Source organism: Oryza sativa, chromosome 2 (genome assembly GCF_034140825.1).
Source record: "Oryza sativa Japonica Group chromosome 2, ASM3414082v1".
NCBI lineage: Eukaryota > Viridiplantae > Streptophyta > Magnoliopsida > Poales > Poaceae > Oryza > Oryza sativa.
The window spans coordinates 34164592-34415141 of record NC_089036.1 but is presented as its reverse complement, the minus strand read 5'-3'; the positions used below and the strand labels follow the sequence as shown (position 1 = coordinate 34415141).

Here is a 250550-nt window from a genome sequence, read left to right as displayed (position 1 = left end):
AATTTTATTTAAAAATTCATATAATTTCGGACCGAAATTTCTAAAATTGTCCACCCCTATATAAATGACTAAACCGAAAGATTAAATCCTATTTAGGACAGCGTCTCTGCAATGCCACCACCATGGTTCACAGTTTTGATCAATTTTTGTGAAACCGCTAGGATCCAGTTTGTGAAAACCGATCGATTTCAGCTAGTTTTCGTACGGAGTTGACCAAAAATCAGCAGTTTTTTTTTATCGAAAACGGTTCTCATATTGGAAACGGTGACGTAAACCCTGGTCACCAATGCACCATGTATTAGGTACTTTTGATTCTATTGGAGGCTAATCAAAGAGTGTGTTCTTTTGAGTCTTGACCAGTGATGTTTGCTGTTGCCTGCCTGCTGCAGCTTGCATTCATGTCTGCGTGTCGCGCTGGGCATGATTCAGCCAGCGGCTCGAACTCGGTGCGAAAGCTGCTGCTCCTATCTGCGTTTTCTGAATCGTGTGACACCACTCGATCTTTTGATTCCTTCCTCTGCTGAATCATTTCCCATTTTATCACCGGACATTCAATCTTGTCCATGCACATCCTAAATCTCTGAACTTTCACGTCGTCTGAACTAACGTAGCCAATGTATTACTCCCTCTGTCCCAAAATACAGTGATCACAGAGATATGAAGCTATCTTTCTCCATTGCAAGAATGAAGTGGACTGCAGGTAAACATGAAGCTAGTGATTTGTTACTGATAGTAAGTGGTACTAATCCCCTAGCAGCATTTGTCACTGCTTATGTTACTGTTACTAAAGGTACCTAGGATGGTTTTCCATAGCTGCATTTGTTTTGATTCCGATTTGATGAGCATGTAAACGAGTCACCAGTGACATCCATGACACAGATTCTTTGCTTTTAGCCAGTTTGCTGTCCCAGTCTTTGTGCAGAAAGGAAAGGTAAGTCGCCAGAAGGACACAAAACCTGTTGTTCCTCGAGTTGTTGGGGCCAGCCAAATCCATGGAGATGCACACAGGGAGCAGTAGTTAGGAGTGTGGCTTTTGAGTTCTTCTGATCTCATTGGCCTCAGATTGTCAAGGGGCACATGATTGAGAAAGACAATGGAGGAGTCATCTGCATCACTGCATGCATGATGTGTTTGAGAGACAGAAGCATCCCTTGTGTGTCCTGTCCTGTGCTGTCATTATCCCCATAATTTGAGTGTTCCTCCTATTAGACCAAGTTTAGTAATATAGCCAACTACTAACTCCAAATCATCTATAATCAATTTAATAGCCAATTCATACAATAGTTACCTATAAACATATACTACACTATTGACGCATAGTCCTACCTGTCACACACACTGTGTTTTGGAGTCCGTGTTGTAGCTGACAACAAATATGTAGCTCATTGCTATTCTCTTTTATCTTCTTAAAATATGTTTATATTAGGCTTATAGTCTGCTATTGTACATGCTCTTAGGAGATGGCTACAGTGCTGCTCATTGACAGTTGCCACTTGGTCTTGTTTGGTTTCCAGGGACTTATTCTAAGTCTCTGTCACATCGAATGTCTGTATACTAATTTGAAGTATTAAACATACACTAATTACAAAACCTATTTCATAACCTTGGACTAATTCGCGAGACGAATTTTTTGAGTCTAATTACGCTATGATTTTGACAATGTGATGCTACAGTAAACTTTTAATAATTATGGATTAATTAGGCTTAAAAAATTTGTCTCGCGGATTAGCTCTCATTTATGAAATTAGTTTTTTATTAGTCTATGTTTAATACTACAAATTAGCGTCCAAACATCCGATGTGACATGGGCTAAAAAGTTTTAGCCCCATCTAAACACCCCCTAGCTACATTGTCTCTGTCCATGATCCATCCAATGTAACATCCCGGCCTAGGGCTTAATAGGATTAATAGAATACTCATATCAACAAGTTGCAACTTCTTTTCCGGAATCCAATCTCCAAAGAACTCCAGGGTTAAGCGTGCTTGGTCTGGAGCAATTTGGGATGGGTGACTGACCGGGAAATTCTTCCCGGGTGCACACGAGTGAGGACAAAGTGTGCAGAAAAGACATGTGCGTGTGTGTCGCAGTTGCGCAGGCATGGTGCGCATGGCTGGTGTAGACCGGGAGTGGTTACACAGCATGGCACATGCGCTGGCACTGGACACATGAACGTGGCCAAGAGAGGACGTTCCTGGCCTAGGGTTGATCGACGGGGGCGTCGATCTCTCTTGAGGGGGTGAGGGTGTAACATCCCGGCCTAGGGCCTGGCCTGGGGGAGGCGGGACGTTACAAAATGGTATCAGAGCCGACTCTCGCGGTTTCACGAGCGTGTGTGTCGCAGTTGCGCAGGCATGGTGCGCATGGCTGGTGTAGACCGGGAGTGGTTACACAGCATGGCACATGCGCTGGCACTGGACACATGAACGTGGCCAAGAGAGGACGTTCCTGGCCTAGGGTTGATCGACGGGGGCGTCGATCTCTCTTGAGGGGGTGAGGGTGTAACATCCCGGCCTAGGGCCTGGCCTGGGGGAGGCGGGACGTTACAAAATGGTATCAGAGCCGACTCTCGCGGTTTCACGAGCGTGTGTGTCGCAGTTGCGCAGGCATGGTGCGCATGGCTGGTGTAGACCGGGAGTGGTTACACAGCATGGCACATGCGCTGGCACTGGACACATGAACGTGGCCAAGAGAGGACGTTTCTGGCCTAGGGTTGATCGACGGGGGCGTCGATCTCTCTTGAGGGGGTGAGGGTGTAACATCCCGGCCTAGGGCTTAATAGGATTAATAGAATACTCATATCAACAAGTTGCAACATTTTTTCCGGAATCCAATCTCCAAAGAACTCCAGGGTTAAGCGTGCTTGGCCTGGAGCAATTTGGGATGGGTGACCGACCGGGAAATTCTTCCCGGGTGCACACGAGTGAGGACAAAGTGTGCAGAAAAGACATGTGTTGGCCTGTGAGGGCAGTCTATGACCTATGAAAGATATCAGATATAAGTGGGCCCGGCCTGGGGGAGGCGGGTGCTCAAAGTTTTCCCTTAAAAAAAGGAAGGTGAATTTCAATAAATCCTAGGTTCAAGCTATACAAAACCACATGTATTTTGGCACGTGGTAGATATTATGGTCCTAAAATTTCACAAAACTACACTGCCGACGTGTTTTTTTTTTTTGCCATTGTTGGGCCCTTTGGATGGATGATGATGGGCCGATGGCTGAAATAGGTGGCCTTATATGGGCCGGTCCCGTCAGCAACCCATGGGCTGAGAGGGCCCAACTCAGGTTACCAGGCCACGGCCTTTTCAGGCCGAAGCTTTTCTCCCTCTCTTTGTTTTTTATTTTTATTTTTTTTAATTGCGGGATCAGAATCCCTAAGCTCGCCGTTCAAACGAAGCTCGCGAGTTGGCGAGGATTCGCCATGTATTATATCCATGTATTCTCATGTAGAATAGCACACCAATGAAACAAGCATAAACGATCCCTTAGTGCATATCTCGGTCAAATGACCATAGTTCACAGCAGAACACAAGCATTACAGCATGGAAATATAAAGCCCAAACATAACCAAAGTCTTCTATGATTGATACAGAACTCATGTTGGTATTAACAAGCACATGAATTGACTACTTTCAGTTTAACATGGATAGAAGTAGAACACAGCAAAAAAAAAAAAAGGGTTCCACTACTGTTGTACGACCAAAAATGTACACTCCAGCAGATATGGCCGTGGAGTGTTTGCTCCACACTTCTAAAAATATGCTTTCTCAAACACTTTCTACTGCATTGTGTAGCCCTCATGTTCTAAACTATTTGTTCATTTTGTTTCTAAAAATATTTAATTTATCCCTATGATCAAGTAGATAATCAGGGGAATAATATATTTCAAGCAGTCCCAATGAGGCCATTGTTCAATAAAGAGATCTAGTAACTATCTGAGAAAGATGGTTGCCAATTCGTAGACAATCACAATTTGCAACATTATTACAGTCAGAAAATAAGTTGCATTAGCTTCAATTGCATAGAATTGTACCAATGGTAGATGCACAGCATTAGTTTGTTTTCCTATAAGGACCATTGCAAAACCACGTAATCCACATAAACTCCATACACACAGAAGAATTATACCAACAGCTTGACCTGCATAAGGATCCCACTCCATCCTAAAATATACCAACCTATAACTGGATTAGACACGTCCTAGTCCAACAAATATAGACAAACCCCGCATCTAATCCAATCCTAGGTTGCTATATTTTGTGACGGAAAGCTTTTGGTAGGATGTGCCTACTCTACTCTAACAACAGCCCAATAGAATAACAATAGAGCAATCATACTCCCAACGATATTGAGAACAATTCACCTCTCCAGCTATGCAATAACAAATTTAAAAATGAAACAGAATAAGCCTGAGAAATAACTTCAACAAGGCAGATATATTAGAATGGTTCTTTTACTCAGCACAGCATAGCATGGTATCCTCAGTAAACCAGAGTACTACTACCCTTAACATTTCAGAAAACCTTAATAAAAAGCATCATGGAATCACATCCTAAGCTTGCATAAACACTGAAACATCCATAAAACAAAATCCGCAGGCAGCAGCCGGTGCCACCTCCTGCTCAGAACCCAAGCTTGGTGCGGCGCCAGTGCCTGCGCTTCGCGTTATACCTGAACAACACAAACCAAACCACGACATCTCAGCAGATATGCCTAAGCCGAATCGAACGCGGGAGGAGCAAAAGACTTAGCAAGAAGGAGGGGAGCAAGCAAATCAAATCACCTGATGGTGTTGTCGGTCCGCATGCGGATCCAGTAGGGGATGGGGCGGTTCTGGCGCATCTTCTTCGCCAGCTTCTTCTTGATGCGGAAGGTCTTGTGGGACGGCTGCGGCGAAACGAAACAAGCAAGCGATCACATCAGCGAAACGTCGGCCGGCCGGCATGGATTCCACGAGAGAAGGGCGCGAGATCGAGGAGCGTACCATCGTCGCGGCGGGGACGAAGAGGCGGCGGCGAAACCCTAGATGCGTGAAGGGCGGAAGAAGTGGGCGGCTGGGGATTATATAGAATGGGCTAATTGGACTGGGCCTATTTTTTCCGCAATTTCTTAATTGGGCTACTTTCGATGGTTAATATATGCCTTGTTGGGCTCGTCAACAATGGTAAACTGGTCTTTAAGAGGGTGATACTATAGAAATTTAGACCCAGATCAAGAGTATACTTCGTGGCCCATTTTATCGAAAACGGTTCTCATGTTGGAAACGGTAATGTAAACTCTGGTCATCACTCCCTCGGTTCCAAAATACAGCAATCACGGAGATCTGAAGCTATCTTTCTCCACTGAAAGAATGAAGTGGACAGTGGACAGGAGGTAAAAATGGAGCTAGTGATTTGTAAAGACACGTTGTGACATTATCAACCATCTAGGGGTGGCGGTGGCGGCTCGGTGGTGCGTGGCAGCAAGGTGTGCGGCCGCCCTGGACGCGGAGGTGGATGTGAACGAGGTGCGCGGCGGCTCAGGGGTGTGGCCTGCCCGGCGGCGTTGCCGCCCCATGGCCGCCCGCTCCGACCCTCCGACGAGTCCGGCTACCCTTGCTCCGCTCCCTCCACCTCCTACGATGCCCCACACTACTCCGCCGACAAGCCTTCCGTAGCCCACCTACGGTTTCCGCCCCCAGCACGAGCAGCCGCCCTACGCCTCCTCCGACTAGCAACGGCGAGGCCTGGTGCAGGCGCGAGATGGCGTGGCCAGGCCTCAGCGGCCGGGCAGCTGGGAAGCTGTCACGGTGCCTTCTGCGGCTAGGTGGGCGGCGCGGCGCGGCTAGGTGGATCAAGGAAGCCGGACAAAGGGGGCGCCGGCGCTAGAGCCGGAGCGGTAGCGTTTCCGGTGTCGGTGCAGGCCCAGATGGTAGTGCAACAGGAGCTAGCGGTGGTGGGTCATCTTTTTCGTTGTTGGTCGGCACCCTCGACCTTCCTGGTGCTCCTCCTTTTCTTTGCGGGAAGTTTGTAGGCTGGATTGAGGTGGTAGCTTGTCAGCGGGAGAAGCTCAGGTTGCCGAAGCAATGCCACCCAGTCCCAGGTTCTCCTTCGGTCAGATCTGGTGAGGAGGGCAGCGGGTGGTGGAACGGAGGGGTCCTGAGCCAGCTCTCAAGGATGGTGGTTCAATGAAGTCGGCCGATGGCAGGACGTCGGTGTGGTGTGGTGGCAGTCTTGTCGTTGGCAGGACTGGAAGATGGCCGGCGGAGGGACGTCGGTCGGGTGTGGCGGAAGCCATGTGCCGCTGATGTTTAGATGGTGGTTTCGGATTAGGCGACGAACCACGGCGGTAGGGGGTTCCGAGCGAAAGCTTAGCCCAATTTCCTTGGGCCAACAGTCTGTTGTTACTGCTCCCGGGCAGCACGAAGACGGCGACTAGACAAGGCGCCGATGCGACGGTGGCGGAGGGGAGATGGTTTTAGGAGTTGAACTGACAACGACGGCGCTCGCTTCAAAAATACCGGAAGCTACACGGTTTCTCGTTCGCTCGCAACCGATGCAGACTCGAACGCTGACGTTGGAAAGAAAAAAAAAGATTGATCGATATGAATTTAATCGGACGGAACCAGCGTGACGAGAAACGGACGAAACGTCAAAAGGGGCCGAACCATCTTCGAAAACCAACTCAAACACGGATTACGTGACAAAATTTAATAAAAATATTTTTAATTTTTATAATAGTAAAGATATGGTAGATTGGAGATAGATTATCTTTAACTAAGCGAGTTTAATCTGTGAATCCCCTTGTTCCCCACAACTGAACGGTTGTAGTACCTTAATGTCAGACGACAAAAAGAGCTTCTGGATACCAACCAGGACACATACATGATGTCATGATCTACTACGATATATATACTACTAGTATATACTGTTCAGTTCACGATCGAGCCATCAAAAAACAAAAGACATCCGCGATCGACAGGGGATTCACAGGTTTGCATCTCAAAGCAAAGCCAATGGACAAGAATCTAACTTGCGGCAGTCACATCAAGTATGTATCAATAGACTTTCAATCCCCAAACGACCACGCAAATATGCAAATATTATTTGCAAATATGTTTGAGAATAAAAACACACAATGACATCTGAGTATAATTGTATTTGTCAGTCGTCGCTACACGTGCATATGCAAAGCTAAATTACAAATCCATCTATGTTTTCCTCCTACATAATTTGCAATTAGATTCGTCTTTCTTCTTTATGTAGCCATAATTTAGCTTTTCATGTTTAGACTCGCCAGTTTAGCTTTTTCATGTTTATGTTTTAGGAAGTTTAATTCTCCTCTTACTCGCCAGGTTTTTTTTTTCTTCAGGAAAGGACAAAGAAAGAAGGGGTTTAAGATTAGAAAAAAGAAGTATAGACTATGCGCTAGGGACGAGCAAGGTACATGGGCTTGTAGTGAGCATCGCACCATGGTTAAGACAACGTCATTGGGACGCGAAGCAATACTACAAGTGCAAAAGATAATAATGGTGGATTACTATTGCAAGCTTCAAAAATTAGGATTGGTCAGGTGGATAGCTTTCGGGAAGCAGCTACATGTTATAAATCATCTGATAGATGTTATCAACAACAAGCTCAGACGGTACAAGGACCGTCGCTTGAAATGCGGACTCTTCTACATATCACCGCAGACAAAAATATGTGATGTTGTAGTTCATAGTCGTCTGTACGACATGCCACTCAAAGAAGCATTGACAAGATCACACTTCGAGTTGAAGAAGAGAAAAGAAATTCTGGATAGATATAACAAGTCTCGAGAATCAAACCTCCCCGTCACCGTTGCTCTACTATCGCCTTTGACCATGTTGTTGCTGTGCACTCTTTTTTCAATGGTTTTAGCTTATGTTATATTAGTATTCTTTTAAGGTGTCGTTGGTTATGAATATTTGTGACCTGTCTGCTTTTCGTATGAGAGAATCTATTCTATACCACTGAGTTTGTTCGAGTTCAATGATTTGCCATCGATATTGTCTCTTTCTATAATATACCGGCGACTTTATCAATTATTGTGCAATACGCCATTGGGCTGGACCTTCTTCTCAAAAATACCTAAAATATGCTTAGAAACATACTCTCTTCGTCCCTAAAAAAATCAAATCTTGGAGATGAGGGAGTACAAGATTAACAATTGATTTATTTCATCAGAAGTTTCAAAAAAATATAGCATTTAACAAATAAGTTATATTTTTGTTTATAAAAAATAGAAATATAAACAACTTGAAAACTTCTATACAAAATTCTATGTTGTGTAAGGAGTCCACACAAAAGTTTTCATATTTTTTTGAAACTTCAAATTAGATAAATTAATTGTTAACCTTGTATGTACATAAGAGTATTTTGGGAATTTTTGAAAAGAAGGTATAGCCCAATGGTGTATTATAGGACAATTGTTAAAGTCGTCGGTATATTATAGAAAGCGATAATGTCGATAGCAAACTCGAACAACTCTCGTTTCGTATATATCAAGGTAAGTTCCTTCTGTTTTGTTTAGATTCAGTTGGCCTATGACTTAATATTGTTTCGTAGGATCGGAATTTTGTGTCTGAGCAAATTTACAAAAAAAATAAGAAAGGAGGACGAAGAAAAAAGTTACTTGTGAAAAAGAAAAGAAAATTTCAAATACTACCCATTTCGCACTGGCGCCCGCGATACCAGCCGGCTTTGGTTGTCTACCACGCCGTGGCCGTTCGATCTCCATCTAACCGCCCTTAGCACCCTACCGCATTGCTTTTCTCCCGGGATTCCCGGTCGTGTCAGAGGCCGCTCCGCGGCTCCCCTCCCTACGCCCTGCTCTTCGTGGACCGTGCTACTGATATGTGAGGTCTCCTTTGCCTATGATATCATGCACTGGTGGAATGAGTCTACCTGGGCTTTTGTCCGCGTTGTGTTGCCTCACATCACACGAAGCTCTGGGAGTCTAGTGGTCCCCCCGGTGCTGCTGCTGGTGGATCCCAACGTGGACACGGTCTACGCGGTTAAACGATCGACATGTGGGCCACCATGCCCGTTTCACTTGCAACTATCATGGTCCTGGTCTATTTGGTGCACCGCTCTCCTGCCATCGACCTGCCCCGTCCAGTGGTACGTACTCCTTCGCATGCAACATGCAAGGCGCAAAGCAACGTATGGAATTTAAAAGATAAGAATGTAATTGGAGTTAAAAAGATAATGTACCACTAGTGGTGAATTCTGCATATATTTTTGCATTTTTTTAATTGCAAAAGAAAGTGTTCTGTTCGTAGTACTTTATAAAAAAATTATATAACTTATCCAAAAAAATACTTGTGGAAACATCGACAAGAAAAGGGCACGGGTTAACTAGTCCTGCTAATTCAGTTGGGATATGTACACGGCTCCAATTCCACGGCGAGCACGCGCACCGGCAACGGCGAGGACACGTCGATGACGATGACATTGGATGAGCAAGCAAAGGCGGCGACCACGAACGAATACAAATTAATTATGCAAAGACGGCACCAAGAACACAATTCATGACGCATAGAGAATTAATTTGCTTGGAACAAGGCAGTAGCGCCAAAGATCTTTCGATAACTGGTCCATGCATCATACAGATATACCAGAACATGGAAACATAGTACAGTTACTCGATCCGATGGAACTAAGATACTAAGAAACATGAAAAAACTTGACGATAGCTAGATCCACATCGCCGTCAGGCTTCTCCTACTCCTCGTCCGCCGGCGCCGGCGCCGCCTCGGCCGCCGCCGCCGCCGCCAGATCGCCATCCTCCTGTGCGGCCGCCACGATCGCCGGCTCCATCTTGCTCAGGGACTTGAACTTGTTCTCGTCCGCAAGCGCGCTTCCGTGCAGCACGCTCCTTGGGACGGTGCGAGACCCTCCCTCGGGCAGGAGCTCCACGATGTCCTTCGTCGGTGGCCTCACTGTCTTGAACTGGTAACGCAGGAGGGCGGCCGCCGGTCCCCTCGGGAAACGCGGGCGGCGAGCTTGCGACGACGACATGGTCGGCGCGCGGAGGGGGGGAGAGGTGCGGTGGCTGGTTGCGCTGCCTCTTTTTGCGGTGTCTTGTGTCCGGTGGTAAGAAGTGTGTTGGCAACTTTTTTAACAAGTTGATAAGCACGATCGCAGCACTTTAAGCTTTGTGGTGATCCTAGAGTCACCAACCACCTTGATCTAGCAAAGAGCTAAACCTAGATGAGTTTTGATAACTAAACCGCCTAGCGGAGCCGATTTCTAGATAGCTACTCGTCTCGTGGGCAAAACGGAAGGTTTTCAGGACAAACCTGCAAAGAGATGTCGCACTCTCGCAGCGGCAGCGGACGGTTTACGGCGCAAACCGACAAAGATGGACAAACTAAGAGAAAACTAAAAGCAATATGAAAAACGATTCGATTGATTGATTGTAGATTGGTTTCTTACAATGAACCGGCCATGTCCCTTATATAGGGGTTGGTCTTACCCTCTACAGGCCCTCCTCCACGTTCAACTCGGGGTAGAAACCAAAGGAAACCCGAAACATGTCTTCCTGAGCAAGGAAACTTCGAGACCCGACGAAACAGAGTCGGACTCGGACCTGCCGGTCAGACCGGCCACACATCGCCGGTCTGACCGGCCCTCAACCAGCGGTCTGACCGCCCAACACACGGCGGTCAGACCGGCCCACTTCGGAGGAAACCGGTAGACTTCCAAATTTTGGCAATATTTCCTATTTTAATCCTAGGTGCCAAATTTGGGTGTAAACACATGCCCCCTGCCTTTTTGATGAACAACGTGAATCTAAAAGCATAGAACATGTTTTTGGTTTTAGGACGATAACCCAATTACCGGCCATAGTACCTCCTAAGCGTCTTGCCAAATGCTCGGGAAGTATTTCTTCAAGTATTTCCCGTTGATTGCTTACTGAAAACGCTCCCCTTGTAGTGTCTCCAAAAAGTATGCGTTCCCTCGAACAATGCTGCACACTCAATAAGGACCCTCCCAACTAGGAGACCACTTACCGAACTCCTTGGATCGAGTACCCAAAGGCAAAATTGTCTTCCAAACCAAGTCTCCAACTTGAAACAATTTCGCTTTCACCCTCTTGTTGTACGCCTTGGCCACCCTCTTCTTCTCTTTCTCTATCTCTTCCAATGCCTTCAAGCGCTTGTCGATGACTTCATCAAGGTTGTCCCCCATCAACATCTTGTAATCTTCACTTGACAAATCATCTTGCTTGATATAACGAAGAGAACCAAGATTTACCTCTACCGGTAAAACGGCTTCTTGATCATAAACCAACTCAAAAGGAGTGACTTTAGTGGCACCATGTTTATATATCCTATGCGCCCACAATGCTTCAGAAAGCACCTCATGCGACCTCTTCGGGTGTTCCTCAATCTTCTTTTTCACTAGCTTTAACAATGTCTTATTACTCGACTCAGCTTGTCCATTAGCCTGAGCGTAGTAAGGAGAAGAACTCAACAATTTAATGCCATAAGATTCGGTAAAACTCTTCACTTCCTTAGACATAAAAGAAGCACCTTGGTCCGTAGTTAATGTTTGCGGAATACCGAATCTATGAATAATGTGCTTCAAAATAAAGTCAATTACCTCTGTATGAGTCATATTCTTCAAAGGCACGGCTTCGGCCCACTTGGTGAAGTAATCCGTAGCAACTAGCACGAACCTATGCCCCTTTGATGACGAAGGATAAATTTGACCAATGAAATCCAAAGCCCATCCTCGGAACGGCCATGGTTTGATTATAGGGTTCAACACAGCGGCGGGCGCCAATTGAACATTGCCGAACCGTTGACAAGCCTCACATCCTCTATAATATTTGAAGCAATCATCAATCATCCTCGGCTAATAAAACCTCGCTCTTCTAAGCAACCAATTCATCTTGTGGGCCGATTGATGAGTTCCACAAATTCCTTCATGTACCTCTCCCATAGCCACTTTAGATTGATCTTCATCTAAGCACTTCAACAAGATACCATCTATGTTTCGGCGATACAAATCTCCATCAAGCAATGTATATTTGAATGCTTGCCGCCGAATTTTTCGATCAACCTTAAGCGTGAGATCTTTTAGATATTGAATCAAAGGAATTCTCCAATCCTCTTCTGTATCCTGGACACAAATATCCGAATTCTCAATTAATTCGGCCTCCAAATCGATTGAAGCGTGCCCCCCAGCGCTCTGCCCAAAACCGGTCAGACCGGCCACGCAGGGCCGGTCAGACCGCTCGGGGTCGCCGGTCAGACCGGCAGCATACGGCCGGTCAGACTGCCCCTGGTCACCGATCAGACCGGCCGTGCAACGCCGGTCAGACCGCCCCTAGTCTCCAGTTTTGCCAATTTCGCACAAAGATTTAAAATCAAGCACCGGCTCTTCTAATATCAGAAATAATCCCTTTTTCACATTATAACCAGATGCTTGTTGTGCCAAGTCATTTGCTCTAGAATTATCACGCCTAGCAATATGTCTAATAGCAAAATTATCAAAATTGGCAATAATATCTAAACATGAATCGAGGTACCTATTTAGTGATCCGTCCAAGCATTTGTAGACTCCGGCGACTTGTTGCACCACCAATTCCGAATCACCAAAGGCCTCCACATATTTAGCTCCAACCATCTCCATAACTTGTAAGCCGAACAATAAAGCATTGTATTCGGCTTGATTATTTGTGCAATAATATTCTAAACGAACCGATGCCTCATAACACATGCCATTAGGTGAAAACAAAACTACCCCTATGCCTTGACCTTCTTTGCAAGAAGAACCATCAAAATAAATCTCCCAAGGTATAACTTCAACTAAGCAAACCTCTCCCTCATAAGCAACATCTATATGATGGTCTACTATAAAATCACATACAATTTGGCCTTTTATAGATTTCAATGGTTTATAAGCCAAATCATATTCTATCAAAGCATATGCCCACTTGCCAATTCTCCCACTTAGAATTGGCCTTTCCAACATGTGTTTAATAACATCGGCTTGACAAGTAACTATGCATGTACTAGATAACAAATAATGCCTCAATTTGGTACAAGCATAGTATAAGCATAAACAAAGCCTTTCTATAAAGACATACCTCGTTTCGGCATCCAAAAGACGGCGACTCAAATATGTAATGATATATTCCTTGCCATCTTCCTCTTGCGTCAAAACGGCACCAATGACTTTGTCTTCGGAGGCAATATATAACCGAAAAGGCTTTCCGGCTTTAGGCGCTCGCACAATGGGTGGAGTAGACAAATATCTCTTCAACTCTTCAAACGCCTCTTGTTGTTTTGCCCCCCAGGTAAAATCGGCTTCCTTTTTTAAGCGAAGTATAGGAACAAAAGCATCGATTTTACCCACTATGTTAGAAATAAACCTCCTCAAATAATTCACCTTACCCAGCAACTTTTGAACCTCCTTCTTGCATGTCAGCACTTTGAAATCATGAATTTTTTCTATCTTCTTAGGATCAATCTCAACTCCTCTCTCATGCACCATGAATCCTAAGAACTTCCCCGCCGACACACCAAAAGCACATTTAAGTGGGTTCATCTTTAAACTATACCGGCGCATCCTCTCAAAAGCTAACCTCAAATCTGCTATGTGTCATTCCATACCATCCGATTTGACAACAATATCATCAATATAGATCTCTAAGATAATACCTAACAAATCATGAAAGATCAAATTCATTGCCCTTTGATATGTTGCACTGGCATTCTTCAACCCAAAAGTCATGACAACCCACTCAAACAAACCAACAAATCCCGGGCACCTAAAAGCCGTCTTGTACATATCCTCCTCCGCCATAAAGATTTGATTGTAGCCGGCATTACCATCTAAAAAGCTAATCACTTTATGACCCGAGGCATCATTAATCATCATGTCGGCTATAGGCATAGGATACTCATATTTGGGAGTGGCTTTATTTAAATCTCTAAAATCTATGCAAACTCGAATCTTACCACTCCCCTTCTTCTCCACTGGGACTATGCTAGAAACCCATTCCGCATAACGACATGGCCTAATAAACCCCACCTTCAACAACTGATCAATCTCCTCTTTGACTCGGTCATATAGTAAAAGATTAAAACGACGAGGTGGTTGTTTATAAGGCTAAAAACCGGTTTAATTGGAAGCCGATTCTCAACGAGCTTACGGCTAAGACCCGGCATCTCATGGTACTCCCATGCAAAGCAATCAACATACTCTTTAAGTAGCTTGATTATCTTAACCTTATAATCGGCTCTTATGTTTTTGTTTACAAAAGTCGGCCTTGGTTTAGTTCCATCACCTATGTCTACTTCTTCCAATGGATCGGCCGATGTAAACCCTTGTCCAAGCTTCTCCACTTCATCAAAATCTTCAACGGTTTCTCCAATATCGTTCTTTGTAGACCGATATTCTTGCACCCTTTTTTGTAACCACTCTAAATTAGCCTCTTTACTCGTTATACAAATTTATATGGCTTAGCCGTGCTACACTAGCCGGCTTTACAGAGATAGGTACAAATTTGCCATCAGAGATACTAATAAAATCATAGCTAGAAAGATCCCTCCCCGATAAGCATTGGATATTCCCATGACGCCACTCAAAAGTAGCATCGGCCATTGCAACCTCGGCCGATGTATCCGCTTGAACAATTTCAACATCATCGCCGTCCCATTGAATTAAACATTGATGCAAGGTAGAAGGCACACAACAATTGGCATGAATCCAACAACGGCCCAAAATAACATTGTAGTTACCTTGCACATTGACAATGAAGAAAGCGGTTGGTAGCGTCTTGTTTCCCACGGTGAGCTCCGCCGAAAAGATACCCCTCGCCTCCGTTGGTTCACCGTTGAAGCCATTGAGAATCATGTTAGTCTTCTTCAACTCATCATCCTCGCACCCCAACTTCTTGAATAACGAGTACGGCATCAAGTTCACAGCAGCACCTCCATCCACTAGCATCCTAGAGACCGGCTTCCCATCCACATGGCCTTTGAGGTAGAGAGGCTTCATATGATGGTTTGATTCATCGAGCTTCTCAAAAACCGTATCTTTAGGACCTAATGAGAATTGAGCAACCTCGGCTTCATCCATAGCACAAAACTCCATAGGCAACATATATACCATATTTATATACATGTCTTCTTTTGGAGATAAATCACTTTTATCAACCGATTGTTCTTCCTTCTCCTGTACATCAATCGGTTTTGCCTTCTCTATGGATTTAGGCCTCCATATCGGTGGTGGTCGCAACTCATTGAACCTTTTATCCCTTTGATCTTCGGCCTTTTTCTCCCTTAGTTCTTGGGTCCGAAGACGTTGCAACCTTCTCTTTTGAGTAGCCGTCAAATCCTTAGGCATCCACCTAGGATTCGGCTCTGTTCCAGGAGGTAAATAATGTCCTCTATTGACTTTGCTTGAAAATGATGAAGCCCTCACATCGCTCTTTACAATCCTCTCATCAAACCGGCGCTGGAGCCCGGTCAGACCGGCCGTAGACCACCGGTTAGACCGGCCAGTCGCGCCGGTCAGACCGACGTGTGGCACACGGTCAGACCAGCCTGAGGCGTCGGTCGGACCACTATCGGGTCGACGGTCAGACCGGCCTGATGGCCCGGTCAGACCGGCAACATGGCCGCGGTCAGACCGGCCAGAGGGCCTGGTCAGACCGACCGTCTGCGAGGAGCTGGTACCGGCTTCGGATTTTTTGCTTGGGGACTTTCCAACTCCATCTACAGAATGTATAGGCACATCATGGGACCCACTTTGATAGTAATTACTTCCGAAGTCCTCTCTTCCACCTTAACGCGCTTTCCTTCCCTCTTTTCTTCATTAGCCCGATTCTTACCATAGAACCGGCTATTGTTTGGCGAAGACAAACGCTCATGAATTGTCCTCCTTGGTCCTCCCCACCCTTGGTTGAATTGCATTGGAGGCATATGATGGTACATTGGCGGCGTTGCCCCCCATGGCATGAAGTAGGGATAAGAATAACCCGGCGGCGGCATCGGATAGGGACCCCATGACATGTCTTGTGGATGATGATATGAAGGTGAATGCGACCGTCTTGGTGAATGACCAAATCGTTCCCTAGGAGGTGATCTTGGTCTCTTCCCTTTGTTGCGAATTTTCTCACCACCTTGCCTCTCATATTTCTCCAAAAGCATATCAAAGGTCACTTTGGTCTTCCTAGGAGCCTTATAAGTTGAAGCTCCACTCTTATTCTCCTTCCAAACACCAACCTCCGGCTTCTTTGGCACCATCATCTTTGATCTTGGTTCACCAATGACCACTTCCTTTCCCTTAGTAGATTCGGCTTGCTCCGGCCGAATCAACACCTTCTTATCATTGAAATTAATTGTATTCACCGGAAAAGGATCATGATCAAGCTTCATCTTGGAGCCATCGGTGAACTTCAATCGTCCTTCATCTATGGCCGATTGAACCTGTCGTCGAAACACATTGCAATCATTAGTAGAGTGAGAATGAGAATCATGCCATTTACAATATGCTCGACGCTTCAACTCTTCTTGCGATGGTATGACATGGCCTTTAGGTAATCTAATTTGTTTTTCTTGCAAAAGGTAATCAAAAATCTTATCACACTTGGCCACGTCAAAACTATACTTAACCTCACTTTGCCGATCTTTGCGAGGAGTCGGCATTAAGTTAGAGCAAACAAAAGGCTTATTTTTATTATTCCACGACCATTCGGCAACATAAATATCATGATCACCCTCCTCCTCACTATCACTAGCCTCAGGGTAATCAACTACATTAACATTAGGCTTTTTGTCAAATGGTCTAGCAAATTTTTTATTATCCTTAGCCCGGCTTTCTTGAGCCAGAGCCCTTTGCATGAGTTGACTAACATCAAGAAATTGTTGGCCGTCTAGTTTTTTTCTAAGAGGAGCAACTAAACCATTAAAAGCAAGACCGGCCAAATCTCTATCAGTTATATTCAAAGTATAACATCGGTTTCTAACATCTCTAAATCTCTTAATATAATCAATGACATATTCATTATACTTTTGCTTAACCGATGTCAAGTCACATAACCTAAGCTCAGTTTCCCCAGTATAGAAATAATCATGAAATTGTTCTTCTAATTGAGCCCAAGTATGAATAGAATTTGCCGGTAAAGAAGTAAACCATGTAAAAGCATTACCGGATAAAGATAAAGAAAACAAGCGCAATTTAAAAGTATCACTATTAGCCTCACTACATTGCACTAAAAATTGACCTACATGCTCCCATGTGGTCTTACCATCCTCACCACTAAACTTGGCAAATTCGGGAACTCTATAATTTCGAGGAAACGACACATTATCATAATAATCAGGATATGGCTTTTTGTAAGCTCTAGCATGATTCCTAGTTTCAATCCCGAATCTATTCCTCATAATATCACTAATCATATCCTCCATGTTATTAGGCCCTTGTGGATTTGGCGGTGGGTTTGGTGGCCTAATAGGATGTGTTTGTGGCGCAATATGATTATATTGGCCTTGCATAGTATCGGGAGGATAGCCTCTAGAAACATCATTATAAGCATTAGGAATATGTGGGGGAACTTGAGGATTAGTGGTGGCAGTAGATACAGGAGGATCAAATGTTTTAAAGTGATACAAATAACTAGCATTAGTCATTGGATCTATAGCCTGAATTGGGACGATTGTGCCGGTCTGACTGGCCCAGGGTCTGACCGCCGGGGTAATACCCGGTCTGACCGGCCGTCTGGACGGTCAGATCGACGGCTATGTTGCGGTCTGACCGGCCGTCAGGCCCGGTCGGACCGACCGTGAACGCCGTTCCGTCGGTTTTACTACCCATTGGATCTATAGGAGGTTGATCAACAGTGGTATAGGCTTTATCCTTTAATGTGTAATCATCCATAAAAGAATCGAGCCTACTCCTTAAAAAACCATCAACTTTATCCTTAAACATTACATCTAATCTATCTTTAAAATTAGCCATAGATGAATCTATTGTAGATGCAATTTGTTGTTGGATAGATTGTGATACCTCGTCATTACTTACCACGTCGGGAGTGAGCTTGGGACGTGGCCCGGGCTTGATGATCATGCCTTGACGAGTCCTAGTAGTTGCTCTCATCAACGCCTCCCGTGTGAGCTCATTGATGTATTCCTCCATAGCTTTGCGATCTTCTCCTTCGAAGTCATCCAATGTGACTGGCATCACATTAGATGGCTCCACCTCCGTCTTGGATGGCGGCTTCGTCATGGCGAAATCGAAGTTGAGTTGACGATGAACGGATCTCCTCCCCAGCGGAGTCGCCAAAAATCGTGTTGGCAACTTTTTTGACAAGTTGACAAGCACGATCGCAGCATCTTAAACCTTGCGGTGATCCTAGAGTCGCCAACCACCTCGATCTAGCAAAGAGCTAAACCTAGATGGGTTTTGATAACTAAACCGGCTAGCGGAGCCGATTTCTAGATAGCTACCCGTCTCGTGGGAAAAACGGAAGGTTTTCAGGACAAACCGACAAAGAGATGTCGCACTCTCGCAGCGGCGACGGACGGTTTACGGTGCAAACCGATAAAGATGGACAAACTAAGAGAAAACTAAAAGCAATATAAAAAACGATTCGATTGATTGATTGTAGATTGGTTTCTTACAATGAACCGGCCATGTCCCTTATATAGGGGTTGGTCTTGCCCTCTATAGGCCCTCCTCCACGTCCAACTCGGGGTAGAAACCAAAGGAAACCCGAAACATGTCTTCCTGAGCAAGGAAACTTCGAGACCCGACGAAACAGAGTCGGACTCGGACCTGCCGGTCAGACTGGCCACACACCGCCGGTCTGACCGGCCCTCAACCGGCGGTCTGACCGCCCAACATACGGCGGTCAGACCGGCCCACTTCGGAGGAACCGGTAGACTTCCAAATTTTGGCAATATTTCCTATTTTAATCTTAGGTGCCAAATTTAGATGTAAACAAAGTGTGTATCGAGTGGGGAGATGGGTGAGAGGAGGAGTAACTATATAGCAACATCTAGTAGTTATACGGTAGTATACGACCCCCTATACAGTATAGGAATACTTCTTGAGGGTGAAGAAATCATCATATCAGTCCGTTCGAAACGGCCACATCTTGACCATCCATCCCAGTGGGCAAACTAACTACGGGCCCAGCAAATTATTATTGGCCCAGTTAAGACACACACACACAGAGAGAGAGAGAGAGAGCGGGCCGGTCCGGGAGAAAAGGAAAAGAGCGGCCCGAATGAATAGTGAATGTTGAGATTTTTCCAAGAATTGTTTGAAGGATAATTGAAAGATTTGAAACGGGGATTTGATTCAAAATTTTATATTTTGTTCTCATGAAATTCTAAATATTTTATAGAAGGGCTGAAATACCAATACTTGGATATTTTTGGAAGAGACTTGAATATTGGTATGAATTTGAGGAAAAGAAAGAGAGGGCATTTCAATGGAGAGCTTCAAATCAAAGTTTTAAATTTGATCTAGGAGTTTAGGGGAGAGTTTTTTTTTGTGTGTAGATATTTAAGGACTTGGGATTCGGAGGAATTGTAAAATGAACCTGGAAAAGAAATCCGAATTCATGGATTTGAATTTGGATAGGGGTAATTGTTTCGAAATTTTAACTGAGATTTTGGCACTTACATTCTTACAAAGATCTAAAATTTTAAAATCAAGGTTTTTACTAAAATAGATTCTAATGTCCCAAAAATTGAGGCGTTAAAGCATATTTTCTACCTTTTACCTTTATAGGCGTGAAGTATAAGAAGGTTTAATTGAGTATCCTATATACCTATACAAGTCATCCCCACTAAATCTATTTTCCTGCTCTCTCGCTTTGCCACGTCACTGTCTATTCCCGTCCATTGGATCGCTCTGCTTTAACAGATCAGATTGTTTTTGCCGTCCTTCCTGCCCTGCTCAGTTCTATAGTACTCGATCGGCCCAGTCCAGCCCCTCCCGCGGTAGGGAGCGAAGGGTCGCTGGCTGCCCCACTTCTGCCTTTTAATCTTCACCTTCCAATAACCACCGCTTGCATTATTGGAACGTCTCCTCCCTTCTCATCTTCTTTTATATAACGACACGTACGCGAGTTGTTCTGCTAATTATGATTCAAGAAGAGAAGTGGGTATGAAGGTTGATGCTGCTGCTTCCTGGATGACTACGAGGACTGGAGGAGGTTGTTTCTTTCCATGCCATGATATCCATTATTGTAGGTTCATCCTCAGTCCAGCTAAATATGTAAGTCTCTCTTTATAATCTATATGATGCAAATTGGGCCATTTTTCGAATAGTTTGTAATACCTTCATCCATGTTTTTACTTTTTAATGGTCCTAATACCTTCATCCTTTTCTTTCTCTCTATTTTTTTATCTCTCCCTTGGAGCACTATTTGTGCCAGTGGAAAGTCACTCCTTTCAATCTCTTCTTTGGATTACTTCACTTTCTTTGCAGGTTTATTCCATGGAGGATTACATGAATTCCCGTCTGTTTTTTTTTCAATTGCTAACTATACATTTCCTATCAAGCCTTCAATTTCTGCTGCTTCATGTCTATAAAATCGAGCGATGTTATCCACTGATCCACACAATTATCAAGGAAACTGTCGATCGAGAAGCCATGTTGTATATATAACACTAGCGTAAAGGGAATAGTATTGGCATGTCCTGTTTTGTTTCTTCAGGTTAGATAATGACTCTGTCACATGCACGGCAGCAGGTATCTTCCTCTGTCAACACACACTGTATTGCATTGGTTATATTTTTCATTGTTGGTTGCTTTACAGATATATTTTTAGATATAATAGAATAAAATACCAGCCTTTGCCTCGCACATAGCCGTGCTTTACAGATATTAGATTGGTGTTTTGTCTCAATTGCCACTATTGCAGGTTTGCCACTATGCAGCTCATGTCCGGCCAGCAACTGCATTGCTAATGACTGTCACTGTGTGAAGCCTTTTGGATTATTTGGCATAATTTTGGTGCAGGTATGTAGCACTGTTGATCAAAAATCATGTTATTGTAGTTTGTTATGTCTTTATATTTTACACTGTAGCTGATTCTATTCACTTGGTGATCCCCTAAAATTATATGTGAATTACCTTGATGATAGCTTTTTTTTTTCATTTGAACTATTTGTTATAGAGTTCTTTTATGTGATGATCAACCATAATTCATAAAGTATGGGTCTCCTCAGCTACGTCTTGCCTATTTTGTTCATCGATCAAGGAGTAAATCATGAACGACATCATCATAGACCATCATTTTTTTTTGTTCTTGGTGATTTATGGATTAATTGGATTCATAACTATTTTGTTGTTTAGCTTTTCTTTTATTATGATTACACAATATATCATTTTTTCTTTTTTTCAAAAAAAACAACGCTAATGCAACATGTTCAAAGTTTATAAATTTATATTTTTACTAAAGTTATTCAAATATCCCGCAGCAACGCATGGGGTATCATCAACTTATTATTATCAGAGAGCGCACTTTCTGTTGCTTTGAAGGCAAAGTGAGCTACTGGAGCATCGATCGGCAGGACCTGACTCACCTGAGGATGTTTTTACAGACATGAGTTGTAATGGTACATATGATATGCAAGTTATTTACTCCGTACATTACAAGTTATTTACATCTCAGGAAGATCATGTACCAAACTACCTATCGTGCTGCAACATGACCATGAGCAGGACTGTAAGGTTACGCAAAAATGACGAATATGCCTTTTATGTATCCATGCTTGCCTCACCTCTCGGAGTGTACGAGGAAGAAAACTAATTTACTCTGTTTCACAATAAGAGTATGTATTACTCCCTCCGTTTTACGTTTTACCTTATGATCCATTACCTATCTAGATTCCCTAACACACAGGAGTATAAATTTAGACACGTGTGAAACACATACAAGGAAAAATGGGATTCCAACCCACACTGTATCACTGGTGGAGAAATACTCTTTACTCCCGATTTAGAACCCTTTGTAATCCCGGTTTTTCAACCGAGACTACGAATCTCTTTAGTCCCGGTTGGTAACACCAACCGGGAGTAAAGAGGTTACCAACCGGGACTAAAGAGGGGGAATCTTTAGTTCCGGTTGGTGAGGTGAATCGACAGTTCCTCGAGATCCTTTTTTTTTTATTTTACTGTTGATTTGCTAATGGCTAGTGTTAATCCATATATTTTCTCCCGAATTGAATGGGATGCACATCCCCAAATCAACATTCCAAATATTAAGTTACTTATACACAGATCAAATACATCACAAATCCTAAAAGACTACACACAAATTAAATACATCACAGATTATACAAATTATACATCTCAGATCCATGCAATGCAATGAATCATAAAATCTAAAAAAAAATATACATCCAGTGAAATACAAATTATATAAAAAAAAGCAAATGAGCCGGGGCCCGGCCGCCTGCCCGCCGCCGCCACCCGCCGCCGCCGGCCTCCTGCCCGCCGCCTCCTCCCTCTTCGCGGTCGCGTCGCCGCCGCCCGCCCGGCTGATGGAAGAGGGAGTAGAGGGGAGGAGGAGGAAGGGCCGGCTGATGGGAGAGAGGAGAGGGGAGGAGGAGGAGAAGAGGAAGGAGAGGAGGAAGAGGATTGGATCTGAGAAGAGGAAGAGAGGGGATGTTCTAATCTTATCTAAATATCTGTCTGGGACTTAACCGATCAGATGTGGGAGAGAAATATTTACTTCCGGTTGATAACTCCAACCGGCACTAAAGATCGATCTAAAGTGTTGGTAGTATCAACCGGGACTAAAGATCCTCGACCCCCTGCCATACATCTGACATGGGATAAACCGGGACTAAAAATCATCTTTAGTCGATCAAAAATTTTTTAACCGGGATTAAAAATCGTTTTTTAGTCCCAGTTTTTAATAGAACTGGGACTATTGTGAGATGGTTTCTCCACTAATGTATCTCTTGCCCAGCTATTGAAACAGCAAATCACATCATTCTTCATTGCAAATTAGCAGGAGAAGTCTGGAAGAAGCTCAACCTCTATGAGCCAGCCGTGCGCAGCTCTAACATACAAGATTTCGTGGAATCAATCCTGGATACCTTGCCAGAACACCAGAAACTGGGATGGCCTGCGTGCTTTGCAGCTTGTTCGCACGGTCTTTGGAAGGCACACAACTAGCTGATCTTCAAGCTAACTGAATCAAGCGTTACGTACATCCTGCTTCAAATAAGAGAAAGTCTCCAGTTGTGGGTTCATCGCCTAAAGCCCAGCCTTCGCGAGAACATCAACACTTGGGCAGACAAACTTAGCTAGGTTTTCTTTTATTTTTGTGTATCGTTTTATTCTTCTTCTTCTTCTTCTTCACCCTTCCTTTTTTTTTCTATCTTTCTTTTTTCTTTATCCTTCCTCTTTGTTCCCCCCTTATAATCTCTTGCCAGCCACCGGCTTTGTTACTTAATGACCACCATTAATGCAATGGTAATAAGGTAGAGTCTCTCTACCTTTTGCGTCTAAAAAAACACATACAAGGATGCATGCATGTATTATTCAAAACACAAAACGGCTTATAATGCTAAACAGAGTAAATAATCATTTCAGTTGCTCTTCACAGGCGTCCTTTATTGTGATCCTGTTGACTAACCAATAAAATCTCAGAATGTTTGAATAGAAGTGAAGATTCTTTCTCATATCCTGTTTGGATCCTCCGGGCTATTAAATAGCTCTCCGGAATCTTGTTATTTAGAAGTATTAAACGTCGATTACTGACAAAACCTATTCCATAACCCCTGGGGTATTTTGCGAGGCGAATCTAACAAGGTATATTAATCCATGATTTGCTACAGTGATGCTACAGTATCATCCGCGATCATGAATTAATATACCTCGTTAGATTTGTTTCGCAAAATAGCCTAGGGGTTATGGAATTAGCTTTGTCAGTAATCTACATTTAATACTCCTAAATAGCAAGATTCCGGAGAGCTATTTAATAGACCAGATGATCCAAACAAGGCCTAATATCTACTGACATACTATGTTGTATAGTATGAACACCGTTTGATCAACTCACTCCTTTTTCTTTAGTCATTTTTCATAAGTTAGACTTCACCGATTGTGTTTTCGCTCTTGTGTGGGGCTTCAAAGCTTATCATCTGTAATGTACGTTAGACTGGCTCAACAGTACATCAGTGAGTTTGGTAGTTGTGAAGTTGGAGCTATAGCATCAGCGGGGCATGACGTGTGGTAACGATAACATGAGCCTATTTAAGCTATGATTTGATGCAGGCTAGGTTGTTACCCTTACACTGATGTTTCCCAACGAAGGTGGAGTCACCCGATCACGAGGGTGATGGTGTGATAATGATAACATCATGTCTTCAGTGTGCGAGAGTCTCTTTTTTTTCTAGCTGCTTGTTCCTGTGGTGAATGGCGTTGGTTGAGTGTCGTGCTTGGTTTCCCTGTTCTCGTTGCCTTGGTAGTTTAGGTTAGTTGGTGAAGTGGACATTTTCTTTTTTTAATATAAAACATCAACAATAACTTAACCGTGAAAAAAAGGGAAAAAAGAAGCTTGATAGTTTGTTCAGATTTTTTTGGTTTTACTATAAATTTGTCTACAAATCTTCTCTTAACAATTTTTCAAATATAAATAAATATATTACAATTACATTATACTTGTATATAACTTTGACATATTAATGTTAATCGTGCTGTGCTCGAACTCTATTCTGTTGCTAAATTTGATAATTTTAAATGTTGCTAATTTTTTCTATAAGTTTAGTTAAACTTAACCAAGTTTGGTCTACTTATACGATATGAAATGAGGGATATATAACTTAGACATAGGTCGTGTTTCGTTCGAGCCAATTTTTTTTTAACATATACGAACACACATTTGAAGTATTAAACGTAGATCAATAACAAAACAAATTACAGATTTCGACTGTAAACTACGAGACGAATCTTTTGAGCCTAATTAATCCATCATTAGTTACTGTAGCACGTATGTCTAATCATGGCGTAATTAGGCTAAAAAGATTCGTTTTACAATCTACATGCAAACTGTGTAATTGATATTTTTTTTGTCCACATTTAATGCTTCATATATATGTTTGAATATTTAACGTGATAAAAAAAATTAGAAGCTTGAAAAAAAAATTAGAATCTAAACACAGCCATATATTGTTAATCGTGTTGTGCTCGAACTGCATTCTGTTGCGTGCGTGCAATTCGGATTAGTATTGGGTTTGCTTGTTTGGTTCTCCGTCCCCGCTCCGTGACGCGGTGGCACTCGCACCGGGTTCCGATCGCAGACGCACCACGCAAACGCAACGACGCCGCACACCTCCCTCGAAATCGAAACCCAAAAACTAAGCACAGCAGAGCGAGCGCGAGGAGCCCGGCGGCGAGCGGCGGCGGCGCCGGAGGAGGATGGGGAACAAGATCGCCAAGACGACGCAGGCGTCGGCGACGGAGTACTACCTCCACGACCTCCCGTCCACGTACAACCTCGTGCTCGTCGAGGTCGTCAGCCGCGGCCGCTTCCTCAAGTCCGTCCGCTGCAAGCACGACGAGGGGCTGCTCCTCGTCAAGGTCTACTTCAAGCGCGCCGGCGAGCCCCTCGACCTCAAGGTAAGAAAATTCGGCAGGCTTCGCGGCTCGCGCGCCCTTCACTCTGCCCCCGTCCCCCCCTCGATTTGGGGTTTGGAAATCGCGTTTTGAGATCTGTGGGTGCTGGTTTTGGCAGGAGCATGAGCGGAGGCTGGAGCGGATTAGGAACGCCTTCGAGGGGTTGGAGGGATCCCACGTCTGGCCCTTCCAGGTGAGGATTGCGTGCTGTGGTATCCATCGAATTTTGCCCGTGCTTTACGAACTAGCGCAATCGGTCGTGGGACTTTAGCGCATTGTTATGTTGCATAAGGGTATTTGGTGGATTAGACTGTAGTTTTCATTCAGAAAAATAATGCGTATTTACTCTGTGTGGGGTTTAGGTGGAAATTTCAGATCAGGCAGTAAAAGGTTGTTTCCTTTGGTAAACTGTCATTAGGGCTTTTCAAGCCATACCATTAGGGGTTTCTAGAGTATGATATCGATTTCTATGGTTGATTAAATTCTAATGGAGTTAGGAATATGCTCATGCCCTCGTAATATTTTCACACTAGATAGTTGTATGAAATAGTGAAATTTAGCGGTTGTTGCATCCATCAGGATGTGAACATAGTTATCTACGTCTATTGTAAATATATGCCCTCCTATTATTTTTGGGTAACATATGCTGACATGACATCCCATGTCTTCAGGTTTGGTTGCAAACGGATAAGGCAGCGTATCTCCTTAGGCAGTATTTCTACAGCAACCTGCATGATCGACTAAGCACACGGCCTTTCCTCAGTAAAATTGAGAAGAAATGGCTTGCTTTTCAGGTGAGCCATCCTTTTTATGGTTGTTACTGGATAATCATTTGCATTTACAGAGTTAATGATCAGATCCTATGGTGACTGTTAGAAATTGTATAGCTATGAGTCACGCACTTAAAACTAGTGGAACATGTAAGAGTCATTATTCTCTTTCCATTCCAGATATGGTTACCAACATAGCTCATTTGGTTGTGCAGTTAATCCATGCTGTGGAGCAGAGCCATAGTAAGGGGATTTGTCATGGTGAGAAGGGTTTACTGTGCATCAGCAGTATTTTTTTTTTGTCTATTGATGTTTACACTGAGTTTTCTTGTTAGGTGACATAAAATGTGAGAATGTTCTTGTTACCTCCTGGAATTGGCTATATCTTGCGGACTTTGCATCTTTCAAACCAACTTACATCCCGGATGATGATCCATCTGATTTTTCGTTCTTCTTTGATACTGGTGGAAGGCGAAGATGCTACCTAGCACCTGAGGTTAGTTCTTTAATCTGAATTATATTTGAAAGTGTTATGCTCTTTTGTCGATGATATCCCAATTTATTTGTTCTCATAGGCATAGTTTTCACCCTTATCACTAATATTGTTATGGTCTTCTGTATATTGCTTGTTCCTGCAAATTGTTATTCATTTAAACAACTACTCAATAAGTGATGTTTAGACTGGCTGCTGTTAGGATCTTTAGTTACACCCTTCTCTCACCATTGTGATGTTTCAGCTTTTGGTGCTACTATATTTTAGTGCATTCATTTTTAAAAAGAATTCCTTTAGGAGCTGCAGATAACGCAGACTTCTGTTTAAAGTTTTGGCAATTGCTTTCTCTGATTTACGATCAACAAAATGAAATCTACATGGGGAACTCTTGTTTGAGCTAAAGGATTATGATTGAATTACGGGGAAAATTGTAGTTGCAGTACTGCAGATGCACAAATTCGAAACCTGTTAATACAATTATGTACTAATTTGTTAGTCTAGAGTAACATGTATAGTGTCAGGGCAGTTCGTCAATGGTTTTTCCATTTTATTTACAATGATTGGGTTTACATGCAGTTGATTTTTGAAAGTATATTGCCATCTCCATATGGGTTGAAAACTACATTCACTTGATCATTTCACAAATAAACTATTGCTATTTTCTAGGAGATTTGGATTCTTTCATTATTACCAAAGATGTAATAACATATGTAGTCATCCTGGTTGGGAATATGAAAACACATTATGATTTATAGTCAGTCTTTGCATTTTTGCAATGCACTGTTGGATGTCTTAATGCTATATCTTTGATTACCTACAACTCTTTTGAATAAACCTAACTCAATGTTTCCAGAGATTCTATGAGCATGGTGCGGAAACCCAAGTCGCAGCAGATGCACCTTTGCAACGATCTATGGATATATTCTCTCTTGGGTAATTTTCTTCTTATAAATCTTTATCGATTTGGTCACGAGTATAGGACCTTTCAATCCCTTATACTAATAGTTTGGTCACAGTTGCCTTTTGCTTGAACATGCCAGTTTTATAATTTAATTTCATTGGATGTGTTATCATTTGGCATCTCACTTGACAAAGAGGGAAATCATATATCATATTTTTCCTGTCCCATGAAATCTGATAATTGCTGATAGACAATGCACAAAGTGTTCTTTGTTGTCAATATATGCCATTGTTACCAATGTGTTTTTTTCTCCACTTGGTATCTTGTCATTTGAGACACGCCCTTAACTGAAATACGAAATTTAACATTTAGGCTGGGTTAGCGTTTGAAAATAATTTTGATTGTCTTTTTGGAACATAATTTTGATCAATTTGAGGCTGCATGGTTGGTACAAATTCACTTGATCGCATTGAGGAATGCTCAGTTAGAAGTAAAACGAACTGACGGTATAATTGAGAGACCTACCCTCAGTATGTTTTGCTGTCTACATTAAAATATTTGCACATCCCAAAAGGAAATCGGTGCATGATTGTTTGCTAGGACGGTAGGACCCTTGGTTAAGAAAATTAATCTTTTTTCTTTAATAGCTCCAACTTTTATGTGGTACTTTGCTATGTTAGACTTGTTTACTGAGGCTGTATTTTTCGTTTCCTTATTCTCCAAATGGTAAATGGCTTGTCTTCTTTACAGGTGTGTTCTTGCTGAACTTTTCCTAGAAGGTCAGCCACTTTTTGAGCTTTCACAACTTCTAGCTTATCGGCGTGGTCAGTACGACCCTATTCATACCCTTGAAAAGGTTTCTGGTATTGTTCCTTGTTCCTTTTGTGTTGCACAAATAATTCTGGTTATTGGTCCAGCTATTAGTTATGCCTTGTCCTTTATTCCATCAGTTTTCTTGCCTAATAGTCAGGAGGTGAAAAAACACATACAAAGCAATGTAGTCTCTTGGCTATTCTGTTCTTATCTTGCAACATTGTAATATCTTCCTGGGTCATGGAGTGGAACATTAGATAATGCATAAAGAAAAATGGCTCATTATCCATTTGTGCTTGCAGATACAAGATACTGGTATCCGTGACATGGTACTTCACATGATTCAGTTAGACCCGAAAGAAAGGCTATCATGCAAAAACTACTTGCAAAAATATGAATCTGTTGTATTCCCGGTTTATTTTTCGAAATTTCTCCACAAATTTTTCTCAGATATTGTTCCGCTTCACTCAGATGCTAGGGTAAGGATCAATTACATCTATGTTAAACTTCTACTTTGTTATTCTTGACCATGGATATCCAAACATACATGCCTTTTGACAGGTCGAGAAGACTCAAGAATATTTTGAAAAGATGCATGATATAATGATAAGTGGCTCAACACTCGAGAAAATTCAAGGATCTGCTACTGTGCCTGTGCATAATGAACTGTCTGGGAAAATGGGCATCGGAGGGCAAACTGTAAATTCACCAAAAGAATATGCCAAAAGTGTACCTGTAGTTAAGATAAACAGTCCTGCACAGCATAAGCATATTGTTGGAGATCTCAATTTCCTCCTCAAGGAACTGGAGAAGGACGACCGTACAAGTACAAAGATCACACAAGACAGAGACCGGTCTGTTACTCCCAATGTTTCCCATGCAAATGGTATTCAGTCCTTGCAGCAGGTTTGTCAAGCTGGAAGAACTGAAAGTGGTTTGATGGGCCAGAACAATTGTGTATCACATTTGCAGAAGATCTCAAAGAGTAACCTACTTGCGTTAGTGTCTAGTTATGATGCTCAATCAGATACCTATAATTTTGACATTTTCCAACAAACAGAGTACAAGGTGAGCTGTGAAGGCATGGTTTTGCTTGCCTCATTACTTTGCTCATGCATACGAAGTGTCAAAAAGCCAGAGCTTAGAAGGGCTAGTCTCATACTTCTGAAGATTTGTTCTACATACATAGATGATGATAGTCGCTTACAGCTGGTTATTCCATATGTTATTGCGATGCTTTCAGATCCAGCTGCCATAGTCCGCTGTGCTGCTTTGGAAACTCTATCTGATGTTCTTTGTCTTATTCAAGACTTTCCTATCAGTGATGCAAAGATATTCCCAGAGTACATCCTTCCAATGCTCTCTTTGCTCCCAGATGATACAGAGGAGAGTGTTAGGGTTTGCTATGCCAGCAACATTTATAAGTTGGCCTTGACAGCCTACAGATTCCTGCTTCGTTCTCGGAGTATAGAGGATGCTAGGCCTCTAGATGAATCAATGGTAGCTCCCAGATCACAGTCTGTAGAATCACCAGTAAAGAGGCAGCAAGATAGCATTAATGGTCAACTTGCACGACTCAGAAAATCTATTTATGAAATAGTGCAAGAGTTGGTAATGGGACAGAAACAGACACCTAATGTCCGCAGAGCTCTTCTGCAAGATATAGGTTACCTGTGTTACTTCTTCGGACATAGACAAACTAACGACTTTCTTCTTCCCATACTTCCAGCATTTCTAAATGACCGTGATGAGCAGCTCCGTGCAGTTTATTTTGGTCAGATTGTTGTTGTGTGCTATTTTATTGGTTCCAGAAGTGTCGAGGAGTATCTCTTGCCCTATCTTGAACAGGCACTAAGTGATGAAATGGAGGTTGTGCTTGTGAAAGTACTTGACTGCTTGACTATGATGTGCAAAAGTGGTTATTTGAGGAAAAGGGCGATTGTTGGCCTATTTGGAAAGGCTCTTCCCTTGCTGTGTCATCCAGTCCAATGGGTTAAACGGTCCGCTGTAAGATTTGTTGTTGCTTGCAGTGAGAGCATAGGGCCTGTAGACACCTTTGTATACCTTTTTCCACATCTTAAGCATTTTTTACACAGGGAGCCACCATCATTGTCATCAGAAACTGCTCTTCTTTCATGTATTAAGCCTCCGGTCTCAAAATTAGTCTTGTACCAAGCTTTAGAGGATGTCCATGATGCAGGAGACATTTTACTGAAGGGTGATGGTAAAAAAGAATTGACAGTGCATGGAGGAAGGTATCCTGCCATGGTACAAAGTGGTTCATCAATCATGATTGAAGATGATTCAAGGTTGAGAGGACCTAAGATGTCCAATGATGTGTCTTTGAACATTAAAGATTTTTCTTCTGCTAGTTCAGCATATATAAGCTCTGCAGTACATGGATCTAGTTCCTTTTATGATGGCGTACCTAAAGGAATACCATTATACTCCATGCAAGGGACAGCACTACATGCAAATTTGGGATCTGACCGGCATGGGAGTTTATCAAGTTCAGTTCCAGGCATACGTACTAGAGAAAATCATTTCAGTAACATGCACCGAGATGGGAGCATCAGTGACTCAATGAATAGCAGCTCGTCTATACCAGGTGATATCATTTCCAACTCTGATAATTCAGGATCGTTCACCAGACCAGCATTGTCTCTGGAGACAAGTTGGAAACCCCGTGGAGTTCTGGTGGCACATCTTCAGGAGCATCGCTTATCTGTCAATGATATTGCTGTATCAACCGACAATACCTTTTTCGTAACAGCTTCAGATGACTCAAGTGTCAAGATATGGGATACAAGAAAATTGGAAAAGGACATTGCCTTCAGATCTAGGTTAACATATAGCCTCGGTAGTAGCCGAGCTCTATGTACGACAATGCTTCATGGTACTCCCCAAGTTATTGTTGGTGCTAGTGATGGAACATTGCACTTGTTTTCTGTTGACTGCGCACGTGGTGTAGGGAGTGTCATCGAAAGGTATTCTGGCATTGTTGATGTAAAAAGGAAAGATTTGAAAGAAGGTGCAATTCTCAGTGTTGTGAACTGTTCCACAGAGAGTTTTAGCCCAACCATTCTTTTCAGCACTGAACATTGTGGCATACATAAATGGGATACAAGGACCAATGCTGAGTCTTGGTCATTTAGATCTTCACCAGAGGAGGGCTATGTATCGGCACTTGTAGTGGGCCAGTGCGGGAATTGGTTCATCTCTGGGTCTTCAAGAGGCGTTCTTACGTTGTGGGATAATAGGTTTTTGCTTCCCGTTAACTCATGGAAATATTTGCCAGCAACCCCTATAGAGAAATTGTGCTTGTTTATACCACCACCGAATTCAATTTCTTCTTCCGGGAGACCTGTGGTTTTTGTTGCTGCAGGCTGCAATGAAGTTACCCTATGGGATGCTGAGAATGGAAGCCGTCACCAGGTAACATATGGCTTTCTGCTTGGTGTTTCCTGAGCTGTCACAGTTGATAAAATACCTTGTTTACTCACATTTGTAATTAGTTAGTCTTCTATAAGAGTCAGTGTTTTTTTTGAGAAAAATGAAGTGAACACCTCTAATCTATCAAGTGCAGTCACTTGACGACTCTACTCATGCCCTGTAAATTTGATGAACTATGCAGATATTTAGAACAGCAAGTACTGAGAATGAAGCTGTTGTACCAAAGGCACCATCAATACATCCAAATACCAGAGATGAGACCCGGCCAGCGAATTATAATTACCGAATTGAAGAATTATGTGACCCGCCTCCACGCCTTCCAGGCATCCGCTCTTTGCTTCCTTTGCCAGGAGGGGACCTATTGACCGGAGGAACGGACTTGAAGATACGCTACTGGGATCAGGCCAGGTTCAGTATTTGTACCATACTACTACTGATTTTGCAAAAAAAAAATCTCCTGAGGTGCCTGTCATATAAAACTAGCGTTTTCCTTTGATGTTTTTGAAGGCCTGAGCAAAGCTTCTGTATAGCCGGTCCCTCGGTGAAAGGAGCTGGAAACGACGAGACGTACGATATAAGATCCAGCTCTTGTGTACAAGTTGTGCAGGTAACTAGTCGTAAAATATGAATTTTTCTGCTACATCTATGCTGTTCTGTGCTGTATCTTTCAGTTTTAACTTTCGATTGATCAATGTCAAATCTCTCTTCATGATTATTGGTTTGTGCCACATTCTTCCCCATCTGCAAATCTTGAACCTGATTAGAGTGTGTTTGCTTGCTTGCTTCTGTGTGCAGGAAATATGCAGACAGCCCACGACGGCGTCGAGGCTAACCCACAAGACGCAGCTCGCCATGGCCGCCGCGGATTCCGCGGGGTGCCACCGAGACGCGATCCTCGCGCTGGCCTCCGTGAACTTGTCGAGCCACAGGCTCATCTCGGGAAGCAGAGACGGCGCCGTCAAGGTGTGGAAGTAGCCCGCCTCTCCTCTGCTCCGTCCATCTGGTAAGAGATGGCGTCCCCATGTACATATTAACCTCTGCTTAATTAGGCTTACACTGTTGCACATGACATTAGACACGGTACATGTAATCCTCACCGATGTACATAAGATGATGATGATTTCTACCAATACAAAGCAAGAATTGCCACGCATATCCTCGACCGGGCGTGAGCCGCATGACCTGCTGTTTAAGCTAAGCAAAGTAGCAAATGAATTGTTGTTTATTCCTAGAACTCAACGAGACCTCATTTGCTCCCAGATAAAAATCAACATTAGCAGCAGCGGTAGCAGTACCGGACAGTCTGGGCTACTCTCTCCGTCTCAAAATAAATTAACTTAGGATAACCTAAAACAAGATGTGATGATATTTAGAATAACAAATCTGAATATGTCTTCCATATTCAGATAAAAATCCAATTAGCAGCAGCAGCAGTACTGGACTACTCTCACCGTTTTAAAATAATCAAATCTAAGATAAGATGATGCTATCTGGAATATCGAGTGCCTGGACATGTTTTTCTTTTATTTTGGAATGGATAGAGTACACAGGAGTACTCGGGTGCAGGCAGATCCGAGGGGCATCGTTATTCGTTGCGACGTTTTGGGGCAGGAGAAGGGAGCAGAAGAAGGAAGCGAATCCAATGCGACGCCACGCTGGCTGATGATGACTGCTGACTCGTACGGCTCCTCCTGCCTCGGTTGCTTGCCGCCCAGACCTGTGCGAGTAGTACTCCTAGTAGAAGTACTTCACATGTCAGCCTTCGCGTCGTCTCTGCTTGTGCTCCCAGTCGAGATAGCAGGACACAAGCATGGGATTTTCGGACTTTTCCTCCACACGTTTTCCTTCTCTCAAGTCTCAGCTCTATGGCCCATACGAATGCGAATATTTGACTCTCGATATTGAGAAATCCAGATCCTCTGCAGTACTGGGAGGACCCTCGCTCAATATTGAGATCAAGTGTGGTTATTTTTTTTGAGTGCATAAAAGCTTTGTACTTTAATACTCTATCTGTTTCTAAATATTTACCCAGTTGACTTTTTTAAATATGTTTGACCGTTCGTCTTATTAAAAAATTTAAGTAATTATTTTTTTCCTATCATTTGATTTATTGTTAAATATACTTATATGTATACATATAGTTTTACATATTTCATAAAAGTTTTTGAATAAGACGAACGGTGATGTGCTAAAAAGTCAACGGTGTCAAATATTTAGAAACGGAGGGAGTATATTATTAGGAAAAAAAATCTACAAGGAACAAGCTAGAAAAGACTGTTATAAATAACAGGAACTACCACAGTACATCTCTCGATTTACATCAAATGCAGTTATAAGGACTGTCATATAATCTGAGTCTCCATATTTTGATCTTAATGGTCCATATGAGTTGCTACAAGATTATACTCCACTATAAAGTTTTATCTCTAACAAATACCCTTGGTAAGGAACAATCAATTTCTTTTTTTTTTTGGGGGGAAAGGAACAATCAATTTCGTATATCTAGATCATCTCTTTTATTTTCATGTGGCTTTTATGATATTGTACGCTTTGTATTTACACAATCTGTTGGTACAAATATACAATGATGTGAGCACTAACTTTTCCAAGCCGTGCTCCTTTCTAATTTAGGCACTCATTGCATGTGCCGGTCACGTTCCAATGGATTTGGTTACAGTGTTTCGCACTCCAAGGTTTGAGGCTAAGCTTAGCTGCTATATGTGCATATGGATAATTAACTCTTAATTACTAGTACTACTATCATTATGCCCACATGCATCCAGGTAGTGGTAATCTCCCGTTGACCGTCCCCCTTTCACCCTTTGACCGCATCAGCCCTCATGAAAGGAAGAGCTGCATGTGGTCCCGGGGTGGAGCTTTGGGTGTGGGTCCCACCTGATAAAGAAATGCAAAAGAGAATGATGAACTGATGGTCCCTTTGCTTGACCACATTGCCCAATTCCCATATTTATCAACAGTACAGTTGGGGAGAGAGTATTCATGATCAGATCCAGCTAACGTCACTGTTGACAAAAGGCAATTCACTAATCTGGTCAGGGACAAAAAGAGAGATTTGGAGCAGTTGGTTTATTGTGTTACCCTTGTGCTTGATCTTTTCTACCTCTAATTAACCATCTTCACCTTCTTCATATGAGTCCATGCTAGCTGTTGTGTGGCGTTTATCTTGATTGTTAAAAGAAAGAGATACTCTAGTAAAAAAAATCAACTTTTACATACGGATATTTAGATTCATAGTTGATTTATCCAAAATCATATGTATAAGTTGGTTTATTTTAAAACAGAAGGAGTATGTGCTAATTATAGTCAGCGATAGAAAAGAAAAGAAAACTTAATTAACCTTTTCTATGGAAGTAAAGGGACATTCTTGTAGTAACAAAAGAGGAGGAGGCTACTAGGCCAATGCTCCAATAGAAATGAAATAATTGATTGTGACACTAGTTGAAATGGATCGGGTCTTTTTTTTGGACGGATGGAGTATGGCCATAGGAACAGCAGTGTGTTGCATGGATGGATGCATAGCGACGAAGCGTTTGTTGATTCGTACCAAAACTAAATGTGTTTTTGGATTGGACTCAAAGCTGTTCGTTGATTCGTGTCATTGCAACGCAATGGCCACTAGTGACCTTTTCTTGTCCATGGGCGAGACAGCCGATGGCTGCCTCGGCTCTCATTGTGCACGCATAATTTTCTTTCTTTTCCATCCAATCATTCCAGCGGCAGAGGCTTCAAAAGACGCGCAAGGAGAATGTTCTGCCCAGCGAGTACTACTACTCCATAGCATAGAGTGTGCAGCACATGATTAATCATCAGATTAAGCGAAATATATCTATCCTTTCGTCAGATTAAACAGTCTCTAACAGTCTCGATAACAATTGAGCAATAGCAATACTACTACTAGTAGGCCAGGCAATGCAGCTGCTGATGATGATCAAGCAGAAATGCTGGAAGAAGTATAGAGAGAGATCAGTGAGGACTTCGAGGGCTGGCAGCTGTCGGATGAAGACAGCCAATGTGGGGCCAGGGAAACAGTGCCTCACTCGCTCAACTCGCAGTCTCACCCAATGGTATAGCCAACTAACTTTAAATCATCTATACTCAATTTAATAACTAATTTATACAATAATTATCTATAAATATATACTTTTTTCGTCCCAAAAACACAACCTAAGATGGGATAGAACATATTCTAGTACAACATATCTCAATAGACCTCGTTATAAATCTGTTGCCACGTTGTTCTTCTCTCTTTTTTTTATCTTCTCGATATGTATTTAGCTGATTTATAGTCTGCTACCCCTCCGTCCAAGAATATAATAAGTTTTAGAGTTGGACACGATTATTAAGAAAGTAGGTAGAAGTGAGTGGTGGAGGTTTGTGATTGATGATTAGTAGAGGTAGGTGGAAAAAAATAAATGATGAATGATTGTGATTGGTTGGGAAGAGAATATTGGTGGAGAGTTGTTATTATATTTTAGGATAAATACTAAGGGATAAAAGTTATTATATTTTAGAATGGACGGAAGCATACTGTATACAGCTGCAGGGAGAGGCATGCATCAGTCTATCTTCGCCGTCTGATCGACCAGTCACCGCTGCGAGTTCTTCTCCATCATCCTTTCTTTGCTCTGCCGCTGCTTTTGACCGAATCTTGACCACCTAAGAGCGGTACAATAAAAGGCTATAAACTAGCTATAATCATATATCGAAAAGAAAAAAGAAAAGAGAGAATAAATCGGCCTGTAGATTTATAACTAATTGTAACAAAAACTCTAAGACGTTACGTGTGTATGAGGGGTAGAATCGTGTATTAACGGTGTAGTATATTTTTATAGTTAGCTATTATCTGAATAGACTATTAGATTAGCTATAGATAATTTGAACCACTGTATTATTAAACTTGCTCTAAACAAGCCTCAGCTTACCCTCTTTGGCTCTTCCACGCATTTATTATAGCTAACTGAACATCAGTTATTGAGTCACCTATATGCAGGTACAACGTCTTCCTTTCCCTAATATCTGTACTGTTGATTGGTCAGGTAATGCATCCGATCCGTGCGAGCGACCGTACTGCTGCTATTCGGATGAGCCGATAGTTATTTGCACGATCATTTTTAAACGCATAAGCTAACACCAAAATCCTCGAGAATTTCACATAAAAAACAACACTAACCAACCAATTTAGCTACTTTTGGTGTTTAATGCCAGTGCTAAATGTAAATCTAACACTGAGTTTGAAAGTGAGTTTCGATTTTACTACCCACTTGTTTACCGGGAGCACGTTTTGTAAACTATTAAACAATACATTTTCTTTTAAAATAATCTATATAAAACTCATTTTTTAAAAAATAAATTTTTAAATCTATAATAGTACACCCTTCGTCCAAAAATTAGTTTATTTGTAGGTTTTATGTCTAACGTTTGACCGTCTATCTCATTTAAAAAAATTAAAAAATTAAGTCACGCATAAAGGATTATATATATTTTATCACATAATAACAATAAAAATGCCAAATTATAAAAAAGATTTAAATATGACAGGTAATCAAACGTTAGACACACAAATTTATAAATAAATTTATTTTGGAACGGATGGTGTAATAATACTCCGTCCTGTTGCCTCCTTGGGTGAGTATCCGAGACGTCTCACAATTTTTCGTGCGTGGCTACTAAAACATTGCTAAGGGCCAGTTCAGTTACAAAAAACTTTTCCAAAAATATCACATCAAGTCTTTGGACATATGTATGAAGTATTAAATATAGATAAAAAGAAAAATTAATTACACAGTTTGCATGTAAATCGCGAGACGGATCTTTTTGAGCCTAATTAGTCCATAATTAGTCATAAGTGCTACAGTAACCCATATAACTTTTATACACACATACTCCCTCCGTCCCAAAAACATCTTATATGAATTTTTTTTTATAATTAGTATTTTCATTGTTATTAGATGATAAAACATGATTAATATTTTATGTGTGACTTGTCTTTTTAATTTTTTTCATAATTTTTTCAAATAAGACGAACAGTCAAACGTTGGACATAGAAACCTAGGGTTTGTCTTTTTTTTGGACAGAGGGAGTAAACTTCTAACTTTTTTTTTAACTCCCAACTTTCTCCAAACCTCCAACTTTTTTCAGGAAAACACAACTTATTAAGATATGTTTAGTATTAGACTGTTTTTTTTATAAAAAACGTGTGGGAGTAGTACTAAACGAAGACGGAAGCGCGCACACACGCGACGTGGTGGTCGTCAACCTGTCGTCGTCGTCGCCGATCGATCGACAAGCGTACGTACGCCTACGCTACGCCCCCGCCGCGCAACCAACCAAAGAAACCAACCCCCCGACTGCAACTGCTACCCGAATCCACCAGAGTCATTGCGCGCGCGCGAGAGAGAGGAGGAAAAGCAAGCTTAGGTAAGGAGCCCGAGAAAAGCAACACACACCACCACCTCACCTCTTTTTCTTGACGAGGGAAGAAATCAAGAAAAGGAGGAGGAGGAGGAGAAGGCGGCCTCACGTTGCGGAGCGAGATAGGCGGGCGGGGAGGGGGAGCTAATGGGGAACGTGACGTCGTCGGTGGCGGCGAGGCTGGCCTTCTTCCCGCCGGAGCCACCCACGTACGAGCTGGTGGCGGAGGAGGGCGGCGGCGGAGGAGGGGTGGTGAGGATGACGGGGGTGTCGGCGGACGCCGGCGTGGAGGTGCACGCGCTGCCGACCAAGGGAGGGACGCGCGTCGTCGCCGCCTTCTGGCGCCACCCCTCCGCGCGCCTCACGCTGCTCTACTCCCACGGCAACGCCGCCGACCTCGGCCAGATGCTCGGCCTCTTCCTCGAGCTCCGCGCCCACCTCCGCGTCAACATCATGAGGTCACCCTCTCTCCTCTCCTCTCCTCCATTGCTCGCCTTGTTCTTTTCTTGCTTCCACTTCCAACTTCTGAACCTGCATTTGCATTTGCATTTCATTATATGCCTTTGCATTTGTTGTGTTCTTGCCTGCTAGATATGCTGCGCTCTATGGCTCTACTCTTCATGCCTAATCAGTATCAAACTTTCAATTAGTCTTATGATTTAGGATCAATTTTGTAAATACTCCGTTTTGCAAGCTCCGATTTGGCGGGCACTTCGTTATGTTTTTTTTTCCTCGCTTTAATTTGAAAGAGGATTTGATTCGATCTTTTTTTAGTTGGTGAGCCAACTGTGTTGAACAGTAATGTCATGGCGTTCAGAATTGTTAATTGACCTGCAATGCAAAAGATTTTGCTTTTTTCTTTCCATTGTTCTTGTTAAACCTTCTTTGAGGGGTTGAATTCGCACCTGATTAAGCTTCACCTTCAATGTTAGGAACGAACTGCTCGTTTGATTAAATGACGACCACTCCTTTCCTGAATAAATGCTTTGACTTCTGCTTTTATGTTTAGATTTAGTTTCTTGGATATCCTGATGGCCTGACCACAATTATGGAAGAGTTGAAAAACAGATCGTTTCTTCCCTCCGTTTTAGATTTTAGTTCTTGCCAGGTTGCCATCCGACGAGGTTAAGACTGTACTTTTTTTTGGATGATTCATTGTACTTTATACTGTCAGATTCTGCTCCAATGCAGATGCATGCTGCTGTGTGTGATCTGCTGCTATTGCTTTCGAATTCAGTTTCAGCGATTCTAGTCATTTGTTAGAATTGTGGCATTTCTCTAGATTGGGGAACTGGGGTAAAAAAATTTTACGGCATTGTTTGTTGCAGTTCTCTTAAAATATACAAGGATTACAGAGCATCATTTTTGTAAGAGAATAGTGCTTGGCATCTTATTCTTATAATACTGTTATAACTGTTTGTGGCATTTGGATCGTGGATTGATAATTTGCATATAGTCTTGCTGTGTGGATAGAGTAAAAATGTATCATGAATAATTCTGCTATAAATTATTTCGGATGGAGTCCTGTCGAACTTCACATTCAAATGGTATCTATTTCACCTTTTGGGGATCCAGTTGATGCCTGCCTTTTAACTTTAAGAACGAAAGAATTTCCCCTACTGGAAAAGTTGCTATTTGATCCTCATGGGATTTGAAATTTATTTCCATCAATAAATATATAAAACATGGACAATTGTGTCAAATTAATATCATGACAATTTTCCTTTGATGGACATGACCAATATTGTGTGTTACATGTGACTGAACTTTTTACTTGGTTTCGTTCTGCAGCTATGATTATTCAGGATATGGGGCCTCTACAGGCAAAGTAAGATTCTGAATTCCTCAGTGATTTTAAGAGCTCAAACTTGATTCTTAGGTTAATTTGCAGTAAACTTGTCTTCTTTGAATAGATTGTCACCTAAACTTTTTTGTGATCATGATGTCTCCTGTATGTTTATGCCATATTTTCATCAATGACTCAAGCGACAATCTTTGGATTGGATTGTTTCCCTTGCTTTTTTCATAATCAACATCCTGTTCTTCTATAGGTATATGGGCAGCTTTTCTCAAAGCAATTATTATTAGCCATTCTGTCTTTCTTGGCCTCATCTGGAATAGGACTTTGGCAAATGGCTGTTTAGCCTTTTTCAATTTTACTTTCATTATGAATATCGGAAAAAGTCACACATGCTTTCTGCTATTCTCGACCATGATGGCAACTTTGTTCTGTTAGTCATCCTTTTGTCAAAGTTGTTATACCAAGGGACCATCAACCCCAACTTCTAGGTGATTGATTATCGATCCCTACTTGAAGAACTTGGTTAAGTAGTACTAGCTCATAAAGTGGCATGTGTGCTTGTTCAGTTGTTCCCATATGTGGCACATGGTTTTGTTGATTAACGAATTCTTTCTGATGATCAGAACGAACGATAGTAAATGTTTTCCTTTCTACGAACTTACAATAAGTAATTAAGCTAGGTAATTGTTCGCCTTGTGGAAGACATACCTAATTTTGTTCCTTTTCTTATCATGTTTTCTGCTTCAAAAGCCATCAGAATACAACACATACTGTGACATAGAGGCTGTTTATGACTGTTTAACGAAGGTGTACGGGATTGAACCAGAGGATCTAATCTTGTATGGACAATCAGTTGGAAGTGGACCAACATTGCATTTAGCCTCGCGCTTGGAAAAATTAAGAGGGGTTGTCCTTCACAGTGCTATACTTTCAGGCATTCGGGTTCTATATCCGGTAAAAGTAACACTTTGGTTTGATATCTTCAAGGTATGTCTGGAACTCTGGACCATGATTTCAGTTTGCTTCTAAAACGACTGTCATTTACCATCCTAATCTGGTTACTGCTAACATGTCTGCAGAACATCGACAAAATAAAGCAGGTTGACTGTCCAGTGCTGGTTATACATGTGAGTAGCTTGTACCCTTTTCATTTCTGATTCAAAGCCTCCTTAGCTTTTCATTGATATTCAAGTCTGAAATCATCTTCAAATTTACTTTTCAGTATATATCTCATGTCCAATTACTAGTTACAGTTCAACAGAAAACATGCTAAGACTTTATTAAGTTCTGAGATAGTTCATTGCTGCTCTCAACTGTTTTTTTTTTCCCCGGTTGGTGTGATCAGAACTCAGAACTTACCTGCTGAATGACAATGGCAGGGCACAGCAGACGACATCGTCGATTTCTCCCACGGCAAGCGGCTATGGGAGCTCGCGAAGGAGAAGTACGAGCCCTTATGGGTGAAAGGTGGCGGCCACTGCAACCTGGAGACGTACCCTGAATACATCAGGCATCTGAGGAAGTTCATCAACGCGATGGAGAAGCTCTCCAAGGATAAGACAGCCAAAGCGCCCCAGTTGGCGCCGTCGTCCTCGAACAATAACATGACCGAAGTAAAACACAACAAGTGCTTGAGATTCGGCAAGAGATGAAACTGGAGAGCAGCTGATTCCATCGTTTTTAGCCGTTGTCACTTGTCACAATCTACTAACCGTGCAATAGCTGTCGTTGCTCCATGATCGTATGGAGGAAGAAGAAGAAGACGAAGAATCTGACAGGGAAGGGAGACAGCTTATGTGAAGGAAAAGGAGTGTGTTCTGAATTCTGATGCTGCACAAGAATGGTCAGTGTGAGTTTCATCAGATTGGAGAACAGATGTATACTTGTGGGTAGCAGCTTGGATGGAGAAATGGAGATGCGATGAGAAAGTGTTAGCCGTGAGCTGAATCGAGGGGAGCTTAGTGGAAGCAGGAGATATGTAGTAGCAATGTTCTGTAGTTCAGTTTACGAGCCCTCTGGGGTTCTGTTTTCTTACTTATTATTATTCAGTTTGTACTATTAGCTGCAGATGTGCAAATGCAAAAGAAGGGAATCGATTAATTCGAATTGATTGCAGAAACTCAGGTACCATATGCCTTTGAGCGACTCTTTCTAGATTTAACATTGTTTCAAGCAGCATTTACTCCCTCCGTCCTATTTTAAGTGCAACCATAAGTTTTTGATTGTCCGTCTTATTTTAAATATATTTGTGCCTAGTATTTTAAGCAAGACAAATGATTAAAGTAGGAGACGAAGAGAGTACGTTGTCGTCATCGAAATGCAAGAAGCAAGGAGAAACGGCAAAAGCTCATACCGTCAGAAGTGGACTGGTATGACGATGTTGGCCCATGTATTGTAGACAGGCAGCCCGAGAGCAGTATGGGCCGTAACGCGATACCCACGAACGTGCAGGTGCAGTGGTGCACCGACAAGTTGGGCCGGCCCACTATTCTTCTCCGCGCACGGCGAGGCAAGTTGGAAGTACGTGCCGGGCTGGGCTGAGTCTGCAACGGGCGGGGACCTCACGCTCGTAGCCCGGCCCCGGCGAGCCGCGACGTGTCACCACGACGGAAAATACGATTGATTTTGCCGCAGAAATGCAGAATGCGTCCTCCTGACCAACATGTACTCCTAAGGCCTGTTTAGTTTCTAACTTTTTTTTAAAACTTCTAACTTTTTCATCCCATCGAAACTTTTCTATACACACAAACTTCCAACTTTTCTGTCACATCGTTTCAATTTCAATCGAATTTCTAATTTTTATGTGAACTAAACATAACCTAAACTGGTCACCAGTGCTCGGAGGGAGCCGCAGGAACAAATCATCATTACGCTATCATATATGCACTGCCAGACTGCCCCTTGCATTTGCTTGCTAGCATGCGTACAACAATATACAGTACTTCCTTTCCTTTAAAGTCGTTAGACCTTTTCTTTTTTCTAATAAAAAATATTTGATTTAATAAAATTACAGTAGTATTTTCAACACAAAATAAATATATTGTCAAAATATATTCAATGTTAGATTTAATGAGACTTATTTAATATTTTAGATGTTGCTAAATTTTATTATAAACTTGATCAAACTTAATACAGTTTGTCTAGAAAAATTCAAACAATTTTACTAGCTAGTCAGTCGCCAGCTCGATCGATATCTCAAGACGATATATATGTGCTTATTAATTGGTTGAGGACCGTACGTTCTTCGACGATCGATTCGATCTCTGCTCTCAAGATTTCCATGTGAGGAGAAGAGACGAACAATTGCCGACAAAGCTATGATGTTATTGCCACGCACGCTTAATTCTTACCCTACGTACAACCACATTATATACCACTTCCGATCTGAATGCACACTGCTGCATGCATATATATATATATATATATATATATATATATATATATATATATATATATATATATATATATATATATATATATATATATATATATATATATATATATATTTGCCTTCCGTTTTTGTTAGTCCTGCCTTTGCTATGTCGTTCATGCACCCTGATTTGTACGTACCCGGGTACCCGGGATCACCAATAATATTCGTCTCAGAAAGTACTTGCTATATATAGTCCTGCTTATTGATGTTCTTTTGGTTAATCTGGCCTAAGGATATGATGCGTTCTAAACTCTAAAGTGTCTATGGATGATTTGTGAAATTGCGTTGTTCATAACAATTATTTGATGGCATGAATGAATGAATTCAATATTGAGTGATGCTCCGGTGCTTTCTACTAGTAGTATTATACTATCGATAGAAATGATATGATCCGTTTGTTATTAAGGGTAAATTAGTAATTTACTAATACATTGACTAGAAGTAACTTTGTCATTTATTTTTGGGTGAATAGCTAATTTAGTCCCGCAAATTTCACCGAAGGCACAATTTGGTCCTTCAGGTTTTATTTTATCCACATAGGTCCTCTAAGTATTTGTTTTGGCTTAAAATCATCCTTGGGCCCACTTAATATGCCATATGGATATTTGTAGTCAATATTTCCATTGCAAAATGTCCGTTTTGCCCTTAATTTGTATGCAACTATACATTAGAAAAGGGAAAATCAAAATAAATAAACAATATTGCAGATGTATTTCCCATTATTTCAACATATGCACATGAAACTTAAACAATGGCTATCGTATACACCTGCAAGTACATAATTTATTTTCGTTTTACATAAATTACTATGCATTATCTATAAAAAAATCATTGCATGCAATTTTTTCTCTTATATATGTGAATGAGGGGAGTATAAGTGTCATTTATCAAGAGAGTTGTTGGTTATGTTTAGCCATGTGGCTTCTAAGTAAGTTCAAGGATAATTTTGAACTAAAACGAAAACTTGAAGGACTAATATGGATAGATTAAAATGTCAAGGACTAAACTGAGCCTCAGATAATTAAAACTTGGAGGACCACTTTAGCTATTTACCCTTTATTTTTTTTTCCGGCTAGATTGATGTGTGGTCATTTATTGCGCTAGCATTGCTCATATTCCATTGAAAAAGTACCGTGTTTATTATAAACTTTTTTAAAAAAACATGTCCGTGATAACATGTAATCGTTAGCTAAAAAGAAATGCACCCTAATGCATAGCTTGAATTGCTCATCAGTTACTGTATGTGCCAACACGTTGTACGTAGCATGTGATAAATGACATGGCAGGCACATATCTTTGATTTCTTTTTTTTTTTTACCACTGCTAGCTGTTCTTTCTTCAGACGCCACGGCCGCCGTTAATTAATTGATTCTACAACTTGGCATGACCTGTGTGATACTCCATAATCTTACAGGATCTCATGTGTTAGGACTATGTGATCTATCACGACAGCGAGTGCCTATATATAAGTGATCGATCTCTCTATGATCAGCGTAGGATCCCAAAGCTCCAAACCTAATAAATTTGCAAGTGCTAGCTATCGATCTAGGCCAAATCTAGCTAGCTAGCAGCATGGAATATATAGTTTATGACAAGCTGGTGGTGGAACTAAAACAACCACCAAATCAAAATTCAAAATTACTATTCCACCCTAAAAAGACTTTAATTAGCCTTGCAACTTTGTCCCAACTTATATATTGATCCTTGATCGATCTGGGAATGGAAGAAGTTGTGTTCCTAAATTAAGAGAGCAAGTTTTATAGTGAATGTGCTACCTTAATTTTAGCCATGTCATATACTATACCTATCTTTTATCATACAGCTTATAAATCGTTACCAAAATTGAATTGTAAAATTTAATTTTGAAATTGATTTTGATGCTATTGAGATTTATTATTTCCATCTCAAAAGAAAAGTTTATTTTTATGCATTGCCTTTAAAGTCGCTATGACATATATAAAAGTGATGCTCATAAATAAGTTTTTATTAATAAGCTGTATGAAAATAATCAACATTATTAGGCCAACCCATGACAGCCTTATGTTCACTTTCACACTATCTCACATTCGTTGTGTGCTCTTCTTTGGAGATTATATATGTAGATTGCCTCTTGTATAACTAGTGACTAGCTCATAGTCTCTCTCATCACTTTTCTTCTGGAGTAGATCTCATCAAGTACTTATCTTATGCGACACTTTTAGACCAACACATATATCCTTATAGTACTTGCTCTCAGTATCCCTTAACTACCAATTTGCAATATTACTTTTCTTACTTTCTCCATCCCAAAATATAAGACACAACCATATTTTTCAATGTTTCATAATATAAAGCACGCATGATGCAATAAACTAGCACATCTCTCTCCTCTTTAATTATTTCTTTTTCAAAATCATCCACCCTCTCAAAATCTCTAATCCCATTGGGTGTATGCATTGTATTTATTGGAGTTATCCAAACGAAAGGTGATAATAATTCTTTCTTGGTCTTTATATTGGTGTTAATTGCACCATATAATTTAAGATGTAGGGTATATGTGTTTATGTGTATTTGTGAGGGGCGCACTTACCCTTACGTAGGGGTGGGCATACAACCTGACCGAAAATTTCAGTCTTGGTCTTTTGGTCATTTCGGTCTTTGGAATGTGAAGACCGAATTTCAACGCAAAAATGTCAGGACTGACAAATTCGGTCTCGGTCTCGGTCCTGACCGAAATTCAACAACATTTTTATATATGCAAAAAAATAGTGAAAAATGCCAACACAAAAATCAAAAAAAGAAATTGTAAGCACATATGAATAAAGACTCTTGTTAGGTTGCATGCTTAGAAGAAGTAGGGATGTGAAAAAATTAGAGTCTAGTCCTATTGAACTTAGTGGATTTTATGTTGCATTTAAACATTTTTTTAATTCAGTCTTTTCAGTTTATTCAGTTACCCGAGGAGACTAACCAAATTGATCGAAAAAAATCGGTCTTTGACTGTCTAGGATCGAATTTCTCGGTCTCGGTCTTTTCGGTTCAGTTTTTTTTCTGCTCACCCGGCCCCTACCCTTACCACTAATTTGTTGACCAATAGCTTGCAATTAAGTTTCTTTTATAGAAAGAGTACGTACGTAAGTCGGGCTTAATTAATTAATTAATTAATTATACAGCTATTTCCTCTGGTAGCATAAACAAGCCGTGTGTGACTTTTCTAAGTTAACATTATACTCTATAAATTTGACTATCCTTTTTTTTTGCGGGGATAAAAATTTGACTATCTAGCCCTTCGATATAAATTTTAGAAATTACATAAGTGTAATACTATGAAGAAATCTCTCGTTATGGTAGACTATATATACATCCATTTTTCTTCAGATACCTGAAATTTATATTTTTAATTATGTTTATATATGATCGATCAAAGTTAAACCAATATTACCTTGCGTTCTAAAACGGTGCGTGCAACGCACAGACGAGGGACATGTACATACTGCAGGTAGCATGCGCGTCGTACATATATATACTCCTGCAGTACCAATATTGTACCATGCATGCAAGCGTGCGTTTTAGCGTCGCAGTTAAATGCTAATTATAATTAAACGAGTAATATAGGAACAAGTTTTATAGCAAAGGTAGTTGACACCTTCAATTTTATCTATAAAAGGTGGTATATACAATACATCATCTTTATATTACCTCTGTACTGTAGCACACTAACCCCAATAATTTTATTTTATTTGTTTGTCCAATTCACTTTTTTTTCTTTTTTTTAGTTGTGTGAAGATTGCCCCTTACATGATTAAAGGTGATACATATATTTTTCCTCATTTCTCTTTTTCATCTCACCACTTAATCTTATGTGTTATTTTTAGATGTAGAGTATGGCCATGTTTAGATTTTAACTTTTTTCTTCAAACTTTCAACTTTTCCGTCATATCAAACTTTCCTACACACAAATTTACAAATTTTCCATCGTATTGTTCTAATTTCTTTAAACTTTTAATTTTAGCGTGGAACTAAACACAGCTTATATTACGTGCATGTTGATGGGTTCGACCTTGCATGAAGGGCCCAGATCAATAACTAGAGTAGTAATTACTTCTGGGATGGATCGATGGTCGGCCCCTAGCTAGCTCTTAAATGAACTTTCGATGGAGAGTGAATTAAATGCAGATCGATCAGAAATTTACGCGCAAAGATTGGGTGTAGATCGCATTTGTCGTACGTGAATGCAGCTTGTGCCCTCCATCCATAAATTCTCAAGTGATCGATCCAAAAATATGTAGTAAGAGGCATGTATACTACTCCCTTCATTCAAAATTGATCTGCATATAATTTTTTTAAGGTTATTCTTAAATGATCTATATATTTGTGTTTATTCATTAAGTCTATTCGTTATTGGTGCATTGGAGTAAATGGGCATTGATGCATGCATCCACACAAGTATTTATAACCCACATGCAATATCTTGATTTTCTATTGGCTAGAAAATAGTGTGGATGATGCATGCATCAAGTTTGTTGCTAGAGTAAATATAATATGAGAGAGTTATTAGCTTTTCTTGGTCTTGGTGTACCATCAATTTGGAATGGAGGGAGCAGTGTTTACAAACAATTATAAATAATTCAGTCAAAAAAAATTATAAATACGAGTAAATTAAGCTAGCAAAAGCAGGTCCAGATCATATCGATCATTGGCCGGCATGCAGCCGGTGGTGTACGTACTGTATATATATACACACATGCATGCGTATATGTAGTTAAATAATTGAGATCGCGTTCAATTTTGAAATGGTTAGGTAATATTGAAACATGCATGATTGAGAATCATCGCATAATATTATAGAAACATATATAAGAGCGACGTGCATGCGTATCATAATAAACATAGAGCTTCTCTGAAGAAAGCAGATGAAAAGCAACCGTCCACTACACGCGTACGTATATACTATGTACACGCGCAGGAAAAATGGACTTCGGTTCGAATCGTGTTCGCGTGCGACGTCATCCACACAAAAAGAAAAAAAAATAAACATGGCAATGCAATTAGCATTAAATCAACCTACTCTTTTTTTTAAAGGAAGAATTAATAAAAAAAAGGCAAATATTAGGAAATAACCTAATATCAAATAATTAAAAGGGGTGAGGCTCCGAACCCAGATAGTCTAGCCACCACCTTGTGGAACTAGTCGGAAGACCCTTGAACATTTTTCTAAGGAAGGATTAATCGATCGATTAATATATGCCACATGTTTTACGTGCACCCAAACTATACGATTTTTGAGAAAAAAAACTTTTATATGTGAATTTCGACAAAACTAGTTTAGATCTATTCTTTAACTTCATAATGTTTAATCCATTCGTTTGTGCTCTCGAATAGTGATCACATACATTATTCAATCATTTAGCTATTTGGAAGAAAAAAAACCCCACTAGAGCTGTGTTTAGTTCACGTCAAAATTAAAAGTTTGGTTAAAATTGAAAGTTTGATTGAAATTGTAACGATGTAATGGAAAAGTTAGAAGTTTATGTGTGTATAGAAAAGTTTTTATGTTATGGAAAAGTTGTAAGTTTGAAAAAAAAAGTTTGGAACTATGACTGGGCCTAGCTACCTTAAGATCTGCACTTAAGTGAAGCTGACTAAGATGCCTAGTTAATTAAAACCATTTATCAGTATACTAATTATCATCAGGGCAACAAGATATTCAGACGTCTAGTAGAAGTTTTCCACAGTAATTAAACACCACCTGGCATCATCAACTAATTAACTGTCTAATTAACCACGTGGCCGGCAGCGCCGGTTACATATATATATTAATATCGCAGAATGCATGCATGCATATGCCTTCTAGATATCCATAAAGGAAGATTATAATGACTTCATACGACGAATATTATTCTTTTCTTACGTGGCCTGTGAAAATGATGTGAATATTTCCCTGCAGAAAAAAATGCTGTGAATATTTTTTTAGTTACCATATGTTTTGTGAACTTCTATACGCGTGCTCCATGGATCGGAGAAAAATATACTCCATTCATCCTTAAATATTTGACACCGTTGATTTTTTTTAAGTATATTTGACCATTCGTCTTATTCAAAAACTTTTGTGAAATATATATATACATAAAAGTGAATTTAACAGTTAATCAAATGATAGAAAAAGAATTAATAATTACTTAAATCTTTTGAATAAGACGAACGGCCAAACATATCATAAAAAAGTCAACGACGTTAAATATTTAGGGACGGAGGGTGTATATGAAAAAATTGGGCGTGGATGCATGCATGGGATCGATCGATGACATAATGTTTGGTCACCACTCACCAATCACACAAGCTAATTAAATTAAATGCAACCATCTTCTCATTTGTTTGTTGGAAGCTATAAACTGTCGGTAAACGTTGCATCATGCGGGGGAAAAGTGTGAGATGAGTACTTTAAATATGTTAATTATTACTCGTCTCAAAATATAACAATTTATGTATGAGATTAGATCCAACCTAACACTATGAATTTAGTTCATAGATTGCTAAATTTTGAAGCGGGGAGAATATTAATTTAGTGTTATCATCGTACTATTGGGTGCTCGCGGATGTTTATGCGACACACAAGTCATGTATGGCATAAAAAAAGGAGTTTGCTAACGATACATATATGTATAGGTTATAGGTTGAACACGTTCTTAAATTAGTATAAAAAGTCACCTTTAATAAAAGTTAAAACATATATATTACTTCCGTTTAAATTACTTGGTGTTAAGCCAGTTAATTTTTTTTATCATTGACTAATAGAAATTCGTGTATAGTTTATGAAAGTACTTTATATGGTGATGAATATAAAAGAGTACTTAATTAGGGTGCGTTCTTTGTTGGGAGTTCCCAACTCCCTATCATGGTTTTCCGTGCGCACGTTTTTCAAACTATTAAACGGTACGTTTTTTAAAAAAAAGTTTCTATACGAAAGTTGCTTAAAAAATCATATTAATCAATTTTTTTTAAAAAATAGCTAATATTCAATTAATCACATGTTAATGCAAATATCGTTTTGCGTTCCGGAGAGGAGGTATCCTAGTATATTTTATTTCATACTTCCACGTGAAGTGAACACATACAATTTCTCGCATTCAAACGGGCTTTAAAAAGAAGTGAACAGTAAATGTTGACCCGTATTGAAGGTAGCCATGTATGCCCCGCTGTCACAATTAACGGTCGTAATTAAGCATGCAAACACCTGATGCATTATCTGACTTAAATTGATGTGGGCCAATACATATACTCCATCCGTACTAAAATATGAAAAAAAAATAGGTGGGTGTGTGACTATAAATCTTAACAGAAAGTCAAATCAGATTTATGATCCTAAATATATTACATTTATATAAAATATTTTATATTTTAGGAGAAGGGAATAATATATATATATATAGCTTACGTGAATGCATATGACGCTTGATAGTTCATCGCCGGAAGCAACGTGCAGTGAGTCATGGACGCAAAAGTTTTCAACGTAGCAGGTTGGATCGAGTACGTGGCATATATAGGCAGTGAATTGTAGTACTGGCTCACTTTATACCGGCACGTCCAGTTTTCCCCTTTTCACGCAAAAAACTTCACGAGAAAGATGAACAAAATGACAAGAAACCCACACATGCAGCTATTTACAAATTACAGTCTCCTCTCTCATGTCCTGGCAGTATATGAGTGTAAACACTTATTAGTCCACATAATTAATCCATTTGCAAATACTAAGCTTAGTGTAGTACCATCTTTGCCTTAGTGTCTTTAAATGTTTAACCGTTCAATTATTAAATACTAATTAACTATTGTTTATTGTATACAACCTCCTTTTTAACGCACATAATTATTGTTTATTTATACTCTCTTCTTCTTATTCAATACTATTTACTTTTTCTCCATCCTAAAATATAAGAGATTTTAAACAGATGGAACATTTGATAGTTAAATAAATTTGTACAGAGAGTCTGTCCAGATTCATAGTACTAGAAAATGTCCTATCTATTTAAAATTCTTCATATTTTGAGATATGGAATATATTTTAGGATGGAGGGAGTACTCATTGACTATACCTTTTGCTTAAAAAAATGTGGGATCAATCAACGGTTGAGATGGTCAAACCCATGGGTCAACCAAGGGATGAGATGGAAGGAGAGTCCGGGAAACGAGGCATATGCCCTCCTGCTACTGCTGCCTCCGCTTGTCTTGTTGGCCTTGCAGAGTTGCAGGTTGCAGCAAGGAGCAGCAGCAGCAGCAGCGCCATGGGGACGTGGGTGGCAGACGAGACGACAAAGGGGGCTGGCTGCGCGCGAAAAACCACCGCATCGACACCCCCACGACCCCCCGTGTGGCCGCCCCCACCGTGCGCGCGCGCGCGCGCGAGCACGGGAAATAGAGGTGATTTGTGTGTGCGCCGCTAGGGGTGAAAACGGTCGGAAACAATATCTAAAACTACTATCACTTTAACCGATGATCGATTGTTTTTGTCATTCTAATTATTTAGTGGAGATGGTAATACAAGATTGAAATGATTTAGAATTATTATTTTATATAGGGTTAGAATAATATCGTATGGTGAAGTGAGCATAACTCAATTGATTAGAAACCGATTCACATGAGTTCAAGTCCTGGACTTGATATAGATGCTTGTATTTACGTCTAATTATTATTTTTCAATGTGTGACAATATACACGTGTTACTTTATCAATCCTAAGTTATATTAGTCCAGTCTTTCAAAGATGCTACTCCATCTATAAAAAAAAATGCTCACCACTCGTAACATAAAGATTAAGAAAAAAAATTAGGGCCAGTTTGGTTTGTGACCAATGTTGGCCTTACCAAAATTTGGCAATTTTGACAAGTTTTGGCATGCCAATTTTTGGTAAGGCCAACATGTGTTTGGATTGAAGCCAAATTAAACTAATTTGGCTATTAAAATGGCCTATGTTATATAGGCATGTCAAAATTTGGCTTCAATCCAAACATACACAATTATTGTTAAGGTTGCCAAAAAAATTGGCAAGCCTAATTTAGGCCTCAAAACAAACTGGCCCTTAATCATTCTCATTGGTTGGATCGCATTCATGCATACAAGCAATATAATTGAAGAGCTCGATGGTTTAAAACAAACCAAATTTAGAGGATCGAGGTGCTAGTTAATATATATACGCATATGTTTTATATTATGAGGCATGAAAAAACATGATTGTACATTATATTTTTGGATAGAGGGAGTAATTAAATTAGGATTTTAAAGATGCTAATAAGGATATGATGTGTGTTTATGAGCGTCTTCGTTTATATCATGTTTTAGAAAATGAGACCGTACAAAAAAGCACGCTCGGTCGGTCGGGCATTTTCGTGACAATCTTCATCTCGTAATCTCGTTCGTGTGCGAGGGAGTGGTGCCCCCTTCCAATCAATCATCCAAAGCTTTAATGGATGGTTATTAAAAGCGTTAGTAAATGGCGTCAATTAAAGGCACGCATTTAAGGGGAGTTTTACTTTGGGGTTAATGGTGTTTTACCATTAACTACTTGTAGATCCAGAGATCAGGTCGTCTTTGTTTGCTCCATTGGATGATTATAATTTGGGGCCCAGCTGCAGTAGTGGTATACCGTGTGAAGAATCTAAAGTTGTTAAGGCAAGCATATGTCTTCTGTTCGTGTACGCTTCTCTATAATTACTACAGTATTTTTATACAAGCAGTAAATATGTATATGGTATTATACTGTTTGGTGGTACTCCGTAGGGGCCAATGAAAAAAAAGGGAAGAAATAGAAAAAAAACGTATAATTCTAATAACAATTGCATGTACAAAACAGAGGATTATAAAATATAGGAGAAACACAAGAATAACCATTTCATTGAATCACAGGAAAAACACAATAATCTTATAAAGGGATAGATTCAAAGGAAAATTTCTAAGAGGTTGAAACTCTTGCTAAATTTTCTTCACAAAATCTTTCTAGGATTATTCATTCTATAGGAATTTTAAAGCATACAATATGATTCAATCCTTTATTTTAAAGGGTTTCCTAGGAAATTTTCTTATAGGGTTGGAATCATCCTAAACTCCTACTCTTATATTTTTTTTTCTCCAAATCAAAAGGCCCTCAATGTAGGAGTACAGTCACTGTGCGATACTATTCATTTGTGCGTGGCAAGTTGATACTACTAGCTTGCAATGCTATATTCACTTGTGTGATCGAGATGTGTCTCATCCGTTTCCACAACTCTTAAAAGTTTGGATCATTTTAATCAGAAAATTTGTTCCAAAAAAATTCTCAAAAAAATAATGATATTTTTTTTAAAAAAAGTTAAAAATGAGATACGGAATTGTCATATGGAATGCCCATTTTCTACTAATTTAAGGCCTCAGAAAAAAAAACATTACTACTAGTACCAATTTAACATGTTCATGGAAAATTATTTTTTGCCCCGTCCAATTGATACATGAGATACAATACAAAATTTACAGACGCAAGAATTTCGCCGGTGCGGGGTAGTACATACTACAGACTACAGAGGGATGGCGTTTCGTCTGTAGCGATCGGTTGGAGCTTGTGGATGAAATGGGCCCCAATTTCTGTTGCCCTCCACCATTTTTGACCCCTTAAAATTCAGACAGATGGACAGTCTACTTACATTCTCTCCCTCATCTTCTTCTCCCTTGAGATGTTCTTGCTGTTCTTGCTCCAATCTCCTCTTGTTTTCTTGCTGGGAGTTGTGGTGGCTGCTGCTGCTGAGCTAGGAGTAGTTCACATGTGTGTGAGCTGAAGCTGAGGTTGGTTGCTTGCTTGCTTGGCCATCTGGAACAGTCAGTGTCTCTGCTTTTTTCCTCCCATTTTTTTAGTTTATTTTTTTGGCTGCAGAGAGAGAGAGAGAGAGAGAGAGAACTCTGCTTTCTTCTCCAACTCCCTCCCTTTTGCTTTCCCACCTCTTTGCCTCAATAATGATGGGGTGGTGGAGATGGTGGTGGGTTTGGTCCTGAAGCTCCATGCCCACTCTCTCCAGCTCTCTCCTCTCCCTGTCCAAATCCACCACCAGCTTCTTTCTTTCCATTTTGCTTCTCCCTTTCTCTTTTCCTGTTCTAGTTGGGGAGCAGCAGCAGCAGCAGGAGCAGTAGTAGTAGGTTGTTGGTTTTGTACCTTTGGGCTCTTTGCCTTTGCTTTCTTGCTGGGGATTGGGAGGCCTGCCTTGAAGCTGAATCCCAATCTTCCCCTGCCCACATCTGCTTCCCAGCATCCTGCAACTTTGGTTATAAGGTGGTTGGTTTTTGTTCTTGATTTGCTTCATCGATTGGGAGGTTTCTTGCTGTTCTTGGGTTTTGTGCTGTGAATTGGATTGGGAGGTTTTTTGTTGCCATGAGGGCGGCGGAGGAGAGGAAGGGTGTGGTGCCGGCGGCGAGGAGGAGGGACCAGTTCCCCGTCGGTATGCGTGTCCTCGCCGTCGACGACGACCCGGTGTGTCTCAAGGTGCTCGAGACCCTGCTGCTGCGCTGCCAGTATCATGGTAAATACTTCTTCTTTTCTTTTTGCAGTTCAGTCTTGGTTTTTTTTTTTGTCTTGGAACAGCAATATCAATTCTTACAAATTTTATTGTTAGATGTCTATATGTATGTTCTTCAGAATTTTGCCTAATGCTTTATGTTTATTCAATAAAATATTTCATGAAGTTATCGTATACTATATATGCTGCATGCAGCTACAGAGATGTCTAGTTGTAAATTGTTTACATGATCTGGATTTATGGTGTCATTGTTGATAAAAGAAATGCATGCTGCAATTTTTTTTTTTTTTGGGGGGGGGGGTTTAGGGTGAATTGTTGTTGTCGCAGATGCCTTCCTGTATCTTCAACAGCTATTCACTTGAAAGAGTAATTTTTGTTTTGTTTTTCCAGTGACGACAACAAATCAGGCTGCTATCGCGCTGAAAATGCTGCGGGAAAACAGGGACATGTTTGATCTAGTTATCAGCGACGTCCATATGCCAGACATGGACGGCTTTAAGCTTCTTGAGCTTGTGGGGCTTGAAATGGACCTCCCTGTCATCAGTAAGTCATGAATCTTATCCCTTCTCAGAGCTATCCAATAATCCAGTTCAACTGTTCTTGATAGTAATAGCCACTGTGAGTGAAGATTTTTCTTGTATCTGCAGAGCATCAATTCAATTTCAGTTTATTCAGCAAATCCTGAGCACTGTACTGTACTTATTTCCTTCTATGACGGGTAGGGGGAAATGTTGATGTTAACCAATTAGTAATTTCCTTGCAGTGTTATCTGTGAATGGAGAGACCAAAACTGTATTGAAGGGGATAACCCATGGTGCCTGCGACTATCTCCTAAAACCTGTTCGAATCGAAGAGCTCAGGAATATCTGGCAGCATGTTATCAGGAGGAAATTCAGTACTCGCGACCGTGCTAATCTCGATTTCTATGAAGAGTGCAACAAGCCACCAAATGCGGATTCAGACCATGTGCATGGCCATGTTACATGTGGATCACCTGATCAAAGTGGGAGGCCCAGCAAGAAGAGGAAGGAGTACTGTAGTGAAGAGGAGGATGAGGGTGAGGTCAATACTCAAGATATTGATGATCCCTCGGCTCCAAAGAAGCCGAGAGTTGTTTGGTCAGTTGAACTACACCGGAAATTTGTCGCTGCTGTCAACCAGCTTGGAATTGACAGTATGTTCTCACCACTGCCTCCATTTTGCTGTTCACAATTTTTTTATGGTGACTCATGTTACACCCTAATCTTTTCCTTTTTGGAGAGAGAGAGAGAGAAACGGCCCCATCGTTTGGCATATTGGAGGAAAAAACTAAACGACATATTTGCAAATGAAAAATAATTTGTGAATAAAACTTTTATATACGTGTTCTTAACGATCTAAAAGCAAAGGCTAAAAAATAAACTACGATGAAAAAAACCCCAAAATCAACTCCAAATTTAAGGTTGAAAATTCAATTTTTGGCTAATAAGCATAAGCATAAGTGAAAAGATGAGATTATAATTTTTTTCTATTTATGCAGAGGCTGTGCCAAAAAGGATACTTGAGCTCATGAATGTTGAGAAACTCACAAGGGAAAATGTTGCAAGTCACCTACAGGCAAGGAACTCATTTCACTATCTTCTATTTATTAGCATGTACTGGTAATGATGTAATTTGAATAGAACAAATCTGTACCACAGCTAGCAGCTATTGTAATTAATTGCACTACAAGTTTTTACTGTTCAGAGGAAACTATAGCTTAAGATAGACCATCTTTCAACTTTACTAAGGCCCTGAAGAAATATTAACCGAATTCAGAAGTTCTTCAATACCAATGAATTGTGCGCTGACTGTTTTACAATACTGTATTAAATATGGCTGATAGAAAGTCACTGTGGCATCCTTTATCAACACAGAGCTATTACACATTTAAGGCCTATTCTAACTTGAGTCTTGTGTACTTTGCCCCTCTGCTTCCAAGAGCAGATTCTGTAACAATTAAATGAGTGGCCTTTAAGTTGAGGAAAAGGCCGTACATTTTTCAGCACTTCTCTAAACCTTCTAGCAGATTTAGCAACCACATATATGGTGAACCAAAAACAAGTTCCGGTGCTATTCTGTGACTCATGCTGAGACACTAAAAGCAAATTGTTCACAGATAAACACTACAACTTGTTTGCAGAGTCTAATCTCAAGCTTTGTGTACCACGCAGAAGTACAGGCTCTATCTCAAACGGCTAAGCGCTGTGGCGTCGCAACAAGTTAGCATCGTTGCTGCTTTGGGAGGTAGAGACCCCTTTCTGCACATGGGTGGATTTGAAGGACTACAGGGTTATCAAGCTTTTACCTCTTCCGCAGCTCTATCATCTTTTACTCCACATGGATTGTTAAACAGTCCTAGAAACAATCCAGCAGCTCTTGGAACTCAGGGGGTACCTGCTTCAAAATCGATTCAGACTATGAGCGGAAGCCATACATTGAGCCATTCCATTAATGATGCAAATAAGTACCACCTTAGCTTACCAGGAAACCAGAAAGGAAACTTGGGACAAGGTTTGGCAACATCGCTTGGGCAGACCCAAATGCAACAGAAGTGGATCCATGAAGAAACCGATGATCTGTCCACCATCCTTTCTGGGAATGGCCTATCTAATGGTATGTCTGGCACACTCCAAAGTGTCACAAGCAGTCCTTTGCTGCCTCAAGAACTAGCCGAGTGCACACAAGCCAAAATTGTCAGTCAGCCATCAATTCGAACTTCCTCTGTAAGTTCAGAACATATTGAAGGCGCCGTTGGAGTTTCATCTGGTCTGCTTGAATCTCGTGTATCCCAGCAGAGTACTATTCCTTTATCAGGATTTTCCGCCAACGGGTTGCTAATCCATGGTTCGTTTAACAATACCTGTGCAAACAAATTGGGTGGTACATCTTCATCGTGTGCACCTGCTCGCTCTTCAAATGACCTTATGGTAGCAAGAGACACAAAAGGTGGAGCTAGCTCTTTTGGTGGCGCGATGCTTTTACCTCCAGATACAGAGCAAAAGTACTTGAATTTTGGAGGTGGAAACGGTTTGAAACAGAAGTTCGATGATAGGACTGCAGACAGTCTGTTTGATCTCAAGTTCGTATGGAGTTCTGTACCGAGCTCTCAATTGGCAAGCAACATTGGGGCTCATCATGCTATGAGCCAAAGATGGAACAATAGCAGTAGTAACAGTAGCAATATTGGTGCCAGAATGATTGGGCAAGCAACCTCAAGTGGTTCAACAGTTATCCCACAAATGAAGACAGATTTCCTCGTTTCGGGAGATATGGCGATGCCGAAGAACGCCTCCGATTTGAGCATCCCGAAACTTCAGAGCGAACTTAGCTCTAGCAGCTGCAGCTTCGACGGCCTTCTCAATTCCATAGTCAAAGTGGTAAGGATTTTTTCCTTCACCTAATTTTTTTTACCATGACATCCATATTAAGATTACACAAAAGTGACACATACCAGCAAACTTATTGAACCATTTTCGCTGATGATAAGACCATCAGAAGCAATAGTCATCTTGTTGACGGCGCTGTTTCGCTATCTGACACTCGATTTCCATGCAGGAGAAGGATGATGTTACCTTCAGCGACGACCTGGGGTGCGGCGATTTCTACTCCCTTGGAGCTTGCATATGACAGATCTCTCGTCTGCATCTGTGTACATGTCCCCCCATTGTATGCTGTGTACTAGCTAGCAGTGTTAGTTTGTGATGTAATCTAGTCTAGGCCTGTGTATCTATGTCAATATATGTATTGTAGTAGTAATCTGGAGGACGAGATGGGTTGCCAACTCGACCTAGAAAGAGAGACATTGATGGCTTGTATAAACCTGAGCTTACTGTCAGTTTCTTCTTCCTCGTCCTGGTTTGGCACAGACAGCCGTGGCGCGGCTGGATTTACATTTTAGGACATATATTTGGGGAGCTTCTTGGCTGTGCATATATGTTTGGATGCAGAGGCCGGTTTAATCTATTATCTAAAATAATTGGGAGCGAAACTGAAGTTGTAGAATCCGGTTAGGTCTCACGTATGAGTTAGCCTTTTAAAAACATGTCTAAATTTTCATCCACTATAATTGAGATACAAATTTATGCTATCACTTCATTTCTTTTTGAGTAAATTTTAAAAAACTGCAATTATAGTCACAAAACTACCAGTTTGCTAGAACAATAGCGTGATAAATTATCACGAAACTGTAACTTCTACGCATATCACGTAAAAGTTGTAATTTTGTGATAATTTTCCACGTTATTATTACAGCAAACTGAAATAGATCACTAATGTTGCAGCACACTACAGTTTTATGACTATAGTTGCAGTTTTCTGAAATTTACTAATTTTTTTTTTAAAAAAAGGGATTGAGAAGAAGGTAAACTTTCTTAAAGCAAGCAAGCCCATGGATTGTTTGGGCCCATGGCCGCCGTCGTGCGCCGCTCGCGCCTTCTCGCCCTCCTCGTCGGCGCCTCCCGCCCAAACCCTAGACCCTTCTGCTGCTCCTCCTCCTCCTCCTCCGCTCCTCCGGCGACTGCTCGCGAGGACGGCGACGGCGGCGACCTACTGTCGCGGTGCCTCCTCCGGATCCCGAGGAAGAGCGGGCGCGCCGCCGCGGCCGCCGCCGTCGAGAGATGGGCTCGGGAGCGCGGCCGCGTCTCGCCGCCGGAGCTCCGCCGTGACGTCGTCCGGCTTCGCCGCGCGCGCCGCTACGAGCAAGCCCTGGAGGTGAGCACACTCCAAACAGCTCTACCTGATGAACGAATTTGAACCGAGAAAAATCTGATACAGATAGGACATAGGAGTCTTTTTCACCTTTGCAACAATTTGATTCAAACTTCTTAATAATTCCTTATAATGTTATGCTGCAAAGTGAACATTGTTTCACTCTTTGTTATATGATTTATTGACACACTTGCACAGCTCAGCTGAATGTTTATTGCTGTTCCAATCTATATCGCGCAGTGGCGATGCAAGGGGCACTACCTAAACGGAATTTTATTATGCTGCAGATTTTATCATGGATGGACTCGCACAATGATTTTAGACTATCGCCCTCAGATCATATGGTTAGACTGGATTTGATTGCAAAAGTTCATGGTACTTCTCAAGCTGAGGAGTACTACAGAAAACTAAGTACTGCTGCTTCCAAGAAGGCCGCGTCATTCCCGCTTCTCCATTGCTATGTTACAGAAAGAAATGTGCAGAAAGCTGAAACCTTCATGGCTGAGCTGCAGAGATATGGACTGCCTGTCGATCCTCATTCTTTCAATGAAATTATGAAACTATATGTTGCAACGTGCCAGTATGAGAAGGTCCTTAGTGTAATTTATCTGATGAAACGGAACAACATTCCAAGAAATGTTCTGTCCTACAACATTTGGATGAATGCATGTGCTGAGGTCTCTGGCTTAGCCTCAGTACAATCAGCATTCAAGGAGATGCTGAATGATGACATGGTTGAGGTTGGTTGGAGCACATACTGTACATTAGCTAACATCTTCAAGAAGTATGGACAGAGCAGTAAAGCTCTTGCTTGCCTTAGAACGGCTGAAACAAAGTTGTCATCAACAGGGCGTTTAGGGTACTCTTTCATTATGACATGTTATGCAGCCCTGAATGACAGAGATGGGGTTATTAGGCTGTGGGAGGCTAGTAAAATTGTTCCAGGTAGAATCCCTGCTGCAAACTACATGTCTGCTATGGTATGCTTGATAAAAGTTGGCGACATTGGTCGGGCCGAGTGGACCTTTGGAAGCTGGGAAGCAGAAAGCAAGAAGCACGATGTGCGGGTTTCAAATGTTCTCCTTGGTGCTTATGTGAGGAATGGATGGATCGAAAAGGCTGAGAGGCTTCATCTCCACATGCTAGAGAAAGGTGCGCATCCGAATTACAAGACTTGGGAGATACTGATGGAGGGATTTGTTCAGAGTAAGCAGATGGATAAAGCTGTCAATGCCATGAAGAAGGGCTTATCTCTGTTGAAGACTTGCCACTGGAGACCTCCACTTGAGCTGTTGGAGGCCATTGCAAAGTATTTCGAGGAGCAAGGCAGTGTGGAGGATGCAGATAGATTCATAAAGGTTCTTCAAAAGTTCAACTTGACAAGCTTGCCCCTGTACAAGTCATTGCTTGGGGCATATATTAATGCTGACATTGTGCCACAAAATATTCCTCAGATGATAGCAGGAGATCAAATAGATATGGACGAAGAAATGGACCAATTGATCATACGTGCCAGCAAGATAGACATCACGTGAAAAGTAAATGGGTAGGCTATGAACAGTTGCTGCTTATGAGCACACACGGCAAATATAACTCACCCGACTGTCTTTGTGGTTGCAGCCAAAAAACGCAGAATTACACTAAGAACCTGCAGATTAGAGGGTGAACAGTGCACTGCGCTGCATTACTTAAGATGGCAACTGTTTTGAACTTTTGATCCAATTACGGTGTTTTGAGAAAAAGATCTTGACGGTAAGCCAGGGATGATAGAACGACTCCTGCCTGCTTAAGATTTTCATTGTCAATAGAGACTTGACAGGAAAAATGTTAATTCTTTCTAATGTAAACTTCAGGCCATTTCTTTGCATGATGTAAACTTGCATATTAGCTCGCCTTCTGTGTTCCCTTTTTGGAGGTTAACAAATCTGTACTGATATTTTTAGTGAAATTGTGAGGCAAACTGAAAACATGTTCTCTGGATGCAATAAGCACTTGTTTCTGGCCAGCCCCGATTTATGGAATCAGTATTCAGATCTCACAAAAATGACCACAACTGTTTAACACTACACATTACAATTGCATAAGCATTACACATTTGCATTATCCATGGGAGGAAGCTTGTGCAATGCAGATGGTTTGATCTCATCCCTGGAGATTTGGGGAATTGAGATAGGCTGCTGCTGCCATCAATCTGTGATGAAGAAAGTTCATGCGTGCACAAGGCTTCTCAGTCTTCAAATTGAACCCATGCACAAGTTGGCATGACGAGTACCACATTTTAACACCAGAAATGCATCCCGTTAAAAAATGATACACTAGGAAAGTATTATCAGGTTTACCTGCAAAATATGAAACATTAGACAATTTCAATACTTTTGAAGCTTTTTGGCACCCAAACTTCTCCAGTTTCTAACAATCCTTACCTTGTTTCTTGTTAGCCACCATTACCTTTATTCAGAATAGCTCTCCAACAATGTCCGAACTTAAGAAGGACCGATTATATACATGAATTTAAATAAACTGGACAATGGCAATCAACCGGGATTAAGGTAGTGTCCAAGTTGAGTCTTAATAAAACGAGAAGATGTAGCTAACTAGATTCTTCTCTAAATTGGGTTCCAACAGAACCTGTAAATAAACTCGTTAGTAACTTAATTAAATGCCCTAGATTTCATCTCCACATGCAACATTTGAGGACATGTTAGTGCCAAAGGAACTAATATTCTAGTTGCAAAGCAAAAAAGAGTGGTCCGGTACATCCAGCAATGAAATAATCTGATGCTATTAAATTGCAGGGAATGATGTAACTTGTGGTCAAAGCTCATCTAGTTATGATAAGTTTTTCACAAAGAATGTAAATGGATCAATGTTGTATCTAGAATATAAGTTGGATAAGTAGAAATTCAATCCAAGTGTTGCAGGAAGGCAAGGGAAATAGTATCAGCATCACTGTCTCAAGACATGCATATTTGTTACTGTAACCCACAACCTATTATGGAAAAAGTAAACTGCTAGTATTCATGCTCTGTGCATCATTGTGACTTAATTGCTGGATCAAGAGACACATATAGCTAGATGCGTATCTAATATTTTGTTAGCAAATCTGCAGAATTTGCATATTTGCAGGATTTCACTGTAGTTTTACTCCATGGAGTACAGAGGTTTTGCCTAGTGAACATTGGCCAGAAGCCCAGAACTATTCGCTAGGCAGTAGGCTTACTGGATAATTGAATTGATGAACAAATAGTAGAAAACTTTGGCTGAAAACCGTAAATGTTTCCAGGCTTCCAATGTAGACCAGATAGCATTACCTCAGATTACCAAAAACTGCAGCACAAAGTCGAAATAGAGAGATGCCCTTATTCTCAATATTGCATTGTGTTATTCTCTAGAAGGATACATATTAGAGTAACTAATTATTCTGGGAAATTAAAATAACAGCATCTAAAATACCCATGTGAAGAGAGGTCGCGCTCTGTGTATTGTATTGTAATGTTATCAAGTTACATGTTTGAGCACTTTGATGTACCCGCACCCCACTCTTTGGAAACAACCAGCTTCCATGCTATACATATCAATGACAAAACAGCAACAAAATATATTCATTTTACCATCTCCTAATCCTTAAAGGTGATTTTTCTTTCCTATCTAACTAAACCAGGTAGGAGAAAATGAAAGCGGACAGAACAACTTAACATAAATACAGTTCACTATTTCATCGCGAATAACTGAAGAACACTAGGATCACATTAAACCCAAATGGAGTGAGACAAACTTGACCTACATAACATCATCTTGATCATTTGTCACATTTTCTGTCCTAAATCAATCCATTCACAAAGCTAAAATTCAAAGAGGAGTACCATCCATCAATGCGCACTGACAACATTCTCCGCATTGAGCCCATACAGCACTCCAGCATATTTCTCGGTAGAGCCAGCGAAGAACGAATCCTTGAGCTTCCAGAACGCGCATGAAGTGACCAAGCTATCTGAACCGGCCTGGTGGGACTCTCCGACGCGCTCCACGTCAAGGAGCTCGGCGAGCTTGTTCAGCCCACCGTGCAGGCTATTGCAGAACTTCATGAGGTGCTTGATGTCATACACGGTGGGGAAATATATCTTCATGAGCTTAAAGAAGCCGGCTTGCGTGTCCGGTAGGCTGCTGCATGTGAGGATCTTAAGCAGGTACCCGAAGTCGTAGCCCGCGTGGAAGGTGACCCAATATACAGAATCGTTAAGCACGACGCCAGAGGACATGAGCAGCTCCGCGAACCGGCGAGCGTCAACGCCGCGCTCGGAGTTGCGGCGGAAGTCGATGCCGCTACGGCGCAGGAGCTCAATGGAGTCAGAGGCGAAGATGTCGCGGGCGTCGTCGAACTCGCGGAAATTAAACTGCCATACGCATCGGCGGCGGCCTGGGCCGAGCGCGGGGAGCTCGCCGCGCGGGCTGGAGAAGGTGAGGCCGAGCTGGATGAGGTGGAGCATGTCGACGTTGGCCTTGAGCGTGGCGTAGTTGTAGTCGGCCGGGGAGCGGAAGGCGCCGACGGGGCGGCACACGATGCCAGGGAACTCCGTGTCCATGGCGACGAAGGGGAACTCGTCGACGACGTCGCGGATCAGCGCGAACTCCTCCTCGAGGTTGTCCGCCCACACCTCCCGGATCTCCACCGGCTCCTCGTCGTCGCCGCCTCCGCCGCCGACGCCGATGCCCCCCGGCTTGGGGATGACCGCCGCCGTGGGATCCGACATTGGCATGCGCGGATTCCCCTCCCGGAATGGATTCTCTTCCAGGATCTGGCCGCCGCGCCCCGGCCGCCTCCGCTGCGGATTTGGATTTGAAGATTTGGGCGAGACGAATCGAAACGAAGGGGAACGAGAGAGAGGAGAAGAGAAGAAGCCTCTAGATTTTTAGAGAAATGGGGATTTTTTTTTTCTTTTGTTTCTTTTTGTTTTGAGACGGGAAGATGTGTGGGTGGTAGCGGGTCGCGCAGATGCGGCGTAACCTCTATCACAAATCGACGGGGTCGATTTAACGTCCACAACGAATGGACGGCCACAGATCGCCCCTGCTCGCAAAATCTCAATTTTGAAATTGTCCTTTTCATGTGCACTAGAAAAAGGAAAAAGTACACTGAAGGTCCCTCAACTTGTCATCGGATATAAAAACGTCCTCGAACCGTAAAAACAGATATACGGTATCTCTTAATTATATAAAACCGGTCACCCGAGATCATTCGGTGGTTTTGATCCCGATTTTGGTCTACGTGACGGCTGAATCAGCGTGGGACCCCACATGTCAGTGTGCCATGTCACCACCCTTTATTTCCCATCTTCTCTCCCTTCCTCCTCTCTCTCTCTCTCTCTCTCTCTGCAGACCACCGGCGGGTGGGGAGGGGAGGAGGCCGGCGGGGAGCTCCGCGTCAAGCGGTCAAAGGGTGGTGGGTGCTGCCGCAGGGCGCACAGCTTGTCGCCGTGGCGCGAGAGGCCGAACCAGAGGTCGTGCTCCGCGACGTGCTCGGCGTTGCCCCTGAACAGCAGCGCCCACTCGCCCTGCTTGCTCTAGGTATCTCGCACCGTGTCAAAGGCGGACGTGCGGACGCCCTCCGTCGATATCCAGAGACGTGAGTCGCCGACCACCGCGGTCGCCGTGATATTGTAATAAGGGTGTTTCACGGCGGCGCCTCGTCGCGTTCGTAGCCCGGGTACTGCACGTAGGGAGGCTGCGGGAGGGCGCGCCAGTGCCAGTCCTCGAGTTGGATGCTGCATCTGGCCCAGCCGCTGCTGCCGACGTAGGCGGGCGGCGGCTGGCTGTGGCGGCCGTAGGCGAGCACCTCGAAGGTGACATGGCCGTCTCCCCGGGGATACATCTCCATGACGTACAGGCCGCCGTTCTTCGCCGCTAGCGACACCAGACACCGTGAAAATATGATATTTTTTTAAAAAAATCTCCTTTTTATTGCTTGATTCGTCATTGTTTATAGCCTGTGATCGATGATTGTGAAGGTTTATAGTCTGTATGTTGTGTATGTAATGGTTTGGTTGATCCTGAAGCTTTTTGGAGGTCTTGTTTCAGTTGAGGACGAGCATGAGAGACAAGAAAGTGGATCTTCATTTTGTCATACAATTGTGATAGCCATGGAGCATGCAAGTAGTAGTTTATGGTATGAGTGTACGACTAACCCTGAATATTCATTCCTATACTAGTAAATAGTAGTACTATATCATATTGGAGATTCTGTGATTGGATGAATAAGTAGTGTAGCCATTCTTCGATGCCGACGATGGCGTTCTTGCTCCGGCCGAGAGACATGAACTCCACGGTGCCTCCATTGTGAGAACGCGGGTAGCTGGGATAATGGAAGGACACGGTGCGTGCCCGTCGCTGCCGCCGCTGACGAGGTGCAACCAGGACTCGATAATCATCAGGCTGTGGAAGAAGGTGGCGACGCCGTGCCAGGTGCCCGTGTCGAGCCCGCGCGCCCACGGGCACCACCAAGGCCAGGGCGGCATGGCGTCCGGCGGCCAGAACCCGCGCCCGTCGACCAGCCGCGGCACGTAGCGCCTCTACGTCCGGCTCAACACGCTCCACTTCATCCTCAGCCACGTCCACGCGCTCGACAAGTCGCTCTCCTTCTTCTCCCGCGGCAGGTGCTCGTCGTCGTCGTCCGCCGCCACCGCCCGCCTCCTCGCGCCGTGCTCCCACTTCGACCGCGCGCGCGCCGCGGCGCAATCCGCGGTCGGACACGTCGCCGAGGTCGCCGCGTACCGCCTCATCTTCCTCGACTCGCACCACTCGTTCTACGATGGGCTCTATGTCGGCGGTGTCGCTGACGCCCGCATCCGCCCGGCGCTCCGCACGCTGAAGCAGAACCTGTCACTGCTCCTCTCCATGCTCGTCGACCGCGCGCAGCCGGTGGCGGTGCGGGAGGTGATGAAGGCCTCGTTCCAGCCGGCAAAGCTAAATGATTATCTGAAACCTTATGCATGGAAGTTCCAAGGTGAAGAAAACTTGGATGATATCTACAGTGATGCACTCAAGAAAATCCCAGATCTGGCTTTACACAGTAGTGGTGCTCAAGGGCTCATCTTGGCTAATACTTTAGATTGCTTGTTGCCAACTAATGCAAATGTCATCCAAGGTGAAGAATGCATGTATAGCCAACAGAACACCGATAACTATGGAATAAAGTATGGAAATCAATTGCCTTTCTTGCTTAATCAGGTGGCTGAAACACATTTAGTGGATCAGATTATTGAGCGACACACATACTCTCTACAGTATACAAAACTGATAGCTACAGTTGCATGGCAAGTGCTCACCGAATTGTCTATCAATCCTCAGTTTCTTTCTAGTGGGCTAAGATTAGTACATGCATCAGAGGAGATACATGAGGTTATACTGGTGGTGGAGTGGAATACATTTAGTGCAGTACTATCCAGATTCTCCATGGCCGGTTTACTTGAATTCAATCCAAGAAGGGACAATCATATGGTGGTAATGACTGGGATATATGCATGGTTGATCATGCTATGCAACGCCTGGTTATCTGATGCTCCTACACAGATTGGTATGGTTGCTGTACTTGAGCATCAAGTTTTACAAGAGGAACTTCAAACATCATTCGATCCAGGAGGTTTTCTTCATCGACTTGGGGACAAGCCGAATTTCAAGAAGAAGGGATTGTCAGGGTCTCGGCTGGGCTACACATGGGCCGCTAGGCAACCCGTTGCCAAGAAGCCCAAGCAAGCCCAAGCTGAAACAATACAAGGGCAACAGCAGCTTACAGGAGAGGAGGGGAAATAGAACAGAACTGGCAATCGGCGGCTTCGGCCACGGCGGCAGCGGCGACCAGGTTTGGGCAGGAACCTTGTCGATCTCTCTCCCTCACTACTCCTTCCTACCAGCCACTACACCCTTCCTGTCTCCCTCTATAGAACCTTCTAGAAGCTTGTAATACTCAGCTACTTGCTCAATTTCACCTCAAATTGGTTTAGATATTGTTGCTATTTGCTTGGTGCATCGGGTTGCTAACAGACTCCGACGACTACCATGGCGACGCCGACGACCACCGAGAGAAACAGGGCACACACCGTCGATGCGGCGGTGGAGGAGGAGGAGGACGCCGGCCACCACGCTCGCCCGCCTGCCGCCACCGCCACTCCGCGCCTCCGCTCTTCTCCGCTTCGCCGGCCGCCGCGCGCTCGTAGGCCACCTGCGTCGACCGCCGGTCAACCCGGCTCGCTGCTGCCTGTTCCGTGTGCTACTCCCTCACGGCAAAGAGAAGTAACAAAAGGAAGAGAAAAAAGAAAGGGGAAGTAATGGGTGGTGATGTGGCACGCTGACATGTGGGGTCCACGTGGGTCCCACACCGACTCAGCCGCCGTGTAGACAAAAACCGGGGTCAAAACCACCAAAGGATCTCAGGTGATCGGTTTTATATAGTTAAGGGACCCTGTATATCCGGTTTTGCGGTTCGAGGACGTTTTTGTATCCCGATGACAAGTTGAGGGACCTTCGGCGCACTTTTTCCCTAGAAAAATGGATTGATATTGGGCCAGGATATAGGAAATGGGCCGATTTCCCGTTGTTTTCGCCACACTTAATTCAGTGTTGTGCGTGCGTTGAGGGAATAAGTTCACTTTAAGCCCTTCGTCTTTGACGTGTTTGAATTGTGTATTGGTGTACCTGAGATCCTAGGCAGCGGTGGAGGGGGCTCGAGCCCCCCTACCCTGCTGGACTCCATGGAAATGTGAGGGAGGAGAGGAGGGAAAAGAGGGAGAGGAAGAAGAAAATGGGGGGAGAGAGGGGGCTGGAGGAGGAAGAAGAAGGCTGAGCCCCCTCCTCCTCCAAACCTAGCTCCGCCACTGGTTCTAGGGCAGTATAGTTTCCGGTTTTGGCTCACATGACAACTTGATAGTGGTCAACCTGACTGAGTCAGCGTGGAACCCACATGTCGGCTTCTTCACCCTCTTGTCTCTTCTCTTGCCAACCAAACCTGAACATCTGAGGCAATGCCAACATGTTTCCCCAAAAAATAAAAGGACATATATTTACAAGAGATGTTATTGTATCATGACGTGACGATAGCGAAATTCCCATGTTTCATACATTGTCTAGTGTGAAAATATATAAGGACATGAACATATTCCTTACTCCACCAAAATTTAGCCAAACCATTTTAATTGACTTCATACTCTACAAACCTCTTACGATATGGCCCGAAAAGCCTTACAGACAGCTTGCTAAGAGCAAGTTTTATAGTGGAAGTGGTTACTACCTCTAATTTTAGCTATGTCTAGTCATGACCATGATGTTTAGTATCGATCTGACCACACTGCTCTGATCTAATTAATGGTTTGAATCTTTTTTTTTTCGCTAACGCAGGTCCAAATCAATTTATGTGATATGGAAGCATGAGAATACATATAAATGGTAAATGGTAGCAATTACACTAAGTGGGGATGAACTAGATAGGTATAGATAGGTATAGAGAATACATTCTAAGTAGTGGGTGCCATGGATATATCATCATACTCTTACTATATCACTATCTCTATAATGCAACAATAAAATATTTGTGATACCTAAAATTATCATTGGTACCTCCTCGGTACCATGGTACGGTGAGTTACCATGATTACGTGGCCCCTATCTAGAGGCATGATATATACGATTATGTGAGTTTAGCTGGAAAGAAAAAAATGACACATTCATGGCCCACTTGACCGACCAATAGCAGTTCGATGGGTGACACTAATTGCCCATAATTACACCACCGACAAGGTTAGATTGTAGACAGAACGAGCCTTTTGCACTTATAGGTAATTTGGTACTTTCATACTTGTAGGCAATTCAATAACTTGGCCTACATTGTCTAAACCTATAGGCTAAGGCCCATAAGTCTTTAATTTGTTTGCAGAAACCAAAAGGTCAAAGTTTTAAAACGTTAGATAAGGTGCAAGATCAAAACCCAGACTCAACGAGATGAAACTCTGATGTAGCCGACGCATCGCATATACTTCCTCCGTTTCACAATGTAAGATTTTGTAGCATTGTCCACATTCATTTAGATGTTAATAAATTTAGACATATGTATGTGTTTAAATTTATTAACATCTATATGTACATAGGCAATGCTAAAAAGTGTTATATTGTAAAACGGAGGGAGCACATATCATGTCCTTAGCCCCCGTATACATATCAGACTAGCCAGCGAGCACCATCCTCACTTCCTCAGCCTAACTGCTTGGGCTCTAGCCTCCAGCAAGCCCACTAATAAAGGAGCTCAGTGCTGATAATTAAAGAAACTAGATGAGATGTATGGTGTTGTGTGCCATATGTATATATGTAGACATAAATCCCGTTATTTCCAATACAAAACTTAGGTTATTGCACCTTACAAAATACATCATTAGCTATAGTTTCCTGTTCCACCAAAGTATATACTCCCTCCATTCCATAATATAAGGCACAACCACTTTTTCTAGATGCATGCATGCATGTCGCTAAGATAAGAGTCTCAAAGAATGACAATATATAGATACTTCCACAAAGTTTAGTTTTACGGAATTGCTAAAGCTCTGTCGACAGAAAATCCTACCTCAAATCTTGCAAATTTTGGATCACTAGATGTGCTTCACGATTCGTGCTTTTCTTCTCCAACTCCGGCGACCACCTCTTCTTCTCCGGCGCCGGCAAACCCAAACTCCGGTAGAGGGCTGACGAATTAGGGTCCCAGGGTGGGGTGGGGGTGGGGGGGAGGGGGAGGGGGAAGAAGGGGGAGTTCGCCGGCTTTAGAGGGATGGCCGTGGGAGGCGGCAGCCCGGCGGATCAGGCGGGCGGCGGCGGCGCCGCTGAAGCCGCGGGGCTGGAGGACGGCGGCGGGGGCAAAGCGGAAAGAGTGGGGAGGAGGCGGCCGGTGGTGGCGCCCCGCCGCCGGCGACGGGGAAGACGACGGACAGCTCGTCGCCACCGGCTTGAGGCAAAGGAGAGGAGAGGGAGAGGGAGGGGGCCGGTCGGGGGGGCCTCGCGAGCGCCGTTGACACCATTCGGCCAGCCGGCGAGGCCGGGCGGCGGCGCGCTAGGGCGGAGGAGCGGCGGCGCGTGATGAATCGGGAGAGAGAGAGGCGAGAGGATTTTTAGAGTTTGGTTGCCTGCATGAATCTTAAAGCAATCGGATGGTTCAAAATTTGCAAGATTTGTAAGGGGGGTTTTCTGTCAAACGATACTGCTCGATGCAATGAAATTGGCATACCAGTACGTGCAACACTGGAAAATGCTGGTGGCGAGGTAACTGACAATCTCAACTTCGATCCGGTTTACCAACGGACGGGGAAGTGTTCCTCCTTGGGCTTGCTCCACCGGAAATGCGCGGCGTTGATCCACTCTGGGTTGACGAGCAACTTGCCGAACACCTGCGCCCACACCGCCTTGAACGTCGTCGGGTTCGTGGCGACGACGTGGGTGACCTCCGGGCCGACGTCGTCGGCGCAGGTGGCGCCGAGCTGCTCGGTTCTCCTCCACACGGAGTGGTGGTCGTCGCTGGCGATCGCCCGGGTGAACGCCACCGTGCACCCGAGCAGCACCTCGCGCCGCGTCCGCCTGATCACCTCCCTGACGTCCGCGACGAAGCTGCCGCCGCCGCCGGCGAAGAAGCCCGCGTGGACTCGCCGCAGGACGCGCAGTGCCGCGGCGCGCTCGCTCTCGTCCACGCCCCGCTCCGACAGGGAGTGCGTGCACTCCCACGGCGACCCGAAGTCCCGGCAGCTCGACGCGAAGTAGTGGTATCTCTCCATCTCGATCAGGTTGTCGCTGTTCCCCTCCCAGACCTCCGCCGTGTCGTCGAGGATGACCACCGCGGCGCGCTCCGCCGCCGATGCCGGCGCCGACCCGAAGACGACGTCGAGGCTCTTCCTGTCTGGCTGCGGCGACTCGTCCCTCGATATGATCCGTTCGCCGAAGTAGACGCCGTCGGGGTCGAGCAGCTTGGCGACCGCCGCCGCGTAGTCCCTGTCCCCGAGGGTGTACACACGTGCATCTCGAACATGGCGCTCGCTTCTCGCAGGAAGCCATGGACGAACGGCCTGAGCTTGGTGATGAACGCCGAGAACCAGCTGGCATGATCCAATATGAACAGGCCCCTCCCCGGATCATCTGTGACGAGCTCCGCCAACCCGTTGACGTACTCCGTGCCGGAGATATCGTAATCCGCGGTGGAGTTGACGAGCGTGTGGTCCAAGTCCACGACGAGGATCAGCTTCCTCGCCCGCAGGAGGCTCGCCAGGTGGCCGCTCGTCGGCTCCGGCGGGAGCACGATCGAGTCGGTGCTGGTGGCGCCATGGGAAACGGCGGCGGCGGCGTCGTCTGCTCCGCTCCCTCCTCCCGAATCTTCCGCGTCGAGATCTCCCTCCTTTCCCCCGGCGATTCCACCAGGGTTAGGAGCGGCCCCTGCACTGGCGTCGTCCTCCACCTCTCCCCCCAGATCCATCCCACCAGTGGGCGGCGGCGGAGGGGTCCATTCCGGCGAGCGAGGCTGCCGGAGAGGTTGGCGATCGGCGCCGCAACGGGAAGTGTGCGGTGGAAGGGAAGGGAGCGGGTGGTGCCCGGAGGAAATGAATTGAAATGGGGGGAAATGAAATTGGGCGCGGCCGTGCCAATTTGTTCCCACCCGCGGGGGGAAGGAGGATGGGCCCGTAAAATGCCACCGCATGGCCCACGCAGCCCAGTTATTCTCGGCCTTCCTGCTTTGCTTGCTGCTCGTGAGTCGTGACATTTCCCTTAGGAAAAAGTACACCGAAGGTCCCTCAACTTGTCATTGAGTTATAAACTCGTCCCCCAACCGCAAAACCAGATATTCAGCGTCCCTTAACTAATCAAAACCGGTCACAATAGGTCCTTCGGTGGTTTTGACACCGGTTTTATCCTACGTGGCGGCTGAATCAGCGTGAGCCCACGTGTCAGGATGCCACGTCACTCTCCCTCCCTCCTCTCTCTCTCTCTCACTCTTCTCTTCTCTTCTCTTCTCTTCCATTCTCTTTCTTTGGGCAAGCCGGCCGGCGGCTGGGGAGAAGGCCTTCTCCCCAGCCGCCGGCCGGCTTGCCGAAGAAGAGAAGAGAAGGGTGAGAGAGAGAAGGAACGGAGAGAGACATGGCATATTGGCATATGGGTCCCACGCTGACTCAGCCGCCACATAGGATTAAACTGGTGTGAAAACCACCGAATGACCTATTGTGACCGGTTTTGTAAGTTGAGGGATGTCATATATCTGGTTTTGCGGTTGAGGGACGATTCTGTAACTCGATGACAAGTTGAGGGACCTTCGGTGTACTTTTTCCTTTCCCTTCGATCCTGATCACTTCACTTGAACAACCGATTCAATGGCTTGGATGTGTGCTCTTAGGTGTTGCACTACTTCTAGCAACTTTTAAAAGATTTTTGTTTTTTTTCCCAAAATTTAAATTCGAACACATTTAGCAAACCGGTAATCCTTTCTGTACTCCACGGTAAGCGCACGATAACCAGACACTTCCCAAGACAAAGATGGTTGCATTGAAGAGAGAGAACGCAAGACTTTCTGCTAAAAAGAGATCGGCGATCGAGTCGATCGACGCCCAACCGAAAAATGCGGGCAAAGAAACATATGGCGTCGCTATATATGATCAGAATCTGCGTATATCGAAGAATACAAGAGATGGTTTACGCTGATCTAGAGTTCTAACCTTTACCTCGTTCGCTATCATCTTTGGTCAGTAGTACTGTATTGGTTCATTTCCAGATCGATTTCCTACAGAATACAGTGCACCCAACGAATCAAAATCAACATCGCTGCACGACCATTGCCAGACCAAGATTGGCAGCCTCAACTTCGATCCGAAGCATATCGATCTCGACGGCATCATGAACGCCATTCCAGTGCACCGCCGCCCGTCGCCGCCGCCGCCATTCCAATGTCCTCAATGCTCGCCTTTCACGGGGTACATTCTCTCCTCCGGCTTGCTCCACCGGAAATGCGCGGCGTTGATCCACTCCGTGTCAACGAGAAACTTGCCGTGGGTCTGCGCCCACAGCGCCTTGCGGGTGACCGGTTTCCCGGCGACGAAGTGGGTGACCCCCTCGCCGACGTCGTCGGCGCAGGTGGCGCCGAGCTGCTCGGCTCTCCTCCACACGGGGTGGTCGCTGGCGCGGCCGCCGTCGCCGCTTGGGATGACCCCGGTGAACGCCACCGTGCACCCGCGCAGCACCTCGCGCCGCGCCTGCCTGATCACCTCCCTGACGTCCGCGAAGCTGCCGCTGCACACCGAGCCGGAGAAGAATTCCCCATGGACTCGCCGCAGGACGCGCAGCGCCACGGCGAGCGCGCCCTCGCGCTCGCTCTCGTCCCGGTTCCGCTCCGCCAGGGACCTCACCGCGATCCCGAACTTGCCGCGGCTCGACGCGAAGTAGAGGTACCTCTCCATCTCGATCAGGTTGTCCCTGTACCCCTTCCAGACCTCCGCCGTGTCGTCGAGGATGACCACCGCGGCTCGCTCCATCTCCGGCGCCCACCCGAAGACGTCGCCGAGGCTCTTCCTGTCCGGCTGCGACGACTCGCCGCTCGATATGATCCGTTCGCCGAAGTAGGCGCCGTCGGGGTCGAGCAGCTTGGCGACCGCCGTGGCGTAGTTCCTGTTCCCGAGGGTGTACACGTGCATCTCGAACATGGCGCTCGCTTCTCGCAGGAATTCATGGACGAACGGCCTGAGCTTGGTGATCATCCGGAAGAGCCCCATTCGGAACAGGCCCCTGCTCCGATCATCTCCGGTGCGCTCCGTGAACCCGTTGGCTTTCTCGTCGTCGGAGAGGTGGGCGAATCTGGTGGAGTTGATGAGCGTGTGGTCCAAGTCCACGACGAGGATCAGCTTCCTCGCGCGGAGGAGGCTCGCCAGGTTGGCGCTCGTCGGCTCCGGCGGAAGCAGGATCGAGTCGTTGCTGATGGTGTCAAGGGAAACAGCGGAGGCCGCGTCGTCTTCGTCGGCGTTGGCGCCTGCTCCGCTCCCTCCTCCCGAATCCTCCGCGTCATCGTCGTCTTCCTCTTCCCCGCGCCAAGCGAGTAGCCGACCGGTGACGCCCCTTGTACTGGCGCCGTTGTCCTCCTCTCCACGCGGCTCCATCCCACCCGTGGTGGCGTGGTAGTCGTCGTCGTCGTCGGCGGCGGCGGCGGCGGCGGAGGGGTCCATCCCGGAGAGCGAGGCGGCGGAGAAGAGGTGGGGGATCCGCACCGCAACGGGAAAGCTTGCGGTGGAAGGGAAGGGTGCGGGTGGACCCCGGGGGAAATGGAATGGGCCACCGCACGGGCAGACGCGGCCTATTTATTCTCGGCCTGTCTACTTTGCCTGAGGCCCACGAAAACGTGGCCTGCTTGGTTTGCTTGCGGCCCACGAGAAGATGGCCCGTTGTCTTCCCCGCGCTGCGGCGGCCTCCGCGAATTCATCACACTACTCCACGCCCTAATTCGCCGCCGCCGCTTACTCACCTCCTCGCCTGTCGCCTCTCGGTGCGAGTTCTACTCACCGGCGCCGGCGACGGCGACGACCCTGGTTGGCGGTTGAATCGTCGTCCTCGGCGTGTGATGGTGGTGGCCATGGCGACGAAGGAGGAGGAGGGTGGGCCGTCGAGCCGCGTGCCTCACCTTCCGTGGATGCGGAACCCCGTCGACATCGACTCCTTCTCCGGCTGCCCCGTCGCGCACCTTCCCCGTCTCGATCCCAGGTGAGCTCCCCCCCCCCTCCACACCCCCCTCTTTTTGTATACTTTCGATCACTTGAATAAGCGATTCGCTAGCTTGGACGCGAGCTCCTAGGCGTCGTGGCACTGTGAAAGTTTTATGCATGGAATGAACTTAGCTGTCGATAACTATGCGGTGAGGATGCTAATTAGTTTGCATCCTCGTGGGGTATGAACTATCAAGTAGGTTTTTCCTTTTTTTTTTTTTGGTCACGGTTGATTTGTAATTCTGGGATTAGGCGATTTGTGTGTGACCATAAGATGTTACTCCAACTGGACATCAATGGCGTTGTGTAATTTCACTAAGCTAATAGTGTTCAGCTGGTGTCCGAGTATTCAGAGTTGGAATTTGTACAAGTTCGGTTAGCTCTAAAACACACATATGCACCCATGACCCATCTTGTTTGGTTCTAAGAGAGTTTGTAATTTCAGTTGTTTTGCTTGCGAATCTCCTTTATTCCCTCGCTATTCTTGAATGCGTTTTCAGTGCAGTTAATTTTGTTGAGGTACTTAGAAAGGATGCTTTTAATACTTCATGCTGTTAAGAAATACTAACATGTTTACTCCTGTGTTGGCTATGTTTTACTGCTTTAGGTTGGTGAAGCCATTGCAGAGAATGGGGATAGAATCATTTTTTCCAGTTCAAGTAGCAGCATGGCTGGAAACTATTGGTCCTGGTGCTTTTGAGAGGGATATCTGTATTAACTCCCCAACTGGATCTGGCAAGACTCTTGCTTATGCTTTGCCTATCGTTCAAATGCTCGCTACTCGAAAAGTAAGGTGCTTGCGTGCTTTGGTTGTGCTACCTACAAGGGATTTAGCATTGCAGGTTTGTGCTGTTCCTTTTACCTTCTACATGCTAGTCTAACCAGAACAGCTAGTCAACAAGTCTATTTCATGTTCTTCAGGTTATGTTGAACAATACTGATGTTCCATGAATTCTTTGTTCAATTTCAGGTTAAAGAGGTTTTTGATGCTATTGCTCCTGTTGTGGGCTTGTCAGTAGGCTCAGCAGTTGGTCAATCATCAATAGCGGATGAAGTTTCAAATCTTATTGAGAAGTCTAAACAAGGGCTTTTCCCAAGTCTTGATGAAGAATATATCCAAATGGAACCACAGACTAAAGTTGATATATTGGTGGCAACTCCTGGAAGACTGATGGATCATATCAGCATGACAAAAGGTTTCAGCCTGGAGCATCTTCAATACCTGGTAGGTTGATGGGAACAATCTATGTGTCCTCTTGAGTTATATTCCACCCCCTTAATCTTCCCCGCTTGCTTACTTTTCCTAAGATTACTTGTTTGTTCTTTTGTTCAATCAGCAATAGCAAGAACATGATTATTCCAGGACAGCTTGGAATAAGGAAAATAGTTTATTAATATATTTTACCTTATGTTGGTTTCACATAATTATTGGATTGACCAGACCAGCAGTTTATGCTTGGATATGCACTTTGATTTTAGCACTAAGAGTCTTCTTTTCCATCTTTTTAGTGCCTTTAATTTCTACTTAATATATTGACATTTCAGGTTGTTGATGAGACGGACAGGATGTTGAGAGAAGCTTATCAGTCTTGGTTGCCAACAGTTATCCAGCTTACTCGCTCGAGTGATCAAAACCATTCCTGGTCAGACATGAACGGAGAAACTCTACTGCATCCATTGACTACCATTAGACGATCGTTAGTCCCACACTACCTAATTACATTGTCATATTTTAGTATTTTACACTCCCCTTTTAGTAAAGTTCACATATTACTTGTAATACTTATGCGTTATGATTCAGCCCTTCCTGCTATTGTAGCTCTGAGGATTGTTTGTTGATCTGTACTTCAATTCAAAACTTGATTAATCTATGCTATGGCATATAGGGGTGTTGAGCGTGGTTTTAAAGGTAAATCCTTTCCAAGATTGGCGAAGATAGTTTTGTCTGCCACACTGACTCAAGATCCTAGCAAGCTTTCTCAACTTGAGTTGCAACATCCCTTGCTGTTGAATAGTGGAAAGAAGCGCTACAGAATTCCAACAAAGCTTCAGTCCTACAAGCTGGTTTGTCCTCATCTCTATGTAGCACATTTTTAGCCGTTACATCTTTAGTGCTGGTGCATCCAATGTGTAAAAGTCTATTTGGAAATTCTGTATTTTCTTGTTCATCTTGATGATGCGTTGCACCTGCAGGTCTGTAAATCAAATTTAAAACCACTATCTCTGATTGTTCTTCTCCAAGAGCTGCGTGGGGAAAAATGTTTAGTTTTTACTTCATCTGTGGAATCCAGTCACAGACTGAGCACCTTGCTGGAATTTTTCGAAGACTTGCCCTTCAAATTTAGTGAATATTCACGTTTGCAACGTGAATCGACTCGGAGGTAAGTTCAGTTTCATGGAGCTGTTAGCAAATAGACAACATAAAAATAGTATGCAAATATCATATCTAGCTGACCATTCCTTGTTCAAGTTCTATGGATCATAATATTTTCTGGATCATGTGGATTTGAAGTTTGAACTGCAAGACCTATGTAACTTCTGTTGATGATAGGATGTAATTTTTGGTATGTTGAACTTATTCACACCATGATAAGTTACGGGATTAGCAACACATATTTTTTGCAGGAAGACACTGGATGCCTTCAAGGAAGGGAAGATAGATGTTCTGATTGGTACAGATAGAATGGCTCGAGGAATTCATATTGATGGCTTAAGATATGTTATCAATTATGACATGCCACCGTATGTAAAAACATACATCCACCGAGCAGGTCGTACTGCTCGGGCGGGAGAGTCTGGTTCTTGCTTCACATTTTTAAGGAAACATGAGGTAATACATTGCTGAACAATTATAAGTAGTTTTCCGTTCTTCTAGTACAATAATATACAGTGAGTTGATTTTATTAATATGACATGGTAATTACATGATATGACTATATGTGTAGGAAGCTTGCACATGAAAGATTAATCGCATGCCTGTATTTGTGATGTTTAAAAACATAGAAAAGAAGTTGAGTATTTATTGACTTGGTATATGTTAGATTGACGCTAATTGATATGGTGTAGAAAACAGAAGGGGCACCACCGATTACCTAGCACTGGGACTTTCTGTTTTGGTTTAGGACTTACCAATGCATAAAACACCTGATGCTTATTTTTTATTGCAACATATGTCCAGATGTGTGGATAACTATGGTCTGTGTAACCTTTCTACTTTATTTCACTAAAAGAATGCCTAATTGAATACTGAGAGCAGGTGCCATAAGTCTAAAATCTCATTCTAACTCTTTTCTTTTTATTTGGGCTGTCTTTGCAGGTTAAGGCTTTTGACAAAATGCTCAAGAAGGCAGATAATTCTAGCTGCAGTCTTCATTCACTACCAGAGGAATCGGTAGAAACCCTTCGCCCAGTTTTTTCCTCTGGTAAGGTTGCAGTCTGTTTTGTTTAAGATGCACTAATGCATTATTACTCATATGATTTGTGTTAAATTTAATCTTTTTTTTTCTGACTGGGTGATCAAAGCTCTAAAGAAATTGGAAGAGTCTCTTGAATCAGAAGCAACAAAGAAATCTAAGTCGGGAGATAAAGCGCCTAATGCTTCTAAAAGAAAGAGAACCATCAATACGTGAAGCAGTATAGATTAGTTGAAGTTCTAATTTATTCTTTGTATGATGTATCTGCATCTGCTACATAGATTTGGTGAGTTCTACTTTCTCAGATGGCATGAAGTTTCTTCTTTTTATTTACTGTTTTGTCTGCTATAGCTTCATCCACCAGCCCTATTAATTTGATAACATCATCCAACATCAGTTAGAAAGGAAGGGGTAAAACTGTCAGGACTCTGGTGTTCATTGAGTACCAGTAAAAATGGGCTAGAGTAGAGTTTGGAGTTAAACATGACATATCACCAGAGCTCATTGAGTTCTTATAATATGGAGATATGCTAGATTTGAACATGATAAGTGATGAACATTAAACCATGTGGTTCAAAGCGGGTTGGGTCTATCCATTTATCGTTTAAAGTATGGAGGGCGAAACACCCACTTGATCATGATTTATCCCTTGTTTGATTTATAATGCTGCCTTTCCAGTGATTCCAATGCTGTCTCCTTTAGGTGATTCTCGCCTATGATAATTCTGCAACAGGCTCAGCATTTAATCATGGATGTCCAAAACAAGAGGGATGGTTTGATGTGTCATGTAATCCATTTGCCGTGCAATCCCCAAGCAGCTTTCCCCATCCCTGCAACCTGCTGCTTATTTTTGGTGCACGGTACAGTAGTTCTCTTCTGCTTTTACACCAGGGAAGGAATTCTTCTTTCCTTCTGTAGTTATAATACATCCACTGCTTTTCATGGCTAGGAAGGAATCTACCCCAAAGTAAAGTTGGGTACGTTCACATCAATGTATCGTCGCTGTTAACCTTTTTGTTAGGCTTTACACTTGAAATATCTATTACTATTACAGTCTCTGTTAGTAATGCGGTTTGTTACTCCATTTTCTAGTGCCTTTGAGATTCCAAATTTCAGGCAGAAGGTTGAGAATCCCTTGGCCTTTGTTTCGGTTCATTTTCCTTTTTGCAACAGTTGTGCGGCTTCATCTGTCTCGCATTAAAATTTTTTCATCATCTTGTGTCCAGTCTTGTATTTTGGTTTTCTCTAGAGCAATTCTAGACTATTTTTCATTGTATTAACTCATCCATCAGAGTTGTCACTGCGATATTTTTGTTTAGAGCACGACCAAAGATGCCCTTCATTTACTTCACCAACGTGGGTGCATCTCCCGTCCGAATCCTTGAATCTATTCATCATATCATTCCTTCTGGATTTGTTTACTTGAAGCCAGCCCATCGCGACGTGCGAGTTGAAAGCAACGAAGGAATATTGCAGTTTGGAGTAGTAGCATAGCTAGCATGTATGAACATATCACCTTGCCCTCTTCATATCATTCAACTTTGTTGCCTCCTGCATCGCAATCATTGGTGCTTCGTCGTAAGGGGAAACCTAACTGTTCCAGCTCAAGTGTTAGATATATAATTTCTTATACACATTCTGTAGGTAATTTTCAGGAACAGGTACAGCCTGTTGTTTCTGCATCTAATCTTCTATATGTCTGATGGTCCGGAAAGCGCCTGGATTGCATCAGCGTGAAGGAGACTTTACAGCTTAAGCTGCTGTTAGAGAGCAGAGCATATCCTATCCCTGATTCACGCACAAACTTCAACTCCAACGACAAACCTTTGCACTTGATGCCTGTTCCAGGCTACGAAGTACTCTGATATTTTTTTTGAATCAGAATATGATCAGGGTCCCTTCTGGACCAATAATTTCGATTCCTCCTTACCTCTACAGTCTTCATTCAGCAGGAGAAACGACAGCTCCACGACAAATTTAACAGAAAAGAATACTGCTAGAGATTATATTAGAGAGCAGCTCAAAGCTCAATTGCTCAAAAGGAGAGGAGGAAAGATATCAGAAAAGCTACTATACCATATCAACAAGAAAAGCTGGAACTAAAGCTCGCATGCTTAACATCATTTTTCTTATAAACAAAACAAAAGAGAGAGAGAGAGAGGCAAAGAAAAGAGCATCGCCATTTCACAATTCCACCCCTAGAATTAGAAGACATATCCTGATCACTCAACTTTCCCATGGACACTGTCCAACCTCACTGTTTACCTCCGGCGTCGTCACATCCGGTGGCGGTGCCATTCACCAATGGTGGTGATGTACCATTACCACCTTCATGTAGGGACCCTCCAGCGCCTCCCCCAGTGCGGGGGAGGAGCGACGAGGAGGTGGCGGAGGAGATGGCCGTTGCGAGAGAGATCGGCATCAGGCATAGCCCCTTCCCCTGCAGGTACTGCATGGCGGAGCCCATGTCCTCCTCCATCAGCTTCGCCACCTGCTGCTCCGTCACCCGCAGTGTGCCGCCACCATTGTTGTCGCCGTTGCTGCTGCCATTGGCCGCCTCGCCGTTCCCGCTGCTGCTGGTGGCATTGCCATTCCCATTACTCTGCAAAAAAACACACCTAAAATTTGAGCAAATGACTCGAGATTGTAAAATCTCTGTGCCATTTCTTCAACAGAGAGGTGATGTGGAATTGATGGGCGTTTTTGTCACATTTGAGGTAGTTGACCTTATGGTAGCTCGGCTGCTAGTGTGTGTTCAGACTTAAGGGGTTTGAATTGTCCTTAGTGGGTTAGTAGCTTCTACAGGCTAATACTATTATGCTTGATTTTTTTTTTCAGTAGTACTACCTTGTCACTTTTCAGGCGTGTTTGTCCTTTTTGGATCCAATTCTTGAACTACCAAGATTCCTTCCGACCTTATCTTTTTGTTGCGTTGGTACCCACTAAGGTTTGATCAGTTTCTTAAGCAAATTTATGGCACATCTCCTTTTGATTTATGCTATTTTGCAAGCATGCATTTGTTTTTAGTAACTCGTCTGACTTCTAGTCCTCCAAATGCCAAAGTTAGAATCACTGATAAGATTTAACATGCTTATATTCCATTATATGAACTTCTTGACAGATCTACTTTAGACAAGAGATAACCATTTGCTCGTTTATAAAAATAAAGAAAGTTAAATGCATCAGAATCAATACACTAACTTTAAAGAGGACAGATAATGACTACCTATTATCACCAACCTGATGGTAAAAAAGATAACACTTTCCCTAGTCACTTTGTGCTGTAATAAACATCATTATAGCATTTTGGGCTAAACATGTTTGTCCTACACATATCAGCAAGTCCTCGCCTAGTACCATTAACCATTGATTGCGTCATTGGTAGTGCTCTAGATTTTCAAAATAAAGCATCATATAATATAAGTACCTCTGATGACATGTTAGCCACTAGAGGCGCGACTGCAGAAGCTCCCCCCAATCTGCTCATGCTGAGAACCTGCGCGATTTGAGACATTCAAGGGACTAACTTATTAGCAACAGGCAGGAATTCATCTATCTGTAGAAAAGCAGGGTTAGATTACCTTGACTTGGAGCTGGAGGAACTTCACATAATCAATGATCTCGTCGAGCATCGATGCCTTGTCGGTCTGCAAAACGAAATTCCACATCGTCATTTCAGTGACAGTGATCCGTGTCACTCTACTTTGTGCTGGAGCAACCCTATCAGCTAAGATATGAAGATGGATGTCAGTTTTTATTCCAAATCCCATCAGATCAGCACCCATTATCGCTTCAGATACTACAAAACAGATTACAGTTTGTGCAAAACAAGATATCAGACGTGACGCTGGAAGCTCCAGAAGTGCCAACCATGGCATGTAGCTGTGGGACTTGTAGTGCTCTCTATCCAGTTCATGGAGAACAGACGAGGCTGGAACATTAGACAAGTGCCCGTGTCTCCTGTTCTTGTGTTTTGCAGCCGTCACATAGTCCAAGTATAAATGCATGTCTCGAAGTTAAGACATGTGCATATATTATATAACACCTAGTACTAATCCATTCCTTTCTTGATGTTCAGTTCTCTAGGAACCTGGTGGCTAATGCAATGATCAAGTCCATAGTTTAATCTGCATTCCCCTAAATTTGAGCTGTGGCTATTCATCTGTTACTGTTGGTGGCCTAACGGGTAGAAACATTTCTCATTCATTTCGGCATCATGTCTGACCTCCCTTTCCCCACTACTGCCTTCACCATCAATTAGCATCTAATCACCAACCCAAATCATCCAACGAAAGCCCGACACGTGTCATTCACCACCGTTAGCAGCTAATCACCAACCCAAATACTCCAATGAAAGGCCAACATGTGTCAGTGTAAGCATCAGAACATCAAATCAGCAATGCATCATATGCCTCATGTCCCCTCTTTCCTACCCTATGATGCACTTACTATTTTCCAATCATACAGTGAAGAATGAAGATATCACATCATGTTAATTGTAAGAGAAACAGAACATATGTGTTAATACTGCAATAAATCAACACACTTAGCTGGTCACTAAGTTTTAAGATAAGATATTTACACACACAAAAAAAAAAGCAGAAAGCATGGGTGCATCTTCATCGCATTTCAAGGAAAGCTTCCTACTTTGTTCAAAGATGGCGCAAAGAAGTAAAACAAAGCAAAAGAAGAGGAGCAAAAGTGAGGAAAATTTTCAGCTACCTTGTTGGCATTTGGGACCAGCTCCTGCAACGCCTTCATCCTCTCAGCTATCCTCTCCCTCCGGAGCTGCAAATCAAACACATGCAAAGTCTCAGGAAATCACAAGAACACAACAAGTTCCATCTCATTTCAAGCTCTTCTTACTACCGAAACCACCATTTCTAGCCGAAATTTGAAGTGTGCAACAGGTCAAATTGACTTGTTAGGTTGGTCCAAAATTTGTGGAGCTCCAGGAGCAAGAAGAACACACTCACACAACATGGCATGGAGGCAATAAAAAATGGGGGCGAGAAGGGAAAGGTGGTGGGAGAGTGGTATACACGTTCGGCGATGCTGTGTGGGTCAGTGGCTTGCCCTCTCCTCGCCCGCTGCCGCTGCCGCGGCGGCGCCGCCGCCCCTCCGCCCGACGATGCCCCAGCCGCCGCTGCCGCCGACGCCGACCCGCCGCCGCCGCCGCCGCTCGCGGCCGCTCCGCCACCGAAGCTCTGCGCCGGCATTGATCCTCCCTTTGACATGAGGAAAACAAGAGGTGCATTCTTACGAGTGGAGCAATTGATCGAACAGGGAGCAAACCAAACTCCGTTGAGCAAAAATCAAGGAAACAATCCAGATTCCTGAGTTGTTTCCAACCTTGGTAAAGAAGCAGAATGAATTGGGGGGAGAAGTTGAACCGCTTCTTGGCCGCGTACCTGCCCGAACGGCGGCGGCTGCATGGCGGCGGCGCCATGCATTCCGGCGGCCCCGAACCCATTGTACAGCGCATGGTCACCTCTCTGCGAAGAAGAGAACCCAAAGAAACACCATATATAGCTCAAGTAAACCGAAGCTTCAATTCACCCTTCAAGTTGTAATCGTTGAGCTATATAGCAAGCGATAGAAATATAGAATCGTACAGCGCCATTGGGGGACTTGAAGGCGGCGTCGATGTCGTCCTGCGACCGGTCAGCGAACAGCGACAGGGGAAGGAACCCGGCAGCGCCGCCGCTGTCATCGCCGGCGGCGAGGCCGTGATGACGGTGGAGGTCGCTGAGTTGGAGCATGATGGGCTTGTCGCCTCCACCGTCGATCTGGTGCTGGCGGAGGCGGGAGGCGAGGAGCGCGGAGTCGTCGAACGCCGCGGCGGAGTGGTCATCGGAGGCTCCTCCTCCTCCTCCTACGGCGCCGGCCGTGAGGTCCCAGGCGGGCTTGCCGGAGCCGAGCTCGGACCACACCGCCGGCAGCGTGGACAGCATCTGGTCGAAGAAGTCGTCCTGCCCGCCGCCGCCGCCGCCGCCGCCGCCGCGCATTTGGCGGGCGTTGGGTTGCATGGGTGAGCGTGTTGGAGAGGGAGGGAGGGAGGGAGGAGAGTGAGGAAAGGTGTTGGGAGGTTGGGTTTAAAAAGGAAGGAAGAAAGCTTTGTAGTGGTGTGGGCTTTTATAAATCTCACTTTACAAGTCTCATCTATCTATCTACTCAGGGGAAGTTTTATAGTCGATTTGAATGCCACATCTAATTTAAACCATATCATCTTCTTATTAATTAATAGGTACTAAGACCATTCCTAACTCAATGACTAGGATTGTGTCAATAGCATTAAATAAGTTGCCACCTAGTATAAAAAATGATGTGTCAAGTGATTAAATGAGGAAAGAGAAGGAAACCATGTTTTGTATGAGACATAGTTTCTACACAACATCCAAGACATTATGTGAGATAGGTGGCATTAAATTTAAGTATGGAATAGTGGTGTTTGCATTGGAATAGTAGTGTCTAGTACTATTATTTTTTTATGATGTGGAGTTTATGAAAACTATGTCTAGTGTCTTGGGTTGGGAATGGCCTAAGGCAATTTTCAACTCAATGACTAGAATAGTGTCTATATCAGTAGGGCATCCACAATGTAGTCTAAAACTAGTCCATAAGCAATAAAATATTCCATTCAGCCACCTAACAACATTATGGAACCAGTCCATAGCAAGAAAATAGTAAAAGCCAACTATAAGCATATGGGTTGCCCATATAAAATAAAACATGTTATTTCTCTCTATTTCCTCTCCCCTCTTAATACTAGTTGCTATCTATATACATTGTGAAGATAACAATAGTTATAGTCCATATGTGTGGGTCCCATCTATATGGACTACTTTTGCTATATACATTGTTGTTGCCCTTAAATAAGCTGTCACCTAGTATGAAAAATGATGTGACATGTGAATAAATGAGAAAAGAGAATGAAACCATGTTTTGCATGAGACATGGTTTCTACACAATATTTAAGACATCATGTGAGATAAGTAACATTAAATTATTAAGAGGATCGGAAGAGAAGAAGGTGATCATCAGCAATCTTGCTATAAACCTTGTTGGATTACAACAACACCTAATCCGACCTTAAAATGGAAGGGAATGTGGGTAGCTAGATGACATGTCGGGTTCTTAGCTCTTCCTTTTCCTTAGGAGGAAGAGTCCTCTTCCCAGGGAAAACGCGGGATGGCATTTCCTTTCTGAGTTTAACGGCGGGCCCAACCCAAGTTAAGAGTTCAGCCGGCCCATGTACGCTTGGATTAGCCCCTGAAGTACTCAACTAGTCAACCTTGTTTAACCCTCATCCGACGCGTCTTCCACCCACTGCCAATTTCCCAAAGCTTTGCTAGGCGTAACTGAATTTGGACCAAGATTAGGTGTTTGACACAAGCACAAGTAGAGAAAAGTCGGTTGTTTTTCCAGACACATATGCTTCTCGAACTGTTAGACAGTACCTTTAAAAAAAATTATGAGAAAGGTGTTTTAACACCAATCTTTCCTTTTCAAGTTTTGAAATAATTTATACTCAATTAATTATGCGATAATGACCCACCTCGCTCTACATATCTTCTCAACATTTCTTCTCATTTTTCCCTTCTCTCAAACGCACTAAATAATACTTTCTCCGTTTCACAATGTAAGACATTTCAGCATTGTCTACATTCATATAGATGTTAATGAATCTAGACATATATATGTCTCTAGATCCATTAACTTTGAGTAAATTGCACTCATGGTACAACAAGTTGACAGGTGGGTGCGATTTAGTACAAGAACTTGAGAATGTGACGTCTAAGTGCAATAACTTGGTAGGTGGGTGCGCTTTAATACAAGAATTTGATAATTTAGTATTTTGGTGCAATAACTTGGCTAGATATGCTATTTTGGTTAATGAGTGCTATGAAAGTTCACGATGTTAATATGTCATCACATAGCATTCCCGTAGATATAATCTTATATAATATGTAAGAATATATTGCTCACCTAATTTGCACCATCGATTTAGATATTTTTTTCACCATCTCAATTACCAACTAGAAAATTTCTGCATGGTAAAATTTGTTTGACCTTGAATTACTAGAATGACAAAAAAAAAATGCTTGTACAAATCTACATAAGTATAACCTTGAGTAGGATTTAAGCACGGGTTTCGAACCGTCTACTTTTCCTTATCCTTATGGGAATTTAAGAGAGAGATCACTCCACTGAGTAACCGAGAGAGAAGATTCAGGCAAGTATTATCAACAGAGTACGTAAAAGCTGAGTACATATAGCCAAAAATACTCAAAATAATTAAGTTTTTACACCACTTCTCAAGTTATTGTACCAAAATCATACCCACATTTCAAGTAGTTGTACCCATAAGCTCATTTATTAAGTTTTTGTACTAGGTTGCACCCACTTGGTAAGTTGTTGTCCTAGCATGCTCATTTCTCAAGTTCCTATACTAAATTACACCAACTTACTAAGTTGATGTACCGTGAATGCAATTTACTCTTTAACTTTTATATGTATATGAGCAAAACTAGAAAGTCTTACCATATGAAACATGTGGAGTATATAGGACTTGCATCGGGCAAAACGAGAATTCAAGCCCATGCATCAACCTTTTTCTAAGCGATATTTTGAATCATTCCAAAAATTATTTTGCATAGTTTAAATTGCCTTTGCTCTCTTGACATTAATAACTACTACTTCCAATTCCGAAGAATTTAAATTAAGAAAAATCAATCCGTGGTAGCATGGTAGGACAAGGATACAAACAATGGTGTGGGCGGTACTATAGTACCACTGACCTGCCATGCCACTACGAGTGGTGGTACTGGTGTAGCAAAATCACACCATGATATTACACCACCGTGGTAAAATTGTTATACCTTGCTAGTGAAAATAGCGTAGCCAAAAGGATACAAATCTGAAAATAAGTTCTCAAAGAATTTATATTGAGAGTAAAGTCCATCACCGGTCACTAAAATTGTATCGTTGTGTCATCCCGGTCCATAAACTCGCAAATCGACCGTTCAGGTCTTCAAACTTGTTCGACTGTATCATCCCGGTCCCTAAACTTGTAGATCACTCATTTAGGTCCTCCAACTTGTTAAGTTGTGTCACCCCCGTCCCTAAACTTACTCATGTGAACTCTAATGAAGACAAACTTTATATCAAATTTGTAGCCCTCGACGCGATCTACAACTTTGTAGTTGATTTTTTTTTATTTTAAGTCATTTTTTTGTCCCAAAATGTAATTTTAAAATTAAAATATCAAAATCTATAAACATGCAACAATATTTTGGGACCCTAAACAGTTTTAATTCAAAAACTTTTCAACTACAAAGTTGTAGGTCGTGTCGAGGGCTACAAATTTGATATAAAGTTTGTCTTCATTAGCGTTCACATGAAAAAGTTATGAATTAATTTTTGATATAAAGTTTTTAGACCGTCCTGTTAAGGGACCGGGGTGACACAACTGAACAAGTTGGAGGACCTAAATGAGTGATCTGCAAGTTTAAGGACCGGATGACACAGTCGAACAAGTTTGAGGATTTGAACGATCGATTTGCAAGTTTAGGGACCGAAATGACACAACGGTACAAGTTTAGGGACTGGTGATGGACTTTACTCTTATATTTAAAAGGTTCATTTTTTTTTAAAAAAAATCATTCCAAATAACGCATGTCACTTTAGAGTGCTTACTTGACACTTGTCTTCTGCTTTTTCCCTTTATGTCCTTCTTATTGGCTATTACATTGGCTATAGATAATTTGGAGCTAGTAGTGGGCTATACTATCAAACTTGCTCTGAATGTTGTCAATGTAATAGCCAATTCATACAATAGTTGTTTACTATACTATTATACCTGGTCCTACCTTTCATACACACATTATGTCTTGGAGTCCATGCTGCAGCTGGCTACAGCTCTGTAGCCTGCTGCTCTTCTCTCTTCTTTTATCTCTTTAAAATATGTTTATAGCTGGCTTATAGCCTGCTATTGTACCTGCTCTCAATAAATGAGTGCTATCAGTCTAATACCTAAAGGAAGTATCGATCCTACTTGTGCAATTAATAGGATAGTTTTCTATGTAATTAAATATATTATATATTTTGCATTAATTGCAAAATATTACCTATTAAATACCAACATCGGATTCCTACAAACATATATAAATACAGTGGTCTACACTATAAAATTGACCATTCAAGATTTATGCAATGAAAAGAAATAACGTTTTCCAAGTTACCCTCTTGTCATATTTTGTTCTAACTATAAGAGGAAAAGAGCTCAAATACATAAACAATGGAGAAAACTCTAGTCAAATCCTCGTAGGCCAACAAGTTAATAGGGCTATTCAGGTATGAGCAAGAATACTTTTCTTTGGGCTATATTTGGCTTTATTGTTTGATGGCTAACATATATATGAATTATAAAAGTAGGCAGAAGATGGAGACATATGTGATTGTATTGATGTGAATCTACAACCAGCATGTAAACATCCGATGTAAGCCACTTTCTTAAAGAGATGGCTTTCTTACATATGGTGGCTAAATTTAATTCGTATCCGTATCCGAATTATTCGTATTCGTATCCGCATCTAAACTATCCGAGAATTATCCGATCCAAAAGATATCCGTATCCGTTTTTATTCGGAGCGGACGGAAACTATCCGCTCCGTTTTCATTAGGGGTGCCCCCAATCAAGGAAATTGCCACCCCTACAGCACCAATCCGTTCACAATGAGGAGCGAGCGCATAGTAGTGCCTTCCGCTATGGGTCATGTTAGATGGTTCGGGTGTTTTTCTTTTTTTTTTCTCTTGCCCATTTCAGCTAACACGTATTGCATTTATATGGAGTACATGCCTACATGCTTATGACATGACGTCGTTATTTAGGGAGCCATCGACGATGACCTCAAGCCCATTGCCGCCGCTGCCGTCATCACACTCACGGTGGTTCACGCTCGCAACCTCACCAGTTGCCGCCGGTGTTCATCCAGGCCTTCCGCCAGCATTCTCCTGATAGCCGCTGGTGATGTCCACCACATTATCTACTCCATTCGATTCTAAGAAATCACTTATTTATTTTAAATTTCTTACTCTTATTCAGATATGCTCTATTTGCCCTAAAATATAAGAACCTTTAGTATTTAAATTTTGTCCTACTTATGGAGCAATACTCCCTTCACCAACCATCCCTTATTTTATTTTTACTCAATCTTACCTCCAAACACCATCTCTTATTATCTTCTCCCCAACCACCACTCATTTAATAAGAGATATCATAGTTTTTTTCTTTATTCTTAATCTCTAAAAGGAACATAGTAGTCGTTAAACTTTTGGACAGATGGAGAAGGTATTCATAGAATTCAAGACATTTGTCTCTTTGTTCACTTAATGATATTGATCTTATCAATAAATGAGGTATTGGTTTTAATGTGTGTACAACAACAAGGTCACTTAAACATTTATAACAAAGAGAGGGATGCAGTGATACCTGTGCAATTATGAGATGGTCTTTACTCTATATATCTTGTGTAGTTAATACTATGATTTTTCTTGTGTAATTAAATGCATTTTATATCTGCCATTAATTCCAATATAGTATCTCTTAAGTGAAAACTAGCGGAACCTCTAAACCTATATATACAATGGTCTAATGCTATGAAATAGACCACTCAAGATTACCAAAATGAAAGCAAACAATGTTTTTCAAGTGACTCTCCTCTTGTCATATCTTCTTCTAACTATTGGAGGAAAAGAGCTCAAATCTATAAACAGTAGAGAAAAAGCTAATGAAAGCCTCACAAGTCCACAAGTTAATATCACTATTCAGGTATGAGAAATAATTCTTTTTCTTTCTTTCTTTCTTTCTGAGTTTGGGGGGGGGGGGAGGGGTTGTATATTTGGCATCCTTGATGACAAACAAGAGGAAATATCAAGAGTAAATTATATTGGTGATATACAAACTTATCAGGTATGTGCAATTTACTACATGAACTTGTAAAATACTTGTTTTGGTGTATGAACTTGTTGGATGGGTGCAAACTAAGACCAAAAGGACATGTCATGGCCAATTCTATCAAGTTAGATGCTGGTTAGGATAGGACGTGCACACGTGAGGTGAGCATGAAACATACTATATTTGTAAACTTGGTTTATACTTTATTATTCTTTGTTCTACCCCTTGTATCATTTCTCGGTTTTTTTATATCATTCTCCGTGCAATCGTTATAGGCCTTATTAAACCATTTTAGTGAAAATATGCATGTTTATGTAGCATTCTTCTCAAGTACATATTTATGTAGCATTCTAATCAATACTTAAATTAGCAAGAATAGTCTTGTTATGTTCTTTTGGCCTTCGTTCGCACGCACCTAGTTCATTTACCAAAATGAATGTTTTACGAGTTCATGCACTAGATTACACCCACCTAACAAATTCATATACAGCTAATACGATTTACTCAAAAATCAAAGTAGGCACAAGATGGAGACATATATGATTGTGTTGATGTGAATCTACAGACAACATTTAAACATCCGGTGTTCAAAGACCATAAAATTCAGGTAAGCCACTTTCATAAACATGAGATTTGCTTTCATATGGTGGGTCAATTTATTTTTTTTAAGTTTAAATGCAAAAAACAATATTTTTAGGTTCTTTCATATTCATGATTATATGATACATACTGCGTAGGCTGAAAACTGTAGGCAAACTCATCATAGCAAAATTCTTTCTATTGGTTTGTATTCATGGTAGGCCATAGCTTGCTTCTAGATTGTTCTAAGAATCAACCTTTATGCACTCCCTACACTTTTTGCCTTAACATAAAAAAGGAAAATTATGACTTCTTTTTTGTATATATGGCCCATAATATATACACGCAGAAACTGCACTTTGGAATCATTGGAGCACTTTGTTAGGTAGATATCTATTTAAGTAGTCGTGCGTTGCGAATCATTTATTATATGGTGATAAAGTTTTACATGTCAAATAGATGGAACCAAGCTCTTTTCCAGTAGGGTTGGATATTAAATCGCCATTAGAAGGTGCAGTCTTGCAAGCACATCTGTCTACCTTCGACTGTCCTATAGGAACAATTCCGATACTGCACAACAACAACATGGACAACACAATTCTACAACGAATTGGCGAGTTGGCTAGCAATGAGTCACGAATGCTGGTAAGTTTTTTTAGTTAAATGCTTGAACTATATACTAACGAAAGGCTGACTGTGACAATATAGACTTTTGTATGGAACTGTCCCATGAATTGCATATGGCATTTAACAGCACAACTAGTGTCCCTGTTCATAACCTAATTACAACGTATGATCATTTTCAAATCAATCTTTCAGTGCTGACATCAAAATTCTCGGCGAGAGATATAGTAAGACAAGATATGCGCAATGTTCCCACTGTAAGAACAATTATAAATAAAACAAGACATTCAGAGAGATCCCCCCCCCCAAAAAAAACTCTCTCAATTTTAAGAAATAAGTAACTAGTTTTAAATTTGAAACTTTGATGGTTTTTTAACAAGATATTCGATCAAATGAATAATATTTCAATAATACTAAAGGGATTTGAAATCAGTTTATTGTACCCAATTACTAATACTTCTTGGGAAGGTTTATCCACGTTGGTGCTAGTCGATAGCACTAAGTGAATGAAATTTCTATGTAATAACTCATTAGAATTATATATATGTATTTATGATGTGTGAAATCTGTCTAGTAGCATTGAAACATGCATAAATTGGAAGATAATATCCAACACGGGAATGACTACAAACCCAGGCCCCACATTGTCTTACTTGCACTGGATATGCCGATGGAACATTCAACTTGATCATTTGGTCTTTGCAATTATTGTTATTTTTATTTGCAAGAATAAATGATTATTTTTGCTTGTAGGGGGCCGGAATTGAATACTGGGATGAGGTATACGGAATACGGGGATCAATATATGTCTACGACCCAAAGGTGAAGAAAGATAGTCAGGACCTTACTGCATCATGGATACAAATTAGTAACTTGCCAAAAGCTGCGGTTGGAGTTGGGATAGGTGTTGGGTCTTGTGTGTCTCCAAGCCTTAGTGGTGATAACTTTGCTAGGTTCCATATATTCTGGGTAAGGCATATGATGGGCCAGAAAGAATCTATGATGGACCATGTAAATTAGCCAACTCAGATATTATAAATATAATTCGTTTTGATTCCTTATTGACCCTGGAATAAATATTTATGACAGGATAATGAAGAACTGAAAAAAGGCTGCGTTGATCACAATTGTCCTGGTTTCGTGTAAGTTAGTCGCAATGTTGGTCTTGGAGGAAGAATCCATCCCATCTCTATCTATAATGGACCACAATATGTAATAAATGTTCTTATTTTTAAGGTGTTATTATATTCTTAAATTTTGTATGATTGGTTATATAGGTTCTATGTCTAATCGTGCAATTTATGTAATTTATTATTGCTATTTTTTTTGTTTTTCAAAAACTAAGCAACTCATAGTTTTTATAGCAATCCCCTTCCCTATCATCTCCTAGCCAAATATTTTATCTTAGTGCATGTAAAGAAAATTAATTTATTAAAAACTAAGCAACTCATAGTTTTTATAGCAATTCCCTTCCCTATCATCTCCTAGCCAAATATTTTATCTTAGTGCATGTAAAGAAAATTAATTTATTAAAAAGGAACTTTGATGTTATAGTTTCATTAAAATAAGATAAATTACATAATTGCATACCCAGATTGAGAATTGTAACATAATGCATGCCCAGATTGAGAATTGTACGATATTTGTGCTCGATCAACATGGAAACTCAGGTTTGACTATATATGTAGACTTGATATATCAATAATAAGTCGAGTAAGAACAATCTAAACTATATTAATTTCCTTTTGAAATTAGTATGATTACAATGACCACATAAATAAAACTAGTCCAAACTAGTTCAAATCAAGACGAATTAATTACAGTTTTTTAGTTTGATTACACAAACATATCAATATTCAATGCCAAATATTACTTTAGAATTTGCATTAAGTATTTGTTGTCTAATCTTGACATGTTTTAGGATCCAAAGACTGAAAACTGGTGGTTGGCATATGGTTCAAACAATACACCAATCGGATACTGGCCAAGTTCACAATTCTCTTACCTCAAAGCCAAAGGTGATTATGCATTTTGGGGTGGATATGTTCAAGGTCCGATAGCTGCTTCAGACCCTCCACAAATGGGAAGTGGCCATTTCGCTTCTGAAGGATTTGGCAAAACAACTTTTATTAGGAATATTCAAGTTATTGAAGACAAGAATAACAAGCTGGTTACTCCAAACATTCGTGATTCTGATCCTTTTTCTAGTGATCCAAAATTATACAGCTATGATGGTTATGGACTTAATGATAATGGTATGCATGTATACTATGGTGGCCCAGGCAAGTATAGCTAAATGGTGTTATGTGCTTTGCAAACTGTAACAACATAATCTTTTGTGTTGGAAATAATGGGATTAAAGGTTACATACATGGCATGACAACACAATGCATGCATCCTCTTGTTTCTTCAATAATCATGATTTCTTGTAATAGTTAAAATGAAGAGATGCTCATTGTCCCAAAGAAGCAAATGGAACTTAATAACACATAGCTAGCATATTCCTTCTGCCATTGATGTGTTGTTGGCAGAGGTAGGAGTATGATAACTGTAGAGGAGGCTCCTCCAACTGTCTAACCGGTAGCTCCCATTTTCCATGACCAAGAAGCTGGCTTGTCGGAGCCAAGCTTGGGAGCATCCATAACGCAGGGTTGTAGGAAACCCATATAAGTTTGTTGGTTGTTGTAGAACTTCAAGACGACTTTCCCCTATTTTCTTCGCTTAATGCTACCAATCTTATCAATAAATGAGGTCTTGTTTTTAACATGTTTAGGCAGGAAGGTCATTTATACATTTATATAATACTAATTAGGTGGAAGTAGTCATGCCTGTGCAAATATGAGATGGCTCTTACTCTACCATATCTTGTGCAATTAATACTGGGATTGTTCTATGTAATAAATGTATTGTACATCTGTCATTAATTGTAATGTATTACATCTTAAATGATAGCCAGTGAAACCTTTCCTATATAATGGTCTAAATGCTATGAAACAAACCACTCAAGATTTCCACCATGAAAGGAAACAATGTTTCTCAACTGGCTCTCCTCTTGTCATATCTTGTTCTAACTACTAGGGGAGAAGAGCTCAAACCCATTAACAATGGAGAAAATACTAGTCGAATCCTGACAACTTTACAAGTTAATAAGACTATTCAGGTATTAGCAAGTATACCTTTTTCCGAGATACATTTAGTGATCCTTTGATGGCTAACAAGCACAGAGAAACATTAAAGTAGGTAGAAGATGGAGACATATATGATTGTGTCGATGTGAATCTACAACCATCATTGAAACATCCATTGTTCAAAGGACATAAAATTCAGGTTAGCCACTTTCATAAAGATCTGATTTTCTATCACATGACGGTGATTTAGATATTTTTAATTTTAAATCAAAAAATATTTGCAAGTCCCTTCATATTCATAATTATATGGTATATAGGCTGAAAATTGTAGGAAAAATCATCATAGCAAGATTCTTTACATTAGTTTGTATTCATGATAGGTCATAGCTTGCTTCTACATTTGTTTTTAAAAATCGTTCTTTATCCACTCTCTACACTTTGATTTAACATTAAGAACAATAACTTCTTTTTGTATCTATTGTTCATCGTCTACACATGTGAAAACTGCACTTCAAATCATGTGTGCATATTTTTCTATGTGTATATCTATTTAATTGGTTGTGCGTTGGGAGTCATTTATTATACGGTGATCAAGTTTTTTTTAATGAATACGGTGATCAAGTTTTTTCATGACAAATAGATGGAACCTAGTTCTTTCCCGATAGGGATGGATATCAAATCGCCATTAGTAGGTGCAATCTCGCAAGCACAATTGTCTACCATTGATTGCCCCATTGGAACAATTCCAATAGTGCGCAACAACAATTTGGCCAACATGATGGTACAACGTATTGGCACACTGGCTAATGATGATTTACCAATGCTGGTAGGTTTTTTAATAAAATTTTGAAATTATATAGTAATAAAAGGTTGGTTATGATATTATAGACTATTGTATGGTATTGCCTCATGAATAGTTGTTGCATATTTACGAAGTATGATCATTTTCGACTCAATCTTTGAGTGCTAACATCAAAATTCTCAACGAGACATAATATAAGATGAAATATGTGCAATGTTCCCATCTTATGAGCAATTATATATAAAAAAATAGAAATTCAGAGATCAAATGCAATTTTAAGAAATAAGTAACTTATTTTAATTCTGAAGCTTTACTTTTTTTTTCAATAAAACCAAAGGGAGATTTGAAATATGTTTGTTGTATCCAATTACTAATACTTATCGGGGGAAATGTATTAGTGTTGGTCCTATTTGACAACACTAGAAGATTGAAATTTCTGTGTAATATGCCATTAGAATTATATATATACTTTGATTTGGGAAATCTGCCCAATAACACTTGAGCATGCACAAATTGGAAAATGATATCCAATGTGAGGATAACTGCCAACCTAGACCCCACATTGTTATCCTTGCATTGGATATGGCAATGGAAATTTTCAACTCGATCAGCTGATCTTCGTAGTATTTATGTTAGTCTTTTTATCCCAACAAGGCATCATAATTTTTGCTTGTAGGGAGCAGGAATTGAATATTGGGATGAGATATATGGCATGCAGGCATCAATAAATGTCTATGAACCAAGTGTGAAGAAAGATAGCAAAGATGTTAGTGCATCATGGATACAAATTAGTGTTGTCCCAAAAGGTACCAACGGAATTGGTATAGGTGCTGGGTCTTGTGTATATCCAAGAAGTGGTGATAGCTTTGCTAGGTTCCATATTCGTTGGGTGAGACATAAACATTTTCTTCAGTAACCATCTATGATGGACCATATAAATTTGATAACCCGGATATTACAAATATAATTTGTTACAGTTCCTTGCTGACTTTGGAATAAATTCTAATAATAGGATAATGAAGAATTGAACAAGAGTTGCAGTGATCACAATTGCCCTGGTTTCATGCAAGTTAGTCACAGTGTTGGTCTTGGAGGAAGAATCAATCCCATATCTGTCTATAATGGACCACAATATGTAATAAATGTTCTTATTTTTAAGGTAATATTATATTCTTAATATTTGTATGATTGGTCATATAGGTTCCATGTCTAAGCATGTAGTTTATGTGCAAGTATTTTTGCTATATTCTTTTTGTTCAGCTCACAATGATATTAGTTGAGCTATTCATGATAAGTTGGAATCTTTTTTCTACCATCTCATAGCCAAATAATTTATGCCGATGCATGTAAAGAGAATTTCTTGAACTTTTCTATTGTAACGCCATTAAGATAAGATAAATTAAATGGTGCACGCCATATGGGAAGTGGGCATTTTGCTTCTGAAGGATTTGGCAAAGCCGCTTTTATTAGGAATATTCAAGTTATTGAAGACAAGGATAACAAGCTTGTTACTCCAAACATCCGTAATGCCAATCCTTTTTCTAATAATCTAAAACTATATAGCTATGATGGTTATGGACTTAATGACGATGGTATGCATGTATACTATGGTGGCCCAGGCAAGTACATCTAAATGATGTGATGTGCTTTGCAAATTGTAATAACATAAGTTTATGTGTTAGAAATAATGGAATTAAAGGGAACATACAACAACATAACACCATGTATGCATGCATGCATGCACCCTCTATTTCCTTTTTAATAATCAGATTCGGGCTCCTATGATAGTTAGACTGATGAGATATTCATTGTCCCAAAAAGAAGCAAATTAATGTTGTGTGTTGGAGGGGGCTGGAGTTTTGAGCGGAGGCTCCTTTGACCAGCCAGTCAGTAGCTAGCTCCCATATCCAAGGACTAACAAGTGGGCTTGCCGGAGCAAAGCTTGGACCATTTGAGTAGTTGGTGGTGTCCGATCGAGGTGGCATAGAGTGGTGTCGGCCTACCAGTGAGGTCCCACGGGTGGCGTGACGCACGCGCTCCTCTTGCGTCCACTGCAACTACCCACGGTCACATGCACTACTTAGGCCACCAGCCCATGAGGCCCACATGATGCATGCCCACTGCCTACGCGACAAGTACAAGTTTGTTTCGTTTGGCCCACACTAGGATCCAACCTAACCTCATTGCGGAGCAAAAAAAGTGACAGTGACATGGTGTAGAATAGTTCACCTGAGGCATGGCCCACATGGTAGCCATTCGCTCACTGTTTTTTTTAATTTTTGGAAGCAACCAATCATGAGTTTTTTAATTTTTAAGAAGCAAGTGAGCTTCATTCATTCTTTCGAAACTCGTTATTTCCCTAAACGCATTCTAGCGGGACCTCGAGATATATTGCGTGCCACGGATATGTTCTTACGCACATTTCAACCTTTGAAGCACCAATAAATAGTTGTATTGCAACAGATTTGATGATTTACAACTCTTTAGATAAATTAGATAATTTGCCATCCTAGCCCACTCATCATTGGCACGAAGAGTCCCATGTATCATTCTCACAGGGTGGCAGTTGGCAATACAAAGAGTGACAAATCATCAAATTTGCATTGTACTACAAGGTAGTACCTTATGTGGATTGCTAATTTGCACTCACATGCAAGATGACGAGGTCGTGAATGGTTTCAACTCAGCAGTAACTTTCACACGATTCGCGTGTCCTGACTTGAAGTATCTAGGTTAGAGTCATACTCCGAATCTCAACACTTGTGCCCATTTCCTTTTCCAACACGGGGTGTTTTCCTTTCCCTATTTCTATACAAGAGGCTAGAGCAAGCTGTGGGAGTTAATCAAATTCTCAAACTTCAATCTAGAATTTCTAAAACTTTCTACTTGCGTTGTTGAAACTTTCAAATTGAACAACAACACTTTACGATTCAAATATGAGATCTTCTACTTGTATCCCGAAACTTCTAGTTCGAAACACAAACTTTCAATTGAAAGTCTAAAACTTCCAACTAAAATCTCTTTTTTTATATACCAAAATCCCTAAACATTCAAATCAAAAGTGGAAACTTCCAATTAAAACATTCTCAAAAATTTTATACCAGAATCCCTAAACTTTTGAATCAAAGTCTGAAACTTCCAACTAAAATCTCAAAAACTTTCAACCAATATTTTTCCAACTTTGAAAATTTCAAGTAAAATATTCAGAACTTTTTAAGACACTTTATTTTTTTTTTGTTTTGGTTTGTAAGAAACTTTCGTTCTTTCTAATATATTAATTGTGGGGACCTGCAGTGGTTTAAGTCAAAAAAAAATTCAAATCTTTCTACGCATGACTTCAAACTTTCTACTCGAATTCATGGAAGTTTCTACCGATAACCTGCCTCCAAATCTGATGAAGACATGGGACCTCATCGGCGTCACTAGGATCAAGTGTGGGGATCACTAGCGAGGAGGAGGCCGAGGTATCAAAGGATAGCCATTAAGATATCCCACTATAGGAGATATGAGTCATATCAACGTTAGTGAGAGAGCACATATGTCATATGTGGATGTAGTTTTCACTAGTTCCTTTGCTAGAGAATGCTCGCTAATTAGCATTGCTGCTACATTATATATGTCACTTTAGAAACATGAAATTAACAAAATAAATCATACTAGTATATGGAAAAGGATTTACTGCATCACAATGACAATCAGCATGCTTTAAATATTTTGAAGAAACATTAAAACATTAAATTAATGTCCACCCGATGTAATCTAGTATTATTATCATATATCATGTAATTAATATTTCTTACATTAAATATTTTAAAGTTCTTCCAAAAATTAGTGTAAATGCAATAAGATGATGTAAGTAGGCTATAGGAAATGCTACACCATATTTGTGATGAGTTGGAGGATAGAGGAGAGTAGAGAGAAGTTAAGTGGACTATAAATCAGTAGCCAACTACAACACGGGCTCCAACAAATTTTGTGAGGGGATTAGGCAAGCCATGTATTGATGCTTAATGGTGTTAGCATATATCTATAGCTAACTATTGCATGGGTATATCGCTAGATTAGCTATAGATGATGCATCAATTGTTATAGGTAGCAGTTGGCTATACTATTAAATTTGTTCTTACTACAATAAATTTACATCGTACGGTTGTCTAGTATACCAAATCTTGTGCATTTAATGCCACATTTATCATTTATGCCTTTCCTATATTATTTTTCCCACAATGCATTAAAAAGAGGATTACAAAATCTGTAAAGATATCTTCAATTAATAGTGTAAATAATCTTGAAGATTACTTCATTATTGTGGCATGTCCTTACACCCTCAATATTAATTGCAAATTCATTGAATTCTCATTCAGCAATGAATAAATGTTTCATTGGCCTTGTGAAGATAAATTGTTTCCTCAAGCTATAAAATGGTCCATTTGCATACAGAACAGATGACCTCTTGAGACTCAACAATGGAAGAAAATCTAGCTATCAGTATTGTAACTCTATGCCTGACATATCTTGTTCTAGTAGGAGGAGTGAAGATACATATTGATCGAGATGGGATAATTGGTTCAACCATACCTAGTAAAGATCTAAACATGACAATTCAGGTATGTGATTAATAAATCCTTCTCTTCTGTATTTGCATTGCATTTGGTGGCTAACAAGGAACTAATTGTTCAAAAGACAGGAGATGGTGATGTTTACGATTGTGTTGACATATACAAACAACCTGCTATGAACCATCCATTATTGAAAAACCATATAATCCAGGTAGAGTATTACTTTTCGTATAGAAGAATATGCTTTTGAGCATGTTACATAAATATTATGCTTGATTAAGTTTTGTGTTTTGTATGAATAGAACAGCAGTTTCAAGATCCAAGTTTAATTTATTTAGGATCCATTAGTAGATTATATAAGATATCATCATGATACTTTAATATGAAATATTGGGAAAGCCATCAACTGAGGGATTCCCGTATTTATTCCCTTTACCGTCCAATATAAAGATAAGTGTATTTTTTGGTATTTGTTTTCGATCTTTGATTAGGATTCATTTTTGTTGTTACGCAGATGGAACCAAGCTCTTATCCATTAGATCTTGATATACAATCTATTCTGTCATCCAATATCTCAGAATCAAATTTCCCCGACATCAAGTGCCCAACCGGAACAATTCCGATACTGCGTCACAATAGCTCAGAAGCACATATGCCTAATGGTGGTTCACAAGAAGAGGTATACCCTTTAACATTTTTTTAGTTATCTTATTGTCAATTATAGATTGTATATAAAAATAGTTTATCTTCATTAAATTCTTTTCTATTCTAATGTGGCATGCAAAGCTATTTGACTTACCTTCAATATTATTCTTTCACTTGTAGTATGCAGGTATCAAATACTGGGACGATAATAGTTTCTATGGAACACACGCTACCCTAAGTGTTAACCAGCCGTTTTGAACACGAAATAATGGGGACCACATTGCATCATTTGTACAACTTAATAATGGACCCGAAGAGATAGCTGCAGGTTCCATTGTAAGTATATAGTCCCATTGCATACCGTGCTATTATTTTCAACACTTGAAATTATCACGGTTCCATTATATTGTGATTAATCATGAGTTATATCATTGTTTATTTATATCATGATTAAGCATAAATTCTTTTGTCTAAGAATTTCTGCTTAATCATATGTATTCCCTCTAGCTTAGTTATTAGTAATAATTTTGTCACATCTATAGTATTGCAAACTTAAACAATAATTATGCATTCATGTACTATATAATTGTTGGTTTTCATCATCATATTTTTCAGGTATGGCCAAGTTTTAGTGGGGACAACTTTGTCAGGTTTCACATTCGTTGGGTAATACACACATACTTTTCTATATGTTTTCCTTACTTGACGTGGCTATAAAAACGAATATTAGTAATAGCTCTACAGCCACCACCACAAAATCCATCCAACTTACATCCTTGGCATTACTTTTGGCGATAGGTAGACAGTTCAAATAAGCCATGCTATGATTTTAATTGTCCTGGTTTTGTGCAAGTTAGCCAACTTGCTGGTATTGGAGGGAAAATAACACCGGTTTCTATCTACAATGGGCCTCAGTATATAATTACCGTCATGCTGTTTCAGGTATTTTCCTTGTGGTTAATAATTCTACATGATTATTTACTTTTGTGACTACATAGTGTGATTTTACAAAAGGCAATAAACGAGAGTGGATTTTAAACTCTCAAGGGGACGTCCCCTCGTTATTTGTATATCACTCAAATAGTTATGAAAAACATTGAAAATTTTTGAGAAAATGTATTAACATATGATATATCACTTTACAAACATGTAAGTTAAAATTTAACTTATATAAGTCAATTAAACTACAACTAGTTAACGTATATTCTAGTTAAATTTGTTTTTCTGCTGCAATATGTAGAAGTTAAATTTGATCTTACATGTTTGTGTAGTGATCTATCACATATTAAACTATCTTGTTGAATTTTTCTATAACCATTTGAGTGACATGCAAACAACTAGGGGACAACCCTTCAAGAGTTTAGAATAGTTTCTTGTAATAAACCGGTCTAAGGGTACTCATATAAATTTTTTTTCTTTTGTTAATTATATAATTAGGACCGAAAGACTAAAGATTGGTGGCTAGCACGCCTAGACAAGAGCAGTGCCATTGGATATCGACCACTTGGATATTGGCCGAGTAAGCTCTTTGACACCCTACAAGAGAAGGCTACATATGCATTTTGGGGTGGATGGGTTCGTGGACCAACTGTTTCATTAGATCCTCCACCAATGGGGAGCGGCCATTTCGCCAAAGAGGGGTATAGGAAAGCCGCACTTGTGAAGGGTATCAGGATAGCCAACAAGGACAACAACTTTGTCAATCCAAACGTTGGTAAGGCCACTACAGTGACCACTAGGGGATTGTGCTACACTGTTGATGGTTTTGGTGTTCTCAAGATGGGTATGCATGTGTTCTTCGGTGGACCGGGCCAATGTCCCAATTGAGAGAATAGTTGTTGCTTTGTAATGTAGAATATTAATTAGATATAGTTAATCTCTAATAATAATGATGTTGATGCAAATGTTTTTCTTTCTAGAGATATAAAAGGAGTTCTATTGATATCAAGATAATTACATCAAAGTGATACAGGAGTCATAAAAGCGGTGGTGGACAGTCCCAGACTGACTTGTGGTGGGGACTACCACCATTAATGCATGGAATGCGTTGCCAAAATGCAAATGGGCTATCGGCCCAACATACTCCATTGTAAGCTTCTGGTCTGGTGGGCCTACTCCTCGATTCGTTTGCGTTGCGTCGCGTCTTCCTCCTCCTCCCGTCTTCTTAGCTTGTAGCTTGCGGTTGGCAATCAATCGATCCCCTCTCTCATCCGCTCCGCTCACAATCTCTCTTCTCCCTCTCGGCGCACACCCAGATTCCCGCCGACTCCGGCGCCCCTCTCGCCGCCGCCTGCCCCCTTCCTTCATTCTCTCCTCCTCCTACGTACGTAAGTATTGATTACTCCCCCATCCCCCATCATACGATTTCTAGGGTTTCATGTATCGAGGATGAATCGTTCATGCGATTTAATTCTCTTCCCTATTACTATATTATAATCTTACTAGCAAAATGCCCGTGCGTTCCACAGGGTAATGATATGGTTAATGAAATTTGATTTGAACTATTTATATGAAAAAAATGAATTGTAATTTAATGAAATATAAAATTTTCTGAGCAAAAGTGGTATTGCGTTGCAACGAAAAGAAAAAAACAGATAAAATTGAATTAAAACATATTAAATTATAATTAAATGAAATACAAATTTTCTGAAATATTTGGGTATTTTTTAAGTAGGTAGGTATATAATTAAATTAATTTATAAGTAAAGTAAGTGTAAGAAATAAAATGTTATGGTTGGATTTAACTTTTATTAAATTTTCTATATTAATTACACTCATTGAAATTTTCTTGGAATTTACATAGCTTAATTGCTAATTTTGATAATACAAATATCATTTCAGAATTTATTGAAATAAAAATCTAAATAAAAATCCTTTTTTTCTCTATGGGCCTTTTTCAGCCCATTTTCTTCTTCAGCCTGCAAGAGACCAAAGTCTACTTAATACCCCCATACTCCTCCTCTCACTTAGTGGACCGCCGGCCCACGTGCAGCCCAAGTGGTGCGGCCCAAACCCACGATCGATCTCAGCCGTTCGTTTTGATAGACGGCTCAGATAAGTTTAAAATTGATGAAAACCCTAACCCTAACCCTCCCCCTCACCCTCCCCCCAGCCGAGCCAGCCGCCTCCTCCTCCCCCGCCCCTGACGCCGCCTCTTCCTCCCCTACCCCCGACGCCGCCTCTCCCCCTCCCCCTCTCCCTCTCCCCACCGGCGCCTCTTCCCCTCCCCCCAGCCGGCCGACTCTCCCGCCACTAGCGTCGTCTCTCCCACCACCGGCGCTGTCCCTCCCTTCTCGCCGGCACGGCGCGACGACGGCAGGGTGCGGCGGGGTGTGGCGGTGGCGCCACCTTCCCCCACGGCGAGCGGCGGCGGCGGCAACGCTGCCCTTCCCCCACGGCGAGCGGTGGCGGCGCCCTCCCCCCGCGAGCGGCGGCGGCGACGCCTCCCCCGTATCGAGCAGCGGCAGCAGCGGCGGTGCGCCCTCCCCCCCAACGAGCGGCGGCGGTGGCGGCACCCTCCCCCCAGCGCGACGCCCTCCCATCCCCCCCACTCTCTCCACTTTTCCCCTTTCACTGTGTGTGGCAGCGGCGGGAGAGCCGGCGACGCCCTCCCCTCCGCTAGATCGAGGGGAGGGGAGGGGCGGCGGCGGTGGTCCCGGCGGAGCGGGAGGGGTGGCAGCCCGGACGGCGTGGAGGCGGGCGTCGACGGCCGCAGATTTTTTTTTTGCAATTTTTTTCCATGGCTATTGCTAACCGAATCAGATTGGGTATGGACGAAAAACGGACGAAAATTTAGATGTGACGACCGGAAAAATACGAATATTTATATTAGTTACTAGCAAAATGCCCGTGTGTTGCACCGGGTAATGTCGCATTGGATAAAGTTTAATTGAAGGATTTTTTTAATCACAAAGGTTTTCTTTTTGTTTGGACAATTATTCCACATGTATGTGTATGATATCAACTACATTCCTAACGTGTTAGCGTAATGATTGTATCATGGGAGGAACAAATGGTGAATTCTTTAGGTCACTTTCACGCAAGAGTAGATGGACAAAAATTTGTATGATTAAAAAATTTGTATTTAAAACAGGTAAGTTTATTATAAAACTAATGAAAACCACGATCGATCAAAAATACTTTTGCATATTTACACATAGTCTCGTAGTGGTGACATGTGGATGATATATAGCGCGCATACTTTAATATGTCGTGTTTCATGGAAATTTTTATCTCAAACAAATATTAAAGTAAAAGTTTCGATGATTATGATGTCAAAAATTAAAAAATAATTAAAAATATCACTCGTCTGTAAAGTATGTACGTGTACCTTAACAATTATTTTTCTACTATAATTGTATTTTTTAAAAAAGTATCGGTTGCCTGGTCAGATAGGCTTATCTCTCTCGCTATACATTACGATTGAAAACGTTAATGAAAATTCTAATATTGGGATTGCTATATACTATAATTTAAAAGTTAATAAAAAAATTTTCTTGGTTTTGGACCGAAAGCCCATTCCTTCCTTCCTATTAGGCCCTAGGCTAGTATGCTAACTCCCTCAACTCAACCTGCCTCCCTTCAGCCCAGTCCCCAAGTGGAGCCACAGGCCTTGCTCCCACAGTCGACTCCGTCTTCAACGTCCGAAGAGAGTCTCGTGCCCATACGATGCCAGAGCAGATCTTCCCCACAAATCTGGCCGAATCTTTCCTGATCTCCCAAAATTAGATGAGGGCTTTCAATCCACTCGATCTACTCTTTCCGTTTTTCTCAAATCAAAACGTAAAATTCACGATAAAAAAGACCAGGAAGGTCACTGATGATGAAGGAGTGGGGCATCAATTTTTGCAATCAATTGGAGGAGGAAACGCACGATCGACATGGCGGCGGGGTTGTGCTAGGATTCAGCCCCGGCAGCGTTGGGAAAAAAACCAACTGACCAAAATAAACCAGAAGCTTTGCATTTTTTTATTAGGTATATATAGATATAGATATATATTTTCTAAGTAATTGATCATAATTTTCCAACAATTTTAAATGGCTCAAAATAATGCCAAAGAAAATTATGTACATGACTAACCGGCCTAAAAAATTGGCCGGCCCGTTTAGCGCAAGCGCACGAGTTGATCGCGCATCGAGTTGGCCATTTATCGGCAACGGCCCATCGCGGGGTGAACTGAGCACGGCCCAGTTGTCATCCGCGGCCCAAAGACTACGTGGCCCAACAGCGGTGGCGGCCTGACCCAGGGCTGATCTGAGCCATCAGATCTGATGGATGGCTCGGATCGGTCCCGCGCCGATGAAATCGCCGGCCAGAGGGGGCAGGGTCCGAAAACCTTGATCTCCGATAAAATCCCCTTTCTCTCCTACTCTCCCCGATCCAACCTCCAGCGACGCAAGAGAGTGGACGGCGGTGATCCAGTCTTTCTTCGTCTGTCTCCCTCCTCCATCCGAGTTGTCGTTGACCATATCGAACACCGGCTTAAGCCGTCTTTGCTACTTGCGTGGATCCGCCGCCGCCGCCTGGATCCTGTCGTCTCTCCGCCTCACTCTCGCACGGATCCACCGTCAACGGCGACGGGAGGGGCGGGTCCGGCGACCTCTCGATGATGGCCCCGCAATAGCTACGGTCGCCGAGGCGCGCGAGCGGCAGATCCGGCGTCAGGAAAGGCTCGAGGGCGTAGAGGCGGCTGAGTTCTGGTGAAAGTTGAAAGATTTTAGATTTTGAGTTGAAAGTTTTCAATTTTAACTTGAAAGCTTCAAAAATTTGGGTTGAAAGTTTGAAAATCCTAATCGAAAGTTTTAAATTTTGTGTTAATTTTTTGAAAACCAACCTGATTCCCACAGCTCACAGCCATCCAACCTTATCCACACTACCGCCCCTCCTCCTCCTCCACCCACCCAGCGCCGCCGCACGCCTCCACAGCGCCGCCCCACTCCCACCCACCCCAGCGTCGCCCCACCCCCAGCGCCGCCGCACGCCCACCTCCCCTACCTCTGCCGGCCCGCATCCGCCTGCTGCCACCGGCCCCCTTCACGTGGCCGTGCCTCCTCGGTCTCGTCGTCTCCGCCTTCCTCCTCCCTCTCCCTCTCCCTCTCGGCATCTCCCGAGGCAGCAGCGGCGCAGGGGCGGGTCAACGGCTCCCAGCGCAGAGGCTGCTCAGTGGCTCCCTGGCGCAGCGGCTGCCCGGCGGCGCCGCGGCTCGGGATTCGGCTCCGAGCTCGGGACCTCCACAGCGGCGAGGATAAGGTCCGGCGACCTCTCCTCTCATCTCCTACGTGATGTGATTTTATTTTGTGATTTCCACCTCTTCTCTCATCTTATGTGTGATTTATTTTGTGATTTGCAATTTCCGATTGGATTGTCTCATGTGCTGGATTTATTTTGGGATGATATAGATTTAGTTATAGATAGATATAGATAGAGATTGATAGATAAATTGTTCTTACAAAATAAACCAACCCCAATTTTTTTCCCAACCTCTATCTAATAATCAAGCTTCTGCTTAGCTCCCTACTTTAACAATCTCTCTCATTCTTCTCAATTCAATTCAATTCTACTACTGCATCTAGTCTCATGCTTTCACTCAACTGCTTGCCACCAATCTTTTATGCAGGTAAATAATAATCCACCTAAGACCAACCGATTATGAGCTCTCTATGCCCGTTTGCCAAACTCGCCTCTGCTGGCGCCACATGCCCCGTAAAATCAGACAACAAAACCACCTCATGTCCTGTCACAGCCAACAATCACACCGACGACGACGATAATGAAAAAACTGGCAATGCTAACACCGATCCTCGTGTGGTGCCAGCAAAGTGCCCCTTTGGCTATGACTCCAACAACACCTTCAAGCTTGGCCCACTCAGCTGCGTGGTCTGCCACGCTCTGCTACATCAAAGCAGCAAATGCACCCCGTGCTCGCACAAGTTCTGCAAGTGCGTATCATATTTCAATAGCTTTCTAATTCGTTCTGTCAATATATGTACCTTCTCACTTGATCTCCTTGTCTTTCTCCAAAACACTGGATTTCCTTCTCAGGGCATGCATATTGCGCTTTAAGGACTGTCCATTGTGTGGTGCTGACATCCAAGGGATCGAGCCTGATGATGAGCTTCAAGGCCTTGTCGACCGCTTCATTGATGGCCATGCCCGAATCAAGAGATCACATGCTGCAGGCGATGGTGAAGCCGCAAGTGACAAGACCAAGGTCATTTACGAGCATGTCTCCATGGAGAGAGGAGCTTTTCTGGTCCAGCAAGCGATGAGGGTCAGTTACCAAATCAACTCCCATAAGCTTCTTACTCTGAGCTTCTTTTACCTTTGAAATTTGCATATATCCTTCATCCTCTGGTCTGTATTAATTTATTAATGCTCTATATATTTTAACAATACCTCTGACTTTTACATATCCAGGCTTTTCGCGCACAGAACATTGAAAGTGCAAAGTCAAGGCTCAGTATGTGTGCAGAAGACATCAGGGAAGAGTTGAAATCTAAAGAAGACAACCAAGAACTGTGTTCTCAACTTGGAGCTGTGTTAGGAATGCTTGGGGACTGCTGGTACGGCAATTTTCTCTTGGGGACTTGAGGATATGTGAACCTGCTATTGATACGTTTATTGCCTACTCCCTCCGTGTCTAAATAATTGACACGTTTGACTTTCCCATTTAAACTTTGACCATTATTTGCTCTTAAGTTGTTAGACCTAATGGAACAAAAGTTTGATTCTTAATATTTAGGACATAACACACTTTAATAACATGGCATCATTTCTTGTGTTTGTAAATATATAACAAAAAGACGAGTGGTCAAAGTTCAAAAGTGAATCGTGCCTGCTATCAGTCATTTAAAAACGAAGGGAGTATTGAGCTAAATTCTTGCATGTTTTTTTTCCTTCTAATTGAGAGAACAGTTCTTAACTTTGAAATGTCTGTAGCTTTCCTCAAAAGAAGAGAGATGCTCAATGCTCAATGATTTGTATCTGTTGTGCACAAGGGCCCATTCTAGCCTTGGCCCGTTCATCTTTCTGCTCATTCAGAACCTAGTTATCTTTCATGTGTTCTAATACCTGAATTTTCTATGTTTCGACCAGGCATAGAACTTGCCTTCCAAACAAGGGAAAGGAGAATCTTGTTGTAATAACGTTTGTTATCCATTAAAATATTAAACTGTTATGTGCCTCAGTGTGTTCTACAATACTGATGCACAGACCACAGAGGTTGTCTAGCAGGTTGTGGGCTGATAGTGATGCCAATTATGACTGGTCGCAATTTGTCTGAATAGTATATTCACAGCTCGGAAAACGTGGGAAACCTTTAACCATGCCCTACACCAGCCAGCATACTGATGCCAATAGCAAGCTGATAGCTTGTGTAATAGCCAACTACCAGCTACCAAGAGCCTAGTTCTAGTCAGGATGTCTGGTACCTTCTCATATAAAAGCCTTAGGGTCTGTCATAAGTTGTTGCTGAACTCATTGTGTTTCCATGTCACTGGAGGGTGTTTTGTTTTCATCCCTCTGTTATAATATCTGGCTGAACTTTTTCCATGAATTTCATTGTGCTCTATTATTTTTCATTATATTTGTGACACATAATCATGGCAGTATTTAACTTATTTTTTCTTTGTTTGTTCATAATTGACCTCATTCCATGCCACAGTCGGACCTTGGGAGATGCTCCTTCAGCAATCACTTACTATGAAGAAAGTGCTGAATTCCTCTCGAAATTGCCCAAAAAGGATCTGGAGGTTGTGTTTTGTTGTTAATATGATCATAATAGCATGATAGTAAGTTCTCATGTTAATTTAACTTTTGCATTCATCTACAGTTGGTCCATACTCTCTCAGTTTCACTAAATAAAATTGGAGATCTTTGCTATTATGATGGGGACCTCCACTCAGCAAGAAGCTATTATGCGCGTTCGTTGGACGTTCGCAGAAGTGCAGTAAAAGAACACTCAGCTGTGGCTTCCCAGGTGATTACTGTATTACTGATTAAGATTAGCTATAAATACAAAATGGGCTGCTGTTATCATCTTAGAAACAGAAGGAACCTTATTCATCACTCTCTTTTGTCCCTGCTCTTTTGTGCTAGCTCTTCTATATCATTACACTAGTAGAGTACCATATGTCCATGAAAATGATATCAACAGATATTGATCAAAAGTTCTTCCTTATCTTAGATTTTTATTATCCAGACATAATTAGAAATGTTAAGTGTTTAAATGTGTATTAGATACCATATCAATGAGTGCTCCAATTACACATGGACCAGTAGCTATTTTATCCCATAATTCATGGTCCTGGTACTGATGGACATTGCACATAATACATAGTAGGCAGAAAAAAATGGATGTAAAAAAAGGGGTTCCTACACAGAATTTTTGTATTCCTTTCTCTGAAGCAAATTGTTGTCTGAAGTCTGGTAGCAAGTGCCAGACCATACTAGGAAGTTTGGCAATTTGCCATAAATGATGGCTAACAGATCTTTTAACCTATATTTATGCTTGTTCCCAATTCAACCATGCCAATAAAATTGTCAATACCATTGAGATGATGGCTTTATTTCATTACTTGGTCTGTGGCCAAAAAATTGGCACTGACAAAATTTTGGTAACGAAAACCAATTAAAGCGCGTACACAAAAAAAATATTGGCAACAAATCAAATGAGCAACTTTACAGAAATTTGTACAGCACAAATTGGTTGCAGACCAAACAAGCCCTTTATCTTATCTAAATTTAATGTCAGGAGATGAACCAACAGAAGATCACAAATCATTTTGTAAGATTGTGGTAGGATTTAGCTGCTACATGGAACAGACATATTCTTGAGTGTTTTTCCTTTAGCTGCCGCTATTTCATGATCTGTCTACTTTTGGATATAGGTCATTGATGTAGCAACTTCTCTTGCCAAAGTTGCGGATGTCGATAGAAATCTTGGGAACGAAAGCATGGCAGTTGAGGGTTTTGAGGAAGCAATTAAATGCCTTGAGAATTTGAAGCTGGAATCTGGAGAGGCCAGTCTTGAGCAGCGGGTAGCTACTACTTATCCTTGTGTACTGCCTTTCATCCATGCGCTCCTATTTGTGGTGCTCTTGACTGACTTTTATCATGTACTGTGCTACTTTTGCAGCGTCTCTCGGTTCTCGACTTTCTACAAAAACAACTGGATGACAAGTGATATGCACGGTTCTTTGAAGAGCACACTCACAGGATATATGTACTATCCATAACGAGGATCAGCTCCAGTAGTCTCTGTGATGCATATGGAAGGGAGTTGCTCCAGAATGAATGGTAACTGGTGTGTATTTGAGGTTTGCTGCGACACAGAATAAATACTTTCAAGTTGTATATGTTTCTTGTGTCTGCCACGGGCGGAGACCTCTTTGAGTCAAGATGGCCACCTCTTAAGCCCTGAGGCACCACGGAGACGAAACTTCTCGGAAGTACTGGTTCCTTGTTGCCTCTGCCGTGTTATGTGAATGTTATCCCACTGTATATTTATTGATGATATAATATAAGAAAAGAACAGCACAGATGTTTTGTATCGCCCTATCAAATTAAGTTGTTTTGCATATTCTAGCGGCAATTGAGATAATCTGGATGAGGAATCTCAAAAGTCAAAAAGAAATCAGGTTTCTTTGCTCTTACCTTGTGAGAGACGGATCTTTGACAAGAAGGCAAGCAAGTCTTGCTTGGCAAAGTCCGCAACTGATGCAAATTTGACTTGTGCAGAATACAGCTAGTTTATTATGTTTCTACAGGAATTTAGCCACATAATTTTGGAAACGTTGCATGGTCTGCAGGTTTTGCATAGCCGATGGTGGTGTAGTTCAATTCATTTTATTTTATTTTATTGAATTTTGTGATATGATATATCAAAGTGATGAGCCAAGAGAGGCCTGATTTGCTGGCCCAGGTAGAGTAGGAATAATTCGATTTACGCGCGGCGATGGTGATTGAACCGAACCGAACCGAACAGTATAAATTAGTAAGAGATTGTGCGTCATTCCATGCATCTTAATTTAGTCACGTTTGGAGGTCGAATGAAAGGCCGAAACACAATCATCTTGGAATCAATCCGTAGACTAGATAGGTAAAAAACACCTTACCATCTGCTCCAAATGTTGATAGGCTGCAGCAACCGAATCCTGTGAATCTGTGATCCCAGTTAGTTTATGCAATCAATGTTTTCTGGTTGGAATTTGTTCTTCTAGTCTAGTTGCAGCATGATCACCAGAGTACAAAACGGATCACTGCGAGGCGAGATGATCGATCTTGATCTTGTTCTTGTTTGATCTCATCTCATGGCGGATTAATTCTTGCTATCTGAGGCGGGAGTCGTCCTTGTGGCGGGTGACGAGCTTGGCGGTGTTGCGCCACCAGCAAACCTCGCGCTCCTTCTCCTGCAGCCTCTTCCTGGCGCGCTCCAGCGCCGTCTCCAGCTCCGCGATCCGCTCCTCGTGCCGCCACTGGAGCAGCTCGTGCAGCCTCCTCTCCAGCTCCCTCGCCGACACGCCGCCCTGCGCCGCCGCCCCGCTCTCCTCCTCCTCCTCCTCCTCGTCGTCAGCACCGTCCGTGTCATCGTCGGCGTCGGCGAAGGTGGCCGCGTGGGTGTCCGTGGACTCCTCCTCGTCGTCGCCGATCTGCGAAGATGGATTGGAGGAAATAAATGTTAGAAAATGGCGGCGAAATTGATCCGAATCGGTGGGCTTCTAGCTGTTCGACCTCGAGTTGACGATCCCGACGAGGAGTCGCGCATTGCAGGAGCGTCAGCTCCGCCTCGAGCTCCGCTTCCATCTGGTCCATTGGAACGGCGGCGTGGTGCCCTGCGTTTCCCGGGGCGGCGGCCGTGCGTGAGCAGCGGGATAATGCGCCGCCGGAGAAGGCGGTGGGCTCCTCCTTGGTGATGTCGGCGTGATCGTCGGACGCGTTGGGGTGGTTGCTGCTCCGCGCCTCCTCCTCCCCCTTGGTGTCGAGCACCAGCCGCTCCATCTGGGCGCGGAGCTCCGCCATCCTGTTCAGCTCCGCCGCGCTCTTGGAGAGCAGCAGCATGAGGCTCGCGCCCAGCCCCAGGCTCGCCGGCGACACCTCCTCCGCCGCCTTCTTCCCTGCACACGACGGACAACCAAATCAATCGAACCAGACCACGCCATCCGATCACTCGCTCTCGCCATGGACACGTACCGAGCGAGCTCCGAGGCGACTCGCGATCAACCGCTTGGCGGCCCACCACCTTCGGCGCCGCAGCCTCCGCCTCAACCTCAACCTCCACGTACTCGGCGGCGGCGTCCTCCTTGGCGGCCGCGCCGCTGGAGCAGTATCGGGGGAGGCGAAGGCGACACCCGAAGCCGCCGCCGCCGCCACTCCTATGGAGGATGCGCGACAGCAGCGACCGCGGCGAGGGGATCTCGCGTGCGGGAGCGGCAGCCACCGAGGCCTTCGAGAGGAGCGCACCGACGGTGGAGGGCGACGCCGCCGCCGACGACGAGGCCGAGACGCGCGGCGCCGCGTTTCTCTCCATCGCCATGGGCGTCGCGAGCTCGATCGCGAGGGGGAATTACGATTTACGAGGAATATTGCAAAGGTTTTGGAGGTTTTTGCGCCTGAATTCGATGGGGGCGTATCGTGTCGGCGTGCGTAATTTATAAGGCGGGGATTTCGAGCCGGACTGGTCGCCTCTGGAATTCAAAATTTGGAGAAATTTTGTGGCCCAGTTTCGTGATTCGTTTCATTTGGGTTTGGATGGTAGGTTTCCATTAACTCGTTAAGCGCGTGCACGGTGCACCTCGTCTCATTTACAACCCCCAGCTAACCTCCTCGTCATCGTGAATGAAGTTCTCGTCGAATTTCCAATTCCGTTGGCTCGATCAGTTCATATGAATATCACTGCTTTATGTGCTGCATTTTGGTTTAGGCTGTGTTTAGATTAGGGGTGTAAAGTTTTGACGTGTCACATCGGATATACGGATACACATTTAAAGTATTAAACGTAGTCTAATAACAAAACAAATTACAGAATCCGCATATAAACCGCGAGACAAATTTATTAAGCCTAATTAATCCGTCATTAGCAAATGTTTACTGTAGCACCACATTATCAAATCATAGCGCAATTAGGTTTAAAAGATTCGTCTCACAATTTACACGCAATCTGTATAATTAGTTATTTTTTTCGTTTATATTTAATACTATATATTCGATGTGACGGGGTATAAAATTTTAGCAGGGGATCTAAATAGACCCTTAATTTGCAGCTAGCATAGGTTAACAATAGATGCATGCGGCATTCAGATATTTGGAGTATGTATATCTGGAATTCTGAATGTCAAGCTTATTTTAACTTTGCTGGTTTGATATGCATTGAATCAGACTTGTACATCTTTCTGAAGATCGATGACCAAACTGATGCGGTAGATGCAGCCTCGCATGGATAATGGATTGCCTGCAAGAGATCGCCGGCGTTTGGTAGTTGGGTGCGCGCGTTGGGTCCGGTCCGGTCGGTCGCGCCAGTAAAACCGTCATCACAGCGAACGCGTGAGCCACCTTAACTCGGTGCGCCTCACCCTCTTCACCGCAATAAATTGGATCGCAAATTATTCTTCCAATCATTTTCGGGCTAACTATTACACGTACGTAATATTGGGCATTTTGGGTGCGAGTCCCGCGTTTTCAGGGGAAGTCCGGAAATTGGCAATCAACACCGTTCGCTCACGATCTGACGGTCGTGATGGCGTGCTTACTGAGCCTCACAATGGCTACACAGACCGGTTTGGCAAAGTTTGCAGTTTTTACTGAATTTTGTTGATGCAGAATACAAGTCACAGATCAGAAATCACGACTTTTAATTGCTCGGTTATTGTGCGAATGGACCGGGATGAATAACACGTGTGAATGCATTGACGTAAAAAAAAATTGGCATGATAAGCTCGACAGAAATGGGACAACAAACAAGAGTCCGCTTCGTTCCTCGGCTAATCAATCAGACAAATGACTGAGCCATGAGGCCTAAATCTTACTCTCTGATGACACTACACATAACTGAAAAAAAAAACATGGGGAGGATAATAGTTCTACTAGAGAAGTAGTTACTGTTCCAAAACTGAAGGATACAACAACAGGTTGCTGCTCCAGTATATCAATTATATCCTGAGAGGCTGGTTCCCAGATTTGGTCTGGTCAGACTGTAGTCTCATCCTCTGCCGTGATCTGATGTTGGCCGTCTCCTGGAAAGGGTTCGGCCCACTGAAGCCATGCTTTGGTTTCCTGATCTTCTTTCTCTTGCCGCGATCATACTCCTCGTCCCTGACACAACGATTAGGTGCATCTTGTTAAGGATCATGTTTATCTTCCGAATAAGACAGTTTCAAGGATAACAAACAGGCAAGAGGAAAACCGAGATATATACAAAAAAAGAAGAGGGCTTTATATTCATCTCAGATCTTAGTCACAGCAAAGAAGAATCTGCTGCTGGTTGCATATTCTAGTAGGATTCTAAAATTAGTTCAAGTCGGACCTAGGAACCAGTGTTATGTTCCTGCCAGTTGTTCGTATATTACTCAGAAGTTTAGCAAAGATTTGGTATGGGTGGAGGATTTTCCGAATTTCAGCATCAAGAGAATTGAGACATCCAACATCACCATCAGAAAGAAATTTAACTGCAGTTAACAGGCTTACCATTCATCTAGCACATAGCCGATGCTTCTAGTCCTTGGATGTAGTATCTCTGTTTCCTTCGTATTTTTAATCTCAGTGTCATCCCAACGTGGCACTGCAAAAACAAAACAATGAGTTATAAATTTCTAGTGTTGACAGCAGGATGGAAAATGAGAAATTTCTTGCGAAGAGATGTTAACCAGTAATTTCTCTTAAACCCCTTGTGAGGAGATTAAAATGCCAGGGGCCTCTCTCATTTGCATTTACATTGTTTCTTGAATCAGTCTGGTTCACCAGAGAGTTTGTACATGAGCTTGGTAGCTCGGCGCTAGCAAGTTTTGCATCGTTGCTGTCAGCGCTAGCAAGTTTTGTATCGTTGTTGTCCATGGGAACACTGTTGGTGGTTCCTTCGATATGCTGTTTCTTGTTGAACAGCTGAGTGCCATCCTCAGAACTTGCACTGGCACAAGAACGTTTCTGTCCACGGGATTTATGTGATATGATCTTTGAGAAAACAGTTTCTGATGTTGATGTCTGCTGATCAGTGATGATGCTTTCAATGTGCACAGAAAGTGCATGGTGTTTTTTGGATCTCTTGTGTTTCCTTTTCTTGTGCAGTTTTACTGATGCCAGTAACAGTTGTTTGGGCCCAAAAAACATGCGAACAGCAGGATACTTCACTTGCCTCTTTGACTTGCAATTCATCTTTTTATTTAATTTGCCACTGCCTGTATCCTTATCTATCAACTGTGTTGTGTCTTCAGAGCAAATCAATGTTGTAGAAATTCCAGGATATATTTGCTTCTCAGATTTTACCTGCTCGGCCAAGGGGTGGTTCAATACCTGCTCCTCGGCATTTGCCACATTATCAGTGTCCTTTGCAACATCCTTACCAACTTCCAGTGTGTTATTCTGCATTGAAGTCTGCAAAGTAGTTTTTAACAAATAAACTTACATGCACCAATACGAATAAAAGGTCTGTTTTCATGCATAGAACAGCAGAGAACACATGGTATATCCATTGTAATATGGGACCACAGCATGGATGAAAATACATCTGCAAACAACATAAAAGGTAGAGAGGAAATACCTGCTCATCTGCATTTGCTCTATCACCAGAGGTCTCTGCAGAAAGATCCCTCACCATAACTTGTTCGCCGTAATTCTTTACAAACTCTGATGACTCGTTAGCTTCAGTATTGCCAGTTAAATCATCACTACTAGATACTGTTCCATTAGAAACAGCAGCATGCTGCCATATTGTGATGTGAGCAGCAGAATTAACATTAATAATGTGTTTAAAAATTAAAAAGAGAGAGAGATCAATAGGAAACATCATACAGTTACCTCAGTTGGGATGATTTGTGCAATAGACACTGTATCACTTATGGTAGGAGTTGGCTTGCAAAATGGATCTGCTGGCCCAGAAACCTGACCATATTTCTCCAATATTACACCAGTGCCATTCCATACAGGAAAGGCAGCAGGGATTGGACCTGTTCGATGTTCAGAATCCTGGCCATTTGCCCCCAACAATCCTTCACCGGCACTGTGTATAGGAAAGGCAGCAGGGCAAGGATCTGTGTGAGGTTCAGAAGCCTGACCATTTGCCCCCAACAATCCTTCACCGCCACTGTGTATAGGAAAGGCAGCAGGGCAAGGATCTGTGTGAAGTTCAGAAGCCTGACCATTTGCCCCCAACAGTCCTTCACCGCCACTGTGTATAGGAAAGGCAGCAGGGCAAGAATCTGTGTGAGGTTCAGAAGCCTGGCCATTTGGCCCCAATAATCCTTGACCACCATCGTGTATAGGAAGAGCAGCAGGGCATGGACCTGTGTGAGGTTCAGAAGACTGGCCACTTGCCCCCAACAATCCTTCGCCACCATTATGTATAGGAAAGGCAGAAGAGCAAGGACCTGAGTGAGCTTCAGATGCCTGGCCATTTGCCCCCAGCAATCCTTCACCACCATTGTGTATAGGAAGAGCAGCAGGGCATGGACCTATGTGAGGTTCAGAAGACTGGCCATTTCTCCCCAACAAACCATCCCCAACACCATATGTGCACAAGGCAGCAGGGGCATCTTTCCTGGAATCAGTAAGTGCATCATCAGTTTCTAGTTGATGCTCCTGTAGCTGCTTCTCATACAACTTCTGATTGAAACTTGCATTGTGAAGAACAGAAACATCAGCTTGTGCTGGAGATGTTATTTCCCTTCGATTGTCTGGAGCTGTTTGCTCTGTTTTCATGGGCAAGTTAACAGCAGCTGTATCTGGACGTATGCAAGAAGCTTTCTGTGTTGAAGCTGGGTCATTGTTTGGGGATGCTGCAGCTTCAAGCACTTCAGTGTTGCTATGACTTTTTGAACACTGGTCCTGTGGAGCATTGCTAATATTGCTAGATTGACCATTTTCTGAGTTCTGTTTCTTCAAGTTCACATCTTCTTTGACAAGTGAGGGAACTCTCAGTGTTTTCGTTTCCACTGTATCTTTTTTAATTGAACCATTCATACATGTGATCTTCTCGGAGATCATTTTATTTACTGATAAATTAACAGTACAATTATCACTGTACATCACTGAGCTCCTTGTTCTGTCGCGCACATAAAATAGCATGTATGCTTTCTGCCTCAGCACATCTGCCTCACGAACTTGGTAAACCTGGGTGTATTAATGTATATCAACAAAACAAACTTCAAAATAAAAAAAAAGAGAGGAAGAAACTGAATAAAGAATGCCAGGAGTGCAGATGAGAAAGTACTGAATTAACATAAGATCAGCTCAACTACAACTTGGTGTACCAATCCCACCAACAGAAAATGAACACATAAACAGGCCAAAGAAAAGGATTACCCTCCATCCCTCAAAGTGAACACATTCCCCATATCCTCCCTTAAGTTGACTGTAGACCACTACATAATATAGTGCACGAAGAAGGTGCCTGACAAAACAAGTTCTCTAGCATTCATAAAGTACTAGTACTATTTTAAGAAGACATATTACAAGGTGAACTCTTGTGAGCAGAGAGTGAGGGACATAAGTATAGACTATAGAGTTGGTCGACTTCACCATTGAATGTTTTTGGATATAACATGGTGTATTTTGGCTGGTATTTGTTATTACACAGGACAAGACATGGTTGATGGAGGCAAAAGAAAAAAAAGAGTAACTTTAAAAAAGCAATATGGCACAATACAAGGATGTGACTTGCATTAATGTAAAAAAGGGTTGTGTCAATGATAAACAGTAAGAATAAATTCATCACAACATAAAAAAGAATAACCTTGTTATCATCAAGATTGTGCCATATGCCACTAGAAGTCCGAACAAAGCAATAATAGTGACCTGACTGTGTATTCCAACCAGCATGAACCAAAACACCATAAAGGCTGTATTTGAACTCCATACCCTACACACATAAACTAAGGACTATGAGCATGAAAGAGAATCTTATTAAAAACATGTCCAAACTTATGTTAAAAAAAAAAGAACACCATTAAAAATTACATACCTCAGGATTGCTGACATATGGCTTTAAATTTAAAGTTGGTTGAAACTGCACTTTTTTGTCGATCTTGTGACGAGGGTTGAAAGGACTAAAGCGCTTTAGATGAATTGTCAACACAGAGGGAGCCTTCTCAATCATAAACCTCTTCTTGGCTACTACTTTCTGCCTGCAGTGCTCGCAGTTGTACTGCTTTTCCCCACCATCCAGTAGCTCTTCCGCAGTAAAGTGTTGAAGTGCTTTTACCAGAGTAGCAGCATTGGCAATTTCAAGGCTGAGATCCAGGAAAGGATCAAATTTGTTGGAACAGTGTGAGCAAGTTGTGCATCTCACCTGTCATGCATATAGATATAGTCAGCCAGTGGCCATATGGGTAAAGTTTTACTTGCTATTATACTAGTAATAAGTTAATTAAGCATTTGGCAATTTACCTGACTTCTTAAGAGACCACCAAATATTCTGTGAACTAGGCTCTTCTCATAAGCACTTGGCGACCCACTTGGTACACCAGAAGGTAAACAACATTTGTGCATGGACTCAAGCAAGCTAACCATTAGCTCATGTGCGTCTTCCTGCCTTGAGATGCGGAAACTACGAGAAATGCCTACCTTGCAGTTAAAGATTGCACAAGGGTTGAATAAAATTATAGATAGATACGGTATTTCAAAATAAAGTGGATCAATTATTTTGCAATAGCATATGAAAGGATACATCTTAAATTTCTGACAATGTGCACAGGTCTCAATATCTTCCCAGTTGACTGTAGAGCAGAATTTACATGTCTTTGAAGAGCACATAAAGCACAGAATCCGATAGTCCGACCTTAAAAAATAATAAAGTGATATTATAAGTAACTACAGAAACAGGGCTTGCCAAGAAAACAGAAAATGTTATTATATTGTTCTCTGGAGAAATGATACAGCCGCAAAAAACAGAGGTTGCTCCAGAACAGGTGATGAGACATAGTACATTGGTCAAGGCATGTAAACTAAAATTTATATCTGTTTCGTTCAATCCAAATAGATAAGAAGCAGCTCTAGCTCTAGATGCCTCGAGACTGATTATAGAGAGAGGAAATATATTTGATAACCACCACCATAGAACATCCGATAAGAAAATGCAGAGTGCTCACAGACAGCAACAAAGGATGGTTCACTACTCTCGACTTTCATTGACAACATCATCATATCATGCAGAGTATCTGAATTGCTGATCGCGACCAGACGCAATGAACTTACATGAGGACATGTGCTCCCCACTCTGCAAGTAGGCCACGAACGGCTCGGTATACGTCAAGCATTGCAGAACCGAGTTGAGGTAGCAGGTATTGCCAAAATTTTGCAAGCCAGCTCCCTGTTTTACATAGATAGGGCAATAGGGCATCTTTAGTGAAGTATTCACTTGCAAAGCCTCGTGTTTCAGGTGAATGAGCAGATTACTCCAGTAAAAAGGACCTTCAATACGCGGATGCAAATTTTTGCGCATAACTATTCCAAAATGTATTCTAAACAAAACATAATACAGTTAAACGTGAATATATTTTTTTCATTACAGAACAACAAACCAGCATTTCTGAAGGAAAATTCATAAAATGTATCTTATAATTACTGATTCTATTCGTAAACCAAAACCCCTCTAATAATCTGAACTGCAACAACTAAAACCACCTACCCTACATGTATATACTATGCTACCTAGATTCAACAAAATGTGAAACGAAAAATTGCAGGCTTACACACTCACAATTCTCCGCAAGTACATCCTCGCGACGCGAAGCTCCGGGTCGATCCCACCCCCGCTACCCTCCCCCTTCTCCAACCCCCTGACCAGCCCCTCGCTCCTCGCCGCCGCCACCACCGCCGCCTTATCGGCATCCGGGCTCAGGATCTCCACCCAAAACCTCCCTCCCGCCCCCTCCACCGCACGCGGCGGCCTCCTCGCCGCGTGGAACTCAATCCTCCTGTGCATCAGCCCCTCCTCCGCCTCCCCCATCATAGGGTTTTCGCGCTCGCACGGATCGGAGGATCACCGGATTTTCGGGGCAATTTCTCGGATTAAAACCTGCGGCTTCGATCGATTTTGGGATTGGATAGTGTGATTTTTCGCCTCGGCATTTGGTGGGCGAGAGAGAGAGAGAGAGGCGAAGAGGTGAGAGTGGGAGGTGGTGGGGTTTATAACCGACGTGGCTTGTACGGATGGACGGCTGGGATTGAACGGATTGGGTTATGGACTGATATGGGCCGTTGGATTGGTTTCGGTTTTGGAAGCTCTCCCCCCACGATGGCGGCCGGAGCTCAACCGCAGCGCCGCCGCGGCGGCGGCCGGAGTGTCGCCGGAGAAAGCGACGGTTGAGAGGGAGACAAAATAGTCTAGTGTCCAGATGGGTTGGGGTTGGGGATTCGTCCAACCTGACGCATCAACCCATGTTGGCAACGCTGGATTGGAGCGCGACCTTGTCGTTCTCGGTGGAGACAGAGATAGTCAGGCAATCAGCTCCGATTTTGTACGCGCTGCCCATGAAGAAGAAGAAGAAGAAGGTGAGCGATTCTGCAGTCGTAATCGTCTCCTCGCATCAGCTAATGCCAAAAATTAATTTTTAAAATCTAATTTTAAAGTTGATTTTTTAATCGAAGTTTATTTTCCAACAATGACATTTGAATCGCTAACAACACATATATAAAAAATTTACTTATAAATTACTATTATTGTGTATTATTAGTATTTGGCGAAACGATGCAGTTCTTGAAGAGTTTTTCATCCGCTCTCGTTAGCCAAAATTTAAATTTAAAGGTGATTTTGAAGATTTTTATTATTTTCTATTTTTTTCATATAGGCTTTTAAACCACAAATGATACATACGTAAAATATTACCTACAGAATTATTCTTGCTTGCTCTGTAGTCACGGTTTAATCGGTCATACTAGCTGGGAGCAATAGTAAACCGTAGGTGACTAGTCTGAAGAAAAGAAACAATCTGATCCTGAATTTCTGAATCTTCGATGCATTCTTGCATCACTGCATGCATGTCCCTTTTGATGGTGGACGCCGGCGACTCGCCGTCGACTTGTCGGTGACTGCTGGCCACGGGAAACCAAACAACTCTGATGCAGGTAGCAATCAGCAACCACAAAGAAACAAATTACATATATGCTTTTTTCCTGTGCTAGTACGGAGTAGTAGTAGGAAGCTTGAGAAGATGCCAAAGGAAAAAAGAAATCCATTGCAGATTGCAGACAGGTGACGTGCTTCCAACCCCTTTGGGCGCAGCACAAGCTTACTGAAGCAGGCTACAATTAGTTAATACTAATAACTACTCTCAAGTCTCATGATCATTGTTGCTGTCATACACCGGCCACCGGCCATCTTAAGCTCCAGCTCCCAGCTGCCTTGATAAAGATTACTGTCAAAGTGTCAATGCTTCCTAATATGAGTCAAGATCAAGATCCAGCACATGAAAACTATCTCACTGCAGAGTTTAGGATCAGAGATTTTCTTTTTTCTTTTGCTAGGAGATACAAAGATTCTGTAAAGCTCTCTCTTTTTTTAAATCTAATCTCTTGCAGCTCGGTTGAAACCTTCAGGTGAATTTGGTTTTTACAGGATTACTAGTACAAGCTCAGGGTGAAGGACTGAAGAGCATGTGGCTTGTTCTGAAATTGGCGGCAGATGCTAACTACCAACCGCCGCCCCCACCCGGATCCCCCAAATCACCGTGACTCACTCTCTAATCATCTTCCTTTTCTGTTAACAAAATCATCCTAGTCACGTTAATTGGCGTAGAAATTAGAGAACCCTTAAAAAAGAAATTAGAGAACCCAGCAGCCAGCACAAAAAAGCCAAAAACGAAATCTGAAAGGGAACAATTGCGAAAGCAACGGATGCTTAGCTTGCTCTCCCCAGGAGGATGAAACTGACTTTTTTTTTCTAATAACTAATGTTACAATTAAAACAAACAGTAAGCAGATTTATCATGCAAAACCTTCCTAAAATGTAATTTACTGCACCATTATATTTGCTTTTTTTTTAAAAAAAAAGTTCAAGATTTTTTGGACAAGCACATTGACCATCAGTAAAGATTGTCAGGTTGGGTAGGTTTTCCATGAAGTTGACCTAAAATACTTATTTTGAAACCAAGCACAATTTTTTTCATTGACAAGCCAAATAAAAAAATGGGAGAAATAATAATAATAAATTCTTAGAAGAAAGGGGTAGAGTAAAGAGCAGATTAACAGCTGCGCCTAAAAATAATTAAATTTAGTCAAACGCCCAATGCTTCGTCTTCCTGCTTCCTTGAGTTTCTTCTCCTCTTCCTCCTCCTCCTGTCGCCATTTCCCATATCGCCACCTAGAATCAACAAAAGCGACCACCTTTTCTCCGTGCGCTTCGATTCCAAGGCCCTAATCTAATTAGGAGCTCACCGCAACAAGATTGCTCGGAGCTTTCGAGCGTTTCTTTTTTTTTTTTGTTTCCTTCCGCGATATTTATATTCTAATGCTGCAACTAGCTGCCCGAATCCTCAAAGGCGGAGCATTTTCTAAAGTGGAGTTCTCAAAAAAAGCGTCTTCTTGGGGTGGATTGCAAGTTGGTGACCCAAATCCGTCGCTACGGGTCGGGAGTTCTTGGATTTCCCGCTGATTGGTTCGCAGATTGGAGCTCTTGATTTGGTTGCGCCATGGCGCTGTTCCGGAAGTTCTTCTTCAAGAAACCGCCCGATGGGTTGCTTCTAATCACGGACAACATATACGGTAATGGAAGTATTTCCTTTTGCACTGCCATGACTTATGTTGCTTGCCAAGTTTACCATGGACAGATTCATCCAACCTAGCTTCTCTTTTGAAAAGGTTTCAGCTTGATTGATATGGATAGGCTGCTAATTTAAGCATAGTTGAATTAAGATTTGGCACTTCTGAAGTGTTGGTAGTATAGTGTATCACAATATGGATTAGAGACTTTTAGGGCCATGAGAGTTATACGTAATGTAGTGGTGGAAGATTTGTGTTTTTGTCTGTTTATTGCAATTTGAATGGTTAATCGTTTCAGTTATGTTATATTCTCCCTAAAAAGTTGTGTTATATTCCAAAAGAACTGTTTCATACTTTCGTTATCTGTTCATTAGTTAACTGTGTGAAGATAAAAGAACTCAAAATAGAGCCGAGGTCCTGAGGATGCTTGACACATGTAGCTTTTATCTATTTCAGTTTTTGATCATTGCTTCTCCATGAAAGAGATGGAAGAAGACCATTTTGAAGCCCACATAAGAGGTGTTGCAGCACATCTTCTAGATAATTTTGGTGATCATTCATTCATGATCTCGAATTTCGGCATTCGAGATGAAGAAAGCCCCATATATCACATTTTATCTGAGTATGGTATGACCGTCCTGGACTACCCTGGCCACTATGAGGGGTGTCCACTTCTCACCATGGAAATGGTCCACTGCATCTTGAAGTCGAGCGAAAGCTGGCTCTCTTTGGGTCAGCGTAACTTTCTGATAATGCACTGTGAACAAGGATGCTGGCCTATTCTGGCTTTCATGTTAGCTGCTCTCCTGATATACCTGGGACAGTATTCTGATGAGCAGAAAACACTGGATATGCTTTACAAGCAATCGCCAGTAGAGCTCTTGGAGATGTTTTCACCTCTGAATCCCATGCCGTCGCAATTGAGATACTTGCGCTATGTTTCGATGAGGAATGTCGTGCCTGAGTGGCCTCCAGCTGATAGAGCCCTGACGTTAGATTCTGTGATTTTGAGGATGGTTCCAGATTTTCATGGTCAAGGTGGTTTCCGTCCAATATTCAGGATATATGGCCCAGATCCGCTTATGCCTACTGATCAGACTCCTAAAGTTCTTTTTTCGACTCCAAAGAGAAGCAACGTTGTCCGTTTCTATTCACAGGTAATTGCCTTGTCTTTTCCCTGGTCTTGCATTGTGGTTGTTTTGAAGTGGACGCGTTGTGACGTACGTTGCAGCATTCGTATAGCTAAAACTACTTCGCTGTATCATTAATAGGGTTCTATGTTGATTATATTTGAAGTTTGTACAATTTCTGGTCTAACCTTCATGAAATTGAACTAACCATTTATGATCTTAGGCAGATGAACTGGTGAAAATAAACCTTCAATGTCATGTCCAAGGGGATGTTGTCCTAGAATGTATCAATCTGTATGAGGATCTGGATCGTGAGGACATGGTATTCCGGATCATGTTCAATACAGGTTTCATCAGGTCAAACATATTGATGCTTAATCGTGACCAAATAGACATTTTATGGAACACACAAGACCAATTCCCTAAAGATTTTCGAGCTGAGGCAAGTGTTTTATACCAAGTGGCAAACTAGCATATTTCTGTTTATACATGGATTTTTAAATACACCTTCTATTATGTTAGGTTATTTTCTCTGATATGGATGCAACTACTTCACACATCACAACAGAGCCGGTTAGTCATCAAGAGAAACAAGGACTTGGTATTGAAGAGTTTGCTAAGGTGCTTGATATATTCAACCATTTAGACTGGTTGGATGGGAAGAAGGATACTTCGCTTCACATACCTCAACGAAAAGCATCATCCACTTCTCAAGGAAATATAGATGAATCTCCTGCTGATGGGTCCGAGACTTTCTTCGATACTAAAGAAGAACTTGACTTTGATAGTCTCTCTGGTGAAAGCTCGTCTTCGCTTGTTTTGAAGTTAACAGATGACTATGTTATGGTTGGTTGCACTGAACTTCAACAAGATCCCCTACATTCAACCTCAGCTGAAGTTCCATCCAAAATACAAACAATAGAAGTAGCTCCTTCACGAACAAGGCCTCCATCGGTGCTGTTGTCACCTACTAAGGTTAAGATGCCAAAGACCAGTGCTTCATCAATGGCACTACCTTCAAGCACGGTAATACCCCAAGCACCGTCCTCACCAGTTCAGCCACAGGGACTGATAGATTCTGCAGTGCAAATTGCACCAGCACAGTCAGCGTCAAAATCAGCTGAGAACTCTGGTTCACAAACTCCAGTAAACCAAGAACCTTCACCTCTTACCGTAAATAATTCAGCATCGACCGCATCCTTGATAGCTTTGTGCACACCTCCGCCTCTTCCTCCTCCGCCGCCCACTGTCTCATTAGCCCCTGTTTCCCCCATTTTACCCATAAATACTAGTACAAGTATAATCAGCGTTTCCCTTAGATCGATCATGCCCTCCCCTTCACAACCTCCAGAATCATCAGCCTCTCCACTAGCTCTTGCAAGAAATGAAGAGCTAGTTAAATCTCAAGAACCTTCCTGTGAAAACCTTGAGAAGTTTCCACCTGAATTTTCTAGAGCTTCCAGTGTCACTGCATTGTCATCAGATTCTCTATTGTCCATAGAAAAGGAATCTAGCAGTACAAGAACATATGTCCCAGAAGCTTTGCCTGCAATGCCTCTGACTTCAGACACTCGGACCTCATTAATTTCAATTTCAACTGCAGCATCCCCACCCCTGCCGCCGCCACTGCCACCCCCTCTAAAACCATCTACTGTGATGTTTCCTTTGTCATATGGTAAAGAGGTAGCAAGCACTAAAGAAAAGGCTGCACCAACTCAGCCTCCACTCCCACCACCTCCACCGCCAATACAACCAACATTGATTTCAAACTCGATATATTCATCTACTTCATCTGTGGTTTCTGCACCACTAAAGAGAGGCCAATCTCCAGCTCCACCCCCTCCGCCGCCGCCACCCCCACCCCCACCATTTCCCGTATCATCATTTTCTCCTCCGCAACCACCGCCGCAACCTCCTTCAGCAGTACCAGGGCTGCAAGCATCGCCTGTTCCACCACCGCCGCCACCTCCACCTCCTCCAATGATTCCAGGGATGAAAACACCACCCACCCCACCGCCACCTCCTCCAGCAGCTCCAGGGCAGCAAGCACCAGCTGTTCCACCGCCACCTCCACCTCCACCTCCTCCAATGGTTCCAGGGATGCAAACGCGGCCCATTCCACCACCACCTCCTCCATCTCAAACTAACTCTTTGGTTTCTTCATTTCCATCCACAAGTAAAAGAATTCCACCGCCACCCCCTCCTCCATCTCAAACTAGCTCATTGGTTTCTTCATTGCCATCCTCAAGGAAAGGAAATGATGTGGCAGCCCCTCGTCCCCCACCTCCCCCACCACTGTATTCCAGGTCATCTCATGTCACTTCTGCACCATCAGCACCACCTGCACCCCCATTGCCTCCTCCGAAGCTAGTTGGGGCCAGCAAACCTTCACAAGAGCAAATGATAACCTGGCCACCACCACCTCCACCAGGCCCACCTCCTAAGAATTCCTCGAACTCTTTGCCAAGTAAGGGTAATGTTGTCAGTTCATCTCCTCCCCCACCTCCTACATTCTCATTTGGCGCAAAGGACCGTAGCACAGCCCGGTCCAGAAGTCCTAGAAGTTTGCGGCCCAACCAGTCATCTAAGAGGACACCATTGAAGCCGTTGCACTGGGTGAAAGTGTCAAGAGCTACACAGGGAAGCTTATGGGCTGAAACACAGAAGTCTGATGAAGCATCAAGGTATTCCAAACATTTTATGCCATTATTTTCCAGGTAAATGCTAATGGTAGCACTATAACATGTTAGTCCATTTATGTCTTCACCAGAACCCCAGAGATAGATATTTCGGAACTTGAAAGTCTTTTCTCGGTAGCCATGCCAAACATGGAGGAGAAACGGGCACGCCAACGTCCTTCTGTTGCAGCGAAACAAGAAAAAGTTCTTTTGGTACTTATACTTCACATTCCTTACTGCAAATATTCACAAGCAGTGAGAAAATTCAAGTGAAAAGTAAACAAGATTAACCTTTTCTTCTGCAGATTGACCTTCAGCGCTCAAAGAATTGTGAAATTATGCTGAGAAACATTAAGATGCCATTACCAGATCTGATGGTAACGAACTAAACAATTTTGTTGAAGGGATATGGCTCTTGAAAAGTAAAAGTAATCTGGCATAGTTGATGCATACCCTTGCTGATAGACTAGAATAGCTAATCTTACTAATGCCACTTCCTAAACCTGGTTTGGGTTATATTAGTTACCTATTGTTGCAACTGTTACTGAGCATAAAGTATTTGGCAGCTGTACTGAACTAGTGGTTTCTGTTGATAATAGTGGTTCCTTTTTTTTCAGAACTCAGTGCTTGCACTTGACGATTCCATTGTTGATGGTGATCAAGTAGATTATCTAATAAAGTTCTGTCCAACTAAGGAAGAAATGGAACTACTCAAAGTATATATCTACTCAGCAGATTGCTCTTTGAAATATCATTGGACTCTTGAAATTCTTACTGCGTCTGTTCCAGTGGAATTTTTTCTGTATTCTGCTAATTGATTAAGGTTTTTCCTCCTACTTTTTCAGGGGTTTACAGGCAACAAAGAGAACCTAGGGAAATGTGAACAGGTCACTAATAATCTTTTCTACTTGATCTTTTGTTGGTGATGAGCTTTGTTTTTTCGGTAACTATGTAAATAATAATGAATTTCATAGTTCATCCCAAGATATACACAATCTTAGTGGGAGATCATACAACCAACTATCTCACCCAGTCATGTTTGGATGTTTCTTGGAAGTTATGTAGTGGAGTAGCTAATAAGATGATCATTTTTTTCAGCATTTTCCCGGTGCCATGTTATGTATATATAGCTTGTTTATTGCTTAGCCTGTACCAGCAGTTATACTATTAATTTTTTGCTTAATCTCATGCATGAACACAAAGGCTTGATCTGACTTGCTTCTGTAATTGTAGTTCTTCTTGGAAATGATGAAAGTCCCAAGAGTGGAGTCAAAACTGAGAATCTTATCCTTTAAGATTAAGTTTCTTACACAGGTCAGCAGAATATTTGCATCATTTTTTCCCCAGTGAACTTGTGTAACTGTTCTGATAGATAAGTAGAGTTTAATTTTTTTGCCGAGTAATTCTGTGCATTCTTTCAGGTTGCAGATCTGAAAAACAGCTTGAATACTATCAATTCTGTTGCTGAAGAGGTACACTGTTATATAATATGACCTCAAGTCCTCAACCTTTTCCCGTTTGACGAGTTTAAACATGCTGTTATATAATGTTATTTGGACAGGTTAGGAACTCTGTTAAGCTTAAGCGAGTGATGCAAACAATTCTTTCGTTGGGAAATGCATTAAACCAAGGAACTGCAAGGGGTGAGTAATTAAGTATGTTCTAAGATTGATATGTTTACGATATGATTTTTGCAAATTGATCTTCCAACATGAAGAAATACAGTGCACATGGTTTCTCTTTTTTTTAAAAAAAAAAATCTTGTTCTATTTTTTCCAATAAATCATTTTTTTCATATCATAGAAAATGTTGGTTAAAACAAAATTCGAGCATTTAACAATTGTCACGGGTGAAGATGTAGCTAGGATTTATGGACAGGAAGAAGACCTTACAACTGCAATTCCTGCGCTCTTATTTCAAAACAGCATGTTCAATTTCACCATAGCTATTATGTCCTGAACCATCATCTCTCTTAACCACATGAAATTGATAGCGAACTGTTGATTATATCCTTCATATTTTTCTCACAAACACCTGTTTTTCAGGGTCGGCTGTTGGATTTAGATTGGATAGCCTTCTTAAACTCATTGATATTCGGGCACGTAATAATAGGATGACTCTCATGCATTATTTATGCAAGGTATGGCATTTAATTTCAGTAATCCCATCGTTTTTTGTGTTTTGAAGTGTCACTGAACCACATAGTTATGAAAGCATTGCTCGTTTTGCGGGAATTTACTGGTGCATAGCAATAGAAGTTCCACATACTAAATTTCTTATGAGTTAGACCTAGAGAAGGGATCTATCAAGGGTATGTCTAAATAGTATCATTGTGATTGTATTATTGATGGTTGTTCATTACAGTAGGAAGAGAAAGATTATCTAAAACTAAAAGCTCCCTTTTTCCATTTAGAAACAGTACATTGACCAACTGCATACAGTGGTTTCTCATTAAAAATTTGCATTCAGCTGTGAGCAGGACAGCAGTGACTGTATTGCCCTTTTTTTTCATCTTCCCTTTATTCCCATGTTTCAAATATCATATCAGTCTTTCTCAAAAAAAGGGAACAAGAGCATATGACGAAAGTAGATATGAATCTGCGTCTGTAAGTTTGGACTGGTTGCTTTTATAACCAGTATATTTGCATTGATATTTTGTCATGAAGTTGATACTTTTGTGGCAAGCTCAGATAAGTATGCACTTTCATGAACTCTTTCTCAAAGTTTATTGCGCTCGCAGGTTCTTTCTGACAAGCTTCCTGAAGTTCTTGATTTTAACAAGGACCTCACATATTTAGAACCTGCATCAAAGGTAACTTAGATATATTAATTAACGCTAGATCCACGTTGGCTTTGTTTTGCTTGCTTATAGTGTGGTGGTGAATCACAGATTCAATTGAAAGAGTTGGCGGAAGAAATGCAAGCGATAACAAAGGGACTGGAAAAGGTTGAGCAGGAATTGACAACATCTGAAAAGGATGGTCCAGGGTCTGAGATATTTTACAAGGTCGGTTGCCTGAGATTTTATTGTTAGTCATATGAGCAGAAATTTCTCATTTATTTTCGCTGATTACAATCGAGAAAATGGTGCATGGTATTTGGTTCTCCAACTTCCCCCATTGATTCTCTGTTGCCTCCTTGTGGATGTAGTTGTTGGAACTGGAAATTATAAATATAATTTCATGTTTCTCAAAGTATTCTTCTTATGTAAAACTCATCATCAAAGATTCCGAGTTACACTACAATAGGGATAGTGACAAAATGTGAAAAGTAAAAGGTGATCAGAGACCTTTGCCATACTAAAGGGAATGAACATGAATCAACAATTTAGTCCTTACTGCTCCATTTGTATTATTAGATTATGGAAACCATAACACTTGATTGCAGTTTTGCAGTTTTGTACTTCATCAGTACATAGGCTTTATAGATACTCCCTCCGTTCCAAAATATAAGTATTTCTAGGGTTCAAAATGTGTGCCTCAATATAAGCATTTTATGGGACACTGATTCCATGGAAATCCATACATTTTTAGCCAATCAGGTGCTTAGGAGACGAATCTAAGCGATTCAAAAATCAAAATTTGACCACTGAGGTGACTGAAAGGGAATCTTTTCCCTTAACCTTGGTATTTGCTAAAAAAACCTAGAAATGCTTATATTTTGGAATTGAGGGAGTATATTCTATTAATAGTTTGCAAATTGTCATAAAAGGATGGATAAGAACAAACATGACGACACCCATAACTGAAACAGTTAGTCATTTAGTTGACTATCATTGCACAATGTTTTGCTGTTAGTATATTATTAACTGTAATACTAATACTCAAAAGAGCTTTCGTTTCAGAAATTGAAGGAATTTCTTGCTGATGCTCAAGCTGAAGGAAGATCGTTAGCTTTTCTTTACAGTACTGCGGTATGCAAAGACTATAAATAGTTTCATTACCTTGCTGCATACGTCTTCTAACATGTATTTGTACTAAGTTTTTGTTATTTTATTTTCAGGGGAAAAGTGCAGATTCTCTAGCACATTATTTTGGTGAAGATCCAGTGCGGTGTCCATTTGAACAAGGTATTTTATTTTTATATATAAGGCTTAATTAATATTCCTAACTACTCTACAAAATGTACAAATCAAAGATAAGTGGGTCTGATACAAAAGGGAATGGGAAACGTGTATTTATATGCAAGGCATGTGACGAAAGGTGCTATGATAATTGAGTTAGTCATCATGTTTCAGACAGAGGGCACTGCATTCCTCTTTCCATGGTATGACCTGTCACAATTGGATAACTTAGGAGTAATTGAGTATTGCCATTTTTGGGGTTGTACAATCAAACTAAGAAGGGGCATACAATTCTGGGGGTCCCTGGTGGTTTTACCAGAATCATCCAAATTGCTGCTGTTCTTTGTGTGCTTTGTTCCTTAGTGAACTTGTATTGCCATGATAGATACTAGAATTGTTGCATCCACCAAATCTTCAGATTAATACCAGTTAGCTTTTGGATATCTGCAGCAGCTATATGATTTCCTGACCTTTTTATGTGGACAGTTGTCTCTACTTTGCTAAGCTTCGTGAAAACGTTCGAGCGTGCCCATGCCGAGAACCTCAGACAGATGGAGCTGGAGAAGAAAAGGGCCCAGATGGAAGCAGAAAAGGAGAAAGTGAAAGCAGCAGCTCACAAGGAGGATTTGCTGGAGCCATGAATTTTGGTCTGATGAGTTGGCAAAGTATGCATTGTCGTTGATTTCTTGCCGTTTCATATTGCGGCCTTAGCTTCATGACCAAGGACAGTACGGCAGAAAATTTTGTAGCGGTTTATTCGAAGCTTCTAACCATGTGAAATTGGAGGTGAAGAAAATTAGCACATATGACAGGTACATCAATGGAAGTTACTCCCTATATGCTTGGACTACTATTGGTTCTTACAGTTTTGCCCTGCAGACAGAGGGAGAAAGACAAATATAAGCTCACTATGTAGTGCTAATATGACAGTTTACTTAGCAGATAGACTATACAGCAATACAGATACAGCTTCACTGGTTCAGTGGTTCTTACTGTACATAGGAAAGTGCAGCTATGCAACTCACCGGTTCCCTGGTGCTGAACAAATTTTGCAATGTTTGTGCCCGCAAAATATGTACATTTGTAGAGATGCTTTTGTGCATTACGATGTATAACACTGTAAGTAGAACAAATAAAACAATATTTTTCCAAATGGAATGTGTGGCCATTTGATCATTCATTCATCTGGCTGGAGCTGTGGAACAGGCAGCTTGTATCTTGTTTTTTCCTCCTTGTCTGGAAGGATAGACAAATGCTCTGAACCTTATCAGTTATGTTGTCAGGTGCTATGAATCGATCATAATCCATCAAACTGTGAATCACATGCTTGGTCGGTACTCCCTCCTATTTTTAATGTTCGACACTGTTAACTTTTGAATTTTAATCATTCATCTTATTTATTTTTTATGCAACTATAAAATAAAAATATAAGTCATGCTTAAAACATATTTAATAATAGTTATATATCATTTTAAGAGTAAATTGTACTTTGTACCAGGTAGAGTATATACACCTTGTTTGACTTTTCACCCGGTAGAGTAAACCTTGTTTTATTTCGCACTAGGTTTAACACATATTTTCACTTTGTATCAGAGAATATCGAAATATGAGTAAAACATATGAAACTTCTTAAATTTAAACTATGTTTGACAACATTGCTTTTAGATATTATAAAATTTCATTATTTTTTATGGTTTGATGATAGTGTCAAGTGAAATTTATTTCAAGACAATGTAGTGCAAAGTGAAGGTATATGTTAAACCTGGTATAAAGTGAAACATGGTGCGTTTTACCTGGTGCAAATACAATTTACTATTTTTTAATAGGGAAAATTGTAAAACCACCACAGAAGTCTGAAGTTTGACATTCCACACCATAAGTCATTTTGTTGCAAATGCCCGCCCACTACTCGGTTTTGTTGCAAACCACATCATAAGTCATTTTGTTGCAAATGCCCACCCTCTACTCAGTTTTGTTGCAAACCACCACAGTGCACACATGCATAACCGAATCAATATGTTTTCATAAATTGTGAGCCGTCAATATGTTTTTTTTACATAAAATTAATACTTATAAGAGTATAGTTTTAACACTCTTTATGAGATTCGATATATAGAATAGCTAATGGGAGCTTTAAAATTGTTGCACTGAGTTTTGCTATATGCCAAAAAAAAGAAAGAAATCAATGAAATATATAAGAATAAATCTAATGTAAATACTATGACAAGATTGACCTCCGTAACCTATGGTGGTTCTACATCAGCGTTAACTGACTTATTTGGTTAAGCATGTGTGCAATGGGGTGGTTTTACCAATAAAACTAAGTAGGATGGGTATTTACAATAAAATGTCTTATGGAGTGGAATATCAAACTTCAAGAGATTTTTGGGGTGATTTTTGTAATTTCCCCTTTTTAGTAAGACAAATAGTTAAACATAACTGTGTATATGCATAAAACTCATGAGCACTAGGATTTAAACCCTGCTAGATGAAGCCATGCGCCCACTACTCTATCACCGTGATGCTACTAACATACGAATCTCAAAGGAAAAAAAAAGAACAACTACTCCATGTAACCTTAGAAACACATGTTATTTTTCCATAAATTCTTATGTTATGTGCAACTTGCAAGGAGTTATAAGCTCTCGTAGCTAACAAAATCAATGTGCGACTTCTAGGGGCAAAGCTAGAGTATATGAAGGCGTGCCAAGGAACCAGTAAAGAAAATTTTTAGTTATAACTCATCTATTTTCAATGTAAACTTAGACGTTTTCATTAGCTTAAACTCGATCCAAAGTAAAAAAAAAATTAACGGAAATGCTAAACTTCTGTTGACAGAAAATAGAACCTCAAATCTTGTAAATTTTGGATCACTGGATGTGCTTCATGATTCATGCTCTTCTTCTCCAACTCTGGCGTCCACCTCTTCTTCTCCTGCGCCAGCGAACCCAAAATCCGGCAGAGGGCCGACGAATTAGGGTCCTGCGGTGGGGTGGGGGTGGGAGGGAGGGAGGGGAGGGGGAAGAGGGGGAGTTCACCGGCTTTAGAGGGATGGCTGTGGGAGGCAGCAGCCCGACGGTGGGCGGCGGATCGAGCGGGCGGCGAGGCAGCGGCGGCGGCGCCGTAGCTGCTGGGTCGGGAGCGGGCGGCGGGGGCAAAACGGAAAGAGTGGTAGGAGGAGGCGGCTGGTGGTGGCGCCCCGCCGGCGACAGGGAAGACAACAGACAGCTCGCCGCTGCCGGCTTGAGGCAAAGGAGAGGAGAGGGAGGGGGAGGGTGAAGGGGCCGGCCCGGAGGCCTCGCCGACGCCGTTGACACCTTTCGGCCAGCCGGCGAGGCCGGGCGGTGGCGTGCTCAGGCGGCGGTGGCGGTGGCGGTGGCGGAGGCGGGGCGGAAGCGCTGAGGAGCGGCGGCGTGAGGAATCGGGAGAGGAGAGAGGATTTTTATGGTTTGGTTGCCTGCACGAATCTTAAAGCAATCGGGTGGTCTAAAATTTGCAAGATTTGTAAGGGGGTTTCCTGTCAAATGATCTATAGACAATCCCATAAATTAAACAAGAGATATTTTCATTCATTTTGTTCTAATTATGTCCTTAGTGACTTTCAAGAGGGATTAAGCTCATCTAACTTACTTTTCTCTAACTTGTGTCACTGACATGTGGACCATATATCTATTGGACTCACATATTAGTGCATCAAAGTCAGGGGAACCTCTTCCCTCTCGAGAGTCCCCTTTCTTCTCGCGGCTCAGTTCTTCAGTTTGTTCTTTGAGCTTGGTCCCTCCCCGAATCGATCACCGGATTTCCACACTTTCCCGTAAAACCGAACCCCAATCGATAAATTCAAACAAACTCTCATCATCCTAGAGCTCTACTCTAGTTTTCCTTTTTTTTTAAAAAAAAAATACTACGGAGTAGAGCTCTACGCCACCGTACACTACGGTCTCCTCCTCATCCCCGAAACCCAAGCTACTATCCTCTTATCGCCAACTGACAATGACAAGAGGGCCCCTAGCCCCCTACTCCTCCGGGCACCACATGTCAGTGGGCGTAACAGAAAACAAGTGTTGACCTCGGGGTGCGTGGAGTTTTTCCCGGAGTCGTATCCTTTCGGGTGACGCATACAAGGGCGGTTCGGATCGGACGGCTAGTATATATCCACCTCCGCCTCCGCGTCCATGGCCACCGCCGCATCCACCTCCGCCGCCGCCGTCGCCGCCGCATCGCGCCTCCTCGTCCGCCGCGCGCCGCCGCGCCTGCTGCGCCGGTTACCCCGCGCGGCGCTCGCCGCCTCTCGCCCGTCGCCGCCGTCGTCGTCGTCGTACGGTGCAGCAGCCGTCGCCCTCGGCCGGCAGCCGCTCGGCCACCGCGCTAGGATGGGACACACCGCCGCCGCCGCCGCCGCCGCGGGCCCCGCGCTCGGGCTCACCAAGCCCAACGCCGTCGAGCCGCCGCAGGTGCGTGTTCGGGATGGGGTTCGGGTTCAATTTCAGGTTCAGTCGCTTGCTTGGTGCTTAGGATTGTTGCAGATTCCTGAACTCCCCATCTGTGTGGTAAAATGAAGCTGCTATATTTGGTTGACTTGATCACGACTCGTTATCGAATCTCTCGAGCTGCTAGATCGAGATCGAACTAGTGATCTCCTACGCAAACTACGTTTGCATCTTTGTTTAGATTTGCCGATGTTGCAAGTGAGCTCAGTCTCAATCTGTGCACTACTGTTTTTTTTTCAGGTTTCATTTGCTGCTAAAGACGTCGAATTCTCCGAATGGAAGGGAGACATCCTCGCAATCGCAGTGACAGAGAATGATCTGGTCAAAGGATCAGACTCCAAATTCGAGAATGCGGTGTTGAAGAAGCTCGACGGCCAGCTCGGCGGCCTCCTGTCGGAGGCATCGGCGGAGGAGGATTTCACCGGCAAAGCCGGGCAATCAGTGGTGCTCCGCCTCCCGGGGCAGGGTTTCAAGAGGGTGGGTCTGATCGGCCTTGGGCAGAACGCCCCCTCCACCACAACGGCTTGCAAGGGCATCGGCGAATCCGTCGCGTCAGTTGCCAAGTCTGCTCAAGCTAGCAGCGCGGCTATTGTTTTTGCTTCAGTGGGTGGGATCCAGGAAGATTTTAAGCTGACTGCTGCGGCAGCAATTGCTTCAGGTAGTGTGATCTTGATGCTCCTTTCATGGAATTGTTGTGATCTTGTGGGATGCATTGGCTTGATGCTGAATTTTATCTGTATCTGGATTGCAGGAACTGTGCTTGGGCTGCACGAGGACAGCAGATACAAGTCGGAGTCGAAGAAGGTGCATCTTAAACAAGTAGATCTTATCGGATTTGGTTCTGGTCCAGAGGTTGACCAGAAACTTAAGTATGCCAATGATCTCTCCTCGGGTGTGATATTCGGGAAAGAACTTGTGAACTCACCTGCAAATGTTCTTACTCCTGGTATATTTCTTTTGTTAAACGCCAAACAGTGGATCTCCTCCATAGATGCCATTCTGATGTTTTCTTATTTCACTACTCACTCATCTCCTTTATCCAGCTGTGCTTGCCGAGGAGGCATCAAACATTGCTTCTACATACAGTGATGTATTCACTGCGACAATATTAGATGTGGAGAAATGTAAAGAGTTAAAGATGGGCTCCTACTTGGGAGTTGCTGCAGCTTCTGCGAATCCTCCCCACTTCATCCACTTGTGCTACAAACCACCTGGTGGGAATGCCAAGAGAAAGCTGGCCATTGTTGGGAAGGGTCTAACTTTTGACAGGTTTGTGAAACATATGCATATTTTGTGAACTATTGCAGTAACATACATCATTGTGTAACATAAATATGCCATCTTTTATATGGATAATTGTTGGTTCTTACAATTGATTAACCGATTTTTTTGCAGTGGTGGCTACAACATTAAGACTGGACCAGGCTGCAGTATTGAGCTGATGAAGTTTGACATGGGAGGCTCTGCAGCAGTTTTTGGTGCAGCAAAAGCTTTGGGCCAAATCAAGCCCCCTGGAGTAGAGGTTCATTTTATTGTTGCTGCTTGTGAAAACATGATTAGTGGCACAGGCATGAGACCTGGTGACATTGTGACTGCTTCTAACGGGAAGACTATTGAGGTATGTTTGTTGTGATACAATGCGTATGATTGTAGAAGACTAGGAATCATGATTCATTAACATAAATCAGTGATAGTGTGAAAAAATGCGTTTGCTTATGTATTCATCTGTATTTATTTTTCTTCAGGTAAATAACACTGATGCGGAGGGAAGGCTTACACTTGCTGATGCTTTGGTGTACGCTTGTAATCAAGGTGTTGACAAGGTAATGACTTTTATGGTGTCATGTTCTGTCCATATGATTACCAATCTGATTTTTTTTAATGCTTTGATGATTTCTCTATAAATTAAACCTTAGTGCAAGATATTTTATTGGCATTGTTGGTTTTAGTTATAATGCTGATACTCAGCTCATCACCCTAGCATAGTTGTATGCTATTTATTTCTAGGCCCTTTTTATGGAAATGTGATTTATCTTATGGCCTGATGTCCCTCACGAATCTAGTTTGAGGTACTGACTTATCTTTAAATGTCAAATGTAGATTATTGATCTGGCAACACTTACTGGTGCATGTGTCGTTGCACTTGGGCCTAGCATTGCTGGTAAGATTAACCAATCACATATCACTTGCAATCTTCTCCATTAAGTGAATAGATTAGTGTGTTCCTTTGATTGCTGCTTGCTTAAATGAATATTTTGTGCAGGAATTTTCACGCCAAGTGATGAACTAGCTAAGGAAGTTGCTGCGGCATCTGAGATATCAGGAGAGAAGTTCTGGAGAATGCCACTCGAGGAAAGCTACTGGGAGTCGATGAAGTCTGGTGTTGCTGACATGGTTAACACCGGTGGCCGGCAGGGTGGTTCTATTACTGCTGCACTCTTCCTGAAACAGGTAAATTTACCACTTTATTATGAATGAAATTCAAGCAAAACACACAGCCACATGCTCTAGGTAGGCACATTTGAATAAAGTTGTAAGCAGTGACATGCTAATGGAGCCTCATGCTTGTATTTGCAGTTTGTGGATGAGAAGGTGCAGTGGATGCACATTGACATGGCCGGGCCAGTGTGGAACGACAAGAAGCGGGCGGCCACCGGATTCGGCGTCTCCACCCTGGTTGAGTGGGTTCTCAAGAACTCATCTTAAATCATTTATTCCCTTGCATTCTCATCCCCCTGAGGATGAGATGACACGAGGATTTCGGAGGAGTTTGGTGGTGGCAAAGCGGCCAGCTAGGGCCAATGATATACAAAAGTTTAGTGGGCAATTTAGAATAAGAAAACTGGTCATCGTCGTTTCCTTTTCAGTTGGGGTGTCGAATTGTTTGGTGAAATCATCATCATCATCATCATCACATTCACAAGATGTTTTGGCCAGGACAAGTCTGTTCGTGCCGTGTAGCTCTCTCCCTTTTCTCTTTTGTCAAATGTGGAATAACGCTCTTCCTTTTGATTTGTGCCCCGGGATAATCTGAGTCATAAATATTTCGACAATAGCCTGAATCGTAACGTTTCCGCTGTGCTAGTGACTGAACAGGGGAACTTTCTGACTGAGAAATCGCGATGCTTCTGTCGAGAGCACAGCCATTTCTGTGTGTGTATTGCTATGATGTGTCTACGTCAGGAGTGTAAGGTGAACACGTATCTGATGCCTACTTGTTCATGTTGGCCACTGCGGATGCCACCACACAAGTGTGTGTATACAAATGCAGAGGCGAACGACTGCACGTCACTGGAGGATAGGATACTTTCCCAGCGAGGCCCAAATTCATAGAAATTTTCGAAAGATTTTATTCCTATAGAATATTTTTTTAAAGCCCTTTCTATCGAAGAAATGAATCCTATCAAATCTTATGAAATTCCTATGAAAAGTTTTGGAGAAAATTTGGCATGAGGTAGAATCTCATGGGAAGTTTTCTTTGAATCTTTATCTTTCTTTTTTTTTCCTGCGGTCCAATCAAATAATCATTTATGTGTTTTTACGTTTTTTTTCTATTTCTCTGTTTTTCCTATACCCCGTTCTCTTAATTGACAATTTTAACGGTGCCCGTAAAACTAAACTGTCATTATATTTGTAGTATACTATTTACAATATTATATATTACTAAAAAAATATCCATGTGTTGCAACGGGTAATTGCTATTTTAATTTTATCATTGTTATACGGTTTAGCTAGGGTAAAATTCACTGTGGGAACTCGCTTGGATATTTTTTTAGAAAATCATGAGCTTCAATTAAGAGTATGTATTTCATCTCAAGTTAGCATGCAAGTTTTTCAAAAGATCTCTTATACAACTCCTTTTATACTTCCAAAAGGAAACAAGCTTAAAATTCCAACTCAAATACAGATATGTATTTAAAAAATGAAAGAACTTAATTAAAAACCGACTCTAATATGGATGACGTACCAAAATACCATAAAAACATCTTCAATTTTTATAATAGTAGAGATATGATGCGGTGTGTAGTCATTTGATGGACAAAGAAGCTTCTAGAATATACTAAAATAATTTATTTCAATTAATCAAATCAATTTTCTATATATCTCAATCAACCACAACCTTCCACCATCCGGAGCCATTGTTTCTCTTATTCGCGGAATAAACGAAACGGCATATTTGGAAACTAAAATTAATTTGTGAATAAAACTTTTATATACATATTCTTAGCAATCTAGAAGCAAAGGCTGAAAACTAAACTTCGATGAAAAAACCTCAAAACCAGCTCCAAATTTATGGTTGAAAATTCAAAATTTGGCTGATAAGCATAAGTATAAGCGAAAAGATGAGGCTAGAGGATTTCACTATTTTTTTTTTATTTTCTGAAGAATATCTAGACATGATTACATTTTAGAAGGGGGGAAGTATATGGTTACTATTGCAGGGTAAGATAAACTTTGACTCCCATGCAATGTCAAAGTCCTATCTCCTAAAATATAATAACTTAATACTGGATAGGATCGAAAGAAAGACGTCTACTATGAATCTGGATATGACACAAAGAAAAAAATCTTGAAAATACTAGTATAGAAAAATTGGAGGGAGTACCTTTTTTTTTCTCTTTTTCACGCGGCCTCATTTGTATGGAGCCCAATATACTAGTATTCGTCGGCGGAAAATTAGTTGGGCCGGGCCGGGCCGGAATCTTTCCTTCCTTTCTTGAGCTGCAAGAAGAAGAGGAGGAGGAGGCCGGCCATTAGAAGCGGAGGACACGCGCACGGCGGTCGCCCCGCAAACAAAAACTCGCCGCGGTTTTACAGCCAACGAAGGCGCAGCAAAGCAAACGCGGCGGCGCAGCGCTCGCCGTCGCCGGACTTCCTCCCCCCCCCCGCTCCGATTCCGTCCAGGCAAGTGCTTCCCTCTCCCTCCCTCCTCTCTCTCTCTCTCTCTTCGGTGGAAGCGGCGCGGCTCGGTGTACGCTCGCGTCGCGCCTCCTCCTTTCCCCTCCTCCTAGTCGCGCCGTGGATCGCGCCGCCGGGATGGGGGTTTTGATCTCTATGCGGTAAGACCATTCGGTGGCCGATTAGGATCCAACCATGCCTAACTGTGATGATTCCGGTGGTTGTTTCGGTTACCTGTGCAGATGCGAAGATTTTGTTACCTTTAGGATTCAGTGAAGGTGCTTGTAATGTTAAATCCGTAAATGTAGTAGCATTATGGACTATCTATGATGAAGGGATTAAGAATTTTCTTGCTATTAGTTTTCATGAAAATAATGGATTTTTCCCCCACACATTATGTGGTTTGATTGTGCTATTTATCTTAAGCAAACAGCAAAATTAGACCTTTTGTTGATTATTACTACGCATGTCATAGTGCAATCTTATTAGTACTTGAGTTCAGCAATACTGTTCCGGAACATCCTTTTTTTTTAAAAAAAATGCAGAGCATCTAAAAGTGGAGTGTAAAATAAGGACAAACTGATCTTTTTTTTAATAAAAACACATGTGCCGAGAGAAGCACATCTCTTACTAGCTCTACAACTAGTGCTCAGATTGTTCTGCACATCAGTAGCATAGCAGGCATTAATTAGTGCTGAAATTTTACTCTTGGGATGTTTAGGCTTTCCTTGATCTTCTGTTTCATAGCTTTGAAATGTTTCTTACCGCAGTGTTTAGTTCAGATAGATAGCTATATTTTCTTATTCCGAAAAGAAAAATAAAGATAGGTAGCTAGCTATACTTTTGGACCGGGGGAGTAATAGATTTACAAGACTATCAGTTGATTCATAGAGAGATTGATTATTTGATATGTTCCCTTTGCCCTTTTGCCTCCTCATTTCATTGTGCAGATACTGAGTGAAAACCTGCTGCTAAGATGGGTAGCACAGAACACCCAATTCCTGCGCAGTCACCTGCTTGCCCAACTGTGAGCGAAGGGGGGTCGGCTGCTCCAGCTCCTGCTACTGATTCAAAGCCAAAGAAGAAGATATGCTGTGCGTGCCCTGATACGAAGAGGCTGAGAGACGAGTGCATCGTCGAGCATGGGGAATCTGCGTGCACCAAGTGGATCGAAGCTCACAAGCGGTGCCTCCGAGCTGAGGGTTTTAATGTCTGAATTTTCTCTAGTCATCTAAAGGTATTACATTTACTTTTATAGAAGAAGTGATAGAATATCCGGTTTGAGACTTGAGATGCAAATTGGATCCAAGAGATTAGCTGCCCTGTTTTTGCATGTTATCGAAGTGATAGAATATCCGGTTTGTGAATTGAGATGCAAATTGAATCCAGAGATTAGCTGCCCTGTTTTTGCATGTTATCCCTGTATGTCAGGGAACTTATTTTCATGATAAATAAAGGTACTTCCGTTACTGGTGACACTATACATGGCTATATTCAGCAAATTACTTCATGGCTCCCTTTTGCGTTGAATTGCGTACATGATATATTCTTTTTCGATGAGATAATTGCTCAGGGTTCCTTCAGAGCACAGGAATTTTATAGGATTTTCACAGGAAATAGTTCAGTTCCTCTAAAATTCCAGCGAAATTCCTCCAATCCAAATGGAACCTTAGTGGTAAACAGAGCGGAAGGCTTCAAGTTTATTAGCTCCTTGTTGCGATGCCCATGGTTTCCATGGCACAACCATCCTTATTCTCTTATTATCCTTTTCCCAACACCAATCAATCACACTCCTCACCTATCAACTACACTGCACCTCTACCAAGCATCTTTTACAGATTTCTAGACTTTGTAGCTAGACATCAGTTGTTGGCAGGAAACCATCAGGATTTTGGCAATGGCTCCCCTGCCAAGAACGACTGAAACATCCTGAATGCTCTCCTTGGCTGAAACAGTGGCACCTCATGCCCAGCACCTCTCACTGACGCAAATGTGAGCCCTTCATACACCTCAGACCATCCTCCAACCTGCACACACAGATGCACCATTTGCAGATGAAGTTACAGACTTTAAAGTGACAAGATTTCTGCTTAAACTGCATCTGACAAACAGCAATGGAGATTGTTCACTACCTGTCCAGCTGAGTACCAAGGGTACCAGCGGATCTTCGTCTTCAGTCCAAGATGGCTAAGCGCAAACCTCGTTGCAGTAACCGGAACGACTGAATCCGTGTCGCCACTGCATTTTCATCAAGTGACAAATAGCTCATGATCTCTGAAGAACTAGTTCCATGCTGAACCAAAAGGATAAATTCACCAATTCCAGGTCCTCCAGCTCACCTGAACACCCATATCCTCAGCCCGGCCTTCATCAGCAACTTGTAAGTCGGCAGCATGGAGAACTCTGAATCTCGCCACGTCTTGATGAGCACATCACTGTCAAATCCAACCCAAATGCATTGTTAAACTCTCCCAATTCCAACCTCAGTGATGCCAAGAAATATCAAGAAAAAAAAATGTCAGCTGATGCATCAACCTGCAGGCTGTCCATCTGTAAGGAATCCCAGTGATGTTGGCATGCATGGCCTTCTGAACATCCGGCCGGTTGTAGTACTTCTCGGCGTATGTCTCCGTGCAGGGGTCGTAGCCGAACGACCGGCGCCGTAGGAAGGTGTCCTTGAACCTCAGCACGGCGGCCTTGCCGCGGCGGCGGCCGGTGGCGTTGGCGGCGGCGGCGGCGGCGCAGGACGGCGTGTAGATGCTGTACTGGTCGATGTCGCCGAACTCGTGGTTCATGGCGTAGCTCATGGCGCGGTTGCAGAGCCTGGAGACGTTGGCGCTGGTGAAGTTGCACGACGACATGATGGCCTTGTAGGTGGTGTCCGAGATCATGGCGTGCGTCCACCAGTAGGTCACCGTGCCGATGTTGTCGTAGTAGTTGTCAGTCACCCCATTGCCCACCTGGTAAAATCAGGATCACCATCACTCACACGGTTAATTTCAGTCTGAAACTCGTGTTCTGATATACTAGAACATATGGATTGGTTTTGTTTGAGTTCACTTGGTTATTTTCAGCCTGAAACTCTGTGTGAGAGATCATAGAACATATGGGTTAAGTTTTGAGTTCAGGGTCTGCTTGTGTTTGATGGTACTTACAAGGATCATCGCATGGTTGTTTTTAGTCTGAAACTCTTGCCAGAGGTGCAATCTATGGTTACAGTTTTCAGTTGAGAATTTGTTCGTGCTTGATTTAAAGGACTGTCTACTTTAGTTTAATAATACTCACAAGGATCCCCTTGAGGTTGATGAAAGGATATGGTGAGGCCTTGTTGAACTCAACGATCTTCCTTGCCAACTGGGGAACGTAATGTCCTAGAATTTGTGCAAATTTTGTTGATGGACAGTAGTCAGATGATGCAGAGATAATAGTTTCAGAGATGGTGATGCAAACATCGCCAGTTTACACATTACCAGCATAGCTTTCTCCAGCAATGTAGAAATCCCGGTGCCGATACTGTGGGAAGCGGGACATCCAACTGATCAAGAACTGCAACGCATCTTGAGCTGCATCACATCACATCACATTCAGAAGAACATCAAGGGAACATTCAGCAGTTTGCCATTTTATGATGCAGTGTTAAGACAGATTTGGTCAGTAAATTTCAGATTACATACCTGTCCTCTCATCACCAGATGTCTTGAGATCAGAGGTGGTGTTGGAGTATGAAAAGCCAACTCCGGCAGGTGATTCCAGGAACAGGAGGTTTGCCTCTGCAGTAACAAAGTGTTCATCAGTCAGTGACAGGCATTGCATCATTAGGCATGATGAGTTTCTGAGCTTAGTCTTAGTACCTCTGTTCCATGAGTACTTGTTCAGATAGAGCCCTGTCCCGTTTGTCTTAATCCTAAATGGGCCAATCTCTTCAGATGCTCCATACGCAATCGATGAGCATCCAGGACCTGGGAAATTATCAGCAAATATTACTGGAGTTAAATAAGGATGTTTCTACAGCTACAGTAACTTTAAAAGATAATTAGCAATCCAATCCAAAGTGATTAGAACATCAGACTATCAGAGAGATACTAGTAGTAAAACAGTAAGCACTACTGCTATCTTCATGTTACAGTTGCTATTTACATGACATGCAGCTCCAATGAGCATGGATATACTTGAGAAGCTCCAAATCTCCCAAAACAAGCAAGTCCTAAGGAAAAAGAGGAGATAGATCTGATAATCCAATCAAGAGGTCCATCCTTCTCGCAGAGGCGTGCTCTGCAACTCCAGAACCCCATTCCCAATGAATAACTAGTCAAAGAGAACAAGCCATGGTGCCAGAGGAACCCACTGCCCTTGCATCTCTCTCTCTCTCTCTCTCTCTCTCTCTCTCTCTCTCATCTGAACTTTTATTTTATCTTCTCTACTCCAAATCCTTTGTTTATGTACAAGAATGAAGTCCAAAGGCAAGAAAAGGCATCTGCAATTCTGCACGCAAGCACAACTTCACAAGCAATTCAAGCAGCTGTGGTTGTTTCGATCTCGCAATGACAAATCGACAATGCAGAGGTCGTCGGCCATTCAGCCACGCTGCAGCAAATGTGAGTTGTTGTGGGGTAAAAGGTTACTGTTTGGTTTGTACCTTGTGGCTTTATCCAGAGGGAAGGAAGCAGTGGTCTCTGCATGTGTGTGATGATGACCAGAGAGATGAGGAGCAAATGGAATAATAATAATTGATCATAATAAGGCCGAGTGAGTTGCAAACAGGGAGAAAATAACAAAATCAAAGATGACTAGTAGTAGCCTTTGTAGTTTTTCTTAGCTTCAGCTTTTTATTTGGCTTTTTCTCCCTTCTCTTGGCATAAGCCGATCTAGCTGATTGCATTGTGTAACTATAACTCTTTTCTTCTAATATACTGACGTGCAATCTTTTTGCGCGTTTGGAAAAAAAACTAGTATAGTAGCCTTAAATTGGTGCTGCAGCTTTTGTGCCACTCATTCACTAGCAAACATGGTGTGGTAGTATGGATCCGCAGAGTGCAGAGTACTACTACAGTGCAGACAGAGGCTTCATCATTTCTTGGCCCCTCTTGGCTTGGCTTGGCTACACATTTTACAGTGCTTGGCTACAGATTTTATTACAGTGTTTGGCTTGGCTACAGATTTACTACTAATACTTCACATGAGATGATGTGGGATGTGGCTAAGATTGCGCCGATCTCCAAGGACGACGGGATCATTCATCAGAGCGCGCCATTCCAGCTGCAGCTGCAGCAGATGCTCGCGGCCGGCCGGCCGGCCTTCAGAAGAATTCTGAATCAGCAGCAGATGAGCTCTGCATCATCGCGGCGCGGGGCGAGGTGTGAGAGCTGTCGCCTTGCCGCTGTACGCTGCTCGATTCACAGGCTCACAGTCTCAGGTGTGTGTGTGTGCAGCGGCAGCTAGCGCTGATTGCAGATGTTCAGAGACTGTTCTTTCCTCCTAGGAATGAGAGATGGAGAGAGATAACAGGAGTACTCCTATGCTGTAAAGCTTGGAATCGATTTTTGAATTAGAGTGGATTAATGCAGGCTAAGCAAGGCTGGATTAGTGGTTAGCAATGAAGTGATTAGAAGGGCCTAAGCTGAACAGTTTTCTAGTATCTCCTTAGACTCCTTACACTGAATAATCATGCCATGGCAACATGGCTGGCTGTAAAGATTAAAGAATGACCAGAACTACACAGCTCAGTGTAAAAGGGAAAAAAAAACAGTACACCGTGCAGGACAAGAGAAGAGATTTGGTGGCCAAGGAATAAATGTCAAAAGTCCAAAAGCCAGGATTACAATTCGTCAGCTTGAACAAGGAACAAACACACATGACAACATATGCCTCTCTCACACAGTTGTAGTCAACTAGTGGCTGGCTGATGATAATATCCCACAGATCAAGCTCATAACCACACTTACCAGGAATAAACTGCAAATGATCCGGCATAAGACTCGACAGTTTTGGGCAAGTATACAGGTTCAGAGTTTCAGTCAGTGTGTTTACTTATGCTTAATTGCCCCTATGTAGGAGTACTAGCGAGGGCTTGTTTATCCTTACCTATGGAGAAAAGAACCATGCATGAGTTTCGAAGCATTGTTCTTGTCTGGCTCTCTCTCTCTCACACACACTCAAGTCTCACACATAAATACATGTAATTCTATTTATGCTGTGTTTAAATTCAGGGTAAAATTTTTTGCCGTATCACATCGCATATACGAACACACATTTAAAATATTAAACGTAGTCTAATAACAAAATAAATTATAGAATCGGTCAGTAAACCACGAGACGATTTTATTAAGCCTAATTAATCTGTTATTAGTAAATATTTACTGTAGCATCACATTGTCTAATCATGGAGCAATTAGGCTTAAAAGATTCGTCTCACAAATTAGTCGCGATTTATACAATTAATTATTTTTTTGCCTATATTTAATACTTCGTGTGCAGGTGTTCGAACGCTAAATGTGATAGGGTGAAAAATTTTGATATGGGATCTAAACAGTACCTTACACAATGTGACAAGGAAAAACGCAAAGGGTTTAGAGGTTGCATGTCGTGTTGCCCGGACCAGTGCACGGCTGCTGCTGCCGCCTGCACGGCGCCGGCTGCCCGCGGTCTCCCCTGCATTTACTCTCTACTTCCTCGTGATGCTAATGTTTGTTCAGCCAGGCATTGGTCATGTCTTTTGCACACACACATTTACTCTCCTGTATTCTCTGCATTTACTATCACTGTGCCATCGCTGTGCTCTGCCTTCAAAACAGCTAGCTATAGTAACACTACCAATTGCTCGATCAAAACACTCGTGTGTCCATTAGAGGATCGAACACACACACACACACACACGCACAATGTCCTTTACAAAGACAACAAGATCATCTATCAGAGCTACTAGCTAAGCTAGCAGGAAGAAAGAACACAAATGTATGTACAGTAACTTGCATTTTGGTTTGGAGCGAAGCTTTGAGAGGAACTCAGAAAAAGAGAATGTGGCTTTCCGTTAGAGAGGCGTGTGATGACAAGAAGTTTGAACCTAGGAGTGCGTGTCAAAAGCTCTGGAAAGTTGCTTGTAGCTCTCGATCCTTTTAAACTCCAGAAAAGCTAGTGCTTAGATAGCTAAATGCTCATGAAAAGACTCCAGGAATGGATGTGTTGTGTTCTCGGTTTGGTCAAACACGAGTACACGACCACCGATCCATCTACTTCTGTACCTTTGGACTTAATTGAGCACAGTAGTTAGGACCAATCAAGAACCCCATTATTGCCAGCGTGTGCAAAATTAACGAACACGAATGCAAAATGTACTATACTAAATACAACTACTCGTACATGGATCGAATCAATTTAAGGACGTTGTGAAATTTATTCATGCAGAAAGAGGTCGAAGAGAATTCAGAAATGTGCAGTGTAGAACAGTATACTTAACTTACCGCCGTTGAGCCAGAGGACGAGGGGCTTGGTGGCGGCGGCGGCGGCGGCGGCGGCCTCGGTGAGCCAGTAGAAGAGCGCCCGCCCGCTCGCCTCGCTCACCGCCACGTACCCGGCGTACTGCGCGAACGCCACCGGTGGCTGCCCCGGCAGCGCCTCCACCCGGTCCCGCTCCGCCTCGCACCCGCCGCCGTTCACGCCGACGGCGACCGCCAGCCACGCCACCACAACGCTCGCCACCGCCGCTACAATCCGCCCTCGCGTCGCCATTCGCGACGACGAAAGCTAAGCTAAGCTCCGATCGGAATGTCGCAATGCAGCAGCACAAACACAACGCAGCGACGAGGTAGCTAGCTAGCTAGCTATGCGGCGTTGGATCGGGCGAGAGCGAGATGAGCTCGCTCTGGGGAAGCATTTAAGCTGGCATGCAGCTCGGGCTGAGCCGAGGAGGGAGAAGAGAGCAAACTACCACCACCATTGCCTGGGGCGATGGATGCTGCAGTGAGCTGCCTACGGCGCCATTAATACAGCAGCTGCTACTGCTACTGCAGGGCTTGGAGGTCTGGATGGGGGAGGAGAGGAGGAAGAGGAGGAGGGCATGCAGTGGCTGCGGGCTCGGGGTGGAGAGATGGCCAAGGCCATAAATGCAAAGTAGCTCAAGCTCTACGGCATGCGGCAGTGCCCAGTGCAGCAGCCACTGCACTGTGCTAACCTCTCCTCTCCTCATCGGATTGAGATCCTCTTCATCACTTATTAAATTCACTCTCTTCCTCACGCCACCGTATGATGTGGATTTTTTTTATTTTTTAGACCTTTTGTTTTTTAAATTTTAAAAATAAATCTTTTAAAAAACGGAACCTTTTGGCCACGCCAACCACGGTGGCTTGGTAGAGCGCGTGTCGTGACAGAGTTATTTGGCAACGCCAGCTACATCTGGCGTGACAGAATTATTTGGTCAAACAGGCTAGCGTGGCTAAAAGATTCAGATTTAAAAATATTTTTTCAAAAGGTCTACTTTAAAATTTTTAAAAAAACGTGTAAAACACCAAGTACTTCACAAAAGTTATGGTAACGGTTATTAATTAATATACTCTGTATTATAATATAACAATATAGTGTCAATTTAACACCATCAAATATTATGAATCTGAAATTAGATAGGTTGTGTTAAATCGATAGTATTTTGGGTGGATATAACACATGGATGTTTCTTGGGCTTTTTACCAAAAGCTGGGTCATTATTAATATAATGATCTTTGCTCTAAAAGGGAAAAATGGATTGCAGCATAAGTTATAAATTTTTCAAAGAAAATAAATAAGAAGTTATGCAACTTATTTGTAAAATGGTTTTTTAAGGGAAAACAGTATGAGACCGTGCATTTTCATTAAATATAGCGGGATAAAAATGTAGCCTTTAGGGGGCAAGAAAAGGGAAAAGAACTCTATAAACTATATATTGTGAGGCAAAAGGTCACGTAAGCTCTAAAATGTTCTTTTTGACTCATGGGGTAAGTTGATACTACATGTATCAAGATTAACAAGATGCAGTAGCATTTCTTTCTAGCCATGCCTTAGTGGTTCTGAAAACGGCTGCCCCACATACACCACCTTTGCTTGTTGTTTCGTCAAGTGGCCAAAAAAGACCATTTTGCCTAAATGGGTTACAGCCAAAAGAATCATTTCGCCCCACAGGTTATAGGAGTGTCTAGCTAGTACTGTTAAAAAATATTTTTGGGAATATCAAAGGCTATAAAAAAGTTTAGGTATTCACCAGATATGTGCAAGATAACAAACAAAAACTACTGTAGCTAAGTAGGTGATTGGCATGGGGACAGCAGACGCACGTAAATCTAGTCAAAACAAGATCGCAAGCAACGACGTTGACAAAGGCAAATTTTTCTAAGCTAGAAAATGCTGCAGGATGAGATGAGCTAGATCGATCGCCTTGGTAATGAGCAAGAAATGGAGTCAAGATTCAGCTAGCTAAGCCATAAGATACCTGTAACAACTGGCTATACATACATGGATCGGAGCATTCTTTTTTCTCTCATCATGCAATTAAATCATGTCGTCATCTAGCAGTGGACAAGAATTTTCTACACCTAGATATCATGGCACCCATCATTTACATGTGACTCAAAGTCTATACACAAGCATGTAAGTTTATTTTTATCTACAACTAGAAAAACAATAATAGTAAAATCAAATAGTGGATAGTATCGTACATCGCAGATAAAATTTGTTTTTTTTAATTTTTTTTCTTCATGTGTATATCAAATTTAAAGTTGCATGTTTGTAAATGTTTGTATAGTGTCTTATATATATTATCACAGTCTATCTTATTAAATTTTATAAAAATTTTATGTAACTATTTAAATTACATGCATACACCTCTATAATAGTGTAGAAAATACTTCCCCATCTAGCGGTGTGATGATCTGATGAAACCCATATACGTGGAGGTCGCAATGAGCAAGAACCAATTGATCGCATGCATGCCATCCCGTCTCAGCTATCGTCGCGCTCAAACAACCTAGCTAGCTTTTGTTCGTCGTCCTTGCAGCTGGACACTGCCTGGACATCAACAAGCAGCTATATATAGCTTAGGTTCACATGCAAGATAGCGTAACCGGATGGCAATGAGTCAATGACAACCAGACTGATCAACTCGAATCTTCCTATTCTGTTGCCGCAAATTAAATCCTTAATTTGTCTCCATTCATTCCCAGGTAAAAACAGTGTCATTAGCCTAGTTACCTTGGTCCTAATTAAATACTGCCCCCTCCATTCTAAAATATAAGGGATTTATAATAGTACTAAAATATACTACATCTATCCAAACTACTTTATATTTTGATACGGAGGGAGTATCTCGCTTTTTCACGGAGTCCGATCAGTTTTGGTTGGCTTTACGAACCTTGAACATATGTATTAAGGTGGTGTTTGAATCTCCTGAAGATAAAGATTAAGTATTTCACACAAAATTAGATGATAATAACGTGTGATTAATTGAGTTTTAATTATTGTAAACTTGAAAAATGAATTAATCTAATATTTTAGAACAGCTTTCATATAGAAAGTTTTCACACGAAACACACCGTTTAGCAGTTTAAAAAACGTGACATGAATATTCAAAACTTAATCCACTTTTTTAAGTGGAAACAAACGGAGCCTAAATGAAGAAACATTATGATTGGATAAAAAGTTATATAAGTAGAGAAATTAAATGAGATAAGATTATGATTAGTCTGAGAAAAAAATATTACTAATAGTGGATAAGTTATTATATATTTTAGGATAAATCTTAAGTACTACTTATATTTTGGACGGAGGGAATAGTGGGTAATTTCTTTTTTTTTTCTAACTCTACATATCTAGATTTCTATAAAGAAATAAAATTGTATCACTGCATTATTCTGAATTCTGAATGAGACCTTACCTAGTCAGAGACAGACTCTGCACACAAATTCTTCACTTGACAAGCTACAGGGAGCATGCATGCAGATGGATGGGCAAATTAATAATCGCGCCACGATGGCTGAAAACAACTGATATATTTTGCGTCACAGCTCAAATCGATCTGATGACGTTTTTGACAATTTGACCCGGTTAAATTAAAGAAATCTCTGCAGGCTGGCTGCCGCGATGAGGGCCCAAACTGTACCCATAATTTTACCTGTACTCGTGATCAACTCCCTCGTATACTCTGTCTCCTTGAGAGAAGCAGCAGATAAGAATGATGCTGCTTCTGCCGCCCGTCTTGTCTCTTACAGCAGAGTACTAATGTGGTGATGATTCCTCCTGAGAAAAGCTTGATAATTGGATCTATGCATGCATTTGCACTGTCATTAACGGACTAACAGTTTCTTGCATGGAACTACTCACTCACCTACTGCTCTGATTAGAGCTGAGCTTTGTCAGATGGTGTACTGGTAGGAGTATTGTGTTTGATTGATTAAGGGCGCCTAGAAAGAGAGGGTCTCCCCTTCCAAGAACCAAGACGCCACACTGCACACTTTTATTTACATTGAACTGTACTACACGGCTGTAGTTAACTGACCACCACCCCTAGGTAGATCCTGCTTGCTCAGTCACTCACACTGTGCCAAGAATTGCCTATGTTTGTTCTGTTCCCTGATGAACAATGCCATTGCACTGTAGTATGTATGTGTGCCTACTGCCTCACTGTTTTTCTGTAGAATTCAGAGAGAGAAAGAACAGCAAAACAGTGACATTAATTTTTCTCCATGGCCTTGTTGTCTTGACCATTTGGCTGATTCGTTCTTGGATACCTGCGTTCTTGGACGCATTGTGCAATTTGCTTAGTGCCAAGCTAAGCTACCAAAGAGTAGTACATTAGTACAAAGCTCAAGTTGGATTAGCACTTCCAGTAGGCTCATACACAAATTAAGACAAGCAAGCCAGCATCTCAGGTATAGTAGAACCCTAGCTAGTACATAAAATGAGAAGCTTTGTGCTAAGGCGATATTAGGTGTCGAATGCTTCGAAGTAGCTAGCACTCCAATGCGAGCTGTTGCATGGAATTGATGGCGATCGAGTACTACTACTGACTAGTGAAGTGAAGGCGACCTGTGATGAGTTGAGGAAAGGAGTAGGGACCTGCAGGTAGGTTATCTCTGAACTTTTTGGATAGCTGAAGCTTTGAGGCTTTTTGCTTGTACAGGGCCAAGGTCAGTGATGAAGAGGCTTCCATTTCTAGTAGTAGGAGTAGTGTAGGAGTATAGTACTAGAATTGCAGATTTGATCCGTCGATATGGCAATGTTTGGCACGGGAATTCAATGCCAATTCATTGCTCTGTTTTCTTCTGAAAAAAATCAATGCAAGAATTTCAGTAGTAGTTCACTTCTCACCGACATATGCATGCATGGACCATCAAATTCAATATCTGTGCATGCATTGTGTGCACAGAGAGAACCATCTGCTTGTTGATCTTATCACTAACAAGGGGCCCCGGGAGATTTGTGCTGGTTGATGGGGCCCATGTAGCAGTGAAAACACTGAAACAGTGTACAATTCTGTAGAGTAAACAGCACTAGCCACTAGAGACTGTTCTACTTTGATCTGAAGCTGAAAGCTTGAAAGTGATTTTTGCAATCGAGTGTGATCAAACAAACACATGACACATCTGAAGAACACCCAAGCTGCAAAACCTGCATCACTCCTGAGGTCTCTAGTTCCATGATAACATAGTAGCATCATAACAAGAAGAAAGGATATCTAGGATCGGGCTTTTTACTAGCAATCAATACCAGCGCTATCTCCATGGAGGCTAGCTCTTGAGATCACATATATTTAGCTTCTTCAGAGAAATGAAGAAGGCTAGTCTGAAAGTAAGTAGGCTTGGTGTAATTGCCGTAGAAAGCCTGGAAGTTGCAACCCATTTTTGAGATGGACGGATGCACAGCACAGGACGCCGTGTGCCCACAAACACATGCATCCTAGCTCGCATTCATCTCACTCGATCGGCACAGAACAGAGGGACAAATCCACATGGACGCATGCTGTGCCAGGCCCTGAAAAATAGGCTTTTCCCCCTGCGATTGCAACCTGGCAATTAAACCGATCGATCGATTGATCGATCAACCGGTGAACTGTCACAACACATCACAACTGGAATGACCAATGAGGCTGGTTATTGTTGATTAGAACGGCATTTGTGAGTATATAGGTCAACTAGTTTGATTTGTGAGTGTTTGTCTTTGTACTATGTTTTTTTTTATAAGAAAAGGCATATATCAGAGGCGTCAAAGAATGATCTCCATAGTGCAAGTCGATCGGCAACTTATGCATACATAGCTCCTGGTGGCATTGACATGTATGGCGATTGCTTGATTGATATTAGAGTTAGATTAGATTTGTATACAATAGATATCTAAACTATACAAATCTAATCTAACTCTAAAAATTGAGACGAGCAAAAGACTTGTGAAGCAGGGAGAGTTTACGTGGCGCATATCACACTTGAGCCATGCATGACACGGTCAGAGATGCTCAGTAGCATGAGATCTCAAAGTTCGATGTCCAATCCCTTATAATTTCTTTTCAAAAAATGTTTGGAGGGACATTTCTCCCTCCAAATCTCTTCTTCTTTTTTTTTAATGCATGGCACGGTCACACAGCTGGTTGCATCGTAAGTACGTTGCAGGGGGGCTTGCATTATTTGCAAGCTGGGTACATGTGGGCATGCATGATCCTGACGTGTGATGTGGATGTGCATATGGTATGGAATTGTTCGTGAAACATGTAGGTACGATGGCCGGGATGGAGAGAGCAGCAGTGCGCGTACGCACGCGCGGCTTGGCTATAGCTAGGCTCGCCAGCAATGATGGCCCGCCCGCTGCGATTGGTCCCGGCAGCTGCTGATACCGCGCACGTTCAAAGTTCTCAAACCTGTTTGCACGTTGTTTCATTTCTGCATTATTGGGAGGGGCGGATCTACAGTGTTAGCATCGGTGTCAGATGACACCGACGATTTTCAATAAAATCTATGATTAAACTGCTTATTTATATATTATAACACTATAGTTTAATTATAATTAGCATGCTATGATACCGATAGACACGTTATGACACTAGGGAATCATTTTTTAAGATCCGCCACTATTTGGGACCAACTTGCTGAATAGATAGATAGATAGATAGATAGATGTAGTCATCATCACACATTCACAGTGCAGAGAGAGAGAGAGATCTGGTTGGTTCGTGTCACTGCCAATGTGGCAAATACCACTAAATTATCAGACGATAATTAAGTACCACTCTCTCTGTAGTATTTAACGTTGGGAGACTAAACTCGATCACTTGGATCTCCCGGTGTAACATAGTAAGTTCCAACAATGAACTCTACATCAACATGACAACATTGAACCAGTACAAACCTAAACAACTCCAATAGTAACTTCAAATTAATAGACCTGGTTTGTATGTTGTTGGGCCTATTTACATCTCACAATTCTTCACTTACCTGAAACGCGACGACCATATCAAACCAGCCATGTAGACACCACGTCAGCTGAAACCGCCATTCAAACCGCCTTAGGATAATTTCACATCGGTTTTAGGAATTGAAGGACATGTTATATATGGTATTTCGGTTGAATTTCAGACTCGGCGGCAAATTAAGGGACCAAAAATAAACTTATTTATATTCACATTGGGCCTTTAGCCCAGCAGCGTACGTACCTGAAATGTGACGGCTCATATTACAACTCCTCGGGCCAATCCAGCCAGCGAAACATTGGACCTGTTTGGGCTTGTGGGCCCGTGGCCCAACTAAAAACCGGAGATGGGCCCCATCTCCCCCGTGGCGTCGCCCAAACCTGAGGTGAGGCTGCGACCTCCACTCGTTTCCACTTCTCGCGGCAAAAACCTCCACCGGAGACACGGAGCAGATAAGGCGGCCACCCACTCCGCCACCGCCGCCGCCGCCGCCGCCGCCGTCGCCGGCCATGGTCGTCGGCCTCGCCTTCGCGCCGGGCGTGCCCCGCGTCGTCCCTCGTAGGCTCGCCGCCGGCGGCCACGCCATGGCCTGCTCCTCGTCGTCGGCGCGGTTCATGGCCAGGCGGCCGCGGCTCGTGGTGGTGGCGCGGTACAACGCCTCCTCGTCGTCGTCGTACGAGAGCGACGAGGAGGAGGAGGAAGGGTTCGGCGGCGGCGGCGGGTGGGGGAGGAGGGACCGTGGCCCCGACCCCGACTACGACCCCGCCCTCGACATCGAGCGAATCGAGTACGGGCATTCGCCTTCCTCCCTCGCTTCTGGGTTCTGGGATTTATGCTTTTCTTTTTCGGCATTTGATGTGTGGAATTCGAGAATTTGTATGCCAAATTGCGTATACATGCTGTTCCCAAGCAATTGCATAGAATGGGCATTCCATTGGATTGGGAATTTTGGGATTAAACGCAAAAGAGCTTGATGTGCCTAGTGACATGCTGTGTTCATTTCATCTCACCGTAAAAGCGTTCTAAGCTACTTTGCTTTGTCAGGGCTTCAACGGTTAGGCTATTGGATGAGGAGAAAAGAATGGTACGAAACATATCCAGATATCCAATTATGTACTTTGGCATACCTTGTAGATCGATCTCAATCAAGTCCTTTTTTTTGGCCTTGTATGTTTATTTCTTCGTCACTCCCTTCATTGTTCCTCGGGCAGGTTGGTGTGGTATCTGTAAGCGAAGCAGTGCAGATTGCAGATGAAAATGATCTTATACTGGTATGCTCATTGTCTGATATGTTTATAGTCTTCACTGCAATAACATGCATTTCCAAAATATTGTATGCATCACAGCAGAACGTTTTTATGTGATCAAGTGGGTGTATAGCATTATTAATGAATTACTCTAAAAATATTCACTTTTCAATAGAAAAAAATGCATAATTTGGTAGTGTGCTACTGAGTATAAAGACTTGCTAGTTTTGTCACATTTGGTTAAAAATGCCTAATATCTTAAATAAGAGACTACCAAATTATGCTTCTAATGCCACATTAGTAGTGGTTACCTGCTACTGAATAACGGCGTTTCCATCGCTTGCTATATGAGTTTTCTGCGTGGCAACTTCACAAGCTACCTGTATGCTTAACAAGATAAATCTTACTCAGTTAGGTGGCATTTGTTTTGAATAACTCTTTTCCAATGAGTATTGCTGATTTTTGTAACATTTCAGGCAATATTATCACTCGATGGAGATCCTCCGGTGCTCCGACTATTCCAAGAGAAAGATTACAAGTATGTTGCAATTAACACCAATACCAACCTGTCTTTTGGGACAGACAATCTGTTTACTTCATACCACCCTATTTGTCAATGTGGAACTAGGCCATGTTAAAATTCACTTTAGATATCTTGTGTTTTAAGTTCTAAACAACATAATATGTTGTGCGAGAAACAAACCAAAAATAATCTAGTCTCAGCAAGTTTGCTCCTGATGGTGTCAAAGGTGCAAGCCGTAAGAAAATTGATTATTAACTTAGTAATTATTCTGTGGTAATGCATCGCTGCCCTGTGACTCCTACCCTGCTCTCTGTTGGAATCCTGCCTCCCATCATTTTCACATATTTACCATGGAACCTGGCCATGTACCAATAATAAACTAATAGGCTTGGTCCCCATCATGTTACTGTCCATTGTATTGGTAGATAACTAGTATGCGTTGTAGTGAATTAATTTTTGTGCTAGCAATCTTATCCCTTTTACTCCAGGTCACTGGCATGCATGGTCCTTTGCTATGCTCATTCAGATTTCTTTCATCTAGAACAATCATTTGAATGCGCTTTTATTATGTTGTACAGAAAGCACAAGTACGAACAACAGAAGAAGAAAAGAACTCAGCAGAAAAGATCTGTTGGTAAACTTTCTAACCTGAGGTTTTATCTACAGGCATTGTTGCTAATACGTAAAGGTCATATGACTTTTGATGTTTACTCTCTGCAGCAAAACGCATGGGCTTGAAAGAGCTGAAAATGGGGTATGGATCACCATTTCTTTTAGCAAGTTATATCAACTAATAATTGCTATGTTTGCTCCTATCTATGTGCCTTGACTTCTTTATTCCTGTATGCTCTTTGGAGAAAATGAGTGAATTAAAGTGCACACTCCAGAAGTGCTTGAATAATGAATGGAGTTTTCTACAGCTCACATGAGCTATTTCACATAATAGAGCGATACAAATTCTGTTGGCATTAACAATGATCTTTTCGCGTCATTGCTTCTTTAGACTACTGCATATTAACTGGTGTGTGTTTTTATGCATTGAGGTGGTGATGTTGGGCTTCTCTCAATATATTTTTTATCAGGTACAACATTGACATTCATGATTACAGTGTGAGACTTAAAGCTGCAAGGAAGTTTCTGAAAGCTGGCGACAAGGTGATAAGATTATCTTCATTTTGCTTCCTATTTTTTGAGAAGTATAACTGTGTAACTTATCACTTGAGACTACTCTTTCAGGTCAAGATAATGGTAAACTTAAAAGGCAGGGAAAATTTGTATAAAAAACAAGCTATCGAACTTCTTAGGCGGTTCCAGAATGATGTCGGTGAGGTAATTAGATTTACTTGTTTTTCCTTCATGGAATAAGAACAAAAATCTGTCTTTTGTTGCTTGCAATGAGCTCGTTCATCTCAAATGGCCTTTGTTTACACTTTTAGCCAAAGTGCTTGTTGTTATCCTGTTCTGATTCAACTAGACATAACGTTTTGTTTTTGCCATATTTCAGATGGCAACAGAAGAAAGTAAAAATTTTCAGGAAAGGAATATATATCTTGTTCTTGTTCCCAATAAGATAGCTATACAAAAAGAGCAGGATGAGCTGAACAAAAAGGATACTGCGATAGAAGACAGTGACCAATCAGATGACCAACCAGAGGAGAGTGAACCTGTGCCAGCACAACCGGAGGAAAGCAAGGAGACTGAGACAGAAGTCTCAGCAAATGTTTGATTGAACCATAAAGTCTTGGGGATGTCTTCTCAGATTTCGTAAGGTATACTGCCCATTTTTTTGGTCTATATTAAAACAGTCCTAATATTCTCATCAGGAACTTATTTACTGTTCTGGTGACATGTAGGTACTGTTAAATGCAAGGCTGCTGCTGCTGTATTTAACTCCACGCATGTAGAGTTTTGCCCAGACGGTCACACAGAACAAGGATCAATATCGTCAAGAAGCTGAAACTTTGTCATTTCAGCATTGCAGAATGATACTTCCGGAGCTGTGAATCCTCTTGAATTGCACAGACCAAGCTGGCTGTGAATCGTGAGACTAGAAGCATGAATCGATGATACGAAGGTTTGCTTGTAGCTGTATCACCCATAGCAGTGTAGTTGATATTTGATCACACGATTTTGTTTGTGCTTTGCCTTGTTCCCTTCCCAGTAATGCTGTAGAGAAGAGTAATTGTATGTATCTACTGTCAAATGCTTACTTCGGATTTTGACCTTTGCCTGCAACAAGAGCCTGATAAGAGGCTGTGCGATTTTTTGTCTTCTTTTTTGCATGAGAAGTACCAATATCATTCTGGTTTGAACTGATTATCTCGAATCAAGAATCTTATTTTGCTACTTTTAAAGTTTCAACTGGACATTTTGTAGAGCAGTACCGTACCACGAATAGTTCGTTCAGGCTGGTAGCATGATAGCCACCACGGACCAAATATTTTAAAATAATAAAAGGAGCTACTCATCTCCATGACAGCATCATCGTTATAAATGATTATAATAATGCAGCCAAAGACTAAAAGAGGCCAATGTCTCGCTATCATCGTGCGCCCCACCTCCAAACGGTCAAAAGATTAATTAAATAAAAAAGAAATAAAAGGAGTTAACTAGCCATCAACCTAAGCAATGCAGCAGAATGACCTAGTGAATTCTTTTGGGGACCGAATTATGTTCAGCAATCAACATCAATTATACTACTAATGCAGCAAGGACGTATTGATGCATGCAGAAGGTGGAAAACCATAGGCAGGATGCTAATGTGCCTCCATGTGCACCAACAGAAGCTAAGACAGCATAACCAAACAGTCAAATTACTGATGCAATTCCACACCAACTGTTGGAAGCAACCAAAAAGAAAGAAAAATCATGAAACTGAAGCACTGATACCAAGAAAAGATTATATGTTCTCATAAAAAAAATTAGTTAGTTACACATGTTGGTCATGAAGTCAGAATCGGGGAACTATGATCTATTCTACAATGTTATGTTAGAACTCCTGGTTGCCCAAGCTTGGATCTCAGCCTGTGATAAACAAAATGCTACAAGACTATAATCCTACAATGCCTATGGCAATGTGGGTAAGATGGGGAAGAGAAGAGCTAATCTTTACAACAAGTTTTCAGTTTCAGGACGTTGGCGTCCTCAGTTTGTAGGCCGCTATAAATAAAACATTGACAGGCTCGTCACCATGGATTGATCCATGATTTCGTGTTGATGCACTTCTCTTCCATGTAAATTGTAGAGACAGAAAAGGGGCATGCAGGAAGTACAAAAGAAGAAATGGGAAAACACCTAACTAGAAAAGGGAAAAAAAGGAATAGGAAGTGGGGCGAGAGAGCATGAAGATACACAGTCAGCTACTGAAACTAATGAATGGTGTTACCTCTACATTCTATTCTTCTTAGTTAGACATACATGCATTAAGCTGTTCACTCAGTTTCTTGTATGAGTTGTGTCCTTAGGCTGGACTCTAGGACCTGTTCAGAGAAAAGGTAGGGTTTAAGTTAAACTGAACAGAAAAAACATCCTTCTTTTGGTATCAGGTACATCCACAACTTGAAGCAGCCTATAATTCTATATGAATATGCATCTATTTGTTACATTAGGAACAAGTCCATTTTTTGTCCTAGATTTCTAGAAATCCTTAAGACCTTGCAGAAACAGAGAAAGATAATGATATGGACAAGAAAACCAAGGCGTACCTGTAGGGCTGCCGCGGTACCTAAGAGTTCTCTATACTCATTGAGCATGGAGCTTTCATTGGCAGCAACGGCTGAAAGTTCTGTAACCAGAGAGTGTGTGGCCTGTAACTGCAGAACATAAGCCAATGATTAGATAGACTAGAAGTCCAGAACATAACCAGAGAGTACTGTTTTATTGGAAATGATTAATTAACACATGGCACTGACACTAATAAATTAAATTACATAGCAAAGACTGTAACCAGAATGAGGTCGATAATTTGTGGCAATTCAGCATAGTACAATTTACTCCATAGTTTACTGTGATTTATCAGATCTGGACTGGATTAGCTAAAAGACTATCATAATGTCATCTACCCTCTTACAGGTATTATCATGAGGCCTCGTTACACCACAAACTACGCTATCAAAACTCAAATCATCATAACTTCCACAGCGTCTATCGCAAATTTGCAACGTATGATGGAATGGCTACCTGATCAAGCAATGCCACTTTACCTAGGATATTTACAAAAAGAACAGTACTATCATTTTATTAGCCTATGTGCCTATGCGGTCATAAAGTTATAGTGGTCACTGGGGAGCCATCATCAAAACAAAACAAACAACTCATTTTGCATATGCTAAAACACACCAATTTCACCAAATGTGGGTCTTTTAGTTCTACCTTTGATAACAAGTAGCAGACGGATGAGCCCATTGCTTGCATAATGTCAACTGCTGAACTGACAGCATTCTTAACGGTAAAAACGTCAGCCTGCAAAAGGTACATCATAAGCATCACTTCATATTTCACAGACAAAACAGCAAAAATAAACATAGAAAAGAAGACTTGTTTAGCATGAATCTAAGTTATATTTCCCCATAAGACCACAGGAATCATGATATTTACTTCCTCCGTTTCATATTATAAGGCTTTCTAGCATTGCCCACATTCATATATATGTTAATGAATCTAGACATATATGTGTGCCTAGATTCATTAACATCTATATGAATGTGGGCAATGCTAGAAAGTCTTATAACCTGAAACGGAGGTAGTAGGTGTTAAGTTTACTAATGTTAATAGGGTATCATGATACCTTTGCTCCTCCTGTAACTGGAAGCCGTAGTGTGCTTGCTCTAAGAGCTTCAATTGCACTAGATAAAGAAGTAGAATGTTCTGTTTCCAATGCTGCCCAGTGAGTAAGGTAGTCCATCTGCATCATGGTAACATAACATAGAATAGTGAGGTCAAAATTAAGGAGGCATGCAACATTAAATATTATTAGTTTTAGCTTGTGTGAAAGAATAGTGGGCACTATTGCATCTCCCGTATTCAAACTTTGGGGTTTGCTCAACAAAAAAACTAGTACAGGAATTGACATGGTTTGGAATGGGGATATATATAATGTCCCATTTGTCTGCATAATCATTATATTTCCACATCTCAACCAACCAAGCATGATCAGAAAAAAAGTTCAGGATTGGTCTTTTGATATAATTTTGTCAGGACAGGATTACTTGATCTGCTGCTACATTTAGCTAGAACACATTTCTTTGGATGCGAGAAGTTAACTGGTGTTTTAAACAGAATGCCACTTTGTAAGATATTCTATGACCCTTTAAAAATCAGACTGCGTGTATTAGACTAAGTAACGAAATAAAATAACTGCCCTCCAATGATCAGCAAAATAAAAGATATCTGATTCTGCCAATATGATAATGGAATAACATATATCATAGATCTCAACAAATCTTACTTGCTCTTTCAACACAACTCCTAGCTTGACCTCCTGTCGCAGCCTTTGAACATAACTCCTTTTCATAACCATAGAATCGCACAGGCTGGAGTTAGCATCCCATACGCTGTAGAGCATAGTCTGGTTCGAATGAATAAATCAAGTAAGAATCACACTCGACTTATATTCGCTTCAACACATTTAAAAATGAGAATAGCACAGAACAAAAGGGAGCTTAGATTTAGGCAAAGCAATAGTACGGTGCTTTCTCTGACCTACTAGCACGGCATGGCAAAATAAAAATATATGATTACTGGTAAATGAATTTTGATACTACCACAAGTGAAATGGCAAGATGTGATGCAACAAAATCTACCTCAGCACTCATCTTCTGAACTGATTGCATTTCATCTACGTAAGCATTTGTAAAGCGCCATTGCAAGCTCCTGTTATATAGGAGGCGCAGTTGATGGGCGTCTTCCATGTGACTTGGGCTTCTCTTTCCTCTTGTTACATCGCCCATGTAGCTAAGAATCGAAGAGGCAGAATCAGATCTGGTAGAACTACATGGTGAGACAGGTGTTGAAGGTCTATTCCTCGATGGGCTCGGCATCCTCCTAGGGGTAAAAGATGATATTGATGAAGCCTTTGTTGGTGATGGTGAAGATAATGTTCTGGCCAATCGTTTCGGAGGTGCAGATTTTTCTGAATCATTTGAAGGTGCATCTAGGCTTGAACCAGCATTCTCCTCTTGGCTTTCATTTCCATTGGCAGAACCTGGACTCTCGATGTCACCTGACAAAAGGTCAGGGGCTTTTGCTCTGCTATCAGCAAGAGACATTTTCCGGACAGTTGAAGAGATTGGTTGTCTGATTTTATCAGTCAGATCCATGCTTCTTGACATGGCATTAGCACCATCTGGTCCCAGTATTCTTCTTGCAGAAACCACATGTGATGGAGCTATTGAGGAAATTGGTCCATTGCATTTCTCAGAAAAATCCATACTCTTTGACATATCAACAATACCAGATCTTGCTGTTCTTCTAGGTGACATTCCACGTGATGGTGTTGCCATGTTTATGGATGTCCTATCTTTCTCAGAAAAATCCATGCTTTTGTATATAGTACCAAAGCCTTCAGATGCAAGTCGCCTTCTTGGACTAGCACCTCGAGATGGAATCTTCACTGTCATTGCTCTGTTATTTTTTTTAGTGGCATTGATATCCTCTGAGAGAGTCTTAGGGCCATTAGAAACAGTTCTGCTTGGTGATTGCTCTTGTGACGTAATTGACATTGAGGGTGCAGACGTGCCTATGTCATGAGAATCCATGCTTTCTGAAATATGACCATTACAACCATCTGGGGTTGCTATATTAACTTCCTGAGCAAAATCGATCCTGTTTACAACAGTACCGGAGCCATTATTAAGTCTAGCATCTGAAGTCTCACCAGATTCAACTGATGACGTGGACTGTAAACTACCTATGACAGCAGTATCCACAGCTTCTGACAGAGCATTAATGCCATCGGAAGCAAGGGCAACTTCCTGTAGAGTTCCCTGCGATGCACCTGATGGGGTGAATGGTCTGCTATCTTTGTCTGAAAAATCCAGGCTTTTGGCATCGATGGACTTGGAGGTAACCCTGTTTCTGGGTGACATCCCCCGTAGTGCAGCTGATGAGGTAGATGGTCTGTGGTCCTTATCAGTAAAATCTGTGCTCTTCAGTAAAGCATTAACACCGTCCGAGGCAAGCCGTCTTCTTGGTGAAGTCCCTCGTGATGCCATTGAAGAGGTGGAAGGTCTGATACTTTTTTGGCTAAAATTTATGCCTTTTGATAGATCATCTACACCATCAGAGGCAAGTCGTCGTCTTGGTGAAATCCCCCGTGATGCTCCTGACGACGTGGAAGGTCTGGTGTCTTTATCTTTTTCAGTAAAATCTGTGTTCTTTGATATAGAATCTACACGATCAGAGGCGAGTTGTCTACGTGGAGAAACCCCTCGCAATGCAGCTGTTGACCTGGCAGGTCCGGTATCTTTGTCAGCAAGATCGATGCTCTTTGATATAGCATTGACACCATCAGAGGCAAGTCGTCTTCTTGGTGAAAGGCCCCGTGACGCAGCAGAGGAGGTAGCAGGTCGGGTAACTTTTTCAGGAAGGTCTATATTCTTTGATATACTGTCAGCACCGTCAGATGGAAGACGTCTTATTGTTGAGATCTCTTGAGATGCAACTGAAGAGGGCATAGTTCTGTCGTCCTTTTCAGTGAAGGTGATGTTTTTTGAAATGCCATCAGATGCAAGCCGCCTTCTTGGTGACATACCACGTAATGAGGCAGACGAGGTTGATGGTTTATTGTCTCTATCAGCCAAATCCATGCTCTTTAATATATTACCAGCACTGTCAGATGCTAATCGAGTCCTTGGTGAAACACCTCGTGATGCAGCTGAAGAGGTCGATGGCCTGTAAGATTTATCAGTAAAGTCCGTGCCCTTTGATATGGTAAGCCTTCTTAGTGGAGAAATCCCACGTTGTGCAGATGATGAGGATGTGGATGGTCTGCTATCTTTGTCAGAAAAATCTGTGCTTCTTGATATTGCATCAAGGCCATCAGAGGCAAGTCGTCTTCTTGGGGAAAACCCTCGAGATGAAGTCGATGAAATGGCTGCTCTGCTATCCTTCTCAGCAAAATCTATGTTTTTCACAACAGCATTAACACTGTCAGAGGCAAGTCGCCTTCTTGGCGAATTTCCCCTCAGTGAAGCTGATGAGGAGGCCGGTCTCTTATCATTTTCTGGCAAATCGATGTTTCTTGATAAAGCACCACTGCCAATAGATGTTGATGTTCTTCTAGGTGAAAGTCCTCGTGTTGACTTTGCTGTAGTTTGTGATGTAGCATTAGACATACTTGATACTGACACACTTGGTGAAATCCCAGGAGATGATGCTGCCGAGGAGAGGGTACCGATATCTTTTTCAGTAAGATCCATACTCTTAGACAGGGCCCTTATACCACCTGATGTAGCTGTTATTATTGCAGAAACTCGTGATGGAATTGCCACGGCTGCAGGTTTGGTACCTTTACTAACACTCATGCTTTTCGATTCATCAGCTGCGCCATTTGAAGCAGTTGGTGTTCTTGGTGATGAAACCGACAAAGAGACCAGGCGATCAATCTTGTCAGCAAGATCAATACTTCTTGCCAATGCATTTGTAGTAGATGCCATCGTTGCTTTCTTCGGTGAGACGCCGCGAGATGGAATCGATGATAGTGCTGGCCTGGAAATCTTGTCAGTGAGATCCACGCTCCTCGACATTGCGCTCACGGACACCCTGCCCCCCATCATAGCAGGCCAGCGATGGTGGTCAATCACCTTGGCGTGCGGATTCTCCGGCTGCTGCTCAGCGGCGCTCCTCCCCCTCGACGGGCTCCTCTTCCTGTCACCCGCATCCCTCGCCTTGGCCTGATCCGCAGAGCCGCCATTGCTGCGTTTCCCCTTCGCCTCGAGCTGCAAGGAGGAAGACAGGCTCCGCATTGACGGCCACAGCCCATCAGGAGGAGCCCGGCCGCCGGCCAGCCTCCTCGGAGCGCTCTGCGACTCGGCGGCGACGGCGTCGCGCACGGGCGTGGACGAGCTGGAGGACGACGACGACGGGCTGGAAGGCGCGGACGACGGCGAGGTTGGGGCGGAGATCCTGGACGACGGGGCGGCCGCCCTGGAGCCGCCAGGTGACAGCCTCGACGGGGTCGCCGGCCTCCGCTCGGTGGACTGGGACCTCCTCGCCTGCGACCCCGCGGCCTCCGCCGCCGCCGCCGACGACCGACCGGCATTCGGCGACGGGTGCCTCCTCGGCGTCGCCGGCGACCCCGCCGCCGCCTTGCGCCTCACCGCGGCGTCGTCGTGGCCATTGCCGTAATTCTTGGCCGCCGCTGCCGCCGACGAGAGCTCAGATTTCCGCAGCAGCACATCCCCTGGCGCCCGAATTCCACAGGCGTCCATCCGCAGCTGCCACCAATCCACCCGGTCTCAAATCCACCCGCATTGACAGCTCCACCACCAATCCACACCCCCCGCCCAAGAACACCCCCAATCTGCCAATGCAAACAAAATCGTCAGCCCACAAATCATCCAACAAAAAAACACAAATCAAATCCCCGAGCTCAGAGTCGCCGCAGAGCACGAACCAGATCGAAGGGATTGAGTCGGTTGGCGAAGGAGAAAGCGACAGACAGAGCCAGAAAGAAAAAAATTAAAAGAAAAACAAATGTGGAGTGGAGGAGGAGGAGGAGGCGGAATTGGGGAATTCTTTTTTCGGGCTGCTGCTGCAGCGAGGCTGGCAGTAATATTTACGCCTAGGAATTGGAGCGTCTCTTTCGGGTGAGGCTTGGGTCTCCACCTCACGAGAACTCCACGCCCAGTAATGGCGAAGCCAAGCCAAGCCAAAGCTGCCTCCTACCACAGAAGAGAGGATTAAATGTGCCCGGAGACGAAGGTTAACCACTGGATTAATTACGATGATTAGTAGCAGCAGCACTACTACTACTACTCATTATTAAAGTACGCTCCTGCTACTGTTTGGTTAAGCAGCAGCAGCAGCAGCAGCAGGAGAAGGACACTGCTGCTGCTGATGATGATGATAAACTAATGCAAATGGGGATCGGAGGAGCGGGTAAAAAAACCGCGGTAAAAAATAAAAATAAAATGTGGCCGTTGCAGCGATCCCAACGGCTAGCCGGCAAATGGCGGGGCCTCGTTGCTGCTGGGGGCAAAATGCGCGAGATTGGCAGAGGAAAAATTAAAAAAAATAGAGGAAATTTTGTACGCTACTGCTGCTGCTGCTACTAGTACTGTAGTACGATTAGAACGCAAGGAAACAAAAATGGCGCAGAGGTGGGGGAAAGGAAAAGGCGGTGGCGACGCCGTACGACCCGGGCCAAAATTCGGCGACGGCCGGAAGCGAAGCGAAGGGAAGATTCCAAGGGCAAGCAGCAGCAACCCACCCAGCGGCGCGACGTGCCCCAATGGCGATTCAACCCAGAAATTGGGGGGAGAGAAGACGTGGAGAAATCCGACGCTTTTTTGGTGCCCGACAAGCGATCGAACACAAAAAAAAAAGGCTCCTAGAACGATTCCACGCGCGACCCATCGACAGGAGAAACGCAAAAGAAAAAAAAAGATAAATAAAAAGAAAAGAAACCGACGCGAGATACAGGCAAGAAGCGATCCGATCCTGACCTGACGCCTGGGCGCGGCGCCGCCGGAGGATCGCCGCCGACGAGCCGCGGGGGATCCGATCGGTGGAGGATTCGAGCGGACGAGCGAGAGAGAGAGAGATTGGGGGGAGGAAAATTGGGTGCGGGCGTGCGGGGGGAGGGAGACGAGGGAGACGCGGCTCGCCCGAGAAAGCCAACGGCGAGGAGGACGCTTTTTTTGGGCGCGTAGGTGAGGTGAGGGGACAGGTTAATGTTTTTCTTTGCCCACGCAGGTGAGGGGACAGGTTAATATAAAAGGTACTGTTTTTTTTTAGAAAAAAAGAGTGAGCGTAAATCAAAGCTGTTGTAGTACTAGTACATTTTTCTTTCACTTTCCACCTAGCTAAATTTCACCTTTTTATGGCTTACCTGACGATCACGAGGACCATAATACAGTGTTTTTTTTTGAAACTGTCTTTTCTTTTTTTTCCCTTTTGCTGCGTGCATTAAGTTAATTACATTTGTAATCATAAGATGTATTAAATCTAGTTCTAGATTAGTGCTTTCTCTAGTTTCATTTTAATTGACGCTTTGGACAATGACACGGTTTACAAAAATATACCTTTGACCTTATTTTTCTATTATAATATATACAATAAATAAATGCACGTTTACTTTAATTATAGTGTTTTGAAAGACAAATTTATATATGTTGTTCTAGTTTCTTTAAACTAAATATTTTTAAAGTTAGTGATGGTCAAAGTTATAAAACTTTGACCTCAACCTTGTCCAAAACATAGGGAGTACTACATATTGAGACGACCGAGAGAGTATCGAGTTTGTCGTCACCGCGAATAAAAAAATATTGAGTTCGAATTAAACTTGAATTAATTAGTTGGTGTGTGGTACTCCCTCCGGTTTTATTTTAATTGACATTTTGGACAATGACACGGTCTACAAGATATATCTTTGACCTTATTTTTCTATTATAATATATATAATAAATAAATACATGTTTACTTTTATTATAGTGCTTTAAAAGATAAATCTATATATATTGTTCTAGTTCCTTTAAACTAAATATTTTTAAAGTTATTGATGGTCAAAGTTATAAAAGCTTGACCTCAACCTTGTCCAAAACGTCAATTAATATGGAACCGGAGGGAGTAGTAATACTCCATTATTTAGTTCGAATTAAACTTGAATTAAAAAGTTGGTGTGTGTTAGTGATTTATTATGATAAGCAGCGGATGTGGGGATTAGCTAGTGATGAGAGCAATTAAAAGCCGTTTATAAGAAACGGGACAGCACGGGTGCTCATGGTAAGACGATCGAGAGGTATGAGCACTAGCAAGCCCACCTACTGGAAATTGTACCGTTGTGGTGCTGTTAGGGAGAAAACTGTCCTGGTGACCGGCACTTTCTTCCTACACCTTTTGAGCTTTTCTTTCCATTCTTGCCTCTATCTACATTTTGTTTTTTTTTTACACCTTGCATTTTGTAGACATGCCATTCTTCTCATTGCAGTTACAGGGAAGATGTATGTAAAGATATTCCTAATTTATCGTATTTACATATACTCCACAATTTATTGTTTTTTTAGGTGTAGTTGGATATAATGTACGCACACCAAGAACATATTGTTGTTGGATAGAATATCAAAATCTATCAATGAAAAGGAAGACATTTCATTGAATGGAAAAACATCCCTGCCCAACCACCTATACGTTAGACAGTTTGATGAGTCAGATAACTTGCATGTGCAGTCACACATCACCGTACCATGCTGTCCATGCCTAGCGATCTTACATGATTTTACATGTATATGCATCTACGAAAAAAGCTTCAGCTTTAGGTTTTAACATAAACGCCAAATCTGCACTAGCATCCGTAACCACGGTTTGCTTGCGAACATGGCAAGTAAAATACTTTTGCAAAGCTGTTGCAACGTCACAACCAACCTACATGACTACGCTAAGATCTCAACCTCTCAGGACATTTGAGTTTAATCTGCAGTACTGCTAGTAGCTAACCACAGTAACCAGCAAGCAAGCAAGCAACAACACTCAAAACTCCTGCACCAATCTTGTCCTAGGTACGTAAAAAGCCAAAGGGAAATTGAACCATGAACCGGGAGAAAGGGAGAGATAGATAGATAGATAGATCGTACCTTGAGCACGCACAGTGAGTGAGTGAGTGAGTGAATGAGTTGTAATTGGAAGCGGGCAGTTCAGCTCAGCTCAGCTCAGGCCAGCTAGAAAGAGCAAGGTGTGTCGATGAAATCATGAAAAGTTGCTCAGCAACCGGCCCACAGATGGTGCTCGTGGTCCGTAAATAGGTGCACAACTGCCTGGATCACAAAAGAAAAATAACACATCGCATCAAGGAAACCAATGCAGAATCAGATGCAGATCAATGGAAGCAACTTCAAAAGTAAAATCAGGTTGAAAGTGTAGTAGGAAAGTCCTGCTGCTGAGTTGTAGTGTACTACTCTTGTATAGGTGAATACAGTGACCGTCCTGGAAAGAACGGTTTGGCAATATCCGTAGCCCTTAGATAGCTCCACATTCACCAACTGATCTACTGCATAGCTCTAATTTGGTCAGCTAGTATTTATTTTTGGTTAGTCTGCTTGGTGAGTTCGTTAGGTAATATACAGTACATGTATGGAAGAAGAACAAGGTACGTACCTTCTGGTAGTAGAGGTTTAAAATTCAAAATGAGATTATACTTTTGCGTCTTGTTGTAAACATTTCATCCTTCTTAATGCAAAGATACGTAAATCTTATGTATTTATTCCCGAATAAGGTAGAAAACTCATTATTATGTGTATGAAATTCAGTACTAGTAAGGTCCTACAGGCTACAGAATCCCCATCTCTAGCTGACTCCTTGCAGAGTTACAGTTGCAGGTCCATTTTGATTGGATGAAATTCCAGGTAGAATGCAATTCGCATTGCCGTCTAATAAAAGCTGAGTATAGCAGGAGGCTGCCAGAAGTGGAGCACCTGGTTGTATATCAAAAGCAGCAGGGCATTTCAGAATATAAAGGTAACGCGGCAGAAACAGATGACTCATACATCACCTGGTGCTGTGTGATGACGTATAATATAAGTCAGCATGAGAACTGGCACATTTGCCCAGCACCAATTGCATGCTACCATCAACATTCAATCACGGGAGATTTAGAGACAGCCTCTTTCATCAGGAGGATGGATCATGGATCATGCTCGTAAATTAGGAAAGAAGACTTTGGATGCACAGATTTGACAAACAAATCCTGCCAAATGCTACACTGAGAATCACTAATTGATCAAGCTCTTTACACCAGAATCAGATATGATATATAAAGAATCAGGGAGACCATGGTTTAAATGAGGGTTCTCTGTTAGTTTGAATTTACGCACTGCTTAGCCTGGAGATGAAATGGAGATACGGTACATTTATGGCATACTGGGTAACTGGGAGCAGAACCAAAAGGATATACTCCATTTAACTAGGGCCAATTAACCAAAAGTGTGGCAGTACTTTGTACTGACGTTTCACAGAATTACAGTATTAATAAGCAAATCTAGGCTATAATGGTAAATCATCATATACAGATACTCCTAGAACACATGGAGAGGATAACTAGTACTACTATCAACCAACTAAAATATGAAGGACTAGTTATGCAGCACATCAGTAGTTCTGTGGATGAAAAGAACACTATTTAAATCTGTTATATAATGTGACAGGGGAAAGGTCGTTATACCTATGAGTCCCATCTGGATGGCTTAGACATTTCCATATTCCCCTCGAAACTTGATTTGTTTCATGTCAAAATCCTGCAAAATTTTACATATGAAATTAGTCAAATGAATCAATTTGTACAGCTTGTTCTTCATTGCATGCTATATACTACTAAGAAACATAAATTAATGTCAAACAGTAGTACTATTGCAAACCCTACAAAAGAAAGCACGAACGTGTGCTGATGTATAGCCTAGCCTAATAATTGATGCAGTACAATCCAGGGCCATAAATAACAGGAGATGATAAGCATATCTGCTAGACTTCAATGTGTCCAGACAGAGTATGTAACTGCGGCTATATCTTTGGAAATGGACCGGAAATGGCAAGTACTGTAAAAGTCAGGAGAGAATAGATTAACCTGCCTACCTGCTCACTGTCTGCAGAAGAGAGGTAATCGTTGCAGGAAGGTTTAGTCATCTCGTAAACCATTTCGCCCATCTTGTTTCTTCAGAAAGGGGGCAAATAAGTAACAAAAAGTAGAGATCGCGAGTGCTTCAATTGTCAAGGGATGTGATGCTCGCGCAAGACTGGTAAATGAACAGTCGTATGGATACGTCAGAGTAAGCTTTATTTCATACATCAAATATGATAGCAAAATGTCCTGATGTGCTCTCATATTTTCCATCAGAGATCGAAAGATCATGTGAGGTGGCTATTGAAGCTTAAATCCAAAACTACCTTAGTTATGGACCGATAGCAATTACCTTGTTTTTTTTCGGTAAATTTATTGGATGTTACTTTGAGGAATTTTCTTGAAGAACTCAACTGACAGTCTGAAACCAGGGCATAGTTAACTGAATCTTAAGAGTGCTCGTATTCTGTGGTAGAAAAATACAACTTGATTCAACATACAGGTAAACATGCCCTTTTTTTATATTCTAGGAGTTCTTCCCTTTCTAGAAAAGGAAGACTTTGTTAGTCAATTTGAGCACCTATGGTATCATCAACATTAATGATCGTTGTTGTGGGATATTATGAACAGGCTGAAAGGCAATAATGGAATGGAGCACTGCAGCTTTTTCTATTCCAACAAACCAATGCAGAATTATTAGTTTTATTTATAAGTATGCAGGTCTTCCCTAGTCTAAGTTTCCAACAGATACGAAGTACTAGGGAGATAATAACATGAGCAGACAGTTTCTTTTCAGCAACAGGAGGACCTTACCGAAATGTCTGCAAGGGCCTGTACATGACACTCCAACGATCTTTACCATCATCCTTCAGTGATACTCCAGTTATCATCATTGACAACCTAAAAAATCACGGCTAAGCAGACAACAAGCAACAGATAGGGACAATGAATGTCCTGGTCGATAATTTGCAGCATCCAACCTGACATAAAGCGAATTTCTCATGACCAAATTACAGTCTCAAAGAAGCCCTGATAACCTGACATAAAGCGAAATTTCGCTGGACCATTTTACAGTAGTCCTGATGAAGCCCACAGATAGCCTGGAAGAACTGCCATAAAAGTTACCACAATCTCTATTATGAATTAGTTATAGCCAGCGAAAAAGCTAACTCTTGGTACTCTTTTGCTTGATGGGTACTAGTACAGGTAGTTCATACTAGATTGAAATGATGTCACGTGCGTAACTAATACGGTTATACGGGAATCATACTTGACGGGTGCAGTAGGCAGTAGCGCTGATAGCCTAAGAACCCTAAATCAATCGCCGACCCCCCCCCCCCACCCTCTCGCGATCCCCGCCGCCGCAACCCGCACGCACTACCAAAACCCCAACTCCCTCCTGAGATTAAGGGGAAAAAACAGCGGCGACTCACCTAGTGGTTGTCGGAGAAGGCATCGCGTCCGACGAGGAGGATGCGCGGCGCGGCGAGGCCTCCTGAAAACCCGGCGATTCGCCGGAGGAAGATGCCATGGCTGATCGGTTTCGCGCCCGTGGCCGGCCGCGGCGGCGATCTGGGTTCTCCACTCGCCACGTTTTCGGTGGGCCGCTTCTGGGATTGGTCTTTTGCGGCCTGTTGGGGCCTACGGACTCCGGAGTCCGGAGTCATGTTTGGGCCTTTTGGTGATCTTGATGGGCCTTTGGTGGGCTGCGCGTGCAAGCAGACCGGATCTCATCCCAGTGCAGGCCTGAACCGGCCCGGAACAGTTCACTGGCTTTCCGCCTGTGACCCTGATTTTACGTTTTACATTTTTGTCCCTCGAAAATAGTTAAATATAGAGTTTTTGTAATGATTTTTTTTAGAAACACAGTACAACGCATGCACTCGCAACGCGTGCACACTCACCCCTATGAATGCACCACTCGCACACCCTGCCTCTATGACTATTGAAAAAAATACTCCATATAAAAAGTTATGCTGCTGTACAAAATACGAAATATACAAATTTTAGTAATTGAAAAATAAATATTATTTTTATGCCACCTCTATTTTGTGTCATAAATAATATCTCGCATACACAAGCTCATAAATATAATATAATAGTCCCATACAACAAATTTTGATACTCCAACAACGCACTCCATAAAAAAATTATAATTATATGTCTCTTCGTACCAAAGGACATAATGAACTTCTCTTAAAAATTTTAGGTCAGTTAATACTCCCTCCGTCCCAAAATAAGTGCAGTTTTGCACTATTCATCTCCAACATTTAACAATTTGTCTTATTTGAAAAAAATTTATGATTACTATTTTTATTGTTATTAGATGATAAAACATGAATAGTACTTTATGTGTGACTAGTTTTTTTTAAAAAAAAATCATAAATTTTTCAAATAAGACGGATGGTCAAACGTTGGACACGGATTTCCACGACTGCACTTATTTTGGGACAGAGGTAATAGTGAACTAATGAAAATGGTATGGAAGTCTAAACTAATTTTGGAATGTAGATAAGAAAATGAACAAAACTCAAGATGCATCAAAGGGATAGGTTAAAATTTTAAGGCTATATAGGAAATTTTCTAAGTATATTGGTAGGCTTAGGATATGTTTGATTTGTAACCCAATCTTAACATGCTCATAATTGGCAAACAAAAAATTTAGTTACTCATCAGGTTTGGGAGTCGGAATCAATTAAATGGCATTGTTAAATTATTTGCCCTATTTTGCCTTAGCCCATTGCATGCTTTAATAGGAGACCAAACAAAAGCCTTGCTAATCTTTACCAAAATTTTAGGCAATGACCAATCCTTGCCATTGCGAAAAACAAAGTTGTAATAAATGATAAATAACCAAAGACAGCCTTAATATCAGATGCAGAATGCAGTTTACTCTTAGGATCAAAATGGCTCGTTGCTCAAGGTGTTTTATAGGCCTCGCAGCTAAATATGAGCCTATAATTTATTGCCGTTTTGCATGCCTTGTAAAATAGACCTAGTCCATCCTACAACAAATAAAAGCAAAACCAAATCTATCATGTTACCTATGATATCTCTACCCAATATTAAATTTGGTATCCCAAACATCTATTGAAAACACTTCTTTAATTAATTAGATGTTTGGGATACCTTTAAACACTTATTCAAAAACAAACTTCTATTGCTTAATAGAAGTTTCTTTTTAAGAAAGTGGACCTTCACTTCAACTAGAACATTTATTGTTGCATATATCTTTAAACACCATTGGTATATGTTGTACTACTTGTAATTGTTGTAGAACTTTAATTGCATCTTCTATAATAAAAGAGAAAATCCAAAAAATGTCATCAACAAACATTCAATTACAAGAAATGTTATCAACAATTATGAGTTCCATAAAATATCATTATACAAGTGATTTTGTCCCAAAAAACATCACCATTAGGGTTCCATTAGTAGCCCTCATTAAGTGCTATAAGATGAACAATTCATTTAATGGTGCGAGATGAACGGCACCCCAATGATGATGGCGTTTATGGGATAAAATTGACTGTACAATGACATTTTGTAGAACTTGCACTCGTTGATAGCATCTCTTAAATTTTGGTGTTTGTCAATAGCATTTCTTGAATTATCTCATAATAAAAATAATAATCTATCTTATTAAAATGTAACAAGACGTAGAATTTCAACCGGAGTGACATCACATAATTACATATGTGAATGTAAAACAACTAATAATAATATTTGATCTCACCAAAATACAACACACAGTGACAATGCAGTGCAGAAGATAAAACGGCCTCATGGTTTAGCTTATTCGTGGAATAAGGCAAACGACATATTTGTAAATAAAGAAGTAATTTGTGAATAAAACTTTTCTATATATGTTCTTAGCGATCTAAAAGTAAATGCTGAAAATAAACTTCGATGAAAAGTCTCAAAATCAACTTCAAATTTAAAATTGAAAATTCAAATTATATCTTCTTAAGTATAAAATATAAGCGAAGAAAATGAGGCCGAAATCCCTCCTTGAGTTTGTTTCATCCAAAACACACTTCAAAAACCATCCGGGCTATTGTCTTAAAAACAAAACAAAAAAAAACATCCGGGCTCCATCTCTAAGGAGCACTTGCACAAACCCACCGAGCCGAGAGGAGTGAGAGGAGTCGAGTCGTCTCTTCACACAGATAGCCACGCCGCCGCCGCCGCCTCCGCCTGAAGTGTGGGCCCATCTCGTACGCCTCACGCCCGAAGCCTATATAACCCGCCACCTCTTCTCTTCTCTTCCCTTCTCTCTTCCTCTCCTCTAACCCCCTCCTCTCTCCCTTCTCCATCGACACGGAAAGCCTCCCCCCTCTCCTCCTCCCCGAAAAGAAAAAAAAAAAACGACGAGGAGGAGGAGGAGAAAAAAAAAATAAATTAGGGCTTTCTCCTCGTGCTCCCTGCGATTGCGCCGCCCCCGATTCGCCCAATCCAATGCCGCGCGCCTCCAGGGCCCCGAATCCCCCTCCCCCCGCCGCCGCCGCCGCGGAGAATGGTGAGAACCCCCCCGCCCAATCCTCCTCCGCGTGGGGGTTCTTCGTGTTTTTTTTTTGTTAGGATGTTTGGTTCGCGTGGATTCGTTGCGGCCGCGGGCTGGTGGTAATTCCGATGCATTGTTGGGTTGTGTTGATGGCTTTGGTTCGGGAGATTCCGGTTCTTGGTTCGGGGGGGATTTCGCGTAGATGTGCCCCACGGTTTAGTTGCGACTTGAGTACGGATTGCTCGAATCATCCATGATCGGATCCTGATGTCGCGTTAATCGAGTGGTTTTAGTACTGGGAGTAGAGAAATGTCATCAGGAAAGACGCAGCCGGGCCAGAATTTTTTTTTCTTTTTTGGCTTTGGGAATTCGGCACGCGGCTCCACAGCGGCCGCTATGTAGGGATAATTCAGAAGTAACTGCTGTTGTTTTGATTGTTATGCTATGGAATCTTGTAAAGATGGGCAGGTGTTTCTTTATTTGTGTTGGATTGGGGAGCTACATAATCAAATGCCTTTCTTTTGATGGTCTGTTTCACTAAAAGAAAAAATATCATGCTGCTGGGTTTCCTTTCCAAAGAAATGTAATCTGTTCCTTGAGAATTGGCTGTATGAACTGTTAATTGGTGGCAATCAAACTGCTCTTTTTCCCTTGAAGGTTCGGTCCTGTTTAGGTTGAAATGTAAGTGTGCACGTGCTATGTGGAAGCTATATGTTGATGTGCTCCTCTTTTTCCCCAGTTTTTTTTTGCCTGATATAGAATTGTGCATGTATCTCTTGTATATTAGGTGTAAACCTCCCTAATGTTGTGGTTGAATTCAGCTCTGCTTGTAACATTGTAACCCTGCCTTGTAAAGTTGTAATATGTTCTGTTGGTGCATTATATGTGCATAATTTAGATGCCAGAATACTGGGAACTTTTTTTGTTCCAACCATCAAATCATTAGTCAGATTTCATTGCTACAATGCCTTTGCTTCCACTGATAAATATCTCTGCTACACTTTCATGAGTGGCCAACAATTTGGTCTGAACATGTTGTTTGTTGTACGCGGCCATTTGTTTTTCGGGAGATGTTACAACTTACTAGATGGGTTAATTTCTTTATTTTGTGTGCTGCTTCTCTCTTGTGTAGAGTTCTGCATCGCACTGGATTTTGCCGTTGACTGAATTAATCTGCAATGAGTGTCATCCTTTGTTAGAGGATCAGCTATATCGTCTTAAGAATGGAGTATTTTTAAATCAGAGTTCCAATTTCTCAGAATCTTTGTTATTTTATTTAGAGGAAGATTTACCCGTTTTATTAAAAATGGCCACTTTCTTTCAAGTTAATGTCTGCTGATATTACATCCAAAGGATATTCTGGATGGTTTATTCTGACTTCTATTTTCCTTTTCCATTTCAGTGAGTAGCGATGCTGGCCATGCTGAGCCATCTTGCAGCACACCTGCTCATCATCAGGTTTTCCGCCCTGTTACTCGGTCTATGACCCGTAAGCCTACTGCTGCTGCTGCTGCTTCATCTGATGTGAAGGGAGGAGAATCTGCTAGTACAAGCAAGCGTAGAGATTCTACAGACCCTTGCTTTAACACCCAATCTGCTGCTGCAAGACCATCTGTAACCCGTGTCCGCACCCCTCATAAAGTGGCTTCATCTGCTTGGAAGCCCCTTACCCAGCCTATTGTTATGAGTGAAGACCTGAAGCGGGCAAGCGTTCCTTCAACCAATCCTTCTGCCAAGCGCTCCAGAGTTGCTTCGTCTCAAGCTGCTGAAGATAGCCCAACTGTTCACAGAGGTGCTTACTAGATGCTTTGTTAACTCATTTTTATCATTCATGTTGTAATCCAAATTTTGATTATTTTATTCCAGGCAAAAAGAGAAATGAAGAAAGCGCGAGCAAAGGTGATCAGTTGGATGGGGCAGTCATCCCATCTCCATCAAAGAAGCTGCAAACGGGCAAGAGCCCTTCTGATGTACTTCCAAAAAGGAAACCAACTATCAGAAATAAGGACGGTAAATTAGCTGCTCCACTGTCTATGGTTAAGTTGGAGACTGAAAGCGGAGAGAGTTCTGTCATTGCTTCCTCAAAAATTGGTCCTGCTACTACAAATGACAATTGTCAGTCAGCTGAACTTGCACAGCAGCTGCAGCTTGATACAAAAAATAATTCCAATGATATCATTACAGAAGCTATTGCCTATGGAACAAACCAAGCTGATCTGCTTGTTGCTCCAGTCACTACTGATGCTATTGCCAGCGGATCAAGCCAAGTCAATCTGTCGGCTTTTCCAGTCACTGCAGAAGCTATACCCAACAGAACTCACCAAGTCAACCACTCAGCTGGTCCATTAAATATAAAAGCTATGATCAACAGAACAAGCCTTGTTAATAAACCAGTTGCTCCAGTCAATGCCAAAGCTATTGCCAACAGAGCACAGCAAGTTGCTGCACACAATAAGTTGCCTTCTCCGGTCATTGCAGCTCCCAGACAAAACTTGCAAGATGATCTTCAAAGGAAGCTTGCTAAGTTACTCATTGCTAGGAAACAGCCCAGTGGCCAGGCTGGTGCAACTGCTCCATTGGTCTCACCGAAACTAGAGATCGGGAAAGCTAAGGGCTCGTCATCCAATGTTCTCTCAGATCCTGCTTACGCGAACGTGAAGGCATTGTTGATCAAGCAGCAAGAACAGCTGCTGCAGCAATTTAAATCGGCAAATTCACAACCGCAGGTCCACATCAAAGGACCAGGTAAAGTTCTTCATCACAGTTTCAGTGCAAGGCAAAGATTACTTTTTTGCTGTCCGTCTTAACCATTTGACTTAAATCACATTTTCTTCGTTGCGATTTCAGCTCTGACGGACAAGGATGAGGCGCCACCAGTTGAGCCATTGGGGACAAGGTGCCAGCTGTGCAAGCTCGATATAGCATTCAGGCCTCAAGGTGACGATGCTCGCGACAATGCTCCTCCAGTCGCGGCCGTCCTGGGCTGCCACCATGCATTCCATAGCAGCTGCATTGAGGCCATTTACGGCCTCGCTGAGCCTTCCCAGTGTATTGGCTGCCTTGATTCTGCCAAGGCCTGACGTTGCACTGATCAACGATCAGTAGCAGCAGCATCGATTTGTACCGGATGAACCATGATATAGGTTACAGGTTTTCGTTTTAGGATACAATGTAGGTTGGGAGGTTGAGGTCTCAACAATAATCTGTTGGTAGAAATTTTCTGGGTCAATTATGGCTCAAGTCGGAGTTGGATAGTCCCTTTTTCTTTACCTGACTGCTTTAGATGATGTAATTAGCAATCTCTGGGTCTTGATAGTGAGATGGATCGTTTGACATGTCCGTGTGCCTTGTTTTGTTGCCATAGCAGGGGATAAAACCGCTCTATTGGTTGCCAGTCATTGTAGCAGCGTGGGCACTGGGCAATGCATAACTTAGTGTTTTTTTTTTGTTTTTTTTATTTTTTGAGGAAGAGAATTCTGATGTCTTTAACTGGGCCAGCCAAAGCCTCAAAACTACTATTTGAGGTATTGGGCTCAGATATGGCCCAGTGCAGTGAGTGTTGGGCCCCCAAGATGGAAAAGGTTGGAGAGAAGGACGGTAGTAGTACTACGTACTCGCGGCTTGGTACAAATCCAATGCTAGTGTTCACATGGCTATGCGGTAGCTCTCGCATTGATAGCCTGCATCCTTCCATGCATGCCGGTGTCAGTCGCTGTGCTGCCAGTACACCGGAATTGATGATGATTAGCAGCTTTGGGTTGCACGGCTGCTGGTGGCCTGTCTCCAATTTTATCCTATTAGTACAGTACTGCTTCCGACTAAAAACGAATTTAGTATTAGATGTACTTCCTCCGTATAAAAAAAATTCATTCCTAATATCCCTCCGTATAAAAAAAAATCCATTCCTAATATCCCGAGGTGAAATTAGTGAAAATGAAGAGTGATTAAGATGTCCTTAATCAATAAAAAAATAATAAATGTGATAGGTAGGTAAAGAGTATTGAAGGTATAAAACTTCTTCTTTTACGTGCTGAGGGTAGATAGGATAGTAAAATTTTTGTGGGACAAAATTCAAACTCTAGAAGTTGATTTTTTTTTGTTTTTTTACGAAAGGAGTATTAGTAAGTTCAATTCTAAATTTATTTTTTTTCCTAGAATGAAGAGCATAAACGAAAGGATGACGTATCCTAACAATATGAATCTGGACATAGTATTCAGATTCATAACAGTAATACTATATTCGCCTCATTTTAAGTACAGTTGTGGGTTTCCGTGTCCAACATTTGACTGTCCGTTTATCTAATTTGAAATATTTATGATTTTTTTTATAAAAAAATAGTTACACATCAAGTACTAATCATGTTTTATCATCTAATAATAATAAAAATACTAATCACAAAATTCTTTTAAATAAGATGGACATCACATTTAATACATTGTTATATTTTAGGACGAAGAACCAGTATCTCATCGAAAGAGGATTGGACACAAACAACACAGAAGCAGCCACAGAGGATCCGGAGAGAGAGAGGAGGTTGTTGGCGGGTAATCCAAGCGCGACCGCAACCAACGAACGCCAACGCCAACGCCCCCCGTGCGCGCCAACGCCGTTTCAGCCTTTCCCCCACACTACACTGCCCTCGCTCTCTGCGTCCCTTCAAAAGTAAAAAGCCAAAGGCGGTCGGAGACGAAGGCACGCGAGACGGTCAAGAAACAAACGGGAGTTGCTTCCAAGGCGAAGGCGACCCGGTGACCCACCTCTCCTCTCTCTTCTCGCCGTCCTAGCAAGTAGCAACCCTCCTCAGCCAAGAACCACAAGATAACGCAACTCACAAGGCACGCACCCATAGATTGATAGAGAGAGGGACAGAGAGAGAGAGAGATAGAGCTCAGGTTGCAAGCAGATAGAACGGGTCCAGGTAGCTTCGCAATCAAGAAGAAGAAGAAGAGGTGAGATTTTGATTTTGATTTTGATTTTCTCTCTGTTTGTTTTTGCTTTGGTGTGGTTCTTGTTTCCCCAGTCGAGAGCCTCACCCCCTCAAGAGGCTCATGGAGGTGAGGAGAAATCAAAGGCCAAGCTGATTTTGTGTGATTTGATTCTCTCTGCTGCAGTGAAGGAGGAGGAGGAGCAAGAGCAAGCCATGGAGGAGCCGGCCTCGGCTGATCCCCCGCGGATTTTCTGGAAGTCGAGGAGGAGATCAGCCTCAGGTGCTTTGTTAATTACATGCTTCATTCAAATGTAAATCATGCTGATTTCGACTCCTGCTTCTTCTTGCTCTGCTCAGATATGAGATATCCATTCCTTCTCTCATAATCTCTTGTTGATTAAATCTCGCTAGCTTCAAATTCAGTCCCTTTCGAAGCTTCTCTGCATTTTCTTTCAGTTTTAAAAAAATTGTATGAACCATACAACACTTTGATTTACGGTTTTACACCTAATTACTGGTAATCTTGGCTACTTACAAGTTAGTATCCTCGAAATTTCCTGCTGCTAAACGTACTGTAGCTGGTAGCATGGAATAATTTCTGAGTGAGATGTTTCGTGGGGGATTAAATTATTGCCAGCTCACTGAATCGATATATAATTATTATTCCGTACACGTTAATCACGCACCGGTTTGGCTGGTCCATTTGGTGCAAGCTCATGAGGATTAAGACTTAGAGGCGCCTTGATAACTAAACTAAGAGGATGTGGCCTGCTTAATTTGCTTGTCTTTACCGCCAAGATTCTGAAACTGCACCTGTCGGTGCTAGGTAGCTTACCAGTGCTAGTGCGAATATGCTTGCAGAAACAAATCATATTCCTCTCCGTAACTTGGTACTGCCTTGCTTTGTGGAATGAGATTTTTTATTGGTGCATCTGGCTGCTACTTCTTTTGTTGCTCATGTATCCTCTATGATTTCACTGCTCTTTTGGTCAACTCCCAATTAAGTTGCAACTGCATCTAGATAATTTTGGTATTGACAAAGACATAGACGAACTTGCTTGGTCGCATACAGTAATTATGGCCTCACGTGCAATAATTTTTCCCGGGGTCAGAGTGTCAGATTAAATAGCATGTTGTCGACCTTAGCAGTTAGCAGTGTTAAATAAGGTTAGGGTGTCGTTGCATGTGGCAATATTGAACCTTTTTTTTTTTTTGAACATGTGTTGTTGACCAGTTAGCTTAGGCCTTAGGCCAAAGTAAATCAATCAGTTTTTGCTCTTGAAAATGTAAGGCTTGTCAATGCATAGAACTTGCAGGAGATAATTTGTTTAATTGTGCATGTTCCAAATAGTTGCTGTTTTTGTACCTTGATACTTTGCTTCATCACCAAGGATGGTCTACATATGTCAATATAAATACATTGAGAGACCGTTCGTTGGTCTTGAGCTGATGTATGCTAACAAGTTATCAGGCTGTCATGATAGCAGAACACACTCTGAAATTAAAGAACTTCCATATAATCATGTAGTTATAATGTTCACCTGTATGCATTAGATTTTAGCTAGAGAAGTGCACTGACTCTTGAATCTGACTAACAATATGTATGTTCCAGCCAATGGCCGGAGCTTGCAACAAGAACTTAACAAAGAGGCTGCTGATGAACAACTGAACAATCAGGCTCATGAAGAGGCCATGAAAATAGATGATGCAAATGCAGTAAGTACTGACGACGATGTTCATCCAGATCCAAAAGCTAACTTATCTGAGAAGAGGAAGGCGCTGTTTGAGCCTTTGGAACCAATCAACGGCAAGCGCAGTTCTGCTGAAATGTTGCTCCCACCACCAGACTTTGAGCCCGCGTCATATCCCAAGGGATGGCTGGTTGGCAAGAAACGCAAGCTTGTGAATGTTGATGTGGTGGAGAGCATGAGGAGGATAGCAATCCAAGAAATGAACAGAAAGGTTCATGATCTTTTTAATAGTTTGCTACCGTACCACAATACCACATACTAGCACAATATCGTGATGCATTTGGTATACTTTTTTCCTTTTTTTTTATCGATGATCAAGGCTTGAAAAAACTAACTTTATCCTCAATTTACGACGTGTGTTGGTCTAGTTAAACCCAAAGTTGAATTATATGCGATTCTATTTGTTGCTCACTGAAGCATACATTGACTCCTATATTCATGGAAATGCTGTGGCAGGACCGTGAGATCAATGGCCTGAATGAACAGTTGGAAGAAGACTCCCGAGTGCTTGAGCTTCTACAAAAGCAGCTCGCAGATGAGCGTAAGAAGCGAACGGAGATAGAGAAGGAAAATTCCATGCTTCATGAGCAGGTATCTATGCTGATGAACATGCTCGATGAAAATGAAGCCTTTGATGAGGAGGGAGAAGCACCACCACCTGATACCTTATAGGCTTAGATTAAGTAATATTATCAAGGTTCCAAGTTCTACACATCTTCGGATACCAGTTTAAGAGTATTCCCAGATGTCTTTATCTTGTGTAAAATTCAATTTATCTTATTTTATTTTATGGCTTGTGTGTAGATGAAGGGGTTCTGTTTGCTGTACCTATTTGTTTCTAGGCTGCAAGTGTATGCGAGATGCTTGTAATGTATTCTATTTAAATGCAAGTGTTTACATGTTATAAGAGCTCTTGCAAGACTCCTTTTCCTTGCATGAGCTCTTTTGCTACATAGCGTAATGCTTCTGAATCCAATGCAATCCTTTCAAATCTAATTCATGGGTATCACAACTTAAACTTATGTCTTCAGATATGAGTCATGAGAACTACAGTAAATAGTGTACTTTATGGTTAGTTATTGATGTTCAGAGTTTAAAAGTAACAAGATGATTTCAAATTAGGATAACAATTTAAGAACCATATCAACAGTTTGTACAATTTATTTTATAGTTAATTCCACATTTATTAGCTCTTGCACATTTTTTTTTAAAAAAATAGTCAGACTTTTTATAATAGGAGACACTGAGGAAATATAGCTTGTATTCCAAACATTCATGTTGTTTCAACAAACTCCCACACTAGATAACCCATGCAATATTTCCGAACAAAAACATAATAAACTTGTAATTTCAGGTAGCAGCATACATGCACTCGTCATCACCTTCAGTTGAAGCCTACATGCAGCTAGGAAGTGCTAGTTGAGAACAGTACTATCACATAAATGCATGCCCTTTTGAAATGATGAATGTGAACAAGTTGGCAGTTCATTGTTGCAAAATAAAATTACTCAGCAATGAACTAACGAATACGCAACGCAATCTAATGAATCATTTAAAAGTTTACAAAGGAGATGCTAAAATATATATATTTTTTGTTTTGAAGGAGCTAACTTATCACTCATATTTACATGTTTTGCATAGCATATATCTAATTCTTGGAATGAGAACCGCAAAGCCAACCTGCTTCAGTCATCGAAATCCTCTGATATGTTGAACAAGTTTGACAAAAGCTCCTCGTAGGAATCCTTTCTTGAGATGCCAGGAGGGTTTGTGCCATTTGCGATTCCCATATCAAGTGCTGAGCTGATTCCCACTTCAACTACACCAATCTTGCCGCTGTCATTGGGCTCAAACTTGGGTAAATTGGCTGGCACTGCGTCTTTCTGAAGCAGAGAAAGAAGAGAACCAACCCTTGCCATCACCCGTTTCTCATCTGAGGCTGGTGCAACATGTGAGTCGCTCAAAAGCTGCTGGGTAATCTTCTCCAACAATTCATTGGATGATGCCTCACTAATGGGCAATGAAGGGTTATTCCCTGCAGGCTTTTGCTCAACTATGCAATCATCTAGATGGCTTAACAAGTCATCTATGGACAAGGATCTAGCTTGACTCAATGAGTTGGGGTGAGGGCTCTTTAGTTCTTGAGATACATCAACTTGCAAATCTACATCACTGGCTCCTGAAAACATTTAATATTAGATAATTAGATAGATATAGTAGGTCATATATAAACATATCATCCATGTCTTGGAGGAAAGAATAATTTACCCCAATTGATTGGTCGAGAAAATGACTGTTGTTGGTTCGCAATATCGTCCTTCATTCCATCCTTTTTAGACATTAAAGGAAAATCACATGGTGATACATGATCAATATACTTGGATAAGTGGGATTCATGTTCACCTTCCAAGTAACTAAAACCATGATAGCTCTTTGATTTATTTGGATTTTCGAATATAGAGCCTTCCGTTTTAGGTCTGAAAACAGGAGAGTCTATCATATATGGTTGGAGGCTTAAATAATTTAGTCGCTGATCACACTGAATAAGCTTTTCAAAGTTCTTGCTTAATAAACTTGATTGACACTGTAGAATATGCCTCCTGCATTTCAATCATTTTCATTTTAGTAGTCAAAATAAAGAGGTCAGTAGATAATAATAATAATATAAATGGTTGACCTATCTTAATATACGGTCAATAAGTGTTTCCTATCTTAATAACATTAGATGACCTCCTTCGGTCATCCCAGCAAAAACAAATAATAATATAAGTGGAACAACTAGCAAAAGTAACACTAAATAAAAAATCACAAGAATAATCATGTATGCAAAACTAAAACATGTTCAGCAAAAAGTACCACGGTAGGCTCATAGCTCACAACTTTCATGCAACCAATCTTAATGTATGAAACATGGGCACATGGCTCTATATATAATGGACTACAAACTAATATTTTACCTTTTTATGCTTGCTTGCCCACCAGTGAAATCTGATGCAACTTGCCACAGTGTATGTTTTCTTGGTTGAGGATCAGTCTCTTTGAAGAAAGTTGGTGGTCGGGCCAACTTCAGAAATGAATAGAAGCTTATCTAAGAAACTATGGTATTGCAACAATTAAAGCATTAATACAAAAATAGCCTATATTCTAAGGAACTTACCACAAGATCCAGGGTTCCAATTCCATTCTCAGGGCAAGTTGCCTTCAAAGCAATAATATCTGACCACTGAATTTCTATCTTTCTCTTGAGACCAGCATCCAGAACTTCCCAGACAAGCTTATGCTTAGCAAAGTAGCATTTTGCCACCAAATCACCTTCATACTGTGACGTGCACTGCAAATAAGCAATATTTCCTTCAATGTTAAACCAAAATTTTGGGAAAGAGAGCATCTAAGTTGTACTTACTACTCCTACATGATAACATATATATTAGTACTAACACAGTTAACAGGAAATCTCTTACCTCCCAAGTGCCAATTTTCAAAAAATCTGCAGCAAAGTTGGAAGCTTTCACTCGTTCACTAGCAATAAGAGACCTAGATTTTATGTCTTCCTTTTTTGTATTTTCCATTGCCAGCTTCATTTGAATCAGCTCCAAAAGAGATGGACTTTTTCTTAATCTCAACCCTAATGGGCTACTTCCATCGAGGATGTGCATGTCCTGCAAAACATCATGTTGGTACTTAGAGGATAAATTGAAGTGTTAGCTAATCACATAGTATATGATTATTATGTTAGCACGCAAAAGGATATTTGTACAAATACATATAGATACAACGCTATTAATCAAATCCCAAACTTTTCAGATATATTTTGTATGTTGCCCCATTTTACAACTGATAATTTTTCAGATTTTGATATTTTAAAAACTCCTAACTTATAATAATGTCTAACAATGCACTATAAGATTTACATATTCCCATACACACGGTCAATAAGTATTTTGCCACAATCGCTCATTAACGGTATAAAAAACGGACATGCATAATAACTGAACAAATAGCAATGAAATTTCAAACACTTCCGCTGGGCCGGCAAAGAAAATACTGGCCGAAATATATTAAGTAAGAGCAAAGAATGTACATTATTGGTTACAAATAGGGCCACATCCCTTTAAGTGAGGCGAAAAAACCGCCGCTCAAAGGAGATGGGGAGCAAACACACAGAGACCTCTCCGAACAGAGCTACAAACAAGCCGACTCAAGGAAGAGGGATCAAACCCGCCGCCAGCCACGTTTCCCATTCATCCTTGATCGTCGTACACAAACAGGCCGGTGACGAGGCTCGGCCATTGAACACGCGAGCCTTTCGTTCCTTCCAAATCAGCCAAGTAACCAAAATCAGGCCTGCATCAAAGGCTTTCCTCTCCTTCTTGGTGACCACCTTGCAAAGAACATACAACTATACCCGCACCAACCAAACTAAAGAGGAAGTATCACGGTGATTTTTTACCAGTAAATGTCAAGTCATATATTTTTACCAGCGTGTCATCAAACTGAGCATAAAAGGACATGTCATGGCATTTCCATTTCTAGATTAATTTGTCTGGAGCGCCTAAAGAAAACATCCAAATTAGCGAGATATGGAACAAATATAGGACATGTCATGGCATTTCCATTTCCAGATTAATTTGTCTGGAGCGTCTAGAGCAAACATCCAAATTAGCGAGATATGGAATGAATAAAGTAGCATTCAATGTAGTAGTAGCATTCACTCACATAGACGAAGGGTGTGTTCGGTTACCAGCCGCACTTTACGTTACAAAACCCTACAAAACAATCCATCCCAAATCCAATATCACAATTGCGGACTCGTATCCTCTACCTTTATGCATGTTGCGCCAAAGTTTGGCTTACCCATTTCAGTCTGTCTCCTAAAATCAACGCTAGCAACTCAATTAGGATGTTTTTTTTTTGTTTGTTCGGAAATAAATCCATTTGTTGCCAGAGCTGAAAAGAAAAAGAAACAAAATAAAAAGGTAATAATAGCATCTCTCACGCAAAGCTTAACCAATATAATATCCCTCCTCACTAATCTCCAATTACCCTTGAGTGCCTAATTAATTGGATTGACAATCTCCATCAAGAAGCACGTTGGCCTGGATATCCAGATTAAAGCAAGGAGCACAAATATTTACAACCCGTGTCAATGTTTTATTTTTTTGGGTATCGTTATAAGTGATTTCTGTAAGATATTTCTGGTGGTAATTTTCGCTGACCGTACGAAATAGTTCCTGCTGATCTCACTCCTAATCCGGATAAAATATATTAGTATTCTCAATGGAGAAATCCATAACACCATTTCCTTAGAATAGGGAACAGGCTAAGTATTCCGCAATCACGTAGCCACGACGAGGAACCAAAAAACAAAAAAATAAAAATAAAAATTCAATCTAATCTACCTGCAGTGACGGCGGCGGCGGCTGCAGCTGCAGCTCCTCCTTGACGCGCTTGTGCAAGGGGACATCGCCGGCCCTGCCCTCCTCCGCCTCCACGTTGAAGATCGCCGCCGGCGCCGCCGGCGCCAACGAGCGCTCGGCCCGCCGCTTGCGCGGGACATACTGGTGCTGCACCATGGCGTGAAACCCCTCCTCCTCCGATCCTCCTCCTCCCTACGAGGAGGCGACCGGAACCCGAGCGCTCCTCGAGACGACGAGCTCGAGGGGAGGCGGCGGCCGGGCCGGCGGCGACGAGGCGACGGCGGCGGTGAGCCGGTGATGGCTGCGTGGGACGCGCGTCGCGCATGTGTGGGCGGATCGGCTGGAGTCTGATGACTTCATGTAGCTACGTCAGCGGCGTGTGGTTCCCCCCACTCCATCCACCGTCCATCTGCATCGGACGGCTCAGGTTTGTCCAACTAGCCATCAGTCCATCATCTCCTTCTCCGGTGTGCACGGCCCATGAAGCAGCTCGGCCCAACAACCGGCGGCCAAAATAGTAAAAGGGTTTGTTCAGTTTACATCCACTTTTAACCCTGCCAATTTTGACACATTTTGATGGTTGTATTTAGGGGCTGTTATTGATGCTATTTTCAACCATACCATTTTTTTTAAAGTTTTCAAAAAATATCTATGTTTAGTTTGTTGCCAAATTTGATAAATACATAAGAAATCCTGCCAAAATTTGGTAAGGTTTATTTTGGCTACAATCTGAACATGCCCTAAATTTAATGCCTTATCAATATTTGGTAGATTTTTTAAAAGTAGAAAATTCTACAGTTACTAATGTATAAGTTAATTTGGTAAGGTAGCATCGATAAGGATGTGTTTAGTTTGTTGCCTTATTAAAATTAATTTGGTAATGTTAAAAATTGGTATGTTTGAAAGTGGTAACAAAAGTGAACACGTTCTAACTGATGAACTGGGGCCAATGTGATTGCACGTAACAAGGGTTGGACCGAAACTAACGATAATGATTCTTCGTAACAGGGCAGTGGGCACAGACGCACAGTGCATTCACTAGTGTTAAAATATCTGTAAGGTGATTCATGGTTTCATTCAGATATGCAGTGAATCAGAACAATGTTGCAAACAATTTGCCTGTGCCTGTGAAAGGGCATGTAGCCTAGTAGTTACAAGAGCCTCGGTAGCATCTGAGGTCCTGGATTCGACTCCTATAGGAGCGAATTTTTCAGGGTTTAACGGAAACTTTGTCAATATCTCCAGGATTGATGCTCATAGGGGTAGGGTTTCATATTAATATAATAGAAAAACTCCCCATAGGATGCTCATAGGGGTAGGGTTTCATATTAATATAATAGAAAAACTCCCCATGGGAGGGGTAGGGTTTTCATGGGAACGGAGCGAATTTTCCACCTTCCCGGCCTGAAGTATCAGAAGTTCAGAACACACATGGAAGCTGATTGGAAATTGGAAAGAAAACAAAGAAAGGAATCCTTTATAACAATTGATACCCCCCTCTCACGATCCAGAGTCCATATATATCAATATCCTTTTCACACAAAATAAAATGTACACACAGCGAGGATGCAGGAAACTGCTGGAATTATCAGCCTACACAAACCAAATATCAGTAACAAACCTTTTCTCCCCAATCAGAACATCCACGAGAACATTTAGGAGCTAAACTCATTATTCATTCATGTCTTCCTCCACGTACAACAGTCAGATATTAAACAGGTAAGACAGAGAGAAGAAGACACAGGAAATAGTCATAAAGCTTATCAAGTAATCAACTTTTACAATATATTGGTCAAAACAATTATCTATATCCCAATAATCTATATAGAATTATTCATTGTTCAAAACTGTAATAGTTAACGACTGAATTGATGTCTGATGTCTCTGTGCATTGCTTCAATGATTTATCAATCCACACACAAAACCAAAAAATAATCACTTGCCAAAGCTAGCATATCCACCAGAAATGAAAGAACGAAAAACTAACACTAACATCCATCCATCGACTACCACAAGAAAAAAATCTTATAAAGAACCTGCTTTTGTTGTACCTATCTGACTATGACAGCACCAAGATGAACACAACCAAATGAACCTGTACAGCAAACAACAGCCATGAAATTTCTGTGGTCAAGGCATTCAGCACATTGCTTCTTCTATACAAGAATACCCAGATCAAGATTAAGAACAACCTATGGCACAAGAAATCAAGCGGCAATCACAAAAAAGAAAGACCAGACAATCCAATACTTAAATTACTCCCCAGATTTCTTATTGTTCAGATTATTGGGCAGCTAATCAAGCAACCAGAGAGCAAAGCTGCAAGCACAGACACACTGACACACAGGGAGAAGTAATAATAAGTTACACATGGAATTACGGATGGAATTAAGCTGTAGAGCACAAGAGGATACAATAATCTAAGGGTTGATTTGGGGGGATTTTTTTTTTTCATTCGGTGAGGCGGGCGACGACGGGGTACTTGGCCTGGAACTTGGTCTCCCAGTCGGCGAGGACGCCGAGCTCCTTGTCGGAGAGGCCGGAGAGGTCGCCGGAGACGTCGGCGTCGTCCTTGGACATCTTGCCGAGCGCGCGGCTGGCCTCGCGGCCGGCGAAGACGGCGTAGGCGCCGCCGGGGCCGTAGAAGCCGCGGCCGGAGGTGACGTCGTAGACCTTGCCGCGGACGGAGACGTAGATCGGCTTCGATGGGTCGCTCCCGTCGTACGCCCGCAGCTGCGCCGCCGTCAGCTCCGCCGCCATCTCTCTCTCCTCTCTCTTTCTCTCTCCTCGCGGCTGTGTGTGGATCAGTGGAAGGTTGTTGGGTTGTGGGCCTTGTGGCTAGTGGGGAAGTGAAGCGGTGGAGAAAAAGGCGATGCGCCGATGACGAGAATCGAATAGGATAGATTGAGAAAGATAGGTAAAACGAGTTACCACCTCCGTCCCAATCACTATCCGTACTTATTATAAAAATTGAAGATCTTTTCACATCTTATTATCTGTGTTTGAGTCGGTTATAAAAATTAAAGATGTTTTTATAATTCGTCATCCGTGTTTGAGTCAGTTTTAATTTTATGTTTTGGTTTTAATCTATATCTCTATCTCTACTATTATAAAAGTTGAAGATGTTTTTGCCGGTATTTTGGTACGTCATTCGTGTATCGTGTATGAGCCATTTTTAAGTTCGTTTGCTTTTGAAAATACATATTCATATTTGAGTCGGTTTTTAATATCGTTCACTTTTGGTAAATACAAAAGGAATCATATAAGAAATCTGTTTAAAAAAAAATCGCATGCCAACTTGAGACGATTGGACTCCTAACTGCAGCTTATGATTTTCTAAAAATATATATATCTAAGCAAACTCTCACAGTGAATTTCATATTAACTAAACCATATATCAATAATAAGATTAAAATAGACTTCACCCGTTGCAACGCACGGGCATTTTTCTAGTTATTATGAAAATTGAAGATGTTTTTGCCGGTATTTTGGTACGTCATCCGTGTATGAGTCAGTTTTTAAGTTCGTTTGCTTTTGGAAATACATATTCGTATTTGAATCGGTTTTCAAGATTGTTCACTTTTGGTAATATAGAAGGAATCATATAAGAAATTTGTTTTTAAAAAACTCACATGCTAACTTGAAACGATCAAACCCCTAACTACAGCTAATGATTTTTTAAATATATATATATCCAAGCGAACTCCCACAATGAATTTCATTTTAACTTAACCATATAACAATAACAAGATTAAAATATACTTCATCCGTTGCAACGCACGGGCATTTTTTTCTAGTTGAAATATACTTGTGAGTTTTCGTATCCAACGTTTAACCGTTTATCTTATTTTTTAAAAAAATATAGAAAAATTAAACACACATATAATATTATTCATTTTTGTCATCTAATAACAACAACACTAACAATCATAAAAAATTTCCAAATAAGACGAACGGTTAAATGTTGGACACGGAAAACCATAACTGCACTTATAATGGGACGGATGTAGTAAATCATTAGCATATGATTAATTAAATATTAACTATTTAAAATTTTAAAATAATTAATATGAATATTATTTTTTTTTAAAAATGTCGTTTGGCGGTTGAAAAGCGTGTGTGTGGAAAATTAAAGAATTTTCATATCAATCTCCTTGTGCTGAACACAACCTTATATTGACGCAAGTTTGAATTATACTTGAACCGTAATGCACGATATAACGTGTTTTTCAATTATCAAAATCAGTGTCACAACAACGTCACGTGAGACGATGATCAGATCAAACAAACGCTTTGAGACCTTGTTTAAGGGAGGGCTAATGGACGGGTGATCGCTGTGGTCGATCAGGCACCCTGTCCCTCCCCCTAACACATACGCTCCTCCTGCACCATAATTTTTTTTAAAAAAAAACAAGTTAGAAAAATTAAAAGAAACTAGATAAAAATCTAATAACCTAAAAATATATTCATGTGCATAGATTTTATATTTATAAATATAGTATACCGTATGAATATTATATATAAAAAAGAGTAAAGTATATGAGCGGTCCCTAAACTTGTGTAGGTGTGTTATCTAGATTCTTGAACTTCCAAAATGTATTTTTAGGTCCTAACCGGTTCAAACCGGCTCCATGCGCTGACGTGGCATTGCCACGGTGGCACCTACATGTCATTGAAATCCATATGTCAAGCATATATAAAAAATAAAATTAAAAACCATATTTTCTCCTCTTAGGTAAACATAAAAAAGACAAAAAAAATTTAAGATAGAGAGGAGAAATTATGCCTTTTATTTTTATTTTTTCTATGTGCTTGACACGTGGCACGTAGGTGCTATCGTGACATGCCACATCAGCGCATGGAGCGGGTTAGAGCTCCTCTGGACCTAGATGACATCTCAAGACAAGTTCGAGGACTCAAAAATGTATTTTGAGAGTTTAGAGATCTAGATGACACGCCCGCACAAGTTTAGGGCCCGCTCATGCACTTCACTCTATAAAAAATATTTAAATATGAATTCGAATTTAAATTGGGTATATAAACTATCTCGCGTTGCTCCGTTAAGGCCGGCCCACTCAATAGAGTACGTCACGCGGCGCAAACGCCGCGGCCTTCCTCGTCTCCCGCCGCCGACGCAGCGCGGGCCGCTTCCGAGCCGCGCCGCTCACGTCGCCGGCGCCGCCCTCCCCGTCGGCCAGCCGTCCGCCTGCGTTCCTCCGCCGCCTCGCCTCCCCGTCGGCCGGCCATCCGCCTGCGTTCCTCCGCCGCTCGTATCACCGGTGCATCGCGTTGCTCGTCGTCAACCTGTGAGTACGTTGCGTCGCTCCCCTCTCTCTAGTCTCTCTACTTGGCATGCTGTATTGGATAGTGCACGCTTCGTTGTATGCGGTTGGATCGAGAAATTCCGTCAGATTGATGTGTTGTTTTTTTTTTGGGGTGGGGGGGGGGGGCAATTGGGAATTTGATCTAGTGGAGGAAGCAGCCGTGAGCAAGGCTGCACGGAAATCATGCGGCAAAACACTGTGACTTAATTGGAAGCTAATCAAACAGTACTGAATTACACTGGCATTGCCAAAAAGGGTAAAGTTTATTTGGTTATCAGCTTTTTTTGGAACACATTTGGGTATCAATCTAACAATTCCTTATTGTACAGAATCGTTCATAGAAGGATTCTATGGTTGGAGGAAAATAAGATAGTGAACTGCTGGTTGCCTTGTACCACCAAGATTTCATAGAGGGCAAGCAGAACAGAGCGGCATCCAAGGGCCATTGCATTGGAGCAACCATGAACCGCGTAAGTCATCTCCTTCCCTCCCTTTTTTGCCTGCTATGTTATGTGCCCAGTAGGAGTAGGATGATATCATTTGCATGGCATCTATTACTCTTTTACTTTTGACCAGTAATAATGCTTAAATTTTGAATTGATTGTGGTTGTAATTGGTGGTCAAATGCAGAAAGGCAGTGACAGGCTAAGCAAGTTACCTGATGATATTCTGCTTAACATCCTTGACCGGCTCCATGTCCGCGATGCTGCAAGAACCAGTGTCCTCTCCAGACGGTGGAGGCATCTCCCTTCTATGCTTTCTCAATTGGTTATAGACTTTGTTCACTTCATGCCTAATGGTGCATCCATGTTATCTGATGATGTGTTGGTCTGGACCAATGCCGCTGTTGTTGAAGCAACGAAGAGCATCTTGGAACGCAGGAATCCAGATGAATATACCATCCACCTCTTGCGCATGCTGTTCTACCTGAATGAAGGTGACTGTATCTCAATTGGACAAACTGTTGGACATGCCATGACAACACAAAAGGTTGAGATGGCCGAATTCACAATTATAGTGGAGAAGCTACCCACCCGTTGCACTGATGATGATTTGATCGATTACGGGAGACGATTCATGTCATTTTTCGATGCTTGCCCAACTGCATTTGGTGGTCTCACACGCCTCATAATAGGGAATCTAAGATTTGGTGAATCGGACATCCACAACGTCCTCAAGACCTGTCAGAATTTACAGTATTTGCGTTTGTTCAACTGCGATTCAGGAAATTTGACCGTGCTGCAACTTGAACATCCACAGCTCAATGTGCTCAATATTGCCAGCTGCCGTTTTGAAAGCATCAAGCTCAACTGCTTGCCGAAACTAGCACAATTGATGGTTGAGGGTTGGCTATCTTTCCAAGATCCCCTGACTTTTGGTTATGTGCCCTCACTCGAGGCGGTACGGCTTGCAGGTGTTGGTCTTAAAAGGCACAAGTTGGTCAAGCTAAGTAAGATCCTTGGAAAGATCTCTGTAAGAGATCTACGTTTGAATTTTAAGAGTGAAAAGGTAAGTTGGTGGTAATCGTTTTTGCTGAGCTAGCCTCCTCTCTACTCGACTCACTTTTTTTTTCCTTCCAGATTTGGGTTCAACCAGAATTACCACAAAAACTGGCATCTGTTTTCTACAAATTAAGGCTTGTGAATCTGTTTCGTGTTCCTGAAGGATGTGATCTCACATGGACAATGTTCATTCTCGAAGCAGCGCCTTTCCTGAAGGAGCTACGCATGACGGTGTGTTGCTATCTGACACTCCATTTTCACACAGCTGCAAGCACCTGCACCTGATATAAAACTTTTGCTTGCTTTTTCAGTTTTCATACAGCTGCAAGCAAAACCACAAACTTATTTCTTATCACCATTTTCTTGTATATGCGTGGCATTCATGCAGGTATGGGATCATTGGTGTAACATGGAAAAGGACGAGGAGATGAGGGCGTCTTTGTACAGCTCGAACAAGAGTGTAGAGTGGGAATCTTCTGCTGAGGATTTCAAGCACCACAACCTGTCCGTTCTCACCATCTTCTGCTTCCAATCTGAAGACTTCTTGGTTGCGTTTATCAAGCGTATCATGGAAGTGGCCGTGAATCTGGAGGATGTGTTCCTGTACAACATGCTGTCGTGTGACACGTGTAAGGACATCCGAAGGCCGTGTAAGTTCCCACGGACGAAGAGGCAGATGTGTTCACTGAAGAAGAGGATCAACGAGGGGAACTCGTTTGCCAAATTTCACTTCTTGACCTCAGTAACGGCTGATCATGTTCCAATATCTGAGTACCCGTAGTATTCTTCGGTTTAAGGGCGTGCTGTACTACCTCTTTCTTTTCCCGACAGATAAGTTGTGAGAGAGCTGATGGTGTTCTGCATATGTTCAGGCAGTTCGTTCCTTTGATATCTCTGTACTTATTAGCAGGAGAAAAATGACCTTTGTTATATATATCGTGCCTTTTGCAATCCATGAGTTGTGTTGTTCACCAGGTTGTGCAATGTTTGACAACAATTGTGATGGCTTCTTTTTCCATTTCAATGTTAGTGAACAGTTTGTCCTGTGTTTGACGATCCCATGTGCTCTCTGAACTCTGAAGTGTATATGGAAAATTCAATTCAGTACCGGTTTCTTGGTTGTTGGGGGTGTTATTACGTATCTGTGCTTGTGATTTTTCGGTTTTTAGCTTGTGGACAGAATGATCAGTGTATGTTACTGCTATCCAGTGTAATTGCACGTGAGAATTGACAGCATGACTATAATAATGTTGAGAAAAAAAAGAAATACCTTCTCAATTTATTTCAGGTCCCCCGATCTTCTCAATTGAATTTTGCCCACCTCTATAATATACCACAGTGACCAGCTAAGAAGACATTTACTTCTAGGGTAATTTACTTCTATGGGTAGGTACTAGGTAGATCTGTAGTTGTAACAGTAGGCCACTATAAAGCAATTATAAATTTGATCCACCTTTTTTGAACATCGGTGAATTCTTAAATGCATAGACTAAAATTAACTTGAAGTCTACATCCTGTCGATAATGGAGCATCCTCTTTTCAGCATATTTTCGATGAACCAATTATCCTATCGATTGCTCCTTATACATGCAAATAAATCATAGGACTAGGAACTTATATAGTACTAAAATATAACTAATTGTCTGGACAGTCCATGCATCCATGTAACTGGAGATCCTACTAGGACAATACGCGAGGGACAAACCCAAGTATGTGTCAGTGCCAAACTCAGCTAATCCTAGTATTTTGTTGCCCTTAACATCAACAGCAAGAACCCAAGCCTGACGTTGCATGAATTTGGCCTTTGTCAGCAAGTAAACAACACCTTCACCATCCAGGCTGAGAGCAGGTTGAGATGTGAGGAGGTTGTGCAATTTCCTCTCCTTGCCATCCTGCATTTTATCACGCAGCAATCCCGGTTGCAGTAAGCTGTCATGAATCGCTTGGTCGATATTGATTTGAGAAGCTTCAACTCCGTGCACCAATTGCCAATCCTCCCAAGCACCGGTGATCTTGCTGTTGGTATACATGTAGAGCTCCCAGTTCTTGATCTCACGATCAAGGTGCCCAGTTTCAGGGTCACGCGTAGGAAGTATCTCGCCATGAACTTCCAATTCGACCATCCTGAGGCAACCATCAAGAACAGCAATACCCCTATTGGCCTTAGGGCATCCTTCGACTTCCGCGCCGCGATCGACCAATCTCCTTGGCAGCGGCAATGGAACACCAACGAGCGTGGGATGATCGCCGCCGCTTAGCACGTCGCAGAACAGGATGCCGCGATAGAGATCGACCCAGCCCATCGTGCCATCTTCACCTCCAAGCGTGATCGCCGTTGTTGTGATGTGCTGGTTGAGGCGAGCGGCGTTCCTGGGGATCTTGATTGGGAACGGTCTCTGCGGCGAAGCTACGATCACCTTGCCGACATTGGTCCAGCTCCATGACGCGGAATCGAACAATCGGAGGTTGAACCCGTTCAGGCGGACGGATAGCACGGCGATCTTGAATTGCTGCTCACCGCCGGGAACGGGAAGGGGAAGGATCCCAGCCTCGTCGTCGTGGAAGGGGAACGGCGGCGAGGGGAGACGGCGGAGCGAGGGGCGTCCAGGCCACTGGTAGCTGTAGACGAAGTAGTCGTTCTCCAGCCGCGATGGCGCGGTGGTGGTGACGATGGTTACGCGGAGGAGGAGGAGGCCATCGGCGGCGGAGACGATCTGGGCGTCCTCGTAGAGGAGGGAGACGGTGTCCCGGTTGAGGCGGCGGACGAATAGGCGGGAGGGGTTCGGCGGGGAAGCCGGGGAGATGGAGACCTGGATCTGGGCATCTTCCGCGGTGGTGGTGGCGTTGGGGCGGCGGTCGCCGATGTGGACGTGGGTGTCCAAAGAGGATCGAGGGTTGAAGAAGAGGAGTGGCGGCGTTGGTGATATCAGTGGTGGTGGTGGTCGCCATGGACGTTTGGTTTTGAGGAGGAAGGAAGAAGTCGATGGAGGCCGCGGCGTGAGTTTCCTAGTGTGCGCCCACAATGCGCCGCTAATTATGGTAATCAACGTTAATTACCGTAATTAGTATTAGTTACCATAATTAGCATTGTTTTAAAAAACATAAATATATTGATTAGAAGACTTTTAAAAAATAGTTGAAAGTTTTAAGTTCGTAGTTGAAAGATTTCGAAATTTGGGTTGAAATTTTCAATTTTGATATGGAAGTTTTCATTGTGATATTAAAAGTTTTAAATTTTGATGTGAGAATTTTTCAATTTTGATATGAGACTTTTAAATTTTGACTTGGAAGTTTTCAAATTTGATAAGAAAGTTTTCGAAATTCTGAGTTGAAATTTTCGGAAATTTAAGTTGAAAGTTTTGAAATTTTTAGTTAAAAGTATTAAATTTGACTTGAAAGTTTTGAAATTTTGAATTGGAAGTTTAAAATTTGAATCGAAAGTTTCATGTTTTTAGAAAGTCCACGTCGCACTCATTTTCAGTTGAAAGTTTGAATGTTTTAGAAAGCAAAATAAGTTCACCGAATTTTTTTTCAAAAAGAGAACAAATAAGTTTGAATGTTTTAGAAAGCAAAATAAGTTTGAATGTGATTTCTCGGGCTTTTAGCTTGTGGACAGAACGATCAGTGTATTACTGCTATCCAGTGTAGTTTCACGTGATTTCCCCGGTCATCTCATGCACCATAGAACAACAGCAGTCTGATGATAATCCTGAAATATTACAAGGGGTCTTCTCGCAATCAAAGACGTAATAAATATAAAAATAAGACATGAACATTATTGTTTATGGATAACTTGTCCATTTATTCCTAACTTCCCGTTTCGCTTTTCTTGTCATGGAGTATCTTAGGATCGAACAAAATACGTTTTCTTGCAGAGTTCCACTGAAGCACGTAGCTTGCTAAACCGAGCACCCTACTGATCGTTTGCAAGCAGCTTATTTGCTGTGCCGAATATAGGAGTGATATCAACAGGCACCTAAAATAATCAAGAACATGTTAATATAAACAAGGAAAATAAAACCCAATCAAACACTCGGAGAGAAGCCATGAAAAATAGTTTACAATTTTCTTTTAGTATGAACCGGTAAATTTGAAAGCTACCTGCATGTGTTCTATTTTGTCCAGCGCCACACGCAGTGGTTGCGTCAAGCTTGCATGGGACTGCAGAAGAGACTGGGCAGCAGGCTTATCGCCCTTTGCTTGTATTGTCAGGATCTCTCTACTGAGACTCTCGACAGCGTCCTCAACCTTTCATGGCACAAAGTTCTAATGAGAATTGACAGCATGACAATAATAATGTTAAGGAAAAAAAAGAGAGAAATACCTTTGTGAAATCAACTGAGAATTTTCCATCAGAATGCAAGACAAAAGCCCCTTTCTCATACAACCAGTTAAACTGCAAAGCTTGCCCTTTTCTGCACACATAGTAACAGTGATTTATATAAAGAGCTCAGGACAGTACAGATTCTATGAGAATTGAGAAGTACTTGCGTTCCCTTTTTTTCCAGAAACATAATTCAGTTTGCTAACAGGGAAAATAAAGCCTCACCCATGAGCTTCTTCTAGTCCAAAGCGGATCGATCGGAAGCATCCAGCCAGGAATGAGACATACATGGATTCTGATAGGCTCTTAGGAAGTAAACCCTGGTAGAGCAGAAGCAGATGTGCTATTATTAGTAGGGCTATTCAAAACCGGGTTAAGTGGTTTTGCACAACCCAGTCAATGCAAAATTGCATGCAGTTGGTGCTCATGCAATGTGCAGTTCATGCAGTTTGGAAAAACTGTTTCTGTTTTTCCCTAAGTAGTAATGACGGCACAAACGAGGATATAGCCAAATGAAAATTTGCTTATGCATATACAGCAATAGCAGGATTTGACTGCCTGGTCTCGACTAAGCTAAGTGCCATGGTAGCTTGATAGTTGATGAAAGCAACTGACCTTTTTAATAAGAAAATTCAGTGCCCATAGACCAACTATATCAGCTTTGGCCTCCTCCAATGCTGAATGAAATTCTTGAAGTTCCTGTTTTTTCATGAAGAGGTCATCTATAAATCAGATAACAGAGAAATAACCAGCATTTCAAATTTAAAGTGTGAAGACAGATAAATAAGCACATCTTTTTTTTCCTACATGTACCTGAGTATTAGCAAAGTTATTTTCCATTGCTAAGTGAATATGCTGCATTTTCTATAGCAACATCCATACTTATAAATTTGGTTATTTTTATATATTTGTCAATAATCTGACAAGAAATTTGGTAGTGACATTACGTAAAAAAATGGTTGAAGGTGGTGGCAAATTTTGAGGGAAACAAAGCACATGTTTATAGTGCACCTAAGGTTCATGCATTGGTTTATGTTTATTTCTATGAATATACAAAGTTACGTACCATTCTAACTGTTGATCTTTTACCAGTTGGAAGGGTTATGGAATGAGGACCAATTCCATGGCAGCATTCATGGCAAACAATATGTGTATAATAAGGCTCAAAATCAACATAATCTTCCTGTTCCTCTCTGATGCAAGCATTAGCTATAGGCTTTAAGATATGCTTAAACCTGAAAAGTAAAGAAAATTTAGAATCATCCAAAAAGGAACTCCCATACTTTTGTTGCCACTTGCCACTGATAGTGTGGATCACCTGAGTCACCAATTTAAAATTTATAGACAATAATCGGTAAAAGAACATACTTAGCTTCTGAAATGTTCTTAAGCATAACCATCGAGGTCCCTCGTTCATTCACAATCCGCTCATCATTGGGCAAATTAAAAGCAATAGTTTGTGGGCCTTTCACATCCTGCAACAATAGTCCCTGTTTAGTTCATCATGAAGCTGTTGGCACAACAAATCATCTGCAATACATACACAAGCCCTGCACGCGCTCTCAGCCTATCAATTGTCTCAAGATCTCAAAGAATGGTTTAGCCAATTATAGTGACAAACTCAAGCTGAAGTAATCTAAGCAATAATTCTTTGGCCAACATGCAACTGGGGCAGTAGTAAGAAAAGCACAAAGTAAACAACCTTCTCCTTTGATCATAAAAACAAAAGGAAGAAAGCAATCCTCTCATGAAATCATGGTGTGTCATCAATTGTCATTAGATATTACGAAAAGTCATGAAATCATGGTGTGTCATCAATTGTCATTAGATATTACGAAAAGGCTGAATACTTGCTTCTCAGGGATTTAAGGGCATAAGCTTCTTTTTGACGATGCCCATCTACCACCAAGCAAAAAGGGAAAACAAGCAAGTTTTCTGTGTCTACAAATATCAAAACTTTAAGTACCAATGAGTTCAAATCGAAACAGAAATTTAACAAATGACTAGGGAGATCACAAATTCACAGTAATAAAATAAAGCATTAAATGAACCCCAAAAATTAAAGAAATGTTACAAAAGGGACATACCCCAGAGTTGTACAGAAGATTGATAACGCGAATTGGAGCAGCAGATACATTGTCGGATTTGTAAATGTTGTCCAGTGGAAGATGCTTCTCTAAATCCTGAATTTAAGATCAAATTTCATGTAAATCAAAAGTTGGTACTTTTCTACAGAAAATAAATTAGAGTTACCCGGAGTTGATCACCGAAGAGTTTAACTTGAGAAGTGGCAATGTCATCCCGTACACCAACAAATGCTTCAAAGGTTGCCTTTAAAATAGTAGAAAATACTAGTAAAAACAAATGATATATTTTATTGAACTCTATGCATAAACTTAGTATGTAGATAAACTTGATTCAAGATATAAAAGTGCATGTGCACATCCTGTACACATGTTTAAACACATGCCCTAATCTAAATGGTAATGTCGCCTACTCTATTCCTATACTATTATAGGCCATACTTTCTTCATTGGGGATAAGGTGGTGCCTAACTGAATTAAAATCCTAGTATTTAACCCAAATAATATGGGCAGCCCCAGCATTGAGGTATGAAGAGAAAATCATAGCTACTAGAATAAAATAATATCATGACCATCAAAAGACCTATACTCCTATTAAAGGAAGTCAATGGTGCTGGTGGGCTGTAGCAGTGAATCTGCCACCCCACTATATTTTTTACCAAATACTTCCTGAAGCCAATATTACATATAAGTCCCTTCATATACTATCATTTTCTTGGTCTCTAAAGTACAAACTTAAATTCGGAAAGGGTCTAAGATGACCAACGTCACATGTATATGTAGTATTAAAGTTAGTTTTAGAAGTACTCCCTGTGATAAAAGTATTGAGGGTGCCTTCATTGAAAAAAAAAAGGAGAGGGCATATGTTCATTTAATTTGCTCCATGTGTATGATTCATTTTTATCAGTAGCAAGCACGCGGGCATTTAGTTAATAAACACAAATAACAATTGAACACAGGAAATAGGCACACACTCAACAATGTTGCAAACCTGCATTATATGTGATAACGAGCAAGCTTACTGAAGTTTCAAAATAATATGTGGTGTTTGATGCAAATTCCATGCTAAATACTTGACCAGCAAATAGGTAGATGACAAGAACAGGTAGGAAAGGATCCCAAGGAGAAAATTCTTTGTAGATCTCGAAAGAGAGACAAATACCTTATAACTAAAAAGACCATCTTCATATGTCTCGTATGGGCCAATAGTGACATCCAAGTTGGAGTCCTATAAAGATAGAAATGCCAAATACAGAGGTTATATGAGCAAATCCTGATTTGTACATGCCAAACATTGCTGTTAAATCTGACAAATACAGCCAATTTTATGAATATACACCCAACAAATATTCTACACTATATACTGCAGTGCTCATAAACCACACATTATTCACCATAAAACTCTTGACCTTGTATTATTTGTGTTATTGACAATACATTCTACAGTAGGGAACTCACCTACTGTTCTCTTTTTCCAAAAAAAAAAGATTGCAAATTGCCTTAAAACATTCAAGAACAATTTCTCCAAGAACGAAGGAATCAAGCTAGTGAGAAAACCAGTACATTTGTAAATTTAAAGAGAAAATAATGAACTAAAACTGAGAGTTAGGACACTAACCAGCTCCATCCAAGCTATATCAGATTCATAGTAATCATTTGAAAGGAAAGCATTTGCCTTGGTTTTGAGCAAATTCTTGAGGCTACATGAAGATAAAAGCATATAAGTTCTAAATTCAGAAACTAAAAGCTGGTATATTACTACTCCCTCCGTTTCACAATGTAAGTCATTCTAGCATTTCCCATATTCATATTGATGTTAATGAATCTAGACATATATATCTATCTAGATTCATTAACATCAGTATGAATGTGGGAAATGCTAGGATGACTTACATTGTGAAACGGAGGAAGTACTAGCTTACCTTGGAGAATCAGAACATTCAGATGCTTTATGAAGAAGCTCAGCAGCTTTCTCAAGGGATGATTTGTACTCCTCAGAGTATGGAACAACGAAAAGATCATCTGATGTCTTGGTTTGATTTGATCCATCTGACTGCGCTAGTATTGAAGGCAACAAGGCATCATGCCGTTTTATGACAGTAAAAAATCCAGTTGCATATTTTTGCTCCTTTTCAGGCAGTCCATTTTTCCATAATTCAAACTCCTACAGACATACAAAACATATGCAAATTGGCCCTGCTTCAGTCACTACGGTACCAAGTACACATCAAACGTACTTATACAGTACTCAGTAAGCAACCGTACTACTGCATATGAAATTTGTACTGGATACTTTGAGCACTGGGAAGCAGAAAAGTGACTAAGCACAATCTTACCATTTTGTCCATATCAGGAGGATAAAAGTTTGCCCCGGGAGGATTATCTCGAGGAAATGCAGCACGATACTCAATCCCCTTCCATCCTGAAACTGATTTGGTGGCATCTGTGAGTAATTTCACAGCAGAATCTGCAGTCGATAGAAAAGCCTTATTTTCATCAAGGCAGGACCTGTTATGGGAAAATATCAAATAATAACATCTATCAAGATGCTAAAAAATACATAGTAGTTATACATTATCTAATTAGATAATATGAGTTCGAAACAAGCATACAAAGTAGGAATAAAAAATGGATTTGTGCTCATAAACACCCTAATCATAGATAAATATGCTCCCTGCTATATCTTTCACCAAGTACATATTTCATTAGAGTCCATGAGGGCATGCACATATCTCACTAATTCTCTACTCCATACAGCCCGAAATACAAGCATACTTCGTTTTGTAGGGATAAACTTAAGGATGAAAAAAATGAATAGCAAAAAAGAAAATCTATAAATGAAAACAATTGGTCTGTAATGGTTAGATAACAGTGGTATGAAAGAACATTTTCATGCATGGAGTACTGAAGTTCTGCACAGAACATCTGAGAAAGTATGCATTCTTCAATACAAAACATTTAATTTTCTCATAAAGATGTAGATACACAAAAATTAGGATACAAACTATATCCATCCACACAACACATGTAAACTTATATGCGTCAACGTGGCAACACAAGACAAATACTAAATGCAGACTTCAGAAGATCATGATCTTAACTCATAGGCAAGTCACCATGCAACCAACAAAATATCCAATGTACAAATAAACCTAAAGTAGTCAACATGCGTGAAGAAACTTCAATAGAAAATAAATTACCATGGACTCTTATTAATGGAATAATACAACCACTTCAACTTATCAAAAGAAGAGTAGTTAGCACGTGCTTTCAGCCAGTCTCTCAGCGTGCAGTTGCTATTCCAAACCTAATCGAGAACCAGGGTAGTAAGAAGTTGCAATGCAGTAAAAATAATAATTATCACTGAAGATAATCTTTGCTAACTAATTGTAAACGACATATCCAACGAATAAGAATAAAAAATATGTGTTTCAAAAAAAAATGAAGAAAGTTGAAAGATGTACCTGCTCATAAAAGATGTCATCAATAACTATTGATGCTTTAAGAATATATCCCAAGGCTTCCCTGTCTCCTTCTGATAGACTAGTCAACTGCAAAGCCAAAGATTGAAATGTCAAGCGTGCCAGGGACAAAAAAAAGCATGTGAGTACTATATTATAGGAATGATGAATCAAATTTCCTGTTTCCGTCCTAATGTTCAAACTAAATATTATGATCCTAGTGTGTGAAATCAAACTGTTGCTTTCTTTTATGACACAGAATTTTATGATGAACAGATTATAGATAGTATATGTATCATACAATATTCTAAGAAATAATAATCTTGAATGGATTAATCCAAGAAAAGGTGAGGAAACTGGTAGGTGCTACCCAATAGTAGACAATTTGACACAATATATCATTCCTTCCAACTATCAGACCACCATAATGATACAAACAGTACTCTTTTTTTTTTGTGCAATGCGCACCTAGCTTTCATGTGCTATACATCCAATGCATATTGCATATGGCATACCTAGTAGCTATGTGCATAAATGAAGTGAATGTTTCCCTTTTCCCATACATATAATTTTGTTGGTATTGAATATTGGTGGCTGCCAAATAGGCAAGAATAGTTACATAAATAATCAAATATGAAATGGAAAATAAATAACCAGAGCTACAGGGTGACTGACAAAAAATATAGACAGCTTACCTCTGGTTCCAAATGGATGGGAGCATAACGGTTGATTTGCTTTTGCAAGGTTAAACTGCGGGATTCGATATTGTCTTTGTACCTATAAACATGGCATGAAAGGTTGAAGCAAGATAATTTTGACAAAAAACGTGGTGCAACAGGGATTGCCAAGGGAATGATATGTTGAATTGCTTCAAAGTGGTAACTGGCAAGAGATGAAGACAAAGAAACAGTTATTTGAAAGTTCTAATTCTGGTGGGTTGTTAACAGGAGCAGATGCTGCTCAAAACATACAGTAAAAGTCCCTGATTCACCAAATGCTAAGTTTTTGTTTAGAGACTTACCCATCGAATGACTTGCTCAATGACACCACATCCTTTTTTTCAACTTAAAACTCTGATGAGTTAAAAAAAAAACTATACAATAAATCCTAACTCCTAAGAACCTACTGTGTCAACCTAGAGACAAATACTCACTCCAGCTTCCCAATGTTTAAACCTAAACCTGGAGGTCAAATGAGAGCTTGGACATGGTTTAATTGTCACCAGCACCTTTGTTACCACAGACTGTTGGTAGTAGTAAATTTCATATCGATCACAGAAAAAAGTCATTTCAGTTCTTCCAAAGTGAATATAATTATCCCTTCGACAATCGAGGCCACAAATTGACAAAAACATGACTGGACAAATAATTTGGATGCTTACCTTTCTTCAATAATACTAAATAGTTGGCCATATGTCCCATTCACATCGTAAGGCACATATTCTCCGCTTTCTTTTGCAAGGCAGCTCTTGTACTCGTCAAGATGCATATACCTAACCGCAGATACTTCACTTTCCTATAATTAAAACTTCTACAGTTGATTATGAAACAAACCATACAACTAGTAAAACAAAGAAATTACATCATAAATATTTATATACTGGACAATTCTGATAGTGTTCCTTTTGTCATGTTGATAAATTTACTTGCTCAGATATATTTCCTTTGGTGCCAGGAACATAAGTACAGATTTTTCTTGTAATACACACTTGTTGATGTTGACAACCATGAATATGCAAGAGCAAGTGAAAAAAACATAATGCAAAGTATTACTAATCATTGTATCCTCACTTGGAGAGTGAATGCCTCAAGTGGAATTGGAGTTAAAGTAGTCACAAGATAAACATCATTGTACTCATTGTTGGTGTATGTGCCATTGTTGATAACACTGCAGCAAAGAATCAGAGGATAACATTATATAACGTCCCTTTATGCAGATACTGATAGTGTGAAATTTCATGTGAACATAAAGTGATGAAATATGAAATATTAGCACTTAGCAAGCCTCTCAGTAAGTACTGTTTGAAATTGTAAAAGATCCGCTGCAGTTATGATCAGAATATGCTGCTATACAATCTTAAACTGATGAGGGATAGAATAGTATTTAATACCCGGTCAAAAAAGATAAAAGTAATCGTTTTCTATCGTAGTTTGCAAACTCACAATAAGATGATGGACTAAGAGATAGAGGTACTAACCATTCCTGAAGAAAAACAAATAACAGCTCGAAAGCATCAGATGGAAGTTTGATGCCTAGTTCTTCATCGAGCTCCCGCCTGATGATCCATGTCAAATGCTATTACCAATTAGAATGCATCATTTTAATATTACCCTTTTTACCTAGCCTAGCAAAGAATCACGCAATAGAGTAATAGCCAACCCAACAAATGCAAGCAAGTCAGTGAACCTGTGGAATAAACTAAAATAAAATATGAACAGCGTCTCAAACACTATGTGATAATAGCACGTGTGCAACCCATTCATCACGTAAGTTAATTCAATCAAGTTTCAGCAGTTGCATCGATCAGATGAACCGCAATATCTCAGAGACTACAACTCCCGCAGATATAAGCAATGAGTGTCATGCCCATGTGCATAGTAAACTTAAAGCAGAGTGACAAGTGCTTCTCCACGCTGCTAGGCAAAATCGCCACTACGATTCCCCAAGCAGAATTCAGATAATCGCATTCCGAAATTCTATCAAGGGAGCAAGGGGTAGCGAGCTCACTGCGCGGAGGAGAGAGAGGAGTCGCCGGCGGAGATGTGGCCGGCGCTGGAGATGTCCCACTGGCCGGGCCACGTGTCCTTGCAGTCCGCGCGGCGCTGCAGCAGCAGCTCCCCGGTGCTCTCGCTGTAGATCCACACGTGCACCGCCCGGTGGTAGTCGCCGTCCCTGTGCACCTCCGACCTGCAATGAAAAAAAAAACCGAGCAAACCGCGGCGGCGGAGTCACGCGATCCGATCGAATGGAATCCAACCGAAGCGGCGGCGGGAGTAAGCTGGGTAGGGGGTAGCTGCGGCGTGCCTGGCCTTGGAGGCGCCTGTCTTCTCGCCGCCGGCGGTGAGGACGTCGAGGCGCTCCTCCGGCTCCGCGGCCATCGGGGAATCGAGCGGCGGCGGCGGCGGCGGCGATCGGGGTGAAGTGGCGGAGACTTTTTGGTGGGTTGTGTGGAAATTGGAGTCGAGAGGTTATTCGCTCCAGTTTCAAATGACCCGAAAGATAGGGACACGAGATGCTTTGTTTGGGTTGGGGTTTTTTCAGATTCCGAAGATTTTGATAATTTGGTGGTCTGTATGGATAAGATACCAGCTGAAAATAAGCTATATTCAGAAAATCTACTCTTTTTCGATCCAAAATATAACAATACTACTGGATTAGACACAAACTCGGATCAGGACTGGAGTAGGTTGCTAGTATCAATTTTTAATTAATTTTTTTTAAAAAAGGATAGAATATACCAATGCCGTAGCAGAAACTCTGTACAACGGTGAAAATCACTTTCCTGTAGCAGAAACTCTGTAGGATTTGTGTTGAAACTCGTATATTTGACATCTTGAAATTTACTGTCTGTTAACAGAAAGGACGGCCCCGCCTTCATCTGACATGCATGTTCGCGTAGTTCCGAATGTACGAATTCGTTTCTCCCAAATCAAAGCCAAATTGGACTCCTTTTGCAAAATTCATGTCGAAAGAATTACACATGAAATTGGACTCTCTCCGCTCATTATTCTCCTCTTGTCGCTATCAAAGGTTCCTTCAGTTTTGCTGCCTTGAGCTACGTTCTCCATGTAAATCTTCGGCCGCTCGTCAGTAGTGGTTTTCAGCTTGTATCATCACACCTGCATCCTCAAAGGTGATATCACACCTGTTCCTCGAATGGGCTTCCAAAGTATGAATCGGCAAAAAAAAAAGCATTCCTACAAATGGAGTACATGCCAATGCATGGATTTGATCTTGTTCTGCTCTCAAGTTTCTTGCCACTCGAAGCAGTCGTATGAAGACTCCCTGGGTCACAGAAAATACTTTTGTAAATCCATCTTGAACCTAAATTTACCATGTTCTGTAAATTAAAGTTATCCCACTCAAGATGTCCTTCAAAGGTAGGGAAAAGAATTGGTAGAATGTCACAATAACTTCATATTTGGACTAGACCTGCTAATGCCTAAAAAACTAGACTGTTTCCAGACCCACCTATGTTAGCAAACTATACGTCCCAGAACCAATCCAATCAACCAAACATCTCCTGATCTACCCAAATCACCCCAATTCTTCAACCCAAAGCAAACCTGACCTCAATTGAGTTCAAAAAATTCATGTCACCTTGCAAACCAATCTACGATGCTCCATCACGAAGAGGTTGCCGACTTGTTTCAATTGACGGCTCGAACTCAGCAGCCACTGACATGCAGAGCTCCAACAAATGGCTGTCCAATGGAAAATTTCAAGGATAGGTAGCACTGCCGCATACCACAAACATATCTGTCCTCTTGCTATGTTTTTCATTGGAATATAAAACTTGCTCAATATGTTAAAACTGTGACATATGGTATCACCCAAAGAGATTTTTTTTTCCACTGCTTCATAAGAATTAAAGAACAGACAAAAAAATGATGTACAAATGGGTTTTTCTGTACCAATCTGCAGCTTTTTGTACTTCTTTTTAATTGCTTGCTCTGTATCGTCTGGTCTGGAGCAACAGATAACTAAACCCAATCAATCTGCAACAACCACCCAAAAGAGGGTAAACTTAGCATGATTTACTGTGACACAACGATAAGGTAATAACTAATTTAAGCAGAAGACTTGAATATAAAATATAAATCCACAATTACCTTCCCAACAAAATCCAAGGCAAGGCATACACCAGTTAGTGGTGGCTTTGTGCACATACTGAGCCGATACCGTTCGCCAACTAGTGGTGATGTCTGCAGCTTCCCATGATGTTTAATTTTGTTCCGCTTGGGTTTGACAGACTGACAGTGAAAAGGCTGATTGCATATTGCAAGATCACCATCCTACAGTTTCTCCAGAAAAAGAGTATACCCATTTTACTTCTATAGAATGATGCACTGAGCCACCGACAAGATATTCATCCTTAAACTCCATGCAGGATTATCCAGTCATTTCTCTTGCGAATTGATCTTTCAGGCCATTTTCCTTGGATTATGGTCGTAACAGCTTAGCCATATTTAATGCTACCCGGACTTTCCTCAAATCATTTTTAAACCCTGAGCTACGAAGCCCAGCAATGACAGCACGCTTTGCAGATGCAAGAACATTATTACCTTCATGCAAGCAGATTCGCAAGAATTTTGATGCCATATGGTATCTACCCACCCTACATAGACCATGGACTAGTGATGTGTAAGTAAAATCATCCTTTAGTTTCATACACTGCAGTAATCTGATAGCTGCATCCACCTCTTGAAATTTGCAGAGCGCATCAACCAAGCAATTGTATGCCACAACATTAGATTGCATGCCCTTGATCTCCATGTAAAATAGCTGCTTTTCTGCAGCCTCGATATGTCCCATCTTGCACAGCCCGTTGACCAAAATTGCGAATGTGTACTCATCACTCTCCAGGCCGCCATCTTCCATCATGCTCACAAGCTCAAATGCGTCATCCAGCTTCCCTTCTTGGCATCGCATGTGAATCAGCGTGTTGTAGCACACACTGTCAAGCCTAGATCCATTTTGTAGCATGAGGTCACAATAATTATTAGCTTCTCCCAACCGGCCCTTCTTAACCAAAGCACTGATCACTGTGCAGTAAGGGTAGACATCCGAAATGTACCCTCTGTCCAGCAATGACAAGAAGGTGTCCAACCCCTGCTCAAACCTACCATACTTAAAGCAGCATTTCATAACTGCCGTGTAAGTGATAATATTTGGGGCATGATCAGTCCTCCCAAGCTCCCTAAGGACCATCCGGGCATAGCCCACCTTGCCTGAACTGCACAGCCCGTTAATCATGGTGTTGTAAGTCACAATGCTCACGGGGAGCCCCGCCCTCTGCAGGTACCTGAACATCCTGTATGCGTTCATCGCATAACCGGCCCTGAACATCCCGTCGAGGAGAGTGTTGTAGGTGGTGTCGCACGGCGCAATGCCTTTCTCAGCCATATCAGCAAACACCCGGTAGGCATCCTCCGGGTGGCCGGACCGGAACAGGCAGTGCATGAGGGGGTTGTAACTCCAGGAGTCGGGGGCGATCCCCGAACGGAGCATTTCGTCGAACAGGTCGAGGGCGTGTATCGGGAGCCCGCGGCGCGCGGCCCCCGCGATGAGGGAGTTGTAGGTGACGGCGTCGGGCTCCACCCCGGCCTCCCGCATCCGTCCCATGACGACGAGGCCAGCCTCGAGGCCCGCGGCGCGGCAGTGGGCGGCGAGGAGGGTGTTGTAGGTGACGACGTCGGGTGGCAGGCCGAGGCGGATGGCGTCGACGAGGACGGATTCCGCGGCGGCGAGGCTCCCCCCGCGGCAGAGCGCGGCGAGGCAGACGTTCAGCAGCCGCGTCGGCAGCAGCCACCGCCCCCGACCCCGAGCCATCGCTCCCGACCCCTTCGAACACCATGCGGGCATACAGCCTGGTCGTTTTCCTCCGTTCGCTATCAGCAAGGCTGCGGCCTTGCCATGGCAAGGCAGCTCGACCGCACGCGGCGGCCGGCGGCCTGAGGACGGCGGCGCCGCCGCCCACGGGGTGATCGCCTGGTCGGGGGACTCGAGGGTGGAGGGGTGGGAACACGCAGACCGCGAAGAGAGAGACTGGCTTGTGGGGCCATTGCAAGAGACCCCACATGTCATTGGAATAGACAGGTAGAATTCACCAGACCCCACCTGTCAGTCAAACATTAGGAATTATGTTATGCACACCTTCTTTGTAGATTTTCGTCGAAAAATGGACCAGGAATATAGTGTGGTCACCGGGGAAAAAAATGTATTTTCACACCAAAGCTTGGATCTATGTTACAAATGTTATCTGTGAACAATGAATACAATGAACAAATCGGCAGTAGTACATGGAGTGAAATTAATCAGCAGGGCTAATACATACACAAAATGGGGGTTAAAAGAACAAAAATGGCACTCAAAATCACAACATAAAACCAAAAGCCTCACTGTGCTTTCAAGGCTTTCTCCTTGCACAGCTGGTGCCACTCCTGCAGCACGGCGGCCTGGAGCGCACGGTGCTCGGCCTCCTCCGCCGTCAGCTTGGAAAGCGTCGAGGGGCCCTTGGGGTTCCCAAACTCGTCCAGGTCCTCTTGCTCCTTCTTCTCCTCTTCCTCTTCTTCCTTGGTTTTCGCCGGTGGCACCTTCGGCTTGGCCGCCTTGAGCAGGGCTATTCTCTCCATGGAAACCTTCAGCCGCTCAGCCGCCGCGCTCTTCACCTCTTCCTCCGGCATGTATTCCACGGCGCCGTCGGTGATGTCATCCAGCCAGCCCTGGAGGTCTGATTGGATCTCTCTTGTGATGGATTCATCGGAGGCACGCACGACGAATTTGCAGATCATTGTGGCCGTGTCATCGCCAAGATCAACATTCCGGCTGACCTCGCTTGCGCCAAAGATCATCATGCCCACAAACCCACCAAACCATGTCTTCGCGGCATAACATAACTGTAGGAGATCAAATGAGTTATAACCCAAGAATTTTGATAGTTATGTATATGAAAGAATAAAGAGGATGGTAACATGACTCAAGTGACACAGATTATTCAAAATGCTTACCTGGAACCCGGCTACTGTTCGGATGAAATGAGAGCAGACTTGATGGAAGGGCTTAGAAGAAATCGACTTCAACCCACTGAGGAAAGGAGAGCTGTCGTACTGCTGAGCAGCAGTGGCCTTGAAACCACTACCTTCATATGTGTATGTGCCAGTGCACTCCACCATGGCTGGCAAGCTTGGCCATAGCCGGAAATACTCAACTGGGGAGCACTCATATGGCAAGAGAAGTTCAGCAAGGGGGATCTTGTAGGGCTGGCACCGCAAAACAACTGGCTCACCAAGCTCCGGCCTAAGTGAGCGTTTCTGCCTAACTGTTTGTGAGTCCTCCTCTGCATAATCTCCTTCATAGTCTGCAGACCCTCCACTTCCATAAAATGGGTAATACAAGACTTGAACCCAGAGGGAGCATCTCTCAAAGTGCGAAACTCCAACAGTTACACTACTTTGGACTGGATCCTGCAGAATGGAAAGGCATTTTCCACATAAGGTGGATTAAAATAAGAGTTGGTTGATCTAATATGTGAATTATGCGTGTGAAATTTTATACTCGAGGATAATTATTTTAATTTGTTTAAGTTCAGAATTTATGGTGATGTTATATATTTCAGATCCCTAGCAACACAAGGGGCACTACACTAGTTTTAAATTATTGATGGGTAATTGTATAGTTTATACTAAGAACATCAGCAAAATAGGCACATTTAGATTAGTATAAGCACCTGGGAAACAAGATTACGTAGGTGCCGAACTGTGCGGGAGAATCCATCCATATAATACAGTGCTCCAGAGAGACCAACTCTGATATCAACCCTGTGGAGTTCCAGCTCAGTCAAATTTAAAATCTGCAACAACATAAACTAGTCAAACAACATGATAATACAATTCCAGGTCAAAAAATTCTATAGTTCAGAGAAAAGAAATATATGTGGAACCACACATGGTTGTTTTAACTTCTAAAATCAACCTACCTGCTACCAGGTAACAAATACAAAAATACAATTGCACAGTGCTGGAGCTAACACTGAAGATCCATCATGATAAGGCCACACATAATATGGCCTTAAAATGAGAAAACTGTGGCCAATAGGTTGCATAAGAATATTGGTTCCTATTTTTTAATAATATAGTATTTACAGTGTTGGCAAAAAACTGCTGGCAATTTTACCCCAGCCCCCCAAGATAACTATCTCCACGTTAAGAGCTAAATTGTCCCTAAACAGCATTTAACAGAGACCAAAACAGAAAAGTACAATAAAATGAATATACTGTTAAGCAAACAAGGGAAAGATGCATCGATCAGGCCATACCTTTAGATGTAAGGTGATTCTCCCATCAGTTGGATCTGCCAGATGATATGCCTCAATATAGCATGGATCACTGCTGCCAGTCAAAGAAAGTGTTTTTGGAAGCTCTTTGTGCAAAGCACCAATCCCCTTCATTTGTAGGAGAGTCAACTGAGTGGGATTTGGCCTCCAAAGCTCTTCGATGGCCTTGTGAACTAATCCTTCCAATTTCCTATCTTGTGCTGCAGATGCCTCTAAAAACTGAACAGTAAGTTTGTGGTGGCTAAATGGATAATCCCCTGTAGCATCACCTACACCAACCCACCTGAATAAATATTGGAAAGTTAGACATTTCATAATTTCCTAATGCATGTTCCAGTAGAGATTTTTTTCTCTGTTGTACAACATTTATGACAGTATATATCTAAATAAATGGTGACCCTTTGTGAAAGAATTAGTTACTCGAGTTTCAGAATACACTCACCTGTTATCAGGATGGTTCGTTAGATATTTTATTATTTGCAAGACATAACGCGACTGATGCTTGGTGACAGAATCAGCTGAAGTACTTGCCCTGAACTCCTCCAATTCTTTAGTGAGGAGCTGGCCTGCTCTTGCATTTCTCGATCCCAAACGTTGAGCGCATATGAGGACAGACTGCACATCTTGTATCCTACTTGAGGTAGTTGTAGATGAATCGATCTTGAATAGAATCTTATGCATGTTAGATATGATGATATTCAATGGATCCTCTGGGTCATCAGCTAAAAGAGGATCCAGACCTTCAAGATCAAAATGTTCAGAAATTGCCCATATCAATCGTCCTGAAATTCTTGGTGTATGAACCTGCAATAAAAGTAGAATATAGAGTAGAAGTCATGTCAACATCGGCACTTTATGATTATTACCAACTAGGAAAAGAATCTTTTACAGATGATGCAGTTCTAGTTTATAAATATTTGAAAAAAGAAAGGGGGAAGAAGAGCAAAAGGAAAGCCCAGCAAAGACAGCCATAATATAATCTAAACTAAAGTAAAGCCTTGTCAAAGTGTATGCTTTTTAGTTATTGAACGAGAGAAGTTTATGGGAAATGTACTTTAGAGCACAAGTTTTTGCAATAGTCAGATCCATGAGGCCGGAAAAGACAAGGACAAGCATAACAATGATGCATGCCAAGAAACAAAATCATGTACTGTAATATTATATAGGAGTTCAGTGCAACAGAGAAAAACTAATGGGTTGCCATAAAGATAGTATAAAATAGATAAACCACTGTTTTATTTATTTGGTGGATGAACGAAGCATCAACATTCAACAAATATAAAGAACTATGTGGGTTCATGTAAAACAAACATGCCATCGTGTTTAGATTTTAAAAGTTAAGATTAACTAAGAGCATAACCTCACGAAGATCCTTGATAAGCTGTAGCTGCAAATTTCTAAGCCTTGTCTCATTTAGAATCTGATCTTGAGATGCACCAGCTTTGATTGTCTTTACACCACCTCTAGTATCATATATATGGCAAAGCCGTACAAGCAACTTCAGATAGCAATCAATTGCATAGGTACGCCCACCACAGTCCCAAAGAACACAAGGCCTGCAAACTTCCACCACATCCAAAGCAGGTTCTGTCCAATTCAATGCACCATATCCAGTTCCATAAGCTAATGCTCCTATAACTCTGCTCTCTGTGCCAGAATTCTTCTGCTCAGGTAGGGGGAGTGATAGCTGGAAACAACTTTCGACTAGGGAAGCGACTAGCTCCTCTCTGAACAAGCTCTTGCTCGTTATGCTGTTTAGATCACCCTTCACATTTGCATCCTCAAATAGTGAGATCACATCTGTTCCTGGAACAGGCTTCTGACCTCTTCTAACACTCTCTTTTGCAAAAAGATCAACACAAAGAGCAGTCCGACAAATACATGCCAATGCATGCATACGATCTGATTCTGCTCTCAAATTCCTCACCATTTGAAGCAGCCTTTTGAACAGAGACACCTGCATCACAAAACATACTTTTGTAAATCCATGTTATTATATGCATGTAACACAGATCGCCGGTTAATGCTAGGGAATATAGTGGCAACTAATATCGTGAGAAATCAAATAATTGTTGAGTTGAATGGCAGCAATCAGGAGATGGAATTCCGAACCAACTAAGGTGCCATTTGGTTCACTGCTGGCAACTCTAATGAAATAGTTTAGATGGTGTGGATAGCATCCCAAACCTGTTTGGTTTCATGGTGCACTCATAATAAACACTAGCTGGTTAAAATTACATGTTATATTGGAATGAGTTTAAAGACATAAATTCAAACGAAACCTTGATGTCATTGAATGATTGAAAGGAAGCTATATTTGAACAAGATCATCTACAGTTGATGATTGTAAATATTCAAATTGACCGAAAATTGCCCTCTACAGCTGCCAGTGAACACTAAGAACCCATATACCCACTTCCATGATCCTTATAGTCATACAGTTGGTATTGAAGGTTGATCTAAATTTTTACTTAGTATATTATAGAAATAACTAAAAGTAATCATCAGATTGACTAGGCTAAAGTAAGTTGCTATGAGGAGATTGATTCAGACCTGCATTCCAAGATCGAGTAAATGGAGATTAGTCACGACGGCTCTGACAATGGTTTCCCTCATCGATGAGAACTCTTGCCGGTCCCAAAGTGTCAAAATTGCAGTAGTGGCAGCTGAAGCCCACTCCGGCTTGCCTCCAGGCACATCTGCAAGTGCCAACATATTTATCCCCACCTCGAAAACCAATGGTGGATCCAGTGAGCTGAGGAAAGGCAGCAAGTGCGAGATGATATCCGACACCCCAACCAGCTTCTCCGCGCTCGACTCCACACTGTCATCTATTGTAGTGTCCCCTGGCTTGGCAATCTGCCGCAATGTGTTCACCATGCCAGAAGCAACCATTTTCGCTGCGTGCACAATAGGGTACACGGTGACCCGGAAGCGCTCTACTGGCATAACCATGGAGCGTGCAATGAGCATGTTTCGCCGGGACCAAATGAAATTGATGGCTTCAGCTGCCCACTGAGCACGCACGGCAAGCGCGCCCTCTCCATCAACAAGCTTGTCCCCGGCAAGCCGGCTCATCCGCCGGGCATCCAGCTCCTGGAAGAGCCGAGCAAGCGCCTCAAACGCTGTGGCAGCCACAGCATCCGCAGGGTCCAATGCAAGCTCCGCCAGCCGCCCCCACCAAGTGGTAGCGTGCCCCATGAGCGAGGGATTAGTGGAGCACATGAGCGCGAGGTCATCACGCGGGAGGAGAGAGGATAACGAGGTGACGGCGGCGAGACGGAGTGACTCGGCGGACGACGAGAGAGCGGCGGCGATGTCGGCGTGGGCGGAGGAGAGGAGGGAGGGGAGAAGGTGGGAAGGGAGCGAGGGGAACGAGGCAATGGAGGAGGCGGCGACGTCGGGGTCGGGGAAGGAGAGGTCGGAGCGGAGGGAGGAGAGGAGGAGCGGGTCGAGGAGGTCGGGGGGCAGCGGCAGCGCGCGCAGGAGGTCGAGCGCGAGGCGCTTGCACACGGCGGAGGAGGGCGCCGACAGGATCTCGGTGGCGACGGTGCGGGCGAGCGCGGAGACGTCGCGGCCGGCGGCGCACTGCTGCAGCGCCTGCAGGAGCGCGGACGACTGCCGCAGCGCGTCCGACGAGCGGAGGTCGGTGTTGATCTGCGCGATGAGGAGGTCCATCGCGCCGCCGTCGCGGGGAACTCCGGCGATCGCCGGAGTTGGGGGAGATGGGGAGGTCGCAGATCTCAGAGAATGGAGTGTGGGAGAGTTCGAGGGTCGGATTTTGTTGTAAGCATTTGGATAGTGCTGCGGGTGGTGGTAACGGGTCGGATCCTTTCCGTGAGAGACTGGAGGGTGGGCCAGCAACTGGGATGATGGTTTCGGGTTCGATCTGGACCGTCTATGCAGCGTGGCTGGACGGAAGTTGCAAGATCAGACGGTGGAGGTTGCTCCTCTGGTAAAATGAAAACCACAAGTGACACTGGGCAGATTATCTGATAAAAAAATATATTTATTGTTCTTATATCGGACTAATTAACACAAGTTACAAGAAAATCAAGATGAAAACCACGAAATTTTTTTATATCGGGCATCCGATACGGGCATGCATGCATCAGGCGCCCGCTCCTCCCATCGCGCCTCGCCCAAAAAAGCATCCACGTCGTCCTCACTATGCGCTCCACCACACGCACCGTTGCAATAAATCACCCATATATTATGGAAATGCTCTATTAAGAGAATCCGTTTTATTTTTTCTTCCACCAATAATGTTTCAGCAAGTATATTCATGTCACTATGTATAAATCAAATGTTGCAGTGAATTGAAACATCATTTCTCTGTTTGCTAAAATATTATTTTTATATATGGTGAAATAGCTTAAAAATTGTTATTTCCTATGTTGTAGCAAAATGTTTTAGAAGGTGGGTTGGTTGTGTTTCAACTTTTAAAACGATTAAAACATGTTCGATCAACTTAGTGAAAAACTTCTGATCTACTTGTTGGAACATCACCCGATTTTTTCAAACAAAAATCGAACGCTCGATTTGTAGGCGCCTCTTGAAAACCACGTGCATCCATGTGAGAAAATTGCATAATAAAACACTATGAGTGATACGCACACGGTGAAATTGTTTTCTAACTAGGGCTTTTATTTTTGCGGATACTATAAAATTGGTATGTTTTGTTGGTTATTGAGTAGTACAATATTATGATATTATTATTTTTGCATGTCTTTTGCCCTTTGGATAATTCGTAATCTGAGACTTCGCTTGGTATCTGAGACATTTTGGGGCTGTTTGGTTCCCCGCCAGACTTCGCCAAGCCTTTAATGCGGTAGCCACGCAAAATAGGCTATTGTTTGGTTCCCACGTAAGTTGAGGCAGCCACACCACGTTACATTTCATTTATGTGATAGTTTTCGCCACAAGTGCGGCGAGCCTTTCCTTCGCCATAAAATTGTGGCAGCGCCACAACCTGGCTGGCTACCAACGGCATCGAACCAAACAACCCCTTTGTTCTTCGACAATCCAGTCATCTTACATAGAAACGGATAAAACTACATCGTAGCACGATATATGCAAAATCGTGTTCACTATAGAGGTATACAAAATATATAGGAAAGTATTAGTAGTGTGGTGGTAGAGTTATATGTGCATGCTTTCATTCACCAGGTTCAAATTTTAATGTTTATAAATATTACACATATGTAGTGGGCTTTTAACAAGATTTTACTGAGATTAGGGATGTGCCACTAGTTCCGCCTCTTTAGATCGTGTATTAGGGAGTGTGAATGTAGTATTTCATTTCCGTCTACGTGCATTAGGGGGTGTGAGAGCGATCTTACGTGTGTAGTGCTGTGTGTTTATGAGCGTCTGCTTTGTAATCGTATAAAAAATATAGAATATCTCAATCGAGGTGTGGCTGACAGGTCACTTGTTAACCCGATGATCTTAAGTTGAAACTTAATTTCTTTCTTCTTTAAAACATATAATTTTGATATTTTTTTAAAAATAAAATCTCAAGAAAAATATTACGAGGCCCACGACGTGCCAGCTCAATCTCAAAGCCCAGAAAACAAGTTCATCTTCCACGGCCCATGCCCACACCATCGCGACACAGCACCGACCTCACCTCTCGCACAGGTCGCAGCAGAGCAGCCGCTGGCTCGCTGGCCGTCGCATCGGAGGAAGAAGAAGAAGAGGGGGAGCGGGAGGCGTCCTCTCTCTCTCTCTCTCGATCCACCACCACCCATGGCGGGGGAAGAAGGGGAGGACGAGGCGGCGTCGATCGAGCTGCAGCTGGAGCACCACCTACAGGAGCAGCGGGCCTCCCTCACCGCCGTCGACGAGGCCCTCGCCGCCGACCCCTCCAACGCCGACCTCCTCGAGGTACGCATCCGCGTCACCTCGCCTCGCCTTAACTAGCTCTCAATCTCAAATCGTCCCGCGCGGGCGCTGGCTGTTGAAGGTTTGGCTAGCCCTAGGCTCCTAATTTGACTCCCAAGTTGTGGGGATGCGACGGGCAGTCCTCTCGGAATGTTAGAATTTGCAGGACTGGTTGTGTGACTGGGTCGTGCTCGGATTATTGTTCTTATCTCTCTCGTGTAGATGCTGGGTTCAGGCAGTATGTCTCCTGTTATTACTAGTAGTGAGCTCTACAATGTAATAAGGATTGCCTAATAAAACTAACAAGAGTGCTTGGAGGGATTGTGATTGATATGTCTGATTCGGTCACTGTAAGAAAATCAAGCGCATTTTGTCGAGATGACGTTTTTATTATGTGATTTGTCCATGGATATTTTTGACAGGGTTAGATTTAGTTGACTCATGTATCATGTCATTGGCAAAATCAGCCGAAGATGGATGGTAACTTTTGTACATTAGTATTTAGTATGTTTAGATTAGATATCGACTCAACATGTTTAAGTTTGGTATGACAAGAGTTGAGTGATATTCACATCATAGCTCACTGATGTAACCTGTAGGTGAGATGATTAGCTTATGCATTTTGGATTCCTGAGATGTGAATATCCAAATAGTAGGTTTCCTTGTCCAAAATATCTCCAGAGAAAAATATCGAACAAATATTCAGAGAAAGCAGTCAGCTTCTTTTTGGGGAATCTCAACCCTTATACCATTGTCTTCAATAGTTCTGTACTTATGTATTTCATGCTTCTATTGTGCAAATGCTAACTTACAATATGTACTGTTTTGAAGGTCCATGAAGAACTTCTTGCTGCAATTAAGGATGCAGAGGAGGGACTTCTCCATTTGAAACGCTCTAGACTAGTAAAGCAAATTGATGAGATATTTCCTAACCAAGAGCCAACATCTGAAGCACCTGAAGTAGCTGTTGATCCACCCGATGATGTTGAGCCAGAACCATTGGAGCCACAGGAATTTTCAGTTGGATCTAAGTGTAGATTCAGGCATAAGGATGGGCGCTGGTATAATGGATGTGTTATAGGACTTGAAGGCTCAAGTGATGCAAGGATCTCATTTCTGACTCCTACGTCTGAAAACATGTCGGTGAGTCACGCCACTTGATCTATCGTTTTTCCATTATTTTTTCCTTTGAATAGTAGCTCCATGTTTCCTGGTAAACCCTAAACATAACCCTCTACGTGCTGGTATGTTTGTAACTTGCTATGTTACCGCCGGTAGGAAATGGGTGTTTATTTGCCAGTATTTACTGTTTTTCCAACTTCTCTCCTTCATGAGATATTATAACTCCAGCACATAGGAGATATGACCTGTGCAATTATTTTGTTGAATGTCCTTGGAATGACGGAATAACTTTAGGAAACAAATTCCTACTTTTGCAATACAAGTCCTTGCTGGGCTGCAGAGCTATACAGCATTCTAGCGGTTGTATAATCAAGTTATTTCTGTATTGATTCTAGGCTATTCTGTGTGAGCAGTTGCTGAACTTCTCTCCAAAGTAATGTGACAGTACATGATTTGCTTTTCATTAAAACCATGTGTGCATTGTGCATATACCAGTCCTTTATTTTGCAATGAAGCCATACGTCCATCTGCTCCCAAATAAACCTTGTAGCAAAGCCTGAGTGTGTCCCTCTATCCTCTTGCATCGCACCACCACAGTAAATTCATGAATAAATGGGACGGGGAAAATGTTAACAGGTCACAGGTGGGTACCCTTCACCATCAACCATATTTTCTGTTGGTTAATGGAATGTAATGTCCAGAACATAAGGTTCATTGTTACCAACAAATTAACTAATCAATCTGCCCATAGTGCAGATGTGCAAGTTTTTTCTCCAGCAACGATGTCGGTTTGGTAGTAACTGCCGCTTGTCCCATGGTATGTAAATGCTTATTTTGCACCCTTCTAAGGATTAAACCCCTTCAAACCATTGATCTCTTGTTCCGTTGCCTTTCACCTGAAGCAATGATGACACCACAAAATGGTGTGAACTTCATATGATGGATTGCTCCTTCAGATGTTGCATTTTTTGTGAATATTGTATTGATTTTCATGGATTTATATCTTTGTGTTTTCCTACACATATAAGATGTCCCAGTTGGTTCTGCCCCTTGCACATAAAGTATCATGTGTGACTAATCCAAAAATTATCCTCAGGTATTGTAATTCCTATTCTGTCCCTGAAGCAATTCACTCCGACTAGATGGCAGCAGTCCTTGGTAGGATCCAGCATACTGGCTGCTTCTGGGCATCATTCTGGCCTTTGGAGACGAGCTGAACTTGAGTCATGGGATGACGATCTGAAAGTTGGCCAGGTTGTTTTTCAAGATGACGGGAGCTCTGCAAGGCTTCCCAGTGATTCTCTTTCAATCTCAGAATATGCTGATGAGAGCGATGAAGATGGTGAAGGAAGCTCAAGTGATGAAGGATCTGATTTTAGTGAGGATGGAGATCAAGAGGATGAATCTGTTCATCAGGGTCTAGGCCTTTTGGAATCCAAAAATTTAAGTGGTGTTCAGACAGAGACTGCGATCTTTGCAAAGTGGGAGCACCATACCAGGGGCGTTGCCTCCAAAATGATGGCAAAAATGGGGTACCGAGAGGGAATGGGTCTAGGTGTTTCTGGACAAGGCATGCTTGATCCAATCCCAGTTAAGGTACTACCCCCAAAGCAATCTCTTGATCACGCTGTGGCTGCAAGTGAGGTTAATGATAGTGTAGGCCCTGGAAAAAAACGCAGTCGGGGTGGGAAAAGAAAGCGTGAGAAGAAGTTTGCTGAACAGGCAAGGGCTGCTAAAGCTGAAGAAGAAGAGAGGTCTGTCTTCAGCTTTATCAATAGCCAACTAGTGGGTCAAGATGTTGCAGAAGGCTCAGCCGTGAAATCTAAAAAGGATTCATCCGGTGAGGCAAATGGACATGCCAAGAAGGAAGACAGAAGATCCTTGCTTGCATACGATGACGAAGTGAAAGAACTGAGGAGCCGTGTTGAGAAGCTGGAGGAAATGATGAAGCGAAACCGCAAGGACAAGGCATTCTACGAAGCAGCTTCAAAGAAATTGAAACAAACCCGAAAAGCTCTAGCTGATGCTGAAGCAACGCATGCTTCGGCAACCAACGCGGTTGCTAGAAAGGAGAAAGAGAAGAAATGGTTAAAATTCTAATGTCAATTTTCGATGCAGTATCAATTAGCATCTGCCAGTCAATCAATATCCATTTTGATACCTGAAGGTTGTCGTGGCATGCGACTTCAGATTGCTTGTTCTTTCATGCCTTATACAGTGTGATCTGTGGCTGTAATGTTTTAGGAGCTCTGTTGTAGGGAAAATATAGGATGTGATATCTAGTTTGTCCGCCAGAAGTTCAGGACCATATTGTTTCGAGTTCTGAACTCACAAACTTATGCTCCCTATTGTCATTTTGGTACCTATTCTGCCAGAAGCTGACGATGATGTGTGTGTTATTATGGTCCCGTTCGAAAGTGATGATCAGATACAATTGATCATGCTCCATGCTTCTAGAAATACGATCTTTTTTTAAAAAATCTGCATTACATTACATAGATCACTTGTTTCTAGCTATTTTGTTAAATTTACTTCTCAAAATATAAATTAATCATGTTAAGTAAGTAGATAACTCATTTTATTTCATCCTTGTTTCATCTTACTTCCTCCATCCAAAAAACCTAACCTAGCTGTACATGAAACACAATGGGCCTGTTCGGCAGCCCTATACAGCGGCTGTGCAGCCGCAACAGCTGCAGCTGCTACGATTGTTCTCTATATTTCATTGTAGTGGCTGGCTGTAAATTAGAACTACCGAACAGGCTCAATGTAGTATGATGAACTAAATTATGTCATATCTTCAATTATATTAGTTTTTTTTTTGACGGAAGTAGTAAACGGAACCTATATCCTGTTACTTTTGCTTGACCTGATGTAATGGACGTAGAAGGCTGGAATAATACAGTAGTTGACTGACTCGGTCTCCTGATCGGCCCGGGCTGGTCCGGTCCAACCCAACCGGCCCGGTAGCCACCCACTCCGTAACGGAAAAAAAAAACAAGAAAAGGGAAAAAAAACCGGATCGGCTTCCTTTCCTCTTCTCTTCCGTGCCCCTCCGCCGCACGCGTTCCCCATCCCCACCAAAGCTTCTTCCCCCGAGAGGCGGCGAAATCCCCAAATCCGAACAAGCCAAAGCCATCGTCGAGCTCCTTCACCCACCGATCGATTCGATCTGACCGCGCCGCCGCAAGGGAGGAGGAGGAGGAGGACGACGAGCAGCAGCCATGTGGGCGGCGTCTTGCCTGGCGTCGTGCTGCGCCGCGTGCGCGTGCGAGGCGTGCCGTACGGCGGTCGGCAGCATCGGCCGCCGCTCCGCCCGCATCGCCTACTGCGGCCTCTTCGCGCTCTCCCTCTTCGCCTCCTGGGCGCTCCGCGAGGTCGCCGCGCCCCTCCTCCAATCCATCCCATGTGAGCGCCTTCGCAATCCCTTCCGGGTGATTCGATTTGGTTCTTTTTTTTTCTCTCGAAATCGATCGGAATTTCTCATGGCGCGCCTCTTGCGGCTATCTGTGCAGGGATTAACCACTTCCACAAGACGCCCGACCGCGAGTGGTTCGAGACCGATGCCGTGCTTAGGGTTAGCCTCGGCAACTTCGTCTTCTTCACCATCCTCGCCATCATCATGGCTGGCATCAAGGACCAGAAGGACCCCCGCGACAAGATACACCATGGCGGATGGATGGCCAAGATATTCTGCTGGGTTGTCATCGTCTTCCTCATGTTCTTCGTGCCCAACGGCGTCGTAAGCTTCTACGGTAATGCCCCCCCTTTCACCTATGTAGCTGTGTATACGACGAATTGAATCGTTCTGAAACACAATTATAGAGATGCTGCAGTGACATTATATTGGGAGATGGTTGCACTAATATTTAAAATCAGTATATCTGTATGTGATAGGCTATTAGAGAATTAAAGATAGGAGTGGCAAAAGGTTCCTTGTAAGTCCTTCCTCAACACTGCTAGAGTGAAAGAGAAGGTGCGAATGGGAGTTGTGAGGAGTTTCCTTAGGGTTGTCTTAACTTTTGATTCTCTGCGCTAGAACCTTTTTGAACAAGGAGATTCCTATTGGTCTGATACACTTTCTAAACCAAAGAATATACAAGCTTTAAGGTTGACATATTTTCATATAGGGATCATAAAATTGTAAATATGAAATTATGAACCAACTAATCTGCAAAACATTAGGTGGGTGTGTGGATTCGTCGTTATCAAGAAGAAGACTTAAGTTTTGCAACTTTGGAGGCGATTTTAGCTGAACAAATTGTAGTAATTCCTAATGTTTCAAGAGGCATGTGTTCTTGTGGTTGAGTATTTTGATATAGAGGATGAAATTGTGTTGGAAAGTTGGGAGTGACATTGTTGCATTTGTGGTTGCCTGTGTTTTTAACTATTAATGTATAATTCCGTTGGTCCTTTGGATCTCCATGTGGTTGTGAGTAGGCATGGAAGTGTACTAACTGCATAGTATTAATATTTGCTCCAGTTTTGGGGCTTGATGATACATCATCAATTATTGTTTATTTGGTAATTAAAAACATGAGTACCAAGCTTGGTATTGGTGATTGGTTGATATATATGGTAAACGTGACACTGTCTTAGCAGCTTGTTGGATGAACTTGTTGCTTGTACTTTTGTGATTGATGATACACTCTGCTGCTTCTTGAATAGTTTTATATGCTAATTCTATATTATCAGTTTTTGTTACTGTAATTGGAGCCAGTTCTCCCCATTCCAGGTTGTTAATTTTAACTGTCATTTGTTTTTGCAGAATCAATATCCAAGTTTGGATCTGGACTGTTCCTGCTTGTTCAGGTTGTTCTTTTGTTGGACTTTGTTCATGGATGGAACGAGAATTGGGTTGCCAAGGATGAACAGTTCTGGTTAGTAGCTGATCTTTTCCTTGTTTACCTTCAGGTCCCCTTAATTTAGTATGAACTTCTTCTGTTTATCAAAACCTGTTAATAATTTGTTCATATTTATTACTGCAGGTACATGGCTCTATTGGTTGTCTCAGTTGTCTGTTACATTGTCACATTCTCTTTCTCGGGTCTGCTCTTTCACTGGTTCACTCCATCTGGACATGACTGCGGAATCAATCTGTTCTTCATTGTCTTCACACTGATTCTTGTTTTTGTTTTTGCTATTGTCGCCCTGCACCCAAAGGTATTATTCTTCTGGTCTGTTCTGTTATCCTTATAATATAGTAACACAGCCTCTGTGTATAGAGTATTTAGTTCATTAGTCCATAGTTTGACCACGAAAAGCTGTCAGAAATGTGTCCGTGTATTATGATAATTGCTGCATAAGATTGTAGCATTATGATAATTGTTGTGTAAGATTTCTAGCATTTTATCAAATTATAGCTGTTACACCCACAAGCTCTAGCTGCTAGCATCTCATCTTAAATATGGTTACTCGCTTGTAATAATAATGAATGGTTCCTTTTTATGAATTTTGCAGATCAATGGTAGCTTGCTGCCAGCATCAGTTATCGCCCTCTACTGCACCTATTTGTGCTACAGTGGACTTTCAAGTGAGCCGAGGGATTATGAATGCAATGGACTGCACAACCATTCCAAAGCTGTGTCGACTGGTAGCCTTTCGCTGGGATTGCTAACCACCATCCTTTCTGTGGTCTATTCGGCTGTCCGTGCTGGCTCATCTGCAACTGTGCTCTCAGCCCCAGACTCACCACGTGCTGGTTAGATTGCGTGCTCTATCTACTAAATCAATGTTCCATATTTGCAAGGTGTGTTGCTTATCACATTGCCCTTTTTCAGGTGCCGACAAGCCACTGCTTCCTTTCAGTAAGGCAGATGAGGAAGCGGAAAAGAAGGATGTGCCAAGGCCAGTGACATACTCCTACTCGTTCTTCCACCTCATCTTCTCCTTGGCAAGCATGTACTCCGCGATGCTCTTGACTGGCTGGTCAACCTCAGTTGGTGAGAGTGGAAAGCTTGTTGACGTTGGGTGGCCATCCGTTTGGGTCAGGATTGCAACCCAGTGGGCAACGGCAGGTCTGTACATTTGGTCCCTTGTCGCCCCACTCCTCTTCCCCGATAGGGAATTCTAGATGAACCAGCGTAAGTACTCAACTGCTGAGATCGCATCCTTTTGGAGCATCATCTATCTTGTCAAGCTTATTTGCAAATAGCTAAGCCGTCTCTCTATGTGTGGTCTGTAATATTAACCGTGCGTAAACCAGTGGCAAGAAGTCCCTGTCCGTGTCATGGTTATCGAGTCTGTCTACTTAATAACGTGTGATACCAGGCATTGTGCCTGTATTTTAACAGTAAAAATTGGGTACGTTGTTTGTGTTTGTATATATATTGGAGTTGGTTTACCTCAGCTGGATGGAGTACCCTACATTCGCATTGTACTGCCTACGTTTTATATTACAAGTCATTTTAACTTTTTTTTGAAGTTAAACTTTTATATGTTTAATCAAGTTTATAGAAAAACATAGTAATATATTTAACACAAAACAAAAAAAAATCAAAATATGTTTAATGTTAGATGTAATGAAATTAATTTAGTGTTATAAGCGTCGTTATATTTTTTCTATAAATTTTATCAAACTTTCAGGAAATTTAACTTGAAAAAAAAGTAATTTATAATATGATGGAGTGTACTAACTTTGTATGAGTGCAAGTGTGCAACCATTTGAGAATGCAAGGCATTGGCAGTACGATGCAGATCATTCATCACTCATAACAAAACTATCGATAACTAAACGTCGTTTACTCATGTAGTGATACAAATATACAAGGGCAAAAATAATGAAATAGCTGTACCATTCTACCTTGCTATTAGTATGTGCCAAAGCATGACAGCCATTGCCACGGTTACAGTCTCCTGTGTGTCCTAATAAAATTGGTCGTGATGAGAGACAGCACCCAGTTACACGCGTACGACGCCGCGGCGAGCGCGGCCGCGGACGCCAGCAGGACGGCCTTCAATTGCCTGGTCGCCGCCAGGATGGCCGCCGCCACCGCCGCCGCGGCGAGCGCGGCGAAGGCGTTCTTGAGCGAGGCGTACCTCTTGACGCTGTCCCTGCACCCCTTGCAGTGCACGACATGGCGGAAGTACCTGTTGGTCGGGTTGGGCGCGTGCGTGGCGCCGACGCCGCCCTTGGCCGGGAACGACGCGGACATCCCGGCGACCGCCCCCGCCGGCGCCTGCTCGACAACGGCCGGCACCGGCGGCGGCGACAGCGTGCTGTGCCCGAAGTAGTACGGCATGCCGTGCCCCGCCCTGTCCATCCACCTCCGGTACTCCGCCACCCACGTGTCCGACGACCGGAGGTTGAGGTAGAGCTCCTTGGTCGGCACCTTCTCCCGGAGCAGCACCTCGTTCTGCGACGACAGGAACCCCATGTCCTGCTCGAACACCTTGCACGCGTTCTGGTGGAAGTACCACCTCGGGAGCACCTTCACCAGCGGCGACGTCTGGGTGGATCCGAACCGAACGAGCAGCATCGACTTCCCCTGCCCCGCGGGGCGGCAGAGGAAGTGCGCCGAGAAGCACTGCTCCTTGCCGTCCTTGTCGACGAACTCCAGCGTGTTGGTAAGCACGCACGGCGCCTCGAACCGGAGCAGGTTGCGAAGGTGTGGCGTCCTTTGCTTCCCCCAGTATCCGGCGAACCCGCGCGGCGTCCGCTCGGTGACCTCGAAGAAGAGCGGCTGCGCGTCCTCCCGCTTCGCCGTCCAGTCGGTGCGGTCGTGGGAGATGGGGACGTGCGCGGGATCCATGAGGTTCTCGAGGAGGATGGAGTGGTCGTAGGGGAGCTCGTGCACCGTGGACAGGTCGGTGAACCCCGGCCGCGCGTACGGCTCGAACCACGGCAGCTTCCGCTCGTCCGGCGGGTTGGTCCCCGACATCCACGCCCACACCACGCCCTGCGAGTCCCGCACCTCGTAGCTGCGCGCGCACGCGTTGCGCGGGATCTTGGCGCCGTCGGGGAGCTGCGGGATCTTGACGCACTTGCCCTCGCCGTCGAACTGCCACCCGTGGTACAGGCACTCCAGCTTGCCATCCACGAGCTGGCCCTCGGATAGCTTGGCTAGCCTGTGCGGGCACCGATCCTCGTGGCAGCGGAGCACGCCGGCGGCGTCGCGGTACAGCACCAGCTGCCGGTCGAACACCGTGAGCGGCAGCGCGGCGTCGTCGGGCACCTCCTTGGCGAGGTACAGCGGGTACCACTCCTCCCTCCAGTCGTATCTCGCCGCCGACGCGTCGTCCTCCTGTTCTTTGGGGAGAAGCACGCCGTCCTCGACCACCGCCGCCGCCGCCCGGCACCCTCGCCGTCGCCGCCTCCCGCCAGCCGTCCACCGCACGCCGCCATGTGCCACCGCCGGCGGCGGCGTCCTGGCGCGGCGCGGAGGAGTCGCGGCGGAGGGGGAGATCGGGAGGAGGAGGAGAGAGGAGAAGGGCGACGTGGTGGTGGTGGCGCGAGGCGTCGTCATGTGGATGTCTTCTTGGTTTGGCTCGCGATTTGCTTGGTGGAGAGAGCTCGCTTCATCTCTCCGTATACACTCCCGCGGTCGCGCCCGCTACTACGACTCTTCTCTCGCTACATTTCACGTGTGTCCTTGTCACGCAACTGCATCCCTGCCTTGGCAAGTTCATGCACATCCTCGCGAATTCCACACGACACTACACACTACTCCTTTGACAGCTACCTGGAAGGAATTAATAAAACTAGCATGGTGGCCCACGCAATATTGCGCGGCTAGCATCATTATATTTTCTCTCATATAATAGCATATATATTCTCTCATTATATTATTCAAATATATTAAAATGACAACATAATTTTAAATTTTGCTATAACTTTACGAAACTACTAATGTGTAATATTCATATTGTATTTTATATACATGTTAGTTATTAATTATTTTTAATATCAAATTTTAGTTATTTATAAATTATATATATTCCTATATGGACTCTAGACTCGTCTTTTAATATTTATTTTTTTTGAATTCTGAATTTTTATTATTTATAATTGTATTTCTATTTGGACTCTAAACTCATCTTTCAATATTTTTTAATTTTTAATTTCAAATTTCAGTTACTTCTAAATTGTATTCCTATATTGACTTTAAACTCTTCGTCCCATATTTTTCTTAATTTTGAAATTTAGTTATTTGTAAATTATATTTTTATACGAACTCTAAACTCTACTTTTAATTTTATTATGTTTATTCTGAATTTTAGTTAGTTTTAAATTCCTATATGGATTCTATACTCTACTTCTAATATTCCTTATTTTTTTAAATTCTGAATTTCTATTTTTTTTTCTTAATTGTATTTCTATACAGACTCTATACTCTACTTCTAATATTTCTTATTTTTAATTCCGAATTTCTATTATTTCCTAATTGTATTTCTATATGGACTCTATACTCTACTTCTAATATTCCTTATTTTTAATTCCGAATTTCAGTTATTTCCTAATTGTATTTCTATATGGACTCTAGTCTCCTCTTCTAATATTCCTTATTTTTTAATTCCGAATTTCAACTATTTCTAAATTGTATTTCTATATAGACTCTAGTCTCCTCTTCTAATATTCCTTATTTTTTAATTCTGAATTTCAGCTATTTTTAAATTGTATTTCTATATGGATTCTGCCTTTTCTTTTTCTCCGATTAATGTGAGAATTTCTAGGCCATGAGAGCGAACGTGGAGACTTCTTTTTCTGTTCCTTTAACAATATAATAGATTGTTATGCATACAATCTAACCGTTCGATTTATATATGACTGAATTTGATTAACGGGTGTAAATAGCTACCTTGTACTTCTTTGATTGGTATTGGTTGCATATCTCTAGTTATATAACTAAGTGGCATGTGTAGCTCAGGAATTAATCATCACTACGCTATTAGAGTAGGTATAATAGTAGGCTATAAGTCAGCTGTAAACATATTTTAAGAAGATAAATAAGGAGAGAGAAGAGCAGTGGGCTATAGATTTGTAGCCAGCCGTAGCACGGACTCCAAGACGCCGTGTGTGTATGATATGTGGGACCAGGTATTAATAGTGTAGTATGTAACTATTATATAAATAAGCTATTAGATTGACTATAGATAAATTAGAGCTGGTAGTTTGCTATACTATTTGAACTTGCTCTTAGTAGCTTATGATTTCAGTTGAAAGTTAATAGATCAATGGTAATCCTGCCTAGGCCATGTATCAGAATTTGTATGTTAACCTATCCTACTACTAGTAGTAAAAGTGGCACTCATGACTCATGAGCACGAATTGCATTCGCTCAGGGGCTTGAAAAAAGGTAGGGCATTGGCAGGACTAGTCCGGCAATGCGATCATCCATTCATCCGTGTGACTTGTCAAACGATGAAGTAGTAAAATGGGTTCACTGTGCAGTGGCAGGCCCAGACAACAGACTGCACGGCCCATCACATGACAAACCCGGCCCAGAGCTCATCATTGCTCCATCAACTACTCCGGCAACTTTTACCTTTCTCTTCACCAATGGCACACCTTCGCGACTCGCCAATTATTTACCGCACAGTAGCACGTCATCGTTAAACCGTTCCTTCGAACTCAAAATATAAAAACTTTTAGACCTCAAAATTTATCCCAAAATATAACAACTTCTCCACCAACATTCTCTTCCCAACCAATCACAACCCTCCATCACTCACTTATACATAACTTCTTAATAACCGTGTCCAACTCTAAAACTTCTTATATTCTAAGACGGATGGAGTAATACTGTGGAATAAGTATCGTCGTAGGAGTATTTACGTGGGCCTCTTTAGAGCAGGTACAATAGCAGGCTATAAGCCAGCTATAACCATATATCGAGAAGAAAAGAGAAAAGATAAGAAAGTGAGCTGCGGATTTATAGCCGGCTGCAAGACAAACTCTAAGACGCTATGTGTGTATAAGAAGTGAGACCGGATATCTGTGGTGTAGTATATTTTTATAGTTAACTATTTATATGCATGGGAGTTAGCTGTACTATTAAACTTGCTCTCATAGTCTTTTCCCTGTAGCGGTAGGATACCACTACACAAGCACACGATGTTGGGTCCAGTCACCACCTGACAAGAACAAAAGAGAGGTCTCGATCTCGCGTCGCTCATGGCTCGCTGGCCCTATCCATAATCAACTCCCACCCATCGATCGATTTCCTATTGTCACCAGATGAACAAAAGGTCGCCGTCCATCCCAATCAACGGCGGCGGTGGCGGCGTTTACACGCCGGCGAGGGATGGAGGCGACGACAGCGGCGTGGCTTAGGACCAATTCGTTTTGAACAAATTTCAAAGGATTTTAACTTCTAAGGATTATTTTCTATGAATATCATTTGGTTCATAGGATTTAGAAATAATGAAACCAAAGGAAAATTTTCTTGCCTACAAGTTGTAGAGAGAAAACAAACAAAAATTTCCATCCCTACAAATCTCATGGAAAAAATTCCTATTGATAGAAGTGGGCATGTATTTCTATTTCTCTATTTTTGTTATTTCTGTGTGTTGAAATTCCTCCAAACTGAAATGGGTCTTAGAGACAGGGAAGCAAGCAAGCAAGTCAGCAATTAAACAACCACCGGGTTTGGTTTCTTCTGGCTATTTTCTGGCGTGCAAGGCATGGTTTTCGTCGACAAGTTGCACGCGCGGCGCATGTAGCTAACCGGCCGGAGGTGTGGCCGTGACTGGGTTGGACGTATATGTGCTATGCTACTGGAGTACCACCGTGTATTGCCTCCCGGTCGAACGATTGATCGAGTTGCTGCATGCGCACGCCTCTCCATGCATGAGCATGCGTTTGGCTGGCACTGACAAATACTCCGTACTGTACTACACTCTCCGTCCGATAATAAGCTTTTATTTTACTCTTCCTATTTACTTTATCTCAAAATAAAATTATTTTTAAATAATTATTGTAATAGAGTTTATAAAAATATAAATATTTGAATTAAATAAAGTAAAAAAAAATATTTGCATTGGAAGTAGTATGGTCAACTTGCTAACTCTAAAAATTGACACATCATCTAATCAATCTTTTCTTCACATGTGCTTAGCATTTTTGTACTAGCTCTACAAATCTGCAATTGTATACTTGTATTTGCTCTTTTATTCTTTTTTTTTGTTTTACATTGGTATATACGGGATGGGTGAAAATTAATTTATTTTTGAAACGGAGGAAGTAGCATGCGTCTTGTGATAATTTGTTACTCCCCCTGATTTTACAGTAGAAATTTCTACGGGATAGTTGTGATTGTTTGATGCTGATAAATTTTAAACGGTAAAAATCTTCAAACGGGGAGTGAAGTACTCCCTCCATTACAAAATATAGCAATGTAGGACTCGATAGGACACATCCTAGTCTAATAAATAAATCTAGATAAAGGGATATATCCCATCCAGTACTAGATTGCTATATTTTAGAACGGATGTAGTACTTGAAAATATATTTTTGAAATTTCTGTCACGGTCAAAAGTCGCGTCGTATATACGGCAAATATTTTTTTTAGAAAAAAAGCATTCGAGCAGTAAGCAGCTGTGGACATTAATCGTGAAGTGAGGTGTGTGTGCACAGTCGCACAGTACGGCGGAGTTCAGTGATCCAGCATTTTTGGTTTCAGTGACTTATTCTAAGTCCCAGCCACATCGGATATTTAGACACTAATTTAGAGTATTAAACATATATTAATTATAAAATCTATTTCATAAGCTTGGACTAATTCGCGAGACGAATCTTTTGAGTTTAATTATGCCATGATTTTGACAATGTGATGCTACAGTAAACTTTTGATAATTATGGATTAATTAGGCTTAAAAAATTCGTCTCGCGGATTAGCTCTCATTTATGAAATTAGTTTTTTTATTAGTCTATGTTTAATACTCCAAATTAGTGTTCAAACATCCGATGTGACATGGGCTAAAAAGTTTTAGCCCCATCTAAATATTAGTCTATGTTTAATACTCTAAATTAGCGTCAAACATGCGATGTGACATGGGCTAACAAGTTTTAGCTCCATCTAAGGGGGTGTTTAGATGGGGCTAAAACTTTTTAGCCCATGTCACATCGGATGTTTGAACACTAATTTGGAGTATTAAACAGACTAATAAAAAAACTAATTTCATAAATAAGAGCTAATCCGCGAGACGAATTTTTTAAGCCTAATTAATCTATAATTATAAAAAGTTTACTGTAGCATCACATTGTCAAAATCATGACATAATTAGACTCAAAATATTCGTCTCGTGAATTAGTCCAAAGATATGGAATGTGTTTTGTAATTAGTGTATGTTTAATACTCCAAATTAGTATCCAAATATCCGATATGACATGGACTTGAAATAAGTCCTGGAAACCAAACAGGCCCAAACACCCCCCTCAAATCTGAGCGAATAGTACACGCATCAACTCAGCGGTCAAATGGAACATGACGCACAGATCTTTTGTGGTCACTCTGCGACTCCCAGATTTTTCGTGGTCACCCTGCCCCAACCCAACCGGCTGCACTGCACTGCATTTGCATTTGCCACTGCACGCATGCACTTAGCCCAGTATTCGTACTCCCATTGATTTCGCAGGTAGGAGTACACCACTCCACTAGGAGAGTACTCCACTAGATAAGATGTAGAAAAAAAATTGTATGTGTATGAAAGGTTTGATGTGAGAAAATTTAAAAATTTAGAAAAAAAACTTTGGAACTAAACAGGCCCAAGCAAGATCACGCAGCATTGCCATTGCAGCAGCTCATGCATTCACCAGCAGCAGCTGCTACGCTGCTGCCTCGCAGTGTTTATCAAATCTTTTGTGTTGGGGTTATCGTTTTTGGCGGTCACTGTAAAAATCGTATAATTACGTGGTTTCAAAAACTATTACTGTACCAAGCCTTACTTCCGTCCCGTCCCAAGCCTTACTTCTGTACCATGCAGTACACAGCAAAGCTAGTAGCCACCACTCTCTTTGGATCAAAGCAGAAAAAAACCACCTCGTATTGGAGAAACGGATGGATGCAACATGCAAGTATATGCAGCTACTGTAGTAGTGTACGATTACTAAACACATTGATTGAGATAGGAGTAGCAGAAAATTGTTGGCCTGCAAACAATAATCTAATCCGTTCAAATGGGGCTATGTTCACCCGAAACGGCCGCTCTGTTGACTGTTGACAGCACGGGCGAGCATAGCTGCCTACTTTACCTAGCTGCTCCTGCACTCTTCTGCAGTGAACACTCTCTCTCTCTCTCTCTCTCTCTCTCTCTCTCTCTCTCTCTCTCTCTCTCTCTCTCTCATGGTGTCAGTGACGTCGCAGATAGCAGCAGATGATCACTTTTAACTTTGATTAGGAGTATCAGTACGGCCACCACAATCAAAAATTAAATTAAAACCCCAAAATCGATTCCACACGATCCATCGGTTAGCTAGCCCATCTGCGTCTGCCATCCTGCATCGCAGGCAGCACGACCACCACCAACCATACCAAACCTTTGCATCGCCATTGCATTGCTGCTGCCCTGCCCTGCCCTCTTGGGGCTCTCCATCATCTACACTGTTCTTGACTACTCCATTTTGATTATGCCACCATGCTGCATTGCTGCGCACTGCAGCAACAGGTAGCTACCACAACCCCAATGCAAATTTCCAATTCCCCATCACAACAATGATACAGACAGCAAAACACCAAGGCCACACACACCCATGCATCCACTCCTACCTACTCTAACTACAGTACTTTCTTAAGATAATGGGAGATGTTTCTCACAACAGTATTAGTAGTAGTGGTAAGTGGAGTACTACAGTACTCGCCATTAGCAAGAGAAGAGATTTGCCTTTGCCAAATTAGAGCATGTTTTTTCTGCACTGCACAGGTAAAGTATATATTCATGCAGTGGGGGCAAAGCTGCAAGCTAAGCCAAAAACATCCGTAATCACTGTTAGTATCACGGAGTGGTGGGCCCGGGCTAATCAGACCTGTAATCTGACATGCGGACCTCCCTCTCCCCTCCCCCATCATTAATGCTCCTAACTCTGAAACGGAAGGAGAGGCGTTTATGACGATGATCATTGGTATCATCGGCTTTGGTGGGCCCCACCACCATTCCACCGTGGGCCCCACGGATCAGCACACTACTATGCCTTCTCTCTCACGCACACACCGTGTCATGGGATGGCATGGCACAGGACATGGCAATGGCAATGTGCACAGCCAGCCACACAGTGACAGACACACACAGGGTTGGTTGATCAAACCGAGGCGAAACGGACAAGGCGACGCAGAGAGAGACAGAGAGAGAGAGAGAGAGAGAGAGAGAGAGACTCAACAAGCAACATACAGGAGATGGATGGCCGCCGTCTCCGTTCCGACCTCGCCGTCGCCGTCGCCGTCGTCGTCCTCCTCCTCGGACATCATGGCGAGCACTCACTCACACTCGCAACAGCTAGGCAGAGATACGGAGGGAAGATATAGCAGATATGGATTTTCCCATTGCTCATGATGCTCTCGAACCACCTCTCGTCTCGCATGATCTCAACACACCAAGACAAGAACACAACAAAGAGGACACGACAAACGTATACTAGCAGGAGAGATTTCCATACTTTCACCACCCACTGCTGCTGCCTTTTTTTTTCCTCTGCGATCTTTTTCTTTTTTTTCAGTTGCATTCTAAATCAGGCAAAACGCCAAGAACGGTGATAAATTACACAAGGAAGGAAGAACGTGTCATCATGAATTGAGGGGAAGAAGGAAAATAAAAAAGACGAAGAAGCAAGCAAGCAGCAAAAATAAGCAGAAGTGAGAAAAGAAGAGAGGAAAAGAAAAAAGTGATTGAGCCTATTGTGCCAATATCTTACTACATCCACAAGTGGACAGCACACCTCAGGACAAGGAGAAATCAGAGCTCCCCACGCACCCTGACACCGTCTTCTTCTTCTTCTTTCTCCCCTTCTTCATCATCTTCATCATCCTCCTCTTCTTCTTGCAATGCCATAGCTTCCGAACAGCAGCAGCAGCAAGCAGGGCACCTCCTTGTACGCTAGGCACAAAATGGAGAAGGAGAAAGAAGTGGCCAGGGAGGGACAATGCAAAGGGGGCAGTGGTGGTGGTGGTACAAGAACCAGATGCTCTCTCTCTCTCTCTCTCTCTCTCTCTCTCACACACACACACACAGCTGGGAGTTGTTGGTGTTATATATCTCTCTCAAGACACACTAGACTCTCTCTCTCTCTCTCTCTCTCTATCTCCCCCCACATTCTCACTCTCACTGAAGCTAGCTTTCTTTCTTTCTTAAGCTTTTTTTCTCGCTTTCGACTGCTGCTTTGGTTGGCCGAGCCAGTGAAGTAGTGAAGCTGAGCTCTCTTGCTTCCTCTTCTCCTCCAGTAGCTGCTGCTGCCTTTATGCTGCTTTCCCCCTCCTTTGACGTGAGAGGAGATCCTCTCCTCCTCGCTCTTCTTCCTTCTCCTGCTCCTCCTCAGCTGGGGGGTGGGCCCACCACCACCACCACCCCAAATCTCCTTTTCGCTGCCCTCACCACCTCCAATGGCGCCTCCTCCTCCTCTGCTTCTTCTTCTTCTTCTTCTTCGCCGTCTCCTCCAATCTTCACTCTCTCCTCCATGCTGCTGCTGCTGCAACTGCAAGAAAAAAGAGAAAGGCAATGTAAAAGAAAGCGAAAGCCAGCACAGCTCAAGATATATTCTATAAACAAATCCATGGACAATGCAATGCAGTTGCCGACGACGTTGTACTCTCTCCCTACAAGAGCACGCTTTAGACCAAAAGATCAAACGTATCCATGCAAAGGCAAAGCAGCAGCAGTAAACTTCCAACTCACCTACTGCTGCTGCTTTTCGTCTCTCCACTCCCCGATCTCCTCTTCTCCCCCTTCCTCCTCCGATCCTCTGCTGCAGCTGCAGCTGGCACTGCTCTTTGATCGATTCTCACCAAGTTCTTGATGATTTCACTTTCTTTCGAGATGAAAATGTAGTACTTGTGAGAGGCTACGAGGTGGCTAAAAAGGCTTTTGAAGCGTCCAATCCACACGCGGCAATGGCGCTGGAGACCTGAAATAGGGCGGCTAGTGTAGCTAGATCTGCGGCGAGCGAGCGCACGAAGAGGTGGTGGGGGAGAGGGAGGGAAATGACGGTGCTGCCCCTGAGGGGTGAGGGCAATGGCAAAATGCATCGGAAGGCGTTCTCCCCCGGATTTCACGTACCCATTCCACGGTGGGTGGGGAGCTCGAGCTCGGCAAGACAGCGCGTCCCGCTCCAGGAGGCACGCCCGTGCGTGGGCCCCACCTGTCAGCCCCACTGCACTGCCACACTACTACTACTGCTGCACTGCACTGCACTGGAACGCTACTCCTACACCACTTGTTGCAGTCACTAGCTCACTCCTAGACTAGGCTGTAGTTAATTAAGCAGTGGTAATTAACTACAGTAATGGTGATCTTGAAGATAGTAATTTGGGTGTCAGACTGACAGTGACAGATTAAACGTGAGTTTGCTCTATTGATCGTTTGCTCTAGGAAAATAGCACCAAACAATCACAATAATTAACAGGTATAATTTGTATAATTAGGTTTTACAACTTCTACACTCTCATTTTTCACGTACACTGTATTTTCTAAAATATTCTACTGACAAGCTACTTAAAAATAAATTTAATCATTTTTTAAGTTTTTAGCTAACACTTAATTAAACATACTTTAACGAAAAATCATACTATTTTTCGTGCAGAGTGGGAGAAGCTCCCCACCTTAGTGCTTTAAAAGTACGGAAAATAAAGTATGATATCAAAACATTAAAATCAACTCCAAAAATACCTAAAAATCATATCTAAAATTAAAATTTAAAGAGTAGTTAAATTCTATAAATCTACAATTAACTAGTTTATAAAAAAACTATCAGTAGGCTGCGTATTCCATGAAGCATTAGGAGCTACCACAAGAATATATAGCATATGATTTTATTAGAAACCTACAACCTATATATCCGAAAAATTTGGGGCCACTGCCACTACACTTAAGTTCTTACAAGCTAGGCTCACCTACATGGTATAAAATTACTTTTTTTGGATAAAAAAAATACTATTTGTTATTCTTGTAATTTTTTATACTATTTGTTATTCTTGTAAATTTTTGAAGTATCCAAAATATTACAAGTTGTAGCAAAATTGGGCTATTCAGCAGGCGACTGCTGCTACGTGTGTGTGTGTGCGGTACTGTTCATGCTGGCTGTGACGCAGCTCCAAACCCAACAGCGAAACAGTCTATATACTCATAGTTTCGTGAAATTTATTTAAAACTTAAATTTTGGCTAGAACTGGAGGTAGTGATTGCAACGCAGCTCCAAACCCTCTAGCGAAACAACCTTGATACTTAGGGTCTGTTTGTTAGAGCTCTAATTCATAAATTTAACTCCAGCTTCACATCTCTAGTTTATTTTGTGAGAGAATTTTATCTAACTCCGCTCCCATTTTAGGTGAAGCAATGGAGCTGGAGCTACCCTTATAGTTCCGTGAAATATATTTATTATTTAAATATTGGCTAAAGCTAGAGTTAGTGATTGTGACGCAGCTCCAAACCCAGTAGCGAAACAGCCTCAATGCATAATACAGTTCTGTAAAATTTATTTAAAATTTAAATTTTGGCTGGAGCTTGGGGGTAGTGGTCGGTTGCTGTGAATTGGGATGATCTGATGCGTGTGAAAAGGGAAGGGACTGATCAATGGAAGGAAGGAGGCATGGTGAGAACGAGTCAATTGTTGGGCAGATGGTGCTAGGAGTACACTTCTACTACCACTGCCTGCCTACTCCATGTGCACGCCTGCCCCAGGCGACCGCATCCCAACACCGGCCCACCCCCACGCGACCACCACCACACGCATCCAACTCGGGACCACCCACCCAGCGACCCAAGGACCCAAAGGCCAGGCCACACCCAGCCCCGATCTACCCTGCACTGCACTGCTCCTACCAGTACAACGGAAAGATGAGAGGGATTTGCACTATTACTACTGTACATTAGGATACTAGCAGCAGCTCCTTCATGTTCCTACAGCTTCGCCAATAAATACCCAACAGTGCCCTAGTACATGTATATGTACGTCGTACACCCCTGTGTCCAAGTAAGTACTCTTGCTGTATTAAATCCTAGGCCCTCCATCAGGAAATGTTACAAACATTTTAGGCCTCCTTTTAATTGGAGAAAAAACAAAGGAATTAAAATCCTACACTATTCATGCCTTTGATTTGTAGGAATGAGAAAAGGAAAAACGTAGGAAATTTCTTATTCCTACAATTCTAGAGCAAAAACGTCGGAAAGTTAACATCCACTCTAACCTCTTGGAAAACTTTCCTTAGTCTATCTCTATCATGTCATTCCTGTATTTTTCCTGCGGTCTAATCAAACGGTCATTCCTATATTTTTCCTGTGTTTTGTAATCCTATGTTTTACACTTGCAATCCTATTAAAATCCCGTATTTTTCCTATTCCTCCGTTTTTTTCAATTCTGCAATTCAAAGGGGCCCTAAGCATGGAGAAAGTACCAAAATATAACCAAATATAAATTTTAGAGTTTTTTCAATCGTATATTTGTCTTTTACTTCCCTTGTCTTAAAATACGTGATAAGACATATATTATTATTATGAATTTAGACATAAATCTGCTAAATTTATAATATTTTGATGTATCCACTATTCTATACTAAATTGCTTTATTTTTGAACGAAAAGAGTAAAGTTCTAGCTTTATCCTTTAAACCTGATATGTACTATAAAAGTTTTATCCAAGTCAGTCAGAGGCCATGGGAATAGGCTTCACCGCTAACAAAAACAAGCAGATGTGTGGAAGGGTGTACTACCATGGTTTGCTACGGAGAAGTGCGCAGCGTTTTAATTGCAGGTCCAGGCATGTGGCTGGGGCACTTGGAGGGTGAATTTAGTTCGTTTCGTCGGTTGCGCGCATGCATCCGCCCGAGTGGGGGTGTGTGTGGGGTGCGGGTGCGTGCATGCATGCACGAACGCGTGCAGAATTCTGCAGATGGAGCGTGCGACGCAACGGACGGACGGACGGATCGATGATCCGTGTCGGCATCGACATCCTTCCGGATACCGTAATGGCCAAGCCCGGTTTTTGGCCGTTTTTGTCGGAGTAGACGACGGATACGGCGCTGCTCTGCCTGCCGTCTCAGCCATCACCAAACCGTTTAAATGGGATTACCGTCATTCTACGAAAACCGGAAGGTTATCGTGAAAACCATACGTTTACCGTGAGGTTTATTATGATTATAAAACCTAAGAAGATTAGCACAGATGATAACGGCGAGAACCGCGAGATTTTACAAATCCTGCCTGCCGCTGTGCTTTTCTTTTGCCCATCTGAGAGCAGGTACTTGTACTCTCTCCGTACTTAAAAAAACCAACCTAGTATTAGGATGGGACATATCCTAGCGCAATAAATCTGGGCATAGAGCATGTGGGCTACAGATTTATAGCCAGCTGCAACACGGATTTCAAGACACAATATGTGTATGATAGGATAGAATCAGATATTAATAATGTAGTATGTAACTATTGTATGAATTAACTATTAAATTAATTATGGATAATTTAAAGTTATTAGTTGGCTATATAACTTGCTGTGAGCTGATGCATGATGCAAACGCTGAAGCCTGAAGACGAGTCTCTTATCTGATGAAACCGTGATGGTACAGGGCTAAGGGGGGCAGGGAGCTCAGGGACAGGGGTAGTGTTGTCTTTTCGCAGCCACTGATCTGGTTTTAGGGGGCACTGCTGGGTGGGCCCCCTGTCACTGTGCTCAATATCAGTTGCTATATGTTTTTTCTTCCCCTCTGTTTCTTGGCTGGGCTCACTAGGAATACAGGTTTAGGTCACTGTGCCAATTGAAGTGCCTGCGATCGATGACAGATTAACTCAGGTATAATTAAGAGCAAGTTTAATAATATAGCCCACTGCTAGCTCCAATTTATCTATAGCCAATCTAATAGCTCATTCATATAATAGTTATATACTACACTATTAATATCTGATCACACCTGTCATATACACGCTGCGTCTTGAAGTCCGTGCTACAACTGGCTACAAATCTGTAGCTCACTGCTCTTCTCTCTCCTTATTTATCTCTTTAAAATGTGTTTGTAACTGGCTTATAACTTACTATTATACCTGCTCTATGGGGTAGTGACAACACAACTTGTGTTTGTTCGGAGTGGCTACCTATAGGATAGGAAGTAGAAGTACTGTAGCGCAACCTTCGTGTTAGAATAAATTTTTTAAATTAATATAAGATGTGACATATTTTAACATTATGAATTTGAACAGACATATGATGAGATTCGTAGTATTAGTGTACTAGATTAATCTATTCTAAGATGGAGGGGGCACTATTAACTTAGTATAATTATTTAAAATTTATTATCACTAATATTAATTGTTATCTCACCTGTACTCATGGAGAAAAGAATGAAAACGAGGGAAGAAAAAGTATTTATGGTTTTTATGGTTTTCTCGGCTTTATCCTCATTTAATTTCCAATCGTACTTTACGTTTGTAAAAGTTGAGTAGTCTGCATAGATATGCATCGGATCCATATTAAAAGGAATGATTCTTTTTTTTTTTGCGAGTAGTACGTACATACGTACCTTGATCACCATCCATATGCATCGGATCCATATTAGTAGGAAAGATTTTAATAGATTTAATCTAATGGTCTAAAATATCGGGTCCACCAATTTAAGTGAAAATCAATGGCTAGATGTTTTGCTTTTTTCTTAGAATTTCTTTGATTTCTCTAATTTATTAGAGCACCAAGTGGCGGCTTAGGAGCGTTTGTAGGAAGTTTAATGGACTTTTAGTATATAATAATAGATAGATAGATAGATAGATAGATAGATACTAAGTTATAATGACATTGCCAATTTTCCATCATTTTGAAATACGTTATTCGCATTACTAGTATTATAGTGAATTATCTACTTAACTATAAAAATACATTATTTTTTTAAAAAATAAACTTGATAAATAATTTAGAACAGACGGTCTGAACAATGTGGTAGAAAAGAATATTTTTTTAAAAAAACATACTGTAATTTTAAAAGCATGGATCAAATACAAATAATACACGGTATTAATCCAACGGAGTAGGAGTACACCCCTGAAAAAGTGAAAACAACAGGGCCAAAGTGAGTGCTGGCCTGTTGCCTGTTGGCAGTGGCCTGCTGATGAATTGCGCCGGAGTAGCAACAACTTCAAACACTGTATCCTATAATCAAAAGCTCTCTCCATGCTGCTCCGGCCGGAGTGGCGCACCTACCTCACTATACCTCTCTAGCGACTAATCCTATACGTACTTGCAGTAGTACATTGGTACTGGTATTTCTACAGTCGTAATGGTGAATGATGGCTGGTCTGGCAGCTTGGCTGGTTTGCCCTGCTGCTTGGACAATGTTAGCAGGCGAGTCTCGTTGCACGGTTGCCTCAACTGCAATACATGTACGATACTCACTCCGTCCATAATAGTTGTGTTTAGTTACTTCCGAAATTGGAAGTTTAGATTGAAATTGGTACGATGTGACTAAAAAGTTGTGTGTGTATGACAGATTGATGGGATGGAAAAAAAAAAGAAAGTTTGGATCTAAACACAGTCAATATAGTTTATTTTGAATATCCAAATTCATTGTACTAGAATATGTCACATCCACCCAAAATCTCTTAATATATATTAAGGTACGGAGGGAGTAGCAAGCAAGCAGCGCAGAGCAGTTGGCTCTTGGCAAGCCGGAACGCCGAAGAAGTACTTAGCGACGACGAGGGATGAAAGCGGTTTAAAAGTTTTCGGTTTTTAGACGCGTTTTAGAAAATGGGAAATATCACTTGGAATTTTTCGGAGAGTTTCATAAATAGAAACGAAATCAATTTTTTTTAGAAAAAATGTAAACGAATACGATCAGGCTATCATTTTGAAAATGGGAAATAATTTTCAATTATTTTGAAAATGAACTCAGATTTTTTTTCTTGGAATCGGAAATGAAGTACTTTTCATATTTTTCTAGTACGGCGTTTTAGATCTATTTTTCTTTTGACTGATAAATATTTTTTGTTTTTATTAGGCCACACATACTACTTAGGGCCCTTTAAATCGCAGGACTGAGAAAACATAGGAATAGAACAAACACAGGATTTTGATGTGAATGCAAATATAAAAAAGGGATTGCAAAACACTCTAATAACATATGAATGACCATTTGATTGGATCGCAGGAAAAGCAGAATAATTAGAGGAGAGATAAAGATTTGAAGGAAAGTTTTCACGAGGTTCTACCTTATATTAGATTTTCTCCAAAACTTGCAAGGTATTAGGCATTCCATAGGAATTTCATATCATTCTATAGGATTTATGGATTTATTTTTTTTGATTCAAAGGGTTATATAGAAAAGATTTCTATAAGAATGAAATCCTCTAAAATTCCTATGAATTTCCTTCGAATGAAAGGGTCTTATAGTCTTTTACTTATTGTAGTTCTCATGGAAAATCAAGTGTACAACTAGATTTTTCTATATGGTTTTTCTGGTGGATGGTATTTTTGTTGGATGGTCTTCCTCGTGGGTTGATTTTCACGTGTAAACCCTAATTTGAGTGGGATAATGTTTTTCTTTTTTTTTTTGGTTGAGATGGTGTTTTTAGGGAGTTGTTATTTTTATAAGGAACCATGATAGTGGGAAAAAAGGGGTAGCTCCGCTTCTAAAGTAGTACATATATATCAACCCGACATATATCGACCAAGTTCAAAAATATTCCAACAAAATTTTTATTTTTTTCATAAAAGTTGTTCAATTTTCTTGGTTCGTGGTAACTAAGCTTACTGCAGGAGGAGTCCGGCTCAGGTGCAGGGAACCCTGCACATAGTAATATACAGGCCAAATCAAATCGCGACACCTGTACACAAGGTAGGTCCACCCAATCAACCAAGTAACAATGTAAACGGAGGTTTAACCACGATCCCACAAAATCAGGTAACAGAACCATTCACCCGTTTAGTCCTCGTTAAACCTCCGTTGCATGCGTAATTAAGTAGGGCCACCCTGGACAGGTGTCGCAATTTGATTTGGCCTGTATATTACTATGTGCAGGGTTCCCTGCACCTGAGCCGGAGATGGGTAATCCCTCGCTCCGGTAAGATAAACCTGATTTGCATGCGGTGGTGCTAGTCTTATGGCCGTCTTGGCTGCCGCTGCCACCGGGCATGTTCCGGCCTGCCCGGCCATTGCCAGTTTGCCACCAAGCTGTAGTGCCCCATATGTAGCAGCAAGTATTTCTTCCGTCCCATAATATAAAAAATTTTAAGTGAATATAATATATTATAGCACAATAAATTTTGAGTGGTCTGTCCAGATTCATTGTAACAAGGATGTGTCAGATTCACAAAAAAATTCTCTTATATTATGGGATGGAGAGACTATTACATACTCCCTCCATCCAAAAAAAAAAGACAAACCCTGGTTTCCGTATCCAACGTTTGACTGTCCGTCTTATATAGATTTTTTTATAATTAGTATTTTTATTATTGTTAAATGATAAAACATGATTAATGCTTTATGCATGACTTGTTTTTTTATCTTTTTCATAATTTTTTCAAATAAGACGGATGGTCGAACGTTTGACATGAAAATCTAGGGTTTGTCTTTTTTTTTTTTTTTTTTTTTTTTTTTTTTTGACGGAGGGAGTATACATTACATGTAGTACTGGTACTGATGTACTCCTACATCCTGCAGTAAGTAAAAACGGAGAGTAAAAAGGCCGCACATGGCACAGCGAAGCAGATTTCCATTTTCCAGCAGCAATCTGACGGGCGGAGCTCTTAATCGTACGGGCAACCGCAGCTGTGTTCTCTGACCACCTTACAGTAGGGTAGTAAAAGTACTTCCCCTAGATTAAAGAGTACTCACTCCGGCACATTTCAAACGAAGCCATAAGTTTTCATGTCCAATTTTAATTACTGATTTTATTTAAATTTTTAATGATTAGTATTTTTGTTGTTATTAGATGATAAATATAAATAATACTTTATATATAACTTATATTTTATATATTATATTTTTTTAATAAGACTAGAAAAGAATCTCGTGACTGCGTTTAAAATTAGGGAGCACTAAATTTTTTCTTTCACAGACAGCTGCCGGCCCATGCTTGCGTACGTACAAACCGTCGTCGCCAACCGGGGACAAAAGTCCTATAAATACAAACAAGTGGCCTGTATGCTGTGACACGGCCATGAGTGGTAAACTAGTACGGGTGCCAAAATATGGCTCGCTGATTATCGATGAGTATGCAGGCCGGCCCGGACCACTGGAGCATGCAGTCTACTTGGATCACAGTACTACTATCTCAGAATGGCATTGTACAGTATTAGTATCAACTGAAACCACTAATTGAAATATGATTTCACTAATTGATGAACCTTATCATAAATTTAGTTAGCTTTTTTTTTCTCTTTCAGCTGGCCGACATGATAGGGTAATCAAATGGATTAATCAATCATATTCCCTAGCTAAGCTCACCAGTGTACACTGTAACTCGAGCAGAGCACAGCACGCGCGCGGCAGCATTTCCTTCAGTTTTAACGACACCATCGCTGCAGCGTACTCCGCGGTTTTCTTTCTCCGCGACGAGCATCTCGAGGCACCCGGCGCCGTCCTCTGCACGAATCTCAACGCACCACGCCTTCGCCGTTGCCGTAGCCGCGCCCGCGCGAGCTTTCACACACGCTGTCACCGACAAAGCAATCACCGGGAGAGGATTAATTGGCAATGGTGGAGGATGATTAGGGCACCCGCAATGGTTATTTATATGCTTTCTATAAGAGATCCATGCCAGTATATTTTCCTACTTGGAAGAGATTAAATGAAGAGAGAGTAAAGCTATCTACTAACCTGGAGATAGTCTATAGAGAAAAACGATGCAATGCATTAGAGAGCTATAGATACCCATGTAGACATAATATTGAGGTGGTTTACTATTAATCTAGTATATTGCTGAGATGTACATGTTTTATAGAGAGCACCTTACTTTACCATTGCGGGTGCTCTTAGAGCAAGTTTAATAGTATAGCCAACTACTAGCTTTAAATCATCTATAGTTAATTTAATAGCTAATTCGTACAATAGTTACATACTACTCCCTCTAGTTCTATATTAATTGACGTTTTGGACAAGATTGAGGTTAAACTTTTATAACTTTGACCATCAATAACTTTAAAAATATTTAGTTTAAAGAAACTAGAAAAACATATATAGATTTGTCTTTCAAAACACTATAATAAAAGTAAATATGCATTTATTTATTGTATATATTATAATAGAAAAATAAGGTCAAAGGTATATCTTGTAGAGCGTGTCATTGTTCAAAGCGTCAATTAAAATGAAATCGGAGGGAGTACACTATTAATACCTGGTCCTACTTGTCATACACACACTGCGTCTTGAAGTCCGTGCTACAGCTGGTTATAAATATGTAGTCTGCTGCTCTTTTTCTCTTCTCTTTTATTTACTTAAAATATACTTATAGCTGGATTATAGCATGCTATTATACCTGGGGTGATCTGATTAACTAAATCCGGGTGTTTATCTCGAGATCGTCAGGTCGTGAGCTTTTGGAGAGCAGCTATTTCATGGCAAAACTTATGGATTTGAGCTCTTTTCCTCCTATACTTAGAACAAGATATCAACAGGGTCAATCGGAAAATATTATTTTCTTTTATTATGAATTTCTGGAGTGGTCTATTTCATACTGCGTAGACCATTATATTTATAGGTTCATAGGTATCATTGGTGCTATTTAAGAGATATGGAGTAAGATTAATGCAAGATATACAAACATTAAATTACAATGCATTTAATGACATAGAAAATCCCGGTATTAATTGCATCAGATATGATATAGTAATGGCCGTCTTGTAATTGCACAAGTATCATTGCTTTCATGTTCCATCTCTTTTTATATTGTATAAATTTTAAAATAACCTTATTTCCTGACACACGTTTAGAATCGATACCTCATTTATTTATAAATTTGATAGCACTCTTCTGTTGGTAAAACTGACAACATTCAATTAATAGGGGCATAAGGAAAATGCAGGGGATAATTGTCTTGAAGTCTATAGACTTACATTTAGAAAAAAAAATTAACATATTCAAAGTAGGTACTATTAATTTTCTCCATATTGTCCCTTTTTTCTTTTTACAAATTGAACCTTTTCCAACTCTTGATTTGATTTTTCTTAGGTTCCTTTTTTTTCGTTTTAACCCCCTCACCCCCTGTGCAGTTACAACCTGTGGACTAGCAAAGATTGATACAGATATATACACAGACTGACTATCGGACTGAACTTCACCGGACATCGACTCGCCCTGTTTAGTTCACACCAAACTTTCCCCAAACTCTCAACTTTCCATCACATCATATCACATTCAAAACTTTTCTACTCATATGAACTTTCAACTTTTTTTTCCAAACTACCAACTTTCCTCAAACTTCTTCCTAATTTCAGGAACTAAATAAAGCCTCACTGAACGGCTGAACCTGAACCAAGCAAGAAAAGTGAGGCGCTGAGCTGAGTGCACACTGCAGCTGGAGGCCTCCCATATAGGCTGCCGCTGGAGGGAGAGGCCCATCGGGTAACTAATCCACGCGTCAAATTACTTGCGTGTTTGGGCCCACGAGATGGAACTAGGGAGCAAACAAAGGTATATATATTGCTTCATATAATAGTCTCCTGTCCTTACATTGATTGGTTCAGAGTGGATTGGTTCAGAGTTGAATCTCTTCCGAGAGGCTGTGAATTCTACAAAAAGGTTTGAGAGAGTTTGTGCAGATTTATGAAGGGGATATGTAAGTTAACTATTCTTTTCTGAACATACCGTAATGCTGTTCTTCCTGCAATGGACTCATGATATTTCTTTACATACAGTATCACATTTCTGACAGTAACAATGGACCTGCAGTGCTTGCTCATGATCAAGATACTATCCTCCTTCGGCCTTTTTGTCCTTGTCGACAAAACATGCTAGAGATTGCCCAAACTAGAGGCTGTAATTGCAATGGAAGATGACATGAGCTCTTGTTTACAACGTGTTGAAATTTGAAAAGCTCGAGTCGGTATTTATGTAATCATCTTGTAAGCAAACCATCAGAAATACCAAAGGAGAAAGAGTGTCTAATGCTACAATCTTTTGATCGGGTAAAATCCATCTAGAAAAGGACGAAAAGAGTGTGCATTGCTACTTCTTGGTGCATTTCAGGCAGTGGCCACGCCGACAAGGCTTCGTTTTTTACGGGCAATGAACACTTTTGAAATTAAGGACTGGTCGAGAAAGTGTTTAAGCTCATAAGCAATCTGTAGCTGCAAAATATAAAGCCAGTCGACACGATTCAGACATTCAGTCGCACAGCCCAATCCATCCAGAGCTTCAGATGAGAGGGATGACGGTGAACCACATCGTCGCCGGGCGGGGCCGCGGCGTCCAGATAGCTGGGGCGATGGTGGCTGTGGCCGTTGCTGTGGTCGCCGTCTGCATGGTGTGCGGCGGCGGGTGCAAGGCGGCCAGCAATGAGGAGGATGCGTCGTGTTCATCCGTCACTTGATTCTTTTTAGGGGTGGAGACAGAAAATAGTATGAGT

The 250550-nt window shown here is 42.2% G+C and overlaps 32 protein-coding genes and 2 long non-coding RNA genes across 50 annotated transcripts; 18 read left to right on the top strand and 16 right to left on the bottom strand.

Moving 5' to 3' along the window:
* Window positions 1-4385: 4385 nt before the first annotated feature.
* LOC4331011 (60S ribosomal protein L39) lies at window positions 4386-5032 on the bottom strand. Its single transcript, NM_001416993.1, has 3 exons — window positions 4981-5032; window positions 4780-4883; window positions 4386-4667 (listed from the first exon to the last, which is right to left on the bottom strand). The coding sequence occupies exons 1-3, from the start codon at window positions 4981-4983 to the stop codon at window positions 4619-4621; spliced, it is 156 nt and encodes a 51-aa protein (NP_001403922.1). The 5' UTR covers window positions 4984-5032; the 3' UTR covers window positions 4386-4618.
* Window positions 5033-19999: 14967 nt separating this feature from the next.
* On the top strand, window positions 20000-21755 carry LOC112937893 (uncharacterized). Its single transcript, XR_003240737.2, has 2 exons — window positions 20000-20992; window positions 21454-21755. It is a non-coding gene; the product is annotated as an uncharacterized lncRNA (long non-coding RNA).
* A 3500-nt stretch (window positions 21756-25255) lies between these two features.
* LOC4331010 (serine/threonine-protein kinase VPS15) lies at window positions 25256-33186 on the top strand. The gene is made up of 12 exons (XM_015770668.3): window positions 25256-25606; window positions 25722-25796; window positions 26275-26397; window positions 26589-26634; window positions 26709-26869; window positions 27720-27799; window positions 28518-28623; window positions 28883-29059; window positions 29142-32015; window positions 32215-32441; window positions 32541-32640; window positions 32829-33186. The coding sequence occupies exons 1-12, from the start codon at window positions 25406-25408 to the stop codon at window positions 33006-33008; spliced, it is 4350 nt and encodes a 1449-aa protein (XP_015626154.1). The 5' UTR covers window positions 25256-25405; the 3' UTR covers window positions 33009-33186.
* Window positions 33187-38522: 5336 nt separating this feature from the next.
* On the top strand, window positions 38523-42455 carry LOC4331009 (uncharacterized). Its single transcript, XM_015768129.3, has 5 exons — window positions 38523-38923; window positions 40257-40293; window positions 41017-41253; window positions 41346-41393; window positions 41646-42455. Exons 1-5 carry the CDS (start codon window positions 38613-38615, stop codon window positions 41916-41918), a joined length of 906 nt encoding a protein of 301 aa, XP_015623615.1. The 5' UTR covers window positions 38523-38612; the 3' UTR covers window positions 41919-42455.
* Window positions 42456-54264: 11809 nt separating this feature from the next.
* Window positions 54265-59214, top strand: LOC4331008 (two-component response regulator ORR23-like). The gene is made up of 6 exons (NM_001401993.1): window positions 54265-55211; window positions 55599-55751; window positions 55972-56382; window positions 56728-56804; window positions 57401-58606; window positions 58785-59214. Exons 1-6 carry the CDS (start codon window positions 55064-55066, stop codon window positions 58854-58856), a joined length of 2067 nt encoding a protein of 688 aa, NP_001388922.1. The 5' UTR covers window positions 54265-55063; the 3' UTR covers window positions 58857-59214.
* A 413-nt stretch (window positions 59215-59627) lies between these two features.
* Window positions 59628-61974, top strand: LOC4331007 (pentatricopeptide repeat-containing protein At5g27460). Its single transcript, XM_015770012.3, has 2 exons — window positions 59628-59939; window positions 60224-61974. Exons 1-2 carry the CDS (start codon window positions 59634-59636, stop codon window positions 61469-61471), a joined length of 1554 nt encoding a protein of 517 aa, XP_015625498.1. The 5' UTR covers window positions 59628-59633; the 3' UTR covers window positions 61472-61974.
* Window positions 61975-63386: 1412 nt separating this feature from the next.
* On the bottom strand, window positions 63387-64802 carry LOC4331006 (probable CCR4-associated factor 1 homolog 7). The gene has a single exon (XM_015770014.3). It carries the CDS (start codon window positions 64691-64693, stop codon window positions 63806-63808), a length of 888 nt encoding a protein of 295 aa, XP_015625500.1. The 5' UTR covers window positions 64694-64802; the 3' UTR covers window positions 63387-63805.
* A 6455-nt stretch (window positions 64803-71257) lies between these two features.
* Window positions 71258-75179, bottom strand: LOC107275373 (RNA polymerase II C-terminal domain phosphatase-like 5). The gene is given in 3 exon segments (XM_015769076.3): window positions 71258-71968; window positions 71971-72746; window positions 73903-75179. Coding segments are annotated over 3 exon segments (2739 nt in total). The 5' UTR covers window positions 75155-75179.
* Window positions 75180-75391: 212 nt separating this feature from the next.
* On the top strand, window positions 75392-80185 carry LOC4331005 (DEAD-box ATP-dependent RNA helicase 1-like). 3 transcript variants are annotated; one of them, NM_001416991.1, is made up of 10 exons: window positions 75392-75686; window positions 76296-76530; window positions 76659-76913; window positions 77234-77385; window positions 77575-77752; window positions 77882-78069; window positions 78314-78518; window positions 79005-79110; window positions 79211-79387; window positions 79804-80184. In NM_001416991.1, the coding sequence occupies exons 1-9, from the start codon at window positions 75547-75549 to the stop codon at window positions 79315-79317; spliced, it is 1566 nt and encodes a 521-aa protein (NP_001403920.1). In that variant the 5' UTR covers window positions 75392-75546; the 3' UTR covers window positions 79318-79387; window positions 79804-80184. The 3 variants fall into 3 exon arrangements, with proteins under 3 accessions (NP_001403920.1, XP_015627342.1, XP_015627340.1); XM_015771856.3 differs by having other exon boundaries at window positions 75435-75686; window positions 79835-80185; XM_015771854.3 differs by having other exon boundaries at window positions 75435-75686; window positions 79780-80185.
* Window positions 80186-81077: 892 nt separating this feature from the next.
* LOC107277582 (bHLH transcription factor RHL1) lies at window positions 81078-85237 on the bottom strand. The gene is made up of 7 exons (XM_015771857.3): window positions 84717-85237; window positions 84513-84596; window positions 84144-84329; window positions 83824-83889; window positions 82683-82748; window positions 82529-82597; window positions 81078-81703 (listed from the first exon to the last, which is right to left on the bottom strand). The coding sequence occupies exons 1-7, from the start codon at window positions 85128-85130 to the stop codon at window positions 81356-81358; spliced, it is 1233 nt and encodes a 410-aa protein (XP_015627343.1). The 5' UTR covers window positions 85131-85237; the 3' UTR covers window positions 81078-81355.
* Window positions 85238-90746: 5509 nt separating this feature from the next.
* On the top strand, window positions 90747-93552 carry LOC4331004 (protein neprosin). Its single transcript, XM_026023542.2, has 5 exons — window positions 90747-90934; window positions 91581-91667; window positions 92099-92284; window positions 93017-93232; window positions 93353-93552. The coding sequence occupies exons 1-5, from the start codon at window positions 90791-90793 to the stop codon at window positions 93407-93409; spliced, it is 690 nt and encodes a 229-aa protein (XP_025879327.1). The 5' UTR covers window positions 90747-90790; the 3' UTR covers window positions 93410-93552.
* A 369-nt stretch (window positions 93553-93921) lies between these two features.
* Window positions 93922-103288, top strand: LOC136355295 (protein neprosin-like). Its single transcript, XM_066307682.1, has 6 exons — window positions 93922-93933; window positions 94185-94518; window positions 96144-96217; window positions 96870-97082; window positions 97206-97352; window positions 102835-103288. Exons 1-6 carry the CDS (start codon window positions 93922-93924, stop codon window positions 103222-103224), a joined length of 1170 nt encoding a protein of 389 aa, XP_066163779.1. The 3' UTR covers window positions 103225-103288.
* A 3965-nt stretch (window positions 103289-107253) lies between these two features.
* On the top strand, window positions 107254-111960 carry LOC4331003 (protein NCA1). Its single transcript, XM_015771541.3, has 8 exons — window positions 107254-107647; window positions 108015-108336; window positions 108440-108668; window positions 108815-108960; window positions 110061-110148; window positions 110229-110375; window positions 111286-111435; window positions 111534-111960. The coding sequence occupies exons 2-8, from the start codon at window positions 108047-108049 to the stop codon at window positions 111579-111581; spliced, it is 1098 nt and encodes a 365-aa protein (XP_015627027.1). The 5' UTR covers window positions 107254-107647; window positions 108015-108046; the 3' UTR covers window positions 111582-111960.
* A 487-nt stretch (window positions 111961-112447) lies between these two features.
* Window positions 112448-114035, bottom strand: LOC4331002 (protein POLAR LOCALIZATION DURING ASYMMETRIC DIVISION AND REDISTRIBUTION). Its single transcript, XM_015769593.3, has 3 exons — window positions 113588-114035; window positions 113129-113511; window positions 112448-113046 (listed from the first exon to the last, which is right to left on the bottom strand). The coding sequence occupies exons 1-3, from the start codon at window positions 113928-113930 to the stop codon at window positions 112726-112728; spliced, it is 1047 nt and encodes a 348-aa protein (XP_015625079.1). The 5' UTR covers window positions 113931-114035; the 3' UTR covers window positions 112448-112725.
* A 1243-nt stretch (window positions 114036-115278) lies between these two features.
* On the bottom strand, window positions 115279-121931 carry LOC4331000 (ubiquitin carboxyl-terminal hydrolase 23). Of its 2 annotated transcripts, NM_001416990.1 has the most exons (11): window positions 121302-121931; window positions 120797-120911; window positions 120270-120380; window positions 119990-120162; window positions 119565-119891; window positions 119337-119462; window positions 117404-118714; window positions 117147-117308; window positions 116257-116980; window positions 116078-116171; window positions 115279-115705 (listed from the first exon to the last, which is right to left on the bottom strand). In NM_001416990.1, exons 1-11 carry the CDS (start codon window positions 121551-121553, stop codon window positions 115543-115545), a joined length of 3558 nt encoding a protein of 1185 aa, NP_001403919.1. In that variant the 5' UTR covers window positions 121554-121931; the 3' UTR covers window positions 115279-115542. The 2 variants fall into 2 exon arrangements, with proteins under 2 accessions (NP_001403919.1, XP_015627622.1); XM_015772136.3 differs by lacking the exon at window positions 119337-119462 and having other exon boundaries at window positions 121302-121700.
* A 1898-nt stretch (window positions 121932-123829) lies between these two features.
* LOC136355113 (formin-like protein 7) lies at window positions 123830-133493 on the top strand. Of its 3 annotated transcripts, none has more exons than XM_026022956.2 (17): window positions 123830-124303; window positions 124757-125457; window positions 125658-125872; window positions 125953-128114; window positions 128201-128321; window positions 128414-128485; window positions 128726-128824; window positions 128954-128995; window positions 129342-129422; window positions 129530-129580; window positions 129670-129751; window positions 130154-130248; window positions 130849-130920; window positions 130999-131115; window positions 131953-132021; window positions 132111-132177; window positions 132658-133493. In XM_026022956.2, exons 3-17 carry the CDS (start codon window positions 125750-125752, stop codon window positions 132810-132812), a joined length of 3408 nt encoding a protein of 1135 aa, XP_025878741.1. In that variant the 5' UTR covers window positions 123830-124303; window positions 124757-125457; window positions 125658-125749; the 3' UTR covers window positions 132813-133493. The 3 variants fall into 3 exon arrangements, with proteins under 3 accessions (XP_025878741.1, XP_066163412.1, XP_025878740.1); XM_066307315.1 differs by having other exon boundaries at window positions 125654-125872; XM_026022955.2 differs by lacking the exon at window positions 128414-128485 and having other exon boundaries at window positions 125654-125872.
* Window positions 133494-136289: 2796 nt separating this feature from the next.
* Window positions 136290-139714, top strand: LOC112935998 (leucine aminopeptidase 2, chloroplastic-like). Its single transcript, XM_026022957.2, has 9 exons — window positions 136290-136625; window positions 136902-137319; window positions 137413-137607; window positions 137705-137930; window positions 138057-138279; window positions 138407-138484; window positions 138762-138822; window positions 138925-139112; window positions 139239-139714. Exons 1-9 carry the CDS (start codon window positions 136347-136349, stop codon window positions 139365-139367), a joined length of 1797 nt encoding a protein of 598 aa, XP_025878742.2. The 5' UTR covers window positions 136290-136346; the 3' UTR covers window positions 139368-139714.
* A 1731-nt stretch (window positions 139715-141445) lies between these two features.
* Window positions 141446-143038, top strand: LOC4330997 (cytochrome c oxidase copper chaperone 1). Its single transcript, XM_015767528.3, has 2 exons — window positions 141446-141566; window positions 142511-143038. Exon 2 carries the CDS (start codon window positions 142537-142539, stop codon window positions 142774-142776), a length of 240 nt encoding a protein of 79 aa, XP_015623014.1. The 5' UTR covers window positions 141446-141566; window positions 142511-142536; the 3' UTR covers window positions 142777-143038.
* Window positions 143039-143233: 195 nt separating this feature from the next.
* LOC4330996 (serine carboxypeptidase 24) lies at window positions 143234-149510 on the bottom strand. Of its 2 annotated transcripts, none has more exons than XM_015767525.3 (9): window positions 149018-149510; window positions 145412-145519; window positions 145235-145330; window positions 145031-145123; window positions 144846-144931; window positions 144096-144520; window positions 143900-143995; window positions 143693-143798; window positions 143234-143587 (listed from the first exon to the last, which is right to left on the bottom strand). In XM_015767525.3, the coding sequence occupies exons 1-9, from the start codon at window positions 149283-149285 to the stop codon at window positions 143444-143446; spliced, it is 1422 nt and encodes a 473-aa protein (XP_015623011.1). In that variant the 5' UTR covers window positions 149286-149510; the 3' UTR covers window positions 143234-143443. The 2 variants fall into 2 exon arrangements, with proteins under 2 accessions (XP_015623011.1, XP_015623012.1); XM_015767526.3 differs by lacking the exon at window positions 149018-149510 and adding an exon at window positions 145698-146176.
* Window positions 149511-156395: 6885 nt separating this feature from the next.
* On the top strand, window positions 156396-160016 carry LOC4330995 (translation initiation factor IF3-4, chloroplastic). Of its 2 annotated transcripts, none has more exons than XM_015767979.3 (10): window positions 156396-156763; window positions 157021-157060; window positions 157188-157247; window positions 157700-157761; window positions 158325-158380; window positions 158467-158500; window positions 158829-158901; window positions 158983-159075; window positions 159251-159510; window positions 159600-160016. In XM_015767979.3, the coding sequence occupies exons 1-9, from the start codon at window positions 156486-156488 to the stop codon at window positions 159470-159472; spliced, it is 918 nt and encodes a 305-aa protein (XP_015623465.1). In that variant the 5' UTR covers window positions 156396-156485; the 3' UTR covers window positions 159473-159510; window positions 159600-160016. The 2 variants fall into 2 exon arrangements, with proteins under 2 accessions (XP_015623465.1, XP_015623464.1); XM_015767978.3 differs by having other exon boundaries at window positions 159251-159515.
* A 616-nt stretch (window positions 160017-160632) lies between these two features.
* LOC4330994 (uncharacterized) lies at window positions 160633-174105 on the bottom strand. Of its 4 annotated transcripts, none has more exons than XM_066307312.1 (12): window positions 173947-174105; window positions 173494-173622; window positions 173327-173413; window positions 172528-172688; window positions 172121-172193; window positions 170538-170717; window positions 163548-167266; window positions 163193-163312; window positions 162533-162649; window positions 162118-162207; window positions 161451-161558; window positions 160633-161225 (listed from the first exon to the last, which is right to left on the bottom strand). In XM_066307312.1, the coding sequence occupies exons 7-12, from the start codon at window positions 167172-167174 to the stop codon at window positions 161178-161180; spliced, it is 4110 nt and encodes a 1369-aa protein (XP_066163409.1). In that variant the 5' UTR covers window positions 167175-167266; window positions 170538-170717; window positions 172121-172193; window positions 172528-172688; window positions 173327-173413; window positions 173494-173622; window positions 173947-174105; the 3' UTR covers window positions 160633-161177. The 4 variants fall into 4 exon arrangements, with proteins under 4 accessions (XP_066163409.1, XP_066163411.1, XP_066163410.1 ...); XM_066307314.1 differs by having other exon boundaries at window positions 172528-172606; window positions 173494-173613; XM_066307313.1 differs by lacking the exons at window positions 170538-170717; window positions 172121-172193; window positions 172528-172688; ... (1 more) ...; window positions 173494-173622; window positions 173947-174105 and adding exons at window positions 167360-167627; window positions 168411-168650.
* A 2680-nt stretch (window positions 174106-176785) lies between these two features.
* On the top strand, window positions 176786-180445 carry LOC4330992 (uncharacterized). Its single transcript, NM_001416984.1, has 4 exons — window positions 176786-177032; window positions 178420-178809; window positions 178884-179762; window positions 179865-180445. Exons 1-4 carry the CDS (start codon window positions 176972-176974, stop codon window positions 180095-180097), a joined length of 1563 nt encoding a protein of 520 aa, NP_001403913.1. The 5' UTR covers window positions 176786-176971; the 3' UTR covers window positions 180098-180445.
* A 1261-nt stretch (window positions 180446-181706) lies between these two features.
* On the top strand, window positions 181707-184646 carry LOC4330991 (protein HEADING DATE REPRESSOR 1-like). 2 transcript variants are annotated; one of them, NM_001416988.1, is made up of 4 exons: window positions 181707-181967; window positions 182130-182225; window positions 183558-183907; window positions 184153-184646. In NM_001416988.1, the coding sequence occupies exons 2-4, from the start codon at window positions 182159-182161 to the stop codon at window positions 184366-184368; spliced, it is 633 nt and encodes a 210-aa protein (NP_001403917.1). In that variant the 5' UTR covers window positions 181707-181967; window positions 182130-182158; the 3' UTR covers window positions 184369-184646. The 2 variants fall into 2 exon arrangements, 1 of the variants encoding a protein (NP_001403917.1); NR_184404.1 differs by lacking the exon at window positions 183558-183907.
* A 469-nt stretch (window positions 184647-185115) lies between these two features.
* LOC9267161 (uncharacterized) lies at window positions 185116-189442 on the bottom strand. The gene is made up of 6 exons (XM_015768578.3): window positions 189096-189442; window positions 187158-187355; window positions 186854-187027; window positions 186654-186760; window positions 185965-186296; window positions 185116-185875 (listed from the first exon to the last, which is right to left on the bottom strand). The coding sequence occupies exons 1-6, from the start codon at window positions 189267-189269 to the stop codon at window positions 185382-185384; spliced, it is 1479 nt and encodes a 492-aa protein (XP_015624064.1). The 5' UTR covers window positions 189270-189442; the 3' UTR covers window positions 185116-185381.
* A 1903-nt stretch (window positions 189443-191345) lies between these two features.
* Window positions 191346-191949, bottom strand: LOC4330990 (probable steroid-binding protein 3). Its single transcript, XM_015767561.3, has one exon. It carries the CDS (start codon window positions 191871-191873, stop codon window positions 191565-191567), a length of 309 nt encoding a protein of 102 aa, XP_015623047.1. The 5' UTR covers window positions 191874-191949; the 3' UTR covers window positions 191346-191564.
* Window positions 191950-194181: 2232 nt separating this feature from the next.
* Window positions 194182-196910, top strand: LOC4330989 (F-box/FBD/LRR-repeat protein At3g52680). Of its 3 annotated transcripts, XM_015768391.3 has the most exons (6): window positions 194182-194419; window positions 194584-194693; window positions 194767-194907; window positions 195068-195946; window positions 196018-196170; window positions 196328-196910. In XM_015768391.3, exons 3-6 carry the CDS (start codon window positions 194899-194901, stop codon window positions 196718-196720), a joined length of 1434 nt encoding a protein of 477 aa, XP_015623877.1. In that variant the 5' UTR covers window positions 194182-194419; window positions 194584-194693; window positions 194767-194898; the 3' UTR covers window positions 196721-196910. The 3 variants fall into 3 exon arrangements, with proteins under 3 accessions (XP_015623877.1, XP_015623879.1, XP_015623876.1); XM_015768393.3 differs by lacking the exon at window positions 194584-194693; XM_015768390.3 differs by lacking the exon at window positions 194182-194419 and having other exon boundaries at window positions 194555-194693.
* Window positions 196911-197343: 433 nt separating this feature from the next.
* LOC4330988 (uncharacterized) lies at window positions 197344-199115 on the bottom strand. Its single transcript, XM_015769311.3, has one exon. The coding sequence runs from the start codon at window positions 198240-198242 to the stop codon at window positions 197538-197540; it is 705 nt and encodes a 234-aa protein (XP_015624797.1). The 5' UTR covers window positions 198243-199115; the 3' UTR covers window positions 197344-197537.
* Window positions 199116-199621: 506 nt separating this feature from the next.
* Window positions 199622-209017, bottom strand: LOC4330987 (nudix hydrolase 3). The gene is made up of 21 exons (XM_026022950.2): window positions 208833-209017; window positions 208536-208715; window positions 208006-208083; window positions 207599-207695; window positions 207190-207323; window positions 206504-206585; window positions 205812-205898; window positions 205548-205654; window positions 204684-204855; window positions 204270-204511; window positions 203966-204047; window positions 203510-203575; window positions 202517-202594; window positions 202351-202446; window positions 201632-201738; window positions 201330-201498; window positions 200879-200962; window positions 200489-200583; window positions 200264-200354; window positions 200041-200187; window positions 199622-199915 (listed from the first exon to the last, which is right to left on the bottom strand). Exons 1-21 carry the CDS (start codon window positions 208904-208906, stop codon window positions 199853-199855), a joined length of 2331 nt encoding a protein of 776 aa, XP_025878735.1. The 5' UTR covers window positions 208907-209017; the 3' UTR covers window positions 199622-199852.
* A 417-nt stretch (window positions 209018-209434) lies between these two features.
* LOC4330986 (putative pentatricopeptide repeat-containing protein At4g17915) lies at window positions 209435-212583 on the bottom strand. 4 transcript variants are annotated; one of them, XM_066307310.1, is made up of 4 exons: window positions 210641-212583; window positions 210443-210526; window positions 210129-210232; window positions 209435-209813 (listed from the first exon to the last, which is right to left on the bottom strand). In XM_066307310.1, exon 1 carries the CDS (start codon window positions 212391-212393, stop codon window positions 210972-210974), a length of 1422 nt encoding a protein of 473 aa, XP_066163407.1. In that variant the 5' UTR covers window positions 212394-212583; the 3' UTR covers window positions 209435-209813; window positions 210129-210232; window positions 210443-210526; window positions 210641-210971. The 4 variants fall into 4 exon arrangements, with proteins under 4 accessions (XP_066163407.1, XP_066163406.1, XP_066163405.1 ...); XM_066307309.1 differs by having other exon boundaries at window positions 210100-210526; XM_066307308.1 differs by having other exon boundaries at window positions 210129-210526.
* Window positions 212584-212723: 140 nt separating this feature from the next.
* LOC4330985 (protein TPLATE) lies at window positions 212724-218615 on the bottom strand. Its single transcript, XM_015770017.3, has 7 exons — window positions 217417-218615; window positions 216224-216820; window positions 215306-215667; window positions 214846-215146; window positions 214258-214380; window positions 213539-213994; window positions 212724-213427 (listed from the first exon to the last, which is right to left on the bottom strand). The coding sequence occupies exons 1-7, from the start codon at window positions 218539-218541 to the stop codon at window positions 212927-212929; spliced, it is 3465 nt and encodes a 1154-aa protein (XP_015625503.1). The 5' UTR covers window positions 218542-218615; the 3' UTR covers window positions 212724-212926.
* A 1847-nt stretch (window positions 218616-220462) lies between these two features.
* Window positions 220463-224276, top strand: LOC4330984 (zinc finger CCCH domain-containing protein 18-like). The gene is made up of 4 exons (NM_001401992.1): window positions 220463-220749; window positions 221578-221889; window positions 222625-222685; window positions 222965-224276. Exons 1-4 carry the CDS (start codon window positions 220612-220614, stop codon window positions 223966-223968), a joined length of 1515 nt encoding a protein of 504 aa, NP_001388921.1. The 5' UTR covers window positions 220463-220611; the 3' UTR covers window positions 223969-224276.
* A 665-nt stretch (window positions 224277-224941) lies between these two features.
* LOC4330983 (uncharacterized) lies at window positions 224942-228216 on the top strand. Its single transcript, XM_015771131.2, has 6 exons — window positions 224942-225276; window positions 225384-225623; window positions 226637-226748; window positions 226857-227031; window positions 227329-227569; window positions 227649-228216. Exons 1-6 carry the CDS (start codon window positions 225093-225095, stop codon window positions 227939-227941), a joined length of 1245 nt encoding a protein of 414 aa, XP_015626617.1. The 5' UTR covers window positions 224942-225092; the 3' UTR covers window positions 227942-228216.
* A 372-nt stretch (window positions 228217-228588) lies between these two features.
* Window positions 228589-230427, bottom strand: LOC4330982 (protein TIC 55, chloroplastic). The gene has a single exon (XM_015772124.3). The coding sequence runs from the start codon at window positions 230331-230333 to the stop codon at window positions 228714-228716; it is 1620 nt and encodes a 539-aa protein (XP_015627610.1). The 5' UTR covers window positions 230334-230427; the 3' UTR covers window positions 228589-228713.
* Window positions 230428-237570: 7143 nt separating this feature from the next.
* On the bottom strand, window positions 237571-238894 carry LOC9272709 (uncharacterized). The gene is made up of 2 exons (XR_001542990.3): window positions 238690-238894; window positions 237571-238489 (listed from the first exon to the last, which is right to left on the bottom strand). It is a non-coding gene; the product is annotated as an uncharacterized lncRNA (long non-coding RNA).
* Between the last annotated feature and the right edge of the window lie 11656 nt (window positions 238895-250550).

Excerpts from the sequence above, each read along its gene's own strand:
- LOC4331011 (NM_001416993.1), bottom strand. Across the intron at positions 4,668-4,779 it reads CGGACCGACAACACCATCAG|GTATAACGCGAAGCGCAGGC; the intron begins GTGATTTGATTT and ends TGTGTTGTTCAG.
- LOC4331010 (XM_015770668.3), top strand. The coding sequence starts at position 25,406 with ATGGGGAACAAGATCGCCAAGACGACGCAGGCGTCGGCGACGGAGTAC. Across the intron at positions 28,624-28,882 it reads CTATTCATACCCTTGAAAAG|ATACAAGATACTGGTATCCG; the intron begins GTTTCTGGTATT and ends TTGTGCTTGCAG. Across the intron at positions 32,641-32,828 it reads CTTGTGTACAAGTTGTGCAG|GAAATATGCAGACAGCCCAC; the intron begins GTAACTAGTCGT and ends TTCTGTGTGCAG.
- LOC4331009 (XM_015768129.3), top strand. The coding sequence starts at position 38,613 with ATGGGGAACGTGACGTCGTCGGTGGCGGCGAGGCTGGCCTTCTTCCCG. Across the intron at positions 38,924-40,256 it reads CTCCGCGTCAACATCATGAG|CTATGATTATTCAGGATATG; the intron begins GTCACCCTCTCT and ends TTCGTTCTGCAG. Across the intron at positions 40,294-41,016 it reads ATGGGGCCTCTACAGGCAAA|CCATCAGAATACAACACATA; the intron begins GTAAGATTCTGA and ends CTGCTTCAAAAG.
- LOC4331008 (NM_001401993.1), top strand. The coding sequence starts at position 55,064 with ATGAGGGCGGCGGAGGAGAGGAAGGGTGTGGTGCCGGCGGCGAGGAGG. Across the intron at positions 55,752-55,971 it reads AATGGACCTCCCTGTCATCA|TGTTATCTGTGAATGGAGAG; the intron begins GTAAGTCATGAA and ends ATTTCCTTGCAG. Across the intron at positions 56,383-56,727 it reads CAACCAGCTTGGAATTGACA|AGGCTGTGCCAAAAAGGATA; the intron begins GTATGTTCTCAC and ends CTATTTATGCAG.
- LOC4331007 (XM_015770012.3), top strand. The coding sequence starts at position 59,634 with ATGGCCGCCGTCGTGCGCCGCTCGCGCCTTCTCGCCCTCCTCGTCGGC. Across the intron at positions 59,940-60,223 it reads GCTACGAGCAAGCCCTGGAG|ATTTTATCATGGATGGACTC; the intron begins GTGAGCACACTC and ends ATTATGCTGCAG.
- LOC4331006 (XM_015770014.3), bottom strand. The coding sequence starts at position 64,693 with ATGCCAATGTCGGATCCCACGGCGGCGGTCATCCCCAAGCCGGGGGGC.
- LOC4331005 (XM_015771856.3), top strand. The coding sequence starts at position 75,547 with ATGGTGGTGGCCATGGCGACGAAGGAGGAGGAGGGTGGGCCGTCGAGC. Across the intron at positions 76,914-77,233 it reads TGGAGCATCTTCAATACCTG|GTTGTTGATGAGACGGACAG; the intron begins GTAGGTTGATGG and ends TTGACATTTCAG. Across the intron at positions 77,386-77,574 it reads TTGACTACCATTAGACGATC|GGGTGTTGAGCGTGGTTTTA; the intron begins GTTAGTCCCACA and ends TATGGCATATAG.
- LOC107277582 (XM_015771857.3), bottom strand. The coding sequence starts at position 85,130 with ATGCAACCCAACGCCCGCCAAATGCGCGGCGGCGGCGGCGGCGGCGGC. Across the intron at positions 82,749-83,823 it reads TGGTCCCAAATGCCAACAAG|ACCGACAAGGCATCGATGCT; the intron begins GTAGCTGAAAAT and ends TTCGTTTTGCAG. Across the intron at positions 82,598-82,682 it reads TCCTCCAGCTCCAAGTCAAG|GTTCTCAGCATGAGCAGATT; the intron begins GTAATCTAACCC and ends CAAATCGCGCAG.
- LOC4331004 (XM_026023542.2), top strand. The coding sequence starts at position 90,791 with ATGAAAGCAAACAATGTTTTTCAAGTGACTCTCCTCTTGTCATATCTT. Across the intron at positions 91,668-92,098 it reads TCAAAGACCATAAAATTCAG|ATGGAACCAAGCTCTTTTCC; the intron begins GTAAGCCACTTT and ends CATGTCAAATAG. Across the intron at positions 93,233-93,352 it reads CTAGGTTCCATATATTCTGG|GATAATGAAGAACTGAAAAA; the intron begins GTAAGGCATATG and ends TATTTATGACAG.
- LOC136355295 (XM_066307682.1), top strand. Across the intron at positions 96,218-96,869 it reads ATGATGATTTACCAATGCTG|GGAGCAGGAATTGAATATTG; the intron begins GTAGGTTTTTTA and ends TTTTGCTTGTAG. Across the intron at positions 97,353-102,834 it reads TAAATGTTCTTATTTTTAAG|GACCGAAAGACTAAAGATTG; the intron begins GTAATATTATAT and ends TTATATAATTAG.
- LOC4331003 (XM_015771541.3), top strand. The coding sequence starts at position 108,047 with ATGAGCTCTCTATGCCCGTTTGCCAAACTCGCCTCTGCTGGCGCCACA. Across the intron at positions 108,669-108,814 it reads TGGTCCAGCAAGCGATGAGG|GCTTTTCGCGCACAGAACAT; the intron begins GTCAGTTACCAA and ends TTACATATCCAG. Across the intron at positions 108,961-110,060 it reads GGAATGCTTGGGGACTGCTG|TCGGACCTTGGGAGATGCTC; the intron begins GTACGGCAATTT and ends TCCATGCCACAG.
- LOC4331002 (XM_015769593.3), bottom strand. The coding sequence starts at position 113,930 with ATGGCGATGGAGAGAAACGCGGCGCCGCGCGTCTCGGCCTCGTCGTCG. Across the intron at positions 113,512-113,587 it reads GTCGCCTCGGAGCTCGCTCG|GGAAGAAGGCGGCGGAGGAG; the intron begins GTACGTGTCCAT and ends CGTCGTGTGCAG. Across the intron at positions 113,047-113,128 it reads GTCGGGATCGTCAACTCGAG|ATCGGCGACGACGAGGAGGA; the intron begins GTCGAACAGCTA and ends CCATCTTCGCAG.
- LOC4331000 (NM_001416990.1), bottom strand. The coding sequence starts at position 121,553 with ATGATGGGGGAGGCGGAGGAGGGGCTGATGCACAGGAGGATTGAGTTC. Across the intron at positions 119,463-119,564 it reads CATATGTCAGCAATCCTGAG|GGTATGGAGTTCAAATACAG; the intron begins GTATGTAATTTT and ends TTATGTGTGTAG. Across the intron at positions 116,981-117,146 it reads GAGCAAATGCAGATGAGCAG|ACTTCAATGCAGAATAACAC; the intron begins GTATTTCCTCTC and ends ACTACTTTGCAG.
- LOC136355113 (XM_066307315.1), top strand. The coding sequence starts at position 124,231 with ATGGCGCTGTTCCGGAAGTTCTTCTTCAAGAAACCGCCCGATGGGTTG. Across the intron at positions 125,873-125,952 it reads CTAAAGATTTTCGAGCTGAG|GTTATTTTCTCTGATATGGA; the intron begins GCAAGTGTTTTA and ends CTATTATGTTAG. Across the intron at positions 132,022-132,110 it reads CTTTTCTTTACAGTACTGCG|GGGAAAAGTGCAGATTCTCT; the intron begins GTATGCAAAGAC and ends TTTTATTTTCAG.
- LOC112935998 (XM_026022957.2), top strand. The coding sequence starts at position 136,347 with ATGGCCACCGCCGCATCCACCTCCGCCGCCGCCGTCGCCGCCGCATCG. Across the intron at positions 136,626-136,901 it reads ACGCCGTCGAGCCGCCGCAG|GTTTCATTTGCTGCTAAAGA; the intron begins GTGCGTGTTCGG and ends TTTTTTTTTCAG. Across the intron at positions 138,280-138,406 it reads CTAACGGGAAGACTATTGAG|GTAAATAACACTGATGCGGA; the intron begins GTATGTTTGTTG and ends ATTTTTCTTCAG.
- LOC4330997 (XM_015767528.3), top strand. The coding sequence starts at position 142,537 with ATGGGTAGCACAGAACACCCAATTCCTGCGCAGTCACCTGCTTGCCCA.
- LOC4330996 (XM_015767525.3), bottom strand. The coding sequence starts at position 149,285 with ATGGCGACGCGAGGGCGGATTGTAGCGGCGGTGGCGAGCGTTGTGGTG. Across the intron at positions 144,521-144,845 it reads TCAACCTCAAGGGGATCCTT|GTGGGCAATGGGGTGACTGA; the intron begins GTGAGTATTATT and ends TGATTTTACCAG. Across the intron at positions 143,588-143,692 it reads CTTGGTACTCAGCTGGACAG|GTTGGAGGATGGTCTGAGGT; the intron begins GTAGTGAACAAT and ends CTGTGTGTGCAG.
- LOC4330995 (XM_015767979.3), top strand. The coding sequence starts at position 156,486 with ATGGTCGTCGGCCTCGCCTTCGCGCCGGGCGTGCCCCGCGTCGTCCCT. Across the intron at positions 157,248-157,699 it reads ATGAAAATGATCTTATACTG|GCAATATTATCACTCGATGG; the intron begins GTATGCTCATTG and ends GTAACATTTCAG. Across the intron at positions 158,381-158,466 it reads TCAGCAGAAAAGATCTGTTG|CAAAACGCATGGGCTTGAAA; the intron begins GTAAACTTTCTA and ends TACTCTCTGCAG.
- LOC4330994 (XM_066307312.1), bottom strand. The coding sequence starts at position 167,174 with ATGGACGCCTGTGGAATTCGGGCGCCAGGGGATGTGCTGCTGCGGAAA. Across the intron at positions 162,208-162,532 it reads CAGTTACAGGAGGAGCAAAG|GCTGACGTTTTTACCGTTAA; the intron begins GTATCATGATAC and ends TACCTTTTGCAG. Across the intron at positions 161,226-161,450 it reads GTACCGCGGCAGCCCTACAG|GTCCTAGAGTCCAGCCTAAG; the intron begins GTACGCCTTGGT and ends TTCTCTGAACAG.
- LOC4330992 (NM_001416984.1), top strand. The coding sequence starts at position 176,972 with ATGCCGCGCGCCTCCAGGGCCCCGAATCCCCCTCCCCCCGCCGCCGCC. Across the intron at positions 178,810-178,883 it reads TAGCCCAACTGTTCACAGAG|GCAAAAAGAGAAATGAAGAA; the intron begins GTGCTTACTAGA and ends ATTTTATTCCAG. Across the intron at positions 179,763-179,864 it reads GGTCCACATCAAAGGACCAG|CTCTGACGGACAAGGATGAG; the intron begins GTAAAGTTCTTC and ends TTGCGATTTCAG.
- LOC4330991 (NM_001416988.1), top strand. The coding sequence starts at position 182,159 with ATGGAGGAGCCGGCCTCGGCTGATCCCCCGCGGATTTTCTGGAAGTCG. Across the intron at positions 182,226-183,557 it reads GAGGAGGAGATCAGCCTCAG|CCAATGGCCGGAGCTTGCAA; the intron begins GTGCTTTGTTAA and ends TGTATGTTCCAG. Across the intron at positions 183,908-184,152 it reads TCCAAGAAATGAACAGAAAG|GACCGTGAGATCAATGGCCT; the intron begins GTTCATGATCTT and ends ATGCTGTGGCAG.
- LOC9267161 (XM_015768578.3), bottom strand. The coding sequence starts at position 189,269 with ATGGTGCAGCACCAGTATGTCCCGCGCAAGCGGCGGGCCGAGCGCTCG. Across the intron at positions 187,356-189,095 it reads CGCCGCCGCCGTCACTGCAG|GACATGCACATCCTCGATGG; the intron begins GTAGATTAGATT and ends GATGTTTTGCAG. Across the intron at positions 186,297-186,653 it reads GGGCAAGCAAGCATAAAAAG|GAGGCATATTCTACAGTGTC; the intron begins GTAAAATATTAG and ends ATTGAAATGCAG.
- LOC4330990 (XM_015767561.3), bottom strand. The coding sequence starts at position 191,873 with ATGGCGGCGGAGCTGACGGCGGCGCAGCTGCGGGCGTACGACGGGAGC.
- LOC4330989 (XM_015768393.3), top strand. Across the intron at positions 195,947-196,017 it reads TGAATTTTAAGAGTGAAAAG|ATTTGGGTTCAACCAGAATT; the intron begins GTAAGTTGGTGG and ends TTTTCCTTCCAG. Across the intron at positions 196,171-196,327 it reads TGAAGGAGCTACGCATGACG|GTATGGGATCATTGGTGTAA; the intron begins GTGTGTTGCTAT and ends GCATTCATGCAG.
- LOC4330988 (XM_015769311.3), bottom strand. The coding sequence starts at position 198,242 with ATGGGCTGGGTCGATCTCTATCGCGGCATCCTGTTCTGCGACGTGCTA.
- LOC4330987 (XM_026022950.2), bottom strand. The coding sequence starts at position 208,906 with ATGGCCGCGGAGCCGGAGGAGCGCCTCGACGTCCTCACCGCCGGCGGC. Across the intron at positions 207,324-207,598 it reads TTGAGGCATTCACTCTCCAA|GAAAGTGAAGTATCTGCGGT; the intron begins GTGAGGATACAA and ends TTTTAATTATAG. Across the intron at positions 205,899-206,503 it reads CCATCCATTTGGAACCAGAG|TTGACTAGTCTATCAGAAGG; the intron begins GTAAGCTGTCTA and ends TTGGCTTTGCAG.
- LOC4330986 (XM_066307309.1), bottom strand. The coding sequence starts at position 212,393 with ATGCCCGCATGGTGTTCGAAGGGGTCGGGAGCGATGGCTCGGGGTCGG.
- LOC4330985 (XM_015770017.3), bottom strand. The coding sequence starts at position 218,541 with ATGGACCTCCTCATCGCGCAGATCAACACCGACCTCCGCTCGTCGGAC. Across the intron at positions 216,821-217,416 it reads TACTCGATCTTGGAATGCAG|GTGTCTCTGTTCAAAAGGCT; the intron begins GTCTGAATCAAT and ends TTTGTGATGCAG. Across the intron at positions 215,668-216,223 it reads TTATCAAGGATCTTCGTGAG|GTTCATACACCAAGAATTTC; the intron begins GTTATGCTCTTA and ends CTTTTATTGCAG.
- LOC4330984 (NM_001401992.1), top strand. The coding sequence starts at position 220,612 with ATGGCGGGGGAAGAAGGGGAGGACGAGGCGGCGTCGATCGAGCTGCAG. Across the intron at positions 220,750-221,577 it reads CCAACGCCGACCTCCTCGAG|GTCCATGAAGAACTTCTTGC; the intron begins GTACGCATCCGC and ends ACTGTTTTGAAG. Across the intron at positions 222,686-222,964 it reads TAACTGCCGCTTGTCCCATG|GTATTGTAATTCCTATTCTG; the intron begins GTATGTAAATGC and ends AATTATCCTCAG.
- LOC4330983 (XM_015771131.2), top strand. The coding sequence starts at position 225,093 with ATGTGGGCGGCGTCTTGCCTGGCGTCGTGCTGCGCCGCGTGCGCGTGC. Across the intron at positions 225,277-225,383 it reads CCTCCTCCAATCCATCCCAT|GGATTAACCACTTCCACAAG; the intron begins GTGAGCGCCTTC and ends CTATCTGTGCAG. Across the intron at positions 226,749-226,856 it reads GCCAAGGATGAACAGTTCTG|GTACATGGCTCTATTGGTTG; the intron begins GTTAGTAGCTGA and ends TTATTACTGCAG.
- LOC4330982 (XM_015772124.3), bottom strand. The coding sequence starts at position 230,333 with ATGACGACGCCTCGCGCCACCACCACCACGTCGCCCTTCTCCTCTCTC.